This window comes from Rhipicephalus microplus, unplaced genomic scaffold (assembly GCF_043290135.1).
Source record: "Rhipicephalus microplus isolate Deutch F79 unplaced genomic scaffold, USDA_Rmic scaffold_140, whole genome shotgun sequence".
In the NCBI taxonomy this organism is placed as follows: Eukaryota; Metazoa; Arthropoda; class Arachnida; order Ixodida; family Ixodidae; genus Rhipicephalus; species Rhipicephalus microplus.
This window is the reverse complement of record NW_027464711.1, coordinates 333,051-579,000: the sequence shown is the minus strand read 5'-3', so window position 1 is coordinate 579,000 and position 245,950 is coordinate 333,051. Positions and strand designations below refer to the sequence as shown.

Sequence of the window (245,950 nt, the reverse complement as noted above, 5' to 3'; positions counted from 1 at the left end):
CATGATTCTATGCTTCTGCCATGCAAAACTGCATTTACTAAAGAGTCTCTTCGCGTGATATGGAATTCATATAACTTTTTTCTTCCAAGGCAGTTTCAAGCAACAGTGCGGCTCTGTGGTTGAACACCTGGTTTCCAGGGATTCCGAGGTGGTGCAAATGTTGTAGGCCCGTGTGCTCAGATTTGGGTGCACGTTAAAGAACCCCAGGCGGTCAAAATTTCCGGAGCCCTCCACTACGGCGTCTCTCATAATCATATGGTGGTTTTGGGATGTTAAACCCCCACATATCATGGTTTCCACGGATAAAGCTCGAGTTCAACTCTCAAACTGATGATTTTAATTGTTGATTTTTTCCTTTTACATCTTTCTTGATTTTCCCTCACAACCTACAATGATAGAGAGGGAATTATTTACACACACATAAACAGCCAACAAATTATACGGGAGGGTAACCGCCACCATATCTCACATTGATAGAGGTTCGGATGCATTACCAAAAGCTTATTTGGTCGGGCCCTATCAACAGCACATTGCATTTTTCACCACTTTTACTTTTTTACGCTTGTTCATAATTATTGCATTTAAACTAAAGGCTACAAGTAACGTCCTTTATACTTTCCTTGGCTTCTTTGTCGGTTAGGTTTCATTACACGCTCCTAAGTAACATTATTTTTTTTTCAACGAGTTGAGGCGCACCTTGAGGTCTTCAACAGCCGCAGACACCTCCATGCGCTTGAGGCCAGCCTCTCTGCGCAACTGCTCCACTATCTTTCGCTGCTGCTGCAAGTTTGACATCTGCACACACATAAGCATCACACGGATTGTCAGTCAGATCTCGCTTGCTTTACTTTTGGTTTGCCAAAATGGAAACCAGAAAGGCGCAGGACTAGGACAGAGGAGAGACTTTATGAGATACACAAATGCTGACAGGCCACAATTTGGTTCGGCAGCTTTTAGTTTTTTTTTAAATTGTCTCACAAACATACCCAATCAATCGCTTCAGCAAGCTAGCTTAACAATGTTGAAGAGTTGGTCACGATTAACAGTGCGAAGGCACCGAAATGTTGGAATACTCTCTAAAAATTTTTCCTTTTCAATGCTCTTTTGAATGCCTTGTCATGTAGCACAAGTTTGTTGCTTTACACACCGTCTTGGACGTGCGAATTCCCTCCTAGATGTCCCCCACTTATCACGTCCAACTTGCCCATTGAATGTAGTCCCATTAAAACCACACGCCGACTGTTTCGGGCCCACCCCAAATATATTGAAAAAATGGGGTCATTCTTCATTTCACCATGGGATGCATACATTAGAAAGCACATTTGTTTACTGAAGCAAATAACACCTTGCATTCACAATGCGGACATCCCACGTTCGATTTCGCGCGCCGGAGTTTTCTTTTTTGTTTTTTCTTTCTTTCTTGCATTTACATATATGTTTCTATGCATGTTCCTTTGTAAACATGCACACGGCCACAACATGTGCCTTATAAATGGTACAGGCATTCTAGTAGCCCATGTCCCTACACAGGGATTGTGTCATTGGCTAGTAAATGTGTAAGGCGAGCTTCAAGAAGAAAAGTTTCCTAGCGTAGTTTATCGGATCCCATGTAAAGACTGCGATTATGTATATATCGGTGAGACAGGATATTTTAAACAGCGGGTCTAATTGCATGTCCATGACATCAACAAGAAAAAAGTGTCTGCGAATGCCTCTGCCAAGCACGTGGAAAACTTAAGCCACCAAAATAATTTTGATAATGTCACAATCTTCGAAAAAGAGCGAAAAAAAAAAAAACCTTTCTGTAAAACACCATTTAGAATCCATGCTGATTCAAATGATGGATAACACACTGAACGGAAATAATGGAACACTCTTTCCTATCTACAACAGCTGCTTGCATCACATTTTAAAGACCTCATAAACATCGCTTCACATGTCCTGGCTTTCATGGTGAACGAGACTTTAGTCAGGGGAGACAAAACATCTTTTTTCGTGCTTTCTTTCATGGTCCATGTCCTTTTATGCGATAATTTTACTTCCCGACCAGACGGGCTTCCATAAAAACCTAAACATTATCACTCATTCCAGTGAGATTGAACTTTACTTATAACGTAAAGACGTGGCTGACACAGTGACGGAAGGAAACAAAAAAATTGCAACATTAAGCCACTCAAACCGGTTAGGCATGATATCCCTTTCAGAATGTGTACACGTCCACACACACAACAATCGCTCGCTATTTTCGTCACTTCATGTAAGTCTGCAAGCGGTTAGCGTAGGATGCATGCACGGTGCAACAAAATGCTAATGTAGAGCTTTGCATGTCCTATTTGAAAGCTCCCTACTGACTTTCAGAGTAACTGAACTACGCTTTACTATGCAGTGTCAGCCGTTTTCGACGTAACGGTAATGCCATGGCCTATTAATGGTAGAAGGGCTAATTTTGGTAACAGTTTGTGCTTGCAGAGAATAGTTAATTTGTGCCATATAATTTTCAGCAGTCAATTCGTCTTTTTTTTTTGCTGAAGAAATGAACAATAAAAAAGCCCTAGTTCTCTTTAAACATCATGACTCTTCAAATCAGGCACTAAGCATCATCTCACCATTTAGACTAGCTCTAAATGTCGGACACGCTGGAGTGAAATCACGTAAATTTGACAGGTTTATTGTAAAACAATCCTGACTATTGATTTGCGGGGTGACTTTCAATAGCTTCCACCAGCTGACAATGAATTCTACCTGCCGTATAATCTTGGAGCATAATAAACGAAGAAGCATTACGGTTAAACGTGCTGAAGATTGTAGCGCAACAGCAATCGACTCAAGCGCACTCGAACGAGCTCGTGCGACGAGCGTCCTTAATATACGCGATCGAATACTAATAACACCCCGTAGAATCATTGCTTAAGCGTCAAATAAAATCAGGAATGAATGCATCGCGCACTTACGGTGAACGAGATCCAACGACATGGGCGCGGCACGCGGTATCGTACGGGCGGCGCGCTTGAAGTTTCAGCACGTTCTTCATGCGGAACGTTCGTTTCCTGCGGCGACTCCCGTAACGATGGCTCACGTAAGCCCGAAGCCAAAAGAAAACCTTTAAAAGCGAATAGCCGCTGTCACCTCCTGTCACGATCGTATGTCAGGCATTGCGCGACGCGGCCAATTGTCACCACGAAGTCGCCGATGATCGCGACCAAGACGAAACTGTAACCGATTGAAACTCGTTTCAGAGTGGGTGCACGTGCGGCGTCTGCCGGGCCTCTTAATCGTAATCGCCAGCAAAACAAGAAGCAGGAGAAACTTGAAAACACGAACGCCAGCACCCGCAGTAGCTGGGCGCGTCGCCTTCGCGCAGCTTGTTAGTACAAGCGCTTGCTGCGTTCTTCGGTTACCAACGTACGCAATGATTCTACGAGAATTGCCTGCATTAAACATAGTTAACAAGGCGAGATGGGTCGCGGGAATTAACGAGGAGTGTACCTTTTATACAGGGATATTCCGACGTGCCCTGCCTTGCGACTTGCCTTGGGTAGAGTGTACTAGAACAAGGGGAGTGCCCGGACCGGCCGCAGCACCAATGCATTAAAAGTGAAGCCCAAACGGGGTCAAATCCGCTAGTGGCGCTGCGATCGGTAGTCTGTGACCTGTCGTCGTTTTAAGAGCCGTGCGCAGCTCCGCCGAAGTGGTCGAGGGGTAGAATGCTCGCATACCACTAAAAAGACCCAGGTTCGAATCACCGCTGTGACCATAGATTTTTTTTTTAATTTCACGTGTACAACTGTATTGTTTGGCTTTTTTTTTAAATATGCCTTCAGTTTCTACATATTGCTACAAAACATTACGCGAGATATGAAGTAAAGGAGAAAAAAACTTGACAGCAAGCGCATTTATTTGCAGCGCCACCGCACGGGATTCAACGAAAACTTAAAAGCATAGCTTGCGAGATTTTAGCGAATAAAAGAGAGACGGTGTGCTTTCACTCGCCTGCGGTCGCCGCCCACTGGCTCGCTTAAAAAAAGAAAAAGAAAAACTGAAAGTAAACGATTTTCAGTCGGCGGGAAGTCGCGAAGGTTTGAATACTGGTAAAGCAGCGATGTTCTGTCTGCTCGAGTAAAGCGATCACGAGGTGTGCGGAAAGAGGTGAACGTGTTGATATTTTGGATACATATGTAGTATTCCTGTACAACTGATATTGCGAACATATATCTTATAATTATGGCCGCCCTCAGCGAAAATAAATGATGCAAACCAATGCTTGTGTTTTGCGGGCGCATCTATATGTGATCGGCGCGCTTTTTGTTGTATTTAGCTTTTGCGTCATTGGCGCCTGCATCGTTTTCAACTCTCTCAGCGGCAGCTAAACGGCAAAACTAAAGCGCGCCGGTTGCCTGTGCTTTTGATGAAGTAGTATTGAAATACAAATGTACTTTTCTTGTACAACTATTTTTTGTCAACGTATACATTTTGTCTTTTGAAAGCATATTTAGTGGTGCACACTTTGTGCATACGGCCGATGGTCACTACCGTTTATTGTAGGGATGGGGTGGCACGGAACAGTGCTTAAGACGCGTGACACAAGGTAAGAATGACAGATACGTCATGACCATTCCAGTAGTGTACCAACCAGGCCTGCCCATTACAGTTGTAAAGGAATCGGTTTTGATGTCAATGGCACAGTGGTGATTGATGTGCACGAGGCTGCTGACCCGCAGATAAGGATCGCATCCCGATCTCGACAGTTGCATTTCGATGGCGTGGAAATGATAGAGGCCTGCGTTCTTAGATGTAGGCGCTAAGAACCACAGGTGGTCGTAATTGGGAGAGTGCTACACTGAATACGGCGAGCCTCACGCGGTATATAGTTTTATCGCGCAAAACCATTGTCGTCGTCGTCGTTGTTGTTTTGTTTTGTTGAAAGTGCGTTGGTTCTATTCAGACGTGATGCCAAAAATGTAGACATGAAATGATCCGCGGTTGCATGGTAGCTACGGGAGTTTTCGCAGTCAGGCTTAAATGTGAGGTCTCCTAATCCTAAGTATAGCGTGCTATGCCGAAGGCAAGCAAGTGGTCGTGGTTTGTTTTGTCTTGTTAGTGACGTACATAAAAAACACGCTAGCACATAGTACAAAATCATTCGTTGAACGCGTATCCGCATAAGTTGTGTTCAACTGGCGAAGAAGTCATAGGTGTACAGCAAACAATGAATGAAATTTCTCTGTATTTGCGTTGAGATTTCGAAAGGAGACGACTTGCATACGCAATTGCACGGTCGTTGCCCCGCTGAGTTTGCGCCAAAACTGCACCAATGCCGTGACTACACGTGTCTGTGCGCGCTTCTGTAGGAGCATCGGGGTCGAAATGCGCAAGAATAGGGTTGTCGTGAGAGTGGTAATTAGTTGAGAGAAGGCGTCAGTTTGAAGAGGGCCCCAATGAAATGGGGCATCTTGTTTGAGAAGGTCGGTAAGTGGCCGTGCGAGTGCCGCAAAGTTTTCACGAACCGCCGAAAGTAGGAGCAGAGGCCCACGAAACTGAGAACATCATGGACAGAGCGGAATATTATAGAATGGTAGAAAGGCGTTCAAGGTGTGTGGCGAAGGTGGGTGAGAAGTTATCACGTCATCCAAGTAGCACAAGCACGTCGCCCATTTAAATCCTTGAAGTAGCGTATCTGTCATTCTCTCGAAGGTTGCCGGGGCATTGCAGAGGCCAAACGGCATGACCTTGAATTGGTAAATGCCGTCAGGGGGTAACGAATGCAGTTGTCTCACGATCCATTTCGTCTACAGCAATTTGCCAGTAGCCAGATCGGAGGTCGGGAGATGAAAAGAAGGTGGCGCCATGCAGACAGTCAAGTGCGTCGTCAATACGGAGAAGAGGGTACACGTTTTTTTTTTCGTAATTTTTTTGAGGTGCCGATAACTAGCGCAGAAACGCCAGGAGCCGCTTTTCTTCTTTACCAAGACCACTGGGAAGGCCCAAGGGCTCGACGATGGCTCGATGGTGTCTTTCGTTGGCATTTTGGCCACTTCCTTTTGAATCACTGCTCGTTCTGATGCGGACACGCGGCAAGGCCGACAGTGGATAAGCGCAGAGTCACCATTGTTAATTAGGTGCTTGACAATATTAGTCTGGCCCAAGGGATGACCACGGATACCAAAAATGTCACCGTGATCGAGTCCGAAACCTGACAGAGAGCATCGGCCTGATCAGGCGAAAGGTCTGATCCAATCATACTTCGAAAATGGCTTCGTCAGAACTGGGTAACCGTGAGACGTCTACCGATTCGGTAGACGCCTATACCCGAGTAGCCGACTGATTTAGTGCAGTCGTCTGCCGTGCAGCAGTGTCGCCGAAAAGGTCACGGATCGTCTCCTTGAAAGTGTCCCAGCTGGCAATGTCGACTTCGTGCGTCTCGAACCACAACAAACGCAGTAAATGTCACACTATATATTCTACGTAGAGGAAATTTGGTTTAGCCTTGTGAGCTTGACATTTCAGTAACGTGTTCGAATAACCTACAGGAACCACATCTGCAGTGGGCCATCAAGGTAAAGAAACACGTTGGCGAGCATGAGTGTCGGGCCCACCTATAGCCGGCGCTGATCTGTTCGTACACGTTAAGGCACTTGTCAACGTCAAAGCGTGCCCCGCCATGGTGGTCCAGTAGCTAAAGTACTCGGCTGCTGACCCACAGGTCGCGAGATCGAATCCCGGCTGCTGCGGCTGCATTTCCCATGCGGTCTGAAATGATGTAGGCCCGTGTGCTAAGATTTGGGTGCACGTTAAAGGACCCCAGGTGGTCGAAATTTCCGGAGCCCTCCACTACGGCGTCTCTCATAATCATATCGTGGTTTTGGGACGTTAAACCCCCCATATATATCTAACGTCAAAGCGATCTATATATCCTGGAAATATGCCAGGATCACGAGCAGGAGGTATACGACAACGTAGGTAGGAGTCACAGAAGAGGCGGGTGGTGAAGACGATGTTCCTTGAACCTGTGACATGGTTGGACCCGTGATGATACGTCCGAAGTGGAGCTTCGTGATGGGTACAGGGAAGAGCCAGCAGCTCCACCACAAATATGTCACGTAAAATGACTATTCGCGAGTGTAATAACACCGAACCACACAGAGCACAGCAAGCACGGCGGGCAAGTCAGTCCATTCTTTCGTTGTCATCTTCTGATCGCTGATATGTCAGCTACGTAGCACTGCACGAGTACTCCCAATGCACATCGAAACCGAACTTTCAATGAATTTGTTTTGATGGCCACTTCTTCATTTATAAACAACCCTGGCTCCTTACGAGCACCTGCTCTGTTTTCTTTGTTGTGCAGACTTCCGCCTAGATGGCTGTGCACGATTCAAGGCTTTGACAAAGAATCTCAGTCTTGTCAGCACATAAAAACCTACCACTCGTGCCGTGACATGTTCACGGTGCTCCTCGCATCCAATTAGTTTTGCTTTTTTCACCTTCAGAAGCTCTATCACATCCATGATGCTGTCATGGTGCACGCGGCGAGTGCTAAAACATTCAGTGAAAGTGTCTTCGAGAAAACCAATAAAGTTGGACAAGGTCGAAGATGGGTACAAAAGGCCCCCGTAATCACACTGTTGTGTGAACTGTGCGATAGCACTTTCAGATTCTCGTGAAGTCAACAAGTCGTTTTCGCAAGCAGAACAGTGCAACGGCACGATGCATTTCCTTGCAACATACCCGCTTATGTAGTGGACCAGTCTGCGGTCACTTCTGACAGACACGTATGCCTCATGGTCACTCTCATGTGTCACCACATCATCCAACATGTCGTTTTCATTGCTTTCAAAGTGAATTTCATCTAGTGCATGAGTGAAGCCGGAGGTCTGCGGTGGCGGTGACGGAGGCGAGCACAGTATAGGGGACAAAAGAGAGTCAAGTGTGCCAGGAGTCACATTGCCCTTGTCCGGCGAGCGCACAAGGTTGCAAAAGCTGATGCATGCCATTGTGTCGAGGAACTGCTGCGGCGTAGGATGATCATTATTCCCGCTGCACTGCCGCACTATACCAAAAGTGTTCTCCAGGGGGTCTTGGTTGAGCCGGGCTGTCATCAGGTAGGCATAGCCTACTTCCGTCGTCAGGTATTCCAGCAATAGCAAGGTGCTTTTGATGGTTACTCGAAACCCTGCTGCTGTGGACTGACTAAGGAAGCCCCGCGTGCCTTTTACGTGCGACTCCCATTCAGTCAAGTACGCAAGAAAGGTGTAGAGGCAGTCGACCGCACTTGAGTTCAACCGCAGCGCTACTCTCGCGTACCGAGAGGACATGATGTTGATGATGCTGTTTATCATCCTGCATAAAATAAAAGAAAATAAGAAGAACGTTACTCTCTGCACGCCGTTTTATGTATTTGTACGTGTGCAAGATAATTTTACCAAGACCGCGCAATGCACATCACACTGCATGCCATCGTGGGGATTCGTGCCTCACTATTTCAGGTGCATGAAGGTGTCGCCAAATTAATAGTATGATATAATTATGCTGTTTGGTTTACGGACAGATGTACACTGAGTACAACTTAGCACAGGTAACGTTGCGAAATTTACTACTAAGTTTGAAAGAAACGCTGGGGGTTTGGGCGACAAGAAACGCAGTAAATGCCACATGTTATAATCTGCGTAGAGAAAATTTGTTTTATCCCTGTGAGCTTAACATTCTAGTAAGATGTTCGAATAACCTATAAGAGCGTTTTATGTGGTTTCGGAACATGCCACAGGCTTCCCTTGCAGCATGTTCGAAGTGTCCTGCAATATATCACAAGGAGAACAAAACGCCGTAGTAATGAGGTGTCCGTTGACGACAGTTCCTAGGCTTGCCGTTTCAGGTGACTCTGATATATACACACACTCAGCACGGTACACTCGCTCTAGTGTATATTGCATGCTCAAGTGCCCAGCTGTGCAAACATATATGTCCTTCTACTTCCCTCTTCAAACATATCGTAAGCTTTGCTGTTAATACCAACACAATTAGGATGTCGGACACACTTACTCAAAGAACCGCAAAGTCGCCTGTATGCAGCTGCGTCTCGACGGTTCGACATCTTGTTGGTAGAACCGCAGACCACGGGTCACTTGTGGACCGAACAATTGGTAGGCGTAGGGGACGCGCATCTTCTCAAAGTTGTTCGGATTGAGGTGGGCCTCCCGTATGCCATGCATCACGCGAAGTGTCACGATGCTCCCATCCATTGCGTAGACGTCTTTGACAGCGTCCAAGGAGACCTGAAACATAAATCATATGTAATTGAAACTAGTTCTAACAATTGATGGGGAAGTTCGAATTATGTTGTAAAACCCGGAAACTCTTCAACTAGAGGAAGTAATTTTATGGCTCTTCAAGGGCTCAAATATTTAACGAGGCAACGAATAAAAAATATCAGGTCATCGTTAATGCCACCAATCTAATCCTGCGTATGTGAAAATCTGCTAGGGGGTTCTGACATGAAGCCTCCTCTAATGTCACCCGGACAAAAATGGAACCGTTTCCGGGCGAGGTTTCCATAACAAGTGAATTCATGATATGTAAAGACGCGGTAAACGAAGGAAGTTACCGTGTGAGCACGGGCGGATCTAGCCACTTATTTGAGATGGGAGGTCACATTAAGTAACACAGGAGGGGGGGGGGGGGGCGTGGTAATGAATTTTTCTTTTTACTAGCAGAAAAACCTCTTCGTTGTGCCAACACTGTTACTATGTGCTCACAGGGGTTCCACTCATTTGTCCTAATTGGTGATAGGAGGTGGACTGCGAGCATTGAATTGAGGGGGAGGAGCGCTGACAGAAATTTAGGGAAGGAAGGCGATCGCCCCTGTTCCCCCCCCCCCCTTCCCCTGGATCCGCCACTAAGGCCGATGCACAAGCTTGGAAGGAGACGGTTACTGCCATGAAATCATGAAACGAAACATCGCCGCACGCTTCATACGGTACGTAAAAGGTCGACTACCGAGTCCAATGCTCAATGCCGGTAGGTGGCGTGCGGCTTCGTCAAACGAAAGCTAACGTCGTAAGAAGTATAGACTTTTCCACTGAAGGCTGCCGGAGCGCCGCCATAGTCCTCTTTGTGGGCTGTTGTTACCATGAGTGACACTCCCCCCCCCCCTCCAAGAAAAAAAAGGAAAAAAAAAATGTCTGCTGAACTTGAGATGTCGGATTTAGGGCTCCCATGCAACAGCCCAGAAGGGACGGGGTCCTCGATCCTCTCCATTCAAAAAACAATAAAAGAAAAGAAAAGGTTTGTAGACGTTTTAGTGCGACAACGTTAGAACTGTATCTACAAAATAAAAAAAGAATCCTGTGTTCGAGTGGGTTTGGCGGACAAATTCGTACAGTTTACGAATCTCGGATCATTCCCGACTCTTCCTCCTGCTGAGCAAAGGCCTTTCCTTAGCATATAGCAATAGTTTATTGTAAAGTGTCAAAATAATGTTATATATATATATATATATATATATATATATATATATATATATATATATATATATAACCATATATAACCACCGTGCACCATATATATGGTGCACGGTGTGTCCAAAGTAGTGAGAAAGAGCCTCGAGTCGTTGATAGTGCTATCGGTCCGATTTCTGTGTGTTGCTCATTGTTCTCGTTAGCGAGTGAGCAGAGAGTGTTCCGATAGACCGTTTTAGGCAGATATTTTGTGCACGTGGCAAGGTTTTATTTGCGAGACACCATGGATCTCGAGAAGTTAGTAGGTCTCGGTGAAAAGATGGGTGGCCTCGTGGCAATATATATATATATATATATATATATATATATATATATATATATATATATATATATATATATATATATATATATATATATATACGTGTGTGTGTGTGTGTGTGTGTGTATACTTGATTTGGCGATGTTCCAGAATTAGCGAACGAATTTGTCCGCCAAACCCACTCGAACACAGGATTCTTTTTTATTTTGTAGATACAGTTCTAACGTTGTCGCACTAAAACGTCTACAAACCTTTTCTTTTCTTTTATTGTTTTTTGAATGGAGAGGATCGAGGACCCCATCCCTTCTGGGCTGTTGCATGGGAGCCCTAAATCCGACATCTCAAGTTCAGCAGACATTTTTTTTTCTTTTTTTTCTTGGAGGGAGGGGAGGGGGAGTGTCACTCATGGTAACAACAGCCCACAAAGAGGACTATGGCGGCGCTCCGGCAGCCTTCCCAGTTTGTTTTCCTCAACTGTAGTGAGTGAGTGCTATCTTACATTGACATTTACCCAATGAACCAACTGGACGCGAAGCATACATTTCTCAACGAAGTGTATCTCCATAACATAAACGCAAAAATTATCGGAAAGCATTCGTTCAAGTTCTATAACAAACACACAACAATAAAACAACAGAAGAAAAAGGAATAAATGGGAGCTTGAAAACCTACCAGCCCATCTGGAGTGTTGAAGTCGTGGAGGAGCAAGTTGTTGCGAAGACACTTTATGAGATGCGGAAAGTCCGAAAGGAAGTGGACGTAGCGACTGCTGTCTTTGGGATGCCTCATTCTGCATTGAATGTTCTCAGACGTTGCTTCGATTCCAAGTACCTTCCACATCTTCCTGTTCCATGTCGCACCGTCGCAAGTGACAAAGTCCACGAAAAGACCGGCATCTTCTGCAAGCAATACAGCCTCCACTAGAATTTTCGCGAGGAGCTCTCCTTTAACGTTCCCGTGTGTTGCGAATACTGCTAATACTTGTGTCCACTTGCCGGTGAAAGGTGCAAACATAATCACCATGCCATGGTCGCATGGCTCACATTTATCTTTTTTTGATGTAAAATGGCCTAAATCAACCAAACCTTCAATAGTGGCGGCGGATGTGACTGACAAGTGTTCAGATAGTTTCATTTCATCAATTAGCAGCCCTCCGTGTCGCTTAAAGGCGTCCATAGATCTCGTCTTTTTTTTTAGAGCACTCAGGACCCTTGTGCAGAAACCGAACCCTGTCTTGTACGAGCTCAAATATTTCCTCAAGGTGTCTTCACTTGGTAGGACTAAGATCTTGTTGCTTCTCATGTATTTGTAAAGCTTTGGACTTTTCATCTTCATGAGCAGACACTCTAAGATCCAATTCTGAGTGAATTTTAATCCCCTGGTACTCGCTCGTTTGGAAGCGCGGAAAAAATGAAGTGCTGCTTCTCTTTGTTTTGGAGGCATGTCAGCAATACTTTCTTCAAAAGTGCCTTCCTTTATAGCTTTGTTCTGCTTCACCATTTCTCTCAGTTTTGATTTCAAGTTTGACACCCGTCCAAGCAGTCGGCGATTTTGCTGTCTCAAGGTTTTCGTTTGGCGACAAATGGCTCGCTTTGCAGAAGTGGCACCAGTAGCAGCAGTGGTACGCATCACCTTACATTTTTTCCTAATCAGGGACAGCCTTGCCTTGGCGCATGGACGGCATTTTACACCTGCACAGTTAAAAAAAAAGGTCTGATTACATGTTTACGCCCCACAGACAGACACACACAGACGCCTACCCACAAACAGTCGCATTAACGCACACAAACATATGCACGCACGCACCGTCAACCATCAAGCTTTCTCGATTTGAGAGGAGTAATGGGAAGAACATTAACTCACAGTAGTGTTAAACAGTGATAAATTTCACTCGAGTTCTTTTTCTTTTATTTTCGTGATAATAATTGCACACATGAAATGTAAACTTGTGCGATCTTTTTTTTTTATACCTCTGTAAGAGAAACACCCCTGCCCGTTAGCAATTAAAACATGCAAATGGAAATAAGATGTGCATATTAATGTCGTTTCCTTGCATATATTTTGACAACTCGTTCAAAATCACCATAAATTTTATCAAAACGTCCCTCTCCTATACGCTTTAATTTAAGCTCTGTCCGTATCGGTGAAGTACATAGACCTACTTACCTCCGTTAGGTACAACACCTTCACAGCTTCTGCTGTAAAACGCTCCTCCATGGCATCTGAGGTTCCGTCCAGAGGCAAATGTCTCAAGTGGGCCATCATTAGGTTCATTTTTCCTTATGGAGCCAGGGCATACAGAAGCTGCGTCGATTTTTTGCATATGTTCCTCTGCCTGTGCGAAAGATAGAGCCCGTTTTTCGTCGTAAGGACTGCCGTTTATATGTGTTCGGCAGAGAAGTCCGTCTTCTTCTTCTTTCAGGAATATAACTTTGTCATGGGATATTTCTGAAGGCGGTATTAGTGTGGAGGTGACATAGAAGACACCATCAACATGCGGGAACTGAAGGGCTGTCCATCTGGAGGTTGACGGCATCGTCAGTGTAAGAAGGGAACGTCTTCCTTCATTCGTGGTACCGCCTTGTGTCTCCGAATTGCAGTCCATCACGGGATGCGCTGCCGACTTCACACACTTTGCATGCCTCTCTGTCAAGCTCGCAGCGCTAGAGGACCTTTTTTTCTCTTCGCACTTGGTCATTGATGGCCCGGGGGCATCTTGTTTGGCATGCTGACGACTTGTCGAATTATTAGTCACCTGGTCACCCCCGTCGGAACGTTGTTGTCCACTCAGTATAACAGGCACTGCTCCGACTGCAAGCTTTGGCCGGTCACGGGGCAACCTGACCTCTCTACCGCCTATAATGTGCACGAAGTCTCGAAGCAGATGATGCGGCTCGAAATGTGCCTCGCAGACCACACTTGAACTTTTCATGTGCCCTCTTGGCAAGCGTAAGCTGTACTCCCATTTCTCCCTCAGGGTCGGAGATGTTGGAACGGCGAATAGCGAACACTTACTGCCTTCAGTAGATCCTATGTAGGTAACCCCGCAGCCGGGCACACAGCAGTTGCCCTGCCGCTTTGGTTTCATTTGCGAAAGGTGTAACAGGACGTGAGACTCTCACTTGTACAGAGGGGTCCACATCTGAAGGGGAACACGCGTGTCGTCTGCTCGGCTACACCGCCAGCCCGCTGCGGCAACTATGAGGTTTCGCGCACGAGCACTGCGGACAGCGCTTTTTTATCGTCTGCCACAAAAATATGAACACGTTCACCTGTCTGTTTCCGCACACCTCGTGATAGCTTTATTAATGTTACACGCCAATATCTTACGCATTTAGTGTGAGGAGGAACACTGAAAACTCGAGCAGACAGAACATCGCTGCTTTACCAGTATTCAAACCTTCGCGACTTCCCGCCGACTGAAAATCGTTTACTTTCAGTTTTTCTTTTTCTTTTTTTAAGCGAGCCAGTGGGCGGCGACCGCAGGCGAGTGAAAGCACACCGTCTCTCTTTTATTCGCTAAAATCTCGCAAGCTATGCTTTTAAGTTTTCGTTGAATCCCGTGCGGTGGCGCTGCAAATAAATGCGCTTGCTGTCAAGTTTTTTTCTCCTTTACTTCATATCTCGCGTAATGTTTTGTAGCAATATGTAGAAACTGAAGGCATATTTAAAAAAAAAGCCAAACAATACAGTTGTACACGTGAAATTAAAAAAAAAATCTATGGTCACAGCGGTGATTCGAACCTGGGTCTTTTTAGTGGGATGCGAGCATTCTACCCCTCGACCACTTCGGCGGAGCTGCGCACGGCTCTTAAAACGACGACAGGTCACAGACTACCGATCGCAGCGCCACTAGCGGATTTGACCCCGTTTGGGCCTCACTTTTTGGATCTCGGTCCGGGCACTCCCCTTGTTCTAGTACACTCTAGTGTCGACCAATCAGAGACGGCGGAACATGGCGTGCTAGTCCTAGCAAGATGTACAATGTAAGCGACCAAAGCGACTCAAACTTCACAAAAATCGCCTGCGAATGTAGTTCGTTTCACTAGCTTTACGAAGGTAAGTGTTTCATTCGTTTCGCTACCTGTGCCTGTGTAGACCGAGCACTCTCGATTGGTCGAAATTGCTCGGTATGTATGTTTAATTGAAGAGAAAGTCCGAGCCGATTATCATTTGGCAAAAGTGATCATGAATTGGGTAGCCGAAGATGGGCCTAAAATGGCGTTCTAAGAAAACTTGTGGTCATTGTTCTCGCGCATTTATGGAAATAATTGCGCTCTAGCTGCGTCTCGTATTCGCCGCTCGTGATCACTCGGGCCCCGGAGAAAGGTGAGGAGGGGCAAGCGGGACCGCTTGGACGAAATGTCAGTGTGAACTCCCGTGGAGTCTTCGTTGTCACTGTCGCGGTATCGAGCGAAAGCGGGAAAGGTCCGCGGATGCTAGTCGGCTCTGAACGATCTCAAGCTCGCTAATGATCCTCTCGTTAGGCTTAACACTAATCAAAGGTTGACCGCTGTGAATGCGATGCCGATTCTTGCCTTGACGTGGACGCGTGCAGAGGTTTATGCACAGCGAGGAAGCGAGAAATGCCGGACAGGGTTCGCGTCGTTGGCTGCTGGATCACGTCTGACATATTTGCTCGCTTTGGAGACGGTCCAGCCGGCGCATGGCCCATTCGTTCGACTGATTGAAATTGTGTCCCTGCATTACGGTGTAGAGCTGCTGTATAATCCCTCGTTTATTCTAGAGCTGCTGTGTAAACCCTCGTTGAGCAAGCAAAGCTAAGCCGCTTGAGTTGCGCCTTGATCGTTTCCATTTGTCTCTGTATACCAAATTAGAGCGAGTTTTCTACAGTCTAAAAGTTCAAGCAATCGCACTACGATATTAACTGCTATATTACCCAACGACTGTGCATATTTTCTTTGTGGCAGTGAAAACTTGGTCAGTTCTCAGCTGGAATTCATACGCTGGCGCATCCGTGATTGCAAGGAAACGAAATTGTTTTTGGAGTGCTTGGCCTCACTTAATACTTGTATATATGTGTATATATATAGCGCAATGTAAATCGCTGTTACCCTGATGTCTTGCCTATTCCTCAAATGCCATCATCGGGCCCCGATTGTTAGCCTACGTGCAGTCGTCTGCAGTCTTTCGTCACATCTTGTTCTCCTATGTAGCGCATTTTTTTGTTGCTATCGCGCACGGGTCGCTATGCTCCCGGTTATCTTTGTATATTTGACAGTCACTAATTTTCGGAGCCTTATACCTTGCTGGTTGAGCAGCCGGTAAGGGTGCCAGCGAGTTGTAATACACCGTCAACGCATATCTGTACGAACAGATCTATGAAAGTGCAAGGACTTCGTCAGTCTTTGCTAGTTCGACTGATAAAGCGTAATCGGATCGACTGATAATTTTGTCGCACTGTTCCTGCGAATGCTCGCTCGGCTCGCTTGTGACTGAAAGCTGCAAGGAGCGTTTTAGGCGTACTGCTGTTGCGAAAGTACTATTCGCTCTTCTTTTACTCGAGCATTTCATTTGCGTTGTAAATTCCGAGCTGTGTTTCTATAAGTACATTCAACCATGCAAGGAGATGGGAAATGGCTTTTTATTGTAGTGCGAGTTCTGTAGCATGTACTGGAATAAAGGAAGTGATATTGATATACAGAAGTGAGTTTAGGTAGGCGCATTTGTGCCTTGGAATACATAAGCTAGTATCTGAACAAACACACATACATGTGTGTGTATATATATGTATATTACCGCCACTTGGAGTATGCCTTGTATTTACGGTATTTTGCAGAAAGCAATGCTTTGAGATCAAACTCCTGCTTTTGTGACATTTTTTTGAAGGCTAAATTACCTGCGCACTCACAACTTTTGCAGGGAGGGAAGGAGCTTCAGCAGCTAGCCTTTTTGATCACTTTCGATCTCTTGCGGTTTGCAATTCAACATGTTGGGAATTTTGTAAGGCATTCCTTGTGTTTTGTTTCAACACCCCACACCACAGTGGCTTTATCCTGTAATATCCTGTACATTTCCCACACTGAAATCAGTCATTTCTGGCAGCAAATTTTGTCAGTTTATAGCGAGCTTTCGAGCCTCATGTTTAATTTAACACCATAGTTGGGTAAAACAAATGGAAGTTGCACATGTATGCTTGCTTCCATAAAGGTGGTTTATTATCGCAGGCTTCTGATGAGAGCCATGTTTGATGCATGTTATGGCTATCTTAGCTTACCTAAATTAATGTTTTTGCAGTAATGAAATTTTTGTGCCCCAAGAGTCATGCTATGAGGGGTTACCTTGTTTGCAAGTATTGGAAGGTAGTCTATGAAATTATTTTGATTGCCTGTGGCTTGATGCTTGTATATGATTTTATGTATTTCATGGTTTTGCTCACTCTGACTACTAACTGGCATGGTGCTTCAAAACCTCACTTTTTTTTTATGCACACTTGGACAGTAATACGAAAGATGAAAGTGAACTTCAATAGGATTTTCATGTGGGTTTGTTGGTCTTTCATGATGAACATGCATTGTTGCACATAAAATGGATACATGTGTCACTGTATTCCTTCTTTTGTCTCTGTTTTATGCACAACAATATACAGTAATATTGATTTGAATGTGCAAGTAACACACTGTATTCATGTATTTACACTCATTCCTTCAGCTTACCTTGCACCTTTGAATAGTCATTAAGTGGCACCTAGCTTCAAAATATTGTGAAATTTATTATTGAAGACAATTGGCTAATTATGAGTGAGTTTATTACCTTCAGAATGATGCCTTCTTCTGTTATGGCACTATATAGCACCTGTATATCCATAAGCATAACATTCAACTATACATTTTACTGCATAAAAACTGTTTATTGTTATGTTGCATTCTGAGCAGTCACAGAAAAACACCTGTATATCCATAAGCATAACATTCAACTATACATTTTACTGCATAAAAGCTGTTTATTGTTATGTTGCATTCTGAGCAGTCACAGAAAGGTAATATGCCGATGCAACTGCTATACAGTTGGAATCTGTGAACACTCCTCACTGTAATAAAACTATGATGATGGGTTTAAAGAGTAGTCTTGAGAGCTTCGGGTTGATGTTTGTTTTCAAAGTAATAATTTTACGAGCATTTCTTCAAAAGTGAGAGTGCATGCAAAAGTTATAAAAGACTAGCTACTAATTAGTAGGCAAGAAAAAGAAAAAAACGACAGGGAGCCTAGCATACATTATGTAGATCTGCCAATATTTATTGTGTTATATTCAAGAAAAACAAATCTGGGCTAGCTGGTGAGGATTTGTCTTAAAAGAAGGTTTGTTCCCTTCTCTGGCCATGCTTGCACGCCTTGCCTTCTTTTGTGTTGTATACCACACAAAATAGAGTCTGAACATACAAAAAAAAATTGGGAGTGAGGGAAGTCATGTCATATCAGTGCACATCTTGACCACTGCTTGCATCTGCATCATAATTGAGCTTGCATGGGAGGCATTGTGAACTTGCATGAGCTGTTGCAAGATATACTTACTGTTACTGCAAAGTACACTATTAGACATTTTGTTTACTTTGATTATATAGGATCTCTTGTGTCAATCTGTAGAAGTGGACATTCAGGAAGGCTGTTCAGGGTTAATTTTGGGACATTATATTACGTGCCTGGTATGGAATGTTCTGTGCAGTGTAGCATCTCTTAATACATACCAGGTAGATGTCCATAGATGTGTGCTCAGCTTACGGTAGAAGTTGAGTGCAAAAAACAGCTGAAACACATATTTTGATAATCTCTATAAGGAATACATGGGAAGGTTACTTACTTTAAATGAAAAGAAAAACATTATTGGTGGGAATGGAACAAAGTAACATGTAACATGCGCAACAAGTAAAAAAGTAAGAATCAGAGCAGAAGAAATCTTTATATTGCATTGTAAATTGAAACGGGAGAGTGGTGTGTCCGATGATGCAAGAGGCTTTCAGTAATACCAGATGCAAGGGCCTGGCTACATAGGATCTACCAGGATGTGCTACAGGCTTTTTTAAAAAGTGTCACTTCTTGCAGTTACCTTTAGCAAGCATAATTAATTGTTAGGGGCAATCACTGTGTGGCACATTTCCCCACGTTAGCTTGCCATTGCATACTACCTGTGTGCAAGGTTGTGATGGTTGATGGATGTACAGTACGGTCCACTGTTAAGGGGAACATGCGAACGCCTGGTCGCGGCGCCTGTGTGGCGCGAACTGGTGGTGAGATTTGTAAACGTGGCACACGCGCATAAAGGCGGCGCTTGTCTGATTTCATCTGCTACTTTCTACCCCTGCGCCTGCCGAGCGCTTTCGTTTTTCCATGGAGCGATTCATGCCGCCCCGTCAGGTACTCAGCAGATACACAAAAGGTTCAGCTTGCTTCTTACTGTGCTATCTCACCAGTTTTGAAACGATGCAATTCACACCCCAAGCAGTAGAATTTCAATTAAAGGCACTATACAATGAAAAGCCATGCGATTATAATTCAAAGAATGTTAATAATGGCTTCATAATAGTAAATGCTTGGGTTTAACATTGCAGAACAGCGGTACGATTATGAGTGACGCAGTGGAATGCTCCAGAGATTTTAGCCACCTGGGGTTGAAATCAAAGTACCAAAGAATATTCCCGCCTCTACTGATAATGTGGCTGCCAAAACCGGCATTTGATCCCGTGACCTGCAGGCGAGCAGTCGAGCACCATAACCCCTATACCATCGTGGTGAGCTAAGGAAACACCGGGGGGTGAAATATCTTCCAAATCTCTCAATACGGCGTGATATCTAATGATGTTCTGGCTCTGGCTTGCTATATCCCAGCAAATATTAGGGCTAATGTTCTAAATCATGTGAGTTTTTGATTAAAGAAACATCGAAAAAAGCTTCATATTTCGCATCGCTATAACATGCACTTTTATGAAAAGTACTGCCCTTCACTAATATGTGCATGCATTAAAAATGAAGTGCGTAAAACTATACATTACAGTAAACACGAAAGAGAAAAATTATTCGTCGTATTTTTGTGACAAAAGATGGAGCAGGCCAGATCTACGGCCTTTTAGTGTTAGAAGAATGAAAAGCTTCGTTCAGTATCGGGTGATGTCACCTCTAGGGTCGAGTACGGCCTCATCCTTGCAAGTGGAGACCTGTACAGACCTTCAGTGAAGAATGAATCGCGCTTAAGCTGCTTCCACGCTTCGTTTCCGAAAGCCCAGAGATCATCCACAGATTTGACGTGGATAGTTTGGCGAGAGAGGGTTGATTTCTTTCTGCCTCATGCAATTTCAATTACGTTGACGTCAGTTGGCTGGGGGGAAGGGGGCACATGAGCACCGTCACGGTGTTCAGTGGGCTGTTTGCCACAGCAGCGACAGCAGGCTGACTGTATCTTTTAGTGTCGAGACCGACTATCAAAAGCCTTTCATCTTTAGGTGCTCTGGCCATGCCACATATAAGAGCTGGCATCACCGAAAATTTGTTCAGCGAAGAATTCCGCCCGCAGCTGTGGAATTCTGTGAAAGCGATAACGAAGCCCTTCACTTGCGTAACCTAAAGTGTCAGTGCTCACAGAAATGTCAGTTGTAAGCTTTGCACAATGCTCTAACCAGCCGGCTGCCTTTTATAACAGACAAGGAAATTGGTGCTCTATGCAATGAGCATAGCCGGCTTCTTCTTCCAACCACTCAAACATATAGCACGGCGTTAGCGCGTGCCGAGCGCTAGGGTGGGGAAGTAGCAGACGACACAGGGCACGAGCCGCCCTTGCGATTCTGTGCGCATGCTCTACGTTTCCAAATCTCGCCAGCAGTTAGCGCTCTGCGGACTGCCGGCCGTGCGCTCGCGTGTTCCCCCTAACAGTGGACCATACTGTACCTTCGAAAAGGCACAGTCACAACAGTTTGGAGCAAGAAGGTAGCAAGAAGAATATGTATTCAGTGAATGCATACGTATTGAATAAAGCATTTTATTAGAAGCGTGGTTGTGCATTACTTATTCTTAACGGATACTTTGCTGCCATCTTGAAATTTGATCTGCAACCAAGCTGAGGTTTTCTTCAATTTTTGCACCCTAGTGTGGCAATAGAAACAGATGAAATTAAGTTCAGATGTGAAAAAGATGTAGAGAGTTATGACCAACAAAGCTGCTCAACTGAGGCAACATGGCATTCTAGCTCCTGCTTTTACACAGCGTTCCTGGATTGTCCTGATGGCAGAAAGTCGCACTTGCTTTTTTAACCCATTCTTCACCTATTGACAGTTTTTTTTTCCTGCCCTGCCTGTTAGTTTCTTCTGATTTCCAAAACGTTCTTTTGGCTTGAAGGGATCTAAGTATAAGCTGAGAAAATTTCAGCGTAACTGGTTGGGTAGTTTTTGAAAAAAAGGTATATCAAGTTGGGAATATTTTGAAACTGAATGAGAAAAACACGCTTTTATGTTAAAAACGTGTCGAACATTTTCAGAACACAAACCAATGACTACACTACAAAAGCTTCCCTTGTGGGAAAATTTGTTGTCAGAAGTTATCAAAATGACAGGAAATCAATATATTTAACCGATCTAGCTGTGTTTGCTATAACAGAGTAACACATGCACGAACAATCACTGAACATGTCATGTGAATAGTTTAAACCCTCGCATTAATCTGGAGGTGTAGTTTCTGGTATAATTCTAAATGGTTTCCAGAACTTCTGATGTGCTTGCCACTACGCGGTCTTGCTCCTTAGAATGTGTATGATTTTTGGTAGTGAAATCGGGTCATTTTGTTTTTGTTGATTATCATACTCATTAAACATCTTCCAAGTTTTTTGGGGGGGGGGGGGGGGGCTCTGTCGACCATGTAGGTAGCTTTGGGGAAGCTCAGACTGTGGATATGCAAAACCAGGAATTTGTGCAGAGTATGTTTGGGACTGTGCATATTCTGCCTGCTCCTGTGCGCAACTGCACCAGGGCCAGCTGTTCACTGTACCTGTGTCTGCTGGATCAGAAAGCCAACGGTCATACGCTTGGATAAGTTTTTTTGCATACCTGAAAAGGGTATGTACACTGCTCCAAGCAATTTGGCGGTGATGGTGCCTTATTATTGACGCTTATTTGTGCTCTGAAGAAAAGAAAAAGTTTGAGCGACAAGACTGAAGAGAACTGAGGATAATGGAAAATCCTGAGCCAGTGCTCTACCCGAGAAAGTACCCCCTTCCCCTATTCGGGAGTCTTGAAAAATGCATTAATGACTGAGCAAATGCATTTCCCTTCCTCTCGTGAATTTCACTGTTTGATTCGCTGTTTTTTATGTGCATGAGGGCACGTGAAAACAGTGAATGCATACGTATTGAATAAAGCATTTTATTAGAAGCATGGTGGTGCATTAATTATTCTCAACGGCTGTTTTGCTGCCATCTTGAATTTTGATCTGCAACCAAGCAAGGGCCCCCCCCCCAAATCTTGTCAGATATTTTTTCCACCGAAAAGGAATGGGGGGGGGGGGGGGGGGCTTTTCAAGATTTTATGGTATATCTATACAGTGAAAGCTGTTATGAGATCACAATAGCCATTTTTGATGCAGTAGCTGTCCGGCGCCGCTAGTGTCCGTAACCAATATTGCACAAAATAATAAGACCCCCCCCCCCAAAACAAAATGAAAGAAAAAAAGTTTTTTGAGAATGGAATTGGATTTTAACCTGCGTCTTCTGCATGGCAGTCGAGTATTCTATCATGAAACCATGCCTGTGCTTGAAACTCCAATGAAAAATGGCCCTATACAGGCGCGTTGGGGAAGGAATTGCGTTAACATGTGTAGTGAAGCGTCGTAGACAAGTAAAATAACAACCAAGCGTCGCACAATTTGAAATGCATCACGAGTGGGTCGTTAAATCTGTTCAACCCATCATAATAAGCTCAGCCATAATTTTTTCACAGTCAGTTGCAGCATGAACAAAGTGCACCAATGCCTTACAGGTGTGTGATAGGTGCCATGCTTTTCCGTCGAATGAGGAATAAGGGCTTAGTGGGTGCTTCCCTGCTTTACATAAGCTACGATAATATTTTGCCTTGTAGGGTACCTTGTGAATGTACTATACTCTGGGACAATTGCTGTGGCAGTGAAGGGAAAGCTATAGGGGTAGAGCTACAGCACATGTAGTCAGTCCTCTGCGAAGAAGTTCGACTCGACTCTCTTTTCGTATGCCAGTTGTGTTCAAATAATACTGCTGCATATAATTTGCTACGACAGCTTACACTGCTATTTGTGAGTGAAATTCGACACAAGCTCCCTTGGCGAGTCGTCGGAATAGCTGGAAGGCAACGAGCACTCACTTAAAGATGAAGACGCCATTTTGATTGTGAGGTGCACCTAAAACACATGACGTTTTCAGACGTGCAGACACACAAAATGACACTTCATGAAGCGAAACAAATATTTCCTTAGGACGTGCAGCATCTCTTTATAAACAGCATCCCATAGAAAATAGAAACGCTGTTTTTTATTATCTTCACATGGAATACACAGACGCATTTGTCGGACTATATTCTTCAGCGGTGGCCCACGCCCACTTTGGTTCCATAGCCTTCCTTTCATTGCCACAGAAAGTTGACCCTGAGTATAGTATTCGACTTATCTAGTGTAGCGGGGTGGCACAATGCAAATAATGTAACTAGTGGGTTGTTTAAAGCTTCCCATCTATTATGAAGTGCTGAGCCATAATTCATCATCAGCCACTTTATCAGCAAAGTGCACATAATGTCTTACAGTTGTGTAGTGGTACCTCGCTTCTCTGCAGAGAGAGAATAAGGAGAAACGCGGAAAAATTAACCAGGGCTGTGGATGGAGTAATGAATAATGGTGTAGTAGGTGCTTCCCTGCTTCACAAAAACTATGGTTATTTATGGCGATGTAGGTGCCATTCAAGTGAACTTATAATAGGTGCCCTAAGAGATTTTACAAAAGGCTCTAGAAAGGCCGCTCTTCCAGCTTTAGCTGGGACTACGCTGCTCGTTCCGCTTGGGCCTGGGATTATTTTTAAGCATCGTGGCTATTGGATGTTAAAAGGTTTCTTCATGATTTTGCCATTGGTAGGCTATGTTAAGACTTCTGAATGTGTGGGCCAAATATTATTACTCTGTATGCAGAATGTAACTTACCATTTTATGTTGAAGAAGGCAAAAATATTTTTTTTACTTTGCAATGTAGTCACCTACTATGCAGTAAATGGGTGATCTTTAAGGAAACAGTCAAATCAGGTCATTTTAAATCACTTGGAAAGGTGCTGCTGAGCTCTTCAAAGAAACTGTCCTATATTTTTACTTATCTTCTCTCTACTATCAGAATTTCATTGAGAAAGCAACCAACTGTAAGCGTGCACGCAATAGGAAGACTGATGTGACTGACTCTTGGTTCTTTGTTTGGCCGTGCCCAATTTGGCCTGCAGGTCAAGCCGGGAACAAGCCTTCAGATGATTTTCCGATAGTTGTCGAAGTCAAAAAAGTACACCACCTGCAACTAATAGGGCCTATTCTGTTATGAAGGGAGGTTCAACCAGTTGATATAAGTGGCTACCAAAAACTGAGGCAAAAAGTACAGTGGGGCAGGTGATAGCTCGAGAAACATTCTCATGTTTAGCACAAGTGCAGTGCAACTCGTGAGATTCCCTCCTTTCATTCCCTCCGTGCGATTCGCTTCATTTTAGAGCAAGTGCAGAAGTCCAGGTTGGGCGTGGTTCAGGCTTCTGTTCTTTTCCATCATGAGGATAGTGTCTGTCTTTGGTGGGCTTTTGGCGCAAAGGACAAAACATTTTCTCAGGGGACAAAACATTTTCACATGATAGCTTTTATACAGCCAGTGTTGGTTTGTTTCCCAGGAGGTTATATGTTGTACTTATGTGGAAGGTGTTTTTGTGGGAACAGCACATTTGCACATTTGCATAATTTTGACCCTTGCTTCGACTTGCTTGCTTGCCTGCTGCGCAGCTATGTTGGTCCTTGCAATAAGTACAAGCGTAGGAAATGATTGAGTGGGCCTGAGTGACTGCCGAAGTTTAATGTGTTGTTTCTTTTTTACCACCTTTCAAGTCATGATGTTACTGAATAGTAACCTTCTCAAAAGTAACACTTAAACTGACAGTCCTGACAACTGACAACTTGGTTTGCTCTGATGCTTACCAGCGATACTTGTGATGTTTAGAGATCTACGATATTCATTTTTTGGAAAAATTTAATAGTAACTATGGGCGATATTAGTTGTATAACGGATGTTTCATTTTATAACTGCTGCTGTTAGGCCCGCTTCACTGACAGTGCTGCCATTTTGGTACATCAAGTTTGGCATGAAAAAGTCGGGGATTGAGGTGGTGCCATTTTTTCTAAAAAAAAAACAAACAAAAAGCCAAAATCATGTGAATTATATACGGAAAGGCTACTTGTTGGCTGCAGTGAGAGCAGGTCCTGGGCACACTGTTGAGATACATTTTTGGAATGTATACACTGCACATTGGCGGTACAGAAGGCACCAATCTTTTATAATCTCTTTGTTTTCATGCTGCCTTATAGTCTAATTAAAAAATATCAACTACAGGTCTTTATCTCCACGAAATTATAGTTTTGCTGGCTTACTGTGAGATGGCATGCGAAAAAATAGAAAGTGCATCAGTGGAGCGAGAAAATTTGATGTCAAGGTGCCTTTAATGTGCCTCCTTGTAGGCGGCCTTGAGAGGGCTCATAGCATATTGCAGCATGTAACTGCATATTTGTGAATATTAGGTGCTTATACAGAATTGCAGTAAGATTGTCCCTTCTCATATTTTCTCTTCAGGATATTTAGCACTTTTATTTACTTACTTTTATTTACTTACTCAACGCTAAGGCATTACAGTGAAATGTGAGATGGTATTATGTGGTTGGGGAACATGAAAAAAAAAAAAGTACGGGCTAGGTGATTTGAGACTACTGGTTTTGCTGTAATATAGAAAAAAACATGAATCTAGGGTATTTTAGCGCAGGTATTTTGTGAAGGGTGTAAGTTAAAGTTTCTGGTTATGCTCAATAAAGCATCTTTTTTTATTGAACTCTAAAAGTAGCCTATTTGCTAATATTTTGATAGTGCATTTATTGAAGCATTTTAAAGGATAAACTAGTGCATTTATTCAAGCTATATAAAGGATAAGGGTGAAAGGTAAAGATCATGATACTGACCTGCAGCCACTGTATATATGTACACCTATTCTCTCTGTCAGAGATGCATAATATTACACTTTGTATCTTAATAATAAATTGACGCTAAAGTGAAGAAAATGCCTTGGTTTAGATTCGGAAACTGTACTCTGAGAACTTTATAATGTCACAAGTTTCACCATCTCTAGTTCAGGAGAAAATGAAGCTTGAAGTTTCATTTTTACATTTTGCGTTCCGCATGTGATGTCACTGATTTCAATTTTTTTTTTGTATTTTTCCCGACACTTAAACTGACTTGGTGGAATTTTCTGCAACTTTGTATGTCAGGTCTATGGCACCCACAGATGACAATTCACTTCATTTTTACCGATTAGGAACTACGTAGGACCCACTAGCTGCCGTCAAAATCATCTATGTCACGGTGTTTAGTGCAGCAATCTCAAGATGGCGTCTCCAACCGAATTTTTTTTGCGTGCATTTGCTCTCTTACCAATCGTTGTCGAGCAGTAAGAATGGAATTTTCGGCATTGTGGAATTTACTTTACTAATATGCAAAAAATCATTTTTCTCTATTGTGTCCCTTTCAATTTTCACTGTGCGTCCCCTTAGTGATGTATTCATATTCGATGCAGCTCTTTCTTGGGTCTATAAGTTAGCTCTGTGATGTACTTACTAGTTTGCTGTAGGTGCTTTACATGCCTTTTGCATATGTGCCAAGTTTTAAAACGAAAAGAAAAAAGAGAACATAAGATATTTGAAGTACCTTGTGTTCTTGCACTGTGCTTCATTACTGCTGCTTCCCCGCCACGGTGGTCTAGTGGCTAAGGTACTCGGCTGCTGACCCGCAGGTCGTGGGATCAAATCCCGGCTGTGGCGGCTGCATTTCCGATAGAGGCGGAAATGTTGTCGGTCCGTGTACTCAGATTTGGGTGCACGTTAAAGAACCCCAGATGGTAAAAATTTCCGGAGTCCTCCACTACGGCGTCTCTCATAATCAAATAGTGGTTTTGGGACGTTAAACCCCACAAATCAATCAAATCAATCAATCAATCATTACTGCTGCTTGCTCGTAAGGCATTCATCAAGTAGCCACCGTGTCATGTATGTGGCACAACTGTGCAAGGGTGATATGATTCAAAAACACCTTTTGTGGCTTGTGGGTGGCCTACAATAATTCTGCCTGCCACACTTCGATTGTGCGCCTGGACCATTACAGTGTGATCCTTGCTCATTCATGCATGCCAAATTCGGTTCACTGTATGGAATGAAATGGAAGTTATGTTTTACAGACCCTGCGTGGTCACTTGTAGTTTCCAAAGTTGGTTCGCTGTACAGAGAAAAATGGAGCTGCTGTTCTGTGAATCAGCAGACTACTTCTTTACTAGCAGTCAACGAAATGGGAGCTGGTTTGGCTCTGCTAATGATGTGGTGTTCAATTCCAACGATGCAGTTGGCGTTCTTTTTTCTTTTTGAGCAAGAATGTATTCTAATGACAGAATGAGGGCAGGTTCAAGTGTTCCAATGAGAAAACATTGAGTGGATTCAGAGCAGGAATCACTCCACGGAGCAGGGAAAGTTGCTCCGCCTAAGTTGACTGAGTGGATTGAAGCGCTGCGAGGCACATTTCCTTGATTATGTTTGCCTGCTTGGGAGCGTTCGCCAGTGCCGGTATTTGTGGATGATGTGTGAATTGCTTTACAAGGCATATGGCATTGCTTCTGCTATTTGACAGTGAGATCTCGACAGTGTGAAAGCTCCAGGTGCAGCACAAGCAATTCATTGGATAATCTCACCAATGCTGAAACTGCCACTTGCGAGCGGGAATTTGACAGCGGAAAGGAATTAAGATTGAAATATCTTTGGCAACTTGGCACCTAAAAGACAGAATTTCTACTTCCACCTTGCTCCAACGGGGCAAGTTGCATTCCAATAGTTGATTTGGATGCGTGGCTCTTTGCCAGAATCAAGTGCTCGCTTATGGAGTGCGTCAGCCGTTAACTCGGCCATTGGAATTCAACTTGAGATATTCCATGACGGGCTGGGGTATCGTCATTGGGAATATTTTTTGTCCATTGTGGGATGAAGACCAGTTACATTGAATATGCAATTTAGCTTGTCTTGTGGAGCTGATTCCGTTTTATGCCCCAAAATTTAACTTCATTACCCCACCAAACCAGCGGTATAGCCAGGGGGTGGCACACTGGGCCCTCCTTTCTTGAGAGTGATTCATGTCTTGTGACATGCGCTCTGAGAGAAGGATACGAAAAAGAGTATTGGAATAGTTGAACAGACAGCTTGTCTTTTCTGCTATAAGGGGACTATTGTTGTCGGGGAGGTAGATTTTTAGTTTTAATGTCAAAGATCAATACTGCCGTTTTGTTTTCTTTGCAGATTGCGGGATCCTCCATTTGTCTATTGCTAATTATTTGTTGCGAATTACGTTCATTACTTTCCTTTGCCAAAATAGTGGCATATATTGCATGTCAGTGAACTATATTTCTGATCAGGTTTTGGGAAATGAACACACTTAAATATATCTGTTGCACAAATTTGAGTCGCCATCTACGTTTCACTCATTCACTAATTGATTGATATGTGGGGTTTAACGTCCCAAAACCACGATATGATTATGAGAGTTTCGACTCATTCATTAGCTTATACACTTAGAAGGACCGACAACTGGGCAAGTCGGTATGAATTCATACCACTGAAACGGTACCACGAGGCAAGACAAATGCACACGAAACACAAATGAAACACAAAACACAAGTGCCGGCGCTTGTGTTTCGTCTTTCCTTTGCTTCGTGTGCATTCGTCTTATCTCGTGGCACCATTTCAGTAGTATAAGCTTATACCAGGGGTGAGACAGCTGCGCATATTGCGCATTTTTAATACATTTCCGTTTTCTTGTGTCAAGCTGCTCCGAAGCAACCTCGAAAGCTAGAATTTTGATACCAACCTCAGCGGGAAAAAAAAGGGCGTGTTTGACTATTAAGAAGCACCCTGTTGTACTTTTTTTTTTCACTTTGCACTTTTCTGGTGACAAAGGCTCCTATGGCTTTTATGGCCATAATTTTTAAACTTTTGCAAATATGCGGGACCCCATAAAGATGTGCTGCCGCGCATCGAGCTTGCTGCTTCTACTAGCTAGGCTGTGTGTTCTGGGGCCACTGTCGGCTAGTGAAAACCACCGAGTCGGGTGGCAAGCGTAGCGGGGTTGACTTTTCGGTTCTTCGTTGTGCGTAGTGCGTTCTACCGGTCACTGTGGCTTTCATGTTGACGCGGCTGCGTGTGGTCACCTATGAGTACGTGTTTGCCATCAGCGAGTAACTGTAAACGTGGAGTCATTTCCCTGCATCCGACGCGTCTCCCGGATGTTCTGGCGCGTGCACATGGGTTCTCAAAATGGGTTTCGTGAGTGGCAGAACGTGTGCAACCCATTTGTGGTTTACACCCATTAACTACTAATTTATTTAGACTGGCGAGTTCTCATTGCATTTTGCATTTTAAAAAGCCACCGCACGCGAAATCCGCACATCAGTGTCTGTAGGCAGAGAGAAACATTTGGTTACATGCGAAGCCATGGGGACAAAACGCGTGTTCAAACCATTGTAAACGGTATTATGGGCACCTCGGCGCTTTATTCGTGACTCATTACGCGTCGGCAATCACTTGGCACAGTTTTCATGTATGGCGATTTGCCACTGCTCTGTTTTGTAATCGAAACTCGCAACCAGTGCTTAAAGAGGCGTCGCTGCATGCGTGCCGGCACTGGGCTACACGAGCTTTAGGCTTATCTCGATCAGTGTTTCGGTCTGTGGCAGTGTGGCTTCGTTTTCTTTCTTTCCTTCTCTTTTTACAATAAAACCTGCCTCTCTATGTTCAGCGGTTTGTTTGCGTTGATGCGGATTTTTTACCTGCGCTGCCCGAGCACTTTATGCGAGTCGCGGAGTGGCGTGGGCAGCAGTCGCAAGCCGATGTATTATCGGGAGTTCTACATCGACGGTGATGACCTATAGATACTAAAAAAATATAGAACTGGCCAATTTGTGCTGTAATAATAACGCGTGGTTGCTCGTGTGGAGAGGCGTTATCATTATCACTCATCACTTGGTGCCATATGCACGCGCTTTACGAGATAGTCGATACGGTGAGGTTTCTTGGCTCTCGTGCTGCACTCTTGAAGGTGGGCCTGCATGAGGTGGCCGCGAACGGCAGTGCAGCGTGCTTTTGTTGTCTGTTAAAAGCTCTTGAGGCTATCAAGTTAGGCTTTTATTTAAGCGATCGACCACTGTTACATTACCAAGATTCTTGTGCAATCAAATTTTTTAATTTCTTTTTGAGTGTGATGCTTTTTTTTTGTTTCTGGGAACCTAGCTTTCAATAAAACCTTTTTTTAATATTTCATATGTTACGAGGGCTGGATAAGTCACGTGGTATGCAAAAAGGTAGTGCAGTTCATACCTAGCGATAATCTGCTCAAGAACTTCCTTCAAAATCTGTTTCAGTGTAATGTGTATTATAAGCCAAATAAAATGTGCACTGGTGCCCCCACATTGCTAAAAATTGGTATTTTAAGCTACCAGGATAACCTATTAAAGGCCGCTAACTGCTCCAAAGCAGGGTTCTGCGCCAAAATTAAAATATCACTGCTCCAAAAACTGTTCTCACTTTAGTTTCAGCCATCTCACCCCTGTTGTACACTTGGGTTATGTTCATATAGCTTTGGTACCTGAAACTAGCGATTCCAAATATTCGTAGCCATCTTGAAACTTTCTGCTTTTGAACACCCCTGGCTTTGATTAACCTCCCGTTGCGACATTGTGTGCGTATGGTAGCATGAGTTCAATTTATGATGGTGAAATTCAAGAACACCAGCATACTAAGATTTGTGTGCATGGTAAAGAACACAAAGTGGTTGAATACGAAGTAGTTCCAGTATGCAAAGTTGCATAATTTCTTTTGACTTTAGTATGTTTTAATAAGTGTGAAACTGGGAGATTGTTGTAGAGTGATCAACATACATTGGGCGTAATATCTTAATTTTCTGTTCTCTCTCTTTGGCATTTTTGTCAGTACCTTCATTTACAAATGATTTTTATATTACTGTGATATAAATACTTACATAATTATATTGACTATTGCCTTTTAGACAGAAGCTTGTAAGCCTCTAATGGAATGTTAAGGCCTATTTACATGGGCTGTGGAGGTGACGGGAGTTGCGAATTTCTGTTTGTACTGTTAGCTTGCAGCCATTGGTAACCAATGTTCTGCCTCTTTCAGGACCCCACATGAGTCCAGGGGGTGAAGCATGCCAGACCTTGGCTCCAGATGGCAGCTGGGAGCAACGCTGGTGATATGAGAGAGTGACCAGCCACGGTGCCTTATGGCCGAATACCAGCTCCTGGGTGGGGATGGCTACGGCCAGGGCATGGAGGATGGCTCAGGCTCCTTAGCGGGCTATGGGGCAACCTCCCAGGACTTGGTCTCTCCCTTGATGGTGGCCAACCCAATGGGCAGCAGTGCTCCAAGCACCAGTCAAATGGCTCCTTATGGCCAGATACATCCGGGCTACCCGCAGCCTGCTGACCAGAAGATGCACTATGGAGCCTACAGTGCTGGCCATGTGGCGCAGGAGTACGGCACACGAGTGCATCCCATGGGGGAACAGCAGTCTGCAATGATGGGTGGTTATTCGCAACAGCCCATGGTTGGCCAGCGCATGCAAGGTTCTGACCAGTACCCTTATGGCACAATGGGAGCCGCACAACGCACTCAAGACATGTGGAGAGGACATTACATGAACTCGGGCACTGGCTACCAGCAGCAGCACACAACGGACATGAGTGCTCAGCACACCATGGCTGCAGCTGTTGGCACTCAACATCACAGGACTGGCCAGGCTCAGTATGGCCCAAATCAGGACTATTCACTACACACGCCACAGCAACATGGCTCTCCACAGAGGCCCTCATATGGTCCACAGGGCAATGGCCCCCACGTGGCTCAGCTGGCAAACAAGGCAGCAGCAACCACAACAACACACATGGCAGATCAGTCGATGGCATCATATCCGCAAACAACGTACCCATCAGCTCAAGCAGGAACCACTCGAGCCACCTATGGCACTGCGGGTGCCATAAGCCACTCTACAGTGGGCCAGAGCTTGCCCCAGGCAAGGACGCTTCAGCGGCCTGGAGGTTATGCCACCAGTGGCAACAGCAACCAAGCACCACTGCCCCAGAGCAGCCCTGCCCGTATGCAGCAATATCCACAATCAGCATATTCACCAGGGCACCCTTTTCCTGCTTCTGATGCCACCAGCCCATCGCACCTTTCTCCGTACCCGACACAGGCACCCAACAGCCCGCAGTATCGGGGCTCTTATCCTTCGCCACGTCGCCCCACCACAACGCCACCGGCAGGGTCCCCTAGTGTAGTGACCAGCCAGCAGTCGTCCTCACAGGGCAGCTACCCAAGCCCAGGGGCCACTCATCTTTCTAGTCCTGGGCAAGTGTTGTCCCCAGGCAGTGGAGCCACTGCCTCTGCTACACCTGTGGCGTCCAGCAGCCTTCAGCAGCTCGAGCAAATGGTGATGCCTCACATGGCTACTGCTAAGCCACCTTCTGCCACTACGAGTTCAACGGGCAGTTATTATGGTAGTGCAGTGCAGCAGTCGTATGGGCCGGCTCAGGCGCAGCAAGGCTTGGGTTATGGAGGAATGCCTTCCACAGCCCAACACCATGCATATCCAGGCCCAAATCTTATGACTCGGGCTCGGCCTCTTGCGGGCACACCAGAGGCTTCGACATTTGGCACAAGTGAAGTGGGACCTATGGCAGCCAATACATCTATGCCTACACGCAATGATTACCCAATGGGTGCCGCAGGTCCTGCACGAGCAGCACCTGTCTCTCCAGCCTCATATGCTGCTTATACGCAGCAGCAGCCAGTCTCCTCTCTTGGCTATGAGCAGGCACAGCAGCAACTGCAGCACTTGTATAGTGTGCCACAGACAGCCCAGACGCAGAAACGGGTAAGCCTATTGCTTAAATTGGCTTGTGACTTCACCTATTCAAACTAATTTGCTAGCTGTAAGTGCATGCGGGAGCAAGTACCAATAAGAGTGCATTGCATAGTTTGTATTGTACTGAAAACATTTGCCAGTTTGAATAATGCATAAAAAGTGCCATAGAATTAGCATGCTTCACTGTAGTTTCTATAGCTGTTGAAAAGCCTTGGTAATTTTGCATGGATTGAAGAATTAAAAGCTACTGTATACACAACTGCTTATTTGTTTACAAGACCAAGGTGTAGGAATAATGTGCTGGTGGCAGCATAAATGGAACTTTTGTAGTGGGGTAGAAAAAAAATTAAACCCTTGTGCCTAGAAGTACACTCAAAAGCTGTGACGTGAGCGTTTTGCTTCTTTTGCATTGTTAAAAATGAGGTTGTGTATTTTATGATAGGCTCAGCTTAAATCGATAGAGCCGAAATTCAAAAACACTTGTGCATCATGCATTTGAGTCTGCTAATTGGACTGTGGTTTTAGCATATACTATTTTGAAATCTTTTTTTTTTAATTTGATTTCATACATACTTGTAAGTTTCATTGCTGTGTGAGCTTAAGTCCCTGCATCTTTGCAGCAGTTATATTTCGACATGCCAGTGTGTTAGCACGATGTTCCCACTCTGATACTAAGGCCTTCTACGACATTCTGCTGCAGCTATTCTGACCAAAACAAATTGTTGAGTCAGGCTGTCAAAGAAAAAAAACAAAAAAAAAAAACAGATAATCTACTGTTGAAAGATGATATTTGTTAAATCTGTCTCCAGACAGATTCAACAAATTATGTAATATAGTAGTGCAAGTGGCAGGGGTAATGCTTTATTTTAATGGAGGGTTCTCCTGTTATTACAAGTAAAAAAAATGGGGGCTCAGACACAGTACAAGATGTAGCGAAGCAATTCTATCGTTTCATTGCCTCATGGTTGGCATAGTAAGTTGACAGGCCATCAAATTCTGCGAGAGGTCTTTTGCTTGCATATCGGAGGCATCTCGTGTGCGTTTATTTTTCATAGACCCAGTTGGTATGTTATTCTCGATATGTGTGCCTATGCTAAACTCTGTGGGAACTTAACATAGGAGCGAATGCTACGGAGGCAGGGTTTCACGGAGGCGGGATTTCTGCACATTTGTGGTTGCTCCACAAGTAATATGGCAGCTTGCGGCTAACTTTGGTTTTGTTCAATCGCATTGTTATCATGTTTAGAATTTTAATATACATGAAAATGTGAATGGGAGAAACATTTGGATGGTTCAGTGTACAGCCATGTTACGACTATTTTTCTTGGTTAGTTTGTTTGCGGCCACACACTGACCCATTACGTTATGGACACCATGTTAACTTTGGAAAACAGGTGGGCTGAAAAGGTGATGTGGCTGAGGAATAGAAAAGGAAGGCATTAGTGCAAAAGTTAATAATAACTGTATTTTACCAAAGAGTTCCCACAACTATTTGAGTCTCATGATAAATAAACAAGGGTTTATTTCAACAAAGCAAAATACAAAATTATCAGAAAACCTTAATACTATTTTGTGGTGCAGTAGCAGGCACATGCTTCAATTCTGTTGCTTCCACAGTGCTGTCAAGAATAGTTGTTGCCGAGTATAGTAATGATAATTGGATGAAATGAAGGTATTTTCGTGCTGAATTTGGCAGTTATAAGGTGGACTGGCTGTACGGTAATTACAGATTTAGGGCTAAGGATATACCACAAAATGAGATTTTGAAAGGATGTACCACAAAATGTGATATAAAAAAAACTCCTTTGTGAGCCATAATGAGCGTTCATGCTGGTTCCTAATATCCTCGAAAACCTTGAATCGGAATAGTTAATTTTAAAGGCCTTAAAGGTGCTGGAATGTTTTGCAAATGCTTGAAAATTCTTGCATTACCCTTCTTTTTTTAAATAAACATTGTCACACATTTCACTGCACATTATTTGAGATTTTGTATATGTAGCAAGTGCCAGACATAATGGGTGCATGTTGATGTAGCAGACAGGTGTAATGTGCCCATAACAAAAGAAGCCAACACCGTGCATTTTTGGAAACACGGTAAAAGCAGGAGCAGGAGGATAAGAAATGAAAAGGAAAAAGAAACTAGAAGGCACTCTTAAGGAATGAACAGCTACAGCAGACTCGTATGCAGAAAAGTCTGAGGCAACTAGCAACCAGACTTTCATCAAGTCAAACATCCTTAGGAAGACTGCCAAGACTAAGCAGCAGGAGACAGTGGACATTCATATCAAAATTTAAGGGTAGTGATCACTGAAAAACTGAAATTCAGGACTACTGAAAGAGGTTATTCAGACAACTCTAGAAAAAAAAAATGCAGTTGCAGCCATGTTTTCGGTGCTTCCCTAAGTGACGTTGCCCTTTTTCGATGACTTCTAATTATTTCAAGCCTCTATCATCCCCTTGAATATGTTAATTTGGCTTCTGACAGACGATGTGGTTCTTGAAAAATTGATATATAGCCTTTAAAGTCCTTGAAAACCCTTGAATTTTTGTCAGGTAAATGAGCATGAAGCCTGGATAATATTAAATGTGGTGTGAAGATTCAGTGAGTAGTTCCTCTTCTTTGAAAGACAAGACTGAAATACATGAACTTACCTGCTGTGTTTGCATAACTGCCGCTGAATTGGATGCAGATATGCGATTCAATGTCTTCTCCTTATGCGTATATCTTGTAAAAAATCCATCAACTGAGCAAATAGTTGAGTTGAGCTCTTCTAACTATGGCTGCAAGTGCCGATTGTGTTGCCTGTGTGCTCTGTGTCTTTGCTGATAGCATGTCACATTTTTTTACCATTAGTGGCACTCTTTACGGCACTGTGAGGTGCCATGCAAGGGATGCATTAAGCCCGTACATGATTAAACTGAATATTTATGAGTGTGCACAAGTAAATGTCTTTTGGGCTACTGTGTAGAGTGAGCTCTTTTGGGCTACTGTGTAGAGTGAGCTATTGCACCTGTTGCCTTTGTAGATATCGGAGCTCCAGGAGAGGCTGCGCATCCTTCAGCAGCAGCAGCAGCAGCAGTCTGCACTTCCTTCACCTTCTGCATCAACTGGTTCAGTGCCAGGAATGGGAGGTGCTATGGGAAATTCGATGGGCCCCATGGGTTCCCCATCTTCATTGGGCGCATACCCGACACAGTATTCTCAGGGAGCTGGCACTGGTGTGCCTACTGCGTCTGCTCCATACACTCAGCAGAGGCAGCAAATGCCTCAAGCTCCTGCACAGCCACCTCAGCAGCTGACTGCACAGCAGGTTAGAGGCAGCTCTATCCTTTGTCGTCCCTTGTCTGATGAAAGAATGCAACACTATCATACGCAACATTAATCGTATCTGGTACATAGAACAAAAAACAAAAAGTTAGTTTTCAACACACTGTGGTTCCTGCAAAAGGTCCACACCACAGGCTAAAGCAAACTGGACATCAGAACAGCCATTTATTTGGTCAGAAATAATGCTAAAACTTAAAAAAAAAAGCTTCTAGTGATTAGCTGGTATTTATCAAATAGTTTTATTTATCGAATTAAAGAAAGGAAAAACTTCAGCCTGTAGTTCAAGTTCTGCAGAAAAAAAACGATACCAAGTTTGTTTAAATATGTTCATAGAAACTTCCTCAACATTTCTATAAGGCAGATTCACTTCCCAAAACTAACAAAGCCAACGAAATTGTGTTTCAAGTTTTAAAAACATTTGCAATTTAATCTGTTGAGCATGTAAGAAAAAGAAAGGGTATTTTGCCATAAAATAGATTTTTGAATACAATTTATATATATTGTTTGTGAGTTCAAATGGTCACAGTCACCAATATTTGCAGAAACTTGCACTGCCATAACCTATTGCTTCGTTTTGCGGGCTTACCAATGCGTTGCATACTATTTGCGGTGCAGTTTTATCCGTCTTCACTTTGCTGAAGTGTTGTGTTGGGATTCCGTTGAGAAATGTAATTTCTTTCATCAGAACATGACGGGCTTACTGTTGTAGTTTTGATATTGCTTTTAAAATTCATTGATGAATATCTAGTACTATATGCATCTTTTATGATTTCTAAAAGATAGTGTGTTCCATAAATTATCATGCACCGCAACTTTCTTATACAAACAACTCTTCTCAAGTAAATAATTATATAAAATAATTAGTTTTGTTAATTAGTCATGTCACGGTCATCTACAGCAAATGATTTTCCCCACGGCGTGAAGTTCATGTGCAAAAACAACAGGAGCCTTATGGTCATAGGATATTTATAAAAAGATATGTATTAAAAACGCCCTGTATAAGGATGTCTGAAGTTTTGGATGTCATGATGGACATCATGATGTGCGATTCTAGAACTTTCTGTCCTCATTTCAAGCCTGAAACAGCATTAATTAAAGCCTCCACTTCTGCCAGGTCTATCATTTTGTAGGTTTAAACGAGTGCTTTCACGAGTCAATCTCTTTGTGGACATAGCAACGTCTGAAAGGCAGCTTTGTTGCAATGCTCCACTGTTATGGGGTGAAGCAGGTCAAAAAGTTGAAGTGGCTGTTATCACGGCACACCGGAAATGCATTGAGCCATGATGGCAGCAGGCGGTAAGTGCACCAGTATGATTCAGTTGCTCACAACTCTTTATGATAAGCATCTTCAGGTAACTGCTTGGTAATGCATGTGGTTTAGTACAATTGTAAGCATAGTGCAAAATTTTAATAATCGACAGCCTGAATGCGTTGTGCTGCCATTCATGTTGCCTCTTAGTGCAAAACCGCTAAGTGTATTGCACAGGTACATTGCCTTCACTAATGAAAAAAGCTCATCATCACTGTGCGGTCAGGAACGTTAGGGGCATCGCAAACACTTTTTAATGACAAATTCATTCATATGGTACAGCAAGCAGATGCGATGGTCATGGTGTCAGCTTAGTTAGCCATGTGCTGAACATAGCTTTGAACGATCAGCTTCATGCTGCTACAAATGCTGGGTGTCAGCGGAGATTTTTGTATAGTATTGCATCGTTTATCTGATCAAGGAAAGCGGGGGTAGTCACCTGCTCTTCTGCCGCATTTATTGTGTTCTGCGTCCTCATTTCCAAAGGCTCCATGCCAGAGAGTCTATTTAATCTGCACTTCGCTGTTGTTATCGGCAGTGTTCATCACGACATGCAACCATAGGCAGTTAGTATGTACAGTCGACTCCTCTTAAACGGAACTCGAAGGGTATCCATAAAACTGTTCTATTTATCAGAAGTTTAATTTAGGCAAAGTACACTTATTTAGTGAATCAAAACTTTTATTCAAATTGCACAAACCTCACCTTGCTCATAAGGATGAATAGGAGAAAAAAAAGGAGTGAAGGGTGGTTGGTTTGGCAAGCTTGAGTTGTTTTTTCACAAGGTACGCACCCATGCCTAACAAACTAGCCAGAAATTCTGGACAAGCCTCATGCTCAAAATAGCGCTACAAAAGTTCAAAAGCCTCTTTAACTGATCGGTCTGGTGGCACCACTGCACTGGCAATATTGTCATCACATTCAACGTTGGAAGGTTGATCCTCATATTGTACTTCGGCAATCATTTCCTTGACAGTCTCCTCACGACAGGTACGAACATTTTTATCAATTGATTCGTAGTCTTGCAGCGTGAAAGGGGCACAGGGCAAGACCTCACTGAATATTGCCTCAATTTCAGCATCAGCATGGCTTTCTTCATCAGGTACTGCTTTCTTGCGCTTGAAAGCCAGCATGGTGAAAGCATCTGTGTATTGTTGTTGCCTTCACTTGCTCCCAGGCACAAGCCAAAATGTGGATGGCTGCTAATAAATCTATGCTGTAGCATTTCCCGCTGTCTGCACAAAGCAGCATCCGATGTAGCAATTGTCTGCGCTAATGTACTTTATGTCCTGAATAACCCCTTGATCCATCGGCTGGATCACTGACGTTGCATTGGTTGGCAAGAACTCTAGAGTGATGGCTTGGAGTCTTTCAACCTGACTGTGGACTGGGCAATTATCGACGATGAAGACAACGTTCCTGCCTTGCCCTGTAAATCTTGCGTCTTTCTCCCGTAGCCAGTTTTCGAAAATAGCTATGGTCATCCACCCTCTTCCGTTCGCATGGTACTCAACGGGAAGGTGTCTAACGCGTTTAAAACAACGTAGGTGCCTTGATTTTCCTCTTCAGCTACAATTTCTCATCTCCTGTCATGTTTGCACCCACTAGCACAGTGGTGCGATCTTTACTGCTTTTTCCTCCACTATAGGCTTCGCCATTGAAGATGAGAGTCTTTGATGGAAGTGCTTTATAAAAAAGACCCATCTCGTTGACGTTGAAGACGTCTCGTGGCTCAAAGCTCATCAAGATTTTCCTAAGCCGCCCCTGTTGCCAGTCGTTGCTAATGACCCTGTTGACTGCAGCACTCCCACCTGAGGTTGCTTTGAAGACTAGGCCATGGCGTGTTTTGAAGCGGCTGAGCCATTCGTTGCTTAGGATTCAGTTCTCAAAACTCATTTGCATGGTGATCTGTCGAGCTTTCTACTCGAAAATTGGTCCGCTTATGGGCAAGTTGGAACTCCGTGCACGCTTGAACCATAGAAAAAGAACTTTTTCTAGTTGTTCATAAGGCGTCATCCGCATCCGTTTAGTTCTTTACAGCGCCTTCAATCTTTTCTCTGTCTTTGCATATCCGTGATAGTGTCGATTTCAGCATGTTGTATTTTTTCGATCGCCACCTCCGTCTTGGGCAGGCCAGTTCGATCGAGCTTCTGAAGAATTTGCACCTTTTTGTCAAGCGAGAGTGCATGGTGCGGCTGCTTCCTTTTCATCGGGCTGAAATAACACCGTGATCCACCACACTTAACCACACAAATAAGCCTAACACACAACTGACTCGCAGACTCGGCTTCCACAGCCACCACAGGCGAGAATGGCTACTTGATTGACTTGTCTCGAGGTGTTGCCATGGTTGTGCAACTACCTTTGACCTGAGCGAGTCTATGCTGTGTTTAGAGTTTGTGCCGTTTAACCGTAGGTGACCAATAAGCACAGTTTCAATTAACCGATGAATTTTACTGTGCAACACATAAAAATCCAGTCATATGAGCCCGTTTAGTTCTGTTAATGAGGCATTTTTGTTTAAGCGAGTTTCGCTTATTGGGAGTTCATTGTAGTTAAAGGTACTCTGAAACTACCGTATAAACCGGACTATAGGTTGAGTGGGAATATAGGTCGACCCCCCAAGTTCAGGTTACCGAAAAAGAAAAAAAAGGAAAACAACCCAAAACTGCCGAACCACATTTATTTGCGAATTGGGCGCACCCCATCTCGATCGTGTGAGCTCCCCTCTACCACCATCGCAACTGTCGCATTGTCGCACCATCGCATTGTCTTGCGTTTGAAAAGGACGAAGGGCGGAAGCTTTCTACCATCTGCCGTGCATGCCAGCATGACGGTAAAGCGCGAGTGCTCGTTGCCAGTGGACAGCAGCTTCACATTCTTGGCGCTGTGCTGCATGATCGTGGTCGACGAAGGCATGTCAAACCACACGGGGGTCTCATAGGCGTTGCCAATCTGCCCCATCATGTAGTCGTTCTGCTCCCGAAGCCGGTTTACGAAGCGCTGAAAGTTTATAAGCTTGTCCTCGAACTCCTCCGGCAACTTTTGACAGATGGATGTGCGCCACTGGAGAGAAAATCCTTTGCGTCACATGAATCGACGCACCCAAGAGTTCGGTGCACGAAACTCTTCTCTTGTGAGCCCAGCTTCCCGAGCGAGTTCCACGCCTTTCTTGCGAATGGTATCTACAGTCACTGACAGCGAGTGCGCACAAACTTCCCGCACAAAGTCCGCTAGCTTATCCTCCAGCTGCGGATGAACCGCACTTCGTCCACGAAACGACATTTTTCGAGGATCGCACATCTGCAGCTTCCCTATCTGCGCCCTCCAATAGCGCACGCTTTTTTCTGATACACCAAAGCGGCGCTGAGCAGCCATATTCCCGTTCGCTTCTGCGAACTTAACATCTAGTTTAAACGCAGCTGAGTACTGCCTCCTCGCACCGCTAGACATATTCAGTGAACAAAAAAAAAGGCCACTAAAAATGCAGCGAAATGTCAAGCGGAGCGAAAACTCGGAACAGATCGGAAGCGAATCACCAACACAAAGAAAACAGACTGCCATTGTATTTGGATGTGGATATGGCCGCGTCTGGCTTCACAAGCACATGCAAGCCATATGTTGCCAGACAGCGTCGCACTTTCGGCTAGACACCGCTATAAAAGACGAGGGGCTACCTTAGCTTATTGTTTTATTGAAAAAATCTCGACCTATATTCCGGTTGTACGGCATTTTTTTTTTTTTTTCAAGTTTTGTCAGTGTTCAGGCTAGAACATCATGAAACTATTTGCACCACAAATTTAGCGTCACGCTGTGTACTAAGGTCCTCCTTTGCATCCCTGCCTTGCCTTCTCAACTCAGGAGACACGCTTGCATCGCTGGCGATTTAAGCTTTGCCCAGTCTAGATCTTCGAGATTGCACGCCGGCAGGTTGCACTTATCTCGGAGACCATAGCCGGGTGTGCCCAGCAGTACCCAGGCTATCTGGTAATAAAGGCAAAGATCGTGGAGTGGTTGATATCTGTCCCGACAGGTGCTACCACCCTACCAGACGATCTTACGTGCATTCCACACCCAAATGAGATCAGCAGTCTGGGTGAAGTCGCACTTGCAGTGGATGTCATACTATGAATGGACGGGGGAAAATGCATTTAGCTGAGCCGCAATGATCTGCAGCGATTCGTAGCTTTAAAGTTTAATAAATTACACAGTTTATGCAGAGAGCTTAAAACCCTTAGGACTTGGTCTACCAGTCCAATGTGTTTGTACAAAATCGTCAAAACCATTTCAGGGTCTCTTTGCAGAGTTTGTGGCATGTACCGAATGTATTCAAAGCGTGCGCCAAAATGCCTGATAAGCGTACTGGGAAGCATTGAAGCTATTTAAATATGACTGTGCTGATTTGACTGCTGGAGAGGAAAAAAAATACAAATTCGTTTTTACAGGTGATTTTGCTTTTCTTAGGGAGTTTGAGAATTATGACATTTACTGTATCATGATTTACTGGAACACTCAATCATTTTCTTTAATTTTCAGTGAAAAATCACATTGATTAAATATAAGCTGAGTAATTTCAATAATGCTTTATGATTGTTTTTTTTTTTTTTTTTGGTCACTGGATCTATTCAAAATGAATATTGAAAGTGCGACTAAACTGAACTTCATTTTTTTTTGTCTCCTATTAACCTTTTTGGAAGATGTAAAAAGCATGGAAATCAGTTAGTGGTTTTCATAAAAAATGTAAGTTTTTAATGAGTGCAGCGTTTAGAGAGGTTTTCGTAGTTCTTATTGTTTCTATTGTTTTCACTTGCAGCAGCCACATCCCCAGCTTCCACCATATGGTCCACAGGCCCAGCAGCAGCTTATGCAGAATTCCCAGCTGCAGCCACAGCCGTTACCTTCCCAGTCTTTACAACCACCGTCTTTGCAACCCCAGTCATTGCAATCGCAAAGTCTGCAACCTCCGACTTTACAGCCCCAGGGTCTACCACCTCAAGGATTGCAGCCTCAAGCATTGCCACCTCAAGGCTTGCAGCCACAGACACTGCAGCCACAAGGCTTACAGCCGCAGGGTTTGCAACCGCAGAGCTTGCAGCCACAGCAGCAGGCATCAGCCTCTGTTGGCATTGGGGTTGCCTCTTCAGCATCATCAGTCCCTCCGCCTAGCCCCACAGTGTCTACGTTGTTTTCTAGCATGGCAGACAGCTACCGACCTCCGAGCCAGCCCTCTTCACTGCCCACACCTATGATCTCCGATCAGGTTAGAACCTGTGAGGTTTCTCGATCAGTTTTTCAGTAAAACTTTTCTCAACAAAAATTTTTATTGCTTGTGTTAATACAATATTGTGAATAAAGAAGTTATTGAAACAGCCACTACACTTTGACCATTGTTAATCTCTTGCGTAGTACATAACCCACAGCATTAATAACAGCTTCAAAAGAACACAAAATCAAGATGCCATGTCGAGTGCACTATTAAGTTGCTCTTGATATTGCCATTCTCCAATGCGAAAAATGCAACTTTTATTTGAGAAAGGGCTTGATATACAGTAGACTTTCAGTAAAAGGAAATCTGTTTAAAATCAAGATGCCATGTCGAGTGCACTATTAATTTGCTCTTGATATTGCCATTCTCCAATGCGAAAAATGCAACTTTTATTTGAGAAAGGGCTTGATATACAGTAGACTTTCAGTAAAAGGAAATCTGTTTAATGGAATTGCTGCTTAAATGAAACAACTGTCTCTGATATGGTCAGTTTAGTACTTTGTATTCTGCACCCCAGTTCATCTCTAAGTAAGTAAAACTCCTGCGAAAACGGAGCATATTTTTCTGATCCTTTCAGATACCGTTCAACGAAAGTTTGCTAAACAAATACAAAATACAACGTAGGTGGCAGTGCTGCCTTTTATGTGTCATTTTGATTTTCAGTGAAGGCAAATAATGTATAACACTTCACATACTGCAGCTCGGGGAGCAGCACTTTCGGAGTATCGTGTTACTAGTAATCTTAAAAATTTTGGGGACATGAAAGTTGACCTTTGCATTTTGCTATTGTGTCTTGAGCAGCTTGTAGACAGAATTGCATATCATGTGCTGTTTGCAGGACCTGCAAAGTTCACTGCCTCCACTGCCTTTGGCGGGTGTGCCAAGTGTGGTGCCAGCTTCTGTGGATGATCTTTGCCCTCTGGAGGGTCCTTTGAGCAGTTCTCTGGATGTGCCGTATGCATGCCCATTGCCTCCTGAGGATCCCTACCTTCTGCCACCTGATGATGTGCTGCCTCCTATTGAGCCTATGACCAAGCGCAAGCCCAGCCGGAGCAAAAAGAAGGCCAAGACGTCTCAGGAAATGCCCCCTCTGGGCTTGGGGCCTGGGGAGGGCCTCATGCCTCCGGATTTCATGGTGAGATACAGACAAGCACAGCACAGGCTTCCTTGTTGCTTTCTTGTAAACAGTACGAGTGTAGTCTCTTTCATTGGTATTGTAATGGATGCAGTACAGTTAAACCTAGTGATAAAAAATAAAAAAGCAGACTTCACAATGTAACAACCTTTTTACTGTTTTCTTCCAAGGAAATGCATCTATGTTTTCCTTGCTGTGATCTTTCGTGCCACAGTTTTGATGCAACTTCTGTTCAACAACAAAAGAAAACTTTGCAGATTTGAATAAATCTTCCTTTGAACTAATTACGAATTTATCTACGAATCGAAGAGCTGTCAGGTTAATCTTGTCAAATAAAAAAGTAATTTCATTGTCTCTTGCGGAGAGAGGAATGTTGCAAAGCACTGATGCAGGGTTAGAAGCATACTTGCTAGACACATACTTAATTAGATGGAGTGCTGAGTGTACTGTTGTGAGATACAACTTTAGAAGTCCACGGCATTTCTAGCTCAAAGGTGGATGCAAACAAGGTTGCACTAATGGGCGCAAACGTCAGACAGACATCATGAGCCGGCCCGCCGATGCCGAGTGTATGAGCAGAACTACCGTATTTGCTCGCATAATCGGCGAACTCGCATAATAGGCGCACCCCTAGTTTGGTCGCGGAAAATTCGATTTTTTTTAATTTCGCGCAAAATAGGCGCACCCCGAACTTGGCCGTGATCAGAAACGATTCTACCCCCCAGCGGTACAGTTGGAACGCGGTCCCCGTACCCTGAAGAAAAAAAGAAGGCAAATCGACGAGCAAATAAAAAAAATTCGAAGTGCAACGACGTAACGTGTTTGTCGAAATAAAACTTGAAAAAAAAAAAAAGCGTTCATGAGTGAAAAAAAAAAAACGGCTGTTCCATCAATTACTGATACCCCCCAAATCGCCGCGCTTTTTGGAGGTCACGTGTACAACGCCGGGGGCTCGATCGCCATCACCACCATCAGAGAAAAAGAAAGAAACGCCATTTTGCAAGTCGTGTGCGTATGTTGTGGTCGTGTATTGAACTTTGGTTCCACCATGGGGAAGTACGCGAGCTACACGGCTGGGTTTAAACTGAAGGCAGTGCAGTACGCGCTGGAGCACGGCAACCGGGCTGCAAGCAGGCATTTCGGCGTTGGAGAAACCAGTATTCGGTACTGGAGGGACCAAGAAGAAAAACTTAAGGCGACGAAGAAGACACGACGGGCTTTCCGCGGTGCCAGGACCGGCAGGTATCCGAACGTCGAAGAGCAACTGGTCCGGCATATACGGGAGCTACGACAAGACGGCTGTGCTGTGTCGTTGGATATTGTGCAGACTGAGGCGCGCAGAATAGCCTGAGCGCAGGGCATCGAAGCAAAAGAGTTCAAAGCCAGCTCCGGATGGACAACTCGTTTCATGCGGCGCCATGGCCTCGCACTGCGAAGGTGGACCACCTTGTGCCAGCGCTTGCCCGCAGCATATGAGGACAAAGTGGTGGACTTCCACAGTTTTGTTATAAAGCTCCGACAGCAGAAAGACTTCATTTTGTCCCAGATCGGCAACGCTGATCAGACCCCCCTTTGCTTTGATATGCCGTGGAACACGACAGTGGAGGAGAAAGGTGCACGGAGCGTCATCATCAGAACGTCTGGCGCTGATAAACAACTATGCACCGTAATGCTGGCGGTGACAGCGGATGGGCGCACGCTACCGACTTACGTTATTTTTAAACGTAAGACGCTCCCAAAGGCGAAATTCCCTCAAGGCATCTACGTCAGAGTCCAGGAAAAAGGCTGGATGAGCGCGGAACTCATGGTGGATTGGGTGAAAACAGTCTGGGGTCGGCGGCCGGGTGGTCTGTTGTTGCCGTCCATGCTTGTCCTGGACAGTTTTCGTGGGCACCTAGTATACCGCGTACGAGATGAGCTAAAGGAGCTGCGCACAGATCTGGCAGTGATTCCGGGCGGCCTCACATCGATACTGCAGCCTTTGGACGTGTCCTTGAATAAACCTTTCAAGGACAATGTTCGAAGGCTGTACACCACCTGGATGGCTGGAGGACAACATCAGCTGACTACAGGTGGTAAGATTAAGAGGCCGCCTGTGGAAATGCTGTGCGCTTGGATCGTGGAAGTGTGGCAGGCGATCTCCGACGAAGTCGTCAGGAAAAGCTTTAAGAAGACGGGTATCTCGAACACACTGGATGCGAGTGAGGATGACATGTTGTGGGGTGCGGATGATTCGGACACCGAAAACGAATCCACGCTCGGCGAGGATGAATGTGTGATCTCCGACTTGGACTCCGAATAGGGAAAAGGAGGAACAGCTACGACTTTTGTGTAAATAAATTTTACGTGTGTGTGTGCAGTTGGCGGCTCTCGCTTGTTCATTAAAAGGTACGTAGGTATGTTTGTTTTATGCTGAATTAATTGGTAAACGATAAAGTCGCCTTTTACTTGACAAGTGTGCAGATTTAAAGCGCGAGAACCGAGTTGAAAAAATTTTCGAAAATTTTACCTCGCGTAATTGGCGCACCCCTAACTTCGAGCCGGATTTTCTGAAAAAAAAAAGTGCGCCTATTATGCGAGTAAATACGGTATTTTTTAGTCGCTGAGGCTGCCATTTTTCGGTCATCTGGGCCTCTCTGGACTTTGTTGTATCTGATAGAGGTAATTTGAGATGATATGTATGTTGTTTTATTATTTGTATATAGTAGTTGAGGCAGCACACCCTTATCTCAAAACAACTCAGCAATAATTGTGCAGTCAGTGATGAAGGTGTTTGTTGTATGGTGGCAGTATTTTTTCATGCTTGTTAATCTCACAAGCCCGCAATAAGCATGTAATGATTTACATGGCTTCTTGGTATGATTAATGAATATATATATATATATATATATATATATATATATATATATATATATATATATATATATATATATATATATATATATATATATATATATATATATATATATATATATATATATTCTAGGGATTTGTGGACTAGAACCACAAAACAATTTTGAGGCACAATCTGAGGAGGAGAGCTCTATTAAAGTTTTACCACACGAGTTTTCATTATGCACTCTAAATACAAGTATGCTAACATTTTTTGTATTTTGCGCCGATTGAAATGTGGAAGCTGTGGCCGGAAATTGGATCACTCTCCTTGAGCTTAGCAGCATGAAGTCTTTAGCTTAGCAGCAAAAGCCCCCTAATGGTGCATTCAGATGGAAGGACCAAATCTGGATTTGCAGGGGCGAACGGTGTGTCATGCGACCTTACATCAGCAATTCCCCTTGTCGGCCGTGCGGAGTGATAATTCCAAGCTGTTCACATTGGGATTTTTAGGGGAAGGGGAGGGCCGCTGTGTCTCGAAACGAGTACACTTTTCTTCTGCTTGAGGACAGCCGCATCGGCAGTCTTGGCAGTTGATATCGGTTTTTCGCTTGCTGATGCATGATTCAGTTTACCTCTGAAGCCATATTTTGAAATGATCAGCTTGGGGAATATCAGCATAATACCACTTTCAATGCCTGCTGATTTACAGGTTGGAGAATGGGGGTGAGTTGCTTTAAACATTGCACTTGTGCAATTATGCATCAGGCAAAGTGGTGGTGTTTCTGAAAGCGATGTTGTCGAAATGTGGCTCCGGTGTTTCAACACTGAATTTAATACAAAAATGGGAACTGATATATGAAAGCACAGTGTGCAGTAGTGTCATTTTCAAGGTCGGTATTTTTTATCTGCCCAAGAAGGAACTGCAGATATAGATCAATGCATCATTGTAACCCCTCTCCGTATGTGGGGCCCCACATCCGACAGCGGTTTCAGAAACGAAGTAGCCTCAGGTACTCACCAAGATCAGTTTTCAGAAGATGTCTGTAAAGTTGCTATTAGAACCCCAGCAAGTTCCTCTTCATGTTGTAAAGTGCTCATAGTCCAGTCTGCTGACATCCATTGCTGAGGCTTTGGTTGCTGCTTAAATGGAATAACTGCCACTAATATATTTGGTTTTCTACTTGAATATTGTACCCCTATTAATCTCTGAGTAAACAAAACTCCTGTTACAGGAAAAAAATTTTCCTGGTCCCTTCATTTCGTTTAAAAGGAGTCTACTCTATTTGCACTTCCCTAGTTGAGGTCTAACTGTCGTAATAGTAGTTTGTGCACCTGGAAATAGTTTGGATTTGATTGGGCATGGAAGTGTACGTCTAGTCATAGGCCAAAGTTCCAAGCTTTGCAGGCATGGTTGCATGATCTGTTTTGATTCCAGAAAGTTAGGGTATTAACTGAAAATACAAATGCTATAATTTCAGAAAGGCTTCATGGGGTTTATCCTGAAAACTATTCTTTATTATTGTTATTATTTTATTTTATTAGTATTTTTATTACTTTTATTATTATTATGTTAACAATTATGTTATTTCATTATCTCAAAATTTTGTGTATGAAACAAAAGTTTTTTTTTTACTGTTGAGAATAAAGCTCCATTGTACCTTGTTCATTGCTGTGGGTTACCTCATCGTGCTATGCCAGCCCTGACGTTGTGGTTTATCCTTGTTATGCCATGCCTTGTCTTGTGGGTATTTCTGTATATTCCAGATGCCTCCAGGAAGCCCAGGTGGCATGCCCTTGCTTCTTCCGCAGCCACCGGGTATGGAGGTTCCACCTCCTGCTGCAAAGAAGAGCAAGAAGCGCAAACCTAAGGAGCCCAAAGAAGGAGAGCCTCCCAAGGAGCCTAAACCTAAGAAGCCAAAAAAGCCCAAGGCTCCCAAACCTCCTAAAGAACCAAAAGAGGGAGGAGCCCCAAAGCGAAAGAGCAAGTCTAAAAAGAAGACTGCTGCAGAGCAGGGAGCAGCTGCAGCTGCATCACAGGTTCCACCATCAGATGGTCAGGATTCTGGAGCTCCTTTGCCAGAAGCAGCCCTTGAACAAACTGAAGGAAGTAGCACAGTTGATGCAGCTGTGGCAGCAGTAGCAGCAGGGACCGACATGGCAGCGCCAACATCATCAACTGCTGATGGGCAGTTGCCAACAGATGAGGTGAAAGCAGATGGAGAGGCTGTCCAACCTGCGGAAGAAGGCAAAACACCGAAAAAGAAGTCGAAAGAGAAGAAAGAGAAAAAAGAACCAAAAACACCAAAGGAAGGAACACCTAAAACACCAAAGGCACCAAAGAAAAAACTTCCCAGGTGAGTTAGCTTCTCAGAAGTGCAGTTTAAAATGGCAGGATTAGGAAAGAATAATAAATAATGAACTCTATTGACCTACCTGGGTATATTGCACTGTAAAGAAGTTGCAAAATACCGTTCACTTCGGTTGATTCGAAGCAGAGGGTACCAACATAATTGGTATGATTATCTGACAGGGTGACTTGTAGCTAGAGTTAGTAAAAAAGGGGCTACTCTTGATTTGTTTGGTAGTAACAACCCTTACTGAAACTCATCCTCGAATCCAGCATGCATTGAAGTGCAGTCACACCCAATATGAGTTGCAACATGCCGCCTGTAATAGAGCAGTGCCAACGTGGTGCCACTGACATAAAAAGCGAATAATGGTGTTCGTAACGTTTAGACTACTGGTGTTTGCAAAACACTTCACGTTTGCTATTTCTACAGTCTAGGCTTGGGGCTTTTTCAACCTAGGCCACAGGTTGGAACTTGTATTGTGGGCCACTGAGCACTCCACATTTCATGTAGAAAATTATCACAAGGACATAAATGGGTGTGCTTAATGTACAGATAAATTGAATGTGCTTTGAAGGATGTTCAGGTCTGTGCTGAGTTGTCGCAATGCATTTGTTTTGTGCACATTTCAGGTTGTCTCTCAAATTCAGCAAAAAGAAGAAACGCAAACGGTTGGGTTCCTCTGACAAGTCTGATTTAGAAGCCACTCCACCTCCTTCTCCTGAAGAAGGTGATGGAGGAGTACAGAAGCGACGGTCATCTCGTAATACCCATAGAAAGAAATACACTGATGACATTGAACTACAGTTGAGTGGTGATGAGGCTGTTTTAGATGGTCTGCATGCTTCACATGCTCTGAGAGGGCAGGAAAGCAAAAATGTCCAAGTTCTTGTCAATGTCGTCACTGAAGACACAATGGTAGTAGAGAAAATCTTGGCTTCTCGGATGGCAACCAGAAAGTCCGAAGAGGAAGACAAGGAGCCAATGGAAGTAGAAGAGTTTTTTGTTAAGTATAAGAATCTTTCATACATTCATTGTGACTGGAAGACTCTGGAAGAGTTGGAGATGACTGATAAGCGTGTGCTGCAGAAAGTCAAGCGTTTCCGTCAAAAGAAGGACAACATCAACTCAATCTTTGACTTCCTTGAAGATGAGCCCTTTAACCCCGACTACGTAGAGGTAGATCGTATCTTGGACATGACTGAAACAATAGACCCCATAGAAGGGGACGATGCGAATCGAGTTGATGTCAAAGATGAAAAGCCAGCAATGAAAACTGAAGAAAAAATTACTGAAGATCAGGTGAAGGCCGAGCCAATGGATACTACTGAGCCTGTGGAGCATAGTGGAGGTGGGGACGAGTGTAAAGTGCAGGAGCAAACGGAAAACCAAACAACAGAGGATAAAACTGAAGGGGATAGTAACGGAGTACCTCAAAACTGCGCTTCCGAGCCAGTTGAAGAAGTCAAGAAAAAGGACAGTGGTACTGCCTCTGAAATTTTAAATGCTCCAGCAGCCGTTGGTGAAAGCCCTGATAGTAGCATGTGTGAAGATGGGACAACTCAACTTTCGCAGCAGCCAATCAAAAAAGAGCCGCTTGACGAAGAGATGCCTGACAGGTAAAGCCATCAAATTTTGTTGTGATAGCATTGGCATTTGGGCTGAATCAGGGCGTTCGGGAGTACCTATGTACTAGCATAATTACCATCTGAACCACTAATTTTATCTTGCATTATCTTGGTAAAAATTAAAATTCATTTTTTTCCCTGCCATTTTCTCATAACAGTCTGGTTAGTGGTTGCTTCATGAAGGTACTTCAATATGTTGTTTTCTGCAAAAAATCGGTGAAAAGAAAGCATGAAAGAACACGTTGTACGGGGTCCTTTTCGTATGTCTTCTGTTGTGTTGACCTTTTTTCATGCTATTATTGGTTTTTTACGTAGACATTTTATGAGGCAAGTCTAGCTGTACTATTCGAGGAGCTAGAGGGTGTTAAATGGGATATAGGGCTCAATCAGGTTAGGAGGACAGATGAGGCCTATACGGTGCTACAGAATGGGCATGTCCTTTTGCTATCGGGGCTTGGCTGACAGAAGGAAACTGGGAGTGGGGTCCCTAATTCACAGAAACATAGCTGGCAACATAGAGGAATACTATAGCATTAATGAAAGGGTGGTAGGTATCGTAATTAAACTGAATAAGAGATACACGATGAAGATGATACAGGCTTACACACCTACATCCAGCCATGATGATGCTTCAGCTGAAAGCTTCTATGAAGACGTGGAATCGGCAATGAGTAAGGTAAAAACACAGTATACTATACTGATGGAAGACTTTAATGCAAAGGTAGGGAAAAAGCAGGCTGGAGATCAGGCAGTAGGAGATTATGGCATCAGTACTAGAAATGCCAGAGGAGAGCTACTAGGAGAATTTGCAGAACGCAATAATTTAGGGATTTTAAATACCTTCTACCGAAAACGAAGAAATCGTAAGTGGACATGGAGGAGCCCTAATGGCGAAAATAAGAACGAAATAGACTTTATAATGAGTGCACACCCAGGCATCCTGCAGGATGTTGAAGTGGTTGGCAAGGTACGATGTAGTGACCACAGAATGGTATGGTCTCAAATTTACCTAGACTTGAAAAAGGAACGACAGAAACTGATACGCAAGAAGCCAATAAATGAGCTAGCACTGAGAGGGAAAGTACAGGAATTCAGAGTCTCGCTTCAGAACAGGTACTCATCTCTTAATCAGGAAACCAACCTTAGCGTAGATGCAATGAATGATAATCTGACGAGTATCATTACGGAGTGTGCAGTGGAAGTTGGAGGCAGGGTAGTTAGACAGGACACTGGCAAGCTTTCCCAGGAAACGAAGAGTCTTATTAAGAAGCGTTAAAGCATGAAAGTCTCAAGTACAACAGACAAAATAAAACCGTCAGAGCTTTCGAAGTTGATTAATAAGCGTAAGGTATCTGATGTAAGAACGTATAAAATGGAAAGAATTGAACAGGCTCTGAAAAAACGAAGGAAACGTCAAAGCAGTGAAGAGGAAACTTGAGATAGGGAAAAATCGGATGTATGCACTAAGGGACAAAGAAGGCAAAATAACTACCAATATGGATGGGATAGTTAAAATAGCAGAGGAGTTTTATAGAGATCTGTACAGTAGCCGGGACAACCACGACCTTGATACTATAAGAACTAGCAGTAAACCAGATGACACCCCACCAGTAATGATAGAAGTCAGAAAAGCCTTGGAGAGCATGCAAAGAGGCAAAGCTGCTGGTGAAGATCAGGTAACATCAGATCTGCTGAAAGATGGAGGACAGATTGTGTTAGAAAAACTAGCCACCCTGTTTACGAGGTGTCTCCTGACGGGAAGAGTACCAGAGTCTTGGAAGAAGCTAACATCATCTTAATACATTAGAAAGGAGATGACAAGGACTTGAAGAATTACAGGCCGATCAGCTTGCTCTCTGTAGTATACAAGCTATTTACAAAAGTAATTGCTAACATAGTTAAGAAATTAATAAAAATCAATCAACCAAAGGAACGAGGAGGATTTCAAACAGGCTACTCAACAATCGACCACATTCATACTATCAATCAGGTAATAGAGAAATGCTAAGAATATAACCAACCACTATACATAGCTTTCATAGATTACGAGAAGGCGTTTGAGTAGAAATATCAGCAGTCATGCAGAGACTGCGGAATCAGAGCGTCGGCTGAAGGATATATAAACATCTTGGAAGAAATCTACAGGTGATCAACTGCTACCATAGTGCTTCATAAAGAAAGCAACAGAATACTAATCAAGAAGGGTGTAAGGCAGGGGGATACAATCTCCCCAATGCTATTTATCGCGTCCTTACAGGAGGTTTTCACAGGCCTAGCATGGGAACAGTTAGGGATAAGAGTTAAGGGAGAGTACCTTAATAACCTGTGCTTCGCCGATGACATTGCATTGCTGAGTAACTTGGGGGATGAATTGCAGCTCATGATTACAGAGTTAGACAAGGAAAGCAGAGATGTGGGTCTTAAAATTAATCTGCAGAAAATGAAAGTAATATACAACAACTTCGGAAGAGAGCAGCGCTTTGAGATGGGTAATAGCGCACTTCAAGTTGTAAAAGACTGTCTACTTAGGGCAGATAATAACCGCGGAGTCAAACCGAGATTGAAGTAACTAGAAGAATAAAAATGGGGTGGAGCACATTTGACAAGCACTCTCAAATCATGACAGGTAGATTGCCACTATCCCTCAAGAGGAAGGTATATAACAGCTGTATCTTGCTGGTGCTTAGCTACGGAGCAGAGACCTGGAGACTTACAAAGAGGGTTCAGCTTAAATTGAGGACGACGCAGCGAGCACTGAAAAGAAAAATGGTAGGTGTAACCTTAAGAGACAAGAAGAGAGCAGAGTGGATTAGGGAATAAACGGGGGTTAAGGATATCATAGTTAATATCATGGGTCGGGCATGTAGCACGTAGACAGGATAACCGCTGGTCATTAAGGGTAACTAACTGGATTCCCAGAGAAAGCAAGCGGGTTAGGGGGAGACAGAAGGTTAGGTGGGTTGATGAGATTAAGAAGTTTGCGGGTATAAATTGGCAGCAGCAAGCACAGGACCGGGTTAACTGGCGGAACATGGGAGAGGCCTTTGTCCTGCAGTGGACGTAGTCAGGCTGATGATGATGATGAATGGGTTTTACATTTTGGAGCTGGTATCGGTTGTCCCGAGCCATTTTAAACATTATCTGTGTTTAATTGTACTTACCTTACATTTTAATGGCCTGCATTTTATTGTTTTTGTAATTTCAGCGTAAAACCAGAGGATGACAGTGTGTTTGAGGACACTGCAGCAACCACAGCTGTCAAGTCTGATGATGATTTGTTGCCGAAGGAACCGAAGGAAGAAAAGCCAGAACTGAGCAAGGCTGGCAGCACTGATGAGTCCGATAGTAGGAAGCCAAAACCGGTGCGCACTACCCACAAGCATTACTTAGTCAAATGGAGAGGTCTGTCCTACGAGGAAAGCACATGGGAGTTAGAAGAAGATGTGGATCCACTGAAGGTCGAGCACTTTCTGAGGTTTAAAGACCCTCCCCCTAAAGAGAAATGGAAAGTAAGTACTGTGTAAATACAGGCTTCATAATGTTGTTCTTACGTGTTTAAATCTGTATTTAGGGGTAAGTAGGCTTGGGCGAATATTCAAATGCATCGAATATTCGATTGATAATGCAGTTTTCAAATTCACTTTGAATAAAATTTAAGGTATTGAAAATTTTGAATTATTCGAGACAAACGAATAAGTGTATGTTAGTGTGCATGTAACATCCTGTAAAGGTGGTTTCACTGCAGTTGGGGGTTCTAAGCAGTGGAAGCATTTATCCAAGTATATGTTAGTTCACATGTAACTTTTTGTAAAAGTGGTTTCACTGCTCTGAAGTCTTGCTGAGCTGTGAAAATACATAAGGAGAATTCTGCACTGCCGTGAAACCCCACTTCAAGGTCACATGAAGATATTTACCTCAAATCAATTCATTTTTTCAGTTTAAAAGCTCGCTATACCAACTTATATGCTCTCAGTATAGCAAATTTTAAAACTTTACATACAGTTGAATCTCGATGATACAATTACAGTGGCCCCGCCGCGGTGGTCTAGTGGCTAAGGTACTCGGCTGCTGACCCGCAGGTCGCGCGTTCGATTCGCGGCTGCGGCGGCTGCATTTCCGATGGAGGTGGAATTGTTGTGGGCCCGTGTATTCAGATTTGGGTGCACGTTAAAGAACCCCAGGTGGTCAAAATTTCCGGAGCCCTCCACTACGGCGTCTCTCATAATCAAATGGTGGTTTTGGGACGTTAAACCCCACAAATCAATCATCAAACAATTACAGTTAATGTGAATTTTGTGATGATACAAACTTTAAGGTTGTTTGGGGTGGACTACGTTACATAAAATACACCTTAATTCGGTGTTTTACGGGCGGTTTCCCAAGCCAGTGCGGATGATATGAATGTGAAATTTAGTGGCTGGAAAAACACGGTGCGAGGCGACGCGAAAAAATTGGTCAAAGACCAATTTTCTCGCTATGCGATAGTGTATCGCCTTTTTGCTTCACGGCTTTGGCTTAACTGGCTGCTCTATCTCACAAACCCTGCGCAGCCAAATGCACAGAGATTGAAAAAGGGAACTGCCATTTGCCGCAACAGTCGTGCACAAAACCGCGGTCGCGGCGACACGATAGCGATGTACGGGCTCCGAGGGCACGCGGCTAACGCAGCAGTAGATTAAAGGCAGTCAAAATCTAAAAGAAAAAGGCCAGACGCGTTTTGCCGTTCCTGTCGAAAGAATCTAGTAGTGAGCAACGCTGTGACATGCGCTTTTGCCGCAGCAAGCTGCACCGTCCCGTCTGATCACGTGTGTCCCAGGAAGACATATGAGAGTTCTTTTGAATTGACGGAAATGGATTCTGCTAGTTGTGTTGATCCTTTGAGACTCTCACCTTAGTGGGAAACCCTACCCTCGTGTGTTCGGCTACTCCAAGCCACTATAAAACTGCAACGCTGATGTTGGGGCTTGCGAGTGAGATCCCCTCCTCACCCCTTGTTGTTTTAGCGATGTTTTTCGATTGGTTGTCTGTTTTTCGGGTTTTTTTTGGTGCCGGAAAAAAAAAAAGCTAGCAAATACTTCAGCACAGCCCCCCCCCCCCCCCCCCTTGTTGCTGAAATCTCCCGGATTCAGAATCCTTGAAGTTGGCAGGTATGTCGGTGTAAACTGTCTCTTTTCAGTGCTTTGCATGGAATATTAGAACTCTGTACTGTTGTGCAATACCGTCTAAGATAAAGCACATGTCGGATTTAGGATAAGCTGCTCATAAAAGTATCTGGCTCTTTGATGTTACTGCTGAGTTCTTGTTAGCTTATAAAATTACCGTGTGTGTGCGATGCAGGTCATTCTATTGTATTGCAAGTTGCAATAAACGTGTGTGTGATGGCTAGCTGGCTACCGAGTCATGCAGTTATAACAGTGGCGACGATGGTGGGACTTACACAGGCATGTTAGCTGGGCCTCTTCTGTAGCTCAAGTCACGGCATCAGTATTCTAGGAGCGGAAAGAGTTCGTGGATTATCATGACATGGCTTCCTTTGGCCGGCTTGAGTCGTTCACGGAAGAGGGAGACGAATATGAGCACTGAAGGCACGAACTTCAGTGCTCATGAAACGGACAAAATGAAATGAATTCTCAAGCAGCAATGGTGGCGGAGGGGGTGGCATGTATATGAGGAGCAGAACGAATGTGAACGTCTTTAACGGGCGCAGACGTGGTTTTCTGGCCGCTCTGGTATTTTCGCTTGAATTCTCCAGGACTGATTTTTTTTTTTCATTTCAACTTTGCTGCGCGGTTTTCCGGCCACTTAAGTGGTGAAGCGAGTAAATTTCCAAAGAGTTTGGCCGCTTTTGCTGCCTTTGATGTCAACAGTGAATGCGCCGCACCAGCAGCGTGAGTCAGGAAACTGCGACATTTTATCGAGAGATGGTGAAGGCAGGAAAGTTCAAAAGAATATCGTAGACTTTTTTTCAGCAAGTAGTAGTTGCCAATTAAATTCTCGTTCATTTTCAATATGAGCTTTAAGTTGTTTTTGGTTCATGTGAATTAAAAATAATACGAATATTTTATGTGCTCCCTTCGAATTCGTATCATTCTACTGTATTTTACAGGCTATCACTTGCATTCTACGGAAAGTCAAATCCTGCTACTATTCAAAGTTGTTTCCACTTCCTTTGATGAAAAAAAAAAAGGCATTGGCACAGGCCTTGTTTGAATTAAAAAAAAAAAAAATATTGCACAGCTCAGTTTGGTCGTGACAAATGCCCTTCTTTCTTTATAATTGTGATATATACACTATTTGAATCAGCTTTGAAGTTATTCGACCAAAATCACAATTCGCTTCGAATTCACTTAAACCTAAAATTCATTATTCACCCAAGCCTAGTTGAAAGTTTTGGCATTTTGTGTTTGAACTCTTGCTTTTTCATGCTTGTCATGTGTTAACTCTTTCGTTACCAGGTGTATTCAAATAATCACTGGTGATAAGTGTTTTGAATTGTCGATTTTGGCGTGTTGAATACTTTTCTTGTGGACCTAGCACTACCAAGTAGTTAGTGCAGCCACTGAACTTTCAGAATTGGGTAGAATTTGCCTGTTTTGGCAACATTGTGATTTTTGGCAAACCTTTGCGCATGTTGTTGGGAAAATGCCCTTGGCTGGTGAACTTGTGAGAAATGCGTGCCGCTCTTGGTTATGCTTCAGTAACATCAAATTTCTGTAGTAAAAATAACCTTTGCAAGTCAAATATCCAAATATGGTGCATCTTTGGTTTCGCTTCTGTTGTCATATTGGACACAGGGCCGCATTCGGTGTTGCTCGTCGCTCTTATGTCAGCGGCGTCACGCTAATGCCTTTCTTTAGGAGCGGTTTGTCAACCTCTGGTGTAATAGGTACCTTGCAGGCATACCTTAGTAGTTGCCCCTGGACAGTTTACAACGTGCCTTAGAAAGGCTGCTCTTCCAGCTTTTGCTGTGGTTGGGCTGAGTGTCCTGCGCAGGCCAGGCATGTTCTTTTTTCTTTTTCTTTGTTGCTCTCTCTTTTTTTTCTTGCCACCCTACCCTTCTCTGCTGCGGATAGGGTAGTCATAGTCTATCGTTGTGACTACGCCCAATTCGGCAATGTAACAAAATGTTGCCGACTTATCCATGACTTGTTTGTGCAACACACACACGGACCAGAAAGAAATAGAGACCATGGGTGAAAACTCAAAACTGCTTTATTTAAAACAATGAAATGAATTTTTATTTTTGAGGAATATTTTTATTTTTGAGAAATAGAGAAATAGTTTAGCATAAACACATCTTGTGGATCACCGTAGTTCGTGTAGTTACACTCAATTTTAGCAGGCACAAAAATTCTGTCAACAGACAGGCATAAAGTCAATCATAATTTGATTGAATACATGTACTTCGGTGTATCTCGTGGGTATTTGGGTCCACCATTGGGCAGCTATGTATATTTCTCGAAGATAAAAATGCATTTCGTTGTTTGCGCTCGTGGTGTCTATTTCTTTCTGGCTTGTGTGTGTGTTGTGCAAATGAGTCGTGAATCAGTACCAGCTCGCCCAATGGTCAGTAATATAGCTTATGTCATCGGTATGCAGTTAACAGTCGCACAAGCTGCCTCCACGTGTTGCTTGTGTCTTTTACTGACAGGTGGTATAGTAGTGAAGAACAATGCGAGGCATGGACATGATAAACAAAAATGTATTGCATGCCAAAACTGTATCCACTGCACAACCAAAGCCCCGCTTGGCCTGGGCACAGTTTCATAGATCGACAAACCCATTGCTCTGTCGGGTTCCCACGGGAAACATTACATCACTTAGCAGTTCAGGCACCTTGGAGAAACAGTAATTGTTTTTTTTTTTATTTGAGCAACTGTGTGGTGCGTAGCGTTGTGATGTACACTAAATTTGATCGCTGTGACTGTCAACATGAGCAAGTGGGGTTATTTGAAAGGTAAAAAATAAATAGAGTTTGGGCCTGTTTGCCTGCCCTTAAACTGGAAATATTCAAATTATCGGTTATAGGGAAGAGTTATAGCATGAAACTGTTATGCTTGCTGTCTCAAGGTACTCTGTTATGTGTGTCATGCTTAGATTAACATCTTGTGGTTATAGGTGTTTTGAAGTCGAACCTGTAGTCTTCCACATTGTGACTTTGCCTTGGAAAGTGCTTGACTCAGGGTGATGCACAATTTATCTTTGATGAGATTTTTCATTTTTATTTAATAGGTGAAAAAGCGGCCGAAACCGTCTGAGTGGAAGCAGATAGACGAGTCGCCAGTCTATAAAGGAGGGAACACGTTGAGAGAATACCAACTGGAAGGTCTTAGCTGGCTAACTTTCTGCTGGTACAATGGGTAAGTTTGTCTCATCTGTGATGCCATGAGGCCTTATAGCAATCTTCACTATAACTTCGTTGAATATCCAGACCAGCTTTTCAGATGTCCAATTTTTCAACCTGCATAAACACATTTGAACTTTCTTCTTTGATTGCAAGTCTGAACGACATTAATTGAAGCAATCATTGCTACTAGGTTTATCTGGTAGCCTTGAACCACTCCTCCCGTGTGATGGTAAAAAAAAAAAGACTTGTGTGTTTTATGAACTGCGTGCTATTTTTGGCCTATGAAAAGCCAACTGGATTGGAATGCGGTAGCTAAAAATGAATAAACCTGGTGATGCTTGAGGCTATTACCGCAATTTTTTTTCATGGACTCCTCGGCATGTATTTGATTTGAAAGTACAGTGGTGTCCTGTTCCATGCTAGATTTCATAATGGTTTGTATGTAACATAGTTTTGATTCATGTTTGTTCCGTGCAGACAAAACTGTATCCTGGCTGATGAAATGGGCCTGGGCAAGACTATTCAGTCTTTGACCTTTATCAACGAAATAGTGAAATACGGTATCAATGGACCATTTTTGGTCATTGCTCCACTTTCGACAATCGGCAACTGGCAGAGAGAGTTTGAAACGTGGACTGAACTGAACGTTATCACCTACCATGGATCGTAAGTGGCTGTTTGTGTGTCAGCAGTTTTCATTTGTAGTAAAAGTAAAGGTTATTGGGATGCATACTTGATGTATGCAGTGCAGTTGTGAAAATTTGTAATGGTTTATTGGTAGTGGTGTATTTGGACACATTCCATGAATTATACTATTTGCAATAAGTGAAGTGAAATGAGCTTTAAGAGACAAATCGGTACCTGTACTGCAGCAATTTCCACTTGTGTAGCGTGTTGTTCATTCAAGGACGCTGAGTATTTGCTCATATTGCAGAAGCTTTGGGAAGATGTCTCCAAAATTACTGCTGTGCGCTCTTACACTTCTACGCCACTGTGCTGGGGTATTATCAGCAAAAGTGCTGTCTGATCACTGGACTGTTCGCACTACCCTCTAAATTGTCTTTCTTGGTGTTCTACATTTCTGATATGATGTTGGCTATGTTACATTTCAGATACGATGTTGCCATTCTTGCAAACTAGGCCAGTTTATTGTCACTTTATTCTATTCTAGCTAAGACAAAGTATAATTATTACTGTGTCATTTTGGAATGCTAGGAAAAAATATAGCAAAAAGAAGGGGGGGGGGAGAGGAAAAAATATTTTGTTCAACAGCTGGTGCCTCGCAAGTTATTGTTCAAAATAATTTCACAACTAAACTGTGAACAAGCATGTGCAATGGCATTATGGTCACTGGCACTGGCCCAATTCGAAAGTATGGTGGTTTCATTGACCTCAAGGCCTCCATACTTCCGAGTTTTCCCCAATGTGGGTGGAATGCTGCTGTACAGCTTTATGTCCATGTAGCTGCAAGTTCTTTTGGGCGGGAAACTTCTGCGAGAGTAACATCTTTTTGTGTGCTGATTGTTTATGTAGAAATAAAATTGGTTGGTATTTGAATATTTGAACACTTCGAAATTCTAACGAATATTCCAGCATTTGAATTAGTTTCAAAACGTAAATATTTAGTATATGTTGAGCGCGAGCAACTGAGGATGAGGTGAGGAAAGAGACTACAGCACTGAAGTCTGTCTTCCTTTTTTTGTTCTCATTTTTCTCGCGCTAGTATGCATTCAAGATGGATGCACACCAGCTTGCTCTATAATGTCTGTGTTTGTGTGTGTGTGTGTGCGTGTGTGTGTCCACACACACATGCAATATACAAGCATTTAGTGGGGCATTTGAAGCGTGCCCTGGCTACACCAGTGATTTTTACCGAGCATTTGTGAGAGCTGCATGGTGATTGTTTTAGGTCGGCAAGTCGCAATATGATCCAGGAGTATGAAATGTACTACAAGGATGAAAATGGGCAGCGAATTACTGATGTGTACAAGTTCCAAGTGATGATCACGACATTCGAGATAGTGCTCAGTGATTGCATGGAGCTGCAGGCACTCCCATGGCGTGCCTGTGTGATTGATGAGGCCCACAGACTGAAGAATCGAAACTGCAAGCTTCTAGAAGGGCTCCGAATGCTCAATCTTGTAAGTTTCACCTGGTTGTCTCCCAGTGCCGTTTGTGCTATTTTATTTATTTTTTTGTTTATTTTAATGCTGCTGCTCTCAATTAGCAGCTTAGCGTGGGAAATGCAAAATTCAATCCAAAACTTGGAAAGGGCTACAAAATAGTCAAGTATGAAATCAATACAAGTATAATGAGTGTATGGAAGAAGAAGTTACAGGGGGTTAAAAAAAAAGAAAAAAATTGTGGGTATGTAAAATAATTACAATGTATTTGTAAAAAAAAGCTCTCACAGCACACTAGTTTCTCTGTCAGATTTAACTGCATTCAAGTAATGCAGGATTGTTACATTGGATCACGTGGGGAAGTGTTTTGTAGTAGAGGAACCAATGACGATTCTCTCAAAAGGGGGAGTTGGTGTTGTAGCATACAGTTAAGGCAATCATATTCCATAAGTTTTTAATGAATTCAGAGAATAATTTTTTTATAACACTTATGCGTGTGGTACTTGAATGACTATTGTGGGTTAATTGACACCATGTAATTTTGCTGATTAAGCATTGTAAAACTTTGATGTTAGTATCAGATGTGCTGGTGTGGCAAATGACATCTAGAATGGAAAAAAAATTTTTAATGGAACATTTCAAATTCTTCATGTCAACACACATTTGATTGTACTGATAATGGTAATAGTAATCGCATCATCTAATTTAATAAAACCAGTGTTTCTGAAACTTGTCATTGTAAAAACGAAGATAGTTGCGGGAGTTGTACTTTTCTTCATTGCTTTAGGAGCACAGCGTTTTGCTGACTGGAACCCCTTTGCAAAACAACGTCGAAGAGTTGTTCAGCTTGCTGAATTTCTTAGAGCCTAGCCGTTTCAGCTCCACTGAGACATTCATGGAAGAGTTTGGAGACCTGAAGACGGAAGGGCAGGTCGACAAGCTCAAAGCGGTGTGTAGCTGTTTCGCCATTTCAACAATGGCTGTTTCTCAGTGGTCTTGTAGTGTGTCTGTGTCAATCGAATTTATTGCTCTTGCAGTTACTAAAACCCATGATGTTGCGTCGTCTCAAAGAGGACGTTGAAAAGAGCCTGGCTCCTAAGGAAGAAACCATCGTTGAGGTAATAATTCTATTTGATTGCCTTTTCTAATTCTCCGATATTCTAGTGGCATCTGGCATAAGCTTGAGGTTTCTCTTACAAAGGGGTGAAAACACTGCAAATTGTGCCAGCCAGTGCCAAACCATAAATATACAACTTATCTGTTGAAATGAGGGATATTAGCTAGTCTGAGGAAAGTGTTCAATCTGATATTGCTGTGTTCATGTTTGATGAGACTAGGGATTGTAGTAGTGGAACTTTGCGAAATATTCAAAGGAAATGAATGTGCTTTCTCATATATAAGGCTTGAAAAATTTGTTTCACGACAGTGCGACCTACACTGCTGTGAAGCCACCCTTTCAGGCAAAGTTCGTGCTGCCATGAAGCTTAAGTTTCAGGAGACATGCTCGTTCTTTCAACTTTTGAAAAGTGGTAGAGCTTTCATCGCGGCAACAGTTTTCTTCCAATGTCAGCCACCAATTTTCAGGATATGGTTTCAAAGGCCATGCTTGACTACACACTCCCATTTCACTAGTTTCGTTAACGTGTTGCTCTTTGCTGGCTTTGCTCGTCTGTGAAACTTATTGTAACTGCTAGTAACAGAAAATTCTATGCTCACGTGTTGTCGCCTACTTGCTTCCTTGACACCTTTTTTGCCTTTTAGGCGCAATTCAGGGAAAAAACTAGCGCTGCCCGTTGGGCAGTAAAGAGCAGTGATGGTGTTTGTGCCATTCTCACTTCTCAAAGCTGGGCCATCTGGATTGTGGTGCGAGTCTGCTCTCGTTACAACGGGCCATCATAATTCGGTAAAATGGGTCCATATCATTCGAAGTCCGTAATATCCAAACTCGGTGTGAAATGGGGGAGGGGTGCGCGCGTCGCCATGTGTCGGTCGTTTTCATTTCATTCAGCAGTATGGAAGGGCTAGTTTCACTGATACTTGCTGAATGTGTTCGACAGCATGGTTACGAAAGACCTCAATCACCAGCAGCGATTACGTATTAACGAAATTGCAGCATGATTTCTAATGAACGATTGAGTGCTGTTACAGTAGGTGCAGGGACGGCTTGCTAGACAGTCCAAAGTTGGTCTGACATATCTGAATTTAGCAGCCCCAAAGCACTTCTCACATTAGTACTCTAATTTGGCAACTCGCCTGCTCCGAGCACCAGGACATCTTGCTTTCAAAACTTTTGTCGCGATGTTTAATAACATTACCGCAATGGAGCGACGAACGTCTAATGCAAAAGACAAACAAAAAATATTTATTTACACTTAGCTCGAAAAGAAGGTTGTGATAAGAGATTGGTGAGCACCTTTCAGTGATGATGCAATCAATTTGTGCTGCATTTTATTGAGCTGCAAAATTTTAACCATTGGTGTGACCAGCAACCTCTTGAACTGGAGGCTTGGCTTGGCCGGGAACTATCAATGTTGCCAGTCACAATTTAGAACTGCTGTGGCATTAGCACGCAGACAGCAGTGTGGTGATTCTGTTGTTATCCCGCATCAACACACCAAAAGTACACTTTATGCACCCAATTTGGAAGCAAAATGCCGCTAATTTCATCTACTGTAGCGATGGCCTATTGTATTTTAGTCCGTTAAAAGCAAACTTCGCTCCATTAATTTATTATAAAACACAGATCAAAGCTATGCTGAATAATAGTATACGCTGAATATCCAGAAGTTTGTTGAACGCAGGTCTGTTATAATGAGTGTAGAGTGTCTATTATAATGGTCTGTTGTAAGGACAATACCTAGACTGTATTTGTTTGATTGCTTGTGTATGGGATAGTGCTGTTGTATTTTACATACTTTTAGTAGGTGACTAATGTGTTGCACTGCAATCACTGCTGCCTCCTTATATCATCATCATCATCATCAGCCTGACTACGTCCACTGCAGGACAAAGGCCTCTCCCATGTTCCGCCAGTTAGCCCGGTCCTGTGCTTGCTGCTGCCAATTTATACCCGCAAACTTCCTAATCTCATTTGCCCACCTAACCTTCTGTCTCCTCCTGACCCGCTTGCCTTCTCTGGGAATCCAGTTAGTTACCCTTAATGGCCAACGGTTATCCTGTCTACGCGCTACATACCCGGCTCATGTGCATTTCCTCTTCTTGATTTCAACTATGATATCCTTAACCCCTGTTTGTTCCCTAATTCACTCTGCTCTCTTCTTGTCTCTTAAAGTTACACCTACCATTTTTCTTTCCATTGCTCACTGCGTCGTCCTCAATTTAAGCTGAATCCTCTTTGTAAGTCTCCAGGTTTCTGCTCTGTAGCTAAGTACCGGCAAGGTACAACTGTTATATACCTTCCTCTTGAGGGATAGTGGCAATCTGCCTGTCATAATTTGAGAGTGCTTGCCAAATGTGCTCCACCCCATTCTTATTCTTGTAGTTATTTAAATCTTGTGGTTCCGCTCCGGGGCTATTACCTGCCCTAAGTAGACATAGTCTTTTGCAACTTGAAGTGCACTATTACCTATCTCGAAGCGCTGCGCTTTTCCGAGGTTGTTGTACATTACTTTAGTTTTCTGCAGATTAATTTTAAGACCCATCTTTCTGCTCTCCTTGTCTAACTCTGTAATCATGAGTTTCAATTCGTCCGCTAAGTTTTACTCAGCAGTGCAATGTCATCGGCGAAGCGCAGGTTACTAAGGTACTCTCCATTAACTCTTATCCCTAACTGTTCCCATTCTAGGCTTCTTATATGGGGCCTATTAATTTAGATTTTTTTTACCATGTCAAGGTAATATAAATGTTTTCACAATGCTTTTTTTTTTCACATGTTTTAAACACTCAAGAAGCTGCTAAAGCATTTCAAATAAGCAATAAAGGAATAAAATGAAATTGAAACCATAGGAGGAGTACTCCTTTGTGTCACATACTTGAATGTACAAGCTATGAAGATGGAAGGTGGACAAGTCTGTCCTGTGTATATAATAAAAACTGAGAAGGTGAACTGTTAGCTAGCAGTGCTGCTAATTTGTTGCATCTCCACATCATAAAACCATGTGTTTGAAACTGTCGAACATGGACTGCAGCAATATTGATCAATGCAGCAAATTTTCCATTTGCAATATACCTACTGCCACCTGAGCCAGTTGCTGAGAATGTTGGTAATGCAGCACAGCACACCTGATTGCAAAGTGAAGACGGAAGGTAGCTATTGCTGCTAGATTTTTTTAATCGCAAGATCGTCTATCACAGTCCAATGCATTCACACATGCATTAGTTTAGTCGGTTGGGCACAGTGACTGCGCATTGAGCTTCATCGATTTTCCAAGTCTCGAACCACTCGCCGGTGGCCCGCAGGTGCCTTGGCTTATAGGCAGCTATGTCACATGCACATGATCGAAAAGTCCCGAGCCAGCCCAGGCGGCCTCGGGCCATCAGCGTGCTTGATGCTGTCTGCGTCCGCTGTAGCGTCTGCTATGCCGTCTGCTCCCTCTTTGGCTTTGACACAGGCCACAATGCCGACTCGATTCCAACCTAAACAGCCGTTAGGTAGAGAATTAAACTTATTTCCGTTGTGATGCAACTTACTGTAAGTGAACTGCTCGAGCACGGACGCATCGTAGATCTGCACGGTCGTTCCACCGCTGTTTCTCCTAGCGAGTATAACGCATGTTTGCCAGACCTTCGGGAATCGCACATGCTGGTCGTGGCTCAGAACACTGATGACAAAAACTGGGTGTGCAAACAATGCGAAATCCAGAAACATGCGAGAAGCGGACAGAAAAGCAAAGAGAGAGCAAGAGCGCTTCGAAAATTTTTCGTGTCTAACTTGAGATGGCCCCACATGCATGCACACCACACTGTCGTCTGCCAGCTGCCCGAAAAAATCGTTCGGGCAGTCCTGGGTCACCCGCAAGCCGCCTGGAACGCAAAAAACGAACATGCGTCCGGAGTGATCCCGGACCAGTGGGTGTTGGGACAGTCACGGGCCATACACAAGCCGCCTGGAACGCGAAAAATGAACATGCGTCCGAGCGATCCCGGACCAGTGGGTGGAGCTTCCGGTTGGTCTCCAAGAAAAACTAATGCGGCGTCGGCATCCGGGGCCGTCCGGGATCGATGAAGCTCATAAAATCGAGGATGCTCGTTATTAAATTGACATAAATGCAAGTTGTGCAAATGCTAGAGCACAGCAGAGTGACCATGGTCGCATCTGTGTGTTGCGCTGTAGTAAGCAGCTGGACATCGTAAGAGCATCGCATTTTTTTTAGTTTACTGTACAAAACTGAAAGTTGCATGAGTTAAAACTGGTAAGTAGTTTCATTTTTTCCATGACTCATTTGCCTTGAAGTACACTGCCTCAAGTGCTAGATCTGTGAATGGTTACATTGTTGAATCGTTGTTTGTGATTATTTACTATGTATCAACTTATCTTTTCTATTCTTTCAATTTATTGTTAGGTGGAGCTGACTAACATCCAAAAGAAGTACTATCGGGCCATTTTGGAACGCAATTTTGCCTTCTTGACGAAAGGTGGAGTGGGCACAAATGTCCCGAATCTCATGAACACCATGATGGAGCTACGAAAGTGCTGCATTCATCCTTACCTAATCAAAGGTACATTCAAACGTGATGTTTCACTGAAGTGCTTTGCATCTTTCTTGCACCTTTGTTTTTCCTGTAATTGCACTTTAAACATTAGTAAGGCAGTGTTTAAGATAGCAAATCAGTGAGGTCAAGTGGGTATAGTGCTAAGCACTTTGCTACATTGTAGGTCTACTGGGCCTGTAAATATTCTGAAACGATAGCAAAAGGTGACAGAATCGCCTTTGGTGACGTAGAATTTGATGTGTTCAATAACCATCCAGTGCGATGTCATCGTTGCACTCTTTGCTCGGTTACAAATGACTTACATTATGGAAGTGAGAGTACTCTACAAGCTCAGAGCGACCAGAGTGGGGCTTTTTCGTGCTTATGTTGACTTCTATGCAGTGGCGAGGCTTGGCTGTGACTACTTGAAATATAAAAAGTGTTGAAAGTGCTTTCGTCACGTTTTCTGCAATTGTTTAAAGCACTGTATCATATTTAAGGGGGGACGTGGCAATAATAATGGTAAAGTTGGTTAAAATGTTAAATTTTAGATTGATTTTTTTCTGCAATCCTGAGACCATGTTTTACATCATGGTGAAATATTACAGAGCGTTTCTTTCCATCAGTCACCTGCGCTTCAATTTAATGCACGCCCCCTCTTATAGGCAATGTTGATGTCAGAAAGTTTATACAAAACAGTAAAACATCTCATTTTTAACAGAACAAAGTTTAGTAAAGCTTAGCAAAACAAAACCTCACTGTGCCACCTAAGAGCGGCAAGCTCGGGTGTGATTAAGCCGGCACCTGAAGTAGTGGTGCACATGGACGTATGGCTGAAGAATATCAAAATGATCTATACAAATGCAGATGACCAAGAAACTATTGGTTATATTAAGATAGTTTTAGGCCACGTTTTTGCCACGCGTTGCAGGTTTATGTTTCGATACGTTTGGTTAAGCTTATTCAACGATGCACATCATGCACATCATAATCGTGTTTTGTTAGTGTCAAGCACTGTTGTAAGTCATCTGGAAAAAATGCAGCGTTTCGAAAACACCATGGCTTTTGTTCAAAGCATTCTTCAGCTTAAGATGGAAGAGGGGAGGGGTCCACTTCAGGCATTCATGTTCTATCTTCCAAGGTCCTGTGCTAGTGTAAGAGTATTCTAATTCGTCATTTTGTTTGCAAATATATACGGATTGCCTGAAAGTGTGTCACTTTGTATTGAATTTATGGCATTAAGGGGGCAGACTGGTCTTAGACATTATTTATTTCTTCAGTGATCTTGATCAAACTGCACAGGATTATGAAGTTTTTTCTTCTGATTTCAAATATTTAATTAGTTTTCCTGTAACTCATCTTGTTCCTGACATAACTTAAGTTCACCCCCTATTGTTTAGGGCTGCCATAGAAAAAAAGTGCTTAATTAAATGTGATATTTAAGATATGCCAACATAAACTAATGACTATAGATTGAAAGCATGCAATCGTTTTTTTGTTTTTAGACCATTCTTGGTTATTTTACAGCAAAATGAACTATCCATTTTCAAAAGCAGTTATAATTGTGTTACAATTTTATTTAATAAAAAGGCTTGTACTCTAAATTCTGCTCTCATACTTGCATTCTACATACATACAGGTTTCCATTGCAAAAAGAATTAAAAAGAATTATTTTTTTACCTGCCCTAGCTGCAGAGATATATAGGCCTCAATATTGAACAGTAGTAAATTTACTTTTTTGAGAAAAATGGAAAAAACTGAAAACACGCAGCTTCTTCAAAGAGCAACAATCATGGTGCGCATATTTTGCAATGCTCATAAAGGCGCTCATAAATTCATAGCAGAGCTTCTAACATAGGTCCAGGCAAATTATAAAGAAGCCTTGAAGTCGGTTCCCCATTTTTTTTTTTTTTTTCAGGTTCTGCATGTTAACCGCACCAAGAAAGAATCTGGACAGTTAGAATGACATTACAAAACAAGTTACCACTTCCTGGTGTGTGAAAATTTGCAGAGAGATAGAGAAATCCTTGCAGAAACGAAATATGTTAATTCTAAAAACTGAATTTTTTTGTCACTTTTTGGTCCCAAAGACCAGTCAGCCCCCTTAGAGCTGAGTGAAGTGCACCAGAAATGCGTTTTTATGGAAACGTATTCCTCAAAGTTCCAAAACTGCTTGTTTTATGCAAATATGGTCCCTTTCAAATGACTCAGAAGCTCAGGCCCACTTTTCTTTAGCCCAATTCTTCATGTGTTTATCGCCTAAGTGCATCCTCGGTAAGCTGCGATTGTACCCATAATGTCGCTGCTAATAAAATAATGTAACATGTTTATTAATACTCGTTTTCTATGATCCGCACGGTTGTTTTTCTGAGTTTTTAAGAAAAAATGAAGATGGGGTTTTTTAGATATTGACTTCTCAATAGATTTCTCAATAGGCTTGACTGTCGCGGGAATTGAAAGTTTGAGGCCATATATAATAACATTTTCACGGGGTCGGGACGTGGATGACTGGAGCAGACTGCAGGTCGAATAATAAACTGTTTATTAGGGCCGAACTTGTGGCCACGTGAAAGGAAAGTTAAATTACAGCAAGACACTGGCACTGATAGCGGCAAGTAGAGCGTCGGCCGTCGATAAATTGACAAGTGGTAAGTGCTTCGGCATTTATACACTCGCTATCGAATGTTCTAGTGTTATCGCTAGCGGGGACGTAGGTTCCAGAATACTCTGTAATGTTCACGAAGTGGGCGTAATCTTAACAAAACGATCTGCTACAGCCTCGAAGCTTCTCGAACATCGTAGGCGCAGTTTGCGCTGAGCGTAGTGTAACGGGGTGATAAAAAAAACCTGAGAAAAGGAACGTGGCGTTGCCCCCCCTCTGAAAAAGGCATTGTCCCGATGCTTTAGCAAAAGACGAAGGTACAATAATAAAGACAATAAGTATAAGCAATAAAGTGCAGCAACAACAACAAAATACAGTCCTCAGGTTTGTGCATGAAATGGCTTGAGGCACACGACATGGACGACTTCAGGTCGAGCACGGCGCTGTTGAAAGTTTGTACAGTCGACTCTCCATAATTCGAAGTCGCTTAATTAAAATTATCGGTTAATTGGAAGTGGAGTGGGGGTCCCGTTAGTTTTGCGTGCAGTTCAACAGGAAGAAATTCTCGTTAATTGGAAGCTGTAGGTCTGAAATTTTGGTTAATTCGAATTTATTTTCAATCGAATTCCCGGAGGAAATCGTAATGCTTGTTAAATTTCCTATTTTCGAAGTGCTAAACAACAATGCGTGTCCGATCGGCACCCAAAGGCATCGCAGTTGACCACAGCGCCGCAGCTCAAAGCGTCAGCTGATGGCATCGCAGTTGCATGCAGTGCCCCAGATCACGAAACGGCTGCTCTGGCGGTTCCGGTTCCGGGCCTCATTGTTGATCTCGTTACGGTCGTGTGCGGACTCGGCGTTTCCACGTGCGACGAAGCTCCACGTGCATTTACTATGGCAACTCGCGGGCCTTATCAGACGCTTGACTTGGGGTCTTGTACAGTGGGAGAAGAAGACACAAGTGAGCTTGACGTTGATGGTCTCCTGCCAGCTCTCGGTGACGTCCCTTTCGAGGAGTACATTGCCACTGATAGTTCGGTAGAAACGTGCGGTGCACTGTCGGACGCTGAGATCGTGGGGATGGTTCGGCCCAGCGAGCCTAGTCACGAAACTGAGGTTGACGACGCCGCCGCAAGTGAGCCACTACCGCGGGCTGCTGATTAGCCGCAGGCCTTGCCCTTGCGCAGCGGTTTTTCACTGCTGAGAGCAACGCCGAGGAAGCACTCGGGCACATATACAGCCTGCAGGACTTGCTTTCTGCTGCAAGATTCAGCAAACAGAAGCAAACGGCAATCACAGATTTTTTCTCATAAACTGCTTTGAAATAAATGTATTTTTTGTTCATTGTGGTTAATTGGAATTACGCTTAATTCGAAGTTTTTCGCGGTCCCCATGAACTTCGTATTAACGAGAGTCGACTGTAATGCCATTGGGAACAACCTCGTAGTCAAGTAGGCCGAGACGTCGAACTACTCTGTACGATCCGAAGTACCGTCGTAGAGGTTTTTCACTGAGTCCATGTCGGCGTATCGGCATCGATACACAGACACGGTCACTGGGTTGGTATCCAAGAAGCTTCGTCGAAAATTGTAATGGCGGCTTTCGTTCGCCTGCTGATTCTTGATGCGCAAGCGGGCGAGTTGACGAGCTTCTTCCACGCGCTGAAAGTAGACGATGACATCGAGCTTTTCTTCATCAGCAACGTTTGAAAGCATGGCATCGAGTGTCGTTGTCGGATTTCTTCCGTCGACCAACTTGTACGGTGTCATTTGTGCCGTTTCTTGTACGACTATGTTGTATGCGAAGGTTACGTACGGAAGAATGGCATCCCACATCTTGTGTTCGACGTTGATGTACATGGCCAACATGTCAGCGATGGTCTTGTTTAGATGCTGGGTGAGACCATTGGTTTGTGGGTGGTACGCTGTTGTACGGCGGGGACTTGTCTGGCTGTATGCCAAAATCGCTTGGGTTAGCTCAGCAGCAAATGCCGTACCTCTGTCGGTGATGAGGACCTCCGGGGTGCCGTGATGCAGGACAATGTTTTCAACGAAGAATTTGGTGGCTACCTCAGATGCGCTACCTTTCGGCAGGGCGTTCGTCTCGGCGTAGTGGGTAAGGTAGTCGGTAGCTATGACGATCCATTTGTTTCCGACAGCCGACGTCGGGAATGGCCCAAGTAAGTCCATGCCGATTCGCTGGAACTGACGGCGAGGTGGTTCGATGGGCTGCAGAAGTCCTGCTGGCCTTGTCGGTGGTGTCTTGCGTCGCTGTCAGTCCCGTCGTGGCCAGTAGTAATTCTCTTGTATTCTCGCAAGTGTGCGGAAACAACCAAGGTGGCCAGCCGATGGATCGTCGTGCAGGGCCTGCATAATTTCTGGTCGCATTGCCGAAGGCACGACGATAAGGTAGCAGGTTCGGGCAGGAGAGAAGTTCTTCACGAAGACGTTGTTCTTCAAGCAAAATGACGCCAATCCTCGTCTGAAGACTTTTGGGACGACACTGGTTCTACTAGCCCTCTCATTTCTGTCTCGCCTCGCTGTCGCTCGATGAAGATACAATGCAGTCAAGAAACAGAAAGACAGACGGCAGCGTGAGCGCTAACTTCGAAGTTTTGTCTAATGCATGCTCTTACAACACATGCTTGTTCATGCTCGTTCTGTGTTCATGAGTTGCGGAAGCGGAAGTTCACTCTTCGAATTACGATTGCGGGCCGTACTCGCCGTGAACATCGCACGCGCACGTCTTGAACTGATTGTCATAGCGTTGACTCATTGGCGAGAAGGTTCTATCAGCGCTTTGGACCTTGTGACGAAGACCACCGCGGGACAGTTTTTTGTACTCGCGATCGAGCATGTCGTACTTTGAAACATTGAGGACCGTGACCATGCACATTGCAGCCGTGCTTTCTGCTTGAAGTCGGGGCTAGGCCTAACTCTGCCCCGCACTTGGCGTGCTAGCAGGTATGTGAAAGAGAGATGCCGCAGTGTGTTTCGTCGCAAGGAACAAGTCACATTGGCCGCTGGTTCCTTAGAGCCGCGAATCTTGTGCATCGGTAGCAAACCCCAGCCATGTTCGCCACGCATCGATCGCTCGGAACAGTGGTGGGAGCGGCCAGCAATTTCGCGCGTCCGCGCCCAAACACGCGAAATGGGGCACGCTGCACACCATTTGATTTTTCGCTGCTGTAGCTAGGCTAGGCATAGCTAGGCATAATTCGTCATTAACAGACCGGAGATATGCGGCCTTCGCTTTTAAATTGGTACGTCGATATCCACGGTTCTATTTCTGTCTCGAAAGTATGCCAAGCGTTGTTTTAAAGTCAGAAGTTGTTGAATTTGGGTTACCGTGGTAGAAAAACTGCTAATAAAGGAGCCCTGACCACCTTGCCGGCCTCTCATTTCAATTATATCTGAATGTTTGTTGTGTAGAATCCGTAGTAAATGAAGCTCTATCAATGGAACAATTGGAAGGTCGGCATAACACCGTAAATTAGTTTATAGTTACCGAATGTCTGTTTAAAGTAAGTCCTTCATTATGTGATACCATACACTCAAATATCATTAAAACGAAGTTGCATCTTACACGAAAATAAGTCCGTCATATCCGTAAATTTGTTATAAAGGTGAATTCCTAACACAATATCAATTGCGAGCCTATTTTTCATTTAATTTCTTATAACCAATATTTTGTTATATCTGGGTTGATTATATCGAGCTTTGAGCATAGTACTGCAGGTTGTGGTTGATTTCGATTTCATTCGCTTGTATTGTTAACGTGTTTAGAATATTTATGTTCACAAGAAATGTGAATGGGATAAACATTTTGATGGTCCAGTGTACATTTTAGTGTTGTATTACGAGCATATCTTTCTTAAGGAACGAAATGGCGCTTTTGCGGCCACATAATGACCTATTATGTCATGGATGCCATGTTTACCATGGAAAAGGGCGTGCTGTCTAAGAAATAGAAGGCACTCTTGCCTAGTGAACAATAACTGTATTTTACCTACGCAATTCCTGCAACTGTTCCAGTCTCGTATTAAATAAAGCAGCATTTATTTCAGTAAGGCAAAATGATAAAAGTTATCGGTAAAGTTAAGTACTATTTCTTGGCATGGTAGCCGGCATGCGCTTTCCATCAGTAGCTTCCCCAGCTCTGTCAAGAAGAGTTGTTGCAGAGTGTAGAACCTATGGTCTGTGTCACTGAAATTCTACCTTATAACAATGTTGATAAGGTGTACTCCTGTATTCCAGGCATGCAAGGAGGCATGCGAGGAGCTGCATCATGTTTACGAAAATATTAGATGATGCTCGCACTTTTCCTGTTTCGCTCAATAGCCAACCAGCTTGCACCAAAGGGGACAGTTGCTTTTGCAATTGTTCAGAAAGGGAACAGTTGCTTTTGCAATTGTTCAGAATACAGCCCCTGTAGTGTACTCCAAATTATTTGGGGCAGCTGTTCTAGCATTTGGATGATTAGTGTTATTGATTTGTATATTTAGTGGATGCTAAGCTAGAGAGGGAAATGTTGAACTGCTGGACTGTTGTTGATAAAAATTTCAGGGATGGCTTATCTTCTCATTATGCCAACGGATTCTAAATTTTGGCACCCTAGCAGGTTTACAAGAAACCTTGTACCTGTTACAATGATCAGTGTGGCATTCCATCTTAAGAAAATTATCATTTTAAAAGTAATGAAAATATAAATTCTTTATAACTTCGTGTTGCATAGGAGTGTGCATTGTGCTTTTACATAGGATTGGATACAATTCTATGCAAAAGTTGCATAGGATTGTGTGTCTGAAGTGAGAAATTATTGTGCAGGAGCAGAGGAGCAGATCCTGCAGGAGTACCGGCTTCAGCATGGCGACTCCTTGGACATGACACTCAATGCCCTGGTGCAAGCATCTGGGAAGCTGGTGTTGCTAGACAAACTACTTCCTAAGCTTAAGGATGGTGGCCATCGTGTGCTCGTTTTCTCTCAGATGGTGCGCTGCCTGGACCTGCTTGAAGATTACCTTGTCCACAAAAGGTCAGCACTCTTGTGATCGCATACTTTGGGTGAATGTTATATAGATGATTTAAAAATGCTGTCTGCTGTGATGATTTGCCATGCTAATACTGAGTGGTGTCATTTTTTGACGACCACTATGGGTGAAATCTTTCTCATTTACTCTGAGCTTGACAGCTGATGATATATAGCCCATATTTATTTATTTTGAATGGGGCGCTGTTTTTTTTTTAAATCTTCATACGTTCTTCATGCAGGTATCCCTATGAACGAATCGATGGGAGAGTTCGTGGAAACCTTCGTCAGGCTGCCATTGATAGGTTTTGCAAACCAGGTTTGTTTTATTTGCTACTAATTTATGTATGCAGTCTGCACCCATTACCAGATATTCGCATACAATGTACCTAGGGGTATTATAGACCATTTTTTCTCACTTATTTTGGGCTGCCTTACAGCGGACTCGTGATAATTAAAACAAATTTCAACATTTTTGGTTGTTCTGCTGCGTTTTCAAAGCATTTTGAATCTGCTTGATTCAAACTGCTCTATTGCATTTATCCAGTTTAAATTCTTAATTTATGTTTATTTGTGCTGAGAAATGTCTGCTACCTTTGTTGCTTCTAGCTGAAAGTTTGCAATCTTGTATCAATAACAGTTGGATATGAAGCCAATTGTCTGCATACGAAGTGGCCAAACTACCTAAATAACTATGCCGCGCTGTCAGAGCTGCAGCTTTTCGCATTCTCTTGTGTTTGGCTGGATGCCGCTACAGTAAAAGCTCGATAATTCTACACCCGTTAATTCGGAAATTCGGATGATTCGGACGGCTCTATTGGTCCCGGCCAAAGTGCATGTTAATCTATGGGACCAAACCTTCGTTATTTCGTCGGAATTCGGCTCCGCACCGCTTAATTCGGACAAATGCCGACGGCTGCTGCTACAAAAGTGTGATAAAGCAGCGCTGGCACCACTGGAGTGAAACCGAAACATGAGTGGCATCGCCATCATCATTAACTAGTGGGGGCGATCGCAGCGTCACCGAACGTCGGCGTCTTCTTTCTTCTCCACTCAGCGCCTCCGACGTCATTTTCCCTTGTGTTGTCGTGTCGGAACCATCTCTTCTTGCGGAGTTCTCTTTTTCTTCCATTGTGACCGTATTTGCATGCCACCACCATCGTGCGCTACAGTGATGGCAACGCCGAAAAAGCGGCAGAACTACGACTCGAAGAACTTGGCGACTAAACTGGAAATTTTGGAAGCACTGAAGAACGGCGAATCGCGACAGCAGGTTATGACCAAGTACAACGTGAAGCGGAGCACGTTGGGAACGTAAGTGAAAAATTAACAACAGATTCGACAAGCCTTCGAAAGCGAGAAGTTTCATGCCTCTAGAAAGCGGTTGCGAACCGCAGCTCATCCCCAGCTCGAAGAAGCTTTGCTCCGGTGCATTACTGACTGTCACAACGCGCATCTGCCTTTGAGCAGACCTCTCATCATGGCGCAAGGTGAGAAGTACGCTGCAATGATGAACATTGAATCGTTCAAAGCGTCAGAAGGGTGGTTTGCGAGGTTTCGAGAGAGACACGAACTTGTCTTCAGGAGTGTGTGCGGTGAAAAGGCCAGTGTTGACGAAAGCGTGACCTCTGAGTGGAGAAATGTGAAGCTGCTGGAGCACATCGCCGCATATGAACCACGTGACGTGTTCAATGCAGATGAAACTGCTCTATTTTTCAGAGCCCTGCCCGACAAGACGGTGACTTTTAAAGGGGACGCGTGCATTGGTGGCAACAAGTGCAAGCAAAGGATAACTGTGCTTCTTGCCACCAATATGACTGGCACGGAGCGCTTGCCACTACTTGTCATCGGGAAGGCGCTTAAGCCACGTTGTTTTAAGAACGTCAAAAGCCTTCCTGTCAAGTACACAGCGAACAGGAAGGCATGGATGACATCGGACATTTTTCGCGGCTGGCTGCAGCAGTTGGACCGGCACTTCACGTCGAAGGACCGCAAGATAATTATGGTTGTTGACAACTGCAGTGCCCATAACTGTACAGTCGAACTGAAGAGCATCAAAGTAGTTTTTTTGCCGCCCAACACTATGTCTGCTCTTCAGCCGATGGACCAGGGTATTATTCACTATGTGAAGTCGAAGTACCGCAAGCACCTGCTAGAGCGAATGATCCTATGCTTACAAGCTGGAAAGTTGTATCAAGTGGACTTACTCGGCGCAGTGCACATCATCGCCCACGTGTGGAAAAACACTCCGCCGCAAGTCATCGCAAACTGTTTTTGGCACAGCGGTTTTGTGAGGCCTGAGCATGCAGCAGTAGCTGAAGATGGCATCGAGGTGTCAGCCGAGTCCACCGACGATGACTGCCCGACTTTCGATGCTGTCCCTCCCACAGATGTGACCTTTCAGGACTACATCGCGATTGATCATGGTGTCGCCACGAGTGGTCTCCTGACCGATCAAGAGATTATTAATGATGTCACGTCAAATCGTGATGAAGACCACGATTTTGACGAAGAATCATGCGAGGAGATATTGCCGCGACCTCATCGCACCTCACGGGAAGTCTCGGAGGCGCTGTTAATATTAAAGGACGCTTGCCTGAACACTCCCGACAGCTTGCGTGCTGTTGGCCATTTGGAACAGTTACGAAAAATTGTGATGTCAGCCGGAATCTGCGCGAAAACGCAGACAATTACAAAATACTTCAACAAATAAAAGTATGCTTCTGCAGCTTGATTTTAAATGTTGTTTTCCCTGTTCATTCGTTAATTCGGCATTCGGTTAATTCGGACAGTTTTTCCGGTCCCGTGAAATCCGAATTAACGAGCTTTTACTGTAGTATCGTTTTTCTTCAATGGTTTTCTTCGTAACATTGCCATCGTGTTGCTCGCTGTTTGTTTCCGACGCATGGCTCTTCTGCGAAACGACACGTCCATGCATCCAGTACCTAGTGCAACATTCGAGGACGAGTTCTGCGACGAAAAAACCCAAGATATGTTGACTCTTCAGGTCAAAATAGCCATCCTTGACCCCGTATCTGGAAACCGGAAAAAGAAGGATGAAGTTGCGAAATTTGGTACCCAACTAGTTCTGTCTACAATTTTAAACACTTAAGATGCGATTCACAGCGCTGTCGAGCGTGGAAGAGATGGCAAGAAGAAAAGGTTGAAGTCACAAACATACGCCAACGTCGACAAAGCTTTGTTTATGGACATGCAGGCATGAAAATTACCTTGTCAGGGCTCTGTTCTGCAGCAAAAAGCAAGGGATTGTGCTTGAATCCTGGGCTTCGATGGTTAAAAGGCAAGAAGAGGTGGCTCGGAGGTTTTAAATGTAGGTGCGGGATCATCGGCAAAGTGATCACTCGTGAGTTCTCTTCTGCGAATAGAGATGGCGCCGTCTTGTGGATCCAACAAGCTTCCAGGTATTTCAGAGTGCTATGAAGTGTCGGATGTGTGAAAAGCTGATGAAATTGCATTTTTCTATCAGTTGCATTCGAACCGTACCTAAATGCTTAAAAGGATACTGAACAAGAATTGGAAAAACCGACGAAACTTTAAACGTTCGACTCGGAGAATGCCACTGTTCTGATAAACGGAGTTTAGTTCCCCTAAATTTGAACAGTTGGTTGTATTTTTGATGGATTGTCAGCGCGTGGCAACTGCTCGTGACGGCGAGCCGCTACATCACACTCATCGAGGAGCATGCAGGATGGACGTGTTCTTGTCCTCCGCTTCATTTTCTCCACCTCTTCTTTCATCCCACTCTTTGCCTTCCACAAAAGCGCCCCAAATGGAAGCATTGTTCACTACTGTTGCTGTTCATATTGATTATGGGAACTGAAGTAGGAGTTGAGCAAGTCAAGAGATGCGGGCTACAGCTGGCATTATCGATTGATTGATTGATATGTGGTGTTTAACTTCCCAGAACCACCATATGATTATAGAGACGCTGTAGGGGAGGACTCCAGAAATTTCGACCACCTGAGGTTCTTAAATGTTCACCCAAATCTGAGCACACGGGCCTACAGCATTTTCGCCTTCATCGAAAATACGGCCGCCGCAGCCGAGATTTGATCCCACGACCTGCTGGTCAGCAGCCGAGTACCTTAACCATTGGACCACTGCGGTGGGGCGGCTGGCATTGTTGACTTACCTGTTTCGGGTGTGTGTGACGTCACCAAATGTCGCCTTTTCTAGTTCACAGCAAGGCCGCTAGATGCGGCAATTTGAGAAAAACGAATTCAATTCATCATTTTTCCGTAGTTTCTGCCTGCAATGAAGGTTGTCTCTACCAATTTAGCTGAAAATCGTGGCGACAAAAATTTTGTTATGTATTGCCCTTCAAAAGAGGCGTCTTCTATGGCAGAGAACAGAGCATACAGAGAGAGTCTTGCTGGTCACCGGCAAAAGTGCCCGACCTAGATGTTTCAAAGGAACCCGCAGGATGCCCGTAAAATATGTGGTGAACACGAAAGCTTGAATGACGTGCAATATATTTAGTGGCTGGCTAGCTGAATTCAACAATGATGCCAGGAGTCAATTACGCAAGATTTGTGTATTCATAGACAACTGCACTGCACACCACATAGATTGGCTCGAGCTCTGCAACTTATAACTGTAGTTTTTACCAGCGATCTGTACATTGCTCATCCAGTCACTTGATAAAGGAATTATTAACAATGTCAAGTGCTCGTACTGCTGACGACATCCAAAGACTGCTCCTGAACATTCGTCTGCTGTGAGAGAGAAAGTTAGACCTTGTTCAAGCAGTTGAATTGCTTGAAGCGTCCTGCTGAAAAAACAAGGGCTGAAATTGTTGCGAACTGTTTCCGCATGGCTTGGGTAACAAAAGAGTTTCAGGTTGAGCAAATCGACGCCGAAGAGGAGTAACTTTCTTGCCCATCCGATCTCATCGAAGCTTGGATCTTGCTGAGCATAAATGGAGGAGCCCCTGTACGATGTGCAGATTTGGGATTTTTTAACTGCGCTATCGCATCTGTGGAAATGGCAGATGAGGCTCTGGCAGAAACTGTCAAGAGACCGCAGTGACGACAACAATCCATAAAAGGACGACTCAACATGCGCAATGCCCTCCACGAAAGAGGTGCGGGAAACCATAAACATTTCGCGCCCCGCTGTGGGCTTAGTGGACGAAGATGGAGCAGCATTGTGGTCATTGACGTCGTACGAACGGTCACTGCTGCCATTCATCATGAACAAGCAAGAAAGCAAAATCGTGCAGTTTTTTACCGAGAAATGAATGTTTTTGGCGAGCTCTGCTGTCTGTTACCTCTCTTGCTTACTTGAGCCTTTCTTTTCCTTAAAATTTTCATACTGAATCTGCATATGATGAAATTCTCTTTATAACGAAGTTTTTTTGGGAGTTTGTCAATATTGTTTTATCTAGATTTAACTGTAAACAGATAGGTGCACATTAGTTCGCACCTACCAATCCCCCTTCCCTCCCCGTCTCCTGTGAAGGCAGGTTCACTACAGAGAAGGGGTGGCATAGCGCAAGTACAAAGAAAAATCCACACTGCCCTGAAGCCACACTTCAAGGTTAAATGAACATGTTACTCTCGCATCGATTCTTCCTTTTTTTTTAGTTTAAAGGCTTGTTACGCTGCCTTATATACTTTAAGTATAGTAAATTTTAAAAGTGGCGTATTTTTACAGGTTATTTGCATTCTACAAAAAGTAAAATCTCACTACTATTCAAACTTGCTTTCACTTCCTTTGAATCGTAAAGAATGACATCTGCCTTGTTTCAATTTTAAAAAATATTGTGCAGGTTAGTTGGGTCATGACAAATGATGCCAGTTTTTCTTGTAATATGTTATATGTACTATTGGATTCAGAATAATTTGAATGACACCACTACTTGCACAAGCCTAATAAAAACCCACTTGTGCACAAGCAACAAAGGCAGCAGATATTTCCAAGCATGAGCAAAAAGTTGGAATTAACTGAATTTGGGCACTGAAATAATATGAATGAAGTGACTTTAAGATGCATTGAACACATAGTAGGCCAACCAAAAATTTAAGATTTGTTTGAATGAACCAGAAGTTTTAATTAAAGTTTGAATTATCAAGTGGTTTTGGTGCATACCTAAGTGGTTATTATTATTATTAGTGTAACAGATATTGACTGCATGCACTTGGCAATAATTATGCATAGTTTTGTCTTGTACACCTGACCGTGTTAGTTGTAGGTATTAATTTTTCTTCGATGGTGAACTTGTAAAGCCTATATGAATGTGCCTGAGAAGCTGATGTCAATATTTTTTCTTTCTTTTCAGATTCTGACAGATTTGTGTTTCTGTTGTGTACAAGGGCAGGTGGCTTGGGCATCAATCTCACTGCAGCTGACACTGTAGTAATTTTCGACTCCGATTGGAACCCACAAAATGACCTTCAGGTCTGTTACTCAAGCACATTTGTATTACTGACCTGAAAAGCTTAAAGCTTTTTCATTTATTCCATGAAGGCTGATTGTTTTATTTGCATTTTCTTTATACAGGCGCAGGCTCGTTGCCACAGAATTGGACAATCAAAGGCTGTCAAGGTGTACCGTCTCATATGTCGGAACACATATGAACGAGAAATGTTCGACAAAGCCAGCCTGAAGCTTGGTCTGGACAGGGCAGTCTTGCAGTCAATGAACTCTCAAAAGGAGAGTGTTGGAACCAATCAGCAGCTTACTAAGCAAGAAATTGAAGATCTTCTTCGTAAGGGTGCCTATGGTGCCATTATGGATGATGATGGTGAAGGCAACAATTTCTGCGAAGAAGACATTGACCAAATTTTGCTACGTCGCACACACACCATCACCATAGAATCTGAAGGGAAAGGTTCTACATTCTCCAAGGCCTCCTTTACTGCTTCATCCACGCGCAGCGATATAGAAATTGATGATCCCAACTTCTGGGAAAAGTGGGCCAAGAAGGCAAACTTGGATGTGGATGAGCTGAAAGGCAGAAATGAGCTAATCTTGCAAGAACCTCGGAGGCGCACTCAGACTAAGCGTTTTGGCACTGATGACAACATGTTGGACTTGTCAGAGCTGGAGTCTAGCGATGAGGATGATGAAACAGGAGTCCGGACTCGGGGAAGCCGGCGTTCACGTCACCGTGACTCTCCCATAATTGGTGGCCGAGCACGTCGTGGTGGCCGAGCCAGTCGTGGTTTCTGTGAGGATGAATTCTTAGGTGATATTGCACCTGGAAACTGGACACGCACTGAGTGCTTCCAAGTGGAGAAAGGATTGCTCACTTTTGGTTGGGGCCGTTGGGAAGAGAGCATAGCGATTGGACTTTGGCGACGACGAGTCATGCCAAAAGATGTAGAGGACATCTCCAGGGTTGTGGTGAGTATTTCTGGGTTCTAAGTTGTCTGAGGTCTTTTGATTCAGCTATAGTATTCAGTGCTAGGAATGTTGTTTAATTTGTCTTGCAACTTTTGCAGCTCTTGTACTGTCTGCGGCACTACAAGGGTGATGAGAAGATCAAGGGCTTCATTTGGGATCTGATAGCACCTTCTGAAGATGGCGAGACTAGGATCCACAAAAATCACTCAGGTCAGTCATTGGGCCAATATTAAAAAAAAGTGTGTATTGTTTTCTTTGGAGCCCCCTCTTTTTGCAGTGTTTTAAAAAGTGTCCGATTTGAAATGTCTACGAAGGATTAGCCATTTTCTAAAAATATGTATGGGTGCCTGTGGCACTTATTTCTGGAGTATGTAGTGTATGGGGTCTCGATATGAGATTGCAGTGTGGAGTCTCGATATGAGATTGTCGCTCCCGGAACACACAGAGACAGCAGACACGGTTTGACCAAACCAAACAAACACATTTATTCAATTACTTTCTCATCAATGATATCGTCAGCCGAATCAAATATATTTCTAGTGATTAACATGCTAAATACTCTTATATAATACTCATATACACTCAAACATGAGAACAAATGCAAGGTAACGCGAAGGCGGTGCCTCCAATGCTCTACTCGCCACGAGGGGGCCCACGGGAAACTACCTGCGGCGGCGTCCTCATGGACCATGGGAGATGACTGTTCACGCCACCTTTCACATGCCAAAGAGCTGCTCATGTCTCATCTGCTCCCACCCAACCTCGCTGCCAGGCATCACTGCTGGCACTACCGTGCTAACCATGGCGATGATTACAATGGTGAACTCTCGCGAGCACTGCGCCACCTACTGTTCAGCAGCTGTTAACCCCTAATGTGTCCTATGTGCGAGTTACGTGTGCGCCACGAGGCAAAAATGACTTTACAGGGGTGATAGTGACTTTATAAGTGGTAAAGGCAATAATGGTAAAAGTGAGGAACTGAAAGTTCTCAGAATTTGTGCGGGAACTTTGAATTTGTTAAGCATGGCAGTTATGATGGATGTGAATAGATGTCCTTGGCACATAATCAATTGCAGAAGTATTTAGTTGATTGTAGTCTGTGCTGCCAAGGTGCCAGCCTTTGTGCACCAGTCTACCAGTCAAATTGTGGTTTGAAGTGCTTATGGCTGGTGTTTTGGTGGTGTCTGCAGGTTCTAAATTGTAAAGAAGTTTTATTCCAGACATGTTCAGAAATGCAGCAAACTTTGCACTAACTCCCACAATGTTACTGTTGTTTGTTGCCATGTTAAAAGGAAAACACAACGTCCCACTGATGCACCTTCCTTTTGTTTGCGAAAAGGCAGTAAGTGGCACTTTATTTCTCTTTGAGAAATAAATTTCAGTATACTTTGGGACGTTACTGTTCCATAACCCTCTTTTTCTCTGTGAAGTGAGGCTTCATGTAATTCATGTCACTTATGCTCATCTTTCAGAGCCAAATTTAACATCCCTTATATAATTAACGGGAGCATCATTGTTTTCATAATCTAAAGACTCAGGGGTGGAAGTGCTGCGCCAATTGCGTCATGCTGTGCCAATCTGACCTGCTGCGCCAAGCCTTGCCTTAACGGCAATTCGCACGTGCAAAGCCAAATTTAGTTGAATGTTTTGTCATCGATCGACCAACACATGTGTGCTATACAAAGGATGCAACCGCGTCCATATAAATTTCCGAGTCCATATCAAACGTGTTATTTTGGATCATGCATGAATCTTTCGGCACATGAACACAATGAGCGATTCTTGTTAAGGTGGCGTTTGTGTGAATACCTCATTATGCGACATATACTGTATGTACTCTAATCTAGGCCGCCCTCGAATCTAGGCTCACGCAAGAAATTAGCAAGGCCAGAAAAAAAAAACTTTCCTCGAATGTTGGTCGAGCTTTTGACGCACTGAGGTCCTTCGTCGCAGGCTGAATCCAGACCAATTCATGAAGCGTGTTCTCCAGTCCGTAATGGCTTCAAAACAGGCTTGTGAGACACTTTTCGCGATGGCGATTTCTCTGGCCTCCGCCAGAATAATTTCAGTCGTCACGGGCATTCCCTCGTCCCTCTGTTCTCGAACAAAATCAACCGGTACCTTGAGATCGGCGCATTGAGGGCCGTAATGTCGCTAGCGCGGCCGGACCTTCAGGCAGGCGGCAGTGGCGGCCGAATCATGGTACTCGAATCTTAACCGACCCCCCCCCCCCCCCCCACTTTCGCACATCGTTTTTTCGAAAAAAAAAAACAAAAAAAAACATTGGCTTAGATTCGAGTATATACGCTTAGATTCGAGTATATACGGTATGTTTTAACGGAAAAGCTGTTAGGCAAACTATAAAAGCGACAGTAGTGTTGCAAAAAAACTCGCCGCACCGCAACCACCGAGCATAGCACGCGCTCTGTGGTTGCTCGGCAATGGTGCGGCAAGATTTTTGCCATATAAACTGAAAAAAAAAAAAAAAAAACAGTGTAAACAGCGAATGGATGACTGAAATAGCAATAATTTGTAATGTTTTAATGGTGATGCTGCATGCGCTCTTTTCTTTCTATTTTTGTTACCGCACTTTTACGCGTGTAACGGTGCCTTGCACAAACCGCGACTCAATGACTGGGGACTTCCGAGATAATGTTACAACCATCCCATGAGAGTATGCGCACAGCGAGTACATTACAGTACGTTCTGAAACTTACGAGGCCGCTAGCAATAACGCTGGAATCTTCAGTGGCACATGTACAAATGCCGATACACTTTGCTGCCTGGCAGATTATCAAATGCCCACGCTCTATGTTCGCTGCTATAAGTCTACAACGTGTATTGCTTGTAAGTGATGTTTTGTTTTCCGGGCACAGGTTCGCCCAATAAAAAAGATCACTCATGCAAACAGCGGCTGCTGCCTTCATCGACATCACGACCCCAGGACAATACGTAGGCTGACAGCTAACTCTTTTGGATATGACATCACGACACTCACAACTATAAAACGCTGGTGTAAGAGAATAAGTACGTCCACTCCCGGAAGAAATGCTCTTAACGCACAATCTCGTCCCATTGAGAGCGCACGGTGTAGAACGGTACGAGCCGTGCACGGATGCTTGCCGATATTGCGCCCGCCTGCTATCGCAACTACGCCCTTGATTAGAATCAAAGTTCACAGCTGTTGCTCAAAGGACCCCCTTTCTCCCGCATCTTTTCATGCTTGGTCAAGACAGGCGGCGTGTTTCCTCTCGGCTTGAGCATTCAATGACAGTTCTAACACGCAGTGGGATGCAAACACGTGTGTAGAAAACAGATTGAAGATGGAGCTCGGAGGCGAGGAAGAAGAAGTAGCCAGGGGCACGCTCTGTTCATTTTTTTTTTCCTGTTCTGTCAACAATAAACCGAAGACGTATCGGTTCTGCGGTCTCTCTGGTCCTTCTGAAACATGGTGCCGTGACCAGGAGGATCTAAAGACAGGCGCACAGACTTCAACCCCATTCGCAACAACGGGTTGAAGAACGAAGCAGCGGCGTCTGGCTCAAGGACGAACCATCGAGAGAAGGACCAAGACCGACGACTGTTGGCGACGCACATAAACAGGCAAGAGCTCTTTGAACACGTTTTAAGCATGAATAAAGAGGTCCTATCGAAGAAGTGGAAGACGCTTCGAGCAAATGTGACGACGCTTACGAGCGAAATCGATAAGAAGATAGAAGAAGACGCCGATCGAGCGCAACTTATGACGCTTCTGAACCAGATGAAGAGCGTGTCACAGACGTTAAGACAAGTTAACGAACAGATTGAACCGTTCATTGAAGAAGACGATGTGGAGGCGGAATTTGAAAGAGTTTTGCATTATGAGATGAAAATCGTCGCTGCAACGACAAAAATAGAGGAGCAATTACGCGAAATAGAACAAGCGACGCAACTGACTACGAGAATAGTCACAGAACAGGCGAGCTCAGCGCAAGGTACTAACCAAATCTTGGAGACGCAAGAGCTTGTTAAGTTGCCACGCCTTGAAATGATCAAGTTTGATGGAAAAAAAACAGCATGGCCAAGGTTTTGGCATCAGTTCGAGACATCGGTGCAAAATAGAGCGAACATGCCGAAGAATAAAAAATTTAATTACCTTCTGGTGTCTCTCAGCGGGGAGGCTGCGTTTCTCATAAAAGGTTTGCAGTTTTCTGATCAGAATTACGAGCATGCAGTCGCTCTTCTGAAAGAAACCTTCGGACGAGAAGATAATTTGAGAGAGACCTACATAAAAGAGCTTGCAAACTTGGAAGCAGTGAAGTGTCCTAAAGATGTAGATGGGTTGAAAAAACTCTTCCAAAAGTTGCAAGTGAACACACGAGCACTGCAGTCGTTAGGAGTGGAAATGGATAGTTATGCCACGGTGATAGCTCCTGTTGTAAAATCTGCGCTACCGGTGGATATGAGGATTGAGATGAAGATGAAGGAAATAGAGAAAGGTGACAACAGACCAGCAACTACGGAATCGAACTCAGCGTCAAGAGACAGCACGAGCAGTTTGAAAGAAATTATGCAGTTTTTAAAGTTATATATACGCAGCAGAGAAGAAACTCGAGAGGAAAAATACAATGTGACCCGGTCACCGCACAGTATGAGGCGGACTAGAACATCTACGCTTCAAAGCATATCGATTAAAAAATGCATCTTCTGTGAGATGACTGGACACTACACGGAAGATTGCAGAAGAAGCATTAGTATGCAACAGAAGAAAGAAGCCTTGCAACGGGAACGAAGGTGCTTCAGATGCACCAGACCTCGCCACACGGCGAAGATATGCCGCACTAACGTACGCTGCAAAACATGCAAGGGAAGGCATGCGACATCTATGTGTCGACCACGCACGCCTGCAGGAAAGTCAGCACAGCAGCAAAGCGGTAATGATGTTGAGCAAGTGCGTAAAAGCGCGCAACCTGACCGGTTAGACACCAGCAAGTCCTGCAACATGCACGTACAGCAATCTGGTGAACACAAGTGCATACTACTGCAGACAGCCTTTCCGTGGACAGAGGGACAAGACAGCGGGTGTTACTCACGTATTCTGCTCGACAATGGGAGCCAGAGGTCATTCATCCTCAAAAGATTGTCAAGAAAACTAGTGTGCAAGGTAAAAAGATCCGAAAGGATTACTGTAGGATTATTTGGAGGAGGAGAGATGGAACTAGACATGAAAGTCGTCGAGGTCAGCGCGAGGAAGGATCCCATCTCAGAGCCAGTCACGATTAAGGCACTGGAGATAGAAGTTATATCCTGTGACATGCTACCATCACCACCGTTGACAATACACGAAAGAGCAAGATCGATGGGAATTTGTTTGGCTGATGACAACGAGAAGACGGACAAAGAAAGAAAAAATATGGAAACTTCTATATTAATTGGAGCAGATTATTACTGGACTGTAGTCACTAGTCACATTTGCGAGATTCATCCAAAAGTAATGGCAATAGAAACAATATTGGGATGGATGGTCCAAGGTCCTGTAGGACTTCATTTTGTGCCGATGAAATCGACGGTTATGGTACTCAAGGTCAGTGCCAAGTTGGACACGACTGTGGATGAACTGCAGAGATTCTGGGACTCGGAAAACATGGGCATCAAGGAGAAACCAGCAACAAAGATGAATGATGAACATGTGCTAGACTACGTCTGACAAACAATGGAGTTCAAGGCAGGAAGATACCAAGTGCGGCTACCATGGAAGGAAAACGTGACATTGGACGACAACAACACCATCGCAGAGAAGAGGCTTATCCAGGTGACCAAGAAATTATGCAAGGATAAAGATGAGCTCCTAGCCTATGACAAAGCTATTCGAGAGTACTTCGAGCAAGAAATAGCAGAAAACGTCGAAGAAAATGCTGGATCTGATATACAGAACAAATTTGTATACTACATGCTGCATCAAGCAGTAATTAAGAAGGACCGAACAACGACAAAAATACGGATCATCTTTGACGCATCGTCAAGCCAGAATCCAGGTGAATTATTGAATGACAACTTGGAAAAGGGGCCAAACCTAAACCCCGACATCACAAGCTTGCTGCTGAACTTTCGACATCACAAGATCGCTACGTCAGCCGACGTGAAAAACGAATTCTTGCAGATCAAGATACATGAAAATGACCGAGACGCACTGCGATTTATGTGGTGGGAAAGAATACCCAGCGAAGATATGCCAACCCCCGAAGATAAAAAGGTGGAGGATGACGAGGGTTACTTTCGGAACTACACCAAGTAGCTTCCTTCTAGCAGCCACGATTCATTGACATTTGGATAAATTCGAAGAAAAATATCCTGCAGTTGTGGCGCAACTCCGGAAAGGAATCTACGTCGATGACGTTTTACTGGGAGCCGACGAATACTCGACATCGACAAAGATATACAAAGAACCCGAGATATTTTTCGCAATGTGGGAATGAATTTAAGAAAATGGATTTCAAATGATGCCGAGCTAAGAAAACTCTTTGATGAAGAAGGAAAGGATCTGGATCGAGGGATAAGAAAAGAGGGACACATCAAAATTTTGGGACTGAAATGGAATTTTGTAGACAACGTGTTGAGCTTTCCCGACACTACATGGCGAAATGATAAGGACATGAGACAACTCTCAAAAAGACAGGTTTTGCAGGCCACGGCAAAGCTATATGACCCTTTAGGTTTTTTGACACCGTCTTCAGTTACAGCAAAAATATTGCTGCAAAAAATTTGGATGGATAAACTGAAATGGGATGACCCGTTACCAAGCCAGCAGAGATCTGCTTGGAAGGACTGGTCGGAGAAGCTTCAGCACTTAGATGACTTCACCGTTAACAGATGCTATGACAACAGGCAAGCTGAAGTGAAAGCATCGACTCTACACGTGTTCTCCGATGTGAGTCCAATGGCGTATGGAGCAGCAGCATACATTGTAACAGAATACTCCGATGGAAGCCATGAAGCCAATTTAATCATTGCAAAAGGTAGAGTCGCTCCAATCAAAAAGATTACACTAGCAAGATTGGAGTTGTTGGCGGCCACAATATCAGTCAGATTGGCCAGTCATATAACTGAGAATTTCATCAGGAAACTATCGAATGTGAAATTCTGGACTGACTCTCAAATTGTATTATACTGGATAAAGTTTAACAAGGCGAAAGATCTGTTTGTTCGCAACCGCGCAGCAGAAATTAAAAGCAAGTCCAATGAGAGTCAATGGGGTTATGTTAAAAGTGATGAAAATTCTGCGGATTTGATGACAGGACCCACGTGGATCAAGAATGAAAAACAAAGGCCTGATTATGACATCACGCAAGAATCGGACTGTGATGACAACAAAGACGAAGAAAAGACCGTGGCAAGCTTAACTACCACCACGAGTGAAGAAAAAATAATTGATGTGAGCAGGTTTGGATCATACAAGAAAGCGTTACGAGATACCGCTTGGGTGATGCGTTATATAGGAAACCGAAGAAAAGAAAGGAAAACAGGTTCGCTGACAGGAGAAGAATTGGACAAGGCAGAGTTTGTGCTGATAAAGCAGGAGCAGAAAACGCTACAAAATGCAGTGACACGGATATATGACAACATGAATCTGTACGGCACGAACATCTTCGAAGATGATCAAGGTGTCCTAAGAGTAAAAGGGAGGCTTCAGTGGAGTGATTTGAGCTTTCATGAGAAGCATCCTATTATTTTACCAAGAGAAAGTCACTTTTCAGAACTCCTAGTTCTGAACGCACATCAAGTCACGTCACAATGCACGGTGGCGTTGCGGCAACATGGACACATCTAAGAACGAAGTTTTGGATTGTGCGTGGCCGACAGATGGTGAAATATGTGATAAAAAAATGCATCACATGTAGGAGATTCAATTCTAGACCAATGGCACAAGAAATTCAACCACTACCAGCTGACAGGATAACACAGACGAGGCCATTCGACACAGTTGGTATAGACTTTGCTGGACCGCTAAATGCTCAATAGGAGAAAGGCGAAAAAGTTACAAAGTTTTACATTGTGATATTTACGTGTGCAGTAACAAGAGCCATACAACTGGAGTTGGTCAAGAGGATGTCATCAGAAGCGTTTATACAAGCATTCTGAAGATTCGTAGCTAGAAGAGGATTGTGTACAACTATTTACAGTGATAATGCAAGAGCATTCAAGAAATCTGAGAAAGAGATGAACAAGACATTAAAGATGGAAGATGAAAGGGTTCAACAGTATACCAGTAACCTGAAAATAAAATGGAAGTTTATTGTATAGTTAGCTCTGTGGTGGGGAGGATTTTATGAAAGACTGATCAGAAGCTTCAAGACATCCATGGCAAAAACTATAGGTGCTCGACTTTTGGATGAAAAAGGAACTACGGACTGTGGTTGTTGAAGCAGAAGGAGTACTTAACAACCGGCCTTTTACTTATGTGTGTGAGGATCCTAACGAGCCACAACCCATCACACCGGCGGATGTTATAGGAGGCAGGCAAGCAATGAACAAGCAGGAAGAAAACAGACTCGGAGAATACAGTTTGCTGAATTACTGGAGTGCAAGAAAACGGGCAATGATAACATGGTGGACCAGATGGGAAAAGGAGAACCTGTGGGAGCTGAAGTGTGCCTGCAGAAAAACAGAGCGTCACACAAATGTACAAGAAGGAGATGTACTTCTGCTTGGAGAAGCGCGAAAAAGAACTCGGTGGAAACTCTGCAAGGTCGAAAAGATTTTCCCAGGCAAGAATAGACTAGTGAGAACATGCTTGCTTCGTACACCTGAAGGAAAATTAGTCAAGAGGCCGATTCAACTGTTGTATTCGCTCGAAAATGGCTTCGGTTGAATCTGGCTGGCGCGAAGATGTACAAAACAGATTGAAGATGGAGCTCGGAGGCGAGGAAGAAGAAGTAGCCAGGGGCACGCTCTGTTCATTTTTTTTTTCCTGTTCTGTCAACAATAAACCGGAGACGTATCGGTTCTGCGGTCTCTCTGGTCCTTCTGAAACAGCGTGCGCCTTCCGAGCGAAGAAGATCGGCCATCTTGCTTGATCTTTTGTTTGAGCAGCGCTCATCACACCAGTTTGCGCAATTTTACGCGCAAGTCAAACCATTGCCTCCTTTATTTCATTCAATGCCAGTGCAAACGGGTGCTGTTCAACGGGAGCCATAGGTCCGCTTTGGTGCAAAGAGTGATTGTTATACGACGCCACAGGAAGGGCAGGGCTGCTTGCATCACATGTTCTTCCAGGCACTTTCTCGCGGAAATGCGAGAGATGTGTTTCCCTCTCCAATATCATACGTCTGTCAGATTTGTTCCTTCATGCTTCCTTCTTTGTGGCTGGAAGCAATGCCGCCGCCACCTCACAGCGCTACTTATACAGTGGCGTCACCGTGACGCATCCCCATTGGTTACCGGCCTAGCGCCATGAGCGGCGACGTGCATCTCAAAACACCGTATCACTTACAGAGCCAGCGTGACCGCCAAGTTGGGATAACGAGGAATGCAAGACTCCGCTGCCCCATGGATCTGCACCCAACTGAACAAAAAGTTACTTCACATGATTTCCTTCACATTTTGGGCATAGCCACCTTAGACGGATATGCAGACTTCTCGCCGGCTAGCAAAATAAATCCGCCTGGGACTCAGCAACACATGCTGTTTCAGACCACTATTCGCACCCGCCGCATAGCAAGCAGCGTAACGGCGCATCTCTTTGAGACAGACGGTCGTTATCGGCGCCCGTTCCAGAGAAAGCAGCGGATACTCCGCTTTTTCCTTCTGAGACTTTAAACGGATCACTTTGCTGCTGAAAGCAATTCCCATTCTCCCAAAGGGGGGAGTCTGGTATCACGCCCACTCAGGACCGCAGCAACCGCCATGTGCACGGCGTCACGGGTTCGCTCTCGGCACAGTGGCCTTCGGAAAGTTTCCCCGCACGGCCGCTACACAGTTCGCCGCTTACCTGGATAGCAGCCAAGGTCGTCCGCATGGGGACTCCCCCTTTTCGCCACTGTTTCGGCCCCGAGGCTTGCATGTGCTAAGGCACCGCGAGCGGCCATCACACCGAATTTCAGGTTCTCTGCAGACAACAGGGGGCACGAGATAGCGCGTCAGCTACCACATTGGTTTTGTGTTCACCACAAAAGGGGTTGACGACATAGACAGGTGCCGAGGGGTGCCCGTCGATAGAAGCGATGGCTTCTTTGTGCAACGCGGCATCCGCCACAAAAATGCCACGAAGCAGGCATGTTGCGACGAGCCTGAATCGCGCAGGGGAACTGACTTGCTAAGAGCAGTCAAAAGCTTAGAGCTTTTGATACCACGTTGGGCGCCAGTGTAGTGTACACGCATCCCAAAGGAGTACGGCCACTAGTATGGGTCCAGTCTTAGCAAGCCGCAGGGCACGCGTTAACCGTCATCGTGGTGAAAACACGATACTGCTCAAGGTCGCAACGCTTTATTTTCTGCAGCAACACCAAAAACACAGTACAGAGCTCATTGCAAAGGCGTGGCGGGAAAGGAAATGGGCTTATCCACGCTGCGGAGAGAAGTACTACACAGGGGTGCCGCGAGCACGTCTCCAAGGTAAAAGTGATTCACAGAGACACTGGGACAAAGGCCCGGTTGCTCGAGTGAAAGCAAAGGCGCTCGCGTTGGCTTCAGAGAGATACGGGTCGGCGTGGCCTGGCTACGCACTAGGACACAGCTCTTCGGCCTAGCGTTCGCAAGGGGCAACAAAAAGTGAGCGTTCACCGCGGGCGCAAAGCACCCATTGGTGAAGTCCGACGAGCCCCAAACAATAGGAGTCGATGGACGAAAAAGAGATGCGTGCTCACCCTCAGTCGTCTCGGGGAAATCTAACTCGCTCCCGATGCGCACGCGCGAAACATCCCGGGAGACTTTGCGCGCGGCGCCACAGTCGACATCCGCTACCGGGTGAGAGGGGTCAAATGTCACTCTTCGCTCTCCCAGCGCGGCAGACAGCGGAGGAGGGGAGTCATGTCAGAACATGTGAACAGCAGAAAAGGTGGCAAAGCCCACGCAAAGACAGCGAGCTAGCCCCTATTCCCACAACACACAGTCAGCAATGTGCAGAGCATTCTTGTGTGCCTTATTTACAATTTCGTGCATATTTATGTATTCAGTGTGCTACCCAGTATTAATTTACTTAATATAGTATGTTAGCGCTTCCCTACTTTCCCAAAAACATAAACCCAAGGGCCACCGAAGTGTGAAGAATTGCACTATTCGCCAAAAATGTACTTTCCGGTACTGTTTCTCTTGCTGCTATCATCTTAACGACAGTCATGTCCGATGTACAGTCGTGCCACCTATAGGTCGTGAAAGTTTCGGATACAGTCACTTTATTGTTATGCTCTCTGGGAGGTTGAAATATGATCACAGTAAACTGATAAAAATGTTTTATCACAGTAAACTGATAAAAATGTTTTTGTTTAGGTTTGTCGGCACCTGTGCCAAGAGGGCGGAAAGGGAAGAAGCTTAAGAATGGTAAAGGAGAACCAGACTCGCCCGACATGTTGGCTGACTGGGCTCGAGATGACCAGTACAACCCGGACCTTCTTCTTTGCGATGATGGCTATCGCAAGCACTTGCATCGGCATGCTAACAAGTAAAGATTCTAATCCTCTGATTTGCTGAATACTTGGTCCAGGGCACATAATTACTATTTTGTTTCTTTTTTTTAGGGTTCTTCTGAGGGTTCGCCTTCTCTACTACTTGAAACATGAAATAATCGGAGATTTGCATCAGCAAGTGTTTGCAGGAGTGCCAGCCAGGTCAGTTTTTTATGCACATGTAGGTAATAATAGTACAGTGGACAATCAGTAAATGAAAATCTTTGAAACTGAACTGCTGCTTAAACTGGAACAATTGCCTTTAATATTATTGGTTTCATACCTGAATTCTGCACGCCAGTTCATTTCTTGGTACACAGAACTCCTGTTAAACAGAACACATTTTCTTGATCCCTTCAGGTTATGTTTGAGAGAATGCCCTGTATTGCAATAATAATTACTACAAACACAGTAGTGTCATGAAAAAAACAAAAAAAAGATACGGAATATGTTTTGTTCAGTAAAATGCGTTTTATCTTACTCTTACTTACCTCACTCTTACTAAAAATGAAGGCTTTGAATTTACTTACTGTGAAAATTCGTCATGACAGAATGACAGTTATGCGCATTGGTAATTGCCATGCATGGTACTGGTTTATGGCAGTGCACATGAAGTTCAGAAATTGTGCAGATTGAGTTGAGTGATGCAGGCACAATGTGACAATAAAAATGAATGGTGTGCTACCAACACGGTGCACGCGATATGTTTGGTTAAAAATGCAAGTCTGATAGCTCTCAAACTGCATAGAGGCTGATTTCCGACTTTCCATCATGCATAGAAGCGGCAGGTACACGTTAGTGGTGATTAAACTGCACATAAATGTGTGCTGTATTGTTTGCTGCATTGCCGTATCGTACCCATGTATTAGCATAAAGCAGGTACTATTCACAGGGAGGCCCTGCCGCGGTGGTCTAGTGGCTAAGGTACTCGGCTGCTGACCCGCAGGTCGCGGGTTCGATTCCCGGCTGCGGCGGCTGCATTTCTGATGGAGGCGGAAATGTTGTAGGCCCGTGTGCTCAGATTTGGGTGCACGTTAAAGAACCCCAGGCGGTCAAAATTTCCGGAGCCTTCCACTACGGCGTCTCTCATAATCATATGGTGGTTTTGGGACGTTAAACACCACAAATCAATCATTATTCACAGGGAGGGTGCAGAAAAATGTGAACCAGCCCCAAGTGTCTTCTGCATCTTTTGAAATTAATATAGTAAGAGGATACCATTTCTGCAGCACTGATCCTAATAGCAGGATGCAGCACTTGTTGAACTGGTTTGGGTGGCACTGCTGAATCGGACGGACCTATTGTGCAAATATGTACCATGGCATAGCAGAAGATGTGTCAGTTGAGTTCCAAATCCGTAAAAGCTTGTTCATTTTGTGAAATCAAATTGTAGCGTCTTTTCATGGCCGTTATAGCACTATTTTATGCCACAAACAACTTGTTGGATCTAAAGTACTTTGTCATTAACCACAGAGTTAAAAACATCTAGTAGGAGCTCAGCTCCTTTATTTGTGGCGACCACATAATGTCATACTATCAGGGTGCAATAGCTGGGCCGATTTGATACAATGCCCCATTTTTGCACCAAGCTGTGCCAAAACCATGAAATTGTGCCACACAGCGCCAAAATACCCGACCAGTCTCAAAGTTTTCTCAGTTGCGCTAATATTATCGAGAGTGCGTCTCTCATAATCATATGGTGGTTTTGGGACGTTAAACTCCACATATCAATCAATTAATTTCAGCAAGAAATAGAGGCCACGTATGTTGCCATCCTGCAGTTTGAGTCATCAATGAGTCAAAGCGTGCACTGTAACCTTAAACCGCAGTAACTTAACCGCGGTAACCTAACCACACCAATCTTAATCCCATTAGGTCAGGGCACTTGCGAGACGCAATCGACCAGATAAAGTAACAAAGCCCTGTACCCATCAGTCCGCTGATCACAACGGATACCTATCGGCGGACGACGCAAGTTCAAGACAAAAATGCATTGCCGTAGCCACGAAAGCTTCGTGGGAAATGTGAACTTCCTAGTCAGCAAAGGTGGCCATGGCATGTTAGCGACTAGGGCTGGTAATGCATACCGCGTTTTTCGCATGTGAACAGAGTTGACGTGCTGCAAACGCCAGCATTGCCAGCGACTACGTTGGTCGCCATTGGAACGGCACAGAAAACATTTTTCTGTTTTGAAGTTGCGTTAGTTGCGTCGTCCTGGTGATATCCGGTGCTGTCGCCAGACCAACGGCCGTGCGCTGCTGTCACTTTACCTGGTAGAATGCGCCTTGCAAGCGAGCTAAGACGTTGTAAGAGGGGGGGGGGATCATTGGTCTTGTTTTAACCCGTGGAGAATGCTGCTTAAACCACCTTCACCGCAATACACTAGTGTCTTGAGGAAAAGTGTATTATGATTCGAAAGGGGCTGTGAGCACTACTCACGGGACAGGAAATTTCGTTCAATTACTCATGCTTGTATACTACTGCATAATTGTGCACACTAGTATGATCGCTGACGCCTAAAAAAGTTACTGGCGATCATTTGGAGCAGTGTATGAAACTTCTGCTGCCCTAAAAAAAAAAAATAATCCAAGCAAACTGCGCGTTTTTTTTTTTTTTTGCCTCCCCTACTTTTCATTTTCACGAATCCCTTGAATTTTAAGGTTGCCAGCTTGGCAGATCTACATTTTAATTCACGGATTCTGTCGAAGGATTTGACAGATGCAACAAATGCTAATGTGGACTTTATTATTGTTTGCTCAGTGGGGTAGATTGAGATGTTAGTTTTATTAAAACAGCAGTGCTCATGTTTACTGTGCATAATTCAGGTGATGTTGAATGGCTTGAACATGCTTTCTTTTCTAAATGTAAGTCTTCTTTGCTCCAAATTCGGTCTTTCGTGATAAAAATAGGTGTTTTATTTCCTGTAACCTGCTTCGAATTGGCATTTTAGTGCTCCAAAAGTAAGATTTTGTTGCTCCGAAAATTGCTCCAAATTCTTTTTCGGCTGTTGCACCTCTGTACTATCACGGAGCCACATCATCCTAGTGGAATCGGGCAGTTGCCACAAGGAAATCGACACTGTGTCTGTTGTCAAGGGAACTAGTCATATGTTTCCCCAGTTCGGTCACTAACATGAAATGTGGTTATGAAGTACAGAGCTTGCGTGTGTTTCTTGCATCGAGGCTGCAGTCCTGACGTTATTATTCTGACCTCTACAACCCTTTAAAGGGGCCCCACAACACTTTTCCAAGTAATTGTCAAATGGCATCATTAAAAGAGTTTATTGCCTCACAAATCGACTGCTGCAAACATTTTAGAATCCATCAAGTACAAGTGGAATTCACAGATTTGTCACGCGCTTCTGTCTCTGTTAGTGCCAGTGAGTGCAGTGTACCATAGCATTATGCAGTGCAGTGCATAGCTTTATGCAGTAGGGGCATTACAAGAGGGCAAGAAGAGACCTTAAGAAGACACTGTTATATTTATGAATGTGTGGCTTATGTTCGTTCAGTGTGATTGCTAGCACGTGTGGGGGCACGTGGTGGCACTCACGGCGGCCGCAATAACTGTGCAGCTTACTGGGCTCATATTAGTCAGTGGCTGGGGACTCTAGCAACCATCTTTAGCAACACATTTTTGGCACACAACGCATGGGCCTGTTGCCACGCTAGCGAAACTTTGTGCAGTGGCAGTCGCAGGTAGTAGCCACCCCAGTTGCAGATAGTGTCATCAGCTAGGGTGCCCTAAACATAGCAGTTTGTAGTAGTCCGCATAGAGGGTGCTTGGGGTGCCCTTTTAAGAAAAGAGTCTAGTTGTGTTATTGTTGCAGTTTTTATTTGCAAAGTTGGTTAAAGCACTAACACAAAATTTCAAAGGTGAGATAATGAACGAAATAGATTTATGTGGAGACATACACATCGTCTACAAGATGTCAAGGGTGAATATAGCCTAGAACATATTTAAAATTAATTATAAAGTGCATGCCTCGCGACTAATCGAGATGCCGAGCCCCTCGCGACGCCGAAATCACTGCAGCAGTGACGGAAGTGCTGCTCTAATTGCTCCAAACTGCTCCAAAAAAAGACTTGCTGCTCTAAACTGGGGTTTTTTTCTTAGTAACTGCTCCGAACCTGCTCCGAAATGACGCTGACAAAATGAAAACGAGTAACTGTGTGACCAATTTTCAAACCTTAAAGAAACAGAGAAGAATGTGTGTACTGGGATTCTATCATATTAATATACTTTGCTGGCTCTTATTTATGCAACAAGAACTGGTATGGGCACAGAACGTGGGTTCAAACTATTTTAAATTATATTAACGGGTGCCTCGGCGCTTTATTTGCAACTCATGACGTGTCGGCAATCACGTGGCACAGTTTTCATGAATGGTTATTTGCCACTGCTCCGTTTTGTAATTGAAACTTGCAACGAGCGCTTCAAGAGGTGTCGTTGCATGCGTGCCGGCCCTGGGCTACTTGAGCTTTTAGGCTTAGCTCTTAGGCTTAGCTCGGTCGTTGTTTCGGTCGGCGTTTATTTATTTTTTTCCTGTTATTTTTTGCAAATAAAACCTGTCTGTCTACATTTGACGGTTCGTTTGCTGGGACACGGATTTTCTTACCTGCTCTGCGTGAGCGCTTTACGCTAGTCGCAAAGTGACTCGGGTGGCAATCGCAAGTAAATATATTATTGAGAGTTCTACATCGACAGGGATCACCTATAGATATTAAAAAAAAAACATATAGAACTGGTCAACGTGTGCCATAATAATGAAGCCTAGTTGCTCGCATGGAGTGGCGTTATCAGTATCATTCACTTATCACTTAGTGCCATATGCATGTGCTTTACGAGATAGTCGGTACGGTGAGGTTTCTTGGCTCTCGCGCTGCACTCTCGAAGGTGGTCCCACACGAGATAGCCACGAACGCCAGTGCAGCATGCTTTTGTTGTCTGTTAAAAGCTTTTGACACTATCATGTTAGGCTTTTCTTTAAGCGAACGACTATTGTTACGTAACTAAGATTCTTGTGCAATAACAATTTTTCAATTTGTTTTTGAGTGTAATTAGTGGGAACCTAGTTTTCAACAAACCTTTTTTAAACATTATTTCACATGTTACGCGGGCTAGATAGGTCACGTGGTATGTAAAAAGGTAGGGCAGTTCATACCTGGCGATAATCTGTTAAAAACTTCCTTCAAAATCTCTTTCAGTGTTATGTGTAGTATAAGCCAAATAAAATATGCACTGGTGCTCCCACGATGCTGATCATTTGTATTTTCAAGCTCCCAGAACGACATAGTAAATGCCGCTAACTGCTTCGAAGCAAGGTTCTTCTGTTCCAAAATTGAAATTTTGCTGCTCCAAAAACTGCTCCCAATTTAGTCTTAGCCATCTAACTCCTGTATTCTGTAATTTTTCGTTCCACGCACATGGTACTGCAGCTCATTGCAAATATTGTGCTTTGCATTTACAAACAAAGCTAAGTTTGTCTCGGTCAAGGCCTAAACACACAAGTGGAAGAATGCGCTCGCGTGGCATAACAGCGGCGGCAAGACGCTGCTGAGGCGATACAAACACCAGCTCGTGATGAGCCATTCACTCCAAGGTGCATTTTTTTGGGGGGTCGCGCCCATTTACAGCAACCTGGAAGTTAATATGTCGGCCCCCTGAATTGTGAGCAATGCTATTCGGGGCCATACAAGCCATCTCATCATTTTATGTCCAGCCAGGTTTTCCCCTGCTTTACTGAGCGCCTATGCACATATGGAGGCTCCAACAGAGTTGCTTGGATTAGTCTCATCAGAAAGCACCGTGTAGTGTGTTGCTAAAAATAGCGCACGTTAGGGAGCTTCAGAGACGTGCATTCTACTGGTGGTGCACCACTCTTAAAGGGACCCGAAATTCAAGTAACAGTTTACGTCGGGGTGAAAGCTCAATGTATGACAACATCTAAAACAATACCGTATTTACTCGCATAATCCTCGCACTCGCATAATTCTCGCACCCCACACATCGCCTAAGAAAAATACGAAAAAATTTTTTCCTCGAGTAATTATCGCACCCCCGAAAACTGCCGCAATAATGTCGTCTGCTCGTTCCAGCCACTGATGATGATAGCACGCCCTATTGGCGCCATCTCTTAAGCGTCAAGCGTACTATTGCACGGTGATTCAATCCAATCCAAGCCAAGCCAAAGTGGCCAGTGCGCGTTGCGGCGTGTTTTGTATGTTGTGTGTCATCTTGAAACGTTACGGGGCGATACTGAAGCCACACGGCTGCTTCAAGTTGCAAGTGATATATCATACGCTAAACAACGGCAACAAGGCCGCCGGTAGGCCCTTCGGAGCCTACGAGTTTTGTGTTCGCTATTGGTGACGGCAGCTGAAAGCCACCAAAACGCGTTGGGCCTGCCGTGTGCCTAAAACTGGGATTGATGGTAAACTTTATTTCTTCAGAAGGAAACTGCGGACGATTCTGTTAAATAGCCATCAGCCCAATACTGACACCCTACGCTTACCTTTTGAGGGCTCCTGTTGAGCGCTGACCGCTACCGTTACGCCCGCAACGCCCACAAGCTTCGCTTATGGTATTCTAATGCTCGACTATTTGCTTCCACTTTTTATGTCTCAAATAAATCTTGCCTTGTGTGGAACCTCTGCTTTTATTGTTGAGGTAAGTTCTAATTAGTGCTTTGTAAAGCGTGCTGTAAGTTGCTGGTGTGAGAATCCCGATTTGCGGCCACTTCGTTTTTTTTTTTCGCTCTCTGCGTTTTCGTGGAAAGTTTTCTTCGCGTAATTCTCGCACCCCCCAACTATGCATCAGGTTTCCGGCAAAAAATGTGCCAGGATTATGCGAGTAAATACGGTAATATTATAAACAGCAGTGCCATAAATACCGAGAAATTACCGTAAAATCCGGAATATAAATTGGAAAGTAATATAGGGTTGACCCGCCAACTTGAAGTCTCCAAAGGAGGAAATTTTAAAACTCATAAAGTGTTGCGGCGCACCTTTGCCTTGGTAAATGCGCGATACAACCAGCTGCATTTTGGTGGAATTTCTTTTTATTTGAATCTTAATCTTATGTAGTTAAACGCCAGAAGGCCACAAAGTGCTGTCACTCAGGCTCATCTGAACTTGAGTCGGACGGCGTGGCCTGTCTTTTTCACTTGTAAGGCCCCAGAGTAGAGATGTGCATGGGCTCCGGGTAGCTCGAGCCCGACTCAGCTCGCAGGCCGGGTTCAGGCAGCCCGACGTCTTTTCACTTTGAGCCTGGGCCGGGTTCGGGCTTCCTTGTTGAGTTATAGGGCCAGGCTCGGGCCTGATGAAAAGCCCGAATCAAGCCAAAAATATAGATGATGTGCCGGAATTCTCATTCATATGTGTGTTTTCTCTGGAGAGAAGTAGTACATTTTTTGGGAAATAAAAATACTTGTTTTGTCATAGTTTCAATAGTTGGGGTGTAAGTGGTTTAATTAGCTGGAATTCACGGCTTTTTAACACTAAGGGCTGAGGGAACAGCACAGATGTGTTCTAGAAGTATAAGAACTGGCCAACATTTCGTAAATGTTTTGTTCTTTATCGTATACATGTTGTATACAAAAAATATTTATCGTATACAAAAAAAAAACAAAGAAGTTACAGGGATGAACAACACGCTTTTTTTCTTTATAAATGCATTTTAATTTTTTTCTTGTCATGTGCATGTGCTTTATTGCGTCATTCACAGAGTCAGGCCAGGTCGGGCTGGGCTGGGCCTTTGGCATGACACGCCGGGCCGGGCCTGGGTGGCCCGTCCTCTATACATAATCGGGCCCGGGCCGGGCCGCGAAACTGTGGCCCTTGCACATCTCTACTCCAGAGTGCATCGTCCTCTGTTGCATCCAATGCGTTATTGATGTAGCATTTGCGGGAAGACGGAAGTACGCTGCCTCAGCGCAAACGCTTCATAAATCGGTGCATTCGTGATGGCGATCACTTGAATTGCACTAGCCCAAAGTCTTGCGCTATCTTGAAAGCTTTCACGCGTACGAACTCCATTGTTACGGGGGGGAACAACCCTGCATGCAGTTTCCGAACGGATTCGGGGAGTAGCATCTCCAGTTCGGGGTGCACTGCAGTTCATCCACGAAACGATGGGTTTTTTTGGTTGCTGCAGGATGTGATGCGCTGCTTTTGGCTCCTCCAGTATCGGACGCTTTTCTCCGATGCACTGAATTCCCGTTGTGCCGCCAGGTTGTCGTGCACTTCGGCATACTCGATAACTTTTTTCCCATCGTAAACTGTCGTTGACTACCACTAATTTCTGAAGGAAATAGAAAACAGCAGAGTGACAGCAGTTGGCCGAGGCAAAATGGCGTTGCTAGAACGCTGTAGGCCTTGACTAGCCTTGCCCAACGGCGCCACTGCTGGTGCTCACGATGGCAGTGGAGGTTTTCGACTTCACCTGCCCATCGTTGCGAGACTTCCACTTTTTTTTTTGCCAATGACCACTATATAAGACGAGGGTCGACTTTTTAATGCATTTTTTAAATTCAACCTTTATTCGATAAGGCAAGTGCACAAGAACAAATGCGCTACATATAGGACAGTCACGTAATGATCCCGATGATGTGAGAGGTACTGCCTACAATTAATCACTAGTAATCAAACTAGCTGCACTAAATAAAGAACCTTCCCTGCATCAAGAGACGTAATAAAATGCCACGTGTTTGTTTCTGTTTTCTTCGTGTCAAAAAGAACTGTCGGATGTTTAAATGCGGAATGGGGCGAGTGGTTCAAAAGTTCAATTTCCACCTGGTTAAACTGGACAGGTTGGGCCACCCAGCGGGGCACAGTTGAACCAAGTACGTCTGCCATCTTGGAGGCCATGGCAGGAAATTGTTCAATGGCCGTTGTTGCTACTGTGGCTTCCCCGCTAGTTGCGTTCTGCTGCTACTAGTGTCAGCGGCCGCGCAGTAATGCTGGGCAACGTTGTGCACGGCAACAGTGACGTGAGATGTTCCGCTTAAGGCGGGTAATTTGAAGCGCACTAACCTGATGCTGACTGCTAAAATGTGTTTTATTTCAAAATAAGCACATCCTTGGCACAAAAGTAACACGACAAGGTTTCTGGACCGCTATTTTAGCAATCAACATCGACTTAATAGTTGCCTTTAGAGTCTATAACTGAGCATATGGTGTTACATCATAAGGGTGAGATACTCAGTTTTATTGTGAGCACTCACTCAAATGATCGTGGGTGCATTGAAGAGATAGCTGCTGTATTAGACTTCTATTTTGCTTTGCAAGAGTTTTTTTTTTTTTTTTTCTGCTTCCTTGTTGACATGTTTTTTCAAGGGACTGTTGGTTTTACTGTGCAGGGACATTCCTATTCCTCCACCAGCAGCTGATGGTGAACCTCCAGCACCTTGGTGGGACGAAGATGCTGACAAATCCCTTTTGATAGGGGTGTACAAACACGGTTAGTTCTAAGCACTTGAAAATATTTTTAAAGACCATAGTCTTTCTAGGGGACCTTTGACGCAAAAATTTTGGTCTGTCTGTATGTCTACATTTGTCTGTTTGTCCGCCCTTAACGGTACCTTAAGAGACACCAGACGATACCCCAAATGACCGAACCCATTCACAGCGCCTACCATATTGCTCAAGATTCAGTATTCATACTTTTGTGATTGTAAATTAGAAAGCAATTATTGCGCATATCTGAGGTACCATAACAATACGTCAATATTCTGTATGCTGCTTTTATTAGAAAGGGCATATATAAGTAATTCTGAGGACCGCAGCGTTTATCACGCTGCGCTGACCATGCAGCGCTTGCACGAAAAGGCAAGCGTTTCCAACGCTTTGCTAAGACGACATGGTAGTGGTACCTACCCGTCACCTTGCGTTGCACACCTTATCACCTCCGAGACGGGTGCGCACGCCATGCGCTTCATTTTCCTAGATAACTGCCAGATAGCGCTCATGTCTCACATGTGACGTGACTTAATGTGGTCGTTCGCCTCCAGAATACCATTCACCGATTTTCTTGCGCAGAACATCAAATAAACGTTTCGGTCACTTTCTCCCGACGCAAGACTACCGTCTTTCGACGACATTTGCCGTCTAACATGCAGATATGGGGCCAATTTTCAAATAACAGTTTGTTGGTATTATGATCAAACCAACGATTTCAGTTTCTCAGAGAGAATTTTTCAAGGAACAGTTATATGTAACATATAAATTTTTGGGAAGTTTTGTGTAAATGTATTACTTGCTTTGTCCTGGTAATGTGCATGTGTGCATACGTTTGTGTGCGTGTGTGTAAAATGCTTTTTTTCCAGCCACGTGCAAAATGGGCAAGGGTGCACTAGCAGGAAGGTTTCTGGGTTACAAACAGCCAACCACTGATGGCTGCGTGTTGATGCCACTACTCCTAACCAGCTTGACTTTGATGCTGCAGCATACATTGCTTCAGGAATGGTCTTTGACTATTGCGAAATAGTATTGTTGTGATGCAGTAGCGCCGCTCCAGTCGCTACGTCATTTTCTTTGAAATGAGAAACTGACAAGAGCACTGCGCGCCACTTCACTCAAATGCTGCGCCCCAGAGACTGATGCTATTGGCAAGCGGTAAATAATTGACGCATGTGCACGAAGGTTCGAGGTCGGCTGATGCAAGCGTACTTGTTTCAAATTCATCAGAGGTCAGGTACTTTTCTAACAGACCTCGTATTTCTTTTTGAAATGTTTTTTACATGATTATTGACTGTATATGTTCCGCAGGTTATGAAAGGTTCAACCTGATGCGACAAGATCACACCTTGTGCTTTCTGGCACGATGTGGTCCTCCTGATGGGGCTGCGCTTCTAGCAGAAATGACGGCGTAAGTACATTATTTTCTTCAAGAATGAACAGAGTGCTGTGACGTCATTAAAAGTAAGCCGCACATGTAAAATTATACCGTATTTACTTGCATAATTTTTTCACTTTTTTCGAGATTTCGGACCTCCAAGGTAGGGGTGCGGAAATTACGCGTAGATTTGGCGAATGCATACGAAATAAAAAAATAATAAATTAGAGCACATACAAAGTGTTCGTTCTAATTTAACAGAATTAGCACGTACTTAATCAGTGAGAACCTTTGACGTGCTATCTAGTCAGAATCGCTGATCGAGAGGTCCGATTGAGAATCACCGTTGCGGCCTCGTCACCCCTCTTGCTCTCATAAAGCGCATCGTCCTCGGTTCTGTTGCGCATATCCGAATGCCCCGTTTTCTGAAAGCTCTTCTCGACAATGCTAGGAGAGACTGGGTCCCACGACACTGCAATACCGGATCATTCAAGTGTTCGCACATAATTGAAAAGGCCTTCTTCAACAGCAGGAAACTTGTATGAGCAAGCGTGCACTGTTCTGCTTTCTCCCATACCGATCGCGCCGGTTGTCACACGTTGAAAAACTTCACGCTGAAGTCTTCCGGAAGACTTCACGCTGAAGTCTTCCGTTTTCTTCGGCAAACTTTTTAACAGCGAGCTTGAATTTTGTCGTACATCCCCTTGAGTCGCGAACTTTAATGCGCTGTTAGAAACGCATCCAATTCGCGTGGCATAATTCCAAGGCACAAAGTATTACATTCCAAGTGGGAAAATAATAGGCAGCGCTGTTTGTATGACTTTAGGTAATTAAAGATAATGGGTGAGCAACTAATTATTTAATTATTCTGCCACCAGTCAGCTCCTCAACTTATATTAGGCCCAAAATGCGTGCACAGTTTGTTTCTTGGTTCTGTTTCGAGCGAAGAAAAAAAAATGCTGTTCACGTGGGTCCTGGAACGTGTCACGTCGAACCATCGTCGAACATGGTAGTGTATCCTGCAACATGATCCTGTGCAGCAACACGCAGCATGATGAAGTTAAGTGATCACAAGTTGTCCACTCAGGTGGCCTGCACGAATGTGCACACTAAGTTTCAAGCCATTTGATGAAACACGCAGTCCTTGACATGCCATTGAATTTGGCGTCTCCATTTGTACACACTGTGACTGAAAAGGATAAATATAACTGCTGCAGCTCATCGCAAGAGAACAGTAGAAATGAGACAGATGAATGGCGAAACCTAAACTTCCGAAAAGAACTAAGTGTGCGTTGCAGCGCAGATGCAGAGAACAAGGATAACAGTTGAGTTGGCGCGATATGCCCTTGCACTCCTCCAGTGCAGAATGTTGTCCGTGCCGTGACGCGAGCGTATGTTCTCACGGTAGTAGACAGGTGGTAGAGGTGGGGAGATAGAGGCGAACGCTTGAGCAGTTCCGGCGACCCATCAACAGACTCGCTTGCTGGACTCCGTGGCGAACTGTTATGCCGCCTGTGTTATGCCAGCATAATATTGACTGTGTGATGCCCCGTCCTTCACTCCTGTACAGCGAATGCACATCTTTTATCTTTCTCATCTATTTTTTTTGTCCCTTTATCCCATATCTTACAAGGCACTGCATCGTGTCGGCCACGAGGCAGAAATTAGGTGCCTTTTTTCTTTCCTTCAAGAATCACCACTACTGACCCGTCAACAAGTTTGAGCGTTCGGGTACAGCATGGGGTACGTTTGGGTGAAGTTCTCGGATGAAAAGATTTCGCACTTGCAGCCCGTTTGACTGCGCTCGCCTGCTGAGCGAGGCACGCATATTGTGCACCTGTCCAAAGTATCCATGTGACTAGTGCGAGTAAAAGTTTTTTTTTCTTTTCGTAAAACTGGCAAAATAATAGGGTTACGCAAATTATGTGAGTAAATACGATAGTTCACACCTGAAAATGGGAAAGAATTCGTTCATCAAGAAAGAGTATTCCTGCACCATAACCACATAGTATTTTGACTTTCATAATCAAGCTGCACTGCATGGAATAAGGACAAAGATGTATGCTTGTTTCTGTCTACTTCTCTTTTGCATGCTAGGATGCAGTATACCTAGATAATGAGTCACTAACTGGCCCAATTTTCCGCTTCAACTTTGATGCATGATTCTTGCAGTTGAACATCTTTAATCTGCTAATGATTTCTGATATATCAAAAACTATTGAATATATCATCATCTAATTAAGCGAGTGCCGAATTGGTTTCACCGCTGTACAGCGTAACATGTATATTTTGAAGTAGCCTTTTTGTAGGATGTAGCATGGTCTGCAAAACTCTTGCTCTTGGCTGCATCTTTCACGCAATTTGCAGGATTTCGCAACTTGAGTGCATTATAAACTTGTGAAGAAATGATTATCACGGTGAGCAGCAGTTGTCTCAAGGAATGTGCCATATGAAGGGCATACCAGAAATGTGCCATGTATGAAGGGTATGGTAACATCGCTATGTGTATCTTGTAGGGTGAAGAAAACTAGTTGTATTTCCTTAAATTTATATCTGTTAGAAACGTGAAGAACCAGCACGCTACTAATATTACAAATGTGCCATGTATGAAGGGTATGGTAGCATCTCTATGTAAATCTCATGGGGTGAAGAAAACTAGTTGTATTTCCTTAAATTTATATCTGTTAGAAACGTGAAGAACCAGCACGCTACTAATATTCCTGGTGTGCTACTAAACTAAACTGCAGTGCGTTTTTATTTTTTATCAGGGCTTCAGCTGCACCATTGTAAAGAATAGCCAGTGGGTTTTAGAAGAGAGAAAAACTTATTCCATCCTGAAAATTACATGAGCAGCAGTTGTATTGCCAAGATTCTACTGTGTATTCAAATATACATGAATGGCAGATTCATTAGAAACCACTTGTCAGAAAAGTTGACCTCAACATGCAAACATGGTATAGGCAAGATCACCTGACATGTAGGCTTCTATGGAGGCGATTGTTATAGCCCAAGAATAAAACGACGACAAAGGAACAAGAGAAGACAAGCACTATTACTTTGTCGTCGTTCTGTTCTCACGCTATAGGAATCGTCATGTCATACCAAATATAGCCCCAACGCCACGCTTCTACGAGATTCAATATTTTTTAATACACTCGAACCTCATTATAAAAAACTGGCATTTTACGTGAAAATAAGTTCGTTATATCAAAAAATTTGTTATAAGGGTTTATTCTCAACACTAAATCTATTGCGAGTCTATTTATCATTTAATTCGTTATAACCAATATTTTGTTATATTTGGATTCGTTATATCGAGGTTTGAGTGTATTACCATACAACCTCATTAATTTACTCTTTAGTGTAATAATGCTTGGAGGGTTAATCCTCATAAAACTCTAGTGTGTTATAGTAGAAGCTTGTTGATCAGAATTTCTCGGATATGCTTTCGCACTTTGTACAAAATGAACTTGAAAAAAAGTGACACAGCAGAGTTTCAGTGGTACAACCACAGCTTCTATGAATTTCGGGGGGATAAACATTTTTTTGTTGTCTCGGCCAAGGGAGTACGGTTTTTACAAACCAATTTTCACCCCATGACGTTTACGCCTGCTAACTCCGCGATTTGCACTGGAGACTGGGAAATTTTGGGGCAACCTCCGAAAAAACATCATTAACACCACTTCAATAAGAAAATAACAACAAAGGGCAGGGTAATGAAGTGCTGTTAAACCTAGATATAACGAAATTGACAAATTCTCAGAAAAATTCGTTCTAAAGAGGATTTTGTTATATGCAGGTACGGTATGAAAATTCGAAAAATAAACGCCCAAATTGAACAAAAGGGAAACTGAAGGTAAAGCTAACCAAAACACTTATTTAGGATTAAAAAATTGGGTTTATTGCAAAAACTGGAATATAGGTCGACCCTTCAAACTTTGAATCTCGGAAAAAGAAACATTTAAAAATCGCAAATTATCGTGGTGCACCCTTATCTTGGTAAATACGAGACACAACCAGCTGCACTCTGGTGACATTTCTTTTTAATTTGACACTAATCTCATGCAGTCCAACACCAGAAGGCCAAAAAATGCTATCGCTCAGAGTTCGACGACGTCAGTTTTTTACTAGTAACGTCCCAGAGTGCATCCTCCTTCATTCCATCTAATGCATTACTGATGTACTATTTGCAGAAAGACTGAAGTATGCCGCTTCAGAGCAAAACCCTCTTTATTCATAAATCGGTGCACCCATGATGGCGATTCCTTGAATTTCACCCTCGTGAGCCCAGAGCCGTGCGCTATGTTGAGAGCTTCCAGGCGGATGCACTCCGCTGTTTGGGTAGTGAGGTTTCACGCAGATCGAGGATGAAATCGCCTAGTAGCGTTACCAGTTGGGGGTGCACTGCAGTACATCCATGAAACGATGGTTTTTTTTTTTTTTTTTTTGGTTGTCACAGGATGTGATGCGCTGCTTTTGGCTCTTCCATTATTGGATGCTTTTCTCCGATGCACCGAATTCCTGTTGTGCTGCCAGGTTACCGTGCGCTTCGGCATACTCGAAAACTTTTTTTGGTAAACTGCCCTCGACTACCACTAATTTCGTATGGAAATAGAAAATGGCACACTTACAGCGGATAGCCGAGGCGAAATGGCACTGCTAGAACACTGTAGGCCTTGCCCAACGGCGCTGCTGCTGGTGCTCATGATGGCAATGGAGGCTTTCAACTTCAGCTGCCCATTTTTGCGAGACTTCCACATTTTTTTCTGCCAATGACTGGTATATACTAGGGTCAACTTTTCATTGCTTTTTTTTTCTTTTAAATTCAATCTATATTCTATTTTTACGGTATATGGACACGCTCGATGCATTTCGTTACCACCGTGTTCTGTAGCAAGCCCAAATTGATAACACGCCCTTGCGCATTGTATCTGTTTGGAGCTGGCAAAAGTGGCGAGAGCTTTCGAAGCGGAAATCAAATTAGCCAGCCCATCTCTATCGCCTGGAGGGCACATACGATAACATCCTCCCGCGTGTTAGAACTGCCGTCAAATAAATGCTCAAACAGAAAGAAAACTACCCGTCTTAAACGAGCGTGAATAAATGTGTGGGGGCGGGGGGTTTCGCTCGAGTAGCAATGGTAAACTGATTTCAAAGGCACTGGCACATGTTCTATTTCCGCGAGCATCAGTGTGCTTTCAACGTGAAGAGACTGTGTGAAGAAAGCACTTCTCCTTGGATAGGCCGTATTTGCTTACTCAAATGTTTTGTTGGAGTGCTGCAATATCGGATACAAAAGAGTTGCTGCCAGCCTTAGTATAACATTACAATTTGTTGCTGTCGCATTCATTGCATTGGATTCAACGCACCATTGTGTTGTTGGCAGAGATAGTCGGCTAATCCTGAAAGCTACGGTCTCGCGAACTCGTGCCTAAAGACGGAAGCGCGTGACGAGTCAACCTCCGTCATTCCGTCATTGTTACCGTGGTGTCGGAGAATTTCCATCAGCACCTAATCTGACATACTTTCGATAGTGATGACACGGTTGTCTGAATAAAAAAAAAAGTTGAACTGAAAAGCTGAATGGCGTCGGGGGGGGGGGGGGGATAGGGGGGGAGGGGGGTCATTATGTGCAAACAGTGAAACCATGGACGCAGCCGAAAGCGAAGCGCGAACGACACGGGTACTGCGGAAAACTATTCTGTAAAGAGCCCTCCATATGCAGCGAGGCCCCACATATGTGACGCTAACTAAAAACATGGCACTGCCTACGCAAAACTAGTTTTCTTTTTTGGTTTGGAGGGAGGAAGAGGGCACATCTATGCATGCGCTCGCGGCGGCAAGAACGGCGGCAACGATAGCTCGTTGGGCGCGAACCCACGTGCAATAACGAGCGCTTTCTTTCGCCTCGGAGTTGCCGATGCCACGTGCCCGCTGTATGCGCCGCTGCCGCTTTGTCGGTGGTTGGGCAATCATGAAAGATTCGTGCGAAAATAACAAAATTCAAGGTAATATTTCTAATTGTCCGTAGTGAAAATTCGTTATATGAAGGATGCTTCCCGCTGTTACTTTGTTACATAGAGATTGCAAATACGTGTGCTTTTAATGAGTAACAATGAATAGAAGAACTTCGTTGTATCGAGGAATGCATTATATGGAGGTTCGTTATAAGCTGGTTTAACTGTAATTGATGCAAAGCAATTCAAACTTGACCATTTGAGTGTAAGTTTTTTTTTTTTTTTCGAAAATAAAGCTTTTGGAGGTGGTTCGATTGCTTTATTGCTGTTTTTTAATGTACAAAATGTGTAAAGTCAAGAAATAAAAAAAAAATTAGGAGCAATATTATGAGGTCATTATCACTCAGGACTGCATAATGTCCAATAGTATCTCGGATACAGCATTTCTTGAAAGACAGGTCTCCGCGTAGCACATGTTCTCAAGACAATAAACATGTCTGTTCCTCTTTTGCATTGATGGGTTGTGTTAGCACACACAACTTGGCCTCTGCGCTGTGCGAGGCTGCGTTGGAGAGAGTAAACTCGGCACTCTATTTACTAACATAAAAGGTGCACTTCTTTCCCCAACAGTCCAGATTCAAGTTAGGGGTGCGCCTATTATGCGGGTTAAAATTTCGAAAAAATTTTATTTCCGACTACAGCATACCATGTTGATAACACAAGCGCTGAATTCACGAATATATGCGCACTACGTTTGAACCCCACTACAAAAAAACTGACAGGGTGCAGAAAAAATTTCGTTGAAGCAAAAGTTCGTTGTAGTGAAATCGGAAAAGTACAGCTGACCTGACCTAGCAAAACACAGAAACATTTGTTCCCAAAATTAAAAAAGTGTCGGCTGCTTCCTTGTCTTTCTCAGTAGCGTCGGGATGCAATTCTTATACATGCGTAGTGACGCCATGTTGAAAAGCACGCTGAAACAATGACTACAACGGCTTTCGTGAACAAATCTAACATTTGAACTAACACGCTAACCCTGTCGTCAAAATGTGTCTGACAACGCTCAGATATTGGCGTGAAATCGTAAAGCGGTGACTTATGCTTTATTCTATGTTATTTTTATCATCCACTTGTTGCGGCTGGCTGATTTTGTTGATAACGGCGATGAACAAATCGCTCTGACCAATGACCAAGCACAAGAAGAACTAAAAGCGTTGGCATCAGAAAAGACATTGTTCCGCGATGGCACCCAGCAGCAGCACGCAGCAAACTATGAACTGAGCTTCAGCTTCGGATCGATCGTCTGTGGCTCAGTAGCTAGCCAGTGGCAAAAGCAGGGCAGTGCTGTTGCCATCGCTATTGAGCCATGGCGGCCTTCATGCTTAGTAAACAGTGGCGGTTTATGGGGGTTCAACATGTGTTTTAGACTTTGTAGACATATTTTTCTGTTTTGGAAATGCATCAAAATGTTAAAGATTGTGTTTACTGCATGACATTGAATATCTGAGTTTGGAAATGCATAGTCAAATTTCGTTGAAGTGATAGGGCAGAGGGTAAAGTGTTCATTGTGGCGAGGGTGTTTATGCTTTGACTCCTATGGACTGCTGTTGGAGAGTCAGGAATTTTTCATTATACAGTTAAACCTGCTTATAAAGAACCTCTATTTAACGAATTCCTCAATATAATGAAGTTTTTCTGTTCTCCGCCTCTGCTCCGTAGAAGCACATGTATTTGTGACCTCTATGTAACAAATAGCGGGAGACAACCTTGATATAACAAGTTCTCCACACGGACAATCTTGGAATTTCGCTCTGCATTTTGGTACAAGCATGCATCTTTCGCGGCTGAACCGCCACTTACAAAGAGTGAAGCGGCGACGGTGAGCGCACCAGGCGAGAGCGAGGGCTCGTTATTGCGAGAGGGTGAGCGCGAGGCAGGCAGGCGGGCCTGCACCCCACGAGCCGGCGTTGCCGCCGTTCTTGCTGCTGCATCCCCTCCCCCACTCCAAACCAAAATAAAAAAAATACTTTTGTGCATTGACAGTGCCACACTTTTAGTTGGTGTCACATATTTGGGGCTGCGCTGCATATGGAGGGTTCTTTACCGAACCGTTTTCCGCGGAATCCATGTCTGTGTCCGTGTCATTCACTCTTCGTTTTCGGCGCCGTACGCGCATGGATAGTTTTACTTGTGTGCGCATGATGTGGTTGCCGACGAGGTTCAGCTTTGCTTTTTTTTTATTGCCAATTATATGGACAGTCTCTGCTGCTTTGTTGCTGTCGCCGCCGCCACTGTCATTCACCGTACATGTATATGTATATATGCATATGAAAACTCATGAAAGAAAAAAAATTACATCATATCCACGAAGTGAATGATGATGAGTGGGGCGAAGCGTCCGTTCGTGTGTCCACCCGTCCGTCTGTGCATACGTCTATGCGTTCGATCACATTCGGTAACGCAGACAGCGCGCGGGTAACACTGGCGAGATGCGAGCCAAAGAAGCCGAGCGCAAGCGTCTTCAATGTGCCAGCCGCTCTGCTTCGTCCATGCCCCACCAGTGATCCGCCATGTACTGCTACTATCCAGGAGACTGAGACAGGCACTCGTTCTCCGCGCACTTAGGCAAAGCGCTCGCAGCAGCCAATCGAGAGTAGTGACAGAGTAACGCCATCTAGGAAATAAGACGAGAACTGGTCATCCATTTCTTTTGCCTTCTTTTCTTTCTCGGTTACGCATGACCAGTGACAAGGTAGACTAAGAAGAGCTTCGCGTCTAAAAGAGTTGCAACACGCTCAGAGCCCAGTGCCGACGCGCGCTTATTTCCCACGCGTATTTTGCCCTGTGAATGGGGGGGGGGGGGGTAGATGCTTGTGCACGCGCGTTATCCTTCAGTGCGAAAAATTGTGTGCCCTCCACTTTGACTGGAATGATTGTGCTTAGTAGCTGGGTGCACAAAGATCACCTTACTCGCTGGACAGGCACCATTTGCGAAAATAGTGTGCTTTTCAAGCACAGCGAAGTAACAAATGGGGCACTTGTTAGTTCACACTCATATCTGTACCTGTGGTTGCGTTTCGTGCCTCGTTTTTGTTTAAACAGCATGTTAAATGTTCATTATTGCTGCGTTAAATTACATTCAATAATGCTTTGTAAAAATGTTTATTCTACTCAACCAATGCATAATTGTTCCCCCCTCCCCGCATTGTTTCATGCTTGTTCAAGATGGGTGGTTTACTTTCTGTTTGAGCATTCGACGGCAGTTTTAACACGTGGGAGATACTATGTTATGCTCTTTCCTAGCGATAGGGGTAGACCGACTCATTTGATCTCTGCTTCAGCAGCGCTCGGGCGCTTCTACCATCTCGTGAAAGTTACGGTGTGGGGAGGCATGTTATCAATTTGGATTTGTTTGGGGCGGCGACGGCAAAAACCCACCGAGAGTGTCCATATAATTGCTATTGCAGTAATAATGCAGTTTTTTTGCTATAAAATAGGTGTTTGGGGTTAGCTCTTACAGCTGAAACAACCTTCTTCATGGGCTACACTAGCGCGAAGAGTGCTGATCATGCAGTCTCACGTGTCTGAGAAACACGTGTCCGAGAATCGAGGCATGTGATGCGGTGTGCGTACAAGCATTCAAATTTGCAAAAATTAACATCGGAAGACAGTGTCACCTCTGCAGAAAGGTGTCACTTCTGCAATCGCCACGGAAGCACTAAGTGATGATATCGTGACAAAAATAAGTAATTTATGCTGGCAGTGCTTGTTGTATGTCGTTTTTTACACCTTTCCCCTAGATGTTCCATGGCATAGAAAACATGCGTGTGGCATCAGTTTTTTTGAAATCGACATTTGTGGTAAGACAATTGAGCATTAATGTCTTTTGCGCTCTATATCGGCGAATGTGTTTCAGCACTGCCACATGTGTGTTTCATCACTGGAACAGCGCTGCCGTCTTGGTCTGGTTGTCTGCTCGCCTCTTCTTTCATGTAAATGCACTTTGCAGCCGGATGAGTGGCAATTAGTCCGCAGGGTAGTCCCTCCATTCCATAGTTCATTAGTAGGGAAAGTCTAGTCCAAGAACTGCCCAGTGCAAGAACTGGCCGTGGTGGTGGCACGCTGTTCAGACGATGCGTAGTGTACTTGACTTGTAGGCAAAATATTGAGTTATTTAATTAATGGACCTCAATAAAGTGTGGTTTTACAGTGCCATTTATAGTTAGAATCATAAAAGGATTTGATTTACAAGGTGTGAATTTATTGACCTTCTTTGTAAGATGGTCTTCTAAAGTATTCTAAAGTATTCTTTCTTCTAAAGTATTCCTTTTTGAATGGTATGATTAATTCATGTGTCATTATGTTGATCAGGAATCCTGAGGACCTTGAAGACAAGCGTGAAGAAGGAAAGAAGGACCTTGATGAAGAAGAGCCTGTCTCTCCTGAGCCATCCACATCTTCAGAGGCAAAGCCTCCTTCAGAGTCTTCAGAGCAAGTGGCCCCAACTGGAGAACAGCCTGTGCCCAATCCTGCTGTGCCCACTACTACTGTGCCTCAAGTGCCAGGTAAAGGCAGCGCCACTAAAAATATTCTCCTGCTAAATGAGCTTATTGGTGCCTTGGAACTCTGCTAATTATAGATTGACCTGACTAGGCTTGTGCGAATAGTGAATTTTCGGTTTGAAGCAAATAGTTATTTTGGTCAAATAATTTAGGATCGAATTTTAATGGTATGTATGAGATATAAAAAAAAAGGAGGAATATTTATAATGACCCAACTAACCTCCACAATATTTCTTTTGAATTGAAATAGGGGCTCTATGCAAAAGTCATTTATTTTTTCGTTCAAAGGAAGCCGAAACAACCTTGAGTAGTAGTTTCGGTAGGATACGAGTGATAACCTGTAAGAAACTTAATGTTTTAAAATTTATTATACTTGGATCATATAAGCCACCTAAACAAGCATAATAAAATGAATTGATTTAAGGGTAACATGTTCCTTTAAAGGGGCCCTGCAACACTTTTTCAAGTAGCCATGGAGCCAGTAAACATGTTTGTTACCTCACAATTTTACTGCCGCAAAGTTTCTAGAATCAGTCCAGTACAAGCGAAGTTCCAAAAATTTGTCGCACGCTGCAATTGTATTCTCTCTTCTCCTCTTCGAAATAGCTGTAAGCTAAGCAGGGAGGTATGGCACAGCGAAAGAGAATACTGCACATGCACCTCGTGACCTTGAGACCTCTTTTTTTTTTTCTTCGAATATGTGGCTTTTCAGTGCGATCGCGCACGTACTCGTGGACAAAGCGGCGGCCCCGGTAACGACGAGCACACCGCGCTCAAATCAGCCAATGCCTGTGACCAGAGCTGTATGCACTCAAACCTCGTTATAATGTAACGGGCTATGACCATACAATGGATATAGCAAAGTAAATGAAATTCCCCTTGAAAACTCCATTGAGAACCATGCATTTTAAACCTCATTGTTAAGAAGTAAAATTAATGGGTAAATAGATATAACAAACTAAATTAGTCTATCAGAAGGTCTATAAAAAAAAACGACCATAGTTTGTTAAGTACAGTAGAACCCTGCTGATACGTTTTTCATGGGACCGTTAAAAAAAAAGGTAGGAGCCAAAACGCAAGAGCCGAGAAACGCGAAAAATTGAGAAGTAAGAGTAGTGGTGAACTGCACATAGTTTTATTTTTTATTCTTTCGCTTGAAAAAATCATGCAGCGTTGCCTGGCGCATCTTCTCACGCCTGACAAGCACAAGGCGTTTTTCAAGCACCTGTAGTGCCATGTGGCTCTCGCCATTGTCACTGGTGCGCACATATCTTCGCAATAAATCAAGTGCCGAGTGCCGCTACGGCCGATGAGGACGTTGGCTCTGGTATCCGCTCCACCTCCTCCTCAACCTCCTCGTCACTGGCGCACGGATCGGCGCACTCGGCCACGATGTCGTCGATGGATAACATCGCGGAGGTGACAACAGAGTCATCAACAGAAGCGTAGTCACTGTATGCGATTCCACTGGCACCAACAATCTCCATGGCAGTGTTCAGTTTGTCGCAGTCTGGGAACGCACAGTCTTCAACAGCTTGTGTTGTGTCATCTAAGTGTAAAGGCACTATGCTGCACACTCATATAACCTGTGCAACGACCGACACGAAACAAAGGCAATGCGAGAAGACCGCAGCAAGCACGGGTAGCACGGGCACACATGGGCAATGGTGATGGCGATCGGGCTATACCCTTTGCATCGGGCCGTCTCCGCAACCCGGTGGCGATAATTTTAAGCCAGCGTGACATCCAAAGAAAACAAAAACAGGTCTCTGAGACCTTACTTTTACAGATGCCAAAACCAATTTTAGGGCCCCAACGCGTCATAGACACAATCTTTCTTAGAGTGCAAATACGGATCTCAAAGGTCATGCTTTTGCTGGCAAGAACTTAAAATACGTCATAGGTGTTGCCCCCGGCACTTTGGGCGGCCAATCCCATCGTCCAGCCGCCAAGCCAAGCTACATGAAAGACAGCATGGCCGCTTGGGCCAGCGCGTCGTGGCACTTCGCAACGTATGATGTGAGAACGGTCCCACAGTTGCGACGCAGCAGCGGGGTTCCCAATGCATTGGATCCTATGGGAGCTGTGCCGGGACCGGCCGAAAATGACGTAACAGCCAGGAAAACACAGTACACAAGAACGCAACAGCGGGGTTCTTATATCGTTTTCTGCGGAGTTTGGCGTTTGTTCGGCGCGGCTCTTTCAAAACTCCCACGCCGGCCTTACAGCCACGCCCTGCGCGGCCGAGAGAGCCGTTCTCCTCACACAGCCAGCGGAGAGAATTGAGGAAGTTCTCAGCGGGTCACATGACTGAGAAGTGCGCCGTGGTGCAAAGCGATTGCCCTCTCAAGACGGCAACGACTGTGTCTCTGCTGCTACCATGGCTGCTACTCTCTGCACCGAGAAAGGAGGACTCTCTGAGGCAGCTTTTTTTTTCTCTCTCTTTCTCCCCACGCGGCCTTAAAAGGAGAAGGGTCTCTACACGCAGAGACAGAAAAGGGAGAAGCGTGGAACAGGCGCGTCGCAGATCGGCATTTGAGAGAGAGCAAACAATCCGCCACAGTCTTTTCTTTCCTTTTCTTCTTTTCCTTCTTCACACGCAGCGTTGAGAGGTGCCGCCGCGGGATTTGGGCATGGTGCTGAGAGAATTTTCGGAGCGCGGTATGTTCGAAGTAACAGTCGCAAGTGCTTGCGCATTCAAATTACAGGGCGTTTTCGCCCATTGGAATACACATAGCTTTGACGGGACCTCAGCATGAGTTCGAATTACCTGAAAGTTCGAATTAATGAGATTCGACTGAGTTTATTTTTCGGGGCACGCGTGGCCGCGTGCCCCGAAAAAAATCAGGCCGCAGGGCGGTTTCCTTCTTTGCATGCTTATTTATAGGTGTGCGCCCATCTGAGCATACATTGCCACAAACTGTTATACAGTTGAGCCCGCATATAACGGCCCCACTTAAAACGAACTTTTGCTTAAAACGAACAATATCCTCGTGGCCGTGAAAATATACATTGGTTCAATGGCACAAAATCGCAGTTACAACGAACGTCTCCGAGCGCCGCTGATCGGTTACAGCGAACAGAGTCGGCGCTCTGCCGACTTCCCGGAAAACCAATTTCAACCACCGATCAGGCATCGACCAGGTGCCCATACATTCCTATTGTTAAACGCTGACTCTGCCTCCGCAACGCTCTAGTTTCCGCTCTCCCCAACCCATGGAGAAAGGAAAGTTGTTTCCTTCCTCCATGCCTCGACTGCTTTTTGTTACGAACTCCTCCGTCCTTTGTCCCCCGCTACTCTGAGCGCCCCGCATCGCCAGACGAGGCCCGCGTTTTCATACTGCCACCAATATTTCGAAGACCGCTCGGCCATCTACCCTGTTTTAATCGCTGGTACTGTCGTTGGCGTCGCTGGCCTGGAGTGACCAGACCATTTGCCATCATCGTCGGCCACCGACTGTATCCGATAGTCTGCATCTAGTGCACGTGCGTACGCTACCCCACCAACTCTGATAATTTGCGATTCGTTTCGTGTTTAGGACTTGTTCTCGCTCACTTCGCACTCGACTCAGCATGCCTTCCGCGCGCGTGCTGAAGCGCGAAAACGGCTGTTAATTTGTGCGAACGAATCACGAAATATCGAAGTTTGTGAGGCCACGCAAACCCGCCGGCGCAACAAAATGATTTTTTGACCACTGCCGCCGATTCTTCGAACACCCGCGTGTGCCGATCGAGGCAGCCGTGCTTTGACTTCTGCGCGCGCAGGCACTCTTTCCAAGTTTTTCTACGTGCGAGTTTCGCGGACCTTTCAAGCAAGCTACCCAACCTGCCTTCTTCTCGTGTGTTTTGGTTTTCAAGGTCGCCCTTCCGCCGCATCCTACCCTCTCTTTAACGCAACTCCTTGCCCTTCCCTCGCAAGTCTGCTCTCCTCTGTTGATCACAACCCCTTCGTCTGTCTCCACCACTCCGCCACGCCCGCCAGGCTGGCTCGAATTAGTTTCGTTTTCTAACTGGAAATGGGCCCAGAGCTGTTTCACGCGTTCTGGCATGTGTGTTGCGTGTGTGCGTCTTGCTCGCTTTTGGTGTGCGTGTGTGGTCATGATGGCCAACGGGAGGGCTAGCACGCTTTTTTTTTTCTGCCGCTCAACAAAACGTCAAAAGTGTGACCAGTTGGCTCGAGCTTAATCCGCGCGTTAGGTGCCGCGTTGCAGAGCGCTTGCTCATAGCTGTTGACCACATAGCAGCGAACTTGCCGCTTCGGGCGTCTCGGTATTCAGCTGTGGAGATGGTGAATATTTCGTGGGCAGCAGTGACAACTACATGCACGAGAAACTGTTTTCGCAAGGCCGATTTTGTCGACGTCAAGCCCGATGCAGAGCCTGAAGCTTCCGAACTGCGGCGGCGATTCGTGGCAGCGCGTCGTCGGCTCCGACCTGGGAGAGCGGGTTGGACATCTGTTGCCATAGTAATTACGGCCGATGATGATGCTGACACTGTGGAACCGTGCACGGATTGGGGCATTCTGAACGAAATACGCGACGAGAGCGATTTGGAGGAATCGGATTGCGAGAACAACGAAACTTTGGAGCAAGTGCCTCATGCAGCTTATGCCAAGGGCCTCGGCGAACGAGCGCCCTTCCAATTTAAATGAACTCGAGACCGCCCTTATCGCTTCTGCTCTTCGAAACACGTGCATCACGGACTTTTGGGGGCAAAAAAAGTTTGTTTTCACTCGCAACTTTTTTTAAAAGCTGTGTTTCATTTACTACGAACTTCGGGATACAGCGAACGGATGCCGTGTCACGCTCAGGTTCAATATAAGCGGGCTCGACTGTAATGGATATAATGAAATAATGGATATAACAAAATAATTGTGGCTCCCTTCAACTTCGTTATAACGAGATTTGAGTGTATTTCTTCTTGACTGTGACAAGTGATTTTTGAGCTTGTGTCATTTGCCGAGGAAAGAAAGCAATTTTCAGCTTTGAAAATTTATTGTGAGTTACAGGCCTCGTGCTGCGCTACAATATTTGCCTCGTGTGTTTTCGGTAGCCTCGACTACTGATCAGCAGCGTTTTCTGACCATGTTCAGTAAATTTGGCAGTGCCCCTTTAAATTTGAACGGGGGCTTCACAGCAAAGCGAATTTTTATTTGTACGTGCTTTCACTGTTTAGCACCCCTACATTGCAGTGAAACAACCTTAACAGACGGTGACATGCGGACTACTATACACCTATTGGTTCATTGCAAATGCTTCGAAAATGTTTGATAATTTAAATTCAAATCGAAGCAAACTCGTATACTCAACTATTCGTTAGAATATTTGAAGCATTTAATATTCGCACAACCCTAGACCTGACCATTCGAATAAATTGCCTTGCGAGCCGTTTACTGGAAAATTTTACAAATGCTGCAAGTACATGTGGAGTTAAGGGGGGACACTGGTCTTGGCGACGAAAAAAAACGCCCCAAAAAAATTGATTTTTCTGTTTGGTGATTTTCGTTATCTTCATATCATCCCGCACATGTCAGCAAAAAATGAACTCGAAATGATGCGTCGTTGAGCCAGAAAATGTCATGTTTATTCATCCCAGCACTTGGTTTCGCTTACGAAATCGCCGAAAACAGCTTCCTTTTGTGATGCTCGGATCGCGCTAACCACTCATCGGATCGTGGCCATCTTATTATCGTTTGAAAGAGCTTCTGTTGAGCTTGCTTTCTCGCCAGGAACGAACCTTCAATGCTGCAGCCAGTCTGCGCTACCAGGCAAAAACTAGTGACAAAACCATGCGGTATCATTGGTCCATAGCAGTCACGTGAGTGAACAGCAGCTTGTGATTGGAGTGCTGGGACCAACAACACTGGTGATCACGCGCACGGCCGCAAACACGCGTTTTTACCGCTATTTCGGAAGTTTTGTAGTTTTGCGATCAAACTCGAGATGCCGAACTGTGCTCGAAAGTTCCACACTTCACAAATTTGGCAAGCGACGGAAAAAATGTGCTGTGCAGCCCAAGGAGTCATCGCTGCCAGCGCAGGCTACATCGGCAGAGCCAAGCGGGACAGGAGACCGGTAGTCGCCGCGATGCAGCAGCACAAAGGTAGGTTTCGATCGCTACAACTTCTACCAGTGGCGACACGTGCTCAGAGTGCCATAAATCATCGCAACTGCCGACGAAGATATCTGCAGATCTCGGCGGAAGAGCGCAACAGATTCTTCGAGGAAGCTGCGTTGTGACACAAGTGATCACAACGGCGACCACGGTGCTGTCGGAATCAGCTGATTGCGGTGATACTTCAACAAGGTGCCAGGAAACAACATCGCCGCTTGTGACTGCAGACAATGCTGCTGCAGCAGATCTCGCAGCCGGAGAAAGCGTAGCGGCGACTGCTGCCTGCAGTACTTTAAGTATGCGCGATCTAGTTGCGAGAATAGACGCGACATTTTTGACATCGGCTGACCGAGAACTCATCAAGCGTCGCGCCCAGCGAAAAGCAGCGCACCTTTCCTCGGTCTCGGCAACCGATTGCAAAATGAGTATTCTCGTGACTCAGCGCGGCACTGAAAGTTCATCGGCCTCGACGCATACCATGGTTGACCTCGACATTGTGAACAGTTTACTAAACGAACATTCTGCTTGCCGAGTTTGCCGTGGTCAGTTGACCATCAAACGCGATGCGCGTGAGTACGGCGTAGCTGTTAAGCTGAAGCTTCACTGCAGCAACTGCGGCGAAGTTGGTTCGAAATGGAGCTCGCGGCGGGTTGGTGGCAGCAGTAACGGCAACCCATTCGAAATCAACGTTCGCACAACGCGTGCGGTTCAGAGAACTGAGAATGGTCAGACAGCTCTGAACGACATCTTTGCCGCTATCGTTTTTTCACATCGGGGCCTTCACACGAAAACGTACCAAGAGTACTTGAAAGTGAAGCTTCAGCCGGCAGCAACGAGAGCTTGTGCCGAACATTTGACTAAGTGTGCCACAGTGATAAATTGCCTCTACCAGGACCTCAATTTCGGCGATCCCAGAAATATTGCCGTCTCTTTTGATGGAAGCTGGCACACAAGAGGACACACCTCTCACATTGGAATAGCCACTACGATAGAAGTTTTTTCAGGTTATGTGCTACACTATGTTGTGCTTTCTCAATTTTGCCTCGGCTATGAATGTGGTCCAAAACCCGAGAGCCCAGAATACTCTGAATGGAAAGCCAAACATCTATGCCAGAAAAACACCTCATGCAAGGCTGACCAAATGGAAGTAGAGCAGCAATGATTTTATTTCAGCGCTCCCTTTTGCTTCATGGCCTCTGGTACACCACCATGCTTTGCGATGGTGACAGCCGGTTGTACAGTGCTGTCAAAGAAGCTAAGGTGTACGGCTTCATAAATGTTGAAAAAAAGAAGACTGCTCGAACCATGTGCAGAATCGCATGGGGACTGCACTTCGGAACCTCGTGCAGAAGCACAAAGGGGACAGCAGCGAGCGCATCAGTGGCCAGGGCCGCCTCACGGGTGACCTCATCACAAAATTGACGAGTTATTATGGCTGGGTTTCGAAGTTCCATTCTGGGAATGTGGATGAGATGCACGAGGCTGTGTGGGCTACGTATCATCATGTGACTGACAAGAAATCAAACCACAGCTTCTGTCCACATGGCCCCCGAGTCTTGGTGCAAGCATAATGCAGCCATGGCAAGAAATGAGCCCCTCCCAAAAAGCAAGTACAATTTGCCAGAAGCTGTGAGCAATGCACTGTGTCCTGAACGCTTGTCTGACAAGAAGCTCCTGCAGAGATGCACCAGAGGGAAGACGCGGAATGCGAATGAGGCCTTGCATTGGGTCTTTTGGAACCTCTCACCGAAGGACAACAACCCATCATTGTTTGCCGTTGAGACTGCCATGGCAGATGCTGTTATGCGTTTCAACTTAGGGAACGAGGAATCTAGTTCGCTTATTTTGCGTGAACTGCAGCTAGATCAAACATGCACAGGTAACCAGCAAGCGGTTGAGAAAGACTATCGCCATGCCGTCGGCTCGGAGAGGAAACGTGCATCTTAAGCGGCATTCCAGGCAGCCGCAAAGAAGAAGGACAAGCAAAAGCCTGCTTCAGACCACTCCGCAGGGGCTTTCTGAGTGATTTTGAAAACAAGTGCTGTGGCTTTCATGCATGAAACTTTTATTTTCACAACTTATTCAGTTTTTTGCTTTTTTTTTTTCAAATACAGTCTCTGACTGTTTATTCGGACTCGACGGGACCCTCCGAAAAGTCCGAATAATCGGGGGTCCAAAAAAACGGATTCAGTAAAAAAGAAGCACTTTTATAGGTCCGATCGTCCGAAAAAACTGTCTGTGCGCATCTGCACACACACACGCTTACGCGTGACCACGTCGGCCTGTACCTCTGCAAGTGTCTGGCCGTCGCTGTAGACAGACAACAGCATCCATATTGCTTGCGCTAAGTCCGCATTTAATGGTTGTGGTACGCGCGGCGTCTCATCGTCGGAGTCACTACCCGCCAGCGCCGGATCATAGACCTGACAGACGATGTCGTCATCGTCCAACTCTGCGCAAAAATGAGACAGCGCTACTTAGTGAAGCACATATCCTGAAAAAACAAAACAAAAAAAAAAAACCTCCACTACAGAGGCCACTTCAATGTAAGAGGTGGGTCCTCTTGTGTGCCAGCTTCCATCAAAAGTGACTGCAATATTTCCAGGGTTGTCGATATTAAGGTCCTTTTAAAGGCTCCTCACTGTTGTGGCACATTTAGCCGTATGATCAGCACAAGCTCTCGTTGCTGCTGGCTGGAGTTTTGTTTTTAGGTACTGCTGGTAGGTCTTCGTATGAAGACCTCGATCTTAAACGCCCATAGAGGCAAAGAGGTCGTTGGTCTCGAACGAGTTGGAATTATTGTTACCACCAACTCATGGCGAACTCCATTTTGAGCAACTTCATCGCAGTTTCTACAATGAAGCTAAAGCTTCGCAGGGATGCTGTACTCATGTGCGTCGCGTTCTATAGTCGGCTGTCTCTGGTACATTCGGCAAGACGAACATTCGTCAAGTAGGCGGTTTACCATGTCAAGGTCAACAGTTGTATACATCGAGGCTTTGAACTTTCGGTGTCACACTCACTCGTGAGAACACTCATTTTGCAATCCGTTACTGAGATATAGAAAAGTGCTGCTGCTTTCGTTGGGCACAGAGGCTCAATGATATTCCGGTGAGCCATGGTAAAAAATGTAGCGTCTATCCTCACGTGGTCCGGTTGATCACGCATACTTGCAATATGGGAGGCAGCAGTCGCAATCGCCACCTCGCTTTCTGCGGCTGTGAGGTCTTCTGCAGCAACAGCGTTGTTTGCCCCCGCAATCGCAAGCGGCGAGGTTGTTTTCTGGATGCTCGTTGGACTATCACCACGACCAGCTGATTCTGACACCACCGTGGACCCCATCGAAATCGCCGTCTTCAAGTGTGTTGCACTGTTGTTTCATCACGGCATTCTTTGTGCTTCCAGCCGAGGTGATCAGAGATATCTGTCGACAACTGCGATGATTTATGGCACTCTTAAAGCATGTGACCACTGCTAGAAGCTGTAGCGATCGGTGGCTGCCTTTGTGTCGGGCTGCGACATCGCGGCGTCGGCCGATAAACTGTCCCGCTCGGCTGTGCCGATGTATCCGCTGCTGGCTTTGATGACTCCTCAGGTGTGTGGCTGGCACGTTTTTTGCACCACTTACCGAGTTTATGTGCCATGCGAAACTTACGAGCACGGCTTGGCATCTCGATTCCGATCGAAAAACATTTAGGAATGGCGGTGAATGAGCATGGTAGCGACCGCATGCACGTGATCGCCAGTGTTGTCAGTCCGTGCTCTCCTATCACAAGGTACCATTCACTGACGTGGTCGCTATGGGCCAACGATATGACGTGGTTCTTTCGCTTCTTTTTGTCTGGTATCACACGTTCACTGAAGCATTGGAGGTTCATTTTTGGCGGGAAAGCAAGCCGAAAAGATGCTCTTTCAAACGAGGCTAAGAAGGCCACGTTCACATAAGTGGTTAGAGTGAGGTGAGCAAGGCAAACAAGGCTGTTTCGGCGTTTTCATAAGCAAAACCAAATGCTGCGATGCATAAATACTACTGTTTGGTATAATAATGCATCATTTCGAAACAGTAGTCAGAAATTCAGGAGTCCATTGTTCAAGTTGGAGCCATGAACATACGAAGGTGTTTTGCTTCCCGCTTGTGTCCGTCTTGCTTCACCAGGGCATGACATTCACCCATTGATGTTGTTGCCTTTCCGTGGCGTTTGCAGCAGTTTTATTAGACGGTGCTATTGCACTCGAAGTGGTGAAAAAAACTCTGTTGTAAGGGAATGTTTCTTATACGTTTCATTGGTTTGTGATATTCAAATTATCTGCAGACGCTAACTCCTAGAGCGCCAAAAGACCCATCGAGTAACAGCCATTGTGACTGGAAACCCAGACAATGGTGGTTTACGTTGCTTATGTTGTCAGGGCAACAGTAACAACAACTGCTCTCTTCTTTCCCTTTCCTCCTTCCACTTTTTTGGCTGTAAGTATATAAAATATTCACGCACTGAAAAAAAAAAATAGAAAAGAAAGCCCTGGGGGCAGAATAGAAAGCTTGTCCACTTGATATGCTTATCGAGACTGTGCAGATAGCACATTCAACAGTTGTTAACCCTCTTTGGGCAAATGCATCTTGCCTTCTCCAATACCCCAAAAAAGTCTCCATCCTAAAGAGTAGCAATTGAAAACTATGCATTCTGAGACAAATTGCATAATTGCATTGCCCAAACGTAGTTTTGTCATCTTACTTCAGTGTAAGCTGTCTTATAAGCTGTGATAAAAGCTGTGATAAAAAGTCTAGAAATCTGTATTTAAACAATGTCAACTGATAAACAGGCAAAAAAAGCAAAATGCACTTCCAAGCATGCAGTCATGGCAGATAATCTAAGTTGTACTTGTGATTATGAGTCTAAAGTGGTTTAATTTCACTGCTTTTAGGAACAGTACAAACAGTAATATTAGCCTATCTAAAAATAATAGCTGCGACTATAAACTGCATGTACCTCTAGTTTTTCGGAACGTGGAAGGGTCTCGCAGAACTCGGCCGGTCTTGAAGTATCCATGCTCCATTGCAGGATGTACAAATGGTGCGTACCAGTGACCATCATGGCGGCAAGAGCACACAACACACAGACACTGCAAAAACTTCACATGTTGGCCAACACTCGCTTCTTGTAATGGAACACCACAAAACTATGTATCAAGGCTGGCGGCTTGGACGGGCTTTGATGATGATTGTGGAGCACGGCTGCTGGTGCGAGAAAAGGGGGGGGGAAGGGGGTTATGAGGTATTCCACGCTACCATCATTGGCTGCTTTCATTTTGACTCTAATGCAAATTTTGCCTTCAGTTATTGCACTTCTGACTGGCAAGTGAAATAGACAAGATGGTAGCGATTATATAATTACTGGGGACGCTCGAGCGGAATCTTTCTAACTGTTGCAATTGGTGCATTTAGAAGCTGCAAAACTTTGACAACAAGCTGTCACACGCTAATATGACGTGAAAGGCAAAGAACGTAGCTGCATCTGGGGTGCTTTTTTGATGCCACTGCAGCCAGTGTTCCTTCGCTGGCATTGAGGTGCTGTAACTGTGTTGTCTTCGAAGTCGTCCTTACCGGCGCTCGTAAGTGCCATAACATACTACTTAGCTTCACCGCTCACATACGCTGACACCACCTCTCCAAGAGGTCGTGGGTTCGATTACCAGGAGAATCACATCAAGAAAACTTTTTTTTCTAGTTTTTCTTTGTCATCCTTAAGTGTGCATTTTATCGCCATTATATTCTTGCCAAAAATATACAAGTGAAGTCTTGCTGGACCATGGCATAAAACTCTTTCGGGTTAACAAACTTAGGATGATTACTGTCAAGTATGGTTCGCAGGCAGCATGTAGCCTTGTACGTTCAGCCCCCAACTATAGCCCGTTGCCTTGTCTCTCCACTGCACTTTTCTTCCTTGCGCCCTACACACTGGGTCATTGCTTACTGTCTCTCCGGCCAACACCACCTATAAGTACCACTTCGTCCCCGACTGACACAGTTCTGCCATCTATGGGTCTATCTCATTTGCTACTACAGTCGAACCCTGCTACAATGAAAATCACGGAGCGGGAAATATTTCGTTGAAGTGAGAATTTCGTTTAGTGAAATTGAAAAAAATATAGCTGATCTGAGCTAGCAAAACAAAAGAGCGTTTATTTGTAAAATTAAAAAAGTGTCCGCTGCTTCCTATTCTTTTCCGGCAGCGTCACGACACGATTCACAGTCATGCATAGCGAGGCCATGGTGAAAACCACGCTGAAACAACGCCTACAACCGCTTTCGTAAACGTACCAAACAGTTGCTTTAACACATTAACACCAGCAGCCGTCCGCTGTCAAAGTGTATCCGACAACGCCGAAACGGAGGCAGGGTATTGTGGAGCGATGACTTTTGCCTTATTCTATGCCATTCTTATTATCCATTACTCGCAGCTAGCTGATTTTGTTGATAATTCGGATGAACAGCCGCTATGATTAGGTACCACACTGGCCAAGCACGAATAAATTGAGAAGCATTGGACTCGGGAAAAGGCATCGTTCTGTGGTTGCACGCAGCAGCTGCGTGATGGAAACCATGAACTGAGCGACTGAGCTTCAGCTTTGGATCGTCTGCGGCTCGAAAGCAAGCCAATGGCAAAAGCAGGGCCATCCTCCATGAGCAGGGCAGTCTCATTGCCATCGCTATCGAGCAAAGGCGGCGCCCATGCTTGCTGAACAGCAGCGGTTTCTGGTGGTGCCAACACGTGTTTTAGACTTCGTCGACGTATTTTCAGGTTCTCGAAATGCATCAAAGTGTTAAAGATTGATTTTTCTGTATAGCAATAAATGTCTGAGCCTGGAATCGCATCGTGAAATATCGTTGAAGCGGGGCGGCGGAAGAAAAAGTGTTCATTGTGGCGACAATATTTATTGACTCCTGTGGACAGCTGACAGGAAACAGTAAATTTTTCGTTGTTGCAAAAATTTTGTTAAAGTGGCATTCGTTGTAGCGGGGTTCGAATCTATATCTTTATATAAGTGAAATAATACTACACTGGATGTTCTGAATATAATTGGTGAACTCCAAGCTCATACTGGAGAAATCTCAACTGCTCATTGTGTGTTGTGATCTTGAGACTCAAGACTAGATGTTTTTGTTATAATTGTGATATTGATCTCTTTATATTAACTGTAGTAAAATTGCTTATCTTGAAGTTTTAGAATAAAAAAAGCTTGATTTGCATGCCGTTTTGAGTCCTTGAAAAACCTGCAACAGATTCTGGAAAGTTCTTAGATATTCTTGAAATTTTGTTTTGGAAACCTGTACAAATGCTGTGTATGGTGTAGATTGCCATCATTTACAACAACTTCTTGCATTGTCGTAAATGTGATTGCAAAAGCATTGGAAAGTAGGCATTTATGTTGTTTAAGTACACTTGCTCCTTTAGACACATCTTGCTCTATATAAATTCTTTTTATTCTTCAAAGGTGAAGTGGGCACTTTGGAATTCCCTTCTCCTTCTGACTTGAACACACGCCTTCGGCGCATCATTACCATGTACCAACGGAACCACAAAAAGAGGGAGCTCATCAATGCTCAGCGTGCAAGGGTGTGTATTTCTTGTTTCATTTTAATTGTTTTATTTTGTCTTGCTGTAGAGTTGTGTAGCTCTTCATTTCGGGCTTTTGTTCATGCTGTAAGTTCTGACAAGAAACTACTGAGAAAACATTTCTCCGGCCTTGTGCCGAAACTGTAAAATGTCAATGGACTGCGACAGTCATTTATGGAATACAATGCTTCTTTAGCTGTGTGCAGGCTGTCGGAAACCCTTTAGTTGAAGGGCAGCTTTTAGTTATGTCCTAGCTCGAGTGGCCCTTCTAATAAGAAAGAGATATGGCAGGAAAGCGCAAAAAATGGCACAGTGAACACCAGGACACAGTGCTGTGTTCTGTGTGTTCTGCCATATAATGACTTGACCTGCTGACTTAAGAATCCTTCAAAAATAATAATTGCTCCATTATATATTAATTTACATTAGGAGGAAATAGTTGGATGCTTTTCTGCTGCTTCTCAGCGTTTGATAACAAAATCTATGCGAACTAATTTATCACAGGCAGCCATTAAGTGTTCAATATAGCCTGCCATAATTTTAGCAGTATTCAGGTGTCGGTAGATTCTCATTATACATTTGCATATCATGTCCGGGGCCTGCTGCCAATTTCCAACCGTTGTTTGCATTATGAACCTGATTCACATATTTAGATAAGGTTTCACTTTAGGCTGAACACCCAAACGTGTGATATGTGCAAGCGTGCTTCTTCGGTAAGTCTGGAAGTGGCTGCTTTGGTGTGCTATACCATGAACTGTAGCTGCGCAGCACTGGTTCATTTCTGTTTGCCGGAGTACAAAAGTACTCAGGGTAAAAAGTGAGATGATGCGTTCTCTAGGACAAATGGCATGTGTTTATCTGCTTAGTTAAATTGGAAAAGCCCTAAAAGAGAGAGGGGAAAAAAAGAGTGGAGTTGCATATGCAACACTGTTCATGCCAGAATGCTTGACTGTTCTTGAATTTCATTGTAATGTGTTGCAGAAAATGTGTCTATGTAGTGACATATCTGACAGTACTCTGACTTAGGTATGAACATATAATAAGCTTGCATTTAGTAAGAAGCGAATGATAGAAGGCTGCGGTAAATTTCTGCATAATTTATGAGTATAGCATCAATTTATGGTAATATGTGCGTAATATTAATTTATGGTGTGTAGCAGCTTACATGAACAGTGATGCAGTCATTGCAATCTCCTGCCTTCTGTGTTCTATTATATTTTATGGTGCATAGGTAACATATGCATATTGTTGTCTTCTGCATTGCATATTGAAAATGGAAAATTGCTTTAGTCTATTTTTGCAGTCGATAAGCAGTGTCTGCTGAAACATGATGGTCATTATTTATGACATAATGAGAAACAAGGCTTCAAGAGAGGATAGTTAATCTTTATGCGATCCAAATAATAGGATCACAATTTGAAAGGGTATGAATGCATTTCATAGATGGCCAATTTTGCAAAAGATTTAAGAAAGGGCTGAGTTGTATAAATCAGTATCAAAATATCTAGGTATGCCTGGAAGCTTTATGTACTCTGCTTAACCAAGTTGCAGTTATGTTAGTCAGTGTTTTTAATCATTTTTTATTATTTCTAGTTTTCCTGCGATTCATTGTTCCATTCTCTTTTTGGCTATTATAATGCGAGTGAGGTAATAGTAATAGCAATATATAAGGTAAGAAAAGTTATAAATAAAAACCAAATCACCTGGTTGTTGTAGCTCAGTCATAGGTTTTGGTCTAATTCTTTGTATTTATAGGTTAAATACTGCTAGGCCCATTAGGTGGTATTGAAGTGTCATCTTGGGGGATACCGTATTACTAGCGTAAAGACGTACTCCTAGTTATGACACCTCTGGACAAGGGGGGGGGGGGGGGGGTGTATTTGTTGACCTCCTCTGTATAGTTGGCTTTATGTTGCATATTTCTTGTACCCAATTTTCTTTTTTTTATATAGGGATGTTGTTTATTTTTTATTGATTTATGGCAATTTTGTCTTTCCGAGAGTGACATTGTGGCCATGTCACACTATAGTGAGGAGTTGTGGGGTAGGAACGAATAACTGCAGTTGCTTCCAGGCAAGTACAGTCCAGTGGTTAACTGTGTGACATTTGGCGGGCTGCAGCTTGAGTTGAGTGCATTGCAAACATGGATTGTGATTAATTATTAAACAGTTTTCTTGGTTGTGCCTCCCTTGCAGAACACAGCCTACCAGGTAGGATGCCATTTCAATTTTGGCAAGCTCTTTGTTGTCTCTGCGGCTTGTAGAAGCTTCTGCCATCTCCCTTTTACCTTGGTGGTGTCTTTCCCAGTTGTGCAGTCTTACCTAGCCTTCATGCGTGGGCACTCTTGTAGCTCCCTTGTTTCAGCACCATTACTGCTCGTTTAGCAGCTGGCTGATCCCTGTCCCTGTGCTTGGCCCTTGTTGTTGCTCCCTGCCCTCCCGCCTACTTGCTGCTGCTTTTGCTGCTGCTGCTGTAGGCAGTTGTCTTAGCCTTTGTACACCTATGGCTCACTCCACAACTAAATTTTCGTTTGATAGAGAAGCGTTCTGGTGGTATATCCGTATCACTATTTTGGGTTTTTTTGCACATTTTCTGATAGTAGATGGTTTATTAGTTTTACCATTAGTAGTAAATCATTGCATCACTTTTATTGGGAATTTAGTCTTTATGTTTTTTTTTTTTTTTTTGAGACTTCTCATAGCTCTCTTACCCCCTTGAGTGGACTGTGGTTGGTTGGTTTCGTCTTCAATCTTGTTTGAGAATGAAACACTTACAGTAGGAAAATATGATAGTAAAAGGATTATTCAACATTGATTGGTTGAAGGGGAATATATAAGATCGTGGTTTTTATCTTTGTCAAGGAGGTAAAGTTCCTTTTTTCTAAAATGCCAGGTTTAGTCAGTGGCCTTCTTGTTGATGTAGTCATGGCCATAATTTCGTTATTATTTTTTAGATACACTGTGGGAATAGTCACTTCTTTCAGATGTCATTGATTGTAGTGCAGCGTCAGACTTTGTGACATTTCTATCATCGAAATTGGATTCAGCTTTCTTTGTCAGCTCCCTTTCAAATCCCTGAAGGTGCCCTTCGATGCAGGATATCAGTGCTGCATAATTTTGTTCTGGAAGTCGTATTTCAATATTCAGGCATCCAATCATTAGGGATTTTCATCAGTATGGATATTATTAGATATTTGAATGGTAGGAAAGTGGGCAAATAAGGAATCTTGTGGCATAGAATTCACCAAGCATATGTGCTAAGTTTCGGCTGTTGCTCAATGCCCATTGCTTGTCTTGTGTGTAATGTGTTCCCATTGTGTTGCTGGCTGTTGACTTAGGCATTCATCTAACCTATGAAAAACATTGCATGAGACATCCTTTGTTCCCTTCTCCTCCCACAAACCCGTGTGTTGCCCTTTGTTGTGCATGTTTGTGGGTATATTCTATTCTTTATTTTGTAGATTGGTTTTGTGCTTCAGAGTTTTAAGATGTCTGTGCATTATGCGTGACATGTAGTGATGATCTAGGAAGCAATAATATATCTCTTAGTTGTGTTTCTTGTTTTAGGTTCCAATTGCAATTAGGGATTGCTCGTCTGGTTTGCTGGAACACTAGGCTATTATTCTCGTACCAAACAGAAATTATACGTACTTAAGTTGCTGTGAATTATTTTCTAAAGTTATCCCAGTGTTTTGAAATCAACTGACTGGATCAGTGCAACACTGCAATTAAAGAATTTTGTTTGTGCATGTGTGTGAGAGGGAGAAAGATTTAATTGGCAGCTAATGTATCCATACCAGTGCATGCTGGGTGCAAGCAAAGACTAACTTGAAGCTCTTAGCTCAGTACCGGCAGGATTCATTTGTCTATTAGGAATATGCATCTTGTTTCACATTGTTTCACTGAATCAGTCAAATCAAAGTATATAAGCCTTCAAAGTTAGGAAACACATTTTTCCAGTTTGTGCTTTTAAATATTTGCAATGCATGGAGTAGTTTGATAAACTGGTTAAAATGTTGAGTATACTGAAACCTCGACATAACTTACCTGGATGTAATGAAGTGCCAGTTATAACAAAGTCTTGCAATAAATATAGTGTTAGGAATAAACCTTTATAAATAATTTTTGCATAAATCAAACTTATTTTCGTTTAAGATACAACTCTGTTGTAATGAGGTTTAAGTATATTAATACTTAATAAATTAGTTGGGAATAATGTGGTCGCTTTGTAATGGAAGAGGTGAAGTGCTTACAGCTACGAACCTGAAGCAACCTTAGGTTCCGAAGGCCCTTTTGGCCTGTATTTGGACTTGCATTTCACGGAATGACTAGTAATATGTGTTGGTCGACTACGGCAGCAAGAAATGAACCTAGTGTTTGTTGTGATAAAAAGTGCAACTATCACAAGCACTTTGTGCTAATTGTTTTATGCAAAAAGTATGTTTCGAAATCTGTCTGGGTATTTTTAATCTTGCTCAGTGGCCTGATACAACCTTGGCAGGACTCTTCTATTGAGGCTATAGTTTGGTTTGTAGTACGGCAGACTTTTAATAAGCAGAACCTGAAAGAACCTGAAAAATATGTTCCATTTAACAGGAGTTTCTTTTGCTGATGGATGAACAGCAGTGCATAATAAGAGTATGAAATTAGTCGCATCAGAGGCAGTTCCATTTAAGCACCAGTTCTATTTAACAGAATTGTGTTCACGGAGAGTCTACTTAGTTTGGCAGTCACTACCAAATTCACTTCAAAGGATCACAGGTTTCAGAGTGCTGTTGCCGAAGATGCTAGCGATCATTTTGTGTTTTTTTATATAGTGTTTAGCCTTCTGTAAACACAACCATTTTTTCTATTTATTTTTATATTGTCATAGTAATGTTATCCAGAGTAGCTACTTGTTCAGAATTGAATTAGTTCTAAAGCTCTTAAGCTGATTATGCTTTATAATACCGAATACACAGAGCCATTTATTTGTGCTGGTCATGTAAAGAAAAATGCGCATGGGATGGGAAAAAAATTTCACACTGGCTTAAGTATTAAACACAAATGTGGGGAAACTTGTACAGATAAGAGGGCCTACTCCTGAAAGGCTGCATCAATGCAAAAGAAAGCCTACAACTAAATGTACAGGTCAAGTGGAAGTAAGACAAGCACACCAATTCATTGATTACCAATACAACAAAAGGACATAAACATTGTGAGGTCAATTTATGCACACTTTTGGGTGACATGTTAAAGGGGCCCTGCAACACTTCCCCAAGTAATAATTAAATGGCTTCATTAAAACAGTTTATTGTTTTGGAAATGGACTGCCGCAATGATTTTTAGAATCCGTGAAGTACCAGCAGAGTTATAGAGATATGCTGCACGCTTTAAATGCCTTCTTCTCTTGTACCAGCAAATTTCTGAAGGCTATATAGGGAAACGGGAATTACAAAAGGGCAAGAAGCTACTTTCGTTTGCACTTTCTTTTTTTCTTTGCACGCGTGACTCGCATGACTGATGATGTGGTTGCACAGGCACGTAGTAGCTTCTCGTGGTAACCAAGGTATCTGGGCAGCTAACGATGCCCAAAATCCGTCGATTGCCGTGGACTTAGGGTTTATGTAATGGTCATTTGGGTTTATTACATCGTTGAGAGAAGAGTGAGCGATTTCTAGCTTTGAGAATTAAATATGTATTCCAGGATGTGTGCAGCGCTATTTTACAGTGCTGCATGTGGCCTTACATGTTTTCAGAGCTTGGCTCCCAGTTTTCAGTGCACTCGTACTCTTCATAAACATAAAATACCAACATGCCGAGATTTCCGCCTTGGTGAACTACCACTCTTTGGCTTATGTGTTCTTAGAGCTTGGCTACTGGTCGGCAGCATTTTTTGTCCATGCTCGAAAGTGTTGCAGGGCCCATCTACATCATGTGGTTTCAGATGTGTTAGATCTACATCAGTCCATGCCTAAAAATGTTAAACTTGAAGCACAAGTAAGTACATGCAACATGAAAAACTTACAAAATGTTTCTCAAATTTAAATTATGGGAAAATGAAGCAAAAATAAACGAAAACAATAAATGGTTCTACTATTGGGAGTAGGTTTCAGGCCAGATCAGTTGTGGCACATGGAGCATTTCAGTGGCAATGTGCTAAATTGGAGCTAGATAAAGAGGCACACTCACGCCAATGTGCACCATTCCCTTCATAAAAAAGTAGTGGAAGTTGATCTTCAGTAGTACATTATATAAACTTGGAGTTTTCCTAGCATAAAAAATAAATAAGTGAGTAAATGAACAAGTTTCATTGGAATTTCTAGTAAGTGCATGCAACACAATGGAAGCAGGCACATACACAAGCAAAGTGAGTCGATAAGCAAGACAACAGGGATAGGTGCTCTTGTGTACTAGAAATTAAGCTTACAACAACAAAAGGTTGAGCAAGTTGTTAAGTATTCCATATAGAAGAAAGTTGTGGAAATAGAAACAAGCAAACAGAACGAGAACAGAAATCCTTTCAGCGATCTTAGAAACTTGTTTGTTCGAGCACGCTTTAAGTGGGAGGTAAATAAAGCTTCCTAAAAGTTTCAGCTTATGTTCAAGTTGATCTTAACACTTTTAATAGGGAGTTTTAGCTTGTACGTATACTTCTTTACGTTAACGTGTTACCGGTTTCCGTTTACCGTCTTACCGGAACGCATATGCTTCAATGTTCTAGCTTTTCATACGTAAACGTTCATGTACGTACGTACGTACGTAAACACGTATGCCTTTACGTTTTCGCAAACCATAAACGGTGATGCTAACTGCATATAAACTGCATTTAACGTAGATAAAATTGAATCACCATTGTGGCAAAATCGCGAGGCGCATATACAGTCATGAACACGTTGGCTTACGCGTAATGTTTTTGAGATGAAAATGATTAAAAAGGTAACTCATTTTTAATATTGCCGCTATGCGGTTTTTGCATTGGACGTACAATGCATGATGTTTTTGCAATAACAATTTTGTAATTGCCTTTTCACTATTACCCCGCTAGATGGCGCTATCTATCCAGCTTGTCGGGAGCAGGCACGTTTACGGCGTCTATGTCCTAGGCTTCCTGGGCCATTCTAGCTTTGGTAATCTGGTTGAAACAGTGTAATGGCTATTGGCGCTCGCACTTCCGCTTATTTCAACTCGACAGCTCAAGTCCCTGCTGTGCGGATACCACGAGCTTCTATTAACAATGGTAGGGCAAAAACGTAAAGCCTATATGGCGGGAAACTTTATGGTTTACGTTTTGTAAAGACTCGCGCATGCGCAGATTCTATCCAGTATCCGGTAACACGGTAACGTAAAGAAGTATACGTACAAGCTAAAAGCCCCTAATGCCAGGAGCCAGTTGTGATTAATGTTTTCCATTTGGTGCACATTTGAAGAACACTAGGTAGTAAATTTATTAAGGTAAGTTTATTCATAGTCTCAGACTCCCTTCTAAGCAGACTATAGTTTGTTGCACAAATTCCTAGAAATAATATTGTTTATGATGGTTCATGTTGTGTTATTTTTATTCAGACAAAAAAAAAAAGTGTCCATTTTCTGCTGCCTCTATGGACCTGTGTGTTTAAGGAAAAGGGGTGGCGACATCAAATTTGTGGTTTCTGTGTAATGTGTTGCCAACTTTTCTATTTGTTCCAGAAAGCATTACACATGAGGTTCATGTATTTTTGCTAAATAATTTAATATTGCTTTATTTGTGGGAGCAACTTTTGGTTTCTGAATGCCGAGATGGACATTGACGACACCGTGTTGGAAGGTTGCTCACTTTCTACTCTTTGGAGTAGGCTTCACATCAGTTGTGCCACACGGAGCATTTCGGTGTGAGCCCTCAAAGCTTTGATACCTGTAGTGCTGCATTGTCCACTTCTCACACACATGGGAAGAACTGTCTTGGTGTTCACACTTTCTAAAAATTTGTAATGAAGTATATTAACGTGTATGGTATTCCCATATATGCATAGATGTCTGCAAAGTAGTGGGTTGTCAGGTGGTGGTCTTGATATCTTGTGATGCTTCGTGCTACCACAATATTAGGTGTGTTTCTTTATTTTCGCTCAGTGACCATGATGAAGAAAATTTTAAAAAGTTAGTCCATTTGTAACTGTGTTGCTATGTAGAATTAACACCAGCAGAGAAATAGAACACAGTAGTTTTCCTAAACAATAATTTAATGCTTGCCTGGTTTATCATAGGGCCACCAGGTGGCCCCACTTTTTCTATCTCTCATGTTTACGGCTACGGTAACGCGCCGTGCTGAAGCTAAGAACTGTGTGAACAATCTAAAATTCTTGATTGTCATCTTCACAAGTTTGCATCACCTTGTGAAGCACTTAGCAAAATATGACCAAGTTTGGCTATGGCAACATGCTGAGAAAAAATTGGTATAGTTTAGCAGCCAATGAGCGCTTTGCAAGAATGAGCACTGAGGCACGCTTTGAAAGTGAATTAAAATATATTCTTATTTGCTGTGTACAGCACTTGGGGCTGAGTGTCCTTGCATACAAAGGAAGCCTACACCAGACTTTTTATAGCCTCAAAATTTGGTGTCTTTACCCCTTTAAGCCATGAAACAGTAAGTCATGTGAATGTTCTGAGGATTTATATCTATTCAGGACAGCTGCATTGTTGCATGTAGGGTAAGAGCACTGGGATACTAAATTTTAGTGCAGAGCTATAATGCTCAGGTTAATTGACTGTATGCAGAGCACTCTGCAGTTCGATTAGTTCAGCTATGTTTTCAACTAGAATGTTTTAAGGAGTGTTGAGTTTAATATTTTGATTTATTTGCAGAACATCATTGATACTATTACTTAGCTCAACAGTGTGCATGGGTGTGCACTAGAAGCAATTTAGATTAGGTGTTCACGTTTTTTTTTTTTTCAACATATTTTGCTACATCTCATACAATGCTTGAGAGCTAAGAAATTGAGGGTAAGGTGGAGGGTTAAAGTGATGAAGAATCAGTGAACAAGTAATATCTCTGGAAAGGGGTGGAAATAGTTTGTATTCTCAAAATATGGAACAAACGGCTTTTCAGTTGTTGGACAAGATGAAAGCTAGGTAAGACCGCCAATGCTAAGAACTGCCTTCTCTTCATGCCGTTTTTTACACTAAATTTGGTGTTTAATTCTTGAACTGATCTGCCTGAAGAAGTGCATGCGTTGATGGATTGTACTGGAGATATCAATTGCTAGTCCATGCAGCCCAGTTTGCTAAAGCTCATTTTTCTTTAAGGAGCCCCTACTTCTTCCCAGGAAGAGCCCTCATTGGAGCTCCACTTAGTAGAAATTTTCTGCAGCCTCTGGTTATCTTGTTGTGCTTGTTCAAATCATGGAAATGCTACCATAGCGAATTAGGGCTCACCACCAGCCATGAATGCGGCTATGTAGTCCCACTGGCAATAAATTTTGCATTTAACGTGTATACACAGCTTAACAGATTCTGTTGATTTCAAATTTCAATTGTATAAATCTTTTAGAGCAAGTAACTAAAAATTATGGTATTTTTGTTCTCTCTATATTTGGAGAGTATGCTATTGTGAATAGGTAAACTGTAACGAAGTTTTTGCATAAGTTTATAGGCATTTAAAATTTCTGACATACAAAGATACAGTTCTTTAGGAAGCATTGCCAGGAAAGTAGAAGCATTTTTACTACGTTATGTTCTTAAAAAAAAATAGGGTTTCAATAATGATTAGACGAAAATTTACTATTTGAAAGAAAAAAAAAAAGAGTAGTGTTTACAGTCACTTCCATGTTTAGAGCTGACCCACATGAATTTTATTTTAATACTGCATCAGCTTCTGTATGTCATGATTGAATGAACAAAATTCAGATTAGGGTCAAACAGTATTCATGGTCACATAGACATTTCTACAGAGAAGTGATGTAATAAACTTATAGTTTACATATTTTCTTACATATGTTAGCACAGTTGTGTTACATAACTTTACTTTTTTTGGTAGTTTTCTGCATAACCCCGCTATAATGAAAATATTTGTGTGGCCATGTAGGATCTTCTGGCCTAATGTCCTTCTGTGGTGTCTGTACATTGTGTTCAAGTTTTGTGAGGCATTAATATTCTAAATTTACAACTCTCTTGGATTTGATCTTTTTGTTTGCTTTCATTGTCTCAAGGTTAATGACATGAACTTTCTTTTTTGTTGCAGATTTTAACGGCTATTCAGGTGGAGGGTTTTAACTTTGTAAATGTATGCATTTTATCTCTACTGCCATACCTCTCTCTCTGCAGCTCTACTTTGATGCTGTGTTTCAGTTTGTAATATTTGTGTTTTTAGGCTATTTATATTTCTAGTTCTATTTTTTTCTGCTCATAATCTACAGCACAGAAACCTCTAACAAATATGCAGTTATATTATTAGCACATTTGTATCATGTTTAAATTTAAATGGGGCAGTTTTTTTTTCTTTTGCAGTTTTCACAGTTTTGAGTATAGTGTATGTTTAACTCAATATTGGATGTATTGTAAGATGTATTGTAAATGAAGATTTGAGCGCTTTGCACAGTATTTCAAAGCACTCCAAAACAAGCACATTCCTGATTTTAAAAAATTGCTGGAGTTGCCTTTTGAACTTTTGGCGCCACTTCAGGTGTTCTTAAGAAAACATTGTTTGAATGAGTTGTGTCGCACTTGTAACCATTCAGTTGTTTTCTTATATAAATAGGTCAGTTCACTAAAATATTAACTCTTTCCTCGCCAAAAAAAAAGTGCATATTTTTAGCATTTGAGGGCTTTTTTTTTTTTAGTAATGTGGTAATGTCAGCCACGTTTTCTATAACATGTCAAATTATTTTAAAATATATATATCTCATCTTTCAGAAAAAGCTTTGAGGTACTGTTTCTGGCATAAGCATAATAAAGTATGTTCACAAAACAGTTTTCACACTTTTAAAAGCTAAAGCAAGGCAAGTCACTATAAGACTATAGGAAGTTGCTTTTGACACTGCGAACAGTTTTATAACTATTTACTTAGGGGTGATATAGTTTTGTATCTGTTTTAGTGATTCTAATGAATGAAACCTAGCATTTATGATGATTACGAGCTTGCTTGATGTCTATGTAGCAGAAAAACAGGAGCGTGCCTTTAACAATGTATAGAGTTTCTGTCTTGTAAGAGTGACAAAGAAAAAAAAAATCTCGTTTCTAAGCATAGACTATTGAGTTGGTTCCATATTTGGCAAAGTTTTTATATCAAGTGTTCTTCAGTGGCCAGGGAATACATTGCCGACCAGGGGCGCGAATCTTATGGTGTTCGTTTGGGCGAAGCGCAGTCAGTTACGCAAAAAAAGAGCGGAGTCGTGACGTCATGGCGCTCTTGACCGCGTCGATGCATCGAACCTGCCAGCACATTTCTAGCATAAAGAGAAAGGAAGTGGACGAAAGGTGCAGTAACAGGACTTTTAATCAAATGGGACAAGTCTGAACTTGTGTACGAACGTCTTGAGGTGCTTGATCATCGATGCAGGGAATATGTATCTATCGACCTTTCGGTGCATCAGCTGGGTGGCAGTGTTAAGCCTAATTCATGGGCTAACGTAAATGGAATTCAGGCATGGCTTCAGCGATGTGTGTCCAACTACGGATCTCTGGGCGCAGCATTCATTGCAGTGAAGTGCATTCTGTTCTCATTTGTGTAAAGAGTTGCGAAAACTGCGTGGCATCAAAATGACGTCGCTCAGAAAGACTGGAAACAGGTATTGCACATCTTGCCAAGCTCCAGCCAATCAGTGGAGGCTAAAGTGGACATGTCCACTAAGTGGGCACCGGGAGAATAGCTCCTCAGAACTGATTATACAGTTGGTGTGGCATTTATTGATGAAAAGTTTGAATTATTTATTTACATGTCAAGAATTCGTGGCCATATGAATTTTAGTTAGGTCTAGTTAGTGTAACATGTTTGAGATAGCATGCCAGTTACGGTGAGGAAAGAGTTAAATAGTTTACTGTTTAGTAATCAGTGCAATGAATCGTTCAATTTTGTTTGTAATACCATAAGTGGGCACAACTCCAGTTAGACCATGAAGTAGTGGCATCCTGTCTAGCATACTTACTCATCCTACTTAGTACAGTCAAATCATTCTCACTCCTTAAAAAAGCATTGAGGTGCCTTTTACTTATATATAGTTACGTTTTATTAGTTTCCTGTACATCTTTGCTGCTTAAGTTCATGATGATGACTGCATAGATGCCAGGAAAGCTTCCACACAAAGAATAATTTATTCTAAACTATAGTGACTCTACATTTTAAAATATGGAGGGGAGGTGCTGCCTTTGCATATTCTCAGAGTAGGATTTCTTTAGAGAGATCAATGCGGCTTTCTCTTTTTCTAGTATATAGGATTTTACTGGTTCGATGAACTGTTCTATCAACTACTAATGGTGCAATGTAGGCTAATGAAAGTTTTTTTTCCTGCATACACCAAGGACATTATCTTCATTCGCTAGACTCCTTAGGCATTGGTCTTTTTTTTTTTTAGGCTGTTGGCTGGCATTGTTTCATTAGCTTTACAGTTTCATCGTTGCACATAGGCTCACATGATTGTGTTTCTAGCTTTCTTGTGCCGTATGCTTTCTTTCCAGCTTGCAGTCTGCTTCTGGGTGTTGTTGTGCATTAGCTTGCTTTTGTGTGTAATGATAGTTGTTGCACCGAGCTTAAACTTTTTTTTTTTTTTTTTGGTCTTGCAGCGAATGGAAAGAAGAGAGAAGTTTGAAGCTGCCATTCGTGAGAGAGAAATACGTAGACTTGAAACTCAGCAGAGGTGAGCTTGTTGCAAGTGCTTAAGTCATTTCTTGATGATTGTCATCTAATCTCATTTTTGCTAGATTTCCTAAAATTTGAAAAATCTTTCTTAAAAAATGCTTGCAGTTTCACTGTGGGAAAGCCTTTCTCTCTCTCTCTTTTTTTTGTTTAAGTACTTCAAGATTGTTACAGTGGCTGAACAGCTGTGTCAGTTGCGCCAAATGTGCTACTTAAGTGAGCTCCTTGAGAGCGGCTTTTGAACAGATAATTTAAGTTTTCTGATTGGGCTCAATAAATGTTTCAGAGCCCCTGTCCATGTGGTTTGGGCATATGTCAGTGAAAGGAGTTCACACTGGCACACATTGGGCAAAACAGAATGTGATTCAAGAAACTTTATTTTATAATAAATTGATTTATTTGAGCAAGCAATCAATGTGTACCTCGATCAGTGTTACATAAGCAGTCATCTTGCACATATTTATGTTGTATAAAAAACTAACCACTTTTTTTCGGTTGTGTATATGAGGGTACATTAAAAGGCTTGTTCTGTAAAAAGATGCCTTTTGTTGCTCTTCACCAGGTGGTCAAGACGTGAAGAAGCGGAGTTCTATCGAGCAGTGTCTTGCTATGGTGTGGACTATCGACGCCAGGAGCAGCGCTTTGTGTGGGATGGCTTTCGCACAGTAGGCCGTCTTGAGCGCAAACGAGATGACACTTTGACTGAGTACTTTCGTGCCTTCCGGGCAATGTGCAGGCGTGTGTGTGGGCGGAAATTAGGCGAGGAAGATGGTAAGTGGCTGTCAAATTATTTTGTTTACAATTTTAATTACTCCATTATGTAATTGTTTACCTTTATTTGGGGTGGATTCTGTGCGTGTTCTTGAAGCACATCTCTTGCATATTGGTTATTTTCATTTGGAACAAGCTGGTAAATCTCAGCATTTCTAGTGGCTCGAATTTCAGGTTAGCCTAGAGACCGGTATCAGTGTTGTGGCATGGCGGATAGGGAGGTGAATCATCACGATACTTTTTAAAGACTATAGTCTTTCTTGGGGACCTTTGACACCGAAGTTTTGGTCTGCCTGTGTGTCTGTCTGTACATTTGTCTGTATTTCTGCAGTAACAATCCCCCTAAAGGCCCCAAACGATACCTCAAACGGCCAAACCTATCTGCAGCGCCCACCAATATTGCTCAAGTTTCAGCGTTCATACTTGTGGGATTGTCAATTAAAAATCAAATATTGCGCATATCTGAGGAACCATAACAACACTTCGATGTTTTGTATGTGTGCCTTTATACTAGAGAAAGCACACAGAAGTAATTCTAAGGACCGTAGCATTTATCACGCTGCGCTGACAGTGTCACGCAATGCTCAAAAAGTCAAGTGTTAACAACGTTTTGCTGAGACAACACGGTGGTGGTACATGCCCGTTGCTTTGCGTTCTACACCTTATCGCCTCCGAGATAGGCGTGCAGCTTTCTCTGCAAGCGCCCACGCCTTCCTTCGTTTTCGAAGATAACTGCCAGATGATGCTCGTGTTTGTATTATCCAAAGTTCGTAATATCCAAACCCTGTGCAATGGGGGAGGAGGGGGAGTCGTGATGTGATGATCATTTCTATTGCGAATAGTATGGGAAGGCTAGTTCCACTGGTTTATGCTGAATGTATTCGACAGCATGTTTACGAAAGACTTTAATTACCAGAGAACAGAATGCACTTGCTAATTTGGATACATTTGCCCACAGCCTGTTTAATTAAGATTATTGTTGGCACATCTCACTAGTTGTTGCTGCACTGGCTTGGATCGCTCATGTACACTGTACAGTCTACTCTCGTTACAACGAACCGTTATACTTTGGCTAAATGAGTCCATATTTTTTGAAGTACGTAATATCCAAACTCCGCGAGATAGCAAGGGGGCAGGGGTAGTCGCGATGTGATGATAATTTCAATTTGTCCTAGTTTGGGCAGGCAAGTTCCACAGGTTTATGCTGAATTTATTTGAAAGCATACTTACGAAAGACTGAACTACCAGCAGCAGTTTTTAATGAAATTACAGCATATAAAGTCTAATTAATGATCAAGTGCCATTACAATAAGTGCAGGGACGCTTTGGCTCCTGTGCAGTATCGAAGCTTAGCCCTATAATAAAATGTTTCTACAGGTTTTTCCACTTCTGTTGATCAGCTTGAAATAAACTATTTTCGCTTTTCGGCTTTTCGGCTGCTCGCTGCTCGTTGGCGCCGTGAGAGCACAAAACGAAAAGAACATGCCACTGCTTGTTGAATAGGGTTTTAACACACCTGAACGTATATCTGCGCATGAAAAGTGAAATGAATAACGCAGTCAGTGCAGGTATCACTGGGTGGGTGTACGTAGAACGTAGAAGATGAGCGTCATGCGAGTTGTTGCGTACCAATATATGTGGTCACAACATGCTATTGTGAGGAATGCGAGTTTGAACACTGAATTCATAGGTCTTGAACGATGAACTGCTCATGAGGCGCTATGGCTTTTAATACTATCGCTGTTTAGACCATTCACACAGGACTGTAGAGAAGTGTTACAGCTATAGAATTTTTAAAATTTTTATAGACAAGTCATGCACTGAGAAAAAAAAAGGGAAAAATAAACACATTCTAAATGTGTTTAAAGATTAAGGAATGGAACTAGAATTCACGTGCAAGATACCTTGTTCTCATAATTTGCGGCTTCTTATAAGATGCTTAAGTATATTCCGCATTGAATGAGACCACTGCAGACCCCTGCGACTTTTTGCATTCCACGGATGAAATGTTACTAAGCTTATGGTGTGGAAAATGTAACCCCCACCTCGTAAGTTCAGCGAATTGGGAGCGCAGAGGTAAACACAGACACAAAGCAAAGAAGAGGCACACAGCATGAGCGCTAATAAATTAGGCCGTATCTGCGCCATGGTGCGTAGGAAGACGCAAGGCATGTCAAAAAACAGAAACATGCAAAACAATTTATGTGCTTTTTACGAGTGGTGTATAGCATACCGCTAACGTGCGGTCGCGTGTACATCGGCCAGACCGGGCGATGTTTGAACTACGCCTCAGGGAGCACTTGAGTTCCTTGAAAAATACTCCTTTTTTCGTTTTAGCTTCACATCGCAATTCCTGCAAGTGTCAATCGTTGTTTGAAAGAACAAGTGTACTTTTCCGGTATCCGCTTCAAACCACGCGTGAAATTTCCGAAGCATATCACATTTCTAGAAATAAGAATCATTGTATTAGCCATCCATCATTATCACTACTTGACTGTGAGTTTAACTATATTGATAATTCGTAGACAAGTGCTTCAAATGAATGCCACGCTTGCTGCTCACACTATCATCTTATTTCTGTTGACATGCGCACCCTTGTGTACTTATATGTCCTTCAAACGTGAGGATAAACCAGTTGTTAGTTGAGCGCTCATGCTGTGTGCCTCTTCTTTGCTTTGTGTCTGTGTTTACCCCTGCGCTCCCAGTTTGCTGAACCATCATGAATTGCCAACTAGCCCATCTTTCCATCCTGTTGCAATGAGACCACTGTTGAATTTTACGTCGGTGCATTCGAATATTGTTCAATGAGGAATAATGATGTCGTACTTACACTTGGCAAAGAAAAAAAAAACAAAAATATGTGGGAATATTACCTAAGCAATAGTTTCCACTGCAAGAAGGTGCAGTGTCCTGCCTATATCATATTGCATCGGTTTGTGAACAGCTCATTCACACTGCAAACAAAGATGAATTCGAACGACTTTCGCCCGCAAAGAAACTAAGAATATTGCTGTTATTTTATGAATACGTTTTGCACAGTCTTAAAGGAAATTGGGAAGCAATACGAGGTGGGGGTTACATTTTCCACACCATAAGCTTAGTAACATTTCATCCGTGGAATGCAAAAAGTCGCAGGGGTCTGCAGTGGGCAGAGAAAAGTGCTATGAATGGCATGTCAATCGTTATTTCAATTGTTGTGCAAGAGTTGCTAACTGAATTCCTGATATGTTCACATATATACATTGGTCAGACGGATTGATGTATCAACATGCGCCTCAAAGAGCATCAAAATTTATTGATTGAAGCCATCTTATCGCACCTTGCATTTTCAGTCATGCAAATGCAATTTCATCTTTGAAGGCCTGGTAATCTTGCACAGTCACCTTAACCAGACCACGTGATAAATCTCAGAGACATGTCATAGAGAACACCACACCTTGTTTAAATACCTTCGTTATCCTAACAACACTACTAACTCAACTTTATTAATCAACTGTAAATACAAATCTTGGTTTTTTGCCTTTTTGTGCCTCTTTATGGCATGCGCGATGCACCCCCATTTTGTAACATACGTTTTTTAACACGTGCGATAACCTTTGAGTCGTGAGTGAGCGTTTCCGGTGTGCGTATTTCTTTCCTAATCCTACTTCTCTCTTTTTTTTTCATCTTGTAAGTTTTATTCCAACCTGTAGTTATAGTGCCAGTGAAAGTTGGTATGTGCATATTGTGCAATCGATACGCACACTGTCTAATCAACATATATTATTTTACAAAACACCATTTATTTCTAAAGTGCTCTTTAAATATACTGGAACCGTGCAATTTACTCGTAAACAGAGTCAAATGACATTGATTTCTAATGCATTCGTGAATTCATGGACAGTGTTTGCACCTTTCAGGCAACCAAGTTGTAGTGTTTTTTATTTATGCCGAAGGCGGACTGACGCTAAAGGACAAGAATAATTACCGTATTTACTTGCGTAATCCTCGCACTCGCATAATTTTTGCACCCCCCTCATTGCCCAAGAAAAATACGCTTTCTTTGTTTCCTCGAGTAATTATCGCACCCCTGAACACTGCTGCAATAATGTCGTCTGCTCGTTCCAGCCACTGATGATGATAGCACGCGCCATCTGGTGCCATCTCTTAAGCATCAAGCGTACTATTGCACGCAGATTCAATCCAATCCAAGCCAAGCCGAAGTGGCCAGTGCACGTTGCGTCATGTTTTGTATGCTGTGCCTGTAATCTTGGCACGTTATGGGGTGATATTGAAGCTACACGGCTGCTTCAAATTGCAAGTGATAGATCATGCACTAAACAACGGGAACAGGGCCGCCGGTAGGCCCTTCGGAGTCTATGAGTTTTGTGTTCGCTACTGGTGATGGCAGCTGAAAGCCACCAAAACGTGTTGGGCCTGCCGTGTGCCTAAAACTGGGATTGATGGTAAACTTTATTTCTTGAGAAGGAAACTGTGGACGATTCTGTTAAATAGCCATCAGCCCAATACTGACATCCTACGCTTACCTTTTGAGGGAGGGCTCTTGTTGAGCGACGAACGCTACCGCTACGCCCGCAAGGCCCACAAGCTTTGCGTGTGGTATTCTAATTCTCGACTATTTGCTTGCACTTTTTGTGTCTCAAATAAATCTTGCCTTGTGTTGAACCTCTGCTTTTATTGTTGAGGTAAATTTTAATTAGTACTTTTTGAAGCTTGCTGTAAGTTGCTGGTAAAAGAATCCCAATTTGCGGCCACTTCGTTTTCTTTTTCGCTATGTAAGTTTTCATGGAAAGTTTTTCCCTCGTAATTCTCACACCCCCCAACTTTGCATCAGTTTTCCGGCAAAAAAAGTGCGAGGATTATGCGAGTAAATATGGTAACTGATGCTTCTGAGCTGCTCAGCTGTTTGAACAGGGGGACAAGTGTGAATCGTAGACAGGCCATCGTACCTAAACACTGATGTTAGTGAGTGAATCACGATATCACACCTTGCTGAGTTCACTTGATTTGAGAAGCGCTGGCATGGGGCTAATGAAAAGTTGAAGCGGGAGGCCAGCGCGTATGACGGTTGCTGCGGCATACAAACTCTTCTCATAAGCACTTGCGTGCCTGTTGGTGGCGCTAGTGTGCTTGAAAAAGGTCTATTGGATAGTTGGAACTCACCTGCTTGGAGCACATGAATATCTTAATTTCAAAACTTTGGTCGCAGTGCTTAATAACCTTGCTATAATGAGTGGTGAACATTGAACACAAAACACAGACAAAAGCTTTCTATTTACGATTTGCCCAAAAAGAAAGTTGTGATTGAAGGGATAAGTGAGCAAGCACTCATGAGCGATGATGCAATCACTTTGCACCATATTTATTAAAGGGATTGGTGAGCAAGCACCCTTGAGCAATGTTGCAATCACTTTGCTCCACATTTCAGTGAGGTGCAACACTTGAACTCAGAGTTGAACCACTGGCGTGACCAATGTCCTCTCAGACTAGCTTGATTAGAGGATTGGCTTGGCCCAAAGCCACCAATGTTGCCAGCTGCAATCTAAAATTACCGTGGCCTTAGCATGCAGAGAGTGGTGTGTTCGTCTTTTTTTCAGCCTGTAACAACACAGCAAAAGTACCGTATTTACTCGATTCTACCGCGCCCTCGATTGTAACGCGCACCCGATTTCCACCGCGAAAAAAAAAAAAAAAAACGTAAGACATCGATTGCAACGCGCACCCATTTTTCTCGCTGGCCCGCAGGATCACACCACTCGAAAAAACGACTCTTTTCGGGAGCGTCTTTCATTTAAATATGAGGTACGGGCGAAGCTTGTGCCCATCTGACGTGTAATGGAGCATTGCCGTCACTTTAGTTTTACCGTGGACCGATGTCAGCATGCGAACTTGCTTCGCCCCCTTCTCGACGGTTGTGGTGCCAGGCATGTCGAAGTAAAGAGGCGACTGATCGGCATTCCCGATTTGCCCAAGCAGGTAGCCGTTGTTGCGCCGCAAGTTTAGGACGAACCTCTGAAAACTGTGAAGCTTTTCATCGTACTTCTCCGCAAAACTTTTCGCATATGCATGTTCCCCTTCGGAGGGAAAAGCCTTTCCTCTTCATAAAGTTAGTTAGCCAGCACCTGCTCGCTTTAAACTGGCTTTGCGTTAGACCTTTTTCTTAGGCTAATTGCATAGCCCGCACTTGGAGCACTTCTGTCGTCACGGGCTGCTGTGCCGCTCGCTGCTCAAGCACATACTCGCCGAGTAGCTCTTTAATTTGCGGAAACTGACCCTGCTGTGATCCACTAAAGCCTTTGCGTGAAGCTTTGCTGTCGACAATCTTCTGCTTTTGTTTCCGCCGGTCCCGCACGCACGTTTCGGGAACTCCGAACAATCGCGATGCGGCCCGATTTCCGTCCGTTTCTGCACACGCGATGACTTTTCTTTTAAAAGCGGCATCGTGGTGCACTCGAGTTTTGGAGTCGGCCCTTCCACGCCGTCGATGCTTATGCACTACTAGATGGCGAACTCTTCAGCTCACGTACGAAGTGCCGCACATGGGAAACACATAGGCAGAAATGGCCGACGCACGTAGGGGGCGGCCATTTTGGATTTGCCGATGGCAATAGATTGACCGTAATTGTTTTGTTCGTACTCGATTCTAACGCGCATGCGATTTATGAACTCGCTTAACCGGAAAAAAGGTGCGCCTTAGATTCGAGTAATTACGGCACACTTTATGCATCCAATTTTGGAGAGAGAGATTGGGGGGTGGGGGGCGCTCTTTTCGTCCCTTGTAGCTGATTTTTTATCGTGGTCTGCTGAAAGTTAACTTCACGCTGTTGATTTAATAGACAAACCAAACTAAGGCTGAATGTGAACTGTGCACTGAGCCGGTGGCACCGCGTTGTGGAATTGGAAGAAAGGAATTGGCAGTCTCCGTGCAGTAGCCTACCAATGAGCAGAGCCGTGTCAGCTTGTTAGCGGTGCTTTGCAATGTGGCAAATGAATTGCTGTATTGCTAACTGTTCCAATAACTATAGGAACTACGCACCTGGAACAAAGTTTGTCACTTTTCCGCTATGACTGTGTTTCCGAAACTGATGGGAACACTGTACTATTAGTGTGCGCTGTGTGAAGCAAGTGATCCCATAGGTACCTTTATGAACTACATGCTGTAGCTAGTTTGCTGTGAATTTATTCTATATGCAAGTTGACTGATATTTTTATATTTTATCATGTTGGAGGAATAAGGGACAGCTGACAAAGTGATCTAGAGTCTGCAGTCTACAGTTCGCTAACGTAAAGTAATCAACACATTCAGCAATTCTCCCTTGTTCGCTGCTGCTGTTTTTGCACCTTATTGCAGTTCGTAAACATTAACATTAAGGGGAGATGCAGGTTGAAAAAGTGTTTTTTTTTTTTTTCGAAAAAAATTGATTTTTTTGTTTTGTTGTGTTTAATACAGTCGAGTCCGCTTATAATGAACCTGAGCATGACCTACTATATCCCAAAGGTCATAGTACAGTAAAACCTCGTTAATTCGAAGTCACCGGGACCGTGAGAAATATTTGAATTAAGCGTTTTTTCTAATTAACAGAATATACTAAAAGTGGATTACAAGGATCTTGACATTATTCATATTAATCAGGACTGGTCGTTTGCTCTGCCGGCTAAGGGTTATTTTTTCAAACAATACCTGGTCACAGTTTTGTCACAAACAAGGGGGAATTCCAGGGCCAAATCGCTATCAGCGCAAGAAAAAAAAGTTGATCGATTGAAATGCACGCCTGTAAATAACAAAACATTTTCACTGCAACACAGTAGTGACACACATGCAGCATGTCGCCTGTTCCTTGCTGCGTCAGCACGTCATGATGCGAAGCATGTCATGATGCGACCACTCGCCCATTCTTTTTCATAAAATAAAGAATTCGGTAATGAACAGTGTGATGAAATTCGTGGTGTGTTTTGGCTGGAAAACATCATTGAAGCTTTTGGTCCAAGTTTTCGAAGTATGCATTGCAGGCAAGAACTCTGCCAGCTGTGCAAGTGCGCAAATAGCTGAAGCAACCGGCACTCAGAGGTTCGCATGCATCGCGAATTCCACCAGACTGTCCTTTATCAATTTCCTTGAATTGCCCAAAAGAATGGATAATCAGGACGCACTGACGTTGCGAGAACCGTGCAACATGCTGCCCGCGCGTCATTACTTTACTGTAGTGAAGCACATCTTGTTTTCCACAGGTGCCTATTTCAGCTGATCACGAGGTCGTTTTTCGTTTTTAAAGACAATTTTATTTTTAAAGACGTCTTTCCTGGGGACCTTCGACGCAAAAATATTGGTCTGTCTGTCCTGTCTGTGCATTTGTCTGTTTGTCTGCCCTTAACGGTATCCAACGATACTCCAAGCGGCCGACTCCATCCGCAGCGCCCACCAATATTGCTCAAGATTCAGCGTACATACTTGTGCGATTGTCAATTAAAAAGCAAATATTGCGCATATCTGAGGCACCATGATAACACGTCAATATTCTGTATGTGTGTCTCTTACTAGAAAAGTGATACATAAGTAATTATAAGGACCGTAGCGTTTATCACGTTCCGCTGACCAGGCAACGCTTGCACGAAAGGGCAAGTGTTTCCACCGCTTCGCTAAGACGACACGGTGGTGGCACCTACTTGTCGCCTTGCGTTCTACGCCCTATTACCTCAGAGACGGGTGCACACACCGCGCGCAACGTTTTTCAGGATAACTGCCAGATAGTGCTCATGTCTCATGAGTGACGTGACTTGATGCGCTCGTTTGCCTCCGCTGCATACTCGAGGCACTCTAACCCAGTGCCTCCAGGATACCATTCACCAATTTTCTTACGCAGAACACTAAATAAACGTTTTGTTCACTCTCTCTAGACACAAGACTATTGTCTTTCGACGACATTTGCAGTGTGACATACAGATACAAGGCCAATTTTTTATATATAATTTTTTTTTTCGGGCTGTAAATAGCAAGGCAGAGATGCTTCAGCTACCACTCATTGGTATCGCTTAAGTACATTGCCCAGTGGCAATTAGGGGCCGTGGTTTCCCCTAATTTGCGGCAGAATCGCGATCGTGAATTGGCACACTGCCCCCAAAGCTTTTGAATTAACCAGACTTGTGCTGCCCGCCGCTTCAAATTATTTGTTCAGACTTACATTACAAAATATGGGACCGGGGAAGTACTTAGAATTAAGCGAAATTTTGAAATAACAGAGTTCGAATTAACGAGGTTTCACTTTATATGAGACCCAGCTTTAAAAAAAGTTGCGTGTGAAAACACAAGTTTTTTCCCCAAAAATGTTCGTGATGCACAGTTTTCGAAAAGCAGAAACGATAACGATGGCCTCGAGTTTACTTAAAGTGGCAGCGTGCGCTTTGCCGAGGCCCGTGGCATATGTACAAGCTGCCTCAGGCTATTAATGTAGCCAGTTGCGACAGGCCTGCTTGTGGGTACTGGCTCCAAAGTTTCGTAGTCCTTGGCATCCGATTCCTTCAAATCGCTCTTGCCGCGCATTTCATTCACAGTGCCCTTATGTGTGCGCGGTTCTGAAATGTCAGCATAATGAAATCATCGCAACAGACGTCGCGCCCGCTTTCCCATGTCGGAACCAACGACACACTGCCACAAACCGCCGCCGCGGCGCTCCTGTTTGAAAGCTTCAGGCTCAGTATCTGTTCCCACCTCGGTGAAGTCAGCCTCGCGAGAACAGTTTAAAAACACATGTAGCCGCCACCGCTGTCCACGAAACCTTCACCTTCTCCACAGCTGAATACAGGGACACCAGAAGCAGCAAGTAGACTGCCGGGCGGTCAACAGATATGAGCAAGCGCTCCACAACATGGCACCCACAAATAAGTCTAAACATGCGGATGGCGCCCAAGCCACAAGCGATCACACTTTGGATGTTTTAATTAGCGGCCGTAAAAAGCGCAGACGGCCTGACATTCGCGTCCTGATTACACACGCACGATGTAGAATGCAGGACGCATGAAGCATCCATCTCTGAGCCAGTTTCTAGACAAAAAGCAAAACTTCTGAATTCGAGCCAGCGTTGCTGGCGTCGCTGAGCGGTGGAGACGGACTTAGAAGTTGAGATAAAGAGAAGACAGCAGACTTGCAAGCATGCTTGCGAGAGATGGGTGAAGGAGTTGCGATAGAGTGAAGAGAGAGGAGCATACGAAGGGGAGGCGAGCTTAGAAACCAAAACATAGGGTGGAAAAGGCAGGTCGGGTAGCTTGCTTGCAAGGCCCACGAAGCGTTGAAACTCAAGCGTAGGAAAACTTGGGAGAGTGGTCGTCACGCGCAGAGGTCTAAAATCACATTGTAGCTCCAGCAATCTTGAGCGGCCCTGCCGACTTTTATAATTTGAGATTCGTTCCGTGTAACAGCCGCTTTTACGCTTACGCACGCGGGGGGACTAATCGCGTGTTATCAGTCGTTGGCAAAGCGCAAGCTCATGCACTGTAACAATACGACAACGATCTAGACAATATGCAGATGATAGGGTACAATCGGTGGTCGAAGATGCTGGAAAATGGTCTCGTCACTCCAAGCCGGCAACGCCAACGATAGTGTAGCAAAACTGGCAATCAAGAACCGATTGGAGACTAGTTGGCCGACCGGCCTTTGAAAGATCTTGAGGAGTGTGAAAACATGGGGCTCGTCCGGTGATGCAGGGGGCTTAGAAGGGTGGGGGGACAAAGGACGGAGGAGTGCATGACAAAAAACGGTTGTGGAGAGCGACAACTAGAGCGGTGCGCAGGTTAGCGTTTAACAGTAAATGTCTATGGGCACCTTGCCGTTGCATTATCAGTGGTCGAAAGTGGCTTCCTGGAAATTCGCCGGAGCGCCCACTCAGCTCGCGTTAACTGATCGGCAGAGCTCAGAGACGTTCGCTATAAGTGCAATTTCATGCCATTGAAATTATGTATATTTCCACGGTCACGCAGGTATCGTTCGTTTTAAGCGAAAGTTCATTTTAAAGAAAAAGTGCTGCATGCCAGGCAAAATGCATTGGAGACCGTGAGAATTTAAAAATTTATTCCCTATGTATTGTGCATCCAAGCAAAGCTGCATTCCACTGTTCTATTGCGCTACTTGTCAGCTGAAAAATCATTGGCAATGCTGGCATATGATAATGTTACTCAAGGACTGCCGAAGCCTACACAACTTCTAGAAACGAAGCTGAACTACTGCAAGAAAATTTCGTGGAAATGCCATGCATTACTGAACATAACATATGCAGTTTGGCAACCGTACAACTGCCTGCATAGGAAGGGGTTGTGTCTAATTCATGCCAGACACAAATGCCGTCGTTTACTCAACAGGCAGGAAAAATAAATAAATCATTTTATTCCCTTTTGATGGGAGGAGTACAGGACTAAAAGCTAGAGAGCTTGACGTTGTCCCAACCCCGTTACAAGTCGGCAAAGCAGCAGAAATGAGAGACAATCATGCATAAAGAATACCAAGTAAGCTTACACGTATAACATTGCATAAAGTAATACAAAATTTATGAAACAAGGTGCTGAAAATAGGAAGAGAATTGTTGAATTGTGTAGTCATGAACCGGCATGAGTATGAAAAACAAGAATCAATAAGAAGAATGGCCAGAATTCTGAGAGGTGTATTACTCAGGATAAAAAAATAAGCTGGGTGAGAATAGTATAATGTGAGAGTTTTGTTTACAGAAAGAATCAAAATGATAAGAAATAATGTTTACAAACACCGATGGTGATGGCCTATGCTTTGAGCTTTACACTGGCTGGCTGTGCAAATCAGCCTTTCAAAACACTCTGTCATGCATCTGTGCTACGTCACAGTCACATCGAAAACATGATTGATTCTGTAAATTTGGGGCCCCCAAAAAATCTGCACTGTTAACTCTCTGGAACCCATCCCGTTTTATCATACTTGTCACCTTCACGCACACTCGCTTGGATACAATGCAGGCGTAGCTGACTGAGAGGCGATTCATAGCATGCCAGTTGACACTGAAGTGGCCGCAAGTCGCTGCAAGTCGCCACTCACAGTACTTGCGGCGCAGTGGTGCAGTGGAATGCATCATTGCCTGTAGCTGCTACACGTTTCCCATAATGGTTCATTGTATCTAAAAGTGTTATATGCAGGTTCGTTATAGTGAGCGTAGACAATATATGTCATGATTGCCAGTGAGCGGTAAAAATTCCTGGGGGACTAATCGCTATCCATTTGGAAGCTTATGCATGCATTTCCATTCCAAAAACATGATTGCAAATTTGTAAAAAGTCTGCAATAATAGTGTCTGCTAAAAAAATTGGACATATGAAGGACTTCTGTGTTATGTGCTGCAGTAAACACCGCTTTTTTGTTTCTGTTTGCATATTCTAATGAAATTACAGGATTATGTTTTTGTTGTGATGTGTCTGCTTTGTTTTCATAACTATGGTTTGCGCACAGATGTCCACAAGAGCCTTTGTGTAATAAAGCATTGCATCTTCATCTATCATTTTAGTGCAGGGGACAGATTGGCAGGAGTTACTGCCATGAGATATTGGTTGCAAAAGAAACTGTCTTTCAAATTCTTCAGTGCATTCAATTTTCAGCTCCTTGCGCATATGCAGTATTGGCCTCTTCAATTCTTTGCCAGGCAAAAGCTGTTATCCTTTCATTATTTTATCCACAAGATATCACCTCCCCCCTCCTCTTTTTTTTTTATGCATCGGTAGTGCAGTGCTAGAATTTTTAATACAAGGCACTCTAGTTACCAATTGAATAACTCATCATTTGCTTTTAGGAAAGTAGGTGTTTATAATTATACTCTTTTGCATAATGAGATTTGAGATTACCTTTTTCCTGCACGGAAATGTGAAGGTACCTGTTGGGAGAAAGGAACTTCGCCGACTCATCCAGAGGTGATAATGCATGTGTTGAATCTACTGTGAGCTTTTATGGCTTATGCTCCTGACACATGGCAAATCGTACTACATTTATATAACTAATAACAATAAGTGAACTTAGTGGCACTTTACCTGCCTACTGCCACGGGACAAAAATATAATTTTGACATGGTGACCATGACCCTAGGCCCCCGAGCCGAGACTTCGGAAGAAATAGGTGTTTAAAAACTTGCATGTAACGTGTGTGTATTCTTGTAAATCGTTTATATCACTAAATATCTGCTCCAAGAATATAAGCACAGCTGTTTTACACAATTTGCCTCTTTCGGGATGTGCTGCCCTCTGCTGCTTTGATAAGATTTTGATAAAGGCCAGGACAACTGGTATCACCAGAAGTGAAGCCCCCGATATCAAGAGACATTTTGCAATTTTACAGTCTGGGAAGGGCACTTGTGCCGGGACATCATGAAAAAGACGGATGTGCCAAATCAGCATGCACAAATGAGATCAAACTCCTTGTCAAGCCAAGAACCAATCGAAAACCAACATGGCTGACGTTATGAGGGAGCGTGGGAGTGCGACTGGCGCTTTGACTGCAGAAATGAGATGGAGCCAGCTAATTCGTGCAGCCATCACTTTGCTCCCCAAACTGCATGCAATTGAACGATGAACACCCACAATCCTAAATATAGTGACTGCAAAGCACAAATGAAACACTGTCAGCATCCAGCCTGTCCAGCCGCTGTAGCTGAGAGTAGCTTTCGTTTAGAATTTTTTGCACATGCTCTTACATTGTCTGACCGGTAGTTAGTTATTCTAGGACAGTTGAACCCCTTTAATAAAGACACTGATGTAACAAGATTGTGTATATGCGCCAGCAGTATGCCTACACTGTAGGTTGATAACAAAATGAAAACATGGCTGCTTGCTTTTAAGACACACCTTATAAAAGATACAAAATCTGCTCCCTGGTGCATGTCTCGTTTGAAGGGGTTCAACTGTATTTACGAATTACAAAAGTTACGCAGTGAATTCATAAGCAGTCCTTGGCGCCAAGACCATGCATGCATGCCATCTGAAATTGAATTGTAAACTCATTCGATGGAAAAATTTTTTTTTTCATCTAATGGCATAGTTTTCTTATGTGACAGCATACAAATGGCATATAAATTGCATTAAGTTAGCAGTGTGTGACAGGGGTATTAAGAAATTACTGGAAAAGTTGTTGGGGGCATTATGCACAACATAAATATAATTTTTATCTGTTTTCTTTGAAGGCAGAGAGAGCAATATCATCAAATGAGCATTTTTTCCTTCTTTAAAGTTTTAAGTGATTTTTTGTGAATGTGGTTGTTAGCATTTGGATTGAACCTTTCATAATGTTGTGTTTGATCTACAGAGAACCTGCAGTATGTTGTTGAGCCAATCTCTGAAGAGAGAGCCACCCGTTGTTTGCAACGCATTGAACTGTTGAGCAAAATAAGAGAAGAGATTTTACCACATCCTGAACTGGACGAAAGACTGAAACTCTGCCAGCCATCCATGGATCTTCCGGACTGGTGGATTTGTGGACGGCATGATAAAGATCTGCTCATTGGTGCAGCGAAGTAAGTGCTTTGATTTGGTGCATTGAAGCTAGTTGTTCAGAAACTTTGCGCTTCTTGTGTGAGGTTAATGAACTTTGCATGATGAACCTTGCACCAAAACTGCTTCTTTCTTTCAAGAACACTTGTTCTGGTCTTATTATTCCTGAACTTTATGTCGCTGCATGCTTCACACTACACACTTATATAATTATATTTATATTATTTTTTGCAATTCTCTCGCCTGTCAGTGTTGGTGTTTACCTCACTTATTCTCAGTTTTTTTATATCATTTACTACCCTGTACCCACTCCTGCGATCATAGAATGGGCAAACTCGCTCATAAGTATACTCACTGGGACTCGCTCAGCAAAAGGCGATAGAGCCGCGCGTCTGAGTGAGTCCGGGTGAGTGATATTTTTGTGTGTCTGAGTCCGAGTGAGTTCATTTGAAGAACATTTTCGAGAGCATGAGTCCGAATGAGTTCGGCTCAGGAAAATTTGGTTAGTCAAAGTGAGTGCAAAGTGCATAATATATTTTTCGAGGGAGGCTGAGTGAGTTCCACTTACTTTTGCTGACCTAAGGTCCTATCTGATCATCTTCAGCATTACTATCAGCCTTACCTGAATTCACGTTTATTCTAACGTCTACTCACATGTATTCCAAAGCACCGTCTTTCATACACCGTTTCAATATTTATTAGAGGCGTGAATAACCCATTGGGGTGCCTTGACCTTTCCCCACCAACTCTTCCTTGGAATTTTTTGAAGATTATACTGTCCAATCTCGATAATTCGAACTCGAAAGGGCCCGAAAATTTGTTCGAATTAAGATAAGTTCGAAATAATGAAAGCGAAATGAATGGAGGGCTTGCCATGCAGTGGGGCATGTGTATTGAGCTAACACACAAGGGGAAGTTTCAGAAGACTTACATTTATTCGCAAATTACAGGACATCCATCATTAATTGAAGTAATCGGTAATGCGCAACTGTGCACACTTGCCTTGCAGCGAGTCAATTTTGCACGCAGCTTGGAAAGCATTTCTACTTCGGCTTCAGCATTCTCCTGGCAAAAAAAGTTGCGCGCGGCATTGTCCAGTGCCGAATCTATAGACGACGATGACAATAACTGCGTCTCCACTAGGCAGTTGCAGCATGGCCAGCACGTGACGAGAAAGGAGGAGCGTCTCTACGCAGAGAGAAGCAGATCAGCATTTGGGAGAGAACCATTACTCCGTGGCAGCTTTTTTTTCTCTCTCTCTCTCTTCGCACGCGTTGTTGAAAAGAAAAGGGCCTACGTGGCAGGAAAGGGAAAAGGGGAAGCATGGCACTGGCGCAGGAGCGAGAGCCAGCACTTTGCGACAGCTTTCTTTTTTTTTTTTTTTCCTCTCTCTCTTGCTCACGGCATTGAAGGGGGGAGGGGGGGAGTGATTCATAAATGAGAGAAAAGAAGATAAAACTGAGCCCCGTAACTGTATCCAAGTGCGACACCTCAACAGTGGCTCACGAGAGAAGGGGATAAGGAGGGATTAAAAGGGATGGAGTGACAAGTAAATATAAAATAGAGAAAGATGGGGACACGGTCGAAGTAGTCCAAGGACGGGATACCACTCAGCGAGAGCTTCACGGCGTCAGGAGATGGCGGAGGGCGAGCCGGTTGGCCTGAGTTGAAGGGTCTTTATGTGGCAGGGACGGAAAAGGGAGAAGCGTGGCACAGGCGCGTCACAGATCGGCATTTGAGAGAGAGCATGAATGTAAACATTCGACAGAAGTCGGTCTGTTTGGTTATGAAACTAGGAGATGATTTAGACTCCAACCAAAAGTTTTGAAGAAACACGACGTTTCAAAACGGACTTGGTTCCTTCCTTAGGGGTGACTGCGGGGCTACGTAGCAGCGGCGTCTTCAAAGCACTTGCGGGGCGGATAATGACCCCCCTCTTTCTCTCTTGTTTTGCCGTGGAGCGCACTCCGTGTGTATACACTGGGGGAAGGGCTCTGAGAGAGCGGTTGATATTATGGGCTGTCCTCTGTATGTGCCACGACTTGAGGAATAACCTTCTCCTCCAGTTCGGCTCGCTTTCAAGGATGGCCGTTGCTTCTAAATTTATCCGGTGATCCAGCGTCTCAGGATGTTTGGTGGCTGGGCTGCGCTCTTTGTAGAGCTTCCGCACATCGTTGGCGTGTTGCTTCAGTCGTTCCAGTAGGTTTTCGTCTCACCGATATACGAATTTTGTTAACGACACCGGGAGTCCTGTCCATCGTTGGCCGGTCTTTCGGGCGGGGGAGGAGGCGGCCCAGCGTACACAAAGGCATGTGCACAATGCGAACCCCTTCCTTCTTGAAGATCCACGCCAACATTTCGCTGGTTCCCTGAACGTATGCGACCGGTACTCGTTTCGGGAGGCTGCCAATTAAGGTTGATTGGGGTTTTTTTCGTATCCTATGTTGCTCTGCGCGGCGGGTGGCGGCTCGAATAAAGTTTTTTGGGTATCCGTTTTTTCTGAGGTCCACAATGCCGGCGCGGATCTTCAAGAAAGAAGGGGTTCGCATCGCACACGTACCTTCGTGTACACTGGGCCGCCTCCTCCCCCGCCGGAACGACCGGCCAACAATGGACAAAACCCGCGATGTCCTTTACAAAATTTCGTGCGCCGAGTGCCCCTCTTGGCATATTGGCGAGACAAAAAACCTACCCGAACGACTGAAGCAGTACGCCAACGATGCGCGGAAGCTCAGCAAAGAGGGCACGCAGCACAGTCGCCGAACTTGCTGAGACGTTGGATCACCGGATAAATTTTGAAGCGACGGCCATCCTGGAAAGTGAGCCGAACTGGTGGAGAAGGTTATTACTTGTGTCTTGGCACATACAGAGGACAGCCCATAACATCAACCGCTCTGTCGGAACTCTTCCCCCAGTGTTTACACATGGACTGCGCTCCACGGCAAAACGAGAGGCAGAGAGGGGGGGTCATTATCAGCCCTGGGAGTGCTTTGAAGACGCCGCTGCTACGTAGCCCCGCTGTCACCCTTGAGGAAGGAACCAAGTCGGTTTGAAACGTCGGGTTTCTTCAAAACATTTGGTTGGAGTCTGGATCATCTTCGAGAGAGAGCATACATTCTACCGAAGCCTTTTCTTTTTCTCCGCGCGCACCGTTGAGGTGTTTATTACAATGTTGGTTGAAATGCAGCGCCCCCACACGGCGCTGATAGTTGTGTTGAGCTGTGCTAGCCTGGCACAGCAGGGGGGGGGGGGGGGGGGGGTCGCCGTTTTGGAAATAATAGACACAGTTCATTTTAGGCAAAGGACTCAACATATTCTCATGTTCTTCGTGGGCCTGATGGCCTACTGTTCACGGTGTATCACTATTGCCTGGCTATCCGTTAATCTACACATGTATCAACTGGCGACGAGGATGAAAGGAAGTTTCATGTAAGTCTTCGTTCCCGCACCGCACTGCCATATGTTCACCATGCCAAGTTTCGGCAACCTCGAGCCGTTCGAGGGGGGAGGAGATGACTGGCCCTGTTTAGTGGACCGGCTCCAAGCATTTTTCCTGGCGAATGATGTCGCCCCAAACAAGCGTACTGCCGTGTTCATCAGCTGCTGCGGGCAGAAAACATATGCTTTGCTCCGCAATTTGGTCAAGCCCGCCAAGCCCAGGGAGAAAACGCTGGACGAGATTCTTCAAGTTCTTGGAAGCCATTATTGTCCGAAGCCCTCTGTCGTCGTGCAGTGTTTTCGTTTCAACTCGCGCGTTCGCACGGAAGGGGAATCCGTCGGCAGTTTCATCTCATCACTAAAAAGCCTGTCCGAGCACTGCTACTTCGGGGCTGAACTCGAAAACATGCTTTGCGACTGCGTCGTGTGTGGCATAAACAACGTGGATGTCCAGACAAGACTTTTGGAAAAACCGGACCTCATCTTCGACAACGCCGTGCAGACCGCCTTGGCAATGAAAGCAGTAAAAAGGGGCGCAGGTGAGATAGCGCAAGCAAACATAAGCAGCGCTTTCTCGACTCACCGTGTCTCTTCAGGTTCTGGGGGCGTCACATGCTATCGCTGCGGGGATGGACATCTTGCATCAAAATGCAAGCATGTGAAGACAATCTGCATTTACTGCCACAAACGAGGTCATTTGCCGAAGGTGTGCAATTCGAGACGAAGGGACAGCCAAGCTCAAAGCAACAGCCCTACCAAGGCACATTCGTTCTCGGTTTGCAGATCACCGTTGTCGAGTTCACCGTCGTCGAGTAACTGTCACCGTGTTAATATGGTACGCAAGCAGGACGCCTCTACCACTTCATCTTGTGAAGTTTTTGACATGTGGCCGGTCGACTACGCCACGCCGCCTCCGCCTTTCACCGTCACTGTTGACGTTTGTGGCAAGCCGCTCCGCATGGAAGTGGACACGGTGGCAATTGTCTCTGTCATGGCCAAGTCGCGTATTCTTTAGCTTTTGCCTTTGGTTCCTGTGCAGCCGTCGCAAGTGCTTCTGCGAAGCTATTCCGGGGAACTAAAACAACTTCAGGGCAAAGCCGACGTCAGTGTGAAGTTTCATGGCAGGGAGGCCGACCTATCCATTTTTCTGACCAGAGACGGATCGCCACTCTTCTTGGATGCAACTGGATGCGTGAGCTGGGCATCGGCATCTCTGACGTTGAAGTGAACATCCACGCACTTTCCGACGTCAAACACCTAGTCCAAGACTACGCCGAAGTGTTAGAAGGAGGCCTGGGTACATTCAAGGGTGCTAAGGCTTCTCTACATGTTCCTTCAGATGCTCTGCCTCGGTTCTTCAAGCCACGTCCACTGCCGTATGCCTTGACAGATAGAGTAACTCAAGAAATCCATAGACTAAGAAGAGATTCCATTCTTGTTCCAGTCAAGACAGCAAAGTGGGCTGCACCTATTGTTCCTGTGACCAAAAGGGATGGACGCATCAGAATCTGTGGAGACTTTGGTGTCACCATAAACCCAGTGGCAACAGTGGAGCAGTACCCCATTCCAAGGATCGATGACCTGTGGACTGTGCTTGCTGGAGGTGAGAAATTCGCAAAATTGGATTTGCGAGATGCGTACCAGCAAGTTGTCCTTGACGAGGCTTCTAGGGAGTATGTCACTATTTTGACGCATATGGGGTTATTTCAGTACACCCGGTTGCCTCTTGGCATCTCATCTGCTCCTGCCATATTTCAGCGCGAGATGAAGAACTTGTTCAGGGGACTGCCCCATGTAGCAGTCTATTTTGACGACTTTCTTGTGACTGGCGCAAATGATGCTGAGCACCTTCGCAACCTTCGTGCTGTGCTTAGCAAGCTTCAGAAATCTGGCCTCAAACTCAAACTTGAAAAATGCCATTTTTTCGTGCCACAAGTTGAGTATCTCGGGCACCTCATCAGAGTGGAACCCTTTCAATACCAGAAGCTCAGAACTCAGTTTCCATGAAGGTTGCCTACTTTGGGGATCAAGAGTAGTGATCCCAAAGTCATTGCAAGCCCAAGTTTTTGCTGTTCTTCATGCCAGCCACCTGGGTATAGAGAAGAGCAAGATGATTGCCAGGAGCCATGTTTGGTGGCCGGGCGTTCACAATGACATTGCCAACAGCGTGAAGAGCTGTGCTACGTGCCAAACTCCACATCGAGCTGTACAGCCGGTTCAGCAGACGCCGTGGCCTTTTCCACAGCGACCCTGGTCAAGGCTTCACATTGATTTTGGGGGACCATTCCTAGGTCACACATTCTTGGTTATTGTGGATGCATTCTTAAAGTTGATAGAAGTATTTCCTGTGCCTTCCACAACTGCAGAAGCTACCGTTTCTCCATTGAGAATAGCATTCGCTCAGCATGGCCTGCCTGATGTCGTAGTTTCCGACGACGGTCCTGCCTTCACCAGTGCCCAGGACCATGAGTTCTTAACTCGAAATGGAATACGCCACATGCTTGTACCGTCGTACAGAGGGTCCCGGCAGGCTCCATCACTGCAGCCAGGTGATGATGTGTACGCGCGAAACTTTCGCAGGGGTACACCCTGGGTGCCTGCCAGTGTTGTGGACGTCGCTCCGTCATCAACCAGTGTCCGTTTTGAAGATGGCACCTTGGCAAACCGACACAGCGGCCACTTGCGCCTTGTGCAGACAGAAACATGGGCCTCTCCTGAAACTGCTATCGCTGCAGCTCCACTACAGTTGGAGCCGCCGCTTCTTCATGGACCAGCTGTTCCACAAGTGCCTCACCAGGAACAGCTACCTGTAACTAGTTTATCTGGGAGTAGCTGTACCACGGAGAGCGACGGGACTGCGCCCAACAGTGGTGTGCATGTGAACAGTGACTCTGTCATGCCTACGCCTAGCACGCCGAAGTTGCGACGTGGCATGAGGACTAGGAAACCGGTGAATAGGTACTCCCCGTAGTCTTCCTCCTAAGAGGGGAGAAGTGTTACAATGTTGGCTCAAATGCAGCGGCCCCACGCGGCACTGATAGTTGTGTTGAGCTGTGCAAGCCTGGCACAGGGGGGGGGGGGGGGTGGCATTTTGGAAAGAATAAGCACAGTTCATTCTGGACAAAAGGCTCAACATGTTCTCATGTTCTTCGCGGGCCTCATGGCCTACTGTTCACGGTATCACTACCGCCTGGCCTTCCGTTAATCTACACATGTATCAGTGTCGGAGGTGCCGCCGCGGGGGGGATTGGGCGTGGTGCTGCGAGCATTTTCGGAGCGTGGTATGTTCGAATGAACCGTCGCAAATGCTCACGCATTCAAACTACGGGGCGTTCTTGCCTATTGGAATACACATAGCTTTGACGGTACCTCAGTGGGAGTTCTAATTAACCGGAAGTTCAAATTAAGCGTGTTCGAATTAATGAGATTCGACTGTATCTTATGCTGTCATCTCTTACGAGAGAAATGACCTTACGGGTTTGGAAGCACTCAGAACTCATATTCAAAAATACTATGTCAAATGGCACCGAGAAGAGCACCGATTACTTGACATATTGGTGTTAAAACAGCATTCACACCACGTTCGAAGAAGCTAATTCTAGACTCAACGCCAGAGCGAAGAAGTGTGGCGGCTTGGGCTAGTTGGTATGGCATGACGATAGTTATAGCGCGAGAACAAAACGACGACTTGTCTCTGTGTCGTCGTTTTGTTCTCGCGCTATAACTATCGTCATGCCAGAGCGAAAGATTTGTTTTAAACACACTTGCGTTTCTTGCCTTTGTAATTGAAAATTTAATTTTTAACCTGCAGGTATGGCTTAAGCAGAATGGACTATCATCTCCTGAATGATGGAGAACTTTCTTTTCGTGAAGTTGTTCGGGCACAGTCTGCATCGAAGCCACCTATAATGATTGTTGGCCACCATGGGCACACTTTTCCTGTCCCAACTACCTCAGGCAAGTTTTGGTTTTATCTAATCTTTTTCTATTGATGAAATTTTGATAGCCTTCTTACTGATGAATAAATGGTCGGGTGAAACACTTGGTGTTGCATGCACTGGAGAATAAATGAAGTGGCCCGAATGTTTCATAACACCGTTACACATGCAAGTTTTGTGTTTAGCCTGTGTAATTACCAAATTGGAAGTTTTTCACACAGCTATGTCTTCATGCCTGATGTTTTTCACACCTGATGATGTTTTTGACACTGCTTAGCTACTGTTATCATTCCTCTCAACTTGATCAATTTGGCAGTTAAAAGAACTCTTGATTTTTTTTTTAAATCTCATAAATGTTCGTAGTATTTCAATATTTTGTAACTCAGTCAAACACCACTGCAATGAAATTCGCGCTAAAACAAATAATGCTCGGTTCGCTGTCAGCAGTCTGTAGGAGTCAATACATTAATATTTTCACCACAATGAACACTCTTCCTTGGGCCGTTCTGCTTCAGTGAAATTCGACAACACAATTTCAGGCTCAGATATTTAATGTCATGCAGTTAACTTAATGTTTAACATTTTAATGCTTTTTCAGGAGATAAAAATATGTCTATGATGTATAAAACACGCACTGGGGCTACTAGAAACCACCGCTATTACGTAAGCATGAGGGCTGCCATTGCTCTACGATGGCAATGAGACTACCCTGCTTTTGCCACTGGCTTGCTTCTGAGCTGCAGACAAAATGAAGCTGAAGCTCAGTCGCTCAGTTTATTGAGTTTTCTACATGCTGCTGCTGGGTGCAATTGCGAAACGGTACCTTTTCGATGGCAATGCTTTTCGTTCTTTTTGCACTTGGCCAGTGTGGTCACTGGTCAAAGCAGCTGTTCTTCCATGCTATCAATAAAATCAGCCAGCAATGACAAGTGGATAAGAAGAATAGCTTAGAATAAGGCATTAATCACCGCTCCATGATGCCGTGCCTCCATCTCAGTGTTTTCGGATATCTTGTGATGGCTGCTGGTGTTAGCATGTTGGTGCTAGTGTTGGTTAATTCACGAAAGCCATTGTGGCTGTTGTTTTAGCGTGCTTTTCGACATCGTATTGCTATGCATGTGTGAGAATCTCGTCATGATGCTGCTGGGAAAGAAAAAGAAACAGCCGACACTTCTTGAATTTTGGGAATAAAGGTTTCTTTGTTTTGCTAGCTCAGTTCAAATTTTTTTTCACTACAACGAAATTTTTGTTTAACAAATTTTTTTCTGCATTCTATCAGCTTTGTTGTTTCGGGGTTCGTCTGTATCATCTCTTGCCTACTCAATATGCAATATGTACTACTTGTTTCTGTGTGAATTATTTTTTCTTTATCTAACAGCTTTTTCTCATTTTTCTAGTGGATGCTACAATGCCAACCATTTTAAAATCATCTGTTGACAATGACCTAGAAGTTTGTCCAGAGATCGCTGCTCAAGATACTGTTGTTCCTCCTCCATCCAAGGATGAAAATGCTGTTCTTCCTCAGTTCATTGATACAAAGGTCAACAATTCGTGTGAAAATGAAAAGCCTGCCCCTGAAACTCCTGTTGAAGCTGAGAAGTCTACCCCTGGGGAGGAAAGTGTATTAAAAGTGGCTAAGAAGCATGACGAGGATACGGTCCCATCAGAAGCTATAAACGCAAAGTCTGAAGAAGCCTGCTCACCCAAAGTTTCTCTTCAGGAATGTGAGATGTCGGACAAGGAAGAGCTAAGCCAGAAATCTTCTAAACATGAAGATAATTGTATGAAAGGCAGTATTGACGAGGAACCTGTTCAAGCTGTGAAAAGCAATGACATAAATGAGGTGGCACCTGTATCTGATAAACCTTCTGAAAATTGGGCTTTAAAACAGGCACTTCTAGAAGGCAGCAAAAAGGAGGAGGCTGTCAAACTGGGTGAGCTGCCTTTAGAAGAACCAAAGAAAAGTGAAGAAAAGGAGGGCATAGACTTTGTTTCTGAAATGGAAAAAGAACCTGATAAAGGTGAGTCATTGTATGCTGAACATGATGATTAGTAAGAGCAGTGCTTTTTATGCAGTTATGAGAGCTGCTAGAAAATTTGTAGAGTTGCGGGCAGTGCAAAGACCAGACGTGGGAATTTCACTTCAGTAATGACTCTGGCATAATTAATTTTAGAGGTTGTATGAAGTTACCAATCATTTTAATTGATTTAGAAGCACCAACTGAATGACCAATTTGCACTGAAATCATATCCAAGTAGAAGCATTACTGCCCATGTGCTTGCTATACACCCTTCCATGGTGGAAGTCAAAACATTTTATTCCACTATGATTTCAATAAATTATAGTTTTTATAATATGTATGATCAATAATATTTTTATCCTGATTAAACGTGAAATCTTGCATGCAGACGTAGGCACAGCTGCGTCTAATTGGGCCCTTTGTTGCTTCTGTCCCAAGATCACAAAATTGCAGTGTCGTAAGTTTATCTCTGTTGAACTGTCTAATGGGCTAAGGAGTTTAATAGTGTTCGGGAGTGGCTGTGTGACAGGGATATTACTCCGATTCACTCCGAGGCCACAGAAAGCGATCTTAAACACAGCTCTTGGTCAGACTCCACAACATTCTTTTATATCCTGCATGTTAAGACATCTTGCTTCTGGGCACACTTGTATCAGATGTTTTTTAAGCTCGATCGCATTTTCTCTTGAACGTTGTGTGAGCTGTTGTTGGTTTCCACTCATTTTTACAGAAAAGTCAAGTAAAAGAGCAGCATGAAACTTAGATATACAGGAGAACAATTAAAAAACTGAAAAAGTGGCCACTCTATATCTCATTCGTAGAGCAACGGCTAACAAGGGAAGGCTAGAGATGGGATTTGAGTAGCATGACTATACTCGCCTATAGCTTCCAGGCTCTCGTAGCTTTTCTGCCATTAATTGGCACAATGGACTGGGGCCGATTTTTTTTTCCACAGATCTATGAAGAAAAGTTTGGCCTACATTTTGGTTTTTTCTAGAAACAGCACAATAAAGGCATTCAAAAGGGTTACCATGCAATACTGAAGCTCTGCACATTCGGAGTATCACAATTTTCATCATTGGCTTTTGTCCGGAGAGCATTGATGTTGAAGACTACCACTGTTCGTCAAAAATCCTACAGGAACTCAGCATGTGGCTACGCTTCGATTAAGATTTCTTTGGTGAACTTGTTTAGAAATTTTATATTAAATGAAGCTTAAAGAATTCTGACTTTTTGTTTGTGCTATTTCTGTCTCTGTTTTTTTCATTTGTGTTGTACATTCTGCTTGCAGTTCTCTCGGAGCCCAGCACTAGGGAAACAACAGAAGGAAAGTCGCTGGAAATAAATGACGATGAAGCCAAAGATGAACTCCAGAAAACAGGTACTACTGAGGAGAACCAACAGGAGCAGCCTGCCTCGTTTGACAACTCTACTGTACAGGAAGCTTCGTCTGCGTCTCTGGGGTGCACGCCAATGGAGATGTCAATGTCAGGACTTGTGCCTCCACCCCCTATAATAGATGATGACAATTCAAAGACTGATGTTGAGAAGACTGATACAGAGCAAGATCCTGTAGAAATCGTTCCTAGTGGCACAAAAATGCCTCTCTCGGGATTTCCACCATTCCGTGTTCTCACTCCTCAGTTGACCGAAGAATCTCAGGTATGTGTTACTATGGTGTTAGAAGCAGTGCTAGTTTGCATTGTTTCTGTGTGTATGTGTGTGTGCGTACATGTGTGTGTATGTACATACATGCTCGCATGTACACATACACACACTTTAAAACTAAATGCTTGGGTAGCTAGTGCATTTTAGCATTTGTGATTGTGCGATTTATTTTTTATGTATAAAGGCCTAAACTGCTCATGTGATAATCTTTTCGCATACCACAAGGCCTGTCAACTGAAGTGCATCTCTTGTGCCATGCTGCGCCAGAACGGCTTCTGCATGTGGTCCAGCAGTGGCTGTAGGCATAGAGCGGATTCAATCTTTAAAATGCAGTGTAGCTGTTGTCAGTGGCACACTGCAAGATGGGGCCAAGTGTTATAATACATTCTGATGCAATTTTCAGGCCTTCCACCCTTGTGCAGCTTGCAGATCGTTAGTAGAGATGCAAGGAGTGAAAGAAGGTTGCCTCTAGCATGCAATAACGACCCAATTTTAATAATATAATTTTGTAATTATTTGAAAAAAGTGTTCTGGGGCCTCTATAAGTTATTTTAAATACCAGTGCTTACCATATTGACCCACTCGCATAATGAACGGGTAAAGGTTCAAGGACCAAGGTGCGGTGGAACCCCCCACCTTGGTCTTTGAAAAAAAAAAAAAATGAACTGGTAGAGGGTCAAGGACCAAGGTGCAGTGGGAACCCCCCCCCCCCCACCTTGGTCTTTGAAAAAAAAAAATATATATATATATATATATATATGTATGTATTTTATTTCAGTGTAACAGCCAGTGCCGTTGATGATCAAAACAATGTTAAATCATGACATTATGTCGTGAAATATCAACACAATAAAAGTCAAAACATAGTTTAAAGGCGTACTGACACAATAACTTTGGCTTCGCGTTTTTCTTCTCAAATGTGTTGCTGGGAGCCTGTTAGTTATGTGTGATTGAGGTTAAGTGCTAAAACTCTTGTTGCCGTCAGATTGTTGCAGCAGCATTGTTGCTGCTGTACGCTTGTAAGTACCACTTTCGATAGCTACCTCATACACTGGTTTTTCTTTCAGTTGATCATCCTTGAGCATCAACCTATAGGTAGACATGACATGCGAGACCTGTCGTCGCTTCAGTGAGGCAATGCAGGTCACATCACTAGCTGAGTGTACCATCGAAATTGTTCATTTCGACCATGGCATGCTGATATCTGCAGTGCCTGCACCTGAGGTTAACATACCCTTTGTGATGCGGTCGTAGATGGGACCAATATTTCACGCAGATTAGGGTTTACAACTACATAATCCCTGGTGACTGTCGAGAAAAGATCTGTGCATAGGATCCGAGTAAACGGACATCGCAGCATTTCTGAAATCGTTGCTCTGCGGTCATATTATTGTTTTTTGACAGATGAATGTGAAGTCTCCTGTTGGAGAAAGTGCCATTTTGTCAAATGACCTAGTCTTTTTGCATAGACAGACGTAACTTTCATGGTAAACCGCAAGGCAGTTAATGAATCTAAAACGTCCTAATCTAATTTTTAATACTTAGGTCCACACGTTTTAGTTTTTATGCCTAGTTGCATTGAACTGCTTAGCATATTTTCATAGCACGGATATTTTTAAGTACACAGTGAAATCAAGAGACTGCTTGCTGTCCTGCATCACGATTTTGACAGTGAATGTCCTATTCGTACGGGGATTTGCCTATCATAAGCTATAGTATCAAATCTTTCTCAACTTGAATAACTTTCACTAATTATGGAACCTTTAATCGGGTACGTTGAAAGATTGACATCGGGGAGGAGTCGATAGGCTAAAGAGCAGGCACACAACAGGCGCAGAAAAGGGCGAAAAGTGGCAGCAGAGTAGGAGAGTCCTTGTCGTGACATCGTGTCACAGCGATTCCAGTGTTCGTTTTCAAGGCTGATGGTAGGTCAGGCATCTCCAGCAATCAAAAGTTGGTAAATGAGGAAGAACACTTGACCTCACATTCTCAATATTCAGAGGGCCAAGACAATGTCAGGCGGCCCACAAACTGTACTAGCTGTTGATTTTTGAGTGAAGGCTACGTGCATTATTCGAGTGCTTTTACTAAACGTGTTCCGACTGGCATAAATTATTGTCTTGGTATGCAGGAAACAAATTCACAGCAGGATGACGTTTTAAGCCAAGAGAGTTTCAACTTAGATGGAGAAGGCGGAACAGAGCCTCAAGTTGTACATTTCATGGCTCACTCTACTCGCAATCCAGTTCGATGGCCTAAGGTAATGCCAGATCTACAGTTTTGCATGGTTGTAAGTTATGAATCTGTTTGTTTTGCATGCATTATTTCAAAATATTCAACGATAAGGTTCAAGTTAAGGAATCGCACTCAAAGAGTGGTGACAGTGAGTGCGAGTCTAGCTGTGTAGGTATGATGGGATGTTAGAGGCGAGCACTTAGCGCAGTTTCCAATGTGCATCATAAGAAGTGGGTAGAGCACTAAACCAGTTCCAGAGAGTCGGTATGGTCGTTCATTGTGATGTATTGAAAAAAAAATACGAAAAAGCAACTTCTTATTTTGGCTTGAAGCATGAAGTAACAGAGAAAGCTTTAAAACATTCAAATCGTATTAACAGCTCTTACCGTGAGAAAATCGACTCTAAACACTATGTACAGTCGACTCTCGTTAATTCAAACTCATAGGAACCTCTGAATTCGGTTTGAATTATTGAAGAGTTTGAATTATGAAAAGTTCTCAGATATATGATTGTGGGTAAGGTGACACTACACATTATGATTGGGCATTGATTTCATCAGATTTAAAACTTTTTAAGCGTTTTTAAACCCTAACTACTTGCAATGAACAGAAAGCAGTGATGTAAAGTCCAGAAGTTTATCGGCCATTCACTGCTGATCAAACCTTTTAAAGAAATCGTTGATTGCCAACTGCTTCTTTGCTATATGTGCCTTCAGCACAAAGCTCTGTATCACGATTTTGAGAAGCATCAGGGTTTACCATGCGTGCGCTTCGTTTCACACATTTATTTACTTGCAAAGCCTTTTTCCTTGAAAGCCTGAGGTGCTTACTTTTTCCTTCTTGTACTGTAAGGATTCTATAAGCACACAAATTATTAAATAGTATTGGAAAAGCAGTAGACATTACTTGGTATGAAACCGTAAAAAGTATGAATTAACCGAATGATGGAGCTTTAAGAGGCTTTTAAGTACATTGAAAAAATAGAGGGCGAACCAAAAAAATTTATTTTTGTTTGAATTAACCAAAAGTATGAATTATTAGAGTTTGAATTATCGCGAGTCTACTGTATGTGCACAGTTAAAGAACAACTGTTCTATGCCTATGATAATCGAACAGCATATTCAGGAACCATCATTTGCTATAGAATGTCAGTAGTTTGGGCTAAAATTGTGCCATTCTAAGTTGCAACTTAGTATAACATGGGTGCACTTCTGTATAAGATGCACCTATTTTTAACTTTGTTAGTATAATACACCATGATGCACACTGAGTATATTCACCGCGAAGTACGTAGTCATGCAGAAAACGAAAGTAATGTACAACAACCTCGGAAAAGAGCAGCGCTTCGAGGTAGGTAATAGCAGAGTCCTTCAATGCTTTCTGGTCACGAAACTCCGCCCAAAGGTTGATATAGGGACAAAATATCCCGCTAGCGGCGCCACCAGTTGTAAGGGGGCCACAAGCCGCCACCAGTGCTGGGATTAAATGCGCACTATTGCCGACGTTTCCACGTTATTATGTGCGTGCTGTTCTTCCTGTTACCTTTTATTAAACGTCACTGAACGCAGCAATGCCACTAGATCAGTATAAACGTGATTCAGTGTCGACAACGAATGAAAGCTGTTTACTTAAAAACGCACGCGTAGTTTGCCTGAGAGCGGCGGACCAACCTTATAAATAGCAGCGCGTTTAAAGTGTTTTAACATGCGCGATAACGCATTGTATCAAGAATTAACTAATAGCCCAATTATATGCGCACTTACGATGCCTCGAAGCAGTACGTCGTTGCTCGCCAGTGTTTAAAGACGATGCTCATTGCTCCCGATGCGAGCAGCTACTGCTGGATCTGCTCGACAACGTGCTCGCGCCTGGTCAAAAGGTGATTCTGTTTATGCGGTAGTAAAGCTCTCTATTCTGGCAGTGCCGCAAATACGGGGAGGAAGGTGAACGGAATAAAACACGACTAGGTTAGACAGGGGCAATCGCATTGATTTATATACGGCTCGTCTCTCGCGCGCTGCTATCCAAGTAATCGAATGAAAGGAATGGTCGAGCTAGATGTTACATTCTAGATCTTTCAATTGAGTCTGCACCGAAATGCGCAGTTGTTCTGGGCACACGTTTGTGAGCGCCGATCGCTTTCTTGACGCGGGTACTTTCGATGTCTTGGTTATAGCAGCTCAGCGCTTTTGCGACCGCTCGCTTCGATATTAAGGGTGCCTCTTGAAATAGCACGAGTTTCACGTGCCTAACATCTGAGTGATCCCTTTTTTACACGCAATTTAGTCAAGACACCCGTCTCTTGACGTTTCCTTATGTTTACTGCTTAGAGCAGCATTAATTACCGGCCGACAACCCACGATTTCTTCGGGAAGGGAAGTACAGCAGCCTAATCTGGAAGTTCCTTTCGATGCCAGTGCTAGCTGCTCGGCGACCTTTACCACACTACCTAGGTACCATACCATACTTTTTTATGCTTGGGGGAGGGGGGGGAGGGTTACGATTTAAAGCAAGCCATAAATCGGAAATTTGGTACTAATGATACGCTGCTTAGTATTTACGTGTGTACCTATGAATGGAAGCTTCCAATCAGGTGCATTTAATGAGGAGCAAGTTTGAAAGCATGTTTTTACACAAAATACACAGAGAACAACACCTTGGAGAAGAGAAGCACTAGAAACTATTATGACTGTATTCAGTAATGTTACACTCTCTGTGCCTTGTAAGGGGAGGGGGGTGGGAACCAGTCAAGTTTTTTTTTTTCTGTCCTACGTCACCTGGATCCTGGAGCATCAAGGGATGGCGGGAAACGAAGCAGCGCACGCTGCAGCCCGAGAACATACACAACCATTATGCTTGACACTACGGCTTCCGCCCCCCACTTGCTTGGCATGAACCACGCACGATTGCCTGCGAGGCTTTTTTTTTTTTTTTTCGCGTGTGAAGAAATGTAATCTACATTTCTCCCGAAGTTCGGTGCTACTGGGGAAACAGAAGAGCAACGCCTTTTCCTTGTTTCTTCTGTATCCGGTGCTGCAGCCCATCACACAGCACGTCTTAGGCATTGCTCCTTCGAATTTTCATGCCGTCGACCTTGACCGCGGAGAACTGGCCCTTGAAGTTCTCGTGACGCTGATGCAGAAACTTTGTTCGAAGGAATACCGCGAGCTGCCTTTGCACAACGCCTTCGAGCTGCCGCCGCTGCCAATGCGTTCCACCGGGCAATGGCCGGGCGCAACGGAGCGGTGGCCCCCCTATCCCATCTTGCGCCGCATAGCGGTCGCTCTTGGCAGCATATCAAGCTCTCCCATAGAGTGACGGAGAAGTTTCGTGACCAGAACGGTATTAAAGGACTCTAGTAATAGTGAACTTCAAGTTGTAAAAGACTATGTCTACTTAGGGCAGGTAATAACCGCGGAGCCAAACCATGAGATTGAAGTAACTAGAAGAATAAGAATGGGGTGGAGCACATTTGGCAAGCACTCTCAAATTATGACAGGTAGATTGCCACTATCCCTCAAGAGGAAGGTATATAACAGCTGTATCTTGCCGGTACTTAGCTACGGAGCAGAAACCTGGAGACTTACAAAGAGGGTTCAGCCTAAATTGAGGACGACGCAGCGAGCAATGGAAAGAAAAATGGTAGGTGTAACCTTAAGAGACAAGAAGAGAGCAGAGTGGATTAGGGAACAAACGGGGGTTGAGGATATCATAGCTGAATTCAAGAAGATGAAATGGACATGAGCCGTACATGTAGCGTGCGTAGACAGGATAACCGCTGGTCATTAAGGGTAACTTACTGGATTCCCAGAGAAGGCCAGCGGGTTAAAGGGAGACAGAAGGTTAGGTGGGCAGATGAGATTAAGAAGTCTGCGGGTATAAACTGGCAGCAGCAAGCACAGGACTGGGTTAACTGGCGGAACATGGGAGAGGCCTTTGTCCTGCAGTGGACGTAGTCGGGCTGATGATGATGATGACGTAGTCATGCACAGCAGTGGATATCCGCAAACGTCACTGTAAAACTTGTAGGATTTTTAACTTCGTCAATATAATACACCATGATGCACACTGAGGATATTCACCGCGAAGTGCGTTGTCATGCACAGCAGTGGATATCTGCAAACGTCACTGTAAAACTTGTAGGTAACACTATTCTACATTTTATTGCTACTATAGCAAAAGCATAGACATTCAAAATTTATTTCACTTCAATTAAACTATTGAAGGCCACATCCTCTGGCACACTATCAAAAGTTCTGCTTCAGCTGGCAGCATCATTGGGTTGCCATTGTTGGACTATGAGCAGCTCTTACTAGGCTCTGTAAGCACCTTTGAGCACATTGTTGGTGTTGCCTTTGTGGCATTATGGGGCTTGGCTGGAACACACAAAACTCACACTGCATAGTAAACACTCAACCACACGCTTGCAAGTGTTAAATGGCAATCAGAAGCTGGAAGTTGCGACACTATTTGGAATGCTGACACTTCTCACATTAAGTGACGACGATGTCAACTAAGTGAAGATTTCATTTTTGTATCTGGTAGATTGTGGGTATCTAGAGCTATATTTATTGATTTACGCATTTTTTTTTCTTTGTTGGTCCTGGCTTCAATGGTAAAAATCCTGCTTAATATTAAAGCACAGTTTTTAAATAGTGCATGATGTGTGGAGGTTAAACTACAAATGGGATGCAGTGTTTAACAATTTCTGACAGCTAGGCTGATGTCGTTTTACACAGCTGTCGAAGCAGGAACTTTCCGTTTCTGGAAATAAAGTTTTGTCAGCCTAAAGTTAACAGTTATCAAAATCCTACTGATTTATTGGAATGTTGTTGGAGCCTGATTAGGCAATGAAGTCTAATGGCAAAAGTATGTTGCTTAATGAACCAGATTACAATATATTGCATTGCTGTTCCAGGACAAAGTACTTCAGATTCGGTTGGAATACATTGTACATGCTGTGGAGAAAAAGGAATGGCCAGTACCTCGTCAAGGTTTCACATTGTTGCCAGCTACTCCAACTGAGTGCCCATCATCACCTGTGGCCTCATCAGTAGCATCTGGCTGTGAACAAACCCTGCATGCCACTCCTGAGCACATTTCCTCTCCTGTGATCATACGAGAGCAGCACCCTGCACCACCACCACCACCACCACCCCCTCCTCCTCCACCACCTGCTCCTTCAGCTACCCCGGTTATCCTTCCTGACCTGACCTCAAGACTTTCCCCAGCACTTGTGACACCAAATGTGGCAGCCACTGTGGCTGGCTTTGCAGCTGCAACTGTTACATCGTCTGTGGAAATGCCTCCAGTTGTGTCTGTGCCTGCTGGTCGCCATAGTCCTATCCCACCATTGCCGGTATGTAGCTAATGCTGCATTCTTTCTACCTTCAGGTTTATTGTGCTGAGGTGGTCATGTTTATTCCGATATCTGTTTTTTCGTTCTAGAACGATGACTTGCTCATAGGCACAAGGCGGAGAAGAAGGAGACGAAGGTTCGAAATAGAGGCAGAGAGAGGTAAGTATTAGTTGGAACCAGATATTGTAAAGTGCATTACCGTATTTTCTTATTTTCTTGCATAATTCTTGGACTTCTTTTAGGTAAAACCAATAAAAAGTTGGCGGGGTGGTGTGAGAATTATGCGGGGAAAATTTTCTCTGAGAACATACTAAGCGAAAAAGAAAACAAAGCGTCTGGAATTGGGATTCTAACACTAGCAAGTAACTACAAGCTTTGAGGTGTACTAACCAAGACCTAACAATGAAACCTCAGGTTTAACATAAAGCAAGATTTATTTTCAGGCACTGAAGCTACTCGCAAATAGGGTGTAAGGGTCTTAGCAAGAATACCCTTGACGTAATCAAGAAGGGCTGCCTCAACTGGCGGTTATTTCCCAGTCTTAGGTTCACGGAAGGCCTGACGTTTCTGTTTGGTGGCTTTCAGTTGCTCGGGCTGCCGTCGCCAGTAGTGAACACAAAATTTGTCGACTCTGAAGTGCCTGCCAATGACTAAACAAATAGTGCATGATCAATCACTTTCAACTGGAAAGCAGCTGTCAATAGCTTCTGTATCAGCTGATAGCGTAACCACAGAATGAACACAACTATGTACGCTACACCAAAGCTACACGGACGACCACCACTAGCACTGACACACCGCAACATGGACTTGCGAATTTCGTTTGGCTTGGATTGGGGGCTCCGTGCATAGATAGTATGCATGACGCTCAAAGAGCCAGTAAACAGGCTCCGAATTTTTTTTTCTTTACACCCCCCAACAAGCTCGCGCATCTTCCCTACGCCGGACCAACCTCCTTTCATGCGCAGAGACGGCAACTCGGTGATAGGCGACGTTGACTTCATTACTGTTTGTTGAGACCTGCTTTAGGCCAATCGACGAGTTGCGTTCTGCGTCACGTTGCAGATCGCCGAGTTGGCGTCACTGCGTATTGAAAGAGGTTAGTTACGCGTAGGAAAGATGTGCGAGCTTGTTTGGGGGGTGTAAAAAAAAAGTCGGAGTCTGTTGACTGGCCCTGAGGAGGCGCCAGGCTGTCGTGCGTGATCATCGTTAGTGGTTGAAAGAAGCAGATGGCATTACTGCTGCAGTTTTTTGTGGTGAAATAATTACTTGTGGAAAATGAAATAAATCAAAGTTTTGTTGGGCATTACTGCTGCAGTTTTTTGGGGTGCGATAATTACTTGTGGAAAATGAAATAAATCGAAGTTTTGTTGGGCAGTGCAGGGAATGTGACAATTAGGCAAGTGCAAGTATTACGCGAGTAAATAACGGTAGTTTTGGCAATATTTATAGGCAATGCGTGACCTAGCGAAAAAGAAAAAAAAAAACTAAGCATAAATCTTTATGGGTGTTTGTGCAGCCAAGCTACGAGCACTCCTGTCCCATAACTTGCAACAGCAGCAACTGAAGCAACTCCAGCAGTTTTTGGCACCCCCTCCACCACCGAGCACGAGCAGCCTGCCCAGTACTCTAGCCACGGCTACCGCACCCATGAGTACTATGGCCCCAAGTGTACCAGCCAGTGTGGTGGCCTCAGCAGTCACTGCCGTTGTCACTGCATCCACAGTAACAACACCGCAGCCGGCACACCGTGATGAGCCAAGCAAGCCTCCCCCGCCACCACCTGCTCACCAAGGTTCATCATCAGTGCGGGGAGGAGGGCCACCAGCCAGTGCGCTGGGCATGCTCGATCTGCGAGTCAAAGCTGCTCCCACGCCGCCGCCTGCCAAGGCCAGCACACCGGTCCCACCTTCCGAGGAGCCACCCATGGACTTGAGCTCAGGAGGCTCAGTGCCTGCCACATCAAATTTATGTGCAGCAGCTACTATGGTGCCCTCTGTGCGATCGGCCCTGCTCAATGGTGCCGTGGCAGCCAATCGGGGGCGAGGAGGTGGGCGAGGGCGGCGTTCTGGTGGTAGCCGCATTGATGCCCTGGCCCTCAACCTGCAAGCACGTAAGCAGCAGCAGCTGCGTGAGGAGCATAAGCAGCCAGGATCGAGTGCTGATGAGAGGGACGATTCAGATGCCTCTTCAACCACCTCTGCCCCAGCTGTGCCCCCACCAACACCAATGGCGCTCCCTATGTCAGGGGGAAAGCTGCATGTAGATGAAAAGGAGTTGGAGCGGCTGCTGGCCAGAAAGGTATGTGTACATGTGTCTGTAGCAGGCCTAGACAAGATGGCTGTGTGGCTAGCATAAGAAGAAAACTATATTTCACACTCATTATTGTACAGAAACAGCAGCTGTTTGATGTTTGTTGTAGTAAGAAGAAGCCCAGGGAATTGTGAGATGATACTTTTGTTGCTAACTAAAGTCGTGACATTGTTCAATAGTAGATAGAACTCTAATAGTCTTCATTTGCACTAGTGCTCATAGCAGGTGGAAGCTGCAAGACCTGATGCTGAGGGGAACAATAAAAAAAAAAAAAACGGGATGGAGAAAGATTGAACACACGACACAGGCGCTGTGTTCCTGTGTCGTGTGTTCAGTCTTTCTGTGTCGCGTGTTCAATCTTTCTCCATCCCGTTTTTTGCGCTGTTCTCCTCAGTATCACGCACCAACTGGCCCTTCAAGAAAGCCATCTGCAAGACTTGCCTGAAGTCTACCTGTTTTATCCTTCCAAGCCAATGGAAGACCATTTTATGTGTTTGAGCAGCTTTGGACAAAGTTTTTTGCCACATGAAAAAGCAATGTCTTTCTGCTGTGCCGAAAGCAGCGCTGCGAGTGGCTAGTATGTAAATATCTAGGCGCAAATTTGAAAGGGTCAAAAGATGGACAGTGATTCTCTCCAGTGCCATAACAAATTGTTCTATGCGGCACAACAGTTCTTACAGCCTTTACAAGGTCATGTTTCTTAAGAGACAAACTTGTTGTTGAGAGGTCTGGAATTTGGTATTTCAGCAGCAGTGCGCTGGCATGCCGCAACATGAACCGCTTTTGCAGAGCCAGGCACATCCACTGCTGCTGTTATCAAAGTGTCTACTTATTTAGCTTCTCTTGGTATCTGCAGGAAACAACAGGTTGAAAAGGTGAAAACTGTTTTTCTCTTTGTTTTCTGCATCATTTCTAAATTTGGGTACGTAGCAAATAGGGCAGAAAGGAATTCTTAAATGGCATACAGCTATTGCCCTTGACAATCCAACAAGTACACAGAAGCCACAAAAAGTTGGCAGCGGCAGTAAATATCTAAACAATTCTGAAAAGAAATTTTCTCCCTTCTTTGACCTTTTCGATCTCCTATTGCTCCCCAGGTTTGAGTGTAGCCTTACTTTTCACCACTCTGTATGTGTATCTAAGTGTATCACAGGTCCATATGCGACAGTGTTAAAATTCAAGCAAACATTCTTTAAATTGTCTTATAAAAATAGTAAGTGTGAAATATTTTACACATACTTCTGTTTTTATTTATAAAGGTGTGGTTTGTTATTGTAACGTATATAATTATTCTGGTGAGGATTTAAAGAAAAGGATGTTTCAGGAATTATGTAGGAGTTCAGTACCAGTAGACAGCCAGTTTTGGATAAAAATAAGCAGGTGTGTGCTCTGAGCTCTCAAGTTAGTTGCTAGTCATCTGTTCTTGAGCTCTTCTTTTCAGTAAATTAGTACTCTTACTTGCAGATCTTGCATTAAAAAGTTGTATTTAGTTGTGCTATACAACCCACACTTTGTATCTACCTGCAGAGTCGCCACGAGGAGCCTCCCAAACCCCACAAAAGCACAGCAGTGCCCTTGTCCCTGTCCTCTATGCTGTCTTCAAGCGTTCTGCCTCATGGAGCAGACGTACCCAGTAGCAGTCGACAAGTCAGGGGTAAGGATTTAAATCTTTTAATAATGGCTGTTTTTAGGACATAACCACTGCAAACCTGTAAATTTTATTGTGCATTATTTTATCTGCATTGCATGAGCTGGAAACACTTAAAATGCATGGAGCGCATGCTCTTCTCAGTGTTCAAGCAGACTTGTGGGCAAGAACTGCAAGACTTGCATACCAGTTGCAAGTCCTATGTGAGGGTCTTCTGACAGCTAGTTTCTCAAGTTGCACTAGTAATGTTTCTTCAGAAGACATTGTTAATATTGTAGTGGAGCATATGCACTAACGCGTATGCGCCTAACAAAGAGAACGAAAAACCCCGTGCTCTGATTGCGCAAGGGCCTGTGCCGCCTTTGCCAGACTTATCGTACGCCCATTTTCCGTAGCGACCTCGTTGCGACTTCTCTGTTTGAATAAACATTATCGCATTTGGTGGAGGCTGCTGAGATCCCTAAGCAGACCTGGAGCTCCGCTCTCGCAAGTTGGCCGAAAGACCACCGTACAGCACGGCTGACGCAGTCGCCAACCAGCCCATCCCAGCACAGCCAGCACCATCGGCTGCCCTGTCGACCTGCCCCGGCGCTACTCATCAGCGGGACCCACCAATCTTCAGCGGCAGTGGTGAGCAAGACATCGAAGACTGGCTCTCCTTGTACGAAAGCGAAAGTGCCAGCAACAAGTGGGACGACGACTCTAAGCTCGCCTATGTTATCTTTTACTTGGCTGACGTCGCTAAGCTATGGTTTACCAACCGCGAAACCGCCATCGCCAACTGGTCCACCTTTAAGGCCTTCGTGACCGAAGCGTTCGGCCGACCAGAGGTCCGCAAACACCACGCTGACCAGCATCTACGCCACCGAGCAGAGCAGCCTGGCGAGACGTTTGAGACGTTTACTAGTTATATTGAGGATGGCGCATTCCAGATGTTGCTGGCGAAAAGCCCGACCACGGTGGCAGTCCTCGTAAGCCTGTGCCAGAGCTTCGATGAATCGCTCGTCAGCGTTCCAATGCCCGACAGAGTGTCCCATCACCAGATTCGATCTCGGCCGTCGCATTCGCAAATGGCAACGTTCGCCAAGGAACTCTGTCGAACCAGGCTAAAGACTTCATCAGGGAGGAAGTCACCCGACAGCTCTCCCTGCTGCCGCATAGTGACGCGCCCACCACAAGCCTGCCTTCGACACTGCAGCAGGCCATAAGCACTGAAATTTGCGATGCCCTCCCTACAGCTCCTGCCCCTTACCCATCCACTTCGGTACCATCTGATCTCTCAACTGCCAGCTACGCACCACCTGCGCCACCTTCACCTCTCAGCTACGCAGCTGTGGTCGCGCGGAACCCACCGCATCCAGTCGCCTTATCGGCTCTACCTCCTCCGGCCTCTCCTCCAGTTTACAGGCCCCCACCTCGCTTTTTCTGTCCATCTAATGAGTGGCGCACCCAAGACAATCGTCCTATCTGCTTCGCGTGTGGCATCGCTGGCCCCATTGCACGCTTCTGCCGCCGCCATCCCACACCTGCGCACGCATACTTCGGAACTCCTATCTACGCGCCGCAGCAGGCCACCACGTCTGCATATGAACAGAGGCACTCCGACTCAGATCGCCGCCCATCAACTGCTCGTTTCCCATCTCCTCGTCGCCGATCGCCATCGCCTAGGCGTCGTCGACCACCTTTTGAGAAGAGAAACTAATCAGTGCAGTTCCGGAGGCAAGAACTGCAACTTGTGCGCAATTCTCAAGGCCTCCATTTTCGCCGCAAAATGTTGTTGATGTCGATGTTGAGGGAGTCGCCACATTAGCGTTAATATATACCGGGGCCGCCGTTTCTGTGATGAATGCAAAATTTTGTTGGAAACAGAAGAAAGTGACCACATCTCTCTGTGGCATGGTGCTGTCCACGGCTAGCGCGCAACGCATTCATCCCTCGGCTGTGTGTACGGCGCGCGTCGTCATCCAAGATGTTTTGTACGTCGTCCAATTTTTTGTTCTACCATCTTGCTCTCATGACCTTATCCTGGGTTGGGATTTCTTATCACGTCATGAAGCTATCATCGATTGTTCCCGTGCCAAAGTGTCCCTTGTGCCATCATGTGAATTTCCACCGCCCGACCGTTCTCCTCTGCTCTGCAAACTCATCGCTGACGACGACATCACCTTGCCTTTGGAAACTTCAGTCCCTGTTAGCCTTTCATGTGTGGTGCAACCTGACGCCACGGTGGTGTTTACGTCATCTCCGGTTTTTACTGAACGCAAGGGCATCGTTCTCCCATTTGCCATTCTTACAATTGCGTCTGGTTTAACCGTAATGCTGGTTACCAACTATACTCCGTTTCATACATCATGTGCAACGCTGTCAAAGCTAGCGCTCTTGTTTGCGCTGTGTACTGCCGCGACCAAAAAGTAGTGCGCCGCTTGGGGTGTACGAGAATCAATAAATGCTTCTCGGGAAACTTCTAAGCATACATATTTGTCATCAGGTTAAAAAACAAACGCCTGTGTTGTCGGATAAACAATCCAAATATGCGAGTTGGTAATTTATGTTTGTCGCTTTCGTATCAGGTTTTCGCTCTCCGCGCGACCCGCGCCGCCGTTTTTTTTTTTTTTTCTTGTTGTGGCAGCTTCGAAAAAATGGCACTTTGGAACCCATGCACTTCGAAAATGGAACCAAAAATGGCAAAAATGGAACCCATGCACTTCAAAACTACGGTGAACTCTCCGGAGCGACACGTCAGACCACTCGGCTACGAAACCGCGCGGAGCAACACCTCGTATTTTCTTTACGGACTACTTGCCTAGCCTTCACAGCGTTGCACCTGATGTATGAAACGGAGTATACTGCAACTACCCCATTGGCTAACTTCGTGATGAAACGTTAGGATATGTACAATCTGTCGACCATATCGATGATACTCTTCCCGACGAAACCCCATGTCACATTGCCGCAATCACTCATGCGTCTGAGCCATCAAATTCGTCAGCCTTCGACAATGCTATTGACGCAGACCTTCCCCCCTCCATCGCCGCCAACTTGTTGCTCTCCTTAACAAGTTTCGCTCTTCTTTCGACTTTCAAGAACCTGCTTTGGGCCGCACCACGACTATCATTCATACTATTGACACCGCCTCACATTCGCCTCTGTGACAGCGTCCTTACCGCGTTTCCGCCGAAGAGCGCCGCATCAATACGGAGCAAGTAGATGACATGCTTAAACGTGGAGTCATACAGCTTTCTCAAAGCGCTAGGTCATCACTTGTGGTTCTGGTAAAGAAAAAAAATGGCACTGGTCGATTTTGCGTGGACTATCGTTGCTTAAACAAGATTATGAAGAAAGATGTCTACCCACTACCACGAATAGACAATGCTCTTGACTGTTTACAAGGCGCAGAGTACTGTACATCCCTGGATCTGCGTTCTTGGTATTGGCAGGTGCCAATGGCCGAATGTGATCGCCCTGAAACAGCCTTTGTAACGCTGGATGGCTTATATGAGTTCAAAGTCATGCCATTTGGGCTCTGCAACGCGCCTGCACATTTGAGCGCATGATCGATACCGTCTTGCGTGCCCACAAGTGTAAAACTTGCTTGTGTTACTTGGACGACATCGTAGTCCTTTCATCTGATTTCCCGACACATGTTCGTTTCCACGAGATTCTGACGTGTCTAACTTCTGCAGGCCTACAACTTAACACCAAGAAGTGCCACTTCGCAGCACGAAAACTAACCATCTTGGGACATGTCATCACAAGAGACGGTGTTCTTCCCGATCCCGATAAGCTTCGAGCTGTCGCTGACTTCCCGTTGCTCACATCACTAAAAACTCTAAGAAGTTTAGTCGGCCTCTGCTCCTACTTTCGTCGCTTCGTGCGCAACTTCGCGTCCCATCATCGCACCTCTGACGAGTCTGCTTTCCAACAGCAAAAGTATATCTGCATGGTCACCTGCATGTGACGGCGCATTTCACCAGCTGCGCCGCCTGCTGACCTCACCACCTATTCTTCGTCACTACGACCCCACTGCTGCTACAGAAATTCACATCGATGCGAGTAGCATCGGTCTTGGTGCAGTTTTGGTACAACGAAAAGGCACCCAAGCCGAATACGTAGTCGCCTAAGCAAGTCGCGCTCTCAAGAAGGCTGAATTGAATTACTCCGTGACAGAGAAAAAGTGTTTGGCCATAATCTGGGCTTTGACGAAATTTCGCCCGTACCTTTATGGCCGTCCTTTCGACGTGGCCACTGACCACCATGCACTATGTTGGCTGTCCACCTTGAAAGACCCGTCCGGACGCCTGGGGCGTTGGGCACTTCGTTTGCAGGAATACGACATCCGTGTCGTATATCGTTCCGTTCGCAAGCATGCGGATGCCGATGCACTTTCGTAATCGCCATTAACACCAGATGTGGCTTCTCTGTCACCCCTTTTTACCACCTTGTCACCTATCGACACCACTGACATGCTTTCGGAGCAGCGTAAAGACCCATACCTTGCATTGTTACTCGACTACCTTACCGATCCATCTGCTGTCTCTTCCACGAGGACGCTGTGCTGGCAAGCAGCCCACTTTTTCATGCGAGACAACATTCTATACCACCGCAATGACATGCCTGGTGGTCGGAAATGGCTCTTTGCTGTCCAAACTCATATACACTCTGACATCTGCATGAATTTCCATGCAGATCCCCAAAAGCCTCACGCAGGTGTCCTGAAAACCTACGAAAGGCTGCGCCAACGATATTACTGGCGAGGAATGTATCGCTTTGTGCAGAAATACGTTCAGTCTTGCACCACCTGCCAACAGAACAAGACACCGCCGCGGCACCTTACTGGCATGTTACAGCCGCTCTCGTGCCTGGCTCGCCCATTCGACTGCGTGGATATCGACCTCTATGGCCCCCTCCCATATAGTGGCTCTGAAAACCGGTGGATTATTGTCGGCGTCGATCATCTGACATGCTACACTAAAAAAGCAGCTCTACCGGCAGCGATCGCCCACGAAGTTGCACTCTTCATTCTGCGCAGTTTCATTCTCCGCCATGGTGCTCCACGGGAATTACTCAGTGATAGGGTTCGAGTGTTCCTGTCGGAGGTCATCCAAACTATTTTCGCTGAATGCAACATCATCTACCGGAAATCTACCGCATACTATTCACAGACGAATGGTCTCACTGAACGGTTCAACCGCACACTTGGCGACATGCTGAGGATGTACACCTCCTCCGACCGCACTAACTGGGACGCTGTATTACCTTTTGTTACCTTCGCTTACAACACCGCGATGCAAGCGACTACAGTCGACTCTCATTAATTCAAACTCGAAGGGACCCCTGGATTTTGTTTGAATTATCAGGCTGTTTGAATTATCAGAAGTTCTCATATATGCGACTCTGGGTAAGGTGACAGCACAAATTATGATCAGACATCTATATTCACACTTTTAAGCATCTCTAGATCCTAACTACACAGAAACAGAGAGCGGTGCATGTAGGGTGAACAAGTTTATTGACTATCTACTGCTGACTAGACCTTTTAAAAAAATCATGGATGGTCAACTGCTTATTTGCCACATGCGCATTTAGCACAAAGCTCTCGATGCCAGTAAGTGCTGCCAGTTGATTCTGAGAGTTTTCTGTTGCTGTCAGAAATTTTCTCACTTTAGCAATGTACTGGAAAGCCTGTGCAGTTGTCACATTTTCCACTTCCGGTTCTTCTTCACTTTCACTGCTGTGTTGTGCTGGCAGCACCTCTGCCACCAAGTCATCGAGTGTGTCCTCCCTGCACACGCACAGGTTATCATCAGTAGCTGCATAACTGTCGAGGTCGGCAGCTATGTTGTGCGCTTTTACAGCAGACAGCACTTGGCTTTCATCGTCGCCCTCAGTCTGCAAGCAGTCAGATGAAGTGGCAATGCTGCAGCCAGGTATGCGGAAGGCATGCTCGAAGCAGTTCCTTATTGTTGCTGATGTGACAGCATTCCATGCGTCGGCGAGCATGCCCAACGATGAGAGTAGTGTGACACTGTAAGGCATGGAATTGTCCATACATATCAGCATTCTCTTTAGCAGTGTTTTCCGGTAATTAAGCTTCAAGCATTTGATTACCCCTTGATCCAGGGGCTGGAGGACAGCTGTAGTGTTAGGAGGCAGAAATTCAAGGCGAATTGGTTCCAGCCCCTCCACGTCGCCGTGCGCAGGGCAGTTATCAACAATGAGCAAAATTTTCCTTTTCGCTCGCTTCATTTGCCCATCCAGTTTGCGGAGCCAACCCTCGAACAAAGCTTGCGTCATCCAGGCTCGCGTGTTTCCGTCATATGCAACTGGGAGGGTTCGGACGCCTTTAAAGCACCTGGGACGCTTTGACTTGCCCACAACGAAGAGTTCTGGCTTGTGACTTCCGTCCATATTGGCGCAAACCATGACGGTTAACCGTTCTTTGCTCAGCTTTCCGCCAGTGCAACGCTCTCCCTTGCGACACAAGGTTTGATCGGGCAGGCACTTAAAAAACAGCCCCATTTCGTCGGCATTATATACATCAGCCGGGGAGTATTTAAGCAGCAGGCTTTGAAGTCTAGTCTGCCGCCAGTCAGAAGAAACAGCTTCATCGACCACTGCTGCTTCACCACTCACTGTTTTGAAGGAGAGACCGTGGCGTTCCTTGAACCGAGAAATCCAGCCATCGCTGCACTTGAAATCTTCAATTCCCAAGCGCAAGGAAAGTTCTTCAGCTTTCTCTCGTAGGATTGGCCCATTTATCGGTAAATTGGAGCTCCGTGCGCGCTTGAGCCAAAGAAGCACGGCGTTTTCGAGATCCGGGTACGCAGCTTCCCTAAGCCTTTTCCGATCGGGAGCGAAGCGGCTCGCGTTATTCTGCAGCTTGTCTTTGGCTTTCAGAATGGTTGTGAGAGTACTTTTGGTTATTCCATACTTCAGTGCCACTTCGGTCTTCTTTACCCCAGCGTCGACTTCTTGGATAGCGGCCAATTTCTCTTTTAGGGGTAGTGTCCGATATTTTCCTCGCGGTGACATGGTCGATCGAAAAATGCGCAGCACGTAAGAAAGACGGGCAGACCTGTACGCATTCTGTGGGCAGGTCACGTGCTTCGGAGTCGGCCGGCGCCACCGGCACGCCGGAAAAGCAGAGATAAGCCGCGAGCCAGCTTCGTAACCACCGGGCCGTTTTTGTTTTTCGTTTTTTTTCCACCGCGGCGCGGAATGCTGAGAAATGATTGTGTGGCAAAACCTTTTCCCTTGAAGTTTTAAGGCACTTATTTTTCAATATCAGACTATTATGATAATCATAAGCACGCAAATTTTCAAATATTGCCGGCAAATCAGCAGAAATTTTCCGGTATGGACAGGCAGAAAGTACGAATTAACCGAATGACGAAGTTTGAATTAAGCGGCTTTTAAATACATTGAAAGCATAGCGAGCCAACCAAAATTTTGAATTTTGTATGAATTAACCGAAAGTTCGAATTATCAGAGTTTGAATTATCGCGAGTCTACTGTACCTGTTTTTCCCCGTTCATTCTGTTGTACGGCCGCGAACCTTCCCACCCACTCGACACTATACTCCCGTACCGCCCTGATGCATCGGAGTGCTCCCCGCTTTTGGAAGTGGCCAGATACGCTTAAGACTGCCGTCAGTTGGCTCGGTCTCTGACAAGTGAGGCTCAAGGTCTACAAAAGACCCGTCATGACGACGTTCATCACATAGCACCTACGTTTTGTACTGGCTCCCTTGTGTGGCTTTCGGTGCCCCCGTACGTTCCTGGCCTTTCTTCTAAGCTTCTGGCCTGATACCATGGTCCATACCGTGTCATAAAAGTGACCTCGCCGGTGAATTACATCATCGAGCTGCTAACACAATCGCCAGATTTGCTCCATCGAGGACGGGAGACCGTACACGTTGACCGTCTCAAGCCCTACTACGACCCCCTCATCGTAGGCACGCACTAACGCGTACGTGCCTTCCAAAGAGAACGAAAAAACCCGTGCTGTGATTGCGCGAGAGCCTGTGCCGCCTTTGCCAGACTTGCCGTACACCAATTTTCCGTCGCGACCTTGTTGTAGTAGGCAAAATAAATAATGCTTTTCTTGTGTGATTGCTATGTATCCGGGTGAACATGCACGTGTGCTCTGTGTGTAGCTCACTAGATCATTCTTCTTGTGTAGTAAGCCACTATGCAATGTTATGTTGTTTTAGAGAGGCAATAGAAGTAAGTAACAAAGCAGTATTTTTAATGGTGGAAAAGATGACAGGAGAAGCAGTATAATGATGTTGGGTTGGCGAGAACATTTGCAAGAAGTATTGTTGGTGAGACATATTCATGGGGTTTAGCACAGAGTATTGTGAAGACATGGAAAAAAAAAAAAGAGGCATATATGCAAGTGGTAGCTTTCCAAAATAATTTATTGTAACCTGGATCAAATGCATTTATACATAAAACACAACTCAGGCATGCACAGGCAGACCGGCATCTAGGAAAAATACGATATTTATTCACGTAATGAACCCACCTTTTTTCAAAAAAGTTGACGCCAACTTGGGGAGAGGTTTAATTACACGGGAGAAAAAAAAGTGCCAGGAGTTACACGGGAGAAAAAAAAGTGCCAGGAGTTATAACAGCGAAAATTTTGCATGATGTTTTTGCTTGTTTTAAATGCACGCCGAATTTTTTTGTAGCCTGAAGCTCTTCTTGTTTCCTCCCGTAACGAAAGCGCTCGGATCAATGCCAAAGTGTCGTCCAGCCGCTCGGTTCCCATGCTCCAGCACATGCTCGAGCAACTTTAAGTTTAAAACTAGCCGTGTAGCTAGCGTACCTGCCAAACATGCCCTGTGCAGCAGGTGTCTCACTGAAGTTCACAAAGACAAACTCAACAACAAAAAATGTCAGGCCTGCGTGGAACGCACAGCACTGTCGCAGCAAAAGGTTTAAAAGCACTCTTTCAGAGCCTTTTCTTAACACTCTTGAGTAACTGCTACAAATGCACTTGCTGGGCAATCACTGTGCCATAAATAATCATAATTTTTGTGTGGTAGGCTGGCATTCACTATGCTATCCTTCATCATTCTTCGGAGATGCGTGGTATCCACTACACACCTGCTAGGAATATTGTGCAATATTTTTACGAAGTCGCTGATGATGATGAGGAATTATGCCTAAAGTGGGTATGCGCCACAGTTAATAGGTAAAGAAGAACAAGGTTATGTAATAAATTGGATCATTGGACGGCCCACTCTTCGCACAATTTGCATTGTGTGACGCCTGGTTGTTCCTTTGATGTTCTAAAACCCTTTATTACTCAAAACGCTTCATTACTCAGCCTGCCTTAGGCCAGTTTGGAAGTGAGTTTCAAGCACCGGTGTGGCTCAGTGGTAAAATACTGGGCTGGCACACAGCAGACCCGGTTTTGAATCCCATTGTGTCCTTTCTGATTTTTATTTATTGGGTTTTTTATTTCTTGTGATATTAGTTATCGACGCCGCCGCTGGCAGACAACTACGATGCCGCACGAGACCTGTGTTCTGATCTCATCACAGCTTTCGCTGTAAAATGCAGCGTCGCATGGCGTAAACGTTGCAGGTCCATGGCATGCAGCGGGCACACCATTTAAGAGGCCATGCACTTTGTTTTCTCTTTGTTTTCGTGCTGCTGTGCTTGCATGCAAGGTGGTTTCTCCTGCATTTGACAGATGACGCTTTGCCGCAGAAGGTGCACTTTTCAAATTTTGATTGATGTCCTCTGCACTCGCGTTGCTCGCAACTGTTTATCAAGGTTGCGAAACTGTGTTTTGACTTTTATTGCGTCGTTATTTTGTGATGTAATGGCTCAATTTAACATTGTTTCGATCATCAATGGCACTGGCTATCATACCGAAATAAAAGATACACTTCAAACAACTTTTTTACTTTTTAAGGACCAGGATGGAGGGGAGGGTCATTACGCGAGTAAATATGGTAGTTCTTTCTTTGTTAAAGATAGCTATAGTGTACTAATGCAAATTTGGCCTAGCCTATTCAGCAATTTAGCAGATACATATCCCATGTGGTAAATCTGTAAGGTGAACGGTGTGGTGCCTCACTCCACGGGAAGGCTTGCTCTGCAACAATGTCAAGAATGGTAGTGATTGCTGGCTAGCCGCACATCGCAGCATCTGTGGTTCCTGTCTGCTTTTTGATGAAAGTTTCATTGTAGGGCACAGTAAAGTAACTACGAGATCGATTGTTCAATCTGCATCTACACTCAAACTTCATTATAACAAGGTTGCATCTAACGCAAAAATAAGTTTGTTTTACCCCAAAATTTATTATAAAGGTATACAGTGTAGACCGCTTATAACGTAAGTCACGGGAGTTGTAAAAATCCGCGCTATAAGCGGTACCGCGTTATAACCAAAGCATCCTTTTTTCGGCCTTTGCCTATGTCAAAAGGGCAACCCACCTTTCAAAAGCAATTTACTACACTTTCCACTCGCAGACACATTCCACACAATCACAACACCGCACGGAAACAAAGTTCTCAAGTCCGGCATCAGCGGAAGAACGCCGTTATTTTCATCTGGCGATGCTTGCGAACAGTGCTGCGGACAATTTCATCCTCCACAAAGCTTAAGCACTGAAGCGATTTCTCGCTCAAACTCTTTTTCGCGCAGTACGTTTACACTTTAGCGAGGTATTCCAATGCGTCTTTGCACGGGAAATCTGGTTCTGGCGTCGGGTCGGCATCGTCTTCGCCGTCCGACTCGTCGTCCGTTGCAACCTCCGCACTACCCCGCACCGCTGCGACGATCGCGTCATCTGTGCTCGCTTCCTCGCAGACAGAAAGCTCCGGCTCCCCGGCATCGACAAGTTCTTGGAAAGTGTCGGTGGTGGTTATGAAGTTGCTGTCAACGAGGCAGGACCACATGTCGTCAGTGTTGAGGGTCTCATCGGCGAGCGACGTGTCGCTCTGCTCATCGTCTTCCAGAGCCTCTGCATTGCGCACGAAGCCTGCCCTCTTGAAACACTTGCTTATGGTATCGGCCTTTACCTGCCACCATGTCAATTGCGCCTCTTAAGTTCACTTTAAGAGGCTGCTGCTGCTGCATGCTCAGCAGAACTCTCTCGCAAATGCGCTTTTTGTACAGCGCGTTTACGGTTGCGATGACACCCTGGTCGAGAGGTTGACTTTTTGCTGTAGTGTTGGCAGGCAAAAACTTTAGGTTGACTGCGGTCAACTTCGGCTTGACGTTGTGGGCCGTGCAGTTGTCGAGGATAAGCACGACCCGCCGGTTCTCTGCCACCATATCCTCATCAAACTTGCAAAGCCAGCTGGTGAACAAATCCTGCGTCATCCACGCCTTTTTATTGGCTTTGTAGGTCACTGGCAGGCACTCTCGCTTCTTAAAGCAACGTGGCCTTGCCGATTTACCTATGACAAAGAGGCGGGGCTTGTCGCTCCCGTCCAAATAAGCGCAAAACAATACAGTTATGCGCTCCTTTGAGACCTTGCGGCCGGAGCAGGCTTCGCCTGTCAGCGCAAGCGTGCAGTCGGGCAAAAGGTTATAAAATAAATCAGCTTCATCGGCATTATAAATGTCTCTGTCAGTATATGTTGACAGCATACTCTCCAAGTTCAAGCGAAGCCAGGCTTCGATAGACTCGTCGTCGACAGCGCCGCTTTCTCCACACACCACTTTGCAGCTGATGCCATGGCGATTTTTGAAACGCTGAATCCACCTGTTGAGTGGATTGAAGTCGTCGTGGCCTAAAAGAGCTCCGAGACACTTAGCCTTTTGTTGGAGCATGGGGCCACTTACTGGGATGCTCTGAGCCCTAACTTCGCGGAACCACCTGAACAGCGCTGCGTCCACGTCTTCGTATTTTGACATACGTATTCTCTTCCGTGACAGGGAAGACGAATCTTGCTGCAGTTGCTGCCGCAGTTTGTCCTTGTTTTTGTAGATGGTTGACATGGTCGTGTCGGAAACGCCGTATTTCGCCGCCACCAACGCCTTCTTCAGGCCACTCTCAATGTCCCTTATGACGCATTCCTTAATCTCCAGCATTAAGGCACGGCGTTTTTTCACACCGCTTGAACACGCCGCCGGCGCCATGGTGACAAGAGCTACGCAACACACGTGCTCTGGGCTCTCAGACGGCAACAACACGGCGAAGCGCACACAGCAAATCCAAAGAGGCAAAAGGAGGTTGAGAAAAAAAAAAAGCATGCTACCACTTCTCTCCCCCACTCCGCGCAGCGCGCACCCGGATTGGACGCTGCCACGGTCGCCACGGTGACGAAAACACACTCCCTCCTTCCAAGAACTCCCCGACTACCTCCCTACTGTACCCTCTCTTCTCCTCCGCAATGTTTGACTTTTCGCGGCGGTCTCTATGTGCGCCCTCCCGCTCACTCTTTCAACGTTCCGGCGCGCCGGGAACGCCGCCGGGAAACCGTGCTGACCGTGCTCTGTTCGCCGATTTTATGGTCGCGCGCCTAAAAACTCCGCGCTATAACCGGTATTCTCCTTCGCGCGCCTACGCAATAAACGGTCAGCCTATACATTGAGTTCTATGGGCGACATATCGGTGGTCAAAAAAACCCGCGTTATAACCGGTCCTGCGCAAAAAGCGGTTATGTTACAAGTGGTCTGCACTGTATTCCTAACTCTATACCTATTCACTTCATTATGACCGATATATCCGTTATATCCGGGTTTGTTGTATCAAGGGTTGAGTGTACTCATAAGCTTGGTCGTGATAGCGTTAGTACACCACCATTATCGTTAACAAAGGAAGAACATGTTTTTTCTTAATGTAGTGGTGTTTGCACATTTCTGATTTTTTATGTGGGCCGATGAAGCAGTGTGGAAAATGCAGTTCCATCTGGTATTCATAATAAGCTTTAAAGAGTAAATATGAGCAATGGATAGTGCAAGTCCATGGGAACACTCCTGTTATCGGGAATCTGGGCTTTTCACTCGTACTTGTCTTGTGCGCTTGCTGTGTTTCTTTTTTCGTTCGTCTTTTTCCTCACATGAGGCACCCCCCCCCCTAAGATGATGTATAATTAATGTTTTGCTAAACTCTGGGTCTTAATTGTGACGAAGTTAGATTAAGTTTCTGTGGCTATTCAAGTTTATGTATTTGTGGTCTTCATAATTTCGGGCCATGGTAGTTCTTTGTGTTAATAATTTTTTTTTTCTTTCAATTCAATGGCAGACATTCCCAGTCTGAGCAGCGTGGCTACTAGCCTCCCTGGCGCGAACAAGGCTGTGGATTCTCGCGGTGGCTCTTCAGCCCTTCAGCAACAGCAGCAGCAGCAGCAGCAGGCGGCAGAGCAGGCCTCGGCGGCAGCAGCCATGCATCAGGACCTCAAACGCTGGCTGGATGACCATCCTGAGCTGATGGCCAGCCACCCAAGTTTGACAGCCGCTGCAGCAGCCATGGCCTTTTCGCCTATGCCCTCTCTGTCGAGCCATGTGAGTATTTCTTGTGTTAATGTAATCAAAGAAGTGCATTTCTGGAATTAGTATCATAAAGATTTATCCTTAGCTTAAGGGGGATGTGGCTTTTGAAAACCGAAATATTGCGAAAAAGTTGACTTTTGGAGAATCATATTATGGGTTGTATGTTTCATAAACTACCTTTTCTGTAATAATCAACATCTAATTTAACTGCAAGGTGAAAAAAATGCAATTTTCGAGGACACGGCAGCATCCAAAACGCGCAAAAAATGCCAAAATCAACCTACACTTTGCACACTCGTCATTCCCAGACCATGCGGTCATTCTGTGCCATATTGGTGTTTTGAGCGTGAATCCTTTTTCTCTTTTGTTTGCTGTCTTGCAAAATGCCGTTAGTGGCATGGTTTAGATTCTATTGGCGTTTTTCTGCAAAGCAATGCAGAGCGCTGATCGGCTAAAGCAGCGCATTCATATATCCCAGGAGAAAGTGCGCCTTCCATTGGCTGCTGCGCAGCAGCTCGGGTGGTCGCTCCCTTCGATGGTGTGCACTCGCCCCGTGATTTCTCTCTGCTCCGTTCGTCTCGACCGATGTCTGCTGAGCTGTTCTTTTTCTTGATCTATCTTTTCGATCAGTTTCTCTTCTTTATTTCTTTTTGCACTAGTTATGTGTTCCTGGTTTTTGTTGTTGCATGCGATGCTGGTAGCAAAGTCAAGGACAGTGCGGAGGTCCTTTGCGCGGAGACGCGCTATTCTGCGAGTGCTGACTGCGTAGACGCTTGCAGCAGCGAAACTGTACTGTCAGCTGTCGCTAGTCAAGAATCTGGTGCATCGAATGTGGCTGGAGCCACAAATGCACTGAGTGTTTCTGAGATCATCAGACTTGGTACGTGTTCCGAATTAGCGCTATTGAGCTTGACAATGAGTGTTTCCAAGATCGCTGGACCCGCACTTCGATGCTTTGTGGCTAAAAATAAATTACAAACAACTCCAAAAGAAGATGCAGACAAGGCGAAAGAAGAAAAGAGTGCATAAAAACACTTCTAGCTATTCTGCGAAAGTTTTCTGATGAAAACGCAAGTGTTCACTTTTTTTGGGCCTGTTTTCTCAGAATGAATTTTTTTGCTAGCTGTGGTGCTGAAGAAATCTAAATCTCAAAGACCGCTCATCAGAAATATTAAAAAATGGCTTTGTAACACCATGGGATATCTGTCAAATAATCACAACGAATTTCAGCTTTCCACTACAGTTGATCCTGGATATATGAACTCGAAGTAGATCGCAAATTAGTTCAAATATCGATAATTCAAAATTAAAAAATTGCATATTTAAGACCTAAATTAAAGCATTCTCGGCTTCATAAGTCATTGCAAGCGCTAATGTAATAATTTGCTCACAGTGTAATGAAAAATAAAGTGTGAACTGCAAATTACTGCTCTTTATTTTTCATGAAAATAGTCCATAAACTTGTCCTGCTTCTTGCGCTCCATCATGTTCTAATCATCCTCAATGTCGTTTAAGCTTTTCAAATAAGCGAATTCAGTTCCTTTTGCCACAGGAGCGTTGATTGATGCAGAATTCTGATGAAAGCTCTGTAGCACAGCAAAAGATTGTTTAGCGGTGGTCGTGATGGCATTGACATTATCATAACCACACGGGTACACTTACGCGGCAACGGCAGCCATGATCTCTGCATCGATGCAGTCAGAAACAACTATGTCGTCATCTGCATCGATGAGGTCGCTCACTGTTCAAGAATGTGCCAGGAAACGCTGTCACAGAATTCGCTGAGGCACCGTGTGCTGTTCTCAGTAGTTTTGACATGCCCGAATTCGTCACCTGGCCCACAAAGAAAGTTAACGACGCTGCTTTACTTGACGTCACTCTAAGCACCAGTCGTAATTTTCATCGTTACGTGTGGGGCAATGTTCAGTTCAACTCCCAAATGAGGATTTATTACGAACTTGGCAAGAAGTACGCAAGTCCAGATGGAGCAAAAGACAACCATTGACATGTTGGCAATATCGATGTCACTTGCGCCTTTGTACATGGCAGCCGCTGCTATCAGCTGCTTCAATGCGGAACGCTAGAAAAAGCGTAGCCTCTGAGATGTGCGTTTTAAAACCAAAAAGACCAAAGATTCTTCACGAGGTCGCGCATTTCGAAGGCCATGCTTTTCAGGCTCGCATGCCATTCTGACATGCATTGTGCGTTAGCAAACAAATAAGGAAATGGGAACATTGCAACGAAATTGCCGAGTCACTTCGCATACTCATTTGGGTGTCCTCGGCAATTGGTGTTTTTGAAAAACACTATGCCCGCACATAAAGACCTGCAGAACGCGCATTAAACATACCGGTGCACTCGCAAGTGCCGCGCAACGAACCAAATTAGCACAATGGAATAATACCGCCTTTTCGTCACCTACACACACAAAGAAATCGAGACTTACTAAAACACAGCCAAAAATTGATCAGTATTTGCTAGGAAAAATGCACTTTCACAACTTCAGCGTGGCATAGTGTTTAATTTGCAACCTTAACAGATCGTGGCGCCGCCATGTAGCAGCCGACATAACTGTCCTTTGGGGGATTTGAGCAGCCAGCCCGTACCAGCGTTCAGTCGGCCTCACTTTGGTGGTTCGCTGGGGCTTTATATTTAGTTGCTGGCAATCTTTACTATGGTTATTCTGAATTCGGTAGTGAACTACTGAAGTCGGACCGGTACTGTGAGTCGTAGTAGCAGTTTTCTCACTGTGAGCTACCAGTACAAGAATTGCGAAAGGTGTTGGGTGCCACTGTGCACAGGCCGTGCAGTCAAAGGCGAGGTTTTCTGCTTTGCACGGGCAGTAACGCTGCAAGAGAGGGAGAGAGAAAAAAATATATGAAGTCGCGGCATTTCAGTAGAAGCATAAGCGCACGCAGGGTTCTCCTTCAGCAGGACCCCGAAGTTTTGACACGACATGAGCTTGTTATGTGCTCACAAAAGATGTAGAGAAGCTTTTATGGCAGCTTCGCTCTGTGTCTTGTTGGTGATGCACAAGTGGCCATTTTGAATGTAACTTGCTCTATCGGTATGTCACATAGCCAGAATTCATACTGTAGCACAATATCAAGGGAGTGTCGATGTCAGTAGGTTCACCATGAGAAACTAAGACTTAAATGCCAAAATGAAATATCTAATCGGCTTTTGCTGAGCCTTGCACTTCTTCAGAGCAATTTTTGTACTCAGTGAATTCATGTGGCCATGTAAACTCGGCTTCAAAAAAGGATGTCAGTAACCCTTTAATATCATTTACGCTGCTGAGAACCTCAGTAATGTCAGGCCATTACTAAACGGAAATTCTGGCTTCTGTGATATAAAATGAGGCAATAACTTCATTTGAGCAAATTGAAGGTTGCGATGATGTTCAGCCGAATATGTGTTGTTGTTTTTTTTTTTTTTTTTTTCATTCCTCCATAGCTGGTGATATTACACTGACATTCTGCAAGGCGCAAAAATAGACATGGGGCTCTTGTTAAATACTATTCCATTTCCAATTGAACTTTATTAGGCATTTCTTTACAAAACTGGCAGAGAAAAAATGCAAGGATAAGGGCAAAAGGTTGTATTGTTAGCAGCTTGACGAGGCTGTCAACCCGCCCCTCCCCCCCTCTTTTTTTTGGCATCAAAAATTTGCTGAGCACAGATATAAAGACATTTGAACATTAATCTGTAAATTTCAAGGAATCTGAAAACAAAGCAATTCATTACAGTGGAGTTTCAGACTTACATAAAAATGAATAAAGAACAAAAAGGAAAAAAGAACAAGTAGTGCAGAAAACAGAATACAGTAAATCATGAAACAGTGCATGCATTACTAATTGGCTACCAAACGTTACAAAAAAAATTAGTTATAAAAATATACAACATCACATCTGGAAAAAGTAAGCTTGGAAGTGGTATAACAGAGACACTGACAGGTAAAAGGTTACATGTTTCACATGAAAAAGTTTTTACAAAATGAAAAAAAAAAAAAAAAACGTAGGATGGCATACTACACAAATGAGCACTATTAGCATATGATGTTTTCTTTTACTCGTAGTGCTTTAGCCGGTTAATTAGAACAACTAAATTATGTGCTGTCATTCTGACACGAAAGCTTCATTTCTTTTTTCTTGGACACACTTACGATGGCAATGTCCTCATTTACAAACATACTAAAGCTAGCGGGAACACAGTGTTCAGTTGTGAAGTTGGCCTCCTCTCCTTTATTCTCTTTGCTGTCTCGTGTATTTTATTTTCTAGGTTGATTGGATCATCTGGTAACGTGGTATTCTTTTGATAATTTTTTTATATAGCAGCTGGAGTTGCTCGAGTTGCCCGAGTCAAGGCGAAGGGGCAGGAGACCTCGGTTGGACCCTAGCAAGCTGGATCCGCACTGCCTCACCGGAGATGAGAATGTCTCTGTGATCAATCGGCTGACCGGGAAGAAGGTCAGCATTTTTTTTTTTTTTGGGTACTCTATCACTTGAAAGAACACTATAGGAAGCATACAGTCAGTTGAAATTGATGAATTTACCGATAACTCAATGTAAAAATTTATTGATGGCTAAATAGTCAACTTAAGCTTCAAATCAGATAGTAATTTAATCGAAATTAGAATCGTTTGAATAGCATACATCTCGTATTATAGTTAAACATCTTTATAAGGAACACTGATGTTACTGACAACTGGGTATAACTGACGCCAGTGTGCCACATTGAAATAGGGTTTGATAAAAGGTGCATGCCTCTTACAAAGGGGTTCAACTGTTTAAAAAAAATGTGCACAATATATTAATTACACATTTTCAAAAACACAAACTACAAATTCTTTTTTGGTTTAAAATGAGGTGGAAGCAACCTTAAATAGTAACAAAATTTGAATAGCTCTAGGGTGCAAGTTATAAGTGGTAAATTATGTCTTAAAATTTTCTCTACTTAGTGCATTTAAGCCATGGGACATGTTTTTTAAAGGGGCCCTGCGACCCTTTTTTCGCATACCCTACACGGCGCTGGAGTTGTAGTGCCAAATACTGAAATTAAGACAAAAAGAATTTTCGAAATTGGTTCTCGGTAACCGAAGTCATTAAATAAGCCTTACAGCTTCAAAACCCCTGATGATGAGAAAAAGCGTTCCCCTTTGCATATAACTCTCCCGTGATGTTAAAGGCCGGCCCAGCCGTGATGGTATAGTGGCTGAGGTACTCTGCTGCTGACCCGCAGGTTGCAGGATTGAATCCCGACTGCGACGACATTACATGTAAGGCATGCCGTCTGAATTAATTTTCAACGTCTGGGCTCTTTAAAGGGTTTTCAAATCTAAGCACGTGGTTGCGCACTGTAACTCTGTTTTATAAACAGTTTAAGTATCAATGCGTCACAGTTTACTCTTCGCATGATCGGTAAACTACAGTGCCGTAGTTGTTCACCTACTAACAATGCGCAAGTGCATGGCGTAGATCCTCTTTTTTTTTTTTTTTTTTTTTTTTTTTTTTTTTTTTTTTTTTTTTTTTTACAAGAGTCGCTATAAAACGCTGCGCTCACACACCACTTAATAGTCCGCATGTTTGGGAGGATGCCAAGGCCATTTTGCCATGTGCCTGAAACAGAAAACGGTACTCACTCTGAAATTATTCTGCTGAATGGAGGGTACGACGACAGTAAACAGCACTCTGGAAAGTTCCACTTGCCTCTCTTATTACAATTGCATTAGCAGCTGAGCAAGACCAAATGCTTTCGTACATCATTTCAAGCATACATATAAACAGTTACACTAGCGCTTACATGAGTGGACAAACCATACTTGGAGAATGTGCATGACGTACACGCACATAGAAGCACGACGTGGCTAGCAGACGACGCATGGAGAAATCCACACTTCACCACTTTGGCCAGTTGCTTCCAGGCGGCGGCTGGATCTCGCGGCCAATAGGTTCCTCAAGGCTGTCTCCTCAACTTCATGACAAGACGTCGATTGCTGCTCGGCGTGCGCGGACATGTGCGCGGACATTCGAAAGAGCCGCCCTTTCGAATGCGATTCATGCCATGGTTGTTTTCGTCCACTCAATATGCACACCGTGAATCCGCAATAAAAAAAAGCCCCCTCGCTTGAGCCTATTGGTGCGGTGAGCACACGTGACTAAATCGCGCCTTCCGATGCGCCGGGCCTCCTGAGCTGTCTGCTGCGTGCGGCAGCGGAGCACACGCGAAGTGGTGAGTGTATGTTACTTTGATCTTGTTGACTTCCTGAACTCGCGTGAACTAGTGGGAAATTAGAGCAAGCATCTCTGTAGAGTCTCTACGTTGGACGGTATACTGGTACGGCGCTGAACGAGCTCGACGAAGCCCACCGCAGCCGCCAGGACAGTGCGGTAGGCCTACGCTCTCGGCCGCGCTTTCTCGAGCTGTCTGCTGCGTGCGGCAGTAGAGCGCACGTGGGGCGGCGAGTGTATCTCGCTCACATGTCATTATTCTCGTCGGCTTCCTGAACCCGCACGAGCTAGCGAGAAATTGGAGCAAGCGTTTCTCTAGTCTGCACATTCAGGCTTGCCGCCGAACCAGCCCGACGTAGCGCGCCGCAGCCATCAGGCCAGTGCGTTAGGCCTATGCTCTCGGCCTCGTTTTGAAACTGGCTTGAACCTTGCATCGAAGCCTTATCGCAAGTTTCGCACCGCTCACAAGTTTGGAAAAAATTGCGAAAAATCGACGGCAGAATGATATAATGGCGTGAGTATATCCTACGCGCACCTAGTACAGGACGGCGGGGCGTCGGAATACGATCCGCCGGATGAAACGCCGACATCTCTGCCCGTTTCCTCGGACGACGTCGGCGATAGGCAGCGCATAAGGAAAGATACAACCTTTTCGACGAGCGCCTATCGTGCACGACAGCAGAAAGTGAGTGCTGATAAGATCAGCAGCTTATCGCTCGCGACAGCGCGCAAAGACTCAGACCCGTCGATGGCTACCTACGAGATCGTCGACTTATCCGCGATAAACAAGCTTCTTGAAAGAACGGCTAAATGCCGGACATGCAGTGGGACCATTTCTATTGAAAAAGGTGAACGTGAATATGGACTTGCGATGAAACTGATTTCAGAGTGCCGCAACAGTGGACTTGATGACAGTGAGTGGAGCTCTGGCAGGGTACCCAGTCAGGCTAAATGCGCTGCATTTGAAGTGAATATCCATGCGTCTTGTGCTGTGCAAAGCACAGGGAATGGCCAGGCAGCCCTAAACGATATCTTCTCTGTCATGGGAATTTCTCACAGGGGACTTCACCACAAAATCTATCAGAACCATTTGAAAAATAAACTGAATTCTGTGGCAGCAAGAGCTGCAGACAAAGTTCTCTCTGATTGCGCAATGTCAGTGAAAACATTATACCAAGATCTGTGCTTTGACAACCCAGGTAATGTGGCCATCTGTTATGATGGCACATGGATGACCAGATGCCACCTGTCACACATTGGTGTTGGTGTTGTTATAGAGCTGTTTTTTGGCTATGTTTTAGACTATGGTGTCCTGCCAAATTTTTGTACCGGCTGCAAGTGCGCACCACTAAAAGAGCACCCAAATTACTTGGTTTGGGAATCAATGCACATCTGCTAGAAAAATACACTGTGCAAATCAGGGCACATGGAATTGAAGGCAGCAGTCACTTTCTTTGAGCGCTCAATTTCCCGTCATGGCTTGCGATACACAGTGATGCTGTGTGATGGGGACAGTAGATCCTTTCGTGCTGTTGAAGACTTGACAGTTTATCGTTTCATACAGGTTCAAAAAGAGAACTGTATAAACCATGTCCAAAAACGAATGGGTACCGCACTACGCAATCTTGTTCATAAGCATAAAGGTTCTGGCGAAACACAAAGTGGAAGAGGTCGCTTGACAGGTGATGTCATAGAGAAATTTTTGAGATACATTGCTGGGCTCTGAAGTCCAATGCTAGTGACGTAGATGCAATGCACCGGGCAGCCATGGCCACATATTATCATGTGACATCGACTGATGAAAGGTCCAACCACATTTTGTGCCCAAGTGGCAGTGACTCATGGTGCAAGCAGAATGCTGCTGCTGTAAAGGGAGAACTGCTGCCAAAACACACCTACAACTTCCCACAAAATGTACGTGATGCACTACTTCCAGTCTACGAGCGACTTGGTGACAAGGAGCTGCTAAAACGCTACTACAGAGGCAAGACACGAAATGCAAAACGGGGCACTCCATTCCGTCATATGGTCTCTAATGCCTAAAAAGAAGCATGCTTCACTCATAGCTGTTGAGACTGCAGTTGCTGAGGCCATGATGCGCTTCCATTCAGGAATGAAAGAAGCCTCCACACGTATTCTCAAAGAACTTCAGCTAAAGCAAAACTCCATGAGGGAGCGACGGGCAGAAGAGAAGGATTTTCGTCGGATCATGAGTGCCAAGCGAAAGCGTTCAGCAACTTCCAGGTTCCTGCAACAAGCAAAGTGGCAGCAGCGACAAAAGTGCGACAAAGACTACTGCCCTGGTGCTTTCTGAGGCATTTATATGCAAAGAGAAGCATTTTTGTTTGTGTAGAATTCCTTGATTATACAGAGCTTTGTTTTTTGCCATTTTCTTAGTTTTAGTTTTTTGGCCACCTTTCATTCTTCTGACAAGCACTTTTCAGCTTTGGTACTCTAGAATTTGAGATAATTTTTGTCTTTTTGAGAAGCTGAATGCTTAGTGAGTGCAATAAAGTGCCAAATGCAACTATAGGATGCCATAAATTTTTAGAAAAAAATAAAATACAAAATTTATCTTTCCTTGATAATTGAAGGATGAACTTCTAAGCTTCATAACTTTTGTTTTAGGAAAGCTAGAGCCATGAAACTTGCTTTTTGCACTCTTTGGTAATTGTAGAATGCAATGACATTTAATTTAGCAAGATCAGTACAGCCAATTTACTCATAAGGGGATCAAAAAACATTTTAATTAATGGCTAATTAAAAGCACAACATTAAGAGATACATCAAAACTGAGTTAATGTTTGACATCTTCACATGTAAATACACCATCTCATAAGTTTTCTTCACCCTAGCTTAAATAATAAGATGCCTGATGGCTAAGTGCCTCTTCCCCCCTAAATGCTTGTATGAATATTTGAATTACTACAATCAAATCTCGGTAGAAGGAACCCCACAATAACAAACTTTTCAGATTCACAAACTTTAAAAAAATCCTGCACCGACTAGTAGTTGTTTCAATGTAAAATTATTTCACTACTACGTACTTCAGAATACCTAACTTTTCAGAATAACGAGCACTAATTTAGTTCTGCATTATACTAACAACGCCTCAGTACAACGAACTCATGTTCTGAAATCCGTAGCGACGACCGGAGCATTACGCAAGCAGACGGCATAGCAAACGGATGCCTTGCTTCTAGGAACACGCGAGACGGTGCGAGGGGGGGCGGGTCGGAATGAAAGGAGGACTTTCTTTTCTTTCTTTTTGTTGAAACGCCGATGCTGCACGTTTGCAAGCGCACCACAGCAACACGGGAGGGCGAGGTCGGCGAGGCAGAGTGGGAGTTGCGGAGCAGGAAGCATGGGCACAGGAAACCTGAGGCAGCGAGGGAGTAGAAAACGAAACGCGGGGAACTTTCTTTTTTTAGCTCTTTCTTTTCTTCGTAAGGTGCAATGACAGCCATACGCTTTAGGTTTTAGGGGCGAAGCTCCTTAGGGCGTGGGCTGTGCGTCCCCTGTAGCCTGTATGTAGCCACCTCTAGTTTAGTTCTTGCAGTGTTCACTAGATGGCGGTACCGTCTCCTGTATGTAGCCACCTCTCGTTTAGTTCTTGTAGTGTTTACTAGATGGTGGTACTTGTAGCTGATGATGAAAAGATGCAAGATGTTATAAACTAGAAAGCGGTACTTGTAGTTGATGAAAGACGCGAGATCTTATAAAATAGGAATGATGTCACATATTGCGCGTGTCATTGGTTGAAGGCAATCGTTCGATTTAGTGCGGCGACGTACGCTAGGGGTAGCGATGTAATAAAATCGAGTGGGCAAAATGTACAGAGGATTCATGGTTTACCAGGTTTACCTCCGGAGCTTCGCTCACTCATCATCATTCACTTCGTGGGTATGGCGGAATTTTTTTTTTATCTTTGTCACTTCTGCATGTGCTCCAAGAGGCCTTGTTAGTCGTGTTCATCTCTTTTTGGTGATTACTTACGGTGCCCGCAAAGCAAATTGGAGTTCGCGCTGCGATGCTACTACAGTGAGTTCATCTCTGCTTGAGACAAAAAAGCGGAAGCAGTTTTGGCTAAGCGAGAAAGTGGATCACACCACCGAATCGCACCACAGGAATGTGGATGAGCTGGAGGCCTTTGCGCTGTTAAGTTTGTGCTGCACGTGTAAAATAAATAGATAAATAAACCACAGACTTTTGTCAGTAAACTTGAATTTTTTAGTGTTTACTTGTGCATTTCTTTGTTGTCGTGAAGAAATGAGTTCAAGGACCCACCGTTCTAAAGGTAAGTCGTTTTGGTCGGTGGAAAATAAGTATTTAGGATCAATTTTTGGGCTTTCACTATAATGACCTTTCAAAAGTAACAAACGAATTGCCGTGGCCCCGTGAAGTGCCTTATACCAAGATTTCACTGTAGAATATTTGCACAGGCCTACACGATATGCATATTGTATTGTATAATAAGGCTTGACGTCCGCAAACTCGCAAAAACCTACTGCACGCGCAGTGTTCGATATCCGCGACTGACTAGAGACCCCTGAAACATATGTTGCACGTCCATGCGCATACAAATGGGATCAAACTTGTCTAGAGCGCCCAGCCGCTCCAGCTTGCGTTTTATTCGCAAATATGTAAAGGGAGATGCCGTAATGCTACCAAACATGGGCGTATTGTGTGTTAGGCCCTTGTACTGTAATGTAAGCATCAACCGAAGCTTGTAGCTAACGTGGTATAGAAGCCACGGCCAACAACTGTGTCGACAGGCACGCGCTCTCCTGTTCTATACCAATGTTATTCCATCTGTACAGCACGGACGGCACGTGCGAATGGACCTCCGAAATGATGCGACAATGGTGTGGCCGCCTTGCGATCAAGTCTCAATACAACGCCTCCTTTATTTCTTTCAATGTCAGTGCAAACGCACGCTTATTGACGGGAGACGTTGGTCCACCTTAGTCAAGGGAATGGTCGTGCTGCGACGCTGCATGAGGGGTCTCGTTTCTTGCATCCCACGTGCTTACGAGCGCTTTCCCCCGGAGATGCAACAGACGTGTTTCCCACTACACTATTGTACGTCTGTCAGATTTGTTCCATTGTGCTCCACAGCTTTTAAAAAAGTTGCGAGTGAAAACACAAACTTTTTTTGCCCACAAAAATTCCGTGATGCACGTGTTTCGAAGAGCAGAAGCCATAAGGGTGGTCTCGAGTTCACTTAAAATGGCAGGGTGCTCGTTCGCCGAGGCCCGTGGCATAAGCTGCATGAGGCACTGGCTCCAAAGTTTACTCGTTCTCGCAATCCGATTCTTCCAAATCGCTCTCGCCACGTGCTTCATTCACAATGCCCCAATCTGTGCACGGTTTCGCAGTGTCGGCCTCATCGTCGGCCGTGATTAAACCACTGCAACAGATGTCCCACCCGCTCTCCCAGGTCGGAGTCAACGACGCGCTGCCACAAATCGCCGTCGCAGTTCAGAAGCTTCAGGCTTCGCATCGGGCCCGATGTCGACGAAGTCGGTTTCGCGAAAACAGTTTCGCGCGCATCTAGCCGTCAACGCCGCCCACGAAATATTCACCATCTCCACGCTCAGCTGAATACCGGGACGCCTGAAGCGGCAAGTTGGCTGCCAAGTGGTCGATAGCTATGAGCAAGCGCTCCGCAACGCGGCACCTAAGGCGCGGATTACGCTCAAGCCAGAAATCGGTCACACTTTCGACGTTTTGTTGAGCGGCAGGAAAAAGCGTGCTAGTCCTCCCGTCGGCCACCATGACCACATACGCACACCAAGAGCGAGCAAGACGCGCACACGCGACACGCATGCCAGAACGCGTGGTACAGCTCTGGGCCCGTTTCCAGTCAGAAAACAAAACGAAATAATTTGAGCCAGCGTGGCAGGCATCGCGGAGCGGTGGAGACGGGCGAAGGAGTTCTGAACAAGAGAGGAGAGCAGACTTGCGAGAGAAGGGCAAGGAGTTGCGATAAAGAGGGAGGAGGATGCGGCCGGAGGGCGACCTTGAAAACCAAAATACACGGGAAGGAGGAACGTTGGGTAGCTTGCTTGAAAGGTCCGCCAAACTCGCACGTAGAAAAACTTGGAAAGAGTGCCTGCGCGCACAGAAGTCAAAGCATGGCCGCCTGGATCGGTGCGTGCGGCGGTGTTCGAAGAATCGACGGTCGTGGTGAAAAATCGTTTTGTTGCGCCGGTGCGTTGGCGTGGCCTCACGAACTTTGATATTTTGTGATTCGTTCCACGCAAATTAACAGCCGATTTCGCGCTTCCACACGCGCGCGGAAGGCATGGTGAGTTGTAGGCGAAGTGAGCGAGAACAGGTCCTAAGCACGAAACGAATCGCAAATTATCCAAGTGGATGGGTTAGCGTACGCGTGTGCACTAGATGCCGAATATCGAATACAGTCGGTGGCGGACGATGTTGGTAAATGGTCTGGTCACTCCAGGCCGGCGACGCCAACGACAGTGCCAGCGATCAAAAACAGGGTAGATGGCCGACCGGTTTTCGAAAGATCGGTTGCAATGTGAAAACACGGGCCTCGTCTGGCGATGCTGGGTGCTCAGAGTAGCGGAGGGACAAAGGACGGAGAGGTGCTTAACAAAAAGCAGTCGAGGCATGGAGGAAGGAAACAGCTTTCCTTCCTCTATGGGTTGGGGAGAGCGGCAACTAGAGCGTTGCGGAGGCAGGGTCGGCGTTTAACAATAACAATGTATGGGCACTTCGCCGATGCCTGATCGGTGGTCGAAATTGGTTTCCCGGGAAGTCGGCAAACCCCCGACTCAGTTCACTGTAACCGATCAGCGGCGCTCGGAGACGTTCGTTGTAAGTGAGATTTTGTGCCATTGAAGCAATGTATAATTTGACGGTCACGTGGATATTGCTAGTTTTAATCGAAAGTTCGTTTCAAGTGGGGCCGTTATATGTGGGCTCGACTGTAGTAGGCCTGTAGGCTTGGCACGTGGGGTGATGTTATTGCGTCTACCTTCAGTGCAAAGGCGATAGGTCGGCTCTTCTTATCTCTGCTTTAGCCGCATTCGTCGCCCGCGCTCACGCACTTTTACCAGCGTGGTAAAAGACGATTTGCCGGGGATGTTATCGATTGAGACATTACACAAAACATGACGGCCAGTGACGTAGCCATGGAGGGGGGGAGGGGGGGGGGGCACATTAGGCAATGTGTTACTTCCCGCTACCAAATTTTGTTCTGCCATGGGATATATAGTGCAAAATTATCTTTTGCCTGCCCCCCCCCCCCCCCCTTTTAATTTCTGGCTACATCCGTCCCAACGGCTAAAATCAGTCGTGATTGTCCATATAATTGCTATCTCATCAAAAACAAAATAGAGCTTGCCTTGGCGTATGCATAAGGTACCCTGTGAGATTTTTTTTTTTGTATGCACTGCTTTCTAGGGGACATGGTAGGGGGTTTTCGGAGAATAGACGGAACGCCCTAGCCATGTAAAACGTTATTGCAAAAGGAAAATGAAGTTTGTTAAATTGTGTAGTTTCAGCACAGATATGAGTGCCGGAGGAGGTCGGCTTTCTGAGACTAGCTGAATGACGTCATATTATGCCCAACAATCTAATCAGTCACGACGAAAAAGAACCTTTTTTGTTCTTGAAGTCATTTTAAGGAAATGCACTAGGGACTGTGCTAGTCTCTAGCGTTGTACGTCACAGCGTTTGTCTACCATATCTGCTGATAACCACATAGGTGTATTTAAAAATTTTATTCAAGCAGTACTTTGTTTATTTGCTACGGAAAGAGTCACTGAGCAAGTTTTTTCCAGAATGTTAAGTAACATGACACCATTATTCTTGCACAATCAACTGAAATGGGGAGTGCTTCTAAGATGTCTACCATATCTGCTGATAACCACATAGGTGTATTTAAAAATTTTATTCAACCAGTACTTTGTTTATTTGCTACGGAAAGAGTCACTTAGCAAGTTTTTCCAGAATGTTAAGTAACATGACACCATTATTCTTGCACAATCAACTGAAATGGGGAGTGCTTCTAAGATGGTTGCCTCCATGAAATTTGCAATGAATCTAAATATTTCTAGCTCTTCACAAGAGCTTCAGAATAATTTTTCATCTCCTTGTATGTAAATGCAACTTCCTTCTCCTCCAGGATTTGAAGTTAGCTGCTCTATATTGCTCTAATATGGAAAATTTTGCTGCTCCAAAGTGATCTAATATTACTGCAATATAGAAAATTTTGCTGCTCCAAAGTGCTCCAAAATGAAATTTTTTCTGCTCCAAAAATTACTCCAAATCAGAAGAGCTCTGTGGCATCGATGGCCTTGCTACACGTCTGCGCCTCGCTTTCCAGGGTTAATAGGCAACGGTTAAAAAAAGTAGAACATCACGGCATGGCATTTATTGCTTCGTTTTAAATGGATGGATGGAGGGGAGGCTGCTGCGTCGCTTGAAGTAGCTGGCGCGCTGTCTTGAGGCATGATAAGACTGCTCATGAACTTTTTGTGCTGTTAACCTCTGCTTCACGTTTAGATAGCTGACAGCACGAAAGCTTTCAGCAGCTAGAGTCATCATTGTCCCTTTGGCCAGCGTTCTTGAGTTACCGTATTTACTCGATTCTACCGCGTCCTCGATTTTAACGCGCACCCGATTTCCACCGCGAAAAAAACAAAAAAAAAAAAACCTAAGACATCGATTGCAACGCGCACCCATTTTTTTCTCGCTGGCCCTCATGATCACACCACTCGAAAAAACGACTCCTTTCGGGAGCGTCTTCCATTTAAATATGAGGTACGGGCGAAGCTTGTGCCCATCTGACGTGTAACAGAGCATTGCCGTCACTGTAGTTTTACCGTGGACCGATGTCAGCACGCGAACTTGCTTCGCCCCCTTCTTCTCGACGGTTGTGGTGCCAGGCATGTCGAAGTAAAGAGGCGTCTGATCGGCATTCCCGATTTGCCCAAGCAGGTAGCCGTTGTTTCACCGCAAGTTTAGGACGAACCTCTGAAAACTGTAAAGCTTTTCATCGTACACCTCCGCAAAACTTTTCGCATATGCATGTTCCCCTTCGGAGGGAAAAGCCTTTCCTCTTCATAAAGTTAGTTAGCCAGCACCTCCTCACTTTAAACTGGCTCCGCATTAGACCTTTTTCTAAGACTAATTGCATAGCCCGCACTTGGAGCAGTTCTGCCGTCACGGGCCGCTGTGCTGCTCGCTGCTAAAGCACATACTCGCCGAGCAGCTCTTTAATTTGCGGAAACCGACCCTGCTGTGGTCCACTGAAGCCTTTGCGTAAAGCTTTGCTGTCGAAAATCTTCTGCTTTTGTTTCCGCCGGTCCCGCACGCACGTTTCGGGAACTCCGAACGACCGCGATGCGGCCCGATTTCCGTCCGTTTCTGCACACGCGATGACTTTTCTTTTAAAAGCGGCATCGTGGTGCACTCGAGTTTTTGGAGTCGGCCATTCCACGCCGTCGATGCTAATGCACTACTAGATGACGAACTCCTCAGCACACGTACGAAGTGCCGCACATGAGAAACACATAGGCAGAAATGGACGACGCGCCATGCCGACGCACATAGGGGGCGGCCATTTTAGATTTGCCGATGGCAATAGATTGGGCGTAATTTTTTTGTTCGTACTCGATTCTAACGCGCATGCGATTTATGAACTCGCTTAACCGGAAAAAAGGTGCACGTTAGATTCGAGTAATTACGGTACGCAATATCGGCAGTATCGAATCAAAAAGATACAATTTGTTAGTTTCACTTGTGCTCTTAGCAATGAATGTGATACCAATGAATTGTATCGTTATACCAAATAATAAGGCTTGACGCCATTTGGGAGAAGCGCTAGCACAGGGTTGCAATTTCCAAGGTCCGCACACTCGCAAAAATCTTGCTGCACTCGCTATGTTCGATATCTGCCACTTCGGTGACTAGGGATGCCCGAAACATCTTATGTTCGCCGATGTACATACAGATGGAATCAGACCTGTCTAGAGTGCCCAGCGGACCGCTTCAGCTGTTTTCTGAAATATGTAAAAAGAGAAGCCGTAATGCTACCAAACGTGGTCATACTGCGTGTTAGACCCTTTTGCTGTAATGTAAGCATCAACAGTAGCTTGTAGCTAACAATCACACCCTTAAAATCATAGTTCATAACAGCGCCCCCCTCCCCCTCGCGTTTCTAGCTCCTTCCTGTTTTTTGGACACAGGTGGCGCGTTCTACTCTGCTTGAGTATGCTTGAGTAACACTCGACAGGAGGCCTGGCATGCGGGGTGATGTTACCACATATGCCCTGAGGGCAAAGGAGATAGGTTGGCTCTTCTTATCTCTGCTTTAGCCGCGTTCGTCACCTCGGCTCACATGCTCTAACCCGCGTGTAAGATACGATGCGCTAGGGGATGTTTTTGATTGGGACATTACACAAAACATGACGGCTAGGGGGGGGGGGGGGGGCACATCGGAAACATGCCACTCCCCACTTCCGATTTTTTTTTTTTTCGCCAAGGCATATATAGCGCGAAATTATCTTTTTCCTGCCCCCCCCCCCCCTCCCTCCTTCAGATAAAGGTACAACCACCCCTCCCTCAATTTTTTAATTAAAATTTCTGGGTACACCCATGGCAACGACAAAAATGAGTCGAAAGTATCCATATTATTGCTATCCCATCAAAAACAAAATGGATCTTGCCTTCCTGTTGTCTTAGGCGTATGCATAAGGTACCCTGTGAGATTTTTTTTTAAGCACTGCTTTTTAGGGGACACCATAGGGGGTTTTTGGAGTATGTACAAAACGCCCTAGTCACGTAAAATATTGCTGCAAAAGGGAAATGAAGTTTGTTAAATTGTGTAGTTTCAGCACAGAGATGAGTTCCGGGGGAGGTTGGCTTTCTGAGGCTAGCTGAATGACGTCATATTACGCCCAACAGTCTAATCAGTCGTGAAGAAAAAGAACCTTTCTTTAATTCCTGAAATCATCTTAGGAAAATGCACTTGGGACTGTGTGAGTTTCTAGCGTTTTATTTCACAGAGTTTGTCTACCATATGTGCTGATAACCACATGGGTGTTATTTCATGAGGTATAGTTTTATTCAACCAGTATTCTGTTTATTTGCTACGGAAATAATCACTGAACAAGTTTTTCCAGAATGCTTAACATCATGACGCCATTATTCTTGTATCATCAACTGAAATAGGGAGTGCTCCTACGATGATTGGCTCCATAATATTTGCAATGAATCTAAATATTACTAGCTCTTCACAAGAGCCTCAGAATAAATTTTCATGTCGTTGAATGTTAGTGCAACTTGCTTCTCCTGTAGGATTTGAAATTAGCTGCTCTATATTGCTCCAAAATGGAAAATTTTGCTGCTCTAGATTGCTCCAAAATGGAAGATTTTGCTGCTCCAAAGTGCCCCAACTGAAAAATTTTGCTGCTTCAAAAGTGCTCAAAATGAAAATTTTGCTGTTGGAAAAATTGCTCTATATCGGAAGACCTCGGTGGCATCACTGAAAAGCTGATTCGACATGATTTTCCGAGCAGTGCCAGGTAGACCAAAAAATGAGACGTTTGCATAACACTTAGACCTGCGCAAGCATGTTTTTATGCGCCTTTATGAAGAAAGCTTTCATAGTGCTGACATAATCTCCTCAGGGCTGCTGTTAATGTGCGTGACTGCCTCATGAAATGTGCTACTTTGCCCCAAGTGGGCTGCTTCTACTCGCTAGGTTTTGTATTGTGGCACTGTCGCTTAGCGAAAACTAATTAGGAGCATGCAGAGCGGGTTCGATTCTCAGGTTTTTTGTTCTGCGTAAAATAGAAAGCAATGCAAAGCCACAGTTTTGCCGCAAAAAAAAGGGGGGGGGGGGGTCCTTCAGTTGCTACAGTTTTCATGTCGATGCTGCTGCTTCTGGTCTTTTGTGGTGTCAACCATTGGCAGATTCGAAGTGGCCGACAAACTCTACACTAGAGAACTCGCAACCGAAAGGAATCTACCAATGCAACACATCTGCTCTCGCTGGAGTAAATGACAGGGTCAGATGAATGCGACGCACACATCTCTCTTCTATAATAATTGGGCTCGCTGAGCACAGCAGTGCTACTCTAGCAAAGTGCGAGTGCTAGGCAGGACCAGTTGGCGCTGTTTAAGGGCTCGGTGAGCTTGCAACTTCCGGTCGAATTTGCCGCTTTTCGCGGAGTAGAAATAGTTAGTTCGTAGATCTTGCGACAGAACTGCTCGGGATCTGCGAACAGAACATATAAAGAGCACTCTTAATCTGCCAATGAAACAAACTTGCTTTTGATGGAGTGCTACCAGAAGTGCTCTGAATCTGCCAATGAATGACACCATTATTGTGTTTGCCTTGACAGTGTGCGTACCGTTAACTACCATACTGTGCACTAGTGAGGTGAGTACATTTGATTCAATGTACTGATAAGTAGCTTTGTGCATATGACGTGTTACAATTGTCCACGATGCTCTGCACAAGAAGGTGGCAGCAGAGTGGTGTGAAGCATGTTTTGTGTCATTTATTTATAGACTGTTCTACTGATGAGTTTGAGTGCTGCCTTATTGGACTGTTAACCTTTGCGTTTTGTATCTTGAAAACTAACATAGCACTGTTACGACACATATGCATGAAAATGATTGGGTTGGTGCATACAATATTTTATGGCTTTACTTTATTAATTCATGTCGTAATATACTAAAACAAGAAAACATTGGCTAAACAGCGAAGATTGTGGTTTCCAAATGGCTTACGGAAAATAGAAGCATGCAGTATGCTTACGACAGCCCTACTCTTGCTGTACCACACGCACAATTTCGACTAAGATAATCAATGCAGGGAGACTTCTTGGTGCTCTCGTCACACTCTTGCACGAGGTTTTTTAATTAAAAACTCATCAATATTGAAACACAGCTCTAACTGCTTTTCAATATGTATTTCTTTATGATTTACTTATGCAAAAAAAATTATTTTGCACATTAGTGTCTTTTTGGTGTGCATTGTGTGGCACACCTTAAGGCTTTACATTGAGCGTGATCTTTTTTTTTTCAGATCACTGGAAGCAAGGCACCTCCTCTGAAGCACCTTGCCGAGTGGTTAGAGAAAAACCCCATGTTCGATGTTGACCCGAAATGGTCGCAACTTGTCAAGGAACGGGTACAGTCTTGCTTGTCTTTGTTCTTTAATTATATGCTTATTTATTATATTAGAGCAATTTTTATCTGTTGCTTTTCTCTCTTCACGTAAAGACCCTTTGACTAGGTACGAGCATTGCGATCAGTGCAGCATGTAGATTTGAGCTGATGATTATGCTGCTTGCAATGAAAATGGCTGGACATTCCTGTAAAATCTTTTATGCACTCAAACACAACTCGATCACTCAGTCTTCTAGCCAGTAGAGGTGGCAGCATAGTTTTCACTTAGTGTGTCGTAGCTATTTCGTTTTATGTACGAATAGCCAGCTGAGTTACAGTTTGAATTAAACCCTTCACCTGGAGATTACAGAAATATCATTTTTTTAAAGCCCTTCATATTTCTGCTTGCCTTGAAACAACTCAAAAGCTATTTGAAGGTGCACTATTGCGAGGGACAAAATTGTCTCTTGAAACCTAAATGATAAAGCGCAGGGACACGTGAGCCTTTGTGGAAGGGGGAAACAGAGACGCATTGTCTGGAATTTGTTTACATCTGTCGTTGATGACTGCTGATACGTTAAGGCGTGGTTGTCACCCAAATTTGATGATGCAGAGAATATGTACTGCAGTGACCCCAAATTTTTGAGTGTGGACGAGGCCAGATTATTTTCGGTGGGAGCAGTACAAACCATGTAGGCGAGCTCAGCTAACTTTAGGTTGAGAAAGCACTAACAAAAGCCACTGTGTGCAGCATCTGCACTTCGTGGAATTGCTGTCATGACAGCAACATGCAAGACTCACTGTCATGAGAGTCACGAATCATCAGTAATAATGTAACATGGCCAGTAATACCAGTGTGAATTTACTTCGTTATCCCAAAACTTCATTATATTGAAATCAGACCTATTATGCAAAGTGAAGTCACCAATTTCCTCTATCTTTATGTACTAGATACCGCAAGAAATCTCTGCTGGAGGGCAGTACAGAGACAATTAAAAAAATTTTGAAATACTAGTTTTGTGAAACCAGAGAGCTGGCAACCACATTTACAGTTGAACACTGCACTGACACTCTTCACAGTGGCCATGCGTGCAGTAATTGTACAGAACTTACAAAAAGTGGGATGCAAATAACTTTTCAATGTATAAGAACTATTCAAAGAACTATTCAAAGTATAATCAGGACTGGTTGTTTGCTGTGCTGGCTAGTTTGTGGCTCCAAGGGTTATGTTTTTCAGCAATACAAAGCCACAGTTTGCCCACAAAAAAAGGGGAGGGGGGAGAACACTGAGCCTGGCTGCTGAAATCGCTAACAAACAAAAACTAGTTATCAACTAAAATGCGTGCCTGTGAAAAATAGGATATCTTCACTGCAACACAGTAGTGACACGCAGGCAGCATGCTGCCTGCTCCTTGTTGCATCAGCATGTCATGATGCGACCATACGCCCATTCTTTCTAGTAAAATAAAGAATTTAATGCTGAACAGTGAGATGAAATTCGGGATGTTTTGGCTGGAAAACATGATCATTAAAGCTTTTTTATTAAGTTTCCGAAGTAGGCGTAGCAGGTAAGAACCTCGTCAGCAGTGCAAGTGCACAAATTGCTGGAGCATCCGGCATTCAGAGGATCGCCTACATCGTGAATTCCGCGAGACTGTCCTCAATTCGTTTCTTAATGTACCCAGAAAGAATTGGTAAATCATGATGCATTGACCAGCGTTACTAAAACCAGGTCAGTTTTGCAGCACCCCATAGGCGCCCGCTCTCTGAAGTGGTCGCGGTGGCCGACGCAAGAACTAGTGGCGCTGCTGTGCCATTTTGCTTCAAGCCGCGCACGCTGCCGTCGCAGTTCTTGCTTATCGTGAGAGTCGAGATTCGCCATCGACACTTCCGCAGTAAACTCAGCTGGTTCAAAAACTAAAATTTGTAGGACATTTACTCTGTAATCACCAATAATATTTAGGAGCCTTTCCAATCGGGAAACCTATTATTTATTTATTTTCTTTATTTATTTAGCCACAGTCCTCGGAATGCTGTTTCTGGCGGAATCGTCTGGGTCTTAGAAGCTTGTGTTGGGTGCTAGTTCGTAAGACATTTAAAAAATAAGCTGCGCTAAACACGAGACGCCAGAATGGAAGTACACAAGACGAGTTGTTATTCTGCGATCAACCTTCTATTCTGGTGACTCGTCTCAAGTGCAGCTTATTTTTCTAATCGAGTGGGCATTTTTTATGTTTTTTCTAGTGTTCGTCGGCCTGTAAAATTTTCCAACTGAAAGGCCACTGCACTATAATGAGAACACTATTTACAAATCCAGTTTGCTCGAAGTGGCAACTTTTTCGGAATGCGTAGTTATTAGCCATTTTTCTCGCGAGCGAATTCTTTCGTGAGGGTAATTATAAATCTCTCTTATCATGCCATCACTCGTGCGAGAAATCGCTAATGTATTAGCCATCTTTCTCGAATACTTTAGCTGGGTTATTGCTGAACACTCGTTAATTCATCGATGTCATGAATGACAGCGTTAGCAAATGAGGAAGCTCAGCAAGGGCATCTTTAATTACCTCATTTTAAACTGTGAAAAGGTTTCGCTCAAGAACCAGGATCTCCTCATTTTTCTTTCTTTTTGCGGCAGTCGCACGGGCAAACCTCTTTGAGAGATTGTGAACCTTTTGTTTTCTAGTTTTCTCCACCTTTGCAGGTTTTCTGGTTCGCGATGGCCTCCTTAGACACAGGCAGAGAAAGCTAGTGGGCCGCTTTGTAAACTCTGTGCGGTGTTTGTGATGAACAGTAGAATGTGTCCACAACCATTACTAATGGTTGTGGGGAAATTCTCGGCTGGTTGTATGCCTCCACAGATTTTGAGGCTGTCTATTTATTTTGATTCAGTTTCTAAATGGGCGACAGTGGTTAGAGTGCGCAACAACTGCTTGTGTACTTCGTTGTAGTTGTTAATAGCGCAGCCGCCATAGTGGTTAGAGTGCGCAACAACTGCTTGTGTACTTCGTTGTAGTTGTTAATAGCGCAGCCGCCATATCGTTCAACAATAACAGTGTTTTGTAGTAGCAGTTTTTCAAGCACGAGATTTCTGCAGTAGAAAACACCGCACGCCATTCCTGACATGGCATCATTGATTAATTGTTGGCTTCGAGACACGGACGGCAAAGAGACGTTCATCACTTCATTGAGCGCGAACGGTGTAGCTGACTAGAGACGTCTTAGATTTCCGGAGATGCGCCGTCGCTAGAATCACTCGACTGACTCCATGACAGCTATTCCATTTTCTGGCATGAGCTCATCCCCAGCACTTCTAGAACCACTCGACCGACTCCATGACAGCTATTTCATTTTCTGGCATGAACTCATCCCTAGCACTTTTTTTTTTGTCATCTTCCTTCTCTTTGTCGTCACATATGCCTTCGAGATGGGCTCAGACCGGGAAAAAGGTGAGGTAATGCCCTTGGCACTAGCAGCCATTTTCCCTCGAGGTAGAAGTATTTGGTTTCCATTTATAATGTGCTCATGATATTTGACAATATCGTCCGCCTCAAAATGTCACTCACATATCTTGTGTCACTCACATATCTTGGACTTGTGTGTCACCGCCTATCTTTGCGGCGCAGCATCTGTTCTGACTTTTAACACGACAGTGTAAAGAGCTGGTTTCGCAAAAATTCTGGCGTCGGCGTCAGTGTCGTTGGTAATGAGCGAAAAATCATCTTGGGCATGACCGAAAAATTGAGAAAATGCAAATAAAATAAAAATTTTAATTTTTGGGTCTGAGTGACGATTGAACCCGAGGCGTTTGCATGGCAAGCGAGTGTTCTACTACACAGCCCCGCGTCTGCTTTTTAAAACCTTTTTATTCAGAAATAAAGAAATACATATTCATAAAAACAACATTGGTCTACTCGCCCATTCTGATGGTTTAGAGTCCATACAATCTGGTGGTTCATTCAACGTTTAATATATATTGTGCACATATTACACATTTAATAAAGTTTCCCGTGCCAATTTTGCTTTAGGATCGGTATGCCTCACGGTCATGCCTTTTATCCAGAGACTGTAAAGAGCCAGTAATAATATCATTATATGGAACAGCATTCTCATTCTGTGTTGAAATATAACATATCCCATCAGGGTGTTATTGGCAGATCCTTCTTCTTCGTGGTTTTTTGTTTGCACCACATCCCAAAAAAATGTGTGATCTCAGCACTCACTCATAGCATGTTCGACCGTTTCCGGTTTGTTACACAGAGTGCAGTTTGTGTCCATGCAGGGCGTAGCCAGGAGGTGGCACACCAGGCCCGTGCCCCCCCCCCCCCCCCCCCCCCCTCCAAAAAAAATTTCTGGCTACGCCTTGCTTGACTCGAGTAGATGCGATGGAAGCAACAGTACCTTCAACCAGTAGTGGGGCACAACCCAACATCAGCGTCCCACCATTCGTTGAAGGACTCACTTCTTCATCATTCAATAAATAAGAATAATAACAATGAAGTAATAAAAAGCCTTTTCAAACAATTATGCCACATTGACGCGATACCCTCTCCCACCACACATGCACACACTCTGCGACTCATTTACTCGAGTCGCTCCCGTGGAAATATGCGGATGGCTTTTTTAAACTCGTCAGGATTTTGGGGTGGTTCAAAGAAATGGTGATTTCTGCAGCCGCTTTTGTGGTCCGTCGCACAACAATAAGGCATTGTTTATTGGCGTCCCTTATCAGATGTTAGAACTCTTTCGTAAAAGACAACTGTTCACTAAATAATGACGCGAAGAAGCAATCGAGGGCCGAAAACGTGCTGTCTTGTCTGAGCGGCAACACGCATGGCGCGATATGTGAAGCAAAATGGAACAGCAGCGCCTAGATGACGCGTCAGCCGCTTGTGCTGGCATGCATGCAGAGCTGTGAAACTGACTTGGTTCTAGTAACGTTGGCGCTGACGTTGCAAGAAGCATGCGACATGTTGCCCGCTCGTCACCGCTGTATTGCCGTGAATCACGTCTTGTTTTCTGCAGGCACACATTTCAGTTGATCACGAGACCGTTTTTTTTTTAAAGAATATTGTTTGTCGTGCTGGAAGTATCGAGGCTGGTGTATTTCAGCTGCTACTCAGTAGTATCTCTACAGTACACTGCCTTGTGGCTCTCAAGGGCTGTCGTTTTTTGGTTTTCCGGCGAAATTGAGATCGGAAATTGGTATGCTGCATCCAAAGTTTTTGAAATAACTGGACTGGTGCTGACCCCGAATTCTAATTATGGACTCAAGCTTACATTGCAAAATACGGGGTCACTGAAATACTTTGAATTAGCTGGGATTACTAAATAACCAAGTACAAATTAACTATGTTTTACTGTACTTGCCTTACTTCGAACCAGTTCCACGTAGTATATCATATGCCACTTCACGACATGCTGGTATAGATCACAATCACACTACTACCACTACCACTCGATATCACTACCTTATGTACAGCGAGAAGCCCCAAAACACGAAAATTGTCCACACCAAGCAGAGGTACTAAGCTTAATGACCATGCAACATTGAAACCTTTCACACTACAGAAAAACATAGTCTAAAAATTGCATGAATGTGCGGCATCAGCCTGAATTACAGCTTCTTAGTTTCTAGTGGTCACACTTTCTGTTGTTTTAAATAAACATGATACATGCTTGTAGTCATGCAAGATTTAATATGGTGTTACAAGTTTTGGTTACTGCAATGCCATTAGTCCCACAGAAGTTAGGCTCCACACAACACAGTGTTTGTGCTGTTTGTGGCAGTATGGGCGACATATGTCAGTAGCTTCATAAAGTTCAGCCACATAAACTGTTTTTGCTATGCATTTCTTGAAAATAAATAAATAAAACATCTCTCTGTGGTGAAAACAAAGTGCACTATAATCAAAACAACCTTTGTCAAGGGCCGCAACTGCACAAAACGTGTTGAGCAACAGTCAAGCGTGTCAGATAATCGAAGCAAGCGATGCGTGGCGCTTACTTTTTAAATTTCCGAATGATAAGAAAAGTTAACGTCTAAAGACACGCGTTGCTAGCGAAATGAACATGAGGGGAAGGAATGAAGGTCTAGCTAACAAAAGAAAGTACCATCGCGGAAGTTCGCCGACTGCGTCTCGGACCACCTCGATTATGCGCATGTTGAATCACGTCTAAAATTTCACGTGCTGAAGGACTACAATAGTTAAAATTCACGGGCAAGCACCCCATTTTAAGACGTCGCAATCAAATCGTGAAGCACCATTCGAGCGCTACACGTACCACCCTCTTCAACAATATTCATCCCTTCCCATCAAGTGCAGTCACCGCAGGGAGTTTCGTTGATTCCGCGCGAAGCCGCAACTTAGATAGCACGCGACCGCGCAACCAACACCGATTAGGGCTAGCCTGCTGTTCGATATGTTGTCGCGGGAAGTTTGCCCAATACATGAAGGTCTGGTGTCGAAAAGACCTCACTCAAGCGCTAAACCAACAACAGCGTGCATGATACAAAGTTCGCGTTTGCGGCCAGGAGATCACAACGACGAAAACCCGCCAAACTAGACTGCGCACTGGTCGCAAAGGCTCAAGCTCATGTCATAAAGCTGTAAAAGCTTTTACGGTAGCAAATGTGATATCTGTAGCAGGCACGATAACGACTACACTTCTTTTGGCAGGAAGCTGTTAAAAGGGCAGACTGGTCTTAGACATTTCTTGTTTATTTCTTCAGTCATCTTGATCAAATCGCACAGGATTATGCTGTTGTTTCTGCTGATTTCAAATATTTAATTAGTTTTTATATAACTCATCTTATTTCAGAGATAACTTAATGTTCACCCCCTATTGTTTAAGGCCGCCATAGAAAAAAAGTGCTCAATTAAAAGTGATATTTAAGATATGCCAACATAGACTAATGACAATAGAGGAAAAGTATGCAAGAGTTTTTTGTTTTTAGGCCTTTCTTGGTTACTTTACAGAAAAATGAACTATCCATTTTCAAAAGCAGTTGGAATTGTGTTACAATTTTGATGAGTAAATAATTAAAAAGGCTTGTGCTTTAAATTCTGCCCCCATACTTGTATTCTACACACATACAGGTTTCCATTGCAAAAAGAATTATTGTTGTACCTGCCCTAGCTGCAGAGATATTAAGGCCTCAAAATCTAACAGTCGTAAATTTACATTTTTGAGAAAAATGGAAAAAACTGAAAGCAAACAGCTTCTTCAAAAATCAACATTTATGGTGTGAATGTTTTTGAATTCTCATAAAGGTGCTTATAAATTTTTAGCAGAGCTTCTAACACAGGTGCCGGCCAATTATTAAGAAGCCTGAATGTCGGTTCCCCATTTTTTTGCAGATTCTGCATGTTAACAGCACCAAGAATCTGGACAGTTAGAATGACATTACAAAAAAATTGCCACTTCCTGATGTGTGAAAATTTGCAGAGAGATAGAAAAATACTTGGAGAAACCAAACAAGGCAATTTTAAAAAATGCATTTTTTTGTTACTTTTTGGTCCCAAGGACCAGTCTGCCCCCTTAAGTGCAGTTGATGAGGACGGTATCGCACATACCATGTCTCGATGCCAATCTGTCGGCATCGTTTCAAACGCTTATGTGTCGTCAATACTCGGCAAGCCCCGTGCGATGATTTTGTTTTTTATTTCCCTCCGCCCTTTGTTCGTTCACCCCGCATCTCCTCTTTTTCAGTAACAACCTCGTCGCTCACTCCCCAGCGGCGCACCCAACGCGCCTCCTTTCAGACGTGCGCTCACTACCGCGATTATGACAAAGATTTTGCGGCAACCGCACTATAACCAGTCTTTCATCTTGAGGGACTCCACAATAAGCGGAATGCTTATTAATAAGCAAATGCAATAATAAGCGGTATGTTATAGGAGGCTGAACGGGAGTCGAAAAAGACCACATTGTAACCGGTTCCGCACTACAAGCAGTTACATTATCAATGGTCTACACTGTATTTTATAATTGACAGTGTGGGGTCTTGACGTCAGATCACCGCCCTCAGAACATACGGAGACAGCAGACGCAGTTGGATCGAACCAAACAAAACACATTTATTACACTACTTTTACAACAATGAAATCGTCAGCCGAATAAAGATATATCACAAGTGACGAACGTGCTAAAACAACCTTGCACAATATTCTACAACACTCAACAACATAACAAATCACAAGGTGGCATTGCCAACGCTCGACTCACTATGAGGGCCCACTGCAGATGACCCGCGGTGCCGTCCACCGCGGACCCGCTCCAAGAGACAACCGTTTGGTGCGACTGCCACGCGCCAAAGAGGACCGCTAATCTCTCATGTGCTGTCAGCCAGCATCGCCACCAGGCGTCACTGCTGGCGCTGCCACGCTAACCATGATGAAAATAATTTTGATAAACACTCGCGAGCACAATGCCACCTATCGCTTGATAGTTGTGAACTATAACTGCGGCCTATGCGCAAAACACGTGTGTGTCACGTGGCACAAATGACATTACAAAGGGTGTCAGAACCCCCACAATAGAGAGCTTGAAAATAAGAAATCCGCCCCACCAAAAATTTTTTTTTTTTCCACGAAATGCGTTTTTAAAGGTGGTGATCTACCTTAAACCAGCCACACCGCAAACACACTTGGAACGCTCAAGCTGTAGTGGGTGCACCACTTTGCGTAGCCAAAAGAAAATGTAGCTGAGAGACATCAGCACATGAAAAAAATTCCACATATTCTCAAAGTGTGGCAGCACATGCTAAAAAAGAAAAATGATAAAAAAGGAGCATGTTTCAAACATACAGGTGATGCCACACATCTATGGCGAAAAGCCTTTGGTTCATGTTAGGTGATGCCGAACATGTATGGCAAAAAACCAAAAAACCCTGAATCGTCAATGCTCTAATGCATTGTGTAATTAGTGTTAGCATCGATACTTCAAAACGATTTTGCAAGAGCTTGAAATGCCTGCTTAAATAGCATAAGAAATTAGCGCCCCACAGTGCGCGAGATTACGTGCGCTCAAGCTTCGATGGCTCTGAACGCGCTGTTTTGAAATAAAGTGATCCGCTGGTGGTGAAGAATGAAGCGATGTGGGTGCTTTGAGCATGTCTCCTTCCCCCCCCTCCCCCCGCCCCAAAAAAGAGAGAAAAGCATTCCTGGCGTAAGCAGCCAAAACCGCCTTCAGAGCAGCTAACAACAAAGCAAGATGAGGGACAAACAATAGTCTTTGTCCGATGCCAGTCGCAGTATTTTGCTAGCCCCTCTAATGCCCTCTGACGCGTACAATACTTGATGGGCCTCTGCATCGTCCCGAGGGGGGCCCTGTCTACGTTAGTGTCACGCACTTCTGGTGAGGCCCCGCCGATCCAACATTGACGTGCGGCAGACTCGCAGACTTCCACTTTACGCTTCGACCTGCGACGCCTGAAAGGCCTCGAAGCGGCACATTTCAAATTTATTTGCGGGTTGGCCGACCCGTGCGGGGTTGCACGTGTAGTGATGTGTGAGCCTGACCGACGCACTCATAGAGCAGACACCGAGACTTTATGCAAACCAAACTAGCATTTAATTGAAACAAGGGCAAATGCAGGGGTTAACAAAAATAACAAAGGAGGAAAACTGATACGCGATGGAAAGAACAGCTACATAACAAAATGGCAAAAAAAAACACTACAAAAGACACAGGCTAAAGACAAATAAGCGGAATGTTAACAAACTAATGACATGAATCAAAGGAGATACAAGGCAATAGTTACAGAATGATCATGGTGGCACTTTTAAATTTCAAAGTGCGTCGCAGCGCACAAAACTACAAATAAAAACAAAAAGGCTGGTTATAATAAATTGACGATTTAAAAAAATCACAATAAAAGTTCCATACGGACCAGGCCAGCTCTTGGTACACGTAGGGGAGTTGACGAGTGCCGCTGACGATCTCGCCGGCTTGGTAGACAACGAGGGTGCCCGGAGTTGCATCCGTCTCAATACGTTGCGCGGGTCACTCCATGCTCGTCGCCCACGCGAGACTCGCGACACCGACGATCGCACTTGTTGCTGGCTGTACGTCAACTGCCTTTTCCGATGCAGTCAAAACCTCTTCAGCGGCATACACGTGATCCCGTCTCATCTGGGGGTAATTTTCCTTTTTTAGACCGACGGTGCCCCTTTCGGTACAGGTGCAGGGAAGACAAGCCGGCGCCACGCTGGGTCGTTAGTCGCCGGATGTCGTCCCCCGAACACAAAAGCGCCCCTCTTTGGAAGATGGGGCCCGCGGATAATCCGAAAATTGGAGTCGTTTGTGACATAGCCCCCTTCTTAAGAATATTACTGCGTAATATTCAAGAAAATCACAAACGCACAAATGTCGCGAGCTTTCAGTGTTCCGGTCGTCCACCAACGCGTTTCTTTTTTCGCGCACCATTTCACTGATGTGGACGACATCGCAGAGAACACCTGACACACTACACTTTCATGGTCATCATACGATGAATGTCATAACCCGCGCACCACGACACGGACACACACATGAAATACGAAATAACACACACTGCTAGAATCGAGGGAGCTGTATTCGAAGCACCCCTTCTGGCGATCATGACACGGATCACAAGATAATCACTACACATAATTCTTCCAAATCCACAAGAAGAAAAACAATTACCGAGCAATTCGAAGTCAAAGTGATACAAAAAGGTTTCAGACAAAATTAAGAAGGTACGAAGCATCCATGTATGCAAAAAAAAAATTTTTAGAAATGTGGCCTTATGGCATGAATAAAACAGAAACCAAATAAAGCGAATGTTATAGGCCTTTATGCGCGACGCGATCATCCGCGTTTCATTGAACCGAAGTACACGCAGGCCTCTTCATCGCCGACTCGGATCATGTAATCTGCCCCTACATCTTCTGAACCCCTTATGTGCTTCACAATCGAATGACAACGATGAACATTATTTCAGACAACATCTCATTAGCCTTGAAAGTTACGTTTACGTTTCTATGTACATATACATAACTTTTATCCGCGCTCGAGGTGGTCGCGCTCTTGGGGGAGCCGTTCGAAGCAACCAGGGCAGACAAAAGTGGGTACGGTCGCTACACGGACGCCTGTTTCCCGTTAGTCTACACCCCGGAGGCATGCCTTCATCGACGCCTCGTTCTACGAAAACGGGTCCCCGAGCCACGTCGTGTCGCTCGGCCGAAAGGCGCTGCTTCGCCATGCACCCCGCGCTTCAAGCAGGACAGTGGAGCGAAGGGGGTCGGCTCTTCCGAGCTCCACGAACAAATGCCTGCCTCACCCCTCTATCTGTCGGGCGGTTTGAAGCATAGGGACCCACTCGACTGGCGAATGCCACAAAACGCAAACGATGCTTTCGTTGCGTTGATTGCCGTTTGGCGATCCGCGATTTTCCCGGTTGCTTTGCAGCCTTCGTTTTCCTTCGGCTTGTGCGGCGTCTTTTTCTTTTTGCACGTTGCCCAGTGCTCACTTTCGAGAAGTCCGCTTGCAACATTTGCAGAGCAGAACTTGTCTCGCCTGTCTCATCGGCTGTAAAGTCTCTACAGTCGGGATTTTCTGTTAACTTGTGGACAGCCTGACTTGCGGGAAACTTGACTGACGGCTGAACAATGCAAGCGTCTTCCTCAGGGCTGCGCCGCTCGCACCTGGGAGAAATACTTGCCCCAACATTGCCCAGCTCACAGTGTGCGTCAGCACACACTGTGCCCCGCTCTCTGTACAGGGGTCCTCACCTACCGGGCCGGAGGTACTGCGAACTTCACATTTAGCTGCTATGGCGACGCACAAACAGGGTGGCTGTGCCAAGCCCATTACAGATGGCATTTCTGTATTAACAAGACTCTCCAGGCACAGCGCCTCGTCGCCATCACTGAGGCCTTCAGTGGCCTTTGTGGCCACAACGGGACTTTCAGCAGCTAACATTTTAGGTTCACTCGTGAACCCAATGTTTTCCCCAACAGTACTATTACCTTGGCCGGCTTTCAGTGGTCTGGCACCTACGGGCTCTTTGCCCCTTTTTTGCATTGCATCCCAGGTCTCAAACATGTGCCGTCTACCTTCCATTTTCTGGTGCAGTAGCTGAACATGATCCTGGTAAGACTGCTTGTTCTGGACACGGTCGGTCACGCTATTGGGCGTTCTAGCGGCTAAGCTGAGACCCGACTGCGTGGCACACAGTCCCAAGCGCTCTTTTTCCTTCTGAATTCTAAGCCTTGAATTTTCTCGCTCCTGTTCCATCGAAAATTCCAGATGTTGCCTGTACCTAATGCGTTCGGCATCGCGCTCCTCTTTAAGTCTATTTCGTTCTTTTTCGACGAAATTATATAACTGCTTGCCTACAAAGCCAAAGGCTTTGCCCTGTTCAATTAGCTTCTCAAACTCTGTGTCGTCCATTGCTAAAAACTGTTGTCCACCAACAAAGCTATAAAAGGACGTCTACATACTGCACGCTCAGAGATACGTCAGTCTCCCAGACGTCACCACGTGGTCGGCCAGTCCTGTCGCGGACGCCAGATAATGTCACGCACTTCTGGTGAGGCCCCGCCGATCCAACATCGACGTGCGGCAGACTCGTTTACGCTTCGACCTGCGACGCCTGAAAGGCCTCGAAGTGGCACATTTCGAATTTATTTGCGGGTTGGCCGACCCGTGCGGGGTTGCACGTGTGGTGATGTGTGAGCCTGACCGACGCACTCATAGAGCAGACACCGAGACTTTATGCAAACCAAACTAGCATTTAATTGAAACAAGGGCAAATGCAGGGGCTAACAAAAATAACAAAGGAGGAAAACTGATACGCGATGGAAAGAACAGCTACATAACAAAATGACAAAAAAAACACTACAAAAGACACAGGCTAAAGACAAATAAGCGGAATGTTAACAAACTAATGACATGAATCAAAGGAGATACAAGGCAATAGTTACAGAATGATCATGGTGGCACTTTTTAAATTTCAAAGTGCGTCGCAGCGCACAAAACTACAAATATAAACAAAAAGGCTGGTTATAATAAATTGACGATTTAAAAAAATCACAATAAAAGTTCCATACGGACCAGGCCAGCTCTTGAAACAAAATGGCAAAAAAAAACACTACAAAAGACACAGGCTAAAGACAAATAAGCGGAATGTTAACAAACTAATGACATGAATCAAAGGAGATACAAGGCAATAGTTACAGAATGATCATGGTGGCACTTTTTAAATTTCAAAGTACGTCGCAGCGCACAAAACTACAAATATAAACAAAAAGGCTGGTTATAATAAATTGACGATTTAAAAAAATCACAATAAAAGTTCCATACGGACCAGGCCAGCTCTTGGTACACGTAGGGGAGTTGACGGGTGCCGCTGACGATCTCGCCGGCTTGGTAGACGACGAGGGTGCCCGGAATTGCAGCCGTCTCAATACGTTGCGCGGGTCACTCCATGCTCGTCGCCCACGCGAGACTCGCGACATTGACGACCGCACTTGTTGTTGGCTGTACGTCAACTGCCTTTTCCGATGCAGTCAAAATCTCTTCAGCGGCGTACACGTGATCCCGTCTCATCTGGGGGTAATTTTCCTTTTTTGGACCGACGGTGCCCCTTTCGGTACAGGTGCAGGGAAGACAAGCCGGCGCCACGCTGGGTCGTTAGTCGCCGGATGTCGTCCCCCGAACACAAAAGCGCCCCTCTTTGGAAGATGGGGCCCGCGGATAATCCGAAAATTGAAGTCGTTTGTGACAGTGAGACTACTGGAAATGTCAATTGGGCCTGACTACATCGATGAGCCTGCACCATTACTTAATTAAAATATCTCATAGGCAATGCTCGTCAGTGATGATCTGTCGGAAGTGGCCCCACGTGCAGGACTATCAAACAACAGCAACATCTCGAGTTTCCAAATTTCGTATCAGGGGTCCTTTAATTCGTGCTTTTTTTTTTTTACTGCGCAAAAAAAAAAATATCGAAATTAATAATCTCGTGTTGATTAAGGAAGAAAAAAATAAAACATGGTCTGGCCTTTATTAATCAGTTGCAGAATGCTCAAGTCATTTTTGCCACAGTAGTCGTGTCATGCAAAAAAGCATAGCAGAATCGGGAAGGGGCTACTGGCTGTTATGGGATACATTTTGTCTCATAATTTCACATGCGTGTGCACGTCATATTATAACGAGTTCCAGTTTATCATTGTGACTAACGACACTGCTGTAATTGATTGGGAGCAGTTTATGACATTGAAAATGTAAACTTTGTAAAGTTCTCTTTGGTGCCAACATTTTTCAATTTTTCTGAACAGCATAGTTCTTCCAATAGCACCCTTTAAGTACAGTAGTCTCGCTAAATGGAACATGAAGGGACCAGGAAAATGTGTTCGGTTTAACAGGTGTTCTGTTTATTGAGAGATAAACTAGTGTAGAGAATACATGAACAAAGCCAATCCTGTCAGGTCCACTTGTTCCATTTAAGCAGCAGTTCCGTTTAAGAGATTTATGTCTACCGATAGTCTACTGTATTGTATTTGAAATAATTTCATAGCTTTTTTTTATTTCCAAAACTTTTTTATTTTACCTTGAGCCACATTATATAATGTCTCTCTCTGCTATAAGGAAACCTGGGGAAAACAAGTACTAATTTTTCAGTGTAAAGAAATTCTTCATGCAGTGGGAAACACTTCAAATATGTCATAATAATCCGTCAGTAATAATTTTAATAAATGATTTTAATAAGCAGTTATAGTGCAAATGTGCCATTTGTGCCAATTTGCGACAATTCAGCATCTATGAGCCTTACTGCACCTATTCAAGTGTATCTTGTGCCAACTACACCACAGTTCACAGTACCGCATATTTAAACTGCGGTGGACCGTTTCTGGTCTAAACTATGCTTGGTTTGGCACTAGATACACACACCTTTTCTTTGCTGCCACGCAACCCACTTTCTCACTTTCCACTGACGCATTTATGCTTATAATAGGCCAAACTATAATATACGTAGACGGCCGTTATTGGCAGTTCTGCATGTTGTTATACAGTATTGAAGCTCTTCGCTTATGTTGAAAAACTGGCTATAATGCATAGGCAAGAAATTTTTTCCAAACCGCTAATAAGATTATCGTAATATAGCACGCACCGGCAGTGCAGCTGCTATTTTAGGTACCCCTAGTTGTAAACAGGGCTTACGTGCAAAAAAATTATTATTTATGGGATTTTATGTGCTATCCACATACATAAGCATGGGTGTGACACATAACTAAAACAGTACGTGCATCACCCTGTGTGTCTTTTTCTGTGGCCATTTCGTCTAGTTACCGAAAGCGCAAATAAGCCATGCTTTTGTATTAACTATCCCCATCAGCAGCTTTCCCCAACACATCGCCCCTATTTGAAGACTGACGTGATAGCTTTGACCTGAAATGCAACCTAATTTTGTAAATTGCAACCTTGTGACCTGTGTGTTAAAAAATGCACACATCAGTTCCCATTTTTAATGTCTGACAATTTACCCCCCCCCCCCCCCCCCCTTCAAGCCTGCTTAATGCAACTCGCCCTCCGCCTGAAATGGTTGCCAAAATCTGCTCATGTTTGTAGGAGCAGTCACTTTCTACTCCTTTTGAGTTCTAGCAGGAAATGACGTTTTGACACTTCTCATTCTCTGATATCATATGCTATGCTGGCATGGTCAGTAGTGCTTCATCATAATGCACATTTGTGTTTCTGTGAAGTCTGTTTGATATTGTTTCAAGCAAACAGTTTTACTATTGGCTGCTATTTAGAGTGTCGATATTGTCTTGCTGTTTTCATATAAATAAGAATATGCGCTAAAATATTACAGATGTTTTGTGCTATTCCTAGTGACACCAAACTATTTTTTTCTGCTCCAAATGTGCTCTAAACAGCCTTGCCCTCAAATTCTAAATTCGCTGGACCACCACTGAATAAGGCTGTTAAGGGGAGATGCGGGTCGAAAAATGCAAGTTTTTTTTTTTTTTTTTTCAAAATTACCGATTTTTTATTTTCGCCTGTTTTGACAAGATTAGTACCTCCACTGTTATTGAAAAAATAATACAGGTCGCTACTAACTGGAAATGCTTTAAAATTTCATCTAAAGAGCCCAAGGTGCCTGTTATAAGGTCGAAAGTGTGCAGTCTTCGAGCACCTTGCCGCCGATAATGCGCCGCCGCTAGCCATTGTTGATCGCATGAGTCGAAGAGTCGAGCCTCACTCTTCAAATAACAACAGTTTCTCTCGCTGATGCAGCGCAAGAAATAATAAAAACAATCACTCTTCTGCGCGTTTTTCGAGCGCCGCGACTGGCTTATCACATGGTACGAATTGGGGACCGCCATTGGCCACTGTGCGCCTGTATGTGCTGTGAAAACTATTTGCAGGGTCCACGTCTTGTCAAGCAGTGCAGCTGAACAATGCTTTTCTCGTGTAATTACCTCCTTTATGAATCAAAAAAGGCATTGCTCGCAAGTGAAAGCCGTTGTGCAGCGCGCTCTGTAGGAATAGGCTACGAGCAGCTGGTCCGATTTGCGGCAGTTGTTTGCTTGCAAAAGCCAATGCATCAAAGTCATTCACACCTGTCAGCCGGAAAGTTCGTGATGCGGCATTGAATGACGTCAGCGCCAATCTTGAGAGGTCGAAAGAGCTCGCAGTGAGAGAACTTAGCAGGGATGACATTGCCATTATGTACGACGGTATGTGGCACAAACATGGCTGCAAAATGGCATGACACTGGACTTAGTTTGGATTTTGCAGTCCTGTCAAAATCCAAACAGGACTGCAAATCCAAACATTTGCAGTCCTGTCAAATCCAAGGTGAAATATGGACTTTTTATGTGTATTGTTTTTCACGTGTATTACATATTTTGTATGTGCTTTCTAATTAGTTATTTGCACTCTAGACTTTATTTGAAGCATTATGAACTATGAATCGTAAAAAAAATTCAGAATTTTAAGGATGAAAAGAGGGGGGGCAAAAGGTTTAAGGTTTTCATTTTGTCATGTTGCAGAGCTAAAAGTGTGTAACTTGCAAGAAAACTAATTATATATTTGAAATCAGCATAAGAAGTTCCATAAACAGCTCAAGTTTCATTGCTCTAGGGTGAAAAAAGAAATGTGTCTTCGAGTAGCATCTCCCCTTAAAGGTTTTTTTCTCCCTCTCTCTTTTTTTTTGCCTTTGTTATAGGGTTTGATCATTTCTGATTTGGCAGTTGCTGTTCTGTCTTTTTTTTGTTACAGATGCTTTATTTTTTTTACATTATATGTGGCACACATAACTGATATTCCTTAATTTTTTCAGAGGTGGTTGCAGCAAGCAAAACAAAACGAAGATGCGAAAAACCAGATGTCTCAGTCAACATCTGCAAGGCGCAAACGTGTATGTACCTCATTTTTCTTGTTGTGAACTTAGTAAAAATATGAGGTTCGGTATTCCAATGCACTACATTTTGTCAAAGCTACGGTATCTATGCTATGAATTTAAGAAACTGCAACTAAGCTGCTCTGAAATGTGGCCTTCAAGACTGCTGGAATAGCAAAACTGCCCCATGCTGCTTCAGAAGCTACAACGAAGAGAATTTAATTATCACTTCCAGATCGCGATTGTTACTACTCAATGTGAAGAATACCACAACATATCCTCCTGTTCTCAAAGCTCTTCGACATCATTTAATCCCAATTTGCGCTCTTTCATAATTTAACATGGTGGAAATTTAGTTCTTTTTGTGCATAATTATTTGGTGTGTGCAAATATGAGCTGTGTTAGAAAAGTATCTGACCTTTTTTTTGCGAGCACCTGATGGATTCGAAACAAGCCCGCTTGCATCAGCTGACTTTGAAGCTTCGTGCGTATGCGTGAATTTTTCCCACCTGCCAATAACGTCAGTAGCTGGGATGCAGCGCTTGAGTGAGGTAGTGCGGGGTGCTCTGGTTGGTTTTTCTTTGCTAGGAAAATGACGGAGCGACTGGAGCAGCATTACTGCATCAAATTTTGCCAGAAACAGGGCGACAGCCAAGTGGAAACCATTAGAAAGATCAAGACTGCTTTCGGTGACAATGCTATGAGCCGCACACAGTTTAAGGAGTGGTACAACCGGCTTAAAGATGGCCGCACATCGGCGTATTTATGCTCTAATTATGCCAGTTATTTTTCTTTCACCAAGGGTCGGACACTTTTCTAACGGACCTCGTATTTGAGTTTCGGATTGAAATTGAATATTTAATCTGATAATAAATTAGACTTTTGAATAGCTAGTACAGCCAAACCCATTCATAGCAAACTCGAAAGTGCTATGATATCGGTAGTTGTCGTATACGAACTTTCCCTCAAGAAGGTGCACTAAATGAGCAATCATTTTTTTAATATTTTTATTTTTAAAAAAATTATGGATCATCTCTCCGAAGGGAAACCTGATGGAATGTGAAACAGCAGTAATGCGTACGGCGTTGACCGTGTTGAAATGGGCGTTGACACGGGTGCTGGAAATTGGTTTGAAGCGAAACTCGGTGTAACGTTTACTCGAGTGAACATTTGTTTGAAACGCATAGGCACGGGGGGCAGGTTGGGTTTCCTGTAAGTTTCATCCCAGAAAGACTGTTCGCTCAAACTTTGCGAGCGGCGGAGAGGCGCTCAAACTTTGCGAGCAGCGGAGAGGGTGAAGCGAAAGAGATGAATCGTGGCAACAGGCAAGGGAGAGAGTGTAGTCAACTTGCCCGCACTGCGAGGGAAAGCGTGACCTACTTGGCACCGCCCCAACACCTGTGGCTAGGGGAGCGCGGTGCAGACGGAAGTACAGCATTGTACAGGCTATTCAAAAAGCTGTTTTGCTAAAAGCCTCTTTAGTGACAAGTTAAGCCTTTTTGCGTTGTGAAGCAACGTTTGCTGCGTGCACAAGTGAATTGAATCTCTTCTGCAAAGACCTGACACCGTTTCATTGAGGCCCAGTACCGCCACAGGAAGCAGTTCATTCCTGGCTAATTGCAAGCAGCACTTCCCCTTCTTGGCTCACACTATGTCTGCCAGGCCGTTTGCTGTATTTCATGCATTTGTGCATTCTTTGTGCCTGCATCATTTTGGATCGTGCACTGGTGCGGAGAGTCGCTTGTTCGTTCAACGTGGCAAAGACCGGCATTTTGTAAGCATCACATACACTGCACCTCCACGTTGCTGTGTTGGTCATGTACCACGAGGCACGGCGCACTTGGGATGTCGCCTAATAAAACATTCACTGTACGCTCGCTGTCAATGCATGAACGTTTGTCGATGCCTGTGCCAATGACACCAGCAAGCTTCTTTCATTTCTAGAAAGCTGTGCGCACTTTATCTCACGTGGCACGGAAGCGACGAACTTGCAAACGGCAACATCCCACGCTTGTACGGCTTGTACTGCTTGTACCACCATCAATCCGCACAGTTCACACCACACGTGCAATGGCACAGATAGCTGCAGATGACTGTGATAAGGTGGTCTGCGATAAATCATGTCACGTGCATTGCCGGCTGCCACATCGCCTTGGATATCTAGTAGGCTTGTACGAACATTCGAATGCTTCGATTATTCGAACAAATAATACTGTATTTGAATTTGCTTCAACTCGAACTTAAGTTATTGAAAAATTCTAAGTATTCGCAATGAACAAATAGTTGTATATTAATCCACACGTAACCTCCTGTAAAGGTTGTTTCTCATCAGTGTAGGCATGCTTAGCCGTGAAAGCACCTATCCAGGGGAAATTCATATTGCTGCAAAGCTTCTCTTAAAAGTTTAAGGGGCCCTGCAACACTTTTTGAGCATGATCTGACAACGCTGCCGATTGGTAGTCGAGGCTTCCGAGAACACGTGAGCCAAACATTATTGTGCAGCACATGGCTGGTAATTCCCAACAAATTCTCAAAGTCAACTGAAAATGGCTTTTCCTTCTCTCGACAAATCGCACTACAAGTTCAAAAGTCACTCATCACAGCCATTGTATCAGCGATGTGATCATTACTGGGGCCTCAACTTGTCCACACATTTGTATGCGATTGCAGTCAAAAGCCGCGCATTCGATGCAGAAAAAAAAAAAAAGAGAGAGAGAGAGAGAGAAAGCATACTCAAGGTCACAAGACAGGCGTCACATATTTTCACCCCCGAGCCATCCCTCCCTGCTTAGCTTCCGTTGCTTTCGTCGATATGAGAAAAGGGGGTTGCAATCACAGCGTGCGGCTATGCTTTGCAACTCCGCTTATATCAGACAAATTCTAAAAATTTTTGCGGCGTTGAATTCATGAAGCAATAAGCTCGTTTAGTTAATCCAATTGATTGATTGATTGATTGATTTGTGGGGGTTAACGTCCCAAAACCACCATATGATTATGAGAGACGCCGTAGTGAAGGGCTCCGGAAATTTCGACCACCTGGGGTTCTTTAACGTGCACCCAAATCTGAGCACACGGGCCTACAACATTTCCGCCTCCATCGGAAATGCAGCCGCCGCAGCCGGGATTCGAACCCGCGACCTGCGGGTCAGCAGCCAAGTACCTTAGCCACTAGACCACTGCGGCGGGGCGTTTAGTTAATCCAATCCATGGTTAATTGAAAAAGTGCTGCAGGGCCCCTTTAAGTTAGCATATTACCCTTTCATCGATTCATTTTTTGCTGTTGTTTAAAAGCTTGTTATGCCAGCTTATATGCTCTAAGTATAGTAAATTTTAATTGTAACATATTTTACAAGTTATCACTTGAATTCTATCGGAAGTCAAATTATGCTACTACTCATAGTTGTTTAGACTTCCTTTGAACAAATAAAAATGACATTTACCCAGGAAATTTTAATTAAAAAAAATATTGAGTAGGTTAGTTAGGTCATGATAAATATGCCCATATATCTGACATATTTATATATGTCAGATAGACTATTCAAATTCGACTCGAAATTATTCAACCAAAATCACCATTCGCTTCAAACCTAAAATTCACTCTTTGCGCAAGCCTAATCTCTAGGCCTTGCCGCATCTGTGAGGAAGTAATTATCAATGATTGATCGGTCTTTGCCGTTGCCGAAAAGACAGAAGACGTTTTGTGACACATTGTGGCGCCAACGCAGTGTACTTTCACGGCCGCGGGATGAAAAAGTGCACGGGTACGGCTCGCCGCGTGCTCCAAAGACGGCATGACAGGTCTAGTTCCCGAACCACCGCTGCGGCGCCACCAGGGGGGGACAGTTTTCGAGATCGCCCATAGAATCACATGCGCGGCGCGCTTTCGGTAGTTATGATTGAGTGCGTGTATCTTTGTGTGACCTGCGAAATCTTTTTTTAATATCCGTGTGGCGTGTGCGCACCAGGTACTTACCGACCTTGCTTTTAGATACCAGCAGCCCTTGCAAATTTTTGGCATTGTCTTACCCGAGGTGGAACCTTGCACACTGATCAGTTGTCGCGAAAGTAAGAATTGTGACCCCATTTCACTCGGATCCTACAAGATCACAGCTATACGAGATCAAGAAGAGCTACACTTTTCTAATGCATCTAAATTAATTATAGTATCTGTGAGTATGTTGCTTCAGAAAACGTTGTTTCAAATTTAATAACTTCATTTAGAATATTTAAGCTCAGCAACTGCAGTTGCCACTATTCTTTTAACACAAACTAAGATAGACTTCTCACACTTTCTCCAAACACGTCTATAGTATTCATACAATGCAGTATCAGATGCAACAGCCACAAAATATTCTTAGCATGTGTGCAATCTCATGACATTGGACTCGAGCCTCTTTCAAGTTTCAGTGACTGTAATTTAAATGCTGGCAATTGAGTGATCAGTTATGAAGTGAATAATATGAAAACTGTGAGACGAAAAGAGCGATAAAATGCTGCAAAATGTGAACACAACTGCTTTTTGAGTTCCTGCACTTCCTGCACTTTTGAGTGTTTTCGTCTCTTTCTGTCACAATGGTCTTATGGTAATGCAATTAATTCAACACTGAACACATAATCAGAACAAGATGTGTGAAAATATTTTATTTATTCTCAATTTAGGGCTGATCCTGGCTTTTTTTATTTCTTTACACTTTTGCATAATAAAACGACTTGACAATTGCTCCAGCTTGTGTGCCCGAGTTTTGGCTTCCGTGCCTATCGACAATAAAACCATCCGTTCAGTCTTTTCATGTTAGCCTCTCCGCAAGCACTGGCGAATCCCTATAGCACTCCAACGCGCTTGTCTTCTGGCCATCTCCGTCATGCGGTTCTGTCATCCATTACTGTTTATTTGTTCTAGTATGTATTGTCGACAAATAGGCACCTGTGCTCGCTCAAACGAAGACACATCACGTGCACTCGACTTCCCTACAGCAGCACTGGTTTTGTGATGAGCAAACGTAATAAAAACGTGCTTGTCACTTGACCCGATCGTATATATATATAGTGAAAGCTCGTTAATTCACACCTCATTAATTCGAAATTTTGGATAATTAGAAATGTTCGCCGCAGTCCGGTCCGCAGTGCATAGGAGACCATGTGTAAAACGATTCGTTAATTCGAACAGAAATTGCTGCCTCTGCGGATAATTTGAAGCACGCGCCGTCGAGCCTCATCATCGTCAAACACTAGTCGAAGCTTTTACGGCCGAACAATAGGTGGCACGACCGGTTTTTTCGAGCTTCAAGTGGCCTCCGAGCAAATGGCGAGAAAAGTATGGCCTCCAAAATCCAGGGAGCAATTTTTTTTTTTTTTCCGTAGCCCTCCCGCTATCTCAGCGCCTGGCGCCACTTGTATACGCGGGATGCTGAGGAGTCGGCGGAGTAGTCCTAGCAGTCCTAGGCTGCACCCGGCAGCGTCACTCTGTTCCTCGAGCACGTTGTTCGTTCACGCCGTCAAGCCGTCTTATTCCGCATCGAAGTTGCAAGATGCCGCGGGGAAACTACTGGGCGAAGACTGTCGAGGAGAAGGTGGAGATTTTGCGAAAGGTTGACCAAGGGAACTCGAGCAAATACGAAATTGCGAGGAAGCACGGCATACCTCCGAGCACGTTGTCAACCTACATACGCAACAGGACAGCCATTGAAAACGCCTATGAAGCCGAGGATTTTGGCGCCAGTCGAAAAAGGCTAAGGACAGCGAAGTTCCCGGAACTGGAGTCAGCTTTGATTATCTGGGTTAAAGAAATGAGAGACCAGAGTATCGCATTGAGCGGCCCTATCATCATGGCCAAGGCAGCCGATTTCGCCCTGCGCTTGGAATTTGAAGACTTTGTCGCCTCCAAGGGATGGTTTCATCGTTTCAGGGAGCGGCACAATCTCGTATTCCGCACGTATCCGGCGAGGCAAAGGAAGTGGACGCCAAAACATGCGCTACTTGGAGAAGCGATACCCTGCAGCAGTACTTGGAGAGCTACTCACCACAGGATGTGTTTAACGCTGACGAGATAGCATTATTTTTCAAGTTGCAGCCAGAGAAGACGATCACCTACAAGGGAGACAGCTGTGCCGGCGGCAAGCGCAGCAAAGAGCGTGTCACTGTTCTGGTCGCCACAAATATGACTGGTACGGAAAAGGTCCCCCTTTTTGTGATTGGCAAAGCACTCAAGCCACGGTGCTTCAAAAACATCCGGTCACTTCCGACGGAGTACGCCGCAAACAAGAAAGCCTGGATGACAGGTGACCTATTCAGGAAGAGGCTTCTGAAATTCGACAGGCGAATGGAACTGGGCGGCAGACGCGTTCTTCTTGTCGTCGACAACTGTTCGGCGCACAAATTCGACGTTGAGCCGAGAGCAACAAAGTTAGTGTTCCTTCCAGCAAATACGACTGCGGCCCTACAGCCAATGGACCCCAGGGTGTGATAAGGAACATCAAGTGCTTTTGTAGGCGTCACGTGCTGGAGAGAATGATTTTGTGCGCGGGCGACGGGAAGGACTTCGGCATTACGCTGCTCACTGCCATGCACATGTTGGTGCGCGCATGGGAACAGGTGACCGCGACCACAATCGCAAACTGTTTCCACCACAGTGTATTTGCAGTTGGAAGTGCGCAGGATAGTTGTGACGTCGACGTGGATGGGGCTGAGAAGCTCATGCCAGTGGCATCGCGCGACACTCTTCGGGGCGTACGTTTTGCCGATTATGTTGAAGTTGACACCGGTGCATCGGTGTGTGGTGCCCTGACTGATGAGGACATTATCGCTCAAGTAGTCGGTGCGCAGCCTGTTACTGAAGAGCCAGAAGGTGAGGAAGACGAAAATGACGAAATGCCCTTGCGCCCGTCAGCTTCTGCTGTGATGGAGACACTTGTGGTGCGTCTCTTCTTCAGCTTTGAAGAGGGTGAAGAGGGTTCCCTGCGCCGCATCCGCGTGCTGGAACAGAGAGCCGCAGCTGTGGCATTCAGAGAAAAGAAGCAGATGGTCATCGCCGACTTTTTTGGCCAATAAATATTTTTCGTGCCCCCACCTCCAAAATCCACCCATTTTTGCTCACTTTCATTATTTCGAATTTTGTTTAATTCGAAATTGCTCAGCGTTCCCGTGGAATTCGAATTAACGAGCTTTTACTGTATATATAAAAACCGGGGAAGCATATGTCGCACCTAAATAAATATTGCTTGACTTTATTCCTGCAGCCTCATGATTTTGTTTCAGAGTATGTGTGTATATATATATATATATATATACGTACATACTATACCATGTACCGGGTAACATGAAAAATATTGAAATTGTTTCTTTGATACGCTTTCAGAATATAAAAACTGTGAACATCTATTGTAAAGTGCCCAAAAGTCACAATAATCAAAATATGTTAGTTTAAGACATATTCATAAATATAACAATGACTGTTGCGCATTCAGTGCCATATTATTCAGCTGCATGAATTGTGGATTTTTCTGCCTGCCTCAGAGCAAGAAGCTGGTTCTGAAAAAAAAACAAAAACATCAGGTGCTCGGCACATACAGGAAAAATCAATTGGCTTTTTAACTAAATAGTGCTTTGTAGTTTACAAAATATGCGATATGTCATCGCTGTGATAAATGAGATTTAAAAAAAAAATACTTGGAACAACTGAGTGGGTCACTGTTGTGACAAACACCAGCTAATTTGCTGCGGCTGCGGCCCCGAGGGAGCCGCCGCCACTCGTTTCCTTGTTCCTCCCGTGCCTGCCCCGTCACGCTGCAGCGGCTGCAACTAACCCTACGGCTGACAACGCGCTCTCCCATAGAAAGCCACTCCATGCGGCAAGCTGTACCGTGCGTTCTTTCATCCAGCAGTCATGGTACTTTTATGCAACGAAACATTGTTGCAGTCATCGCTCATTGCATTTCGCGGCTTCTTGCATTCCAAGGCATAGGTTCATCGTAGGCAGTCGTAGCTACAGAGAACGGTGCCAAAAAAGGTTGCCATGAGAAATTTGATTACAAGGCTTCATGCTGCCTCCCATTTCTTCTTCTTCGTTTTCAATTCCTGATTGCTGTTCTGCCACTGAAGAAACATCTGGAAAATGAGCAGCCTTTCTTGCAGTGTCCGAATCAGTGTACGGTGCTTGCCGATCTAGGATACCTTCGCGGCAAATAAACTAGCGAAGCATGCGCGAGCGAGCACTCTTCTCAAACTTTAACTGTTTTAACTGGCATGTTTTAACTGTTTTTTAGCTTCGTATGCGTCATATTTTTACTGCCACCATATCTGAAGTGTTCATTGTAAAAGTAAGTGGCCCTGAAAACGTTTGTTATATGTGGATGCAGTTTTATTGGGTAGTGTAGAAAAATCCCAAGTGCACCAAAATATGGTTGTTATAACCGATAATTGTTATATCTTGGATCGTTATCAGTGGTTTCGGCTGTATTTTATGTTTCAAATAATTCGACAGGACGAATATCGAAAACTCAACAAAAGTGTTTTATAGGCTTGTGCTAATATTCGAACTCGCTTTGATTCAAATTTAAGTCATTTCAAATTTTAATATATTCGAAATTAACAAATGTGGTTATACAAGTCCACGTGTAGCTTTTTGTAAAGGTCATTACACTGCTGTGGAGAAATGCTGAGCCATGAAAACACTTATCAAAATGTATATTAGTTTGCATATTACGTTGTTCAAAGGTGGTTTCGTTGAGGCAGAGGGGTGCTAAATATGAAAGCATCAATTTAAATGTATAATACTTCATATGTGATCACTTGTAAAAGTGGTTTCACTGCAGTAGAAGACTGTTAAACCATGAAAACATCTATCTAGCGGAAACCCGCACTTCCGCGAAGCCTTGCTTCAAGGTTAAATGAACATATGTCCCTCACATTCGTTCATCAATCTTTAAGTTTGAAAGCTTGTTATACCAGCTTATATGCTCCAGGTTTAAAAAATCTGAAAATATAACATACGGTATATTACAGGTTATCACTTGCATTCTACTTAAAGTCAAATCCTGCTACTATTCAATGTTTTTACCACTTTCTTTTAATAAAAAAATGGCATTTCCACAGGCCTTGTTGTAACTTTTAAGAAATATTTGGCATGTTAGCTCATGACAAATATGCCCATTTTTAAAATAATATTTATTTGCTGTGTCATCCTGCTCAAAAACGCATTGTAGCGACGAAACTGCTCCCACACATTCTTAGACGCCTTCGTGTGCTGTCATCTACGACGTGGCGTGCCCAAGTGAGGTCCTATCACTATCGCAACCCGACGCACACTCTGTGATGCTAGTGACAGCGCAAAAGAAGCAGGCTCGACTCAAGAACAAAGAAATCAGAATGTTACACAAAGTAAGGCTATCCACGAACGCTTTTGGATCTAGCGCCGGTGCCAGGATTTTTTTTTTGGGGTGGAGGGGGCGAGGGTATCCATGACCAGCGAGTTCGATCAGAGGGCAGGATGGTAGGTGGCTTGTGCATTATCCTTTGACCGTAGAGTTTCTGACAAAATTACCTAGAGGGAGATTCAGTGTCAGTGAGCTGCTAGATGCAAGGGAATGCTGAGATATGTGAGCTTCCAATTTGACTCCGATTTGTATACCTCGAAGACTCGTCTGGCTTCATGTTAAAATGGTTGATTTCTTACTAAAAGAGGACATAATAATCTATTTATTTTTTGTCATTGCACGGAAACTTGTTTTATGTAACACTGGAACCTTCTGCATTTTTGTACAATGTTCAATTGATTAAGCTTATTATTTTTTTTTTCAAATAAAATATTGTAAAATTGGTAGGCCATTAACACAGTTAAAAGTACCATTGTAGGGCTAATTTGAAATGGTTGCCTGACTATTAGGAAATTATTTATATGTATTCAATTCGGTTCTAAAATTCACTGTCTGCACTCCCCTATGGAAGGCAATACGGCAATCACAGCTCATTTCAATGAAGGTTCTCTGGGTGCCAATATAATCGCCTGTGGGTTGTTGCAAACATACATGACCCCCAAAAATACATTGGCAAGACAAGCATGTCAATCTTTTTACTCCTGTGAAAGTCTTTAAAGGAGGTGTTCTCTTTTTTTGTTGCAAAGTTCTGCTAAAATGGAGCACTCTAAAGGTGCATGGCACCAAACACAAACTCGTGATTCAGGTGTTTGTTAGTTGATTAGACTAACGAGTTGGTGTTGATGTCGTTAGGTGGGTTGTTTCACATGCAGTTACATGACACGCTCTTCAAAATCGATATTATGTTCTAGGCTATATTAGCCATTTATATTTTGTAGATGATGCCTCTGTGGCCATAGAAATCAGTCCCACAAGTTATTCTGCCTTCAAAGTTTTGTGCTAGCACTCCTTTTAATAAAGTGTCAGTTTATTCTGTCACAGTAAGAACAGAGTGCCGATGGCTCTACAGAAGGCATCTGAGAAAGCTGCTTTCACAATTTATTATTTTAGTTACCATCATGTCTATTCAAGCTTGGGTTTAATATTAGCACAGATGACAATTAACCAGTTTAGTAATAATTATTGGAGGTTCAATGCAGTGGTTCTCAACCATGGATGTGTCGGGGACCCATTGTGATGGAGTCCTCCCTTGCAGCGGAGGAGAGGGAGGGGGGGACGTAGGTAAATTAGGACGACTGGAATGTGAAGCAGGTGCCTTTGATTGCTACCAAAAACATCAAAAAAACATACCACATCACTTCATTTTGGTTACGTTTAAAGAAAAATGTAACGTGTAAAGAAAAATGCGGTGAGGGTTTCGGGAGTCATAGAAATGGCTTTATGGGACCCTAGGAGGTCCGCGAACCCCCATTTGAGAACCACTGGTTTAATGTATAAAAACCACAATTTGATTATGAAAGATGCTGCAGTAGAAGGCTCTCGAAGATTTGGCCACCTGTAGTTCTTTAACGTGCACCTAAGTGCAAGCACATTGGCCTCAGGCATTTTCGCCTCCACCAACAATGAGGCCTTGGGGGCCAGGATTCGCTCTCCGACTTAGAGATCAGCCGGCAATTAACACAATTATTTAGTTGGAAAATTTACATAAAAGAAACTGATGACACAAATATTTTGGCTGCCTGCCTTTCTTTGCAGCTGTCAGTTTTGCCTGCATTAAAAATATCAAGTAAATGGCATAGTTTATTTTTGTGCATCCATGTTGTGTGAGAAAGAATACTACCGTATTTATTCAAATATAGGTCGACCTTTTTTTTTCTCTCGAAAATGTTGTTCGTAACCAAAGAATCTCGACCTATATTCACGATCAAGCTAACCAAAAGCACCGAGCTTATGGCGTTCAACTGCTGCGCTGGCTGTTCTTCAAGCAGTTCCTGCTGGATACGCGTGCTATATACCATAAAATCTAAAATAAATACCCTCCTCCTCCTTTCTGACTACCTAAGTAATTGTGAAAAAAGTTATTTATGCAGTAGTTGCGTACCGCCCCTGCGAAATGCAGCCGCTTTGCCGTGTTTGCGATGAAACCCAAGATTTCCTTAGGTATTGGCCGCGAAGTCCCTAGCCCGCTTGCCGTGCTTCCGGTACTGCCTTCCGGCGCGCAGCCGCATTGCCACTGGCCTGAAACCTCGCCGTCGCCGCCTCGCACTTTGTTCATTGTAAGGTATTCTGTGATAGTATGGTTGGCGTGGCGGTGTGACGGTTCGCATTTGCTTTAGGCACTGCGCCGTGCTCCCTGTCAGGCTGCAGAAGTTAGGTGCGTTCTTCTTTTTTTTTACCACCACCACCATTTGCTTGTGCGTGGTTGTGACGATGTCACGTCGGCAGAACTACACAAGTGACTTCAAGTACCAACTGATACTTTTTACCGAGGACTCGAGCAATTGTGCCGTGCAGCGCGAGTTTTTTTGTAAATGAGACCTTGATTAGGGGTTCGCGAAAGCAGTGGGGCCGTCTGTTTGCGTGCAGATGTCGGCGTCGCATCCTACGCGGCCCAGCAATTGGCAGCGGTGGCAGCAAGGACGACGTTGTTTAGGATGCCGCAGATACTTCCGAAAAATCCGATGACATCATCGTGCACATCTAACAAGATGATGGCCCCAGCAGCGATTAGGGCACTGAGTTATGTAAATAAAGGTGTGCTACGTTTCAATTTCTTTTTTTCTACACTAAAGAAAAAAACATTGGTCGACCTATATTCGACTATTTAATTTTTTTTCCTCTCGTAGAACACTATAAGTAGCGATCGACCTATATTCATGCCCGACCTGTTTTCGAGTAAATACGGCACTTTTCTCGGCCATTTACTGGCCGACTTTTTTTAGCAAGCCATTCAGCTCATCAGCACTTGAGTTGTAAAGTTTCGTGAGGGCTGATTTGATAGGTATGAAATACTTTAGTAAGAAGAGGAATGACATTACTTTCGCATCGCATTAGAAGCACTTGTTCCAGTGTGCAGACATGTGTATGTGGCTGTTTGTGGATGGCTTTGCAGGGTCATCTTCCGGAAATGCCGAAGGAGCGCATGGGAGCCCCCGAGAGCAAGCGCGGCAGGAGGACGGCAGCGTCCCTCTTGTCGAGCCTGCATCAGTCTGGTCTTGGGGGAGCCTCCTCATCTTCTGGTGGCGCGGCGAACCTCGGGTTTCCCTCTACCTCCGCCCTGAACCCTCTGAGCTTCAGCAGCAGCATGCTGGGAAATTTTCCAGGGCTCAAGTTTTTCATGGAGCCCGGCAAGTCGTCAGCAGCAGTGACATCCCCATCAACGTCGTCGGCCACACCCCCTCTATTTTTGCCATTTGGCGGCCTGGCAGGTATGGGATTGGCCAATCCCTTGTTCAGCTTCCCCGGCCTGGGCTTCCAAGGCCTGCCCTTTGAGGAGGCCAAGGAAACCAAGGCCCAAGATGGTGAGCGGGCCCCCAGCAAGGAGCGCCATAGCAAAGGTACCCCCAGCAGCAGCAGTGGCGGTGGTGGCGGCAGCAGCGGCGGCAGCAGCAGCACAAACCTTCCTACATCATCAGCTAGCTTAGCATCAACATCGTTTCCTTTCCTGTACCCCTCAGGACTGCTCTACAATCCCTTGGGCCTGGGTGGCTTCTCGCTACCCACGAACATGTCGGCCTCATTTGCCTCTCTGGCCCAGGCAGGCCTGGTGAATGGCCTCGGGGGGCTGGGTAGTGTCATCTCGTCAGCGGCAGGCAAGGCCCCTTCAGCGTCTTTGGCCAGCTCAAGGCGACCTGCTGCGCCCTCGGTCACATCTGCCCTCGGAGCTGGCTTGCGTAGCAGTGTGCTTCCGCCTCCATTATCCACGACTGCTGCTCGCCGGCCCGCACCAATACCCCCACCAACCCTTGACTCCGATGATGAGAGTCTCATGGGCAACGACATGGACGACCTGGATGATCTCGACGACCGCGACAACTCGGATGAGCTAGATGATGAGCCTGACCAAAAGAGGCCACGTGAAGAGCGGTCTAGCAAAAAGCCAGAAGCACCACCCCATGATAAGGTTGCGTCATAGCTGGCCTTCACAAACATTTATTTGGGGTATGGCTTGGGAAGCACCTCTGGGTTTCTATTTTCTGCTCTTTTGTACAGTCGAACTCCATTATAAAAGACAGCAGTATGCCTACAGTGAAATACAGGGGATAGGAAAATGCATACAAGATCCTCTGCTTGTAAGAGACATCTAAAATAAAAGAGAAGAATTGCAGCCTGGGGCATGCCTTTTATAAAGGAGTTCAACCGTATTTATAGTCTGTCACTGGAAAGGCTTGCATTTGGTTAAAACCTCTCCCGTATGGATGATGCACTTTTGTTCTCCATCTAGATGCCTGGTTCCTTGTATTTAGTTTATCGGTTTGAACAGGCCTTCTTATTTCTTCTTCTGACTTTCCTTCCCTTTGATACATCTACGGGTTTCTCTGCAGTGCAAACTAATCACGCAGTGGGCTATTTGCATAGCATCTTTCAATTGTCGGAATTCATGTATTGGTGTTGCTCTTTTTGCTAGTAGACTATGGCTTCACTTTGTGAAGCCAGCAACAGGCACCTCGCTGCTTGGCCATGTATGACCACTCGCAGTCCCATCACTTAAATGTTTCTTACGGGTGAGACATTCCTGAAACTTTCTTTGTGCTTTGTTTTGTTTTACTTTCTGCGTCTGCTTACATTTTATGTACCTCTCAAATAGCACGTGCTTACAAGGCGAAGTAAACGTCGCATTACGTGAGCTGAGGGGAACATGAAATTACCTTTGCGGCAACATTTTAAGGAATGTGTAAATAATAGTGGTCCTTAAGATGTGGCTTGCACAAGAATTTGCTTGTGAGAATGGAAAGGTAGGCCATAATAGTTTGTGTCACTTTTTGTCACCATATGGTATCCTTTCTGAAAACTTCATATAAGCACCTGTGCTTTGTTACTGTAGATTCTTTTTTATGCTTTTACCATGGTATGATTGTCGAAATGAATGGAAAGGTAGGCCATAATAGTTTGTGTCACTTTTTGTCACCATATGGTATCCTTTCTGAAAACTTCATATAAACTCCTGTGCTTTGTTACTGTAGATTATTTTTTATGCTTTTATCATGGTATGATTGTCGAAATGAATGGAAAGGTAGGCCATAATAGTTTGTGTCACTTTTTGTCACCATATGGTATCCTTTCTGAAAACTTCATATAAGCACCTGTGCTTTGTTACTGTAGATTCTTTTTTATGCTTTTACCATGGTATGATTGTCGGTGTGTTGCATGCGTGTGCATACATGGTCAGAATGACTTGCTCTCGTTGAAATCTCACATTGTATTTATTTTTTACTCATTTGAAGGTCATGGAAGTGTAGGCCACTCTTATGAACCGAAGTGGTAGCATTGTTGGCACGATGTTTTGGTTTTATATTGTCCACATTTACAGAAATGGAATGCAGGGCTGATAAAAATCTTGCTTTTTAACGTTTGTTTTTTATGGGTATTGTGAGCAGGATTCATAAAACTGTGAAATGGGCGCGTAATTTTGTGCACATTCATGGCCCCTTGCACATAGCAAACCAGCATTTCCATTGTTAAGATTTAAAAAGACATGCCCAAGGTGATGTCTGACGGCATTGTACAAAGAATTTGCGGTTGTGTACAGATATCGCCCTCCGCCCTCTTGCCCCATGCAGCTTCTTGTTTTGATATACATCGATGTCATAAAATAGGAAAATGCTTTCTGCCATTGGCTGAACTGACAAAGGCACTGAAAGATAGTAACAACACATTTTGACCTGCCTCTGTCAGAACAGCTGTTCTAAAAAAAGGTTATTTTGGACATATATAAATATATATATATATAATACAACACACATACACATATATATAATTATATACACACTCACGTGCATTTCCTCTTTAGACTATTTTTTTTTCTTTTGCCTAGACAGCTTTTACTTTGCCTTAGGTGCAGGGCAGGGGCATTCTTATCGACCATTTTATGTAAGATTACTTGAGTGTCTGCGTCGTCTTGTCAGTGGTTCAGACATGATGAGGCATTTGTGTATAGCTGTGAAACCATTGTAAAGGTTCTACGAACAAGTAATTGTGTATGTTTTTATCTTTTCAAAGGGCACTGTGGTAGTGCTGCTTTATTCCTATTTTTCTATCAAGTTCTGACTGCTTTTATGTACTGTGGCTTTTTCTGCATACTCAGTTTCTGTTGCATACACCTGCTTTTATATATATATATATATATATATATATATATATATATATATATATATATATATATATATATATATATATATATATATATATATATATATATATAATAGTGCCTTCTTTGCACCACTGTCTTTTGTTTAGTTGCTGAGTTTTGTGCCGACATTTATTTACAGAGAACTTATAAACTTATATGCAATGCCTACCTTTGCTTTATTTCTGTCACTACGTTGTAAAATTTATTTATTTGCTGCTTTGCTCTGCAGTTTTGTTGGTGTTAGTTTGAGGTGAGTTGAGCTTGTCGCCTCATTAGCATTGGATTAAGGTAGCTGTGTCAGCTGAGAATGCATGTCCCTTTGCCCTTCAGTCTTTTTTATTTTCTCATCATTTTTTAGTCAGCTTAGAGGTAGCTATATCAGAAGGCGGGCACGGAGAAGTCTACAAGAGTCGTGCCTTCTGTGTCGACAAAGGAAAACCCTGTACATGCAATGTTGGTTGGGAAAAAAAAAATGAATAAGTGACGTTGGACTTTTTGTGACACCAGCAATGTCATAGTGCATGAGTGATGCAACCTTTCATATAGTGTTTGTACAAGTGTATGAAATTAAATCTTGAAAGTGAAAGAACAATTGTGTGTGGAAAGTTTTCTTGAGTGATTTTCTATCAACATAAGGTACTGGTTTTATTTATAGAACTGGC

The 245,950-nt window shown here is 44.2% G+C and overlaps 1 protein-coding gene and 1 non-coding gene across 7 annotated transcripts; both read left to right on the top strand.

The window, feature by feature from the left end:
- The first annotated feature begins 14,700 nt into the window (after window positions 1-14,700).
- kis (chromodomain helicase DNA binding protein kismet) lies at window positions 14,701-243,549 on the top strand. 6 transcript variants are annotated; one of them, XM_037427720.2, is made up of 43 exons: window positions 14,701-14,829; window positions 31,236-32,988; window positions 36,006-36,290; window positions 42,430-42,876; window positions 43,721-44,017; window positions 48,617-49,206; window positions 49,833-50,819; window positions 54,034-54,337; window positions 59,061-59,188; window positions 59,653-59,841; window positions 61,085-61,316; window positions 62,086-62,247; window positions 62,336-62,416; window positions 66,821-66,977; window positions 74,379-74,586; window positions 74,823-74,899; window positions 80,882-81,000; window positions 81,103-81,948; window positions 82,047-82,158; window positions 93,412-93,583; window positions 93,660-93,749; window positions 102,946-103,046; window positions 104,354-104,453; window positions 114,749-114,942; window positions 128,545-128,666; window positions 130,862-130,876; window positions 138,864-138,905; window positions 141,401-141,474; window positions 142,036-142,244; window positions 156,547-156,754; window positions 163,981-164,126; window positions 165,505-166,128; window positions 167,420-167,790; window positions 169,928-170,056; window positions 174,950-175,390; window positions 175,480-175,549; window positions 176,910-177,691; window positions 179,231-179,357; window positions 192,565-192,824; window positions 197,147-197,281; window positions 212,112-212,216; window positions 229,509-229,586; window positions 242,052-243,549. In XM_037427720.2, exons 2-43 carry the CDS (start codon window positions 31,339-31,341, stop codon window positions 243,072-243,074), a joined length of 12,489 nt encoding a protein of 4,162 aa, XP_037283617.2. In that variant the 5' UTR covers window positions 14,701-14,829; window positions 31,236-31,338; the 3' UTR covers window positions 243,075-243,549. The 6 variants fall into 6 exon arrangements, with proteins under 6 accessions (XP_037283617.2, XP_075741532.1, XP_037283613.2 ...); XM_075885417.1 differs by having other exon boundaries at window positions 169,928-170,086; window positions 197,150-197,281; XM_037427716.2 differs by having other exon boundaries at window positions 169,928-170,086.
- Window positions 74,649-74,738, top strand: LOC119177437 (small nucleolar RNA U6-53/MBII-28). The gene has a single exon (XR_005110613.1). It is a non-coding gene; the product is annotated as a small nucleolar RNA U6-53/MBII-28 (small nucleolar RNA).
- Window positions 243,550-245,950: the final 2,401 nt, after the last annotated feature.

Bases quoted from the DNA above. Each gene is read 5' to 3' on its own strand.
- kis (XM_037427716.2), top strand. From the start codon at position 31,339: ATGGCCGAATACCAGCTCCTGGGTGGGGATGGCTACGGCCAGGGCATG. The intron at 50,820-54,033 runs GTAAAGCCATCA...TTGTAATTTCAG, and splicing joins GACGAAGAGATGCCTGACAG to CGTAAAACCAGAGGATGACA. The intron at 103,047-104,353 runs GTTAGTTCTAAG...TATGTTCCGCAG, and splicing joins GATAGGGGTGTACAAACACG to GTTATGAAAGGTTCAACCTG.